This window comes from Colletotrichum fioriniae (genome assembly GCF_027942845.1).
Source record: "Colletotrichum fioriniae strain IMI 355084 chromosome Unknown scaffold_1, whole genome shotgun sequence".
NCBI lineage: Eukaryota > Fungi > Ascomycota > Sordariomycetes > Glomerellales > Glomerellaceae > Colletotrichum > Colletotrichum fioriniae.
This window is the reverse complement of record NW_027076837.1, coordinates 1496634-1703758: the sequence shown is the minus strand read 5'-3', so window position 1 is coordinate 1703758 and position 207125 is coordinate 1496634. Positions and strand designations below refer to the sequence as shown.

The 207125-nt window shown below is 53.3% G+C and overlaps 54 protein-coding genes across 54 annotated transcripts; 27 read left to right on the top strand and 27 right to left on the bottom strand.

Annotated features, from left to right (window-relative positions):
- Positions 1–311: 311 nt before the first annotated feature.
- ZRC1 (Zinc resistance conferring protein) lies at positions 312–2173 on the top strand (the record flags this gene model as incomplete). Its single annotated transcript, XM_053193453.1, has 3 exons — positions 312–437; positions 496–579; positions 638–2173. 3 exons carry the CDS (start codon positions 312–314, stop codon positions 2171–2173), a joined length of 1746 nt encoding a protein of 581 aa, XP_053049170.1.
- Positions 2174–3538: 1365 nt separating this feature from the next.
- On the bottom strand, positions 3539–8269 carry taf2 (Transcription initiation factor TFIID subunit 2; the record flags this gene model as incomplete). Its single annotated transcript, XM_065755944.1, has 1 exon — positions 3539–8269. One exon carries the CDS (start codon positions 8267–8269, stop codon positions 3539–3541), a length of 4731 nt encoding a protein of 1576 aa, XP_065615184.1.
- A 963-nt stretch (positions 8270–9232) lies between these two features.
- N0V96_000451 (uncharacterized protein) lies at positions 9233–11046 on the bottom strand (the record flags this gene model as incomplete). The annotated part of the gene is made up of 2 exons (XM_065755943.1): positions 9233–10179; positions 10353–11046. The coding sequence occupies 2 exons, from the start codon at positions 11044–11046 to the stop codon at positions 9233–9235; spliced, it is 1641 nt and encodes a 546-aa protein (XP_065615183.1).
- A 6237-nt stretch (positions 11047–17283) lies between these two features.
- N0V96_000450 (uncharacterized protein) lies at positions 17284–18947 on the bottom strand (the record flags this gene model as incomplete). The annotated part of the gene is made up of 4 exons (XM_053193456.2): positions 17284–18327; positions 18405–18530; positions 18644–18753; positions 18926–18947. The coding sequence occupies 4 exons, from the start codon at positions 18945–18947 to the stop codon at positions 17284–17286; spliced, it is 1302 nt and encodes a 433-aa protein (XP_053049173.1).
- Positions 18948–21666: 2719 nt separating this feature from the next.
- Positions 21667–22435, bottom strand: N0V96_000449 (uncharacterized protein; the record flags this gene model as incomplete). Its single annotated transcript, XM_053193457.1, has 3 exons — positions 21667–22065; positions 22150–22238; positions 22330–22435. 3 exons carry the CDS (start codon positions 22433–22435, stop codon positions 21667–21669), a joined length of 594 nt encoding a protein of 197 aa, XP_053049174.1.
- Positions 22436–27560: 5125 nt separating this feature from the next.
- Positions 27561–28421, top strand: N0V96_000448 (uncharacterized protein; the record flags this gene model as incomplete). Its single annotated transcript, XM_065755942.1, has 4 exons — positions 27561–27774; positions 27865–28025; positions 28120–28298; positions 28358–28421. The coding sequence occupies 4 exons, from the start codon at positions 27561–27563 to the stop codon at positions 28419–28421; spliced, it is 618 nt and encodes a 205-aa protein (XP_065615182.1).
- A 1801-nt stretch (positions 28422–30222) lies between these two features.
- N0V96_000447 (uncharacterized protein) lies at positions 30223–32523 on the top strand (the record flags this gene model as incomplete). The annotated part of the gene is made up of 1 exon (XM_053193458.1): positions 30223–32523. One exon carries the CDS (start codon positions 30223–30225, stop codon positions 32521–32523), a length of 2301 nt encoding a protein of 766 aa, XP_053049175.1.
- A 3015-nt stretch (positions 32524–35538) lies between these two features.
- N0V96_000446 (uncharacterized protein) lies at positions 35539–37710 on the bottom strand (the record flags this gene model as incomplete). Its single annotated transcript, XM_053193459.1, has 5 exons — positions 35539–35700; positions 35762–36180; positions 36245–36602; positions 36676–37547; positions 37605–37710. 5 exons carry the CDS (start codon positions 37708–37710, stop codon positions 35539–35541), a joined length of 1917 nt encoding a protein of 638 aa, XP_053049176.1.
- Positions 37711–38566: 856 nt separating this feature from the next.
- On the bottom strand, positions 38567–43188 carry CDR1_1 (Multidrug resistance protein; the record flags this gene model as incomplete). The annotated part of the gene is made up of 3 exons (XM_053193460.1): positions 38567–40930; positions 40988–41147; positions 41195–43188. The coding sequence occupies 3 exons, from the start codon at positions 43186–43188 to the stop codon at positions 38567–38569; spliced, it is 4518 nt and encodes a 1505-aa protein (XP_053049177.1).
- Positions 43189–47539: 4351 nt separating this feature from the next.
- Positions 47540–48514, bottom strand: N0V96_000444 (uncharacterized protein; the record flags this gene model as incomplete). The annotated part of the gene is made up of 2 exons (XM_053193461.1): positions 47540–48194; positions 48258–48514. 2 exons carry the CDS (start codon positions 48512–48514, stop codon positions 47540–47542), a joined length of 912 nt encoding a protein of 303 aa, XP_053049178.1.
- Positions 48515–49227: 713 nt separating this feature from the next.
- On the top strand, positions 49228–49875 carry N0V96_000443 (uncharacterized protein; the record flags this gene model as incomplete). Its single annotated transcript, XM_053193462.1, has 2 exons — positions 49228–49685; positions 49860–49875. 2 exons carry the CDS (start codon positions 49228–49230, stop codon positions 49873–49875), a joined length of 474 nt encoding a protein of 157 aa, XP_053049179.1.
- Positions 49876–52449: 2574 nt separating this feature from the next.
- N0V96_000442 (uncharacterized protein) lies at positions 52450–53133 on the bottom strand (the record flags this gene model as incomplete). The annotated part of the gene is made up of 1 exon (XM_053193463.2): positions 52450–53133. The coding sequence occupies one exon, from the start codon at positions 53131–53133 to the stop codon at positions 52450–52452; it is 684 nt and encodes a 227-aa protein (XP_053049180.2).
- Positions 53134–53985: 852 nt separating this feature from the next.
- Positions 53986–54635, top strand: N0V96_000441 (uncharacterized protein; the record flags this gene model as incomplete). The annotated part of the gene is made up of 3 exons (XM_053193464.1): positions 53986–54046; positions 54244–54252; positions 54304–54635. 3 exons carry the CDS (start codon positions 53986–53988, stop codon positions 54633–54635), a joined length of 402 nt encoding a protein of 133 aa, XP_053049181.1.
- A 693-nt stretch (positions 54636–55328) lies between these two features.
- Positions 55329–56177, bottom strand: N0V96_000440 (uncharacterized protein; the record flags this gene model as incomplete). Its single annotated transcript, XM_053193465.1, has 1 exon — positions 55329–56177. One exon carries the CDS (start codon positions 56175–56177, stop codon positions 55329–55331), a length of 849 nt encoding a protein of 282 aa, XP_053049182.1.
- A 1038-nt stretch (positions 56178–57215) lies between these two features.
- N0V96_000439 (uncharacterized protein) lies at positions 57216–58428 on the top strand (the record flags this gene model as incomplete). Its single annotated transcript, XM_053193466.2, has 2 exons — positions 57216–57859; positions 57912–58428. 2 exons carry the CDS (start codon positions 57216–57218, stop codon positions 58426–58428), a joined length of 1161 nt encoding a protein of 386 aa, XP_053049183.2.
- A 488-nt stretch (positions 58429–58916) lies between these two features.
- Positions 58917–60054, top strand: N0V96_000438 (uncharacterized protein; the record flags this gene model as incomplete). The annotated part of the gene is made up of 4 exons (XM_053193467.2): positions 58917–59050; positions 59157–59355; positions 59426–59713; positions 59815–60054. 4 exons carry the CDS (start codon positions 58917–58919, stop codon positions 60052–60054), a joined length of 861 nt encoding a protein of 286 aa, XP_053049184.2.
- A 401-nt stretch (positions 60055–60455) lies between these two features.
- N0V96_000437 (uncharacterized protein) lies at positions 60456–61061 on the bottom strand (the record flags this gene model as incomplete). Its single annotated transcript, XM_053193468.2, has 1 exon — positions 60456–61061. One exon carries the CDS (start codon positions 61059–61061, stop codon positions 60456–60458), a length of 606 nt encoding a protein of 201 aa, XP_053049185.2.
- Positions 61062–62213: 1152 nt separating this feature from the next.
- Positions 62214–64216, bottom strand: N0V96_000436 (uncharacterized protein; the record flags this gene model as incomplete). The annotated part of the gene is made up of 2 exons (XM_053193469.1): positions 62214–63653; positions 63713–64216. 2 exons carry the CDS (start codon positions 64214–64216, stop codon positions 62214–62216), a joined length of 1944 nt encoding a protein of 647 aa, XP_053049186.1.
- A 2276-nt stretch (positions 64217–66492) lies between these two features.
- N0V96_000435 (uncharacterized protein) lies at positions 66493–69858 on the top strand (the record flags this gene model as incomplete). Its single annotated transcript, XM_053193470.1, has 2 exons — positions 66493–67720; positions 67769–69858. The coding sequence occupies 2 exons, from the start codon at positions 66493–66495 to the stop codon at positions 69856–69858; spliced, it is 3318 nt and encodes a 1105-aa protein (XP_053049187.1).
- Positions 69859–70612: 754 nt separating this feature from the next.
- N0V96_000434 (uncharacterized protein) lies at positions 70613–71533 on the top strand (the record flags this gene model as incomplete). The annotated part of the gene is made up of 1 exon (XM_053193471.1): positions 70613–71533. The coding sequence occupies one exon, from the start codon at positions 70613–70615 to the stop codon at positions 71531–71533; it is 921 nt and encodes a 306-aa protein (XP_053049188.1).
- A 69-nt stretch (positions 71534–71602) lies between these two features.
- On the bottom strand, positions 71603–72634 carry N0V96_000433 (uncharacterized protein; the record flags this gene model as incomplete). The annotated part of the gene is made up of 1 exon (XM_053193472.1): positions 71603–72634. One exon carries the CDS (start codon positions 72632–72634, stop codon positions 71603–71605), a length of 1032 nt encoding a protein of 343 aa, XP_053049189.1.
- Positions 72635–76294: 3660 nt separating this feature from the next.
- On the top strand, positions 76295–78348 carry N0V96_000432 (uncharacterized protein; the record flags this gene model as incomplete). The annotated part of the gene is made up of 3 exons (XM_053193473.1): positions 76295–77338; positions 77394–78224; positions 78283–78348. The coding sequence occupies 3 exons, from the start codon at positions 76295–76297 to the stop codon at positions 78346–78348; spliced, it is 1941 nt and encodes a 646-aa protein (XP_053049190.1).
- Positions 78349–81356: 3008 nt separating this feature from the next.
- RBM8AA (RNA-binding protein 8A-A) lies at positions 81357–81924 on the top strand (the record flags this gene model as incomplete). The annotated part of the gene is made up of 2 exons (XM_053193474.2): positions 81357–81527; positions 81664–81924. 2 exons carry the CDS (start codon positions 81357–81359, stop codon positions 81922–81924), a joined length of 432 nt encoding a protein of 143 aa, XP_053049191.2.
- A 956-nt stretch (positions 81925–82880) lies between these two features.
- N0V96_000430 (uncharacterized protein) lies at positions 82881–88417 on the bottom strand (the record flags this gene model as incomplete). The annotated part of the gene is made up of 3 exons (XM_053193475.1): positions 82881–84597; positions 84649–86071; positions 86128–88417. The coding sequence occupies 3 exons, from the start codon at positions 88415–88417 to the stop codon at positions 82881–82883; spliced, it is 5430 nt and encodes a 1809-aa protein (XP_053049192.1).
- Positions 88418–90791: 2374 nt separating this feature from the next.
- KEX2 (pheromone processing endoprotease) lies at positions 90792–93319 on the bottom strand (the record flags this gene model as incomplete). Its single annotated transcript, XM_053193476.1, has 3 exons — positions 90792–91494; positions 91552–92126; positions 92183–93319. 3 exons carry the CDS (start codon positions 93317–93319, stop codon positions 90792–90794), a joined length of 2415 nt encoding a protein of 804 aa, XP_053049193.1.
- A 2845-nt stretch (positions 93320–96164) lies between these two features.
- SNX4 (intercellular trafficking and secretion) lies at positions 96165–97690 on the bottom strand (the record flags this gene model as incomplete). The annotated part of the gene is made up of 2 exons (XM_053193477.2): positions 96165–97346; positions 97430–97690. 2 exons carry the CDS (start codon positions 97688–97690, stop codon positions 96165–96167), a joined length of 1443 nt encoding a protein of 480 aa, XP_053049194.1.
- Positions 97691–98526: 836 nt separating this feature from the next.
- Positions 98527–100269, bottom strand: YLH47 (LETM1 domain-containing protein ylh47; the record flags this gene model as incomplete). The annotated part of the gene is made up of 2 exons (XM_053193478.2): positions 98527–100100; positions 100209–100269. The coding sequence occupies 2 exons, from the start codon at positions 100267–100269 to the stop codon at positions 98527–98529; spliced, it is 1635 nt and encodes a 544-aa protein (XP_053049195.2).
- A 2371-nt stretch (positions 100270–102640) lies between these two features.
- ADK2 (Adenylate kinase 2) lies at positions 102641–103531 on the top strand (the record flags this gene model as incomplete). The annotated part of the gene is made up of 2 exons (XM_053193479.2): positions 102641–102797; positions 102879–103531. The coding sequence occupies 2 exons, from the start codon at positions 102641–102643 to the stop codon at positions 103529–103531; spliced, it is 810 nt and encodes a 269-aa protein (XP_053049196.2).
- A 1301-nt stretch (positions 103532–104832) lies between these two features.
- N0V96_000425 (uncharacterized protein) lies at positions 104833–105876 on the top strand (the record flags this gene model as incomplete). Its single annotated transcript, XM_053193480.2, has 1 exon — positions 104833–105876. One exon carries the CDS (start codon positions 104833–104835, stop codon positions 105874–105876), a length of 1044 nt encoding a protein of 347 aa, XP_053049197.2.
- A 3748-nt stretch (positions 105877–109624) lies between these two features.
- Positions 109625–110916, top strand: N0V96_000424 (uncharacterized protein; the record flags this gene model as incomplete). Its single annotated transcript, XM_065755941.1, has 2 exons — positions 109625–110181; positions 110292–110916. 2 exons carry the CDS (start codon positions 109625–109627, stop codon positions 110914–110916), a joined length of 1182 nt encoding a protein of 393 aa, XP_065615181.1.
- Positions 110917–111800: 884 nt separating this feature from the next.
- N0V96_000423 (uncharacterized protein) lies at positions 111801–113021 on the bottom strand (the record flags this gene model as incomplete). Its single annotated transcript, XM_053193482.1, has 4 exons — positions 111801–112469; positions 112537–112805; positions 112861–112945; positions 113007–113021. 4 exons carry the CDS (start codon positions 113019–113021, stop codon positions 111801–111803), a joined length of 1038 nt encoding a protein of 345 aa, XP_053049199.1.
- A 3673-nt stretch (positions 113022–116694) lies between these two features.
- MNN4_1 (mannosyltransferase) lies at positions 116695–117667 on the top strand (the record flags this gene model as incomplete). The annotated part of the gene is made up of 2 exons (XM_053193483.1): positions 116695–116846; positions 117055–117667. 2 exons carry the CDS (start codon positions 116695–116697, stop codon positions 117665–117667), a joined length of 765 nt encoding a protein of 254 aa, XP_053049200.1.
- Positions 117668–118006: 339 nt separating this feature from the next.
- On the bottom strand, positions 118007–119368 carry N0V96_000421 (uncharacterized protein; the record flags this gene model as incomplete). Its single annotated transcript, XM_065755940.1, has 2 exons — positions 118007–118566; positions 118699–119368. 2 exons carry the CDS (start codon positions 119366–119368, stop codon positions 118007–118009), a joined length of 1230 nt encoding a protein of 409 aa, XP_065615180.1.
- Positions 119369–120095: 727 nt separating this feature from the next.
- Positions 120096–121255, bottom strand: N0V96_000420 (uncharacterized protein; the record flags this gene model as incomplete). Its single annotated transcript, XM_053193485.1, has 2 exons — positions 120096–120640; positions 120694–121255. The coding sequence occupies 2 exons, from the start codon at positions 121253–121255 to the stop codon at positions 120096–120098; spliced, it is 1107 nt and encodes a 368-aa protein (XP_053049202.1).
- Positions 121256–122565: 1310 nt separating this feature from the next.
- Positions 122566–124750, top strand: N0V96_000419 (uncharacterized protein; the record flags this gene model as incomplete). Its single annotated transcript, XM_065755939.1, has 5 exons — positions 122566–122572; positions 122623–122662; positions 122713–124075; positions 124242–124412; positions 124511–124750. The coding sequence occupies 5 exons, from the start codon at positions 122566–122568 to the stop codon at positions 124748–124750; spliced, it is 1821 nt and encodes a 606-aa protein (XP_065615179.1).
- A 1850-nt stretch (positions 124751–126600) lies between these two features.
- N0V96_000418 (uncharacterized protein) lies at positions 126601–126837 on the top strand (the record flags this gene model as incomplete). The annotated part of the gene is made up of 2 exons (XM_065755938.1): positions 126601–126678; positions 126739–126837. 2 exons carry the CDS (start codon positions 126601–126603, stop codon positions 126835–126837), a joined length of 177 nt encoding a protein of 58 aa, XP_065615178.1.
- Positions 126838–128403: 1566 nt separating this feature from the next.
- N0V96_000417 (uncharacterized protein) lies at positions 128404–129478 on the bottom strand (the record flags this gene model as incomplete). Its single annotated transcript, XM_065755937.1, has 2 exons — positions 128404–128841; positions 128966–129478. The coding sequence occupies 2 exons, from the start codon at positions 129476–129478 to the stop codon at positions 128404–128406; spliced, it is 951 nt and encodes a 316-aa protein (XP_065615177.1).
- Positions 129479–130300: 822 nt separating this feature from the next.
- RPS11B (40S ribosomal protein uS17) lies at positions 130301–131344 on the bottom strand (the record flags this gene model as incomplete). The annotated part of the gene is made up of 4 exons (XM_053193488.2): positions 130301–130369; positions 130465–130703; positions 130955–131171; positions 131336–131344. The coding sequence occupies 4 exons, from the start codon at positions 131342–131344 to the stop codon at positions 130301–130303; spliced, it is 534 nt and encodes a 177-aa protein (XP_053049205.2).
- Positions 131345–131737: 393 nt separating this feature from the next.
- On the top strand, positions 131738–136360 carry N0V96_000415 (uncharacterized protein; the record flags this gene model as incomplete). The annotated part of the gene is made up of 3 exons (XM_053193490.2): positions 131738–131950; positions 132007–135634; positions 135696–136360. The coding sequence occupies 3 exons, from the start codon at positions 131738–131740 to the stop codon at positions 136358–136360; spliced, it is 4506 nt and encodes a 1501-aa protein (XP_053049207.2).
- Positions 136361–137389: 1029 nt separating this feature from the next.
- N0V96_000414 (uncharacterized protein) lies at positions 137390–141718 on the top strand (the record flags this gene model as incomplete). The annotated part of the gene is made up of 2 exons (XM_053193491.2): positions 137390–137823; positions 137941–141718. 2 exons carry the CDS (start codon positions 137390–137392, stop codon positions 141716–141718), a joined length of 4212 nt encoding a protein of 1403 aa, XP_053049208.2.
- Positions 141719–142111: 393 nt separating this feature from the next.
- On the bottom strand, positions 142112–143563 carry N0V96_000413 (uncharacterized protein; the record flags this gene model as incomplete). Its single annotated transcript, XM_053193492.2, has 2 exons — positions 142112–142926; positions 142975–143563. The coding sequence occupies 2 exons, from the start codon at positions 143561–143563 to the stop codon at positions 142112–142114; spliced, it is 1404 nt and encodes a 467-aa protein (XP_053049209.1).
- Positions 143564–144308: 745 nt separating this feature from the next.
- N0V96_000412 (uncharacterized protein) lies at positions 144309–145791 on the top strand (the record flags this gene model as incomplete). The annotated part of the gene is made up of 5 exons (XM_053193493.2): positions 144309–144536; positions 144597–144720; positions 144779–144827; positions 145237–145282; positions 145333–145791. 5 exons carry the CDS (start codon positions 144309–144311, stop codon positions 145789–145791), a joined length of 906 nt encoding a protein of 301 aa, XP_053049210.2.
- Positions 145792–147452: 1661 nt separating this feature from the next.
- On the top strand, positions 147453–148920 carry CKA2 (Casein kinase II subunit alpha'; the record flags this gene model as incomplete). Its single annotated transcript, XM_065755936.1, has 6 exons — positions 147453–147525; positions 147664–147705; positions 147832–148010; positions 148075–148269; positions 148301–148744; positions 148804–148920. The coding sequence occupies 6 exons, from the start codon at positions 147453–147455 to the stop codon at positions 148918–148920; spliced, it is 1050 nt and encodes a 349-aa protein (XP_065615176.1).
- A 730-nt stretch (positions 148921–149650) lies between these two features.
- N0V96_000410 (uncharacterized protein) lies at positions 149651–153019 on the bottom strand (the record flags this gene model as incomplete). The annotated part of the gene is made up of 1 exon (XM_065755935.1): positions 149651–153019. One exon carries the CDS (start codon positions 153017–153019, stop codon positions 149651–149653), a length of 3369 nt encoding a protein of 1122 aa, XP_065615175.1.
- Positions 153020–153804: 785 nt separating this feature from the next.
- atg6 (Vacuolar protein sorting-associated protein atg6) lies at positions 153805–155347 on the top strand (the record flags this gene model as incomplete). Its single annotated transcript, XM_065755934.1, has 2 exons — positions 153805–153889; positions 153948–155347. The coding sequence occupies 2 exons, from the start codon at positions 153805–153807 to the stop codon at positions 155345–155347; spliced, it is 1485 nt and encodes a 494-aa protein (XP_065615174.1).
- Positions 155348–156209: 862 nt separating this feature from the next.
- Positions 156210–158786, top strand: N0V96_000408 (uncharacterized protein; the record flags this gene model as incomplete). Its single annotated transcript, XM_053193498.2, has 4 exons — positions 156210–156230; positions 156293–156461; positions 156516–157474; positions 157530–158786. The coding sequence occupies 4 exons, from the start codon at positions 156210–156212 to the stop codon at positions 158784–158786; spliced, it is 2406 nt and encodes an 801-aa protein (XP_053049215.1).
- Positions 158787–161287: 2501 nt separating this feature from the next.
- CAC2 (Chromatin assembly factor 1 subunit) lies at positions 161288–163697 on the bottom strand (the record flags this gene model as incomplete). Its single annotated transcript, XM_065755933.1, has 5 exons — positions 161288–161900; positions 161954–163040; positions 163095–163328; positions 163394–163496; positions 163578–163697. 5 exons carry the CDS (start codon positions 163695–163697, stop codon positions 161288–161290), a joined length of 2157 nt encoding a protein of 718 aa, XP_065615173.1.
- Positions 163698–170922: 7225 nt separating this feature from the next.
- N0V96_000406 (uncharacterized protein) lies at positions 170923–175718 on the top strand (the record flags this gene model as incomplete). The annotated part of the gene is made up of 3 exons (XM_053193501.2): positions 170923–171246; positions 171303–173859; positions 173914–175718. 3 exons carry the CDS (start codon positions 170923–170925, stop codon positions 175716–175718), a joined length of 4686 nt encoding a protein of 1561 aa, XP_053049218.2.
- Positions 175719–179186: 3468 nt separating this feature from the next.
- N0V96_000405 (uncharacterized protein) lies at positions 179187–181409 on the bottom strand (the record flags this gene model as incomplete). Its single annotated transcript, XM_065755932.1, has 4 exons — positions 179187–180035; positions 180082–180228; positions 180291–180725; positions 180864–181409. The coding sequence occupies 4 exons, from the start codon at positions 181407–181409 to the stop codon at positions 179187–179189; spliced, it is 1977 nt and encodes a 658-aa protein (XP_065615172.1).
- Positions 181410–182483: 1074 nt separating this feature from the next.
- On the top strand, positions 182484–184949 carry N0V96_000404 (uncharacterized protein; the record flags this gene model as incomplete). The annotated part of the gene is made up of 1 exon (XM_065755931.1): positions 182484–184949. The coding sequence occupies one exon, from the start codon at positions 182484–182486 to the stop codon at positions 184947–184949; it is 2466 nt and encodes an 821-aa protein (XP_065615171.1).
- Positions 184950–186499: 1550 nt separating this feature from the next.
- N0V96_000403 (uncharacterized protein) lies at positions 186500–187083 on the top strand (the record flags this gene model as incomplete). The annotated part of the gene is made up of 3 exons (XM_065755930.1): positions 186500–186663; positions 186744–186836; positions 186969–187083. 3 exons carry the CDS (start codon positions 186500–186502, stop codon positions 187081–187083), a joined length of 372 nt encoding a protein of 123 aa, XP_065615170.1.
- Positions 187084–187615: 532 nt separating this feature from the next.
- On the bottom strand, positions 187616–188998 carry N0V96_000402 (uncharacterized protein; the record flags this gene model as incomplete). Its single annotated transcript, XM_053193505.2, has 3 exons — positions 187616–188411; positions 188500–188592; positions 188688–188998. The coding sequence occupies 3 exons, from the start codon at positions 188996–188998 to the stop codon at positions 187616–187618; spliced, it is 1200 nt and encodes a 399-aa protein (XP_053049222.1).
- Positions 188999–190466: 1468 nt separating this feature from the next.
- N0V96_000401 (uncharacterized protein) lies at positions 190467–192155 on the bottom strand (the record flags this gene model as incomplete). The annotated part of the gene is made up of 3 exons (XM_065755929.1): positions 190467–191527; positions 191717–191793; positions 191932–192155. The coding sequence occupies 3 exons, from the start codon at positions 192153–192155 to the stop codon at positions 190467–190469; spliced, it is 1362 nt and encodes a 453-aa protein (XP_065615169.1).
- A 1649-nt stretch (positions 192156–193804) lies between these two features.
- Positions 193805–195198, top strand: N0V96_000400 (uncharacterized protein; the record flags this gene model as incomplete). The annotated part of the gene is made up of 3 exons (XM_065755928.1): positions 193805–194075; positions 194193–194546; positions 194789–195198. 3 exons carry the CDS (start codon positions 193805–193807, stop codon positions 195196–195198), a joined length of 1035 nt encoding a protein of 344 aa, XP_065615168.1.
- Positions 195199–207125: the final 11927 nt, after the last annotated feature.

Genomic DNA, 207125 nt, shown 5'->3' with positions numbered 1-207125 from the left:
CTCTCCACTACCGCACCCTCCCCAAAAACTCAATCTTTTTTTACCCTCCCACTTCTGTGCAGCAGCACTCAAATATCATTCCGGCAACGCCCCTCCACCTTGCCTTTTTTTCCTTCTGTTCCCCTCCCCCTTGTCCCCCGATCCGCGCATCTTCAACCAACAACGGGCAACAGCAACAAGAGCGACCACAGCGACAACGACGTCTTTCTACCACAACCTGCCTACTGGGCCAACCCAAAACAGTCCGGGGCTCATAGAGCTCTTTTCTTCCTCTCCCTTCATCGTCCGCGGTCAATCGACGTTTGCCCATCATGGCGTGGTCAAAGTCGACGCGGATCAGCATCATGCTGGCCATCGATGTCGTCTTCTTCCTCGTCGAGTTGATTGTTGGCTTGGTTGTCAAGTCGCTGGCCCTGACTGCCGATGCCTTCCACATGGTGCGTCTGCCCCGATACCACCCTGCCGCCGCGTGCGACGTATCGCTAACTCAAGTAGCTCAACGACATCATTTCTCTCTGTGTCGGACTCTGGGCCGTCGCCGTCGCAAGAAAGGCTACCACCGACAAGTACTCCTACGGTGTAGGTCATTTCCCTTCCACTCGAATGTAGACAACGTTTAGCTGACTTGAGTGTGCAGTGGTTGCGAGCCGAGATTCTCGGCGCCTTCTTCAACGCCGTCTTCCTCATCGCCCTCTGCGTCTCCATCATCCTCGAGGCCATAACCCGATTCTTTGACCCTCCCGAAATCGAAAACCCTGTTCTCATTCTCGTTGTTGGTGCATTTGGCCTTGCCTCCAACCTCGTCGGCTTCTTTGTCCTCGGTGGCCACGGCCACTCCCACGGCGGTGGCCACGATCACGATCACGGCGACGGCGAGCACGACCACGGACACGATCACCCCCACTCTGCAGAACACGCCGCCGAGGAAGGCCGCGCCCACGTCTCGCACGCTACCGACAATGATGGTGGCAACGTTGGTGATGTTCTTCCCGAAGCCATCGTCGCTAGAGCCTCCGCCGGTGCCAACCCTGAGACGCCCCGTCGCATTCGCTTCGATGGGGAGTCCGACCCGTCGGGCCGAGCCCAGAGCCGCACATCGGCCGCTTCCAAGAGCCAGAACCGAAGAAATAGCTCGCGAAACCACTCGCGTCTCACTAGCATTGAGGACATCAGCATCTATCCTTCGAGCTTCCGCCAGGAAATTATTGACGCCAGTCGTTCTCAGCGTGATGGACAGGAATCGACCACGAGCGAAAGCGAGGTTGAGGAGACCGTTATTGAGGATGGCGAGCCTGATGAAGAGTCGCCTCTGCTTAAGTCTAAGGGCAACGACCACTCCTACATGATTGAGAACTCCCGCGGCCGATCCTCCCACAAGCATTCGAGACGCGAGTCCAGCCTTCACATCGACCACAATCACAACAAGGAGCGCAAGAAGGCCTCTGGCGGGCACGGCCACGACCACGGCGATATGGGAATGAACGCCATGGTTCTTCACGTTATTGGTGATGCTCTTGGCAACGTCGGTGTGATTGTCACCGCTCTTATCATCTGGCTGACCGATTGGCCTGGCCGTTTCTACGCCGATCCCGCCGTCTCTCTGTTCATTACTCTCATTATCCTCAAGTCCGCCATCCCTCTCACGAAGGCGACCTCCAAGGTCCTTCTGCAGGCTACCCCCGACAACATCGACCTTCAAGAAATTCGCGAGGACATTGAGAAATTGGAAGGTGTCATCAGCTGCCACCACGTTCATGTCTGGCAACTTTCCGACACCAAGATTGTTGCCTCTCTTCACGTCCATGTCAACTTCCCAATCTCCGCTGAGAACGGCGAGAAGTACATGAAGCTTGCAAAGTCGGCCCGCAGGTGTCTCCACGGCTTCGGCATCCACGCGGCCACTATCCAACCCGAATTCTGCGGTGACGACGAGCACCACAATGTCACCGAGCCCGAGCACATTGCCCAATACGATGGCACTGCCATTGCTGGCTCGCCAAAGCAGACTTGTTTGTTGCAGTGTGTAGACAACTGCGAAGCGGGTGGCTGCTGTACTGAGTCTACAGCCGCTGGAAGTCTGCGCAGCCAGTCTACCCACAGTCATGATGGCCACGGGCACGACCATGACCACGGCAATGGTCACAACCACGACGACCATGGACACTCTCATTGATTCGGTCCGCGACACAGCTCTCTCTAATACCAACTTATTTCAATAGAGCACGGCACATCTTGAATAGGGTCCATGGGGGTTTTCATTTTCTTCATCGCAAGGGTGAGGCTTTTTGCTTTCTTATCCTGCTACTTGGAACAACCAAAAAGACTGGCGTTTATGGGACTTGGGCAAGACAGAGGCCAGGGTGAAAGTTTTATCACGTACGTGAACCCGAGAAGGAAGGGGACAGCGACTTCAGATCCTGGTTTGGCAGAGGCAACTTGGCTACGGCTTACACAGGTGGGCGGTCCACGTTACCTCCCCTTTCCCTCTTTCATTTCCTTTTTCAGTCATTTTTTGAGCGGTTGTGTCTTCCTTTTGTAGAATATCCTATTAGCTCTAATATCATCAAAGACGGCGCGATCCAGTCAGGATGTGGGGCGTGTACAACCAACTGCAGCCATTGCAAACAAGAAATACAGATTTCACAGTAAATCTGTCTACCTAGTTTGCGTTTGTAAAGCACAGGAAAATTAAACTCGTGTGGATTCGCAGTTTTGCCGGGTAGCCTTCGGTCCTTTCGCATGTGACGATACCATGATACTGTCTACTTCCAAGGAAACCTACGCTCGGCTTCCACCTCACTAGCCACTCAGTATCTTCCCTTGCATATCATATCAGGATAGCGACCTCCTGGCTATGTACGTACGAAACCGCCACCAAACCCGTTTTCTGTCATGATCGTAGACATCAAAACATCCTACATTGTCGCATGGGTCGTGTCCAGCACTTAGGGATGAAAATGGGCGAGTGTGGGGGGAGAACGTCATGCCCAGCAGCGGCATTCATACCCTCAAAAAGTGTTCGCAGTCGCACATTCAGACTCGAGCGCGAATACGTCAAGAGGGGCCGATGGGCAAATGGCCAGGCATACTAGACTGAGGGAGGTATCATTACGACTTTGGAAGTTGACTATTTTCTCCTCCTCGTCCCTCTCTCTTCCCTTCCGAATGTGTTTCTTTTTTTTACTAATACACAAAAAGCACGGCACACTGGCTGGGGACGCTCGTCGCGATCCTCCCCTCGTGCTCCTCTTCTTTTTTGGCCCCTCGCTTTGGTTTGCCACGTTTCGCTTCCCCTAAGACCTGGTTGTGATGATAATGTATAATCCCGCCTGGCCTCCGCTGTCTCAAGTCCTGAAGGAACGCCTAAAATGTAATGTGAATTCACGCAACCCCGTTTCGGAAGCATGATAAGATAACTGTGAAGATGGAAGAATGGAAGGAATTTGCGAGTTGAGGGCACGATAGTAGACGTTGTGGCATTTACTGCCGGCGACTCATATCTCCGGCCTCATCTCATGAGTAAGCGACTTGACGCTGTTTATTTGGGCAGTGAACTGGAAGGCTTCTTGATGACAAGCTTTACCTTCTTGGGAGCAGGCTGGCCCTCAACGGGAGGCGGTGATGCTTGCGGCGGAGGCTTCGGCGGTAGGGATGCTGGAACTGGTGGAGGACTGGCCGCGGACGGTGCGCCAGGGAGAGGTTTGCGAGCCGGCTTTGCGTTAATGCTCTCAGATGGGGGAGGAGCTGGTGATCCGGCGGGAGAGGCACGAACACTCAACGGCGTACCGGGTCTGCGAATCTTTGACGGATCTCTGTAGGGCATCTGGCTTTTGACACCGGCCTTCTTCAGGATCCTCCTGAGATTGGGATGCCGGAACTTAAACATCCTGCGTTTCTTAACCACAGTGCCGTCAGGGCGAACAGTCAGTTTCGCTTTCTTGAGAGCTGGCGATGCCTCATCGGCCCCCGGAATCTTGTCGGGCCGAGGCCGCTTCTGCGATTTGCTGCTGCCGGGCTCAGGTGTGGGTTGAGGAGTAGAACGGCCATTTTGCTGCATCGACGATGACGATGACGCCGAGGACACCACAGATTTGGCGACACCTGCCTTGACGATACCGGGCTTCACACTCGGTGGCCTTGACCCGGGAAGCTTTGTAAATGACGGCTTTGGGGTAGACGCCTTGGCATTCGAGTGCGCGACAATGGAGTCTGCCTCCCGAGGAACAGGTGACGGTGCGGCGCTTGGGACGGGAGACTGCGCGGCAGAGACCGGCGATGGGCGAGGAGCCGCGGACGCGGGGCGTGGAAGGGAAACCGTAGGCTTGCTGGGTTTGGCAACACCACTCTTCATATTGACGATTAGTCGTTTGGGTTCGGGCGGCCGAGATGGTGCAACTACAGGAGCAGGCGCGGGTGCGGGTACCGGTGCTGGTAGTGGCGCCGGTGGTTCGGGCTCTTTGATCTTTTGCGGTATGCCCGTCTTGAAGAACGCCTTGAAGTTGATGATGTTCTGCGCGTTTGTTAGCAAAATGAATGACGAAATAGCCACTTTGAGTGAGGAGCTTACTCTGCCAGGTTGACGCTGGACAGGACGATTAACCCTCCATCGTTTAGGATATTTCATAGTAATCGTCCATCGGTCAGCAGCATCCACTATGGTGCCGCAAAGCTCCAGCAGCGTGATCTTCTCGGAACGCCCGATCAGATTAGAATTGATAGCCTTCCAGAAAGCTCGCTCCAGTGCCGCTTCTTGCTCTGAAAACTGTTCTTCCATCTCTGTCCTCAAAGCCTCGAGTGCGACGTTGATATCTTGCTTTCGAGCAAATTCTTTTCGCCTCTTCTGTGTCTCTGCTTCAGTATTGTCCACAATCATGAGCCCGCCATCAGGAACAGCAGGCGCGGCCTTGGCCTTTGACTGCTCCCCAAAGGCAAGGCTAGCCAGGCCTGTACAGAAGATCTTAACAAGCTTATCCCGCACGAACGGAGATCGGTCAGTGCTCATGACGGAAAGAATCAGGCGGAAGACAGGCAGATCCATCAAATAACCCAAATCCACCAGAGCCTCGAAAGCCTTGAGTCGAACCAAGTCGCAGGTGTCATCCTGCAAGTACTGGACAAAGGCCACAGCACTTTTGGGAATCACTCCGGCTTTCATAAGTTTGCGTCTGCATTCGAGCGCGGTGGTCGTCCAGATGTTCTGGTAAGAGTTGGCCCATTCGTCCATCCTACGGAAGCGATCAATCTCGACGATAGCCTCCTTAAGGAAACCTCTCTCTTCGGCTGACATGTCCACATCCATGGCATCGTCTGACTCCCGTCGCTTCTCTGGAATCAAGCTATGGGCGAGAGCCTCTAGAAGCTTGGCAACGTAGAAATGGTCCGAGTACGGGTTATTGGCATTGTTGTTGAACTGAACCTGATTCAGAAGGAACCGTCGTGCGGCTTCGGGACACCTACCGCTGGCATCGCGAATCTTTGCAATGGCCATAGGTAAGGCGCTCTGCACGGTGTACTGCTTCTTGTCGGAAAAGTCGTTTGGCCGAGGCATGGAGGTATCGGCGTAGCAAAACATCTCGGTGAAGGCTTTCAGCAGATGGGTCATACCAGCCATTGAGACCTTATCCGCGGCGTGGTGATATAGCATCTCTGCAGCCATTGTCCTGATGCCGTGGAAGTATCGCCGGTCGACAAGGGTTCTAGTAAGAAACGTCGAAACCAGTGGATGAGGCGGACTCTTCTTGAGATAAAGCATCGAATCCTGCTGCGCCACGACATCCCTATCTTGCTGGAGCTGGGACACATACATGTAGCTCTGGAGATTTGTCTTCATCTCGCAAGCCCATTCAAAGTCAGCGTCCATCCGAATCCACTCGTACGACTCTTGGTCCATGGCCTTTTCGATCTCGGGTTCCCATTCGGAAAAATCCCACTTCCTCATATCTTCGGGGTTGGTCAGAACGTCACCCAGACAATATAAGAGTGCGTCTTCGTTATTGTCAGGGTCGGCAGCAGACTGTGCGCTGAGCTTTTCCGTTGCTCTCCTCTTTCTCTTCAATCGCTTGTACTTGGTGTTGTAAGGAATCTCGAACTTAGCGGCCTTAGCAGCATCCTCGCGAATCTCCACTATGTGCTCGTAAGGTGTTCCATCAGCTTCGTGAATTCTGATGGTCATGGGGCCTGTAAAAAGACCGGCCTTTTCGTCTGTCTTGACACCGTGCGCCTTTTCCTTGATTGCGCGAAGAAACTCTGATTTCTTCAGGAGCTCAGCTTCAGTCATGGCTTTATCCTGAACTTGTCTTATAGTCATCTCGACGCAGAGTCGCTTTTTGTTGAAACGTTGGAAAACGTCGAACCTGGGGCAGCCCGAGCCATAAACCCATTGGTTCCAGAACGCCTCCAGTTTGTTCCTGGCATTCTTTTCGCAAACCCTCTGAAACGACTCCGTGTTGATAATCCATTCGCTCTGTCTATCTCCAATGTTGGCCTTGTAAAGAATTCGGGAAATGATGCGCGTGAGGTTGGTCTGGGCAGGTGCTTTCATCAACCGCTTGTCGAGAATGAAGAGCACCAAGGGCGCCTTGAGTGCCATGAACTCCATCTCGAAATCTCCAATGTGCAGGAGATGGCCAAGTTCGTGCAGTGACGGTCGCTTGATATCAACGGTCACCAGCTTGTCTGACATTGTCTTCATCCGGAATCTGTAGTCGTTGTTGCCGCATAGTTTCTTCAGGAAAAGGTCGGTCATGTAGTAGGCGATGCCGATGACGACCCAAAGATCTCTGCGTGTATTGGGGAAAAGGTTGATCCCGCTCCACTGCGAGGCCAAGCTGTACACCAATTGCCTTGTGACGTCTACCTCTAGGTCGATGATGTCCTCGGGGAACAGTAGGCGGGTGCTAACGAAGGAGAGTGACTGAAGGGCTACCGTATCCTCCACCATGTCATCGAGAAAGCACATCTTGTAGTTGTCAAATGGATATCGAGCAAATGTGAGAGTGAAGAAATCAGCAGCCGCGGCGAGCGCTGCACACGTGTTCTGGACCTCAGCAGCTCTCCCCGGAAGGCAGTAGCCGTGGATCTTGAGCGCACTTGCGCCGAGTTTCTCGTCGTTCTCTTCTGTGCGGAAATCTGAGAACAAGTCGACGTGCTCGAATGGACCGACTGCGAAACCAATCTTCTGCACAGCAACCCGCTTCTCCATCTCGAAAGTCATAATCTTCTTCTGCTCATCTTCAGGATCGACGATCTCGTCTGACAAAATGCCAGAGCACACGACTGTCATCTCCAGGAGCTTGTCTTCCTCGGTAAGGGCGAAGTCTCTGTCAGCCTTGGACTGGTTTGCCCCGCGATCGCGGTTGCCATTGGCATTGCCATTCCTGTGTTGGGTAGCCAGCGGTTGCCAAAGTGCGTCGCCCAGCGTCCTCGGACACTTGACGGCCATCGTCCACGTCGGAAGCGTGCCGGGGTCGTCGATGCAGGGGAAGATACAGGAAGCAGTGCCTGGCTCGATGGAATGTCGAGTATAGGCATGCGGATATCGAAGGTCTCCGGCATCAACGCCAACAAACTGAACGCCATCCCGCACGAGCTTGGTCTTGAAAGGTATCGTGACACGGTACTCCCTTGAGCTCGTCAGTTCGCTCTCGGGGAGCTCCGCAGAATTCGGCGTCACGCTCGAAACGCGAATCTTGAGTGTCGGCCGTTTGGCAATTCCCGCTCCAGGTACCGGTTCCTCCTTGACAGCTCCCTTGGTCTTCTTAAGGTCCCTCAGACTGACTCGCAAGGCACCATCAGCGGGCGTACAGCCTACCAGCTCTCTATTCTCGGCAGGCACGTCGCTCTTTCGGGTGTGCATAAGGGGACGCATCCGGATCTTCCTAAGGTCGTGATGCGAGGCGTTCCAGTCATAGTATTTCGGATAGTCCAGTAACTTATACGGATCCGTGTACGTCGCTGACACCTTTTTCGGTGGCCCCAGGGGGTTCTGGTCCTTGAGGGCGGTGACCGTAATGTTCTTAACGTCGATCTCGGACTGTCGCGCATCGATGGCGAACTCGTCAAGCTGGGCATTTCCAACCATGCCAAACGTGATGTGGGATTTTCCTTCGATTCGCTTCGCCCGAAAGTTGATCTCGAGCTCGACATCTTGTTTTAGGACGAAATACGGATAGGGCGGCTCGTCTCTCATAGGGGGGAGGTCGTCTTCGGAATCGCTGCCGATGACCTCGTCAACGGCGGGGGCGGCCGCAGCGGCCTCGATGGCGCTCATGGTGGGCTCAGTTTGCGCTCGAGAGTATGATGACGTCGCAGTTTGGCATCAAGCAAAAAGCTCGAGTCGCTCGGGCGAGCGGCCAGTCGTTTGTTTGATGAATGTGAGGCCCGGCGGATACGATCCAAAGAAGGTGCGCCGGCGCGAGATTCTCAGGTGCAGGATTGAACGAGGGCCACGATCATCCTGTCGCTGCGGTCGGCGTCGCGAAGTTGGGAAATCGGTTGTGAGAGGTCGCCAGAGGAAATTAAATGGAATAGGCAAAAGGCCGGCGGCAGCTGAGAATATTAATAATGCCGTTCTCCAGCGGTACGGCGGTACGACCAGCTGAGAAGTAGGAGGTTGAGAGAGGTTCTGCTGCGACCAAACACAAAATCTGAGGTCGGCAGCAGCTGGTGCAGTTCAGGCCTTCCAAGGTCAGCGCGTCCCACGGTTCGCCGCGACTGAGATGGAGCTGCCGGAGCCACCTTGGCTCTTGCGCCTGCCTGCCCGTTGGGCGGGTCACGACTCCCACTCACGTCGACCTCGGTTATGTAAGCAGACCAGCTGCCCAAGGTGCCAGTCCACCTGTTGCTTAAGCCACCAAGCTCCATCCCGAATCCGACCAGGTCCTTCAAAACAGAGCCGCAATATAATCGCCATTCCTTTTTCCCTCTTTCTAGAAGGAAACCACGATTTGTTGCACGACTCATAAGCGCCTGCTTCATAAAGTTTACTACCTCAGGCATCTTACCAAGGCATTTCACAACCACAAGGGCACAAGGGGAAGGCGACATCAGTTTTTTCCAGCATCAACAATAGGGGACAATTCGAACGCTTATTTTCGAGCCATGCTAACCCAACAGTCTACATATGATAATGTTACAACTAGACATCGCGCTACCCCGATGCAAGACAAGAAGCAGAAACGGCACACCAGGTATCGCACAAACACAGCCCAGCCCTACAGCCGAGTACCTCTCGTCAGGTTCGGCCACGGCGATCCCGGCGTCTTTTCCTCGCATGTACCCTCAGTGTCTCCTCATCACGCAACTCTTCAGGGAGATCGAAGTCGATCTCGGGTATCTCTGGTAACGGGTGTCCCCATGCCACCACCTTGCGGCCCGCACGCCTGTGCCGGTGCAAAGCGCTCTCACGCTCGTATCTCTTCTTGAAGAAGGATTTGAATTCCCTTGGTGGTTCAGGCTTTGGAGGAGGCCGTGGCTGTGGTGTCGCACGTGGACGTTTCTTGCTGTTCTTCGATCCTCTTGACCTTTCTGTGGCCTCTTCGCGAAGCTGTTTGGTCACAGAATCATCATCGTCGTCAGATCCTGGGGGATCACCGTCGCTGATATCGCCAGTCTCGTCATCCCCTTCGACATCGTCCTCGCTACTCTCAGCGTCAGCAGACGAGTCCTCGTCTTCGCTTGATGACTCTTCTGCTTCTGCTTTCTCGGCAAGAGCGCGGTCTTTCTCAGCCTTGCGGCGCTTCTCTTCTAAGCTCCACTGACGGAACTTATCGAGGATGGCTTGGCAGCCCTTGACAAAGTGCTGCCGTGCTGGCTCGAATTGCTTCTTTCGCGTCTCTGTTATACCACTAACACCCATGACTCGCAGCCAATCGTGACCCTGGAGACCGTCCAGGAGGCGTGCAATCTGGTCTTTCTCATGCTGAGCCCGTCCCCGCTCGGTATTGCGAATGGACTTTTCCAGCCTTTCCGCTCTTTTGTGAGACGATATAAAGGATGCATCGGGAAGAGGATCTTCTACAGGTTCTCGCTTGTGCGAAATGCCCAAGAAATCAAAATCTATCCGCTGGGCATCGACAAGCTCGTCAAATAGAGCATCGCCGTATCCGCGCACAGGAACATTGTGTCCAGCAGTCGAGTTTGCTGAGCCATCAAGTCCTGCACCGGGATCTGGCGTCGCGCCTAGATTTCGGTGCCACGGGACTAGATGGTGGCGTGTGGGGTTCGAGTCAAAAATGACTATCGGGGTATCGAAGGTGAAAAGCTCTGAAGGGGTAGTTGTCAGTAAGTGTACAGGGATGTGTTTGCTCAACCTTTGAGAGCAGAAGACAACTTCAAGGGAACTGGGGGCGTACGCTGTTCTTTAGGTTCATTGCCGATGACCTCGTCATACTCGGGGAAATACGCAGACAGCTCGCTCTTGAAGCGAGTGGCCTCTTGAGAGCGCAGTTTGCGGCCCCCCTCCTTTGTGTGGGTATCGACCTCGCGGGGCTGTAGGCGATCCAACTCGTGTTTAATCCCATTAATGACCTTTTCCTGATGCTTGGTCAACTGGGCAGCATTTTTGTTCGCAGCAGCAACGGCTGGATTCGGAGGATGCACCGTCGCGACGTGTTGCGGCGCGGGTTTCGGCGTGGGTTTTGCTAGGGGTGCGACCGCCTGAGGCTTCGTGGCCGTCGTCGTGGTCGTGGTCGTGGTCGGATGCGGAGTCGGGGTGACGTTTGTCGTGGGTGTCGCGTTGGCGACAGCAGGCTTGCTCGATAACAAAGCAGGACGAATGAGGATTTCGATGCTCGTCCGTGGTCGCTTGGGTTTCTGGTGTTCGAAATCGACAATATGATCGGTCTGGTCGAGCTGTCGCTTGGTGCGGCCGGACAGAGTGTGCTGGTAGCTGGAGATGTTTTGGGGGGTGGCAGCGGCGCGCGTCACTGTGTTCGTGTTGGCGGCGGCGAAGGCCTGGACAGGATGGTGAAGGGGATGGGGGTGAAGCTGCTGCTGGACGAGGCCTTCAGTGTTGGTCCTCCGGGTGGAGCGCGTAACGGAGGCCATTGGCGACGATTGAATAGCCATTCATCGTTTTCTGGTCGATTCTTCGCGAGAGCGATTGATGGTGACGATTGATGAATTTTTTTTTCCCGCTTGGTCTCCCTCGGTCGCAGAGTCACGGTCGGGTGTCGTCGTCGTCGATTGCGATGCGGGAAGGGCAGGCAGGCAGCGGGTGGTCTTCTGGCCCAGATTTGGGGGGTGTGGCACGGGTGGTTTGCTCCAAAGGTGCTTTCCGCTATCTGGTCGCCCCCTTCTGCACTGTCTTTTACTGGGCGCATCTCACGCTGACAAGTGCCTGCCCAGTGTTTGCGTCCACCACGGGAATGCCTGCCTCTGCTGAATGCGGTGGGCAGCCGCTGAGGCCACTGTGCGTGGGCTCCCTATCGGCGGCTCCGAAGGAGGGGGAAACAGGAGTCTTTAGTGGAGGTACATCTAAATTCAGCTAAACCTCGAGCGAAATATATGTACCGTTCCTCCTCCTCCTCCCTCACGCATTTTGAGGTGACAGAAATCCTGACATCAGCTAGCTCCTCGACTCTTTTCCCACTTTCCTGCCAGAAGGCACCCCTGATTATAACTAGACGTTAATGCATTGGATTGAACGAAACCCAATAACTAGAAAGACAGGTGCCACTAGTCTATCTACCAGTACATCGGCAGCAGCATATTGTTCAATGAACAGATTCCTCCTTGTGATTTAAGCAAACTCGTCGCAATTACATCATGGTGCAGAGTCGCATTTTTCGCCGTTCGTAAACAAAATGTACATTAAAACGACTTTTGACATTCGAGACAACTCATAGCAGGCCAAATTGCTATTCCACCAATTGGACGGCAAATCTAGGACGTGAAAGGGGTCTATGACCAACATGGATTTTCTTCGATTGGTGGAATAGCTTCAATTGAGGCTCTTTCGTTGTTTATTCACGATAAACCGCAGACACACAACGGACTGAATATATTCCAACCAGTAGACTTCTGAGGAAAGACTATCGTCTAAATAAACCAGTGATCAAACAAAGCTTCATCTCGAGAAGCTCGCGTAACACGCCAATATTCGTGCAACATCTCAAACACATTCTCATATGATTCGTCAACAGATGAGAATGTTCGGCGTCGCCATCACCATTCTCTGAAGCCTTCCGCAGGGTTTGGCGCCTTGTGACGTTCAAAAATAGTATCTCAACGCCACACGAAACTCCTTGTTTCCGTGAACAATCAAACGTAGGAAAATGTAACGACTCTTTCAATAATGTAGCATAAACCCAAGAAGCACCTTGGGTTTCCCTGTGTTGTGTTCGCATCACGTCTAGTATCTGTTGATTCATGCTCCTTCTCGTTATAATTAAAAGTGAAAAAACTGAATAGAAAACCTAATTGGCTTCGACAACATTGTCATGTACTGCCCATTCCAACAGGACCATCACTCCACTTACAACAACCAAACTTCTCGTCTTGGGCCATCTTGCGGCAGCAACAGCACTTCGAAAAACAACGTTCCTCTGCTAGTCAAAAGGGGCAAAGCCGCAAACTACTCAGCATCGTCTTGAATCGATACTCTACACACTTTCCATTATATGAATACATGGGAAACGCCACCGGAATTCCGTTCAGCAATTTAAGCTCCTACGCGTAGTGCTCATTCGTTGGTCCTGTTGTCGCATGTACCGTTGATTCGGCCTTGTAAATCATCATGTTCCCAATATTATGCTTTTGCGCCACGGATGTATGCAAGAGTTAGACAACCATGTGTGCTTTGGCTGACTACTGTGATAAGGAGCATGACCTGGATGGTCAAATCGATCAGCAAGTGTCCCAGAAGCAACCTTATTTGTCATTCAATGCAAGAGGGTAATCATTTACTGATACCTGAGCAAATTCCGCTTGTACTGTTCTATGTCATGAACAACTTTTTCTGGGCCTTAGACAGCAACAAAACCTGTTTATCGGCTCCGTCTTGTCAATTTCAGCATCTCAATGTACAACCACCCAGACTCACTTTGAGCAATTCAGCTCAAAAATGAAGCTCCGTTCGAGAACCATGTACTCGCTCGACAATGTCAACAATCACCTTCCTCGCTGGAAAGCCTTGCCTGTGGAGATTCGACAAGCGATTCTGGAGCAAGTTGAAATCGGAAATAAAAGACACGATTTCTCGGACTGGGCAAGCGTCACAAGGGAATGGCAAGCCTTCTTCGCACCACGAATCTTCCAGCATCTGAAGCTTCGATACCCTGGTCCCGACATTGATGATTTAAGCTCTTTTGTTCACGGATATCGAACGGATCTCGTCAAGGAGATATCACTGCACGTCAGCCTTGATAAATACGATAATGTGGACAAGTTCGACGAACTGGAAACCCGAAACACGATCAAACCGAACAACAAGATCTTCAGTCAAGCGCTAAAAAGGCTTTTCATCTCTCTTTAACATGATCTACGCTTAAAAGTGGCGTTAGTTTAAGGTTGAGCGCCAGCTCTCCGAGTGGTTTAGGCCACCCTTGGACGCTTCGCGCTGAGGCTTCAACACGATCGGAGACGTGTATGCTCCTCAAAATCGAAACGGCGTCTCCTTGGCAACTTATTGAACGTCAGCTCCAGCTCTCTCAAGCTTGCTCAGGTTCCCATCGTCAGAAAGCTTTTCGTAAACTGACATTGCTACAGAAGTATGTCGAAGGCGTTGCTTGCGAAAGTTCTCGGTAGTTTTTGCCGTCTCAAGACTGTCAGCTACGGGCCATGGCACACGATTACTCAAAACGAACAGTCCCCCCCGCGACAAGGGAATGATCATGCTACTCGACCGTGCAGCCAAAATTACTACGATAAGTTCAGTACATGTTTGGGAAGCGCAGTCTCCGCTCAATGGAAACCCGCGTTTTCTCCGGATTTGTAGTAACGACCTCGTCTCTTCAGCGGTGAATGCAAGCTATCGTCTCCGATTTCTCACTCTGTGTCATGCTGTTGATGCTACAGACTTTTCCCGACATTCATCAAGGGATATACCGGAGAATTCTTCTGAGCTATCAGATAGTCTTCGGACCTGGCCAGCCCTTACATATCTAGCCCTCACGACATGTATTGGAGACCTGGTATCCGGGCCGTCAGCTCTGGATCGCCTGCTTCTTCAACCAAGCAGGGCTGCTCTGCGCATGCCTTTACTAAAGAAAATGGAGATTTGGGGCCCAGGCGCCCGTGAGATATTCGTCCTTAGATACCACGTTCGGAAAGGCCCGCCATTTCTTACCGTGATAGCGACATGGAAGCTCACGTTGAGTAAGGAGGCTTTGAGGTCGTGGGAACAAGTGGCAGCTAGCTGTACAGAACGCGGATAAACCTGCGACGTGAGGCTGGTGGGATCGGGAACTACGACATCGGACTCACCATATGCACTTTGTCGCAAGTTAGCATTGTTTCCTCAACTGAGGGAATGGTAATCATATTTGAAGTTGTAGAGATAGGTGTACAAGCGAACCACTAGCTTGGTAATATGGATCACTGAGAAAGTATAAAGTATGACTGCATGCAGTTTGGACTCATGTTGACATTAGTTGGCAACTAGGGCCCATATTCGGCTTTTCCTTTCTGACGCGCTCTCGCACTTCAAAAAGGACTTTCAGACAAGTAACCAAATTGATCTAGGCTTGCTACCTTGAAGTTGAAGCGGTGGGCGAGGCGAACCGGCTCGCAAACCACAACTCGACCGCTGCGTCTAGGAACGGAGCTGAGCACTGCAATACTGTGCCGGGTATACACAGCACTTCCTTGAATATGTCTGTGAGACCATGGCCTCCCCCAACCCTTCAAATCAGCAGGTTTATCGGCCTACGCTTAATCCTACTTTTGAACGAGTGTATCATATCGCATCTAGTGCGGAATGGAGTAGTATACCTGTCTCCGTTTTCGATACCGTAGATCCCTTTTAGATTTTTGATTAGGTACAGAATTTAGATTTACTACGGGATTGTTAAGAATAATCGTGGAGTGATATGTGATTCGTTACTACCTCAAAGGCCAATAGACTAACGCCATTCCGCACTCTACGGGATACATAGACCCTTTATCAAGGTAAAGGGCAATTCCAAGTCCCAGAACAAGGAAAATCTTTCAGCTGGTCTGATGCTTTTCAACTAGACACGAAGACCGTGAGGAAGGTTTGGAACCCCTTTCCTGAAACGAGCATGAATAGAATCACCAAAGAGTGTTAAACGATTCTCACGCTGTCTTTTAATAAAATATCATGAGTCGCTAAAGATCTCAGCCCTTAGTCATGCAAGGTGTGTCTAAGACGAACAGCAGCTGAAGCAAGTGACACCCCTTATTATTCCAAGGTCATTGATCAACGTTCCATTTCGACAAGCCAATATAACCCATACCCTGTCGGCGAGGTGCTCCTCGATAACGGATTCACTCTTAAGCAGCAGAATCATGAGCCGTAGAGTCGCCGGCATCGTCTTCGGCCTCTCCTTCGACGTCCGCATTTTAAAGGGCATCGGTTGTCTATTTAACGGGGGTTAGCAGAAGCGCAGAAGTCCACCGTTCACGTTCACGTTCACGACTTTGTATTACGAACGTATTCGTAGTCTAACATGGTGCGACGTGAAGAGCATGACAGTTGGTGACATGAATATCTTGAAGTTTACTACTACTCGGCAAGCATGAGATTACACCTAGCTTGACCTTGGCTCGATTGAGGCCGCCGTAGTGCCGCGTCGGAATAGAACATCGCATTTACCAACGGTCTAATGTATCAAGATGGTGCTCACGAACCATTCTTTCAAATAGGCAGCCATAAAGACGTTCACCTCCCTCTAGTAATGTACGCAGTCACGTGAGAACTCTACCACTAATCAGTCCAATGTCCTTACTAATAAAAGGCATTCCAAGTGCTAGAGAAATGTCTTCACCAACGCAAGATGACGATGGCCGCGGATGACTGCACCCACGAGTCATCTGTAGAAAGTGGTTGAGTGGCTGTAGTGAAGGTAGTAGCCATCTCGAACTAGTTCCAACTCACTCAATCTGGCAATCCCATCTAAAGTGACAACAATAAAGAAGAATTGACAAAAGACCTTTAGTTACGGACCTCTTCGTTCGTCATAGGCCGTGGCTGACGTATTCGCATCTTGATACGATACTACTACGAAAACATGGACGCTAGGAGAGCTGTGCTTGATTTACACTGATTAAAAACAGAAGAAAGCAAAATATGTCTCTCGAGCCATTTGTCCACACGTCTCACGTTAGCATGATCCGTGATTCGCTCTGCACGTCCGCACAGTACATCGAATTAAAATGGGACGATTTTATGTGACAATGAACAAGTCCTTCAAGGCTTCATGTAATTATACCCAAAGTAGCGGGTAGGGCTGTGACTAGTAGAGCACTCTCTGTTCTTCCGATCCTAGCTCCCTTGACCAAATTGTCTTTGTTTAACAATGCCATTTTAGTTTCCACTGAAATTATACTAGGGACAATCCGCCAGTGATGTCTAGCCGGCCACGAGAGATGTGGCTGTGAGTTATGTCAGACGTGTGCTTAGCATAAATTGAGAACCATCACTGGCCTTGAATAAAACAGGAAGAGGGACAAGTGATCAAAGGCTCCCAATACCTGCCCCAATCCCCGTTTCATTGGAGAAGACTGCTTGACTGATAACAAATGGAAATGTCACAGCCTAGGAGAAGAACGATAGCGAGCAAGTCTGTCTGCTTCGTACCAGGGCTACCTATCTGTCGCCCACACCCTGCTAGACGCTGTACAACCCGGGGAGCCACATCCCATAATCATCAGGACTTCGGCTCTCCTTGATCACCTGTAAACATAACCTGTCGAAGAGAAAATCAATACGTAATGATGAAGTTGAAGTTGTTATTATGCAACGGACTGCTCGCGTCCCTGTAGTAGAAAAGTTCCTATAACTCAATCGAGCCATGCCAGTTTCCATGGCTTTGCTCACCCAAAAGCGCCAGTAATAAGTGCATGCCATGTTGAAAGTGGATCAGCCTCCAGCAACGCCGACGTCCATGCAGGGAAAAAAAAGCGCGCGTTTCCTTCAAAGCCGCAATCAGGCTTGCTGTAATTCATTTACTCGAAATCCGTCATTTCACTCCATCTCAACGTCGCGACTCCGACCATCGCCACTCGCCCCTCGCCCCTAGCATCTTTGCTCATTGCTGTGGTGTTGAAGGTCTTCGACCAGCCAAACGACCCACAAAGTTGAACTGCTGGAAGAACCCTGGCCTAATCCTTCTTCATGCCGTTCATCAGACCGTTGGTCAGAGGCGGTGCCTTGGCGGCAGCAATAGCTTGCTTGTTTGCGAGCTGCTTCTCCTTGGGAATAGTCAGAGCGTTGATGCCAAGGAAATTGCAAATACTCGTGATGACCAGGTATGCCCAGCGGAAGTAGACGACGGCCGAGAAGACGAAGTAGCCGTACAGATAGTACAGCTCAGTCTGAGCACTGATGCCCAGGAGGCCCAGACGTGGAAGGTTGGCGAGCGCGGCACCACCAACAAGGGGCACAAGCATGACGGTCCAGTAAGGGAAAGGCTGCTTCGTGAGGTGAGCGAGAATCATCTTCGTAGTCAACCGGCCGAATACGAAAGCCATGGTGACGCAGAAGAGAACAAGGTGGTTGTCGCTACGAATGGCCGAGTACGGCGAGTAGACCCAGGCGCCAATAGCGAGAGTGTACACTGTCATGGGCGTCCACTCGAGGAAGACAGGGGCTACGGGCTCACCGCGCGAGCGACGGGCCTGAATGACGTGGAGAACGCAGAAGGGGATGTGAGTTGCGAAGAGCGAGAAGACGATCATGGCAATCCAGATGTCCCGAATCGAGTAGTCTCCCAGCAGGTAATGGAAGCCATAAAGGTGCTGTTCGGCCTTGTCGCCGAGGATGTTGATGATGGGCTCAGTCCAGATGCCAGGGCCGTAGATTCCAGATACAACCATGACACTGCAGGCGATCAGAATACCTTCGGTCGGACCGTTGATCCTGCCTAGGTAGAGAGTGTGGGTGTGGTATGTCTCCCAAGTCGAGAAGAACATGGGCAGGCATGGGACGAGAGCTGTGAAGACTCCAGACTTGGAAGTGCCGAGGCCCATGGCAGCAGTCTCGAGAAGACTGGCCAGAGTGCAATTCAGGGAGTCAATGCCGTGGTCAAAGAGCTCGCCAAGTCCGCTCGAGGTTCCGGTACGTCGCGCTTGCTTGCCGTCGAGGTTGTCCATTGTCTGGTACATGAAGAGACCGAAAGCGAAGCTGTAGTATAGCCATGAAGGGCCCTGTCGACAAATGCATTAGCCGAATTGTCCAGACTTGCGCATGTCTGGCTTTGGCCGGGAACTCGAGCTAGACTTACGGGTCCAACCAAGTCAGGCATGAAAATGACCAGGAGGCCAATGTTTCCGAGGATCATAAAGAAGCCCAGCAGAGTGACCATGTTGGGTGCCAGCCATAGCGGCAGAAGCTCTACGGCAGCATTCCACTACGATGAGGCTTGGTTAGCAAGATGTTGGGGAAATGCTGAAGTCGAAGCCGCTCGGACGGCGCGGGGCAGCGGCAGGTAGGAGGGGGAAGATGGTCGGAGGGGCTACGCACGTAGGGTCGGAGGATGTAGTTGGAGATGGGCGACTTGTCGACGGCCGAGTACTTGTAGGACTTGAGGTGGATGAGGGCATCGTCCGAGATGCATTCGGCGGCAGCCGTTCCTGTAGAATGGACTGTTAGCTGCTGTCCACGTTCGAGGTTCCACCATAGCTCCCGGGCAAGCTCTCTCGCCATCAATTGTATGCGCCCAGTTTGTAGGCGACGCCGAGGCCATCCAGGTGCCCTGGCGCATGACGAGGTCAGTCTTTTTGGGGGAAGAGGGTTCGGGCTTACTGTCTGAAGCTGCGGCGCCCATGGCTGTGAAGAATTGCGTCAGAGACACAAAATCGATCTAGAATCTCAGGGTGCGGCGGGGGAAGGAGATGGAGGGGGAAGGTTGAGGAGAAGTGCCAGAGGCAAGAGAGTGGGATGTAACAACGGCCGTGGGGAAAGGAGGGGACGGAGGAGGTATTAAGCAGAGGGCCAAAGGTAAATGGAGGAGGCACAAGAGGATTGCTCGGCTTCCACCGCAAGTTGACGTGCAGTGCAAGTGCAGCAAGAAGAGACTTTGGACTTGGGATCGAAGGTGTGTAGGTAAGGTAGGTAGGTACCTTATTGAGTTCGCATCATAAGGCAGGCCGTGCCGTTGGCTCCCGTCCAGGTGGCTGTCTGTCTGTCTCTCTCTCTTTTTTTCTAATTCTTTTCTTATTAGGGGTGAAAAAGTGGCCGGGGTCAGGCAGATGAAGTGGATTTGCGGTTGCGACCAGCAGCAAATGGCACGCACCGCAGGCACAAGCTTCTCTTTCGGGAACAAATCAGATGCACCTCAACTTTGTCCAGAGGCCTGGGGCAGCCGGGGCGAGGGGCGGAAGGAGGGAGGCTCAGTTTGCCGTAGGTACGCGGCCGTCGACGTGCGTCAATCCAGCGGCTCCAGCCCACCACCGCAGCAGTAAGAAGCACGTCGGCGGATACGTACCCCAAGTCCCAGTCCCAAATCCACCGGGAAAGGAAGCTCGTGATTTCCCACCTCAGTCTTCTCCTTCCATTCTCATACCTTGAGGTAGACGCATTCAACTTCACCTCTACCATCATCATCCATCACCGCTTTCAATTCCAACTACCTACATCACTTACATCATCAAGCCTGCGACCACATTGACAACAGAAACCACAGCACATCCAACTGCGAGACATCCACGTCCTCTCGCCATACTACGTATTTCCCCTGCAGCAAATCACATGGGTGCAGTGGTTAGGGCGACCGACCACCACCCCATCTGATTCTCGATACGCACAAATCGGAGCCCTGACGGACTGCGACGAGCGCACCACTGCGACCAACTTACGCTCATACGGCCCCGCCCATCTCGGCGTTCAACAAAAATCTCAAAAAAGACCCTATCAAAATACACCAGCTCCCAAACGCCCCAAGCTCCTCACCCGTTTCTTCGCTCCTCAAGGCCCCGAGACAGGAACACCCAATCAACGCCGGCTCACGCAGGGATTCTCCTCGCGTTTACCGCCTTTTTACCGCGTCTTCCTTGCACACCATTGGATCGATATCATTGATTTCACCATCCGGGGGCTCCTCCGACGGCCCTAAATCCGCCTCCAAACGTCGAATCGATGCAGACTTCACTGTTCCGTCACTCGACTTTGGAACCCAAGTACTCGATGCTACCCACTCTGCCTACCTTAGTCTCTACATCATACGCGCATTGACCGCTAATTAGCATGTGAGAGCCAACCTCCCGTTCCGTCTGGACTCTGGATTCTAGAGCTGTCCCAGAAAGAGTTACGGTGCACATCGGCGAGGTAGCACCGGGCCCTGCTCACTAATACACCGAACCTGCCTCCACATAAACTTTCTCCGCCAGGACATGAACTCGCACCGGCCGATGTTGACTCAACTTGGTATCAGATCGTCTGGTTGTCGGCCCCCAAAGGATTTCACTGGACAGTCCGCTTGCTACTTGTGCAAAAGGCTGGTCGACACTCCTGCACGATGACATGCGAGGAACCCTGCCTTGTCTTCCCCTCGACCAGCCCCATGTACTCCGTAGCTTCAGCCTTAGATCGAGGCCGTCGAGATCGGGGCCGGCCTGGCTCGCGCTCACCTTACCGAATGCTGGCCCCCGTGACCCCCGTTCCGGTATGTATGGCGGCATCAGACTTGCATGTGGCACAGGCCGGCTGGACAGCGTCTTACTGGTTACCTATTTGACTTGTCTGGCTTGTTGATAATCCCGCTTACTGGTGTTCGGAACATCTGTGTTCGAGTTTGTCTAGTTCTGATTGGTGCCCGCGATGCAGTTGCACCAGCACATTCCGATGTTGCCTTTACCACGGCTCTTGCACATCGCAGTTCTCCATCCCGAGCCTATTGCTAGCGATGGTAGCTTATGCAGACTAATCTGATGTTACTTGTAATCTAGCACAATCCATATCACGGGAACGATCCTCAGATGGGATGAACGGGACGGATGGTCTCGTGCTCAACCATCAGATAAGACCTGATGGATTCATCGGCGGTTCGCCGGTGCACCGGAGGCGCCCGCCAAAACTAGCGAGTTGGGATGATGGAATGACAGTCAAAATATCAAGACGGGCGAGGGGATCTGCTTTGTTGTTCATGAAGCTTAACTGCTTCTTCGCTTCTGATTCCATTCTTTTTTTTCTCTCAATCTTTCTTTTGCTACTGCTCTGCTCCCCGCGAAAGATGACGCATAAACGCTAAAGACAGACTTGCCCGACCCAGATCATCCCCGCTCCATTGCTTGTGTGTGTTCTGTCCGAAAGTATTAAAAAGACATTATTTGTTTGGTTGATCCAGAGGCTCATGATTCAAAACACCTCGCCCATAAACGCCGAGCATGTGATAAAAAAACTTTGTGCAAGAGGGTATTCAAAAGAGCGGACGTGACAGAACACACGGCAACAAACGACGTTTCTCCCACCACTATTCTCCCTACTTCCCATCTCTTTTCTCTTCATTTTCTTTCATCCCCTGTGATTGCTTGGATATCGTGCTCATTTTAAAGCAGGAGAGCAGCACCGCCGATCAAGCTACCAACGAGGACAGCCAGGCCAGCGCTGCGACCCATTTCCAGGGCCGCGGCGCCGCTGCCGGACGACGAGCCTGAAGAGGAGCCGGAGTCGCCCAGGCCGGTGTAGATGGCGCCGCTCGTCTCGGACGCCGTCGCAGAGGCGGTGGCCGTGCCGGCGGTGGAGGTCGAGTTCTGGCGGGTGGGGTTCTGGGCGCCGCAGGGGTTGTCCTGGCGGCAGTTTGACGCGCACTGGTTGGCGCCGAGGCCGCAGGCCTTGACGCACTGGTTGCCGTACTCCTGGCAGACGTGGTAGGGCAGGGTGAGGGAGTATTCGGTCATGTTGGGCTGGTTCTTGTCGCCGCAGATGCAGCCGTAGGTGAGGGTTTCCTGTGTGGGGGAGAAGGGTCTGGTCAGCTTTCCCTGCCTGGTACTCCATATTTGGCTGAGATGTTGTTAGCATTGGCTACTTACAGGGTCGCAGTCGTTCACCAGGGTCGTCCGGGGCTCGACCTGTTGGCAGATGATGGGGCATGTGTTCTTCTCGTCGGCGCACCAGGCCTCTGTAGATGTCCTGTTAGCATACCGGCCAAATCACCAACCACCGGGTAAGTATTTCCGGAGGACCATGGTGAGCAAAATACTCGTACGTACTTCTCGTGGCCAGAGGAACGGATGAGGGCTCGACGTAGTAATCGGCCTGGGCCGTGGCGACAAAGGCCGCGGCAACGGCGAAGACGGTGCTCTTGAACGAAGGCATTGTGATTTGTGAGGGGATGTGTATATGCTGAACCGGTATCGAAAAAGATCCCTTTTGGTTATATGTACGGGCAAGTTGTGTTGTTGTCGTTGACGGGGGAAAGTTTCCCAAAAAGATTCGACAAGATTCAAATATTAATATCGACTGCAGTGCGTTTCCTGGTCAGCAATCCGTCTTGTGTATGTTTATAGACACATCTTTTTTTGTCCATATGCAGTCCTTTTTGCTGCATTCCTAAAGTCTCCCCAAGCCAGCCCATGGCCTGGAGGGGGCGACTTGTCCAACGCCTATTTGGGCCAACAACACATGGCTTTTTGGCCCAATTTAGAGTAATTGGGGCGGGCGGGCAAAGGGGGAGAGCTGTGAACGAGGCGTTGAGGAATGGGCGGTTTTGACTTACGCACTAATAATAAAATGGAGCCCTCTCGTTGCTGACGCAAGTGGACTGGGTTGACCGAAAAGGTACTAGTAGCGATAGTGAGGCTGGAAAGTCGGTTTGTTTTGTGCCGTGTGTATAACGTAGGCAATTGGCGATGCTGAAGCGACTGAGATGTGAAGAGTTCGGGGGGAGGATGAGAGGTTCGGATGAAATATATGTGCAGACACGTTATTCAACTGTGTAACGACAGACCGAGACAAGACGATACAGACACACGCGGAGGGATTCAGGAGGGAGGTGAAAGGTGGAAAAGGGAGAGGAGAGAGGAGAAGAGAAGCGGAATGAAAGTCGTCAGAGAAGTTGACGGTTCATATTCAAAAAAAAAAGCCCCGGAGCACAGAGCCGTGGGAAGGAAGGCGAGAAGGAGCAGACGAGCCGGACGCACGACTTTTGCCAAGCGGGCACTAAGGTTGACTAGCACATATTCGAGGTGGTAGCATGGTCGTTCGGACCAGGGCCTTGTCGGGAAGCTTCTATTCGCAAATCCACATTGAGGTATCCGTGGTATCCCGTACGGCACAAGATAAAGGAGGCCCGGGGTCCCAGGTACAACACCATGGGGCTCTCTTGCGATAATCCACAGGCAGGCATTTGCATGGGAGTCTATAGAGAGGAGCCGATTGACTGTCGAGGGGGACCGAGGAGAAAAACGGGCAGCATTGGGTTTAGCACGTTCTCCACGCCAGCCACCCGGCGCATTTCCTGCTGGTGGTTGTGCGGTCGTGATGGTGTGGTGCTCCGTACGTGTATGTACAGTACGGATAGATACCGTTTCTCGAGAAAAAGGTCCCAGGGTCGAGAAAAGGAGCTAAGAATTGGCCAGGGTTCGTTTGGGGTCTGTTCATCGGCATCCCATCCACCCCCTGGTGCCCAATCACAGGATGAACTCTTCCCCTGCACTTGGGGATCGGATGGAGAATCATTGGCTTTTTGTTTTTTCTCACTTCTCAATGTCTCTTTCCCCCTGCGATGCATCCGTACACTATGGTACGAGTCGTTAGACGTCGAGGGCAGCGCATCTCTCCACAGTCCACCATCTTCAGAACGAAGAGTCACCACTTTTGTCTGACTGAAAATCATGGATTGCTGATGGGCGGATATTGATAACGTGAGGGGAACCCAGACTGAGCCGTGGCCCGTAACCTGTCTGGCATGTCTGTCTCTTGCCGCCCTTGCCATTGACCCGCTTGAATGGTAGGGAGGGAGGCATGGTTGTATGTAGCTGTGGTTGTGGCTCTGGAGCTCTAGGGTGCCTCTTCTTCAGAATTAGGCAAGTCAGGAGCCCTCTATCTGTACTCCGTACGTCAACTGTCGATACTTCTCGTTCACGGCAAGACTAGCAGGCCGTGGTAAGGTCGGGTTGGTGTGTGAATGTTTCTTCGAGGGTGACTCTGATGGAGGCTTTCTCCTGTAGTCTGTCTTGGTCTTGTGTTTCTATTCGGTGGATATTGAGGCTTAGCAGAGGAAGGGTTCAGTGGGAGCATGCCGCTCTCTGCAGGGATCCATGGATTCATTCCATGGCCCGGGGCAATTGGCTTTTTGCGTCGCCGCCACTGCAACACTGCAGTCTGCACTTTGTCTGCAGCACCGATGGCACTAAAATGATTGTTAGCGTCTCTTTACCTGTGCCGCTAACGAGATCGGGTGTCCATTGTTGCCCGGAGATGAATCTCCTCTCCACAAACTGCAACTTTACACCGCGCGAGCCCACTGAAAACCCATCCAGACTTCAAACTCCAGGGCTCTTTTTCCATCGTTGCCTCAAGGAACGAGCGGTCTGATGATTCCATCCGATGTTCTGTATCCTTAGTATCCTCTACGCCTTCTGTATCCTTAGTGTATCCGCAGATAACGGTACTGGAAATTGAGCAGGCATGGCAGGGAACAGTCAAGGTGTCAAGAGACGAGCCTTTGCAGCCTTGCCGAGGTTGCGGTGACGGCTTCTCTCGACTTTTGGCTCGTTAATTTGCAGCCCCGGACCCGTTTGAGATTGGAAGGCCCGGCCTGTCCCTGGCCTGTCCGTCCATCGCTATTCGCCATATCTTTGCTGATCCCACGGCAATCCTCCTCTGAGGCTTGCCTGGTTCGATTCCAGCCCCGACCTCTGCTGGTCTTGTGCAAGCTGCCCGTGCTTAGGTAGGCATTTCATCCAGTCAGCGGCGTCAGGTAGACATTCCTGTGCTCGTTCGTATCCCCACGATATGCTAGACACACTGACGACGACGACGAGGACGACAACTCCGTGTCTATTCTGCCTGTCAGCTATTCCTTCGAAGCTGTGGCGCCTATTCGCAGATACGGACACACAGAGTAATCGAGAATCGAGACCGTTTCGCTCCGTATTTGAAAACAAACCAGTCGAATTCCCACTTGAGTGCGACTTTGCAGGTCGGATGACCAGACCCATTGTTGATTACGAGGTTGCAAAACACTGGAACTGTCTCGATGCTCTCCATAAAATGCGGCGTGAAAGTTATGGAGCCAAGACCACCTTATTGTGCAGTAAACTTCGCCGCCAAACAGGGCCAGCCCCTCTTATCCTCCCCTTGGCTCCTTGTTAGCACAACTTTACGAGACCACCATCTGCAGAGTTGTGCCTTTCGGCCTGCCGGGAAGCGTGTGGGTGAGTCCGTGGGGTTCTCCCAACCGCCGGCATTTTCTCTTTCGTGAGGGCCTCGACACCACTCGCTGAGTTCTATGATGTGTACTCTGTACGGAGTATCCATATGAAGCACAGCTATCGCTGTTCCCGGCGTCCCACTGGCTGATCGCCACTCGTATTCTGCAGTCTTGTCCCCAACCAAGGCCGTTGTGCAGGACAGCCAATGCAGCTAGTATGTATGGTTGTGCCGTCTAGAGCAGCTTGGTGGACGTCGACTGTTTGAAAGTTCATCCTTATCCACCACACAGTGAGATCGGAAGGGCTGGCACTGAGTCGCTGATTCCAGATATTCAAATTGAATATTGAGGTGGTTGGCTCCGGCCGGATCTTGTCTGTTGCCTCCGAGACCCCTTCCTCCGGGGCGACGATCCCAAGCGCCCCAACGTCTCCGCATAGATGCATTTCTCTATTATTTTTACTCCGTAGACAAGTCGTAGCAGAGTGCTGACACCACCCGGTTGACGGCCAAAATGCCCTTCAAAGTGCCATTGGGCTGCCCGTGGTCGATGTCAAGAATGGACAACCAGCCGCCACAACTGAACCTGTCAATTTGGCAGGGCGTTGGCGATTGCGAGCCTTTGCGGATGTCTCGTCTGCGCTGGGTTCAGCTTTCGAAAACAGAGGTCTTAGGTCTGACCGTGTTGTCGTTGCAATGCACTTTGCAAGTACCGAGAAGTCTGCCAGCGGCCAACAGGGACGCACTGGGGTAGACGACGTAGAATCGAAATGGAAGCCGAAGACTAACCCCCCTGCTCAACGAGATGCGCTAGTTGAGAAGGTGTCGTGGGTGTCAACCCTCCAACTCCCCGCGGCTTGGTTTCTGCATCTTCGTATCCGCACCGATGTGTTGGGATTTGGGAGTGTGTTTGTAACCGTAGTGTACGTGTCCATAGCGTTGGAGCGGCCTGCTATTGTCGCAGCAGACGGGATCGTGGCCAATGTCTTCTATGACCGATGCTGTGTGCATGGAGATCTCCTCCTAAGCGCGGCAACCGGTCTTCCTCCTGGCGTGGTAGCTCATTAGACGTCAGCATCACCTTGTCAACACCCTGCGCCGAGTATTGTCAAAGTCCGAGAGCCAGTCGCAGTTGTGTGCGGGACAGACGCAAGGAAACAAAAGGCGTGGTATCCCGCACCGAAAACCTGTAGGATGGATGAGCTTTGTGCAAGGTGTACCACTTTCCCGCGTATAGGATGACAGCTCTACCATCATCTCGTATCCGAGATTGGCGAAGAATAGTTGCGGATACTCGTGCGAATAATGTGGTCAATTCTGAATGGCAGTGGCACTTTGTTCATTCAATTTGTATTATTCCCGATTTACCAGGGATCTTTCTTACAGGAGGAAGCTACTATTATTGTTTGTTAGCTAAGCAGAAGCACTGTCTCAGAAGGGTCCTTCCTTTCTTGCACGAACCAACAGACGTGAGAGGAAGGACGAGCCGCGGGAAGGCACGAATACAGGTAAGGTAAGGTTAGTGGTAGGAGCTTTTCTTATCGTCATGCTTTATCCGCATGGATCTCACCCGGGGAGCTGCAGGTAATTATTTTGTAAACAATTACCTCCTCAGTCTTGCTTAAAGAGTCCTCTCAACTGTCCCGAGATCGTATGAATTTCTTCCAGCGACAAAGCTGCGCTAAGTGGCGCACTGCCTATTTGTTCTTTCGTGCATTTGCAGAAGGTCCCGTTGTATCTCACGGGCCGACTAATCGCCGCCCCAAAGTAACATCACCAGCAACGTACTATACAATCAACATTCCAGCTTCTGTCCGCCTTAGCCAAAGTGGCCGCCATTCCACTCTTGGTCGATTTGCACAGCCACGCGGCACCACCCTAACAGAACGGCGTCCAGCAAGCGCCCCGAGACAGGTCTTTCGTCAAGCTACCTAAGACTGACTCTTGATATCGTCATACGGCGGCCAATACGTCACAACCGCCTTGCACTTTCGCTGCCCTTGAGCACATCGCATCTTGAATACAACATCACGGTTGTCCATGAGGTACCATCCTCACACATGGATTCATGGACTCGGCGATAGAATCCCAGTTCCGACCGAACGGCAGTCTCAACGGCGCCGCGAACGGCCGTATTAAACCTTCACACAAGGTCGCCACGGACGGAGCCATTCGAGGGCTACTGTCGCGCCAGAACAATAATGACACGCGGGGCGGATTGTTTGGAGACGAGGAGGATGAAGAGGAAGAGACGGAGTCGCCAACTGAGTCGTCAGTGACAAGTCCGTCATCAGTAACGTCGCCTCCATATTGGCTTGGCCACCACCAGCGCTCAGTTTCCAACATGTCGGTCGAATCAGTATTGCCTGCAGGCGCGATCACAATGCACGATAACGAAGCGAGCGACATCAACGGTCGAAACCGAGCCTGCTGGGCAAAGAGCGTCGAGATTACCGACTATGTCGTAGTGAACGGCAGCGCAACCAACATTGGGGCGTTTGTTGTTTGGAACATAAGAGTCGAGACATTGCAAGTCAGTAATATCCCTGGCTGGAAGAAGAAAGGCTCAAAGAGCACAGGAGCACAATCCGAGGTTACTAGCGCAGTTGCTGACAAGAAGTATGAAGGGGAGCTATATGAACATACGAAAGCGATACTCCGAGTTCGACGACCTTCGTGAAAAGTTGGTCAAGACGTTCCCCAATTTCGAAGCAGCAGTACCACCTCTACCACCCAAGAGTGTGATATCCAAATTCCGGCCCCGTTTCCTCGATAAGAGGAGGGCGGGGCTACAGTATTTTCTCAAGTGCGTCTGCGAAAGCCTATGCAGTAGATGCCTTTCGGATGATTGCTAACGATCTATAGTTGTATAATGTTGAATCCCGAGTTTTCTGGGTCGCCAGTGCTCAAGGAGTTTCTCTTCTCGTAATGATAGTGTCTGAATACCAAAATCGACTTACTTCACCTTCTTGTACATCTTTTTGGGATATATCGCCAGAGCTGGACACGGCTAGGTATGTTGGGCGCTTTTCCCACACGGGCGTCGAGCGGGCAGAAGAATGATGGCCATCTGCACGTACATAGCGGTTTCAAACCGGTCGGACCATGCAAAAAATATCAATAATGATAATGTTTTGGACGATGAACCATATACCCGGGACGGCGTTGTCGAAAGATCTACTCATAGTGAGAGATGATGATGAATTCATCAGAACGGTGGCCGCCAAGCCCGTTGCCGGAAAAGTCTCGGCGGCCGCGGCCGCGTGGGGTACAGTGGAGATGCCAGAAAAGGGCAGGACGTAAAGATGCGCCGCCGGACATGGTCCGTGGCGATGTGCTGTTCCCGCCGGCGTGAGTCGGGCCACGCTGGTTGGGCTTTGAAGGGGGGGTCCCCCACAGATTGACGCGTAATATTCAGCAGGATGTACTGGGCTGGGGAGCGTCACTGCTGACTGGCAGTGGAAAACGTGAGAATGGTCAAGGGTCTTTTGGGGTCCAAAGATCTTTCCTTGCAAATTGAACAAGATCGAGACACAAGAAAGCCTAACTCAGCCCCATTTCTCTTCGTAAAGACAGCGGTAGAGGAAAGTTAAGCCCAGCGTCTGGTCGCCTATAATCCAGGGGACTTTGGATAGATTTGCTATTTGCGGATGGTCGTTACGATATCCGTCCGTTCCAGGTCCCTCAAGGTGTTAGTAGGTGTTACGCTGTTGGTGCTCACCACCTATTCGGGAGGTTCTGCGGACTGCGAAGGGCACCGGTGATACGCGCATAGACAGACGGCCGCGTGCCGACGGCCCCCATCCGCGATTCCGAGCAGAACAGTCCATCGTGCGTCACAGCCCGCGGTGTGGTATACACGCCAGCGGTAGTCGGCTGAGCAAACTTGATCACTGAGTTTTCTGCTTTTATGCTGTCCAGAAACAGTTGGCAACTTGGCACTGCCGTCGCCCCTAAGCCTTACTCTTCCACCCCACCGGCAAGGGTGTCCCCCGTGGTACCTCATGATGCAAGGCGGGCAAGTGTTTGTTTTTGTGTGTACGGAGTAGTGTTTTTTCTTCTCTTCCCAGTAGACTCTATTCATTATCTTGTCATAAGGCGTCGCCGAGATTTAATCCCATGCCACCGGCGAGGATCTGAGAGCGCCCCACGAATGCAATATATTCTTAATCAGTCACTCCTCCTGGGCGCATTCTTTACACTGCTTTTCGCTCTCCCTCCTTCTCCTTCTCTTCCAATTTTAGACCACACAATTTCCCGTCCTGCTTTACCTTACTCAGGAGTCTTAACATCCATGTCTTGACAGCCGTACGGATAGTAATCATTATATGCTTACTTCAACCCCGTCTCCGTTCCATCTTATGGCTCCTGCGCTTTATTACACGCTCAAGCTGCCGACTCCATTCCACCATCAACCTTGCGGGTGACTACCTCAAACAGCTATTAAGGAAAGTGACGTCGTTGTTGCTGTCTCCGAAGACAAGCCAACCTTGGAACCAACACAAGCTCCAAACCCAACCAGCAGCAAGAAAGTCATAGTTCGAAACGAAACAGACCACCGAACGCAACTCACCTAATCCACACACACACACACACACACACACACATACACATACATAAAGCGACACATAAAAATAGGCCTGATGCCTGCGCCAACCGGCTCTCGGATCAGATCCCTATCCCTACTCTTTCGTCACGATCGGGCGGACCCCGCCATCCCACCAACCGCCATGACGAAACCCGCCCATGAGCTCGACTCTATACCGGTTCCAGCCCAGCAACCTGCTTCTGGTGGCGGTGCCGTGTCTCCGAGCGACGCTTCTGCCTCGTCTGCGCCTACGTCTGCGTCTGCACCACCACCCCAAAAGACCCCTCCTCTTCACCAACGTGCTCCTACTAACGGTGCCGCCGCCGCCGTTATTACCCCGCCGGCCAGTCCCCCCGTGCCAAGACCTGTCGACGAACAAGACGAATCCCACTCCATCTTTTCCCCTGCTGCTACTACGACTACTACGACTACCACAACCACAACCGCCGCCACCACTCACACGGCTGATTCTGCAACGGCCCCTCCTAGTGACGACACATGCTCATTGGCGCAGTCGCAGACGAGCACGAACTACAGTTCTCGCCAGGAGTACATGGACAGTTTGGTCCCGCCATCCCAAGACCAATTTGAAAAGATTGCAGAGGTACAGCGCACACGCGAGGAGGAGCTAAAGAGGAATAAGTCGAAGCGCCAGACCCAACACCTCCACGACCACTTTCACAACATTCGGCGCTCGCAGGACGGACAAGGTGACGCTTCCGGGAACATTTTCGACGAAGCGCAAATAATGTCGCAAGATCCACCACCAGCTTCAACCAAAGAGAGTGAACAGGACGACAGCGAGGCGATCAACAGGGCCGCGGCGCTGATCCAACGCAACTACCGGGGTTATCGCGTGCGGAGAGAGATGCAGGGCATGGGACTAAACGCATCGACGAGATGGGTCTCGGCCATTGATGAGCTGCAGTTCCGCGAGCTGAACCGGCCGCGCGCAAAGAGCTCCGTCGGCGCTGCTGCTTTGTCTCCCACCGGCGACAGACACAGCGTGCTTTCGAGAGATGATGAGGGCGGCATGAGTCGTCCGTCGACAGCCCGTGAGAATTGGAGGAAGGCGGCGACGATTGCGCGGCGTGCGGGCCACGACGACGTCGAGTCCGACTCAGACTCCTCTGCGTCCTCGTCTGAATCAGATACGCCCGAGAAGAGGGCCGAGAAAAAGAAGAAGCGCGAGGAGGCCGTGGCGCGGCGAAAGAAGGATTCCAAGATGATGGGGTTGCAGTATTTCCTGGAGATGGTTGACCTCAAGCATCGCTACGGGAGTAACTTGCGCGTGTACCACGAGGAATGGAAAAAGTCCGACACCACGGAGAACTTTTTCTACTGGCTCGATTACGGCGGCGGTAAGAATGTCGAAATGGAGGCGTGTCCCCGCGATCGTCTCGAGAGAGAACAGGTGCGATACCTGTCCCGTGAGGAGAGGCAATTCTACCTCGTGCAAGTCGACGACGAGGGACGGCTGTGCTGGGCCAAGAATGGCGCGCGCATCGACACGACCGAGGCATTCAAGGACAGCATCCACGGCATCGTGCCCGCAGACGACCCGACGCCGGCGTGGTCGCAGAACAACACCCCGCAAACATCCCCCGGAGCCGAAGCCGCCGACGATAGCCGCTCCGAATCCTCGGTAGAGTCAGCATTGGAAGCAGATCGCGCGGCAAAGTACGCCACGCCCGAGGTCGACGGCGCAACGGGCATGAAGAAGGTATCGCACATCTCAGCAGCGACAATCTTCAACAAGATGCTGCGCAAGTCGGTCAAGAAGAACACCTGGATCTTTGTCGCGGACACGAGCTTCCGGCTGTACGTGGGCATCAAGTCGTCGGGCGCGTTTCAGCACTCGAGCTTCCTGCAGGGCAGCCGCATCTCCTCGGCGGGTCTCATCAAGATCAAGGACGGGCGGCTGTCGAGCCTGTCGCCGCTCAGCGGGCACTACCGCCCTCCGGCGTCCAACTTCCGCGCCTTCGTCAAGAACCTCAAGGAGGCGAGCGTCGACACGTCACACGTGTCGATATCGAAATCCTATGCCGTGCTCGTCGGGCTCGAGGTCTACGTCAAGTCGCGGCAAAAGGGCAAGAAGGCGATAGAGAAGATGACGCACAAGAAGGAGAAGATTATGGAGCCTGAAGAGTTCCGGAAGCGCGAGGAAGAGGCCAAGGATAAGAGCGAGAGCGCTGCCAAGGAGCGGAAAGTGCTCGAGAAGGAGGCCGAGGAGAGGGAGGAGAACAAGGCTGCGGTCAAGTTGCTGCGGAAGCTGAATTTGGCGCCGCAGGTGCCGGCGGGCCAGAGGAGTGGTGAGGGTGAGGAGGAGGAGAGGGAGGAGCCTGTGATGGAGACTTTGGCGGAGGAGAGGACTAGGGAGGACACGGCTGCAAATTCTTCTGCTGCAGCTGCTCGTCCCACTGCTTCATCTGCAAGGGCCTAGGTCGCCTCGACTTGTCTCTGGATTCGGCGTGGTGGGTAAGAGACAATGGGCTTTAGATCCATGGAGATGACGGGCTGATTGGATTCTGGATTGGGTTGTGTCGTGGTTTTTTGCTTCAAGAGTTCTTTATACCCCCCTTGCACGGCCTTGCTTTGGAAACCAGTATTCTGAGCGTTTAGAACGAGAGGTAGATGACAATGTCTAATGAGTAGCCTATGATTGACGAAGGACTGTTTCTCTCAACCATTTGCCTAAGTGCCAAGCATCCTTGCACGTTCAAGATCATGTTCCCCTAACCGCTGAGCCGTACGTCTATATAAATAATACCTCAGGTACGTGACGAAAGTTCTTCGGCCGCAATGTGTTACAAGCAACATTGCCGTTCCAGGCTTCAAAGGTACTGGTGCTGCATTCTGTTTTGCGGATCTCAGAGATCCTGTTGCCCCGGTCGTGGAGGCATAAACCCCTTTGCGTTTCCCTATAGTCTCTTAGACAGTCTCAAAAGTGATTATTACTACGTCGGGTTATCAATAGTTCGCCTCGTGAACGTATTTATTAACGGATATATTAAGTCTAAACGAGAGTGCGGAACTACAAGACTTCTTCCTTAGCTTCTTACCTCGTAGGTATATTTACTAATGAATACACATAGTATAAGCAAAGGTACGGAGAGTATAATAATTCTTTATTAATTTCCTATTTTATAATTTTATTTGTTAATGAATATTCCTAGTATGAATATGGATATAGAAACCTTTTATACCTCTTTATTTATTTATTATCTTATAAACCTATCTACTTTATTAACTAGTATACTTGCTATCGAAGAGGGCTTGAGATCTGCCTTGTTTCTTAATTTATGCTTTGTTCCGTGACCGTCTCTATTATCAAGTCTGTTTTTCTTTCAACACGGATACGGGGCAAACGCTAAGAACTTTGCCTCTTAAAGGGGGAGCTTCAAAGAGATGTGCGACAAGAAGGTTTGCAACCCACTTGAGGTGCCCGGTAGCAAAGCATATTACCGCAGATCATGATGGGGTCGTCTCCTGGTCTCCACGGTCCAAACGCGGTGCTAACCAGACAAGTTTCGTCCTCCTCTTGCATCCTTTCATAGTCTTGGTAGCTTTGAGCGAGGTTTTTTGTTTTTTCGTGATTGTACGCATCATGACCAGCAGGTAACTAACATGCCGTTCATGTTCTTGCTCCTTTAATTGTCGGTTAATGTAGGCAATTTTGCTTGTTCTTTTCCAGGTCATCTTTCAAGCACATTATGAGGCTGACTGTATGGCTCTACAGAGCTCAAGTTGGTTCTACCAGAAGACTCTGTGACTTACATAGCTCCTGAACAGTCAGACCGGGCATCTGCTCTCGTTGAGAGATGGCATGTTCCAACAGGTGGCGTAGGCCGCCGTTGACCTACCTTATGCTACCGTATTCAGCATTCGGATGGTCTTTTGAGCTTAGTCGAAAGCTGAGATGATGTAATCGTATGCAAAGATGTGTATGTCCCTTGATGTCCGATACCATTATCGAGGCAACGAGGCTGAAGACTATTGATCGGTCGATCCACTACATTGCATTTGAGCGAACGCCCTGCCAGATTTCAATAGTCGTTTGAGCGTTCATGCATATGCCAACGATACGACAGAACCTAAAAAAGAATTTCAGTCGATCCCGGTTTTTCCTTGGAGTATTAATATTTCCCGGTTACTCTTGCTCTGAGCATGCCCTAATTTCCACTTGGGCCCGATTTACGGCCTCAGCATGACATCCTACACCTTTCTGGCCTCTCTTTGAACCAGCCAAGATGGCCGACGAGCCTCCCACTCGTCCTCGAAACCGCTTGTGGGAACGAGCCGTTGCCTTCGAAAGCCGTTGCGTCATGAAGCTGATGGGACCCAAACAACAACCCACAAAGGCCTACCTTCTCGGAATTTCGATTGACTTGCTCGAAGAGATCATCAGCCACCTCGATCTTCTGAGTCAGTTCATGTTCTCGCGGACTTGTCGCGCAGGTTGGATCCTCACGGAAAAAGACTGGAAAGATGCCTCGCTAGCCTTACCCGAGTCTGAGCAAATATCGTTCTGGGCCGCGGTGGCATACAGACTGCCGAATCATTGGGTCTGCGCGCGCTGTTGCGCACTCCACGAAACGGACCGTTCAGACACGCCTCGCAGCCAACAAACACCGCCTTGCCAGCAGGGAGAGACACTCGATACCCTCGGCCGATCCTACAAGCTCCGACACACCCACGTCGAACTAGCGCTCAAGTTTAGGCGAATGGGCATCAACGCAGCCTATCTATCGGAGCTCCTAGAACCTTGCGAATACAGGGCGTACCGAGGAGCTGCATCTTGGAAGTCGGGCTCACCAAATGTAACTGTTCACATACCGAGAATCGTCGAAGGCAGATTTTGTCTACAAGTCATCAAGGAGTTCCATGGGTATGCGGCTCTCCACGAGATTCGCTCTTTTAGGATCTGCCGACACCAGCTGTTCCCGTGGTGGTATTGGGGCATCAGGGACTGGGGCGCGTTTGAGAAGAATATGGAGGCGGCGTGGCATCATCCGGGAAACGTGTACGATGGGTATTGCCAATGCTGTCCGGTCGACTACTCGATTCTGCGCGACGAGGACGCGCTGCGCGTGACACTTTGGTATGATTTTGGCACGGGAAAATCCCCGAGGGACTTGGAGTGGATGGTACACCTCGGCGACGAAATGGATATTTACAGCAACGGCCTTTACGTCAACGTCAAGCATCATGAGCCTGGAAGCATCCGGAAGTTGTTCCAAAGAAGCTTGTTGGTTCAAATGGTGCGAGGTCTGCTACGCGTTATGGTTCGCAGTCCACGGAAGTTATGCAGGACGGCACGCGAGGTTATGACACACAAGCTAGTATAAGCTCGATGAGTTTCGTTCCTCGCAGGATCAGAGCTCCTTCTTGTGCCATACTCAACGAAGCATTGTATTCACTAATTTTCCGATACTTTAGTCAATACATGGATTGCTGATTACTGAATTGTGCCGTGACCTTCGACGAAGCTTTCCTCCTTCGACGCCGAAATTGCATTCGCAGACGCAGCCGTACCATTCTCGGACTTCTTATAGTACGGTCTGGGAAGGTTATCGTAATACGGTACGACAATGATGTTGGGATCACTACTTCCTCCGACCTAGACGCCGTGTAAGCCTCATATCCACCAGACCCGGAGACAAGGCAGGACAAAAACTCACCATGGCCTTTGTAGTATTCTGATACGGCACATCAGACACCTTCAAATTCAGCAACGAAGGCTGCCTCGCGCTCGTCAAGGTTCTCACCGCAACCTTGACAGACTCCAGCGTCTTGGGTCCGTTGCTAGCGCCGTTCTCCTTGACGACGTCCACCACCGACCCCTCGCAACCGAACCCTTGTGCGACGACCTCGTACTTGACTTTCGGGTTCATCGCCACGCATGGTCGCTGCGGCGTCTTCTCCCCATAGATCATGTTCTGTCCGGCCTGCGACATGCCCCAGACGCTGTTGTTTACCACGACTGTGAGGATGTTGAGGCCGAACTTGGCGTAGGTGTCGAGCTCGCCAATGTGGAAGCCTGCGCTGCCGTCTCCGTGGAGGTTGACGACAAGCTTATCTGGAGCGGCGACGGCGGCACCTGGTTTAAAGTCAGCGACGGTACTCTTACAATAACAGGCAATGCCTCATAACGGGTCACAAACCAAGCGAGTATCCAAAGCCATTGCCCAGGAAGCCTAGATATCCAGTCGTCACCATCGACAGTCCCGCTCTCGCCTCGTTCAGAGACTGCAGAGCCCATCCGCCGCACTCGCCGCCGTCCATGCAAAGAATGCTCTCTTCGGGCAGAGATTGGAAGAATGCCTTCACGCCATGGTAGGGATGGATCCGATTGTTTTCTTCAATGATCACCGGGTCGTCCTCGTTTCCAGCCGAGTGAACGCTAGGCTTCTTCAACGCCATGGCCTTCTCAACCCACTCACTTGTGGCCTTCACGGACGACCTGGATGCCGCAGCTGTCAGAGCCTGAGCTGCGAGCCCAACATCTGATACGATACCGACCTGTGTTAATTCTCGTCAGCATAACCGGTCCTCCCCCCCTGAAGCCATATATCGAGCGGGGGAAATCTCTCACATCGATTTTTCTCGAGCGCCCAATCTCGCTCCCGTCCAAATCGACCTGGACAACCTTGGCTTCACTCTCGTTCGGCACAATCGCACCGCTCCTACCACCGATCAAGAAGCCAGTCCTGGCACCCAGTAAAAGAACAAAATCCGGCGCCGGCCCCTGAGTGCGCAAGATCGGAAGCCGAGTCGCCACGCCGCCAAAAAGAGGATGCGAGCGCTTGATGGTCGTAGAGAACTTGGGCGAGTGGAAAATCGGAGTATTCGTCGCTTCAGCGAGCTTCTCTACCTCATCCGCGGCCCTCGCTGCGCCCGTCGAGACTAGAATCACGGGGCGCTCCGCCTCTCCCCAAAGTCTCATCGCCTGCTCAACCGCGCCGGCATCAGGGGCGGGAAGTGATACCGGCGGCGCAGTGATGGAACCCCAAGCCACGCTGTCGACCTCTACCGGCGTGAAGAGCACATCGATGGGGAAATCCACGAGTACCGGTCCCGGCGCCCCCGCCGTCGTCGCTCTCCAAGCCAAGCTTACGATGCGCGGGATCTCGCTGCCGTTAGTAACCCTATGCGCAAACTTCGTTACGGGCTTCGCCAGCACGACTTGGTCGTGAAAGCCCTGGAGGGTATTCGTCTCCGCGTCGCGCAGCGGCGGCGAGCTCGTGATGCAGAATACTGGGGAGCGGTCCGCGAAGGCGGTGCTGAGACCGGGAAGGCCGTTGCAGAAGCCAGAATTCGCTGTGATGAAGCATACGCCGGGGGCGTCGTTGCCCTTGACCTTGGCCCAGCCTTCGGCGGCTTGGACGGCGACAGTCTCGTGCCGCACGTCTATGAGCTTGATGTCGGCTTCGACGGCGGCGATGAGAAAGCTGTCCAGGTGACCGCCTGAGGATTGGTGTTAGTCTAAGGAAACGATACAATTTGTTGTACAGAGGAACCCACCATGAATGCCAAACGCAGTTGTCGCGCCCAGATGGGCTAGGGACTGAGCAAGGAGATCTCCACCGAGGAGTTCTCGATTTTTGGGCTGTCTCACTTGGAAAGCCATTGCTTACATGGATGATCAAAATACTTTAGAAGCCAGTGATCACAAATGGTGAGAATGAGCCGTCTTCTGATGGAAATATGACGATGTTGAGTTGAAGATTGTGCTCGATCGCAACACTTTGCTCCAATTGACCCCCAACCGAGCACTTATAAGCAATCGACCCCTAAATGCCGAGTCTTGAGGCAACGATGATGCGGGGGGCCGCGGGAGGAGCGGGAGGGGGCTCATTGCTTGGCCCCGAGGTAAGTTGTACGTACACGTATCAAACAATGGCAGTGGCAAATGGGAGGAGTTGTGGAAATAATTACCCGTCGTCTCAAGGTAAGCCTTGTATTTCGTGAATGTTTTGCAACATTGACTCTGATGGGTTGAGTCAATAATTGGGGTAGCGACTGACATCGGATGCTTGGAGGTCGGGTGAAGCGATCCTTGCAACGAGACACACTTACACGCACCGGGGTTATTAAAGACTCCCTTCTCTCAGTCATTCGCGCCGAAAGCGTGCAGCAACCAAGCTGGTAGATACTCTGCATTTGCATTGATGAGGTTGTCTCTTTTATTATCTTCAGGCATTATGAGTTGACATACATCTTTAGTCACAAGGAGGCAAAGGTAAGGACAGCTGTAGTTTCATTTGACTAATTTGACTGGGACTATGAAAGTCTTGCGAGAGCTCTAGTATGTAACCTCAACCTAAACACTAGAAAATTCTATGATGCCCATTGCCCCTAAGAAAACATGATGTTAATGGGAAATGTATCTAATTAATGAGAAAAAAAGATCGGCTATGCGGTAGAGTCATTTACTGTAAAGTGGCGGAATGTATTGGCTTCTCCTGAAGCGCTTCTGTTGTGGCTTAGGCCTTCTTCTTGCCCTTAGGCATGCGAACCAGCCAGTATAGACCCAGAGCAGCGATAATGTTGACGACAATGTACACCATGCCGATACCAAAGTCACGCCATCTGTTGTCAAAGTTGGAGCTGATACCCTTGAGGAAGACGTTTGTGTCGGCGATGGTGCAGAATTGGCAGTCTGTCGTGGCAGATGGGTCCTTGATGTACCCTCCCATGGCGCTGACGTATCCCTCCATGTAATTCTCGCAAGTCTGGTTGTCTGGCGGGTTGAAATGGATGTACTCGTTCGTTGAGCACGTCACTTTGGAGTTTGCCAGACCTGTGGAGAGAATTGACGATAACAGGTATGTAAACGGTGACACCCTGTACATGAAGATCCAGAAGCCGGGCATAGCGCTAGGGCTAGCCAGGACACCGCAAAATAGTAGGCACATCATGAAAAGGACGTTTGCAAGGTTACCACCCATCTCAGCAGTGTCCGTGATGGCGATGCAGGCATGGGCGAAGGTGCAGGTGAAGATCATGAACTGCCAGAACAGGAGCCACATGAGACCGGCACGCTCACTCTTCTGGCTCGGATCACCGTTCTCGTAAAGACCGACGGGATAGTAAACGCAGATGAACATGAAGACGGACATGAGAGAGTTCCACGGGATCTCGGTGACAATTTGCGACATCATGAACACCTTCCAGCTGTAAGTCTTGGAAGGTCTTTCACGGACTTCGTAAAGAGAGCGTTGAGTAACGAAGTGCGGCATCTGTTGTTGCACGAGCTGACCGAAGATGGAGAGAATGTTGAAAATCGCAAACATTTGGTTCTGCAAGCCCTGAATACTCAGAGGGGCGTTGAGGAAGACCAGACCAATGAAGAGGGCGACGGAGCAGCAGAGAATGAACTTGGCGTAGAGGTAAGAGGGCGTACGCCAGTACTGCTGGTAGACACGGCGGGTGACAATCAGGAACTGATCCCACAGCGGAGCGGCGAATTCGCGGTGTGCCAACTTCTCTTCCTCGGCGGACAAGTGCTCTTGGGGCGGGCTTTGAGTCTTGAGGCGTTGAAGCTCCTCTTGAACGGCCTCATACTCGGGGCTAGCCTTCCATGCCTCATGCCAATCGACATCGGTATGTGATCCGGGGGCTGCGCCAATAGCGGAAAGCATCCATTCGGCCGGGTTCTCGCCAGGAGGACAGGCAGGGGCACCGTTTCTCTCGAAGTAGGATGTAAGGGTGTGGGAGTTCTCGCCGATATCGCCAAAGTACACGGTTCTGCCGCCCTTTGCCAGGAATAACAAACGGTCGAAGCGCTGGAACAACATCGCAGACGGTTGATGAATAGTGCAAAGAATAGACTGGCCGGCTTTTGAGAGCTTCTCAAGCAGATCCAGGATAGCCCATGACGTTTGCGAATCCAAACCAGAGGTAGGTTCATCGACGAAAAGAAGCAAGGGGGGCTTGGCAGCCAGCTCAACACCGATGGTAAGTCGCTTGCGCTGTTCGACGTTCAGTCCCTCGCCAAGGACGCCCACGACGGCGTCGGCGTAGTCCTGCATATCCAAAAGCTTGATGACTTCGTCGACGTATGCCAGTTTTTCAGCGCGAGGGGTGGTGGCCGGCTGGCGCAACAGAGCACTGAACTCCAATGCCTCACGAACAGTGCTGGTCTCGAGATGCAAGTCCTGTTGTTGAACGTAGCCAGTACGGCGTTGGAACGACTGGTCACGGATCTTTCCATCAACGAGCATCTCTCCGGTAATCACTCCCATGGAGACACGGTCTGCCAGGCAATCAAGCAAGGTAGTTTTACCAGCTCCAGAGACACCCATCAAAGCCGTAAGAGTTCCTGGTTTGACCCAGCCGTCCACATGGTCCAAAATCCTGCGAGTTTCGGTCTTGATCTTGACATCGTAGCATACGTTGCCCCAGTGGAAGACACTGGTGGAGCCTTGGATCGCACCCTCGTTGGCGGACGCACCCTGTCCACCCTTCTCGACGATTGTAGCGGGTCCAGAGAGAGAAGATTCAGGGTCGTCCTTGCCCTTAACAGGAGCAGCGACACCCCGTCGGAAGACAAGAACCTCTCCCTTGGATTTCTTCGCAGCGATGTATTCGGTGGCAATGAAGTACAAGGCGTGGAGGGCAATAATGAAAGCGATGAGAATTCCGATGTTGCGCCACTTGTGAGAGTTGAAGTACTTGTACTGGGAGTTGATGTATCTGTCACCGTTGACGAACGGCTCCCCAGGAATGGCACCAACAGTGGAGCAGGCTCTGTTGGCGAGAGTGATGTTCTCGTAACCGGCAACTGCAGGGCTAGGGACGAAGGCGGCACACTCAAAGTTCCGGTTGTGGAACTCGTTGATCATGAGCTTCAGAGGTTAAATGTCAGTCCGATGTCCACTCAAATAGCTTGGATCTCAACTTACCGATTCGAATCCGTACGCGACAGGGTCCAGGTAGTTGATCCATCGGCACCAGCCAAGCATGTAGTCAACGGGAATGACGAATCCAGTGAAGATGACCAAAGCGAGAATCAAGATCGACGCGGGAACCATGGCTTGCGACAATGTGCGAGACAAGGAGGCACTGATTGGCGTTAGAGTCATTCTTGGTATGGGGCAAAATTGACTTACATAGATCTGAAAAGACCAGACATGGACAGCACCATGAGGAATGTGGTTAACAGGAAAAAGAAGAAGTTGCCGGGTTCTCTGTTCAAGTTCGTCATGAAGTAGATGATCAAGTCGTAGCAGATAGTATTCGTGATTTTGTAGGGCATGTCCACCAAGACTGAGGAGAAAGCCTCCGCCGAAGAGTGGTAGAATGCATAACGACGTTGCTTCTCAACAATAGGCCGTTGGGCGTACTGGGTGAGAATTTCGAGAGCACTGGAGAATGCATTGGCGAGAATGGCGACGAAGAGAACCGCGGATCGACTATAGAAGGAGGACGTGTTTTCCGGGAGGTTGTAGAACAGAGAGGACATGATGAGAGCCGTGCATGAATTGGCAATGAGGGAGAACAGTGTCAGACTGGGGTCACCCTTAAGGAGCTTGAAGCCACGCCAGAGGCAGAGTTTCACTTGCTGTCCATACGAGAGGATGAAGGGAGACTTGAGGCGCTGGTTCTTGGCTTGAACCGCCTGCTTCTGGTTTCTGAAGACTTCGGCATCCGGGCCATCCAGAGGGTGATCCGCCTTGTACTGCTCAATCTGCTGCTTCAGAGCCGCACACTCGCGACTCTCCTTCCAGCACGCAGCAAACTCATCGGGCGTCCGCGGTACGCGAGACTCCCAACCGGGACGAATGACACGCTCAGTAGGCGCCGTCATCGATGTGAGGAAATCAGGAGTAGTCTGACGGGCTGGACACTCGAAGCCAAGGTTGATAAAGTACTGGCGGGCCTCGGTGGTGCGGCCGAAGAAGATCTGACGTCCCTCGTAGAGAACAGCAACCTTATCGAACAGATCGTAGGCACTCTGAGGCGCCTGGTAGATCGAGACGGCACATGTCTGACCGAACAACTCGGACTGCAAGCGCAGGGTCTTACAGAACTCGACAGCGTTGGCGGAGTCGAGACCTCTGGTTGAGTTATCCCAGCACTGCAAAGGAGCATTGGACAACGTCGCTTCGGCGATCGTCACACGCTTGCGCTCACCGCCAGAGACACCACGGACATAGTTATCGCCCACGCGGGTATTAACGGTGTGGCTAATACCGTACATGGCCATGACGACGTCGCGGAGGTGGTCGCAGTACTGGTTGGCGGTGACACCAGGAGGCAGGGTTCGTGGGCAGCGTGCACGGGACGCGAAGGTGAGGGTATCACCCACGGAAAGTTGAGGGTAGTGAACATCAACTTCAGCAGTGTAGATGGCGTCACCGGCGTGGTGCTTGTGGAGTTCCTTTGCCGAAAGACCCTGGTAGTTGAAGTAGGCACGCTCGTCGGTGTAAATGCCGTTCATCTCTCCGGCAATGGTCTTGAGGAAGGTAGAGCAGCCAGATCCTGGGGGTCCAAGAACGACGAGCATCTCACCTGCCTCTACGATACCGTTGAATTCGCGGAGAATATCGATGCGACGTTGGCCTCCAGTCTTGGAGGTGAGGTTCCGAACGAGACCAGGAATCTCAAGCCAAACGTTTCCGACATCCTTCTGGTAATCCGTCTCTTGGCCGAATCCGAAGACGTTCAAGTCCTGGTAAACAAAACCAGCAGTTCTGTATCCAGATCCGTGCTCATTGGTGACATTGGCAAGTGTCTTTGCCCACTTGCGAGCGCTGAAGTTCTTTCCGTTAGGGTTGAGGGGAGAATTGGGGTCCTCGCTACCGAACAATGCCATGCTATCGCCATCGATGTTGACCGCGGAGTGTCGCGTGTACTCCCGCGCTAGTTCTTGCACTATTGACTGGCGGCGTTCTAATTCCGTGTCGTTACCGTCGTCTTCTGACGTCGATGCAGCGGATCCATCGCCGGCCTTTTCGTATAATGAGTTGTCCTTGGGCTTCGAGGTTGGGAGTGCTTCCGCGTTTTGAGTGAAGATCGCATCGTGGTCGACTACTGTCTTCTGGCTACCGGCCGGAGAACGGGTTGGAAGACGAGACTTCTCGTCCGAGTTGAAGGCGGACATTTCGTCGGCTGGTGAATTAAGGTATACGGGTGTCCTGAGACGGCTGGCTGATGGAGCGGTTGCAAGTATATCTTGCTATCCTATCAATGGGAGAGACTATGTCAGTCAACGAGATCTTTTCTACACATCACTTGTGCGGGAGCCTACCGGTCAGCATCAACCAGTTGTTCGCTCGGCTTGTCGTAATAGCCGCTGAGTGAACAGTCTCAGTCAGATGAAGAGAGGGAAAAAATTATCGTAAGTTGTGAGTATGCAAAAGGGAGAAAAGCCCGTGTAATAGCTTTCGGCTGAAGACTCAAAACGTCTCTAGAAAATAAGCCTAGGTCTAGATTTATCAACATGTCAACGGAGTGTCTAGCTCCCCGTGTGCCCCCGGCCCATAATACGCAAGGGGTCCATCTCAGCATCCGAAGGCTCAAAAGTCGATCCAGAGCCCCGGGTCATCCGTGCACCAGATATGCTACAATCTCACAAGTTGACGTAGAGACACGTTGGTTGAGCACTTGAGCTTGATTAGGGTATCCAAATTCTTGCATCTTGTCATAGCCTGCAGCCGGCGTGTAAGTGAATAGTGTGGGTCGATGGCGGCGGCTCCCTTGGCGGCGATCATCACGAAAAAGTCCGCAACGTTTGTTAGGAAGTCGGAGGTGTGGGGCGGTCTCCATTATACGGGCTCTCGGAAAGTTGAAGCGACCCGAGCGGGCGCCGTCGACCCCGTATACTTTTCCGAGAAGTCCAAATTCCCAACGTCTAAAGACAGCTTATGTCCAGACCAAAAAGACCATCCGTTCTTTAAATCTTTATTTTTTTAGAACGTGCTGCACTTTATTTCCCCAGCTTCTTAGTCCTTCAAGACCCCCTTTTTTTTGACTACGTCAATCACCGAAGTGTGCAACACTAAATCACAACGACTTGGCTCGACCACCATGAGACACAAGCACTGGCACAACACTCGAAACGGACATCAAAAACACTCCCACCTCTTGGAACGATGTGGGCTCCGAGAAATCTTATAGATTCCTCTCCCATTTACCCTGTTCATCGTTACATCCACTTAAACCGATTCTTCAGTCTACCCTCATGGACTATCGAACGACAAAGTTGACCAGAACACACCAATCCGAAACAGGATGCACGTCATGTCTGGTGACTTCCATGAAGCCGCGGTTGCCACGGCATTGGGATTTTGGTTTGTGACGAAAAGAACCAACTCTGCCGCCAAGGCGGACATTTTGCTTGTTCGCAAGTGCTAGCTCCAGCTCTTCGGGGTCCGCTTGCAAGACCGCAGCCAGCACCCTACTCCATTTGTAAGCCGTGTTGCCGCTACGGACTGTGCATATGTGGAGTCTTCGGTGTTCTTGTTTAGGACACCCATCAGCAATGGCTGTTCACTCCAGGGGTCGTCCCGCACGATCAAAGCTATCAATCTTGCGGTATCATGTATGGCTCATACTCAATCACATTAGGTTTGCCCCCTCCTTACGTCTCCATGGAAGTCTCTGCAACCAGGGTACGGGCTCAGGGGGCATTCGTCATAGCCACAAGCTAGCGGAGGAAGAAGCCCCTAATCCCGAGCCATCGAAATAGCTTCATCTGCGGGCTGACGATGGCGGCAGGCGGCGCAAATCACAGCCCAACGGATCAAACCCACCACTAGGAGGCCGTCTCCAGACTCCCACCCACCGGCGGCAGAGCGGGAGTGGATGTCAGCAGGGCCGGAACCCCTTCGATTGGTTCTTCCTCATATCCGCAATTTCTAGAACCTGCCATCTTCGTGTATGAGACGCTAGCATCACAGTGGTTGCGCCCTGGAGTGTTATCAGAGAAACCGAGATTCAGGAGACTGCAGGACTCCGTTACACACCGCAGCCCTGTCGGCCGCTTCCTCGCACCCGAGCCAGCGATGGAGTACGGATAGGCGGTTCACGGGTGAGGCGGCGGCATTGTACCGCGTAAGCGGGAGTTACATCGCCAATCTCCTCGACCGAACGGTGTCCGACGCGGCATGTAACGCCAAGCCGTACAAACAAGCTCACGCCAGATTCGCCAAAGATACGAGAACGCGTGCGAATCAGCCTCAAGGGAGGCTACACCCATCACCCTAGACAAGCAACAACTTTGGAAGCATACTTGATAAGCTCGGATACGACATCGCAGTTGCCAGTGGAGCGACCAGCTTCTTCGACTCCTCTCAGACCAATCAACATCCCTTGTTCTCCAGGCTGGCCTGACGCCCACAGACGCATAGTGCAACAATTCCCCTTACGGATACTCGCTATTTATCACGGATACAAGCCACCAAAGAATGCATCTATGAGAGCAGACGGTTTGTCCGGAGGAGGGTGCGTGAATCTAAGAAAACAATCAATGTGAGTTATGCAGACCTCGAAAGCAAGATAGGCCCCTGAGAAGAGGCTTGCTTGAGGAAGGTGGAGTTGATACGATAGACCATCGATTTTCCTTGCAGTAGAAACAATCCGAGAGCTTATCGATTGGGTTCTTCAGAGAAGCGGATATCTCTCCACAAACACCAATGCCGAAGTCTACCGCCTAGTTGGTCAACTTGACGTGGTTTTCAACCTCAGGCCAGGACTTCCAAGCGGAAGGGGGAGACAACAATTGCTTGACGATTGCTGAGTGAGCACGAAGACGAGTTCTGAAACGGGCCCAGAAAGTTGTTGAGAGACGAGAAGAGTAAGTTACTACAATTATGAAAGACTAAAGTGCAATTCCGGCGTAACTTTAAAACCTCCAAGTTGCGCCACCATCGGTGGTTCCCAGATGTTACTACATCACTACCACCTCCTTTTTTCCAGCGCAACTTGTACTTCCGTTTCTTCCTCTCCCCTTTTCGCCACTGATCAATCGCTCTTCTATACATGAAGCCGTTGAGACAAGCATCTCCCACATAGCGGTAACCCCCGTCACTCTGTTCCGGACGGATGATGATAGGGGTAGAGCAACCAAACGGCACAATAATGGCATCACCGACAGCCATATAGCCTGAACCCATCCCGAGGTGGCCTTCGCTTGTGACGTAGAAGCAACGTCCTCTTATACGATCTCCAAAGTGTTCTTGGATAATGTCGGATTGGAAGTCCAATTCGACCTCGAGGCAGCGCAGGGGCCACCTATCGACCGTATAGTCGATTATCGCGGCCTACCCAACCTGCGGTTGGAACCTCCTTTTTACACCTACGCAGCAGAATTATATAGTCAATTGACCTACTCCGTCAACCCACGGTTCGAACCAATCAACCAATATCCCTGTGATAGGGATACCAACAGATAAACTGTCGTCGATCCGGTGGTTCGATCGTTGTTGTAACGTTGACGTGTTTCTTAAGTTCTCGGTCAAGAGTGAGCTCAGGCAGACATTCCCGCAGCAATAATGTAAAGATGTGGTTGCAAGCCGTTACCCACTCCTCAGGAGTTTTCACCTCTGGTGGTATGAAGAGCCCAGCCCTCGTGAAGCCACGTGGTTTTCGTATATAGAATCTAAGCTAAAGAAAAAAGGATTTCAAGTAGGGCTTTTATAGAGAAGAGAAATTTAAACAGACTTTTACAAAATTAATATAATAAATTATAATTATGTCAGTTTTACCGAGTTAATAAGAACACCATGTTTAGTAGGTTGAGAAATTTGTTAATCCGAGGTGATTTGGGCTGACCTTCGATTGATGAACTTGTATCTCTAAAAGTAGCACAATATCGTTGGGTGATCTAGGAAGCATACCGGATGCAATGCTTTTAGTCATGCGGGGATTGGATTTATGTAAGACTCTCCTACTAAGAGCTGTGAAAAGAGTAGATAGATTACAATGCTGTGCTCCTTTCACAGAGCTGGTCGGTCTTCTACAGGCGGTCTGTGCTCGACAGAAGGGGACAATATCAGTCAGTGGTGGTAGGAGATATTGCGATAGGGCAGTAAACGCGAAGAGGTTGGATGGACTAAGTAGGAGTCTTAGGAGAATGATTTGAAGGCAGAGTATAAGTTTATTCATGACTAGTGAGAACTGGTGCTTGCTCAGGAGGAACTCGCAATATGACTCCCTGTAACAGCGTAACCCGCCAACAGTGGGGACGATCACGAACGTAGTACGCGCCAAGTGAAAGTGTGATTTAAATCACTGCAGAGCCTACCACCAGCACTTGGAAGCGGCACGACGGCCATGTCTGCAGATTCAACTGACCAAAGCGACCCGTGCTGGTGTCATCCCACCTCTCACTCCTGTCACCAAGGCTGTTTGTGAACCAAATTACAACTGCAGTCTTTTGCGCCATGAACACTGGCTGATCTTCTAGGCTATTGCTTGACTCTCTACTCCTATCTCAGCTCAGTTGGCTCAGATTAAGAGACCGGCTTCGCGGTAGATGAGGGTTCTGGTAGCCCAAAGTCCGGATCGATATCAGCCTCCGTTGGGTCGGTCTCACATTCGCCACTCTCTACCGGCACGTTGGTGTATAGAGCGTCGCTGTACGCGGCATCAAGCGTGCCCTGGAAATTCGCATCGTTGAAGGGGACCTGCGTGTGCTCGTATTGAATTCCGTTTAGCTGTTGCTGTGCAAGCTGAGGGAGACGATGCCAGTCGATAAGTGGGTTATTCAAAGCGCCCGCTGCGCCCTCTCGAGAGGGCACAAGAGGTACTCCGCTGTCATATGCTACGATAGGGTTGGTTGCTGAACCACCATCGTTCAATTTGACAAAGATGGTATCGCTGTCTTTGTGTGTGACATCGAAGCTGTTCTGGGGGTTCTTAGAGTATGCAACACCAAGAGACTTGAAGTTGTAGATCAGATCGGAGCATCCGTCGACGCGAAGCCATACGACGGCAGTGATCCAGTGGTGTTTATGCTGCTGCTCTTTACCCATAACCTTGGGCAAGTACCAGCTGTAGATCACACCCCATCTCCCGTGAGACTTTCCAACTCTGGCGTAAACTTGACCGCTCTGTCCAAAGTCACGACAGTCACCGCCCGCCTTGCCGGTTGGTCTTAAGCCAGCACTGAAATATAAAAACGTTAGCTTTGATACCGGAATCGAGTTCTTGTCTGAAAGGTTTACGTACCCAGCATTACCATTGGCGTCGACTGCAGGGTACGGGATGCATCCGGAGTACGAATGAAGCAGCGGTCTGAAGGTAGTCTCGATCTCTCCGGTAAGATCATAGCCAGGGATTTCCTCCAAAGCGACTATTTTGTTGTGACCCAACCATTTATCTTCGACTGCCACATCACCACCGCGCCTCCAGTGACTTGGCGGTGGTTGAGAGGGCGTTGCGTTGGCAAAGCCGAGTAAGGATAGAATAAGGATAGAAGTCAACATTGTCATGGCGGAACCGGGCTGCGATGAGTTCTTTGGATAAACGGCATTATTCTAGTAAAAGCAGTCTCGAAGTGGAAATACTATGACATTTATTTAAGCCAGAGGGAGTGCATGACCTGAGGCTGGAAGTTCTATAGACGAACAAGCTGCGGAGAAATCGGACATGAGCGATACGAAAGTCTTTATTGAGCAATAAAACTAAACTATGATCTGATGGGTAAGTTTAATTCCTGGCCGTGTATTTGCGGGTAGCAGTCTACCTGCCCGAGGGTTTGTGCAACAGTCTTTTGACCTGGAAATGCCAAGCGTAAGAACAGCCGAATAAATCAGCTTTAGCAGGTTGAGTACACTGCGGCAATATCCGCACCTATATGTCAGAGACCCACACAGGACTGGCAAGCAACTAACCCTATCTAATTGAGTTTGTTAGAGGTGCGAGAACAAATCCGCAATCATGTATCCTTTCGTTCAGTCTTTCTCGTGTCGCGCGAGGCACACAAGGGTCTACAAAGAGGTCAGTGACATTCTAAGCTATTGACACGGAGCCGGATGAAAATGATAAAAGGTGCACTGCAGCCTCCTGGCCTATCGACTCCATCAGATAATTCTACTCGTGTCCCGTGTTTTGTGTACCAGGCTATCGGTCGCTTTCTTACTATTTGTCTCGATTGGATATCCTTCTTTAAGTATACTGGCAACCAATCTAGACCAAGATGAAGTTCCTTCACATCCTTTCCTACTGCGTTATCGCGTCAGGCCTCGCCGTACCGAATACTGCGCCCGAAGCGGAGGTCTCCGTTCGCAATCCAGCTCAGGCGGTCTCTGTACGCACCGACACCTTCAGCTCAGCCGGCATCTTCTCTCGAGACCAAAGCAAAGCTTGGAGGGAAGCAGAGAAGGTCGTAGGGAGGCCACTTGAGCACGGCAAAGTGTATTATTTCATGTCCTGCAACCCGGCGTATCGCAATCATTATGCTACGCGGGATGCCTACTTGAAGTATGTTATAGATCAAACCGACTGCGTTCACGTTGGTTTGGTCGTTGGAAAGACGTCCAAGTGGTTCAAGAAGTTTGAGGCCGAGTACCTGCACGTGAGAGTCGATGTGGACAACAACCCGGACGAATGGTACCAATCGCGACACGACTGGGATGGTCCTATCATTGATCAACGGTTAGTGACTATTCAATTTATCCTCTAGGCGGTATTCGTGCTTTGTGCTGACTGGAACTTTGATAGCATTACCTTTGGCGGAATGACAGACTCGACCAGTATTAGCAAACTGTGGAAAGCTGGTGGGTATCTTTCGATCTGTTCTTTCGCTAAGGTTTACTAACTGAAATACAGGCAAGCAGTGGGTTAAAGATGCCGGTAACCGCATGGATGCAGACTGGAATTGCCTGCAATATTACAGACATCTGGTCTCTCTTATTTGAGAATAGATTTCTCATTGAATTCACATGCAAGTCGAGAAAGTGGAAAACGGCTGTTCTATAGCATTCAATGATGCAATGACACTCCTTCAGAGATCCAGTCCTATTGGTCCTAGTTCTCCCAATTTTCCATCGCCTGCTCAAAACGCGCCAACCACTCTTCCCTGGCTCGCACAAAATACTCTTTTCTTTCCTTTTCTTAGTCGAATATCCATTATCTCAATAAACATACCCTCCACATCCGGGTATCGATTTCGACGCCACTTATTCCCAGCAAATTGCCATTCAACACAATTTTGGCCTTCTTGCTCAGAGATGCCTTAAACTTCGAGCTGAGTCTCGTGGCGCCTATAACCTTTGTGCCGGGATTGTGTGACCAGTCAGTGATCCAAGAAAAGAAGGCTAGCGTTGTTTGCATGCAGTGAGTAATAGATAGAGTCGCATATGACATCCAAACGTCCTGTGGTCGTTGCAATGAAGTTGACCATATTCGTATAAATTGAATTTACAATCATGTCATAGTCGACTCCGATGTCGTTTCGTAGCGTTTCAGAGAGCAGTCCCAAAGTTCGAAAAACTCTATCCTTTGATTCAGTCGTCCCTTTGTTCCTGCATGCTCTCATCACTTCCAACAAAGAGTACTCGCCAAAGATGAACCCGGTAAGGGATCGACTCTTTGGAAGACTCGAAGGGCCATGGTTTGCTAGGATCGCGGAGTAGGTGAAGTGATTCCGTGAAACTCCTGTATAGGTCTTTCCTTGTTCAGTACCAGACAGATAGCGGTTCAATCCCTTCTTATTGCTCCGGAAACACTGGCAGCATCCGTATAAGTTTCCCATGGAAGAACACTGGAGCTGCAGTAAACCATAATCTTGCCAGCATTGAATACCTCTTGAACAACCCACAGTTGATTCCAAATCTCCCTCTCAAAGACAGAAATTACAGCACGAACCCCAGCCTTCCTATTGCCCGATGAAATAAGTGGCGTGAAGTCTCTGGCATCTGATTTCCGAGCAACCTCTCTAAAATAGAAAAACCTTGTTGCAATGTCACTCTAATTTGCTTCAGGTCCCAGCCAGATGGTGACAGACTAGGCCGACTGTAGATTCTGTTCATGAGCTGAATTTTCTGTGTCTATTCTAAAGTCTGTGTCTATTCTACAGAGTTTTGTTGGTCAATGCTGAGTGCGTCGAAGTGCCATCATAGCGCCATGGAGGCTGGAAGAAACACGAATTTCTATGCCATCGAGTTCTAAGCGTTTGGTGTCTCCCGGATCCCCCAAGGTGTAAGATATAGCACTGATGCTTGGTAAGCTTGTGATGAATCCGTGCAATATTTCGAGCTTGATTGTGGAGATCCTTGTCGAGAGAACTCTGATCAAGCGGAACTCGTCTCTGCCGAGCTATCTATAACTATAGACTTTGTCACCGAAGCCTCGACGTGCGCTAGTAGAGCGCGGCTCCGTAACCAACAGTTCATTCGTTGCAAGGCCGAATGCAACGTGGTTCCAGTGCATAGGCCTCTTGTTCTAGAGAGAGCGTGCTTCTTGAAACGGGCTATCGTAGCCAGACTCTACAGCTGTGGAAGAATGACTTGTATGATAGGTAACTACGTTTGGGGTGTTGTCCTTTTCTTCTGCCGTAGTTCGTTGTTGGAATGGTAGCGTCGGGCGAGGAACCGAAAGATACCGCAAGTCATCTTCATGAGAGCCTTTGATGTTCCTGTCTGCCGTGTTCGCAGGCTATTGCGGTTGCTATTCTACGATGATAACGAGTTGCGAAAGACATCAAGCTTTGGAAACAGGGAAAGCAACACAACGTCGCAAAGTAGGGGGTCCAAGTTGTGAGTGAGGCTGAGGATATGCAAAGGCCAAATGAAAGGAGGGGGTGAGAAGCAGAATCTATGGATTTATTCGGGTTTGATATGCGGGCCACTAAGATCTGACTGTTCACACAATCTGCCCACAAAGTGTCGGTACGCGCAGCATTTATCAGCTTCCACAGTAAGTATAACATTGTTTCCGCTGATATTCACGAAGCAAAGCAGACGCCAAGTTTTATAAATCTGGTGGTGAAATCACACACAAGGCTGGATATGACAAGAAGTCTCGGCGCCTTAGTCCTTATTGATTAATGACATGAAGTCATCAATTTGTCACACACTAAGAATCCAGGACTAAACAACCGATCAACCACAGTTGATGACAGAAACATCTTACTTCAGATTAAAATGGCCAATAGAGAATGAATTGGAAAGCTATCCATATATCCATAAATTCCCCAATATCTTTCGGTAACATGAAATTGAGAGAATACTAATTTAGGCAGATATTGATCTACATTCATCCTCAGGAGCCAGGGTGCAAACTATTGAGCCGTCCCCTGTTTACTTTGCTTGGTGACTGAGCCGTTGCAGAGTAAAAAGGGTTTCCTTTGACAACTGACAATGTATCAATGATGGAAGGCTTCGACTCTAAGTTCTTAGAAGTTCTTGTAGACTTTCATCTACAAATCCTTGTAGTCATCATCGTAAGAACCAAGGAACAAGTTGGTGGCGGCCTTGCCAGCAAGCTGCTGAGTAGCCTTCTCGATGTCAAAGAGCTGAACGTCCTCAAGCTTGAGGCTGAGACGAGAGTCGATTCCGTAGACGACATTGGCAAGGAAGTTGTAGATAACACCGGAAGCGGTCCTATAAGTGAAGGAAACCTCAGCAGAGACGCGGTTGATGGTCGATTCGAAGAAGTTCTTCTTGAACTCGTAGCTGCGCATGGAAGCGGTAGAGCCAGGGGTACCGCCAACCAAGGGGTTGAGGTGGAACGTAGTGACTCGGTTGGTGCTGTCGACGACGGCCTCGAGGATGAACTTGATGGCGCCGTTGAAGATGACGTTGCCGCCCTTGAGGGTGATAGTGAAGAGGTTCTTGCGCTTAGAGGGAGGAAGCTGGCGGACGGCCAGCTCGGTGTTGGGAAGGGCTTCCTCGTCTGAGTCGCTGCGCTCGAGGATCTCAATGGCAGTCTCGTCGGAGGCGGCGCGGCTGAGAAGCTCGTCAGAAGACGAGGGGCCGGAGAGGTCACGCGTTTCAACAACAAAGTCACGCTCAGCCAAGTCGACGGTTTGGAGTTCGGTGGGAAGAGCCGTGGCCATGGACGCCAAGGCCACGGCGGTGAAGATGGATGCAGAGAAGCGCATGTTGAAAGAATGTAGATGATCAGATTGAAATGATTGTGTGTTCAAGGAATGAGAGAGACTGTGATGATGAGATAGGAAAAGATGACTCTTGGCAGGCAGAAGAGGCTCTCTTTTAAGGCCAGAAGCCACTCGGCGACGACTTCAAGAGAACTCGCTCATCTCACAATCATGAAGGTTTTCCTACGTGAAGCCGTGAGAAGTCTCAAACAGGCCGAGGCATTCTCACTCCGTCTACTCCGAATGGAATGAATCTTGAAAGCATCGCGTTGTAAGTTCGCATTCATAAATCTAGGTTTGTTATTCATAGAGTTGGCCTTCCCTAAAACGTACGAAGCATTTAGGCAATTTAGTGTGCCTCTGACTGTATAACTCGTATGCACAGGTCAACTTTCAGTCTTTCCCTTAGAAAAAACCCTACGTGGTGAGACGAACGATTACCAACTACGCTAGACAAAGCTTAAATCAGCATCCCCCAAGGTTCGGTTGGGCCGAGATAAGCAACACAAACAGCATAGCTCCTTTTTAGGCTTCAAAAAAGTTGACAATAGCCAGCAACTGCTCTCAAAAGCCATACAAAATTATCCCGCCGGTGTTCCATTCCCCTTTTTGCCAGCCTAGGAAGGCGGCCGAAATTACACGATACCGCATTGAAGTCAAAAGTTTCCATCAACCACACTCACTTAGCCTATTCGTGTTCATTTAATATGTTTTTATCGTCGGTCGACTCTTTCACTTGAACTCTTGCTAGGAAACTATTCGGCGAAGTTTCCTTCGTCGTTCTCGTTTGTCAACATGTTCCAGAGCCGATGCTATGCCAAAAGAGGATTGAACGAGGCAATTTAGAAGGCCGAGATGAGGCGAAAGAAACTTACAGAAGGACCTCTAAACCACGAACTTGCCTGCAAGCTCAATTGTGCGTATTGAGCCTCGGTCCGACTCCGTCGAGAGCTTACAGATCTTTGATATAAATCTCACGATTGCGCCCCAATAAGTGCATGTACATCCAGATCTTCATTACAAAACTCTCGAACTATCACAAGACATCTTTAGCCAAACTCCTGCCACTCTTTTCAATTTTTTGCTTTTGCAGACTAGACAATACCATTCAAGATTACAACAGTACGTATGCCTTTGCTACACCTCCAAGCCGCGATTCTAACATCTTTGCAGTGCAGTTCAGCTCTCTCACTTTCGCTGTCCTCCTCTGCGCAGCTTCAGGCGCTCTTGCCCAGAACCAGCCAAGAGACAAGTACAAGTGCTATGTGCCTTTCGATACTTGCAGCAAGCCCATCCCAGCGGAGCTGAAGGCATCAATGGCCAAGGAATTCGGAACCCGCAGCCAATGCAGAACAACAGAAGTTGTGTACTACGGCGCCCCCGACGCCGCGATTGAGGGCGTGTACTGCGAGCCTGGACCCGTTCGTGGCATGGGCGGATTGTTCCGCTACAGCGTCGGTCGCGTTTCTACCGAGTGCCACGCGAAGTGCGAGATCTGGGGCTAGACACACATGAGCAACTATGATCTTCAAGAACGGAGATCACTGTGTGGCGGAGAGATAGCTAGCTAGGTTAGGATAGATGGCCCGAGTTCAATACTGTTTGCCTCGCTTTCCTTTCCAGGCTGTACAGAAGACGTTAGGCACTTTGCGTAAACAACTCATACCTTGAATGTTCGTTGGCCACCGTTGATTGATCTCAACTATCAAGTGGTCCGATTCGTCCCTCAAAGCGATGTATAGCAATGTTAATTGCTTTGCGTGAGTCATGAGATGCATAACGTATCGTGTTGACGATTTAAACGTGGATAAGCTTTGATTCAAGCATTTGCCAAGCAACTCCTCAATATTACCCGCTAGCTTTCCAACGTAATCACAGATCACACGCATAAAAGGCGTTCAAGTTTTTCCAGGCTTCCATTGTCTCTTTGCAAAAGGGCCCGTGTTTCACATTCAAAGAGGACGGAGGTTTGAGCTTCATAAATTCCAAGTAAAAGCAATCGATATCAGCAGATATTATCAGATGTTCCGACCGAGAAGTCGTAAGACACAATGTATTGAACCAATCGTTGTATGAATTAAACGTAGTTATATCGAATTCGCATGCTGCAATGCCATCTGTTTGTTTCCCTCATCATGGCCGTTATAACAGAAACCAACTCATGAACCTTTGAAGAGCCCGCCGAGTGCACTGGACGCTCAGAAATCGGTAGAAGCGGAAATCGACTCCCACTCATCAAGAAGAGCCATAGTGCTCTGACACTTGTCTCGAACAACCGCAAGACAGTCAGTGCCCAAGACCAGCCTCTGAGGGATCTCACGGCCCTCAGCAACCCCAGACTTGGTCAGAACATCCACGACCACACGCGCACCCTTGATCGGGTCACCAGGCTGGTTGTTATCCACAGTCTCCAACACTTTCCTAACTTGGCCCGCTGCGCTATCGGTATACGCATCAACAGACTGCTCAACTTTGATGCGTGCACCGGGGTTCAGGAAACCGGTGCGGAAGTAGCCCGGCTCAAGGATGCAGACGTCGATACCGAACGGCTTCAGTTCGTCGTGGAAGCCTTCGGTGAGCAGGCTGACGGCAGCTTTGGTGGAACAGTACATGGCAAAGGCTGGACCGCTCTTCCAGCTGCCGAGACTGCCAATATTGACGACGGCGCCGAAGCCTTGGGCGCGAAGGTGGGGAGCCACTGCGCGAGAGACTTTGAGAGTACCAAGGACGTTGGTGTTATACTGGTCAAAGACTTCCTTGGCGCTGGCCTCCTCGATGGTGCCTTCGAGGATATAGCCGGCTGAGTTGATAACGTGCGTCACTTTGCCGTGGAGGGCGAAGGCCTTGTTGACAGTCCCTGTGACGGTAGCCTCGTCGGCGGTGACGTCCAAGGGGAGGAGATCGGCGCCTGCGGAGGCAAGATCAGAGAGTTTGGCTGGGTTGCGCGCGGTTGCGATGACGCGGTGGCCACGCGAGAGAGCTTCTTTGGCAATGGCGAGGCCGAATCCTGAGGAGGCGCCAGTGATGAACCAGACTGGGGAATCCATCGTGAAGGTGAAGTATCTCGGTGTGAGTAGTAGTGAAGGGGATTGGTTTGAGTAGCAAAAGTTGTGGAGATTTATTGCAGGTAAGACAGTATGAAGCTCTTGTTCTAATGTGTTGATAATAATGGAACTCCATGCATCAACAGAAGCGGAAACATCCTGTCTCTTATAGCCTGGTGACCTGTATGCTGTAAGTCTACTTCAACTGCTTTACAACAAGAGAGAGCAAGAATCCTCCTGCATGTCAGATCCATAGAACTCGTCCATCATTCAAGCCACTCGGCGATAGATGCCTGGTAGTGGCCTATCAATGGCTTGTACGACACGGAGATTAGAATCAATAGGTCCATGCCAAGTGATGTCAAAGGTTCCTTGCCGCAAGGTCTTTTGTTCGTCAAACTCGAGGGGTTGGACTGTGGACAGTGATGAAGAGATGCTTCCGTGATGGCCTCTGGTGTAAGTGAAGGTGGCGTTAACGCCGAAGGATTTATGGAGAAGATGCCGACCATCGGGGATAGGAGATGTGGTCCATCCGTTGGAGATTAGAGTGCATGGACTGGGACTAAGGTGAACCAAGGTAAGTTCCTCGATAATTGGACCTCCTCGTCAGCCAGTCTTTTGCGAGCTGACGTTGATCAAATACACTACCTCAAAAGAATGTTTGCGACGACGGCTTGGCCTTACATGCCGGTGCCGTGTGTCGAGTGCGATGTTGACATCCCAACCCCAGAATTCCTCTAGCGTTTCCCAGGCGGCGTGCGGAGCGGTGGATCTGGCTCCGTGAGTGGAGCCTCCCTCGGCATATTTCCACCTCGACCACCCAATGCCCCGACCACTCGGCGGGGACCTCGTGGGACCTGAGTCGCATTGCATCTCAGGGTCTTTGACAGAACACATTTCTCCCCGCCCAACATGGCGGCGGTCGCAACCTGAACACATTGCGCAAAGAGAAGCCGTCGGGCGCGTACCTATCGAACAACCCAGATCACAGTCCCAGAGCAGCATGAGCCTGCTGCGCCCGACCTGGCCGCCGTCACCATCATGGGTCTTCTGAACTCCCTCCCGAAGCTACCCCTCGTCGGGTCGATCCTCATAGTCCTCTGCTCGCTCTTCACCCCCACGACCGCCTACACCGAACTCGGCGACGAGGCCCTCCGCGCGATCCCCTCAGGCGGCGATGGTTTCAACATTGACACAGGCTCGCTGCTGGCTCCCATCCTGATTCCCCGCGTCCCCGGCACTCCGGGCTCACTCAAGGTGCAGCAGCACTTTGTCGACTTCTTTCGCGCCAACCTGCCCGAGTGGATCATTGAGTGGCACAACTCGACATCCAAGACGCCCGCGACCGGAGATAAGGAGATACCCTTCACGAACCTCATCTTCCGCCGCGACCCGCCGTGGGCTAAGGGCGGAGATGTCGAGTATCTGACGCTCGTAGCGCACTATGACAGTCTGTACCACCCGGAAGGGTTCATTGGGGCGATTGACAGTGCGGCGCCCTGCGCGATGCTGCTCCACGTGGCGAGAAACATTGAGGAGGCTCTGGTGAAGAAGTGGAAGGCGATGGAGGCCTCAGGTGATGCTGGGAGCGGGCTTGAAGAGGAGAAGGGCGTCCAGATCATTCTGCTTGATGGAGAGGAGGCATGGGTGTCGTGGACGGACACGGACTCGCTCTATGGAGCCAGGTATGTTTGGTGAATCTCTGCGTGACTAGTTTGTCTGTCTAACATTCTCTAGGGCGCTCGCCAAGAGCTGGGAAGACTCTGTTCACCCTGATGGTCTATACAAGACTCCTCTTTCGTCCATTAGCCTCTTCCTTCTTATCGATCTCCTGGGTGCCCCTAATCCCCGGATACCATCTTACTTCCCTTCCACGCACTGGGCGTATAAGAAGATGGCAAAGATCGAACATCGCATGCGCGAACTGGATGTCCTCGAAACCAAGCCAAAACATCCTTTCCTGACAGACAGGAACAAAGAGAAGGTCGGCTTCGGCGGTGGGTACGTCCTGGATGACCATGTGCCGTTCTTGCAACGAGGTGTCGAGATCCTACACATCATCCCGACGCCGTTCCCCGACGTATGGCATAAAATTGAAGACGATGGTGCCCACCTAGACCTACCAACAGTACGGGATTGGGCGCGTATCCTCACGGTTTTCGCGGCAGAGTGGATGGAGTTGGATGAGCACCTACCCAAGCAGATAGAGGGTGAGGCTGCTAGCGATTCGAGCGACGTCAAAGATGAGCTATGATTTATACTGTTTGAAGCGATGCATTTAGACCACATAGATAGCTCTCCGCTTTCGCAATCTCATAGTAACAAGTTCGTCCATGTCCTAGAACAGGATTCATGGCACTATCTGAACCATCGTATCTCCAACATGAGGATTGCTTTACAGATATCGCTTCGAGACTCATCAACACAAGCATCTCGATCATTCTGCCTGTCTGGACCTAAAGACCTCTAGGCTGATCCATTGGCAACCACTTTTTGTCTCGTCTTTTGGTAAGGTATTCAAAGTACTTAATCAGATGCTAGAGAATGAGATGTCATTACCTGTACTGTACCAAGCACGGTGCTAACAGAAATGGTACTGTCTACAGGGTCCCGCTATAGTTGGACCGTGCACGGTCGGTAGTTCGTAAGGGACACGAAAGCTGTCCATAAGTGAACGGCCTGTGAAGTGAAGCTCTCAAGCCCAAGCTAAAGCTGCCAAAGACAAGCACCCTCAGCAGCACAATGCGATTCCTCAACTCCCTGACGCCAGCCCTCGCGCTGTTTGCGGCCGGTGCCGCGCAGGCTGCCTCATCATGGGGATTTGACAGTGCCACTGTCTCGATTACTGGCAAGGGCAAGGATGCCACCAAGGAGAAGTGAGTTGCTGCCAATTACGCTTTCTGGAAGCTCTGCGATGGGCAGGAGGAAGGAAGCCGCGATGCAAGAGAACTTCCAATTGCTGACGAATTGACCACTCAACAGGTTGAGCGCGACATCTCCTCTTAAGACTGCCCTCTCCCTGGGAGCCAAGGATACTCTCAAGGTCATCTTGACGGCCAAGGAGGGCGACAAGGCCAAGCGCCCGCACCAGGCCTTCTTGATCCTCAAGGAAACCGAGTCTGGCCTCGAGGCCCCCTTCCCCCTTGAGCTCAAGGACACCGGCCGCGGTGTTGTCGACATCGTATGTTTTTCAATCTACTCCAACTTTCAATGGCAAGTAAACGAAAGCTAATTCCCGTGAAATACAACAGGCCCAGAAGGACCTCCCCGTCCAGCTCCTCCTCGCCAACGAGCCCCTCAAGGCCAGCATCGTCATCGGCTCCTTCGGTGCCGCCAAGGCCCTCGAAACCACCCTCTTCGACGTCTCCGTGACCCGCGACGCCAGCGCCGCTGCCCCGACTTACGACGCTCCCCTCCGCTACGGCAAGCAACCCGAGATCAGCCACATCTTCCGCGAGGACCCCCGCAGCCCTCCCAAGATTATCTCGCTGGCCTTTGTCATCGCCGTTCTGGCCACGATTCCCGTCCTCCTTATTGGCGTACGTATTTATTCCTCCATGTTTCCGTCTTCAATTGCAAGGAACAAAGTGTCCTGTAACATGGAAATGTAACCTTCCCTGACTGACTTCCCATTCTGTAGTGGCTCTCTCTCGGCGCCAACGTCAACCACATCCAAAAGGCCCTCGGTGCCGCGCCTCTCTCCCATGTTGCCTTCTTCGGATCCATCGTCGCCATGGAGGGTGTCTTCTTCATGTACTACAGCGCCTGGACCCTCTTCCAGACCCTGCCCGCCGTCGCCATCGTCGCGACCTCCATCTTCCTGAGCGGCACCAAGGCCCTCGGCGAGGTCCAGAGCCGTCGTCTCTCCGGTCAGCGGTAAATGCTGTTCTCGTAGGAGGACTGCATTTTCTCAGAACAACACAGCAGGACCATCCGCAGAAGTGTGGATCAAGGGGGGCCAAGGCAATGAGGAAAACGGTCACGGGGTTGCTTACCAAGTCATGCCACGGGCGGTTCAGGTCTTGGCACCAAATATAAGGGGCCTAAGAAGGGGTGTGGAGGAGACGAGAAACCCCAATTGTACATCAGCATACATCACGACAGCATCCGAGCATCTGTGAATTAGACACAAGACCAAGAGTCAAATGGAAAGGGTGATTTCGAACCAGGAAAATGAATATTCCAGACCATCTATCCTTGAGGTACCTGACGCCATGCTCGCTCTACTCATCAAACAAAAGAAACCAACAAACAGTCATTACTAATATCCAACGACCACGTTCAAGCCTTCTCCTGACGCTCCTTCTCATCACCATTCCCCAGAACCTCCACGCTCCGACTCGCCTCAAAGCCAACATTCATAGACGAAGGCCCGGCAGCAGAATACGCAGGCGGCGGCACATCGTCGCCCGTAGAAGCCCGCCTCCTCTCCCCAACGCCCTCCTCCTGCCCAGATGACGGGCCAGCACGGGACATGTTGTTGCTGCCGTTGTTGTTGAAATATCCCTGCTGCTGCTGTTGCTGCTGCTGCTGATAAGGCCCAGCAACGCCCATGAACCCAGCAGTATCATACCCGTACCGTCCCCTCCTGCCCCCACGCTGCTGCGCCCTCATGGCATAAATGACAGCTTTCCGCTCGTCGCGCGCGGCTCTACGTTCGCGTTTGGCCTCGCGGCCTTTGCCGAAGGGAAGGGCGACTTTGCAAATGCCGCAGGGCTGGCCGTCGGCTCCCGTGTGGTTGTGGCCTTCGTGGGTGCCAGCGACGGTACTAGGGGCAGCACTGCCGGGGATTGTGACGGGGGACTGGTTATTGTGGTTGTGACCGTAGGGGTTCCGGCCGGCGGCGGCGTGGACTACGGTTGAGACGAGGCCGGTGATGAGACCCATTGTGTGCTGATAGTGTGCTGCCTTTGCTTCTGAGGTTGGAGATTGGAGGCTGGAAAGCTTGGTGACGGATCTTGATGCTGGGATGTGGCTGGTAGAATGGACGTGTACTTTATGACAGATGTGCCAATATGCTTCAGATGATGGATATTTGCTGGTCTATCTGGGGGAGGATCTTCAAAGTATGCTGCCTGATGATGTTTGATGCTCGATGATGATTGATGCTTCTGATGCTCTTCCAAATATAAAACTCCAACTCATCAGGAATCTTCCTCCTCTTTATATCGAATGTCCTCCAGAGTACAATATCAACAAAGAGGGGGGCACCACCCATCATTCCCATCTCGATTCCCACAAGCCCATATCGGCGCCCTCCAAGCTGTCTTCCTCCATTGGGAAGTCGATTCGAAAGCATTTCCCCAGAGCCCAGAGGCGCACAGCGTTCTGGCGTAGCAGGCAGGACAGCGACCCAGCAGCGAATCTCCTGCCAAGCCACGGCAGCCATGTGGGGCCAACCCGGCACCGTGCTGCCGGATCCGCCCAAGTCAACCACTCGAAGCGGCCCTCGCGAGCCCCGGGGCCCAGTGGCCCCCTCTTTCGATCAAAGGTGCGAGGTGTTGGTTAGCCTCCTGCACTCCTTCGAGACTTCGACTTCCCAGGCCCCTACATGGATGGCTGAGCAGCCACGCAATAGAGGCTGCTGTGGGAAGGGGGGGGAAGGATGTCAGCATGTCAGCATCGTTCGCACTCGGCTAAGTGACCAATGATGGCTGACTTTGTACGATCTTAGCGTGGTTCAGGTACGGCGCAGCAGTCGTAGTCTTGATAGCGTCCCGCGGGTAAGACATCCTTGAAAGTAAGGTAGTGGGGGCAGAGTGAATTGTGCCTCTGTGAGCACGGTGTCTCCGGTTGAGCCAACAAATATTCTCGACCACGATGGTTACTGAAATGCGAATGCGGAGAGGTAAGAAGAAAAAGCAGGAATGTCCGTAAATGAAGGCCGGCTAACCGGCCGGCGGCTATGCCATGCATGCGTATATACGGGGAAGAACGGCCTTCGTCTATAGTCGTTGGCCAAAAAAGGGCAAATAGCTAAGGTAGATAGCCAAAAATGACTTCATATCATGCATATCTCCATCGTCGTCTTGTCTGCCGCTATGGGTCGTACGTTCCATTGGACGCTGCCACGAGCTCCCACCATGCCCGCATCAAAGCCATTCCGCCGTTCTGCGTCTCCGGGGTCCTACCCCGACCGCGGTCGTTCGGGTCACCGATCGCTGCCATTGACTTCACGCGCCGTTCGGATCCGACCTCGTCCGCTTTATGAGATCCCTGTCTATCGGAACCGCCAAGAACCTGCTGTCCAGAGTGTTCATCGTCACCGACCAAGACGTAGCCCTTTTTCTCATTCTTGCGCGCCTCGCCGTTTGGTGCCCATACCTCGTCCGGGTTACCATGGGCCCAAACGCCGTCATGCGGGAGCCCATAATTGCGGTAATCGGTCACGTTGGGTGCGTCGTGAGGAATTCCGTCCGTCTGCATTGTCGGCGCAGTTTTCAGAAAAATGCCTGCTCCCCACCACGTACCGAAACGGCCTTCTCTGTCCTTAGTTAACAAGGCCGCTTTGGCATTGTGCTCAACCCATTTCAGATAGGCCTGGCAGGCCGATGCGTGGGTCATCTTGACCTGATCGTACGCTTTTGCGTTTACAGTCATGCCGCGCTCAACGATGGCGGCGTCGAGTGGCTGGCAAAACGTTACAAAGTGATGGAAGAAAATGCCCTTGAAGGTTTGCCCGTCCTGGGAGCAAGTCGCGCTAGCATCGCAGGTTTCTTCCATGACACCTCCTCGGCCTAGGCCTCGCCAGGGGGGCAAGTAACCTGGAGGGAGCTTTGACAAGTCATCAACTGGCTTGTTGAGCCTCAAATCCCAGCCCGAGGCTTTGATGACGTTTTGGATCAGCCTGTGCCCATCTTCCAGGTAAGAAGCACTGCCTGTGGCGGCAAATAGGCCTCTTTGGCCAGTCAAGAGCACTCCCTGGTTATAGGTGAAGACAGCTTCACTGCGCTGATCACACTTGGTGTTGCCCGGTTTGGACCTATCAACATGATAGCCGTCAACATAGAGACCGGCATGATTGGTCATGTTGACGCCAGTGAGCCATCTGTAGCCTTCAATGGCAGCGGCGAGGTACTTGGGCTCCCGTGTGGCCTCCACACCACTGGCGCGGTTAACCCACGGCGTGGTGTTGTTATCACCGGGAAACCAGAGGTACATTGAGATCGAAGCCGCAATCCAGAGTTCGTTCGTGATGGCGTTCTTGTAGGGCTCCAATCGTGGGTTCCAGTTCATACCGCCGTCGCAGAGGCGTGTGTCCCAACCCTTGGACCCAAGGTCCCAGAAGATTCTGGCTCGGTGAGCAAAAGATGGTATCCAATATTGCCCGTGCCAGGGCCCATTTGCCAAGGCATCTCCCAGGCCTGGGGTTGCGCTCTCGTTGAGGCCTCCCCGGGGATAGAAGAGCTCTGAATGTATGTCAATAAACTTGATGGCGTCTATCCAACCAAGAACAACCCAAAGAATGTCGTCGAAAGCCTATGTATTGGTCAGCATGCGCTACTCGGGGGTGATGCTGATGAAGGATAGAGACGCACCTGATGGCGGATCGCAACGTCGTCCTGGCCAAAGTATGAGGCCACGAGTTGAGTGAAGAAAGTATCAATGAGGTTTCTTTTGGCACCCTTATCACCGCTTCCTCCGATGTCGAGCACAGCCAATGCTTGCGAAAGCGAAGTCAACGAGCCCGACAGCATCGTTTCCATGACGGCCGCAGTCCAATCGATGGCTTCGGGCCATGTTCCCTGATCCGATACGAAGAAGTCATGTTGCATCACAGTAAGAGCTTCGAAGGTGGCCTCGAGTGGCTCGTCTTTGGCCTTCGCCGTATAAGCCGTAGCTTCTCTTTTAACCTGGGGGGTTTCCAAGAAGGACGTAGGTTGTCTCGGTTTGCAATCGGTCGGAGGCTGGGTTTCGGCATGGAAAATGGGGCAATACGTCTCGGGCGCATTCGGAGGAGTCGCAACGAGGGCTGATGCGCACGAAGAAAGCGCAAGCACCGAGAGGCAAGTCTCGGGCAGTTGGAGGATCGATCGACGCATGATGGAAGAATCGGTATCGAAATCAAAAGATAAGACAACCCAGTTAATGATGGCGAGCAATCAGCTCCAGAAAAGGCCGCTCATGTATGGCAGCGCTCTGCCATGTTCAGAAGGACTTCGCAGTCGCCGAAGCGGGAATTCGACAATGATAATATGCACGAGGAATTGACCAAGTTGAAGAGAGAGGGCACGCGACGAGGTGAAATGCGGAGGAACGATGCGATGCAAGCAGCAATGCGGGAAGCCAGTGGAAAAGCTGGGGAAGGGCAAGACAAACGGCGGCCGGGCAAAATGCGGGAAGGAAGCGAGCGATGGCGCAGGGCTCTTTGGCGATGGACGGCCCAGAGTCGAGGACCAGGCCAAGCCCGTTTTCGCAGGAGAACCTTGAAAAAAAGATCCACCTGCACGAGGCAGATGGACCCCTCAAAGTCCCCTCAAGACTCTAGTGGTCACAGAATGGCGCACCGAGAGGTCACAGAACTGACAGAAGTGGGTGGTGCAAGCGGTGCGTGGTGGTCACCTCCCACCATCCACCATCTTCCATCCCTCGGAAAGGTGGCGGCGCCGGCCACTAGAACAAGTTCATGCGGGGCATTTCTGGCGGCGCCAAGACCCTGCGCTTTGTCCTGTCAGTCTGTCACTGAACTCACTGCCCTGGGCGGGAGGGAATCGGTGCATTTCCTTTGCCGATCGAGTACGGCTAACCGATGAAGAAGACCTGGGTTGCAGAAAACAAGCTGATGTAACCTCCTTGCCTGCCTCTACTACCATCATCGCCATGTGTCGAACGAGCATTCTGCGCAAGAGGCCATTCGAAGGATGTTTAATTTGGCCTTCTCTAGGTACAGTACTATCAACGGCAAGCCAATACGTACCTTACCTTGTGCATGAACGGTTCCACGATTTCCAGCCTCTTCGGCGGTGTAAGGAAACCAACGCCCACGATGGCACGGAACCGCCCAAAATCGGCGTGATCACCTGCCGATATCTGGCGACCAAGTTGGTGGGCCTGGTGACTCGCGTCTTGTGCTCACGGACAGGACCAAGAGCAGTCATATCTCAAGCAGATATAGACGGTTGTAAAGGCTCTTCGACCTCGAAGCAGCGTCTCCCTGACTAAAGGAATTACCTAGGTAAGATACGGATGAGATGTCTCGGGTCATGGGACTTGACTATGAGGTAGGAATGGAAGACGAGGGCCGTTGAAAAGTGCCGCGAGTGCTTGAACGAGTCGGGGAATGCATCGCTAGGGTGAAACGGACCGAGTCGGTTTGTTGGAGATGCGTTGAGATGTGCTCGACCGTGCTAGAATTTGTCTCAACCATCTTGCGCCTACCTGCTGAATAACTTTTGATGTGGGCGGTAGAAGTCGAAGAAAGGTGTTCCCGTTGCTGATGTTGGCGTGTTATTCAGCAACTCGACTAACGGAAACTCTAGGTGCCTACCACGTGTCTTGCCTCACCGAGTCTGCAATAGGTCTCAAGTGAAGGCAACGACGACTGGCTCGGTGTGGAAGCGGAAGTGTCTCTTCACCTTGGCGAAGAAGACAGATGGCTGACGTAATGACGGAAGAAATAACCGAGTACCCTGCCTTATTAAGTCAATTTATCTTACCTTACCTCAAAGTCTCGGTCGTATTCAGCACAACTTCAAGCTACCTATATGCAAATGAAATTAAACGTATGCCAGAATGCGTTCAAACGAAGAATAAAATAAGATAAAAAAAAATAAGAAGTCTCGGTCATTTTGAGTTGACGGTTTCCCAACCCCGTCTTGTGCGAACAAGAGAGCGCGTTTCTTTGTCCTGCGCAGGCCAACCAGCACGCGTTTCCAGCTGCAGAGGGCTAGAGGCTGGCGGCTTGTTAGTGATGATTCGTCTGGCAAGGGCACTGAGCTGGGCAGGGCTGCCCCACTAACATGCACTGACGCCCACGGCCAATCGCCAATTGTTTACGCCTGCAGCTCCGAAAGTAAACAAACCGATCCCTGCACTTCCACACTAGGACGCTTCTTCCTTCTCCATCATTTGTGTAGGTTGTGAACTTCATCATACATCACAGCTTCTTCCGTCTTTCGTCTAGCCATTGTGCGCGCTTCTATGCCTTGAGCACCTTTCTCTTGCTCGGTATTGCTTCAGTTCAGTCTTACCATCTAATTGTCTCCGCGACATTGGCTATTCGACGCGTCGCCTCTAGCCATTGCGGCGCCATCGTGAATCTACTTTTTCTACTCGACTCCCGTCCCGGAAACCGCGCCCGACGCGTCCCAGGGCAGTCATGGAGGCCGACTCAGCACACAACCGCTACCGCTCTCGCATTCTGCGGGAAATGAACGCAAACCGCGATAACCCATTCAACTCCCCGCCTTCTTCGACGGGCTCCCACGGCACCGTCAGTCCGACCATGTCCTCCGTTTTCTCAGAACCCGACGGAGAATCCACCCGCAGACTCAACGAAGACATTGCTCGGATTATTGGTCCTACTGGTGGGAAGATCCAAGTCGACTTGGACGCCGCCCACCGCAAGTGGCCCGAATTCTATGCCAAGCCCAAGGCCAACGTCGAAGCAAGAAATAACCACCCCGCCCCCAAGCCCACGGGCTCATTGCGTCACAAGGACACCGTCTCCCATAAGGCTATTGTCCAGAAGTATCTTTCCAATATGGACGACGACTCAACGGACATGACTTGGCAGGGTTCTAAGCGGACGCGCGCCGAAATGCAGCCCCGCGTCGAGGACAACGAGTCCGACATGTCAGCCAACATGTCCAAGTCACCTTTCCGATTCGATATCAATGCCGACAGCTTCAAGTTCAACCCTCAACAGCAGATGAACCGTAGTCCCTTGTCAAGAGGGCACGTTCGATCAGCATCTGGCAACCACAAATCAGCACGACGATCTTCCTACGCCGCCAACACCGACCGACGGAAGTCAGACTTCCTGGCTCCCCCCACACAAGCCACCCCGAAGCAGGCTGCATCCGACAAGGTCCCTACGAATAAGTCTACACCTGTAACATTTAACACGATCCGAAGCACGTTCCCTTCGCCGGCCACTACCGATAGCCCGGCACAGAATGGCGCCACGTCACGCTCCTTCTTCATGCCTGATATCTCTCACCTCAACGACTTCATCTCCGGCAACTTGCGCTTCAATGGGGCAGTGAAGAATGGTGTCCCAGTCTTCGTGAAGAACGGGCAAGTGCGGGACCGCATTGATACCTTGCCGCCCAACGACCATGCCGAGGTTGACGGCCTTGCGATTCCCGAGGATGAAGAAAAGATATTCGTGTCCATGGATATGATCCGGAACGAGATTTGCAACCTTCAGGAGCACGATGATTTGGTTCAGCAGCATGCAGTGGAGCTCGAGAATCAGGTGGACCATCTTCAGACCGAGTTGAAGCGCATCAAGGGCCGCAAGTCTATCGATAGTGCCCTCGGTTCCCGGACAGGCTCAGAGCCCGAGACGGCTGGCGAGGAGCGTTATCAGACCCAGAAGCTGAGTGAGTATCATGAGACTGTTTGTTGAGATTTTATCTAACCAGGAACAGAATTGGAATCGCAGGTAACATCTCTACAAGCACGCTTGGACCAGGCAAGCACCCGGCTCGGCATTAACGAGGTCGAAAATAACACCTTGTCTTTGGAGCGAGACCGGGCTTTGAAGAAGCTTTCAGACGCATGTATGCAAATCGGTGATCTCATGGATCAACTCGAGATCAAGGGAAGAGAACTCCACGAGACCCAAGATAAGCTCAATGCTACTCTGGAGTTTACCAACCAACAAGAGGTGTTCCGTCAGGAGAAGCAAAGCCACGAGGTGCGGTCCGCCGACAACAAGGCTCTCCAAGAAGACAATCAGACCCTTCGCAAGGAACAGGAAACTCTGCAGCAAGAAATGGAGTCTCTGCGGACGGACAACAATTCTCTGAGGCGCGAGCAAGAGTCTCTCATCAGCGAGAACAGGTCCATGAGGGCCAATGCGCGATCGCTCATGGCTGAGAACGAGGAGCTCCGTCAGACCACGACCAATGCCAAGGAGGATCTTGAGGCAGCCCGCGATGAAGTGGAGGCCTTGCAGGTTGAGCTTCACACCATGGAGCAAGAGAAGTCCACTCTCAAGGAAGACAACGATAGCCTCGTTCGACACAACGAGAAATACTTCAACGAGAACAAGATCCTTCGCCGCGAAAACTCGGGTTTCGAGCGCAGCATCCACGACCTTCACGACGAGAACATGCAATTGAAGGAGGAAATTGAGTTCCTGAAGCAGCAGCTCGACCACTGTCGCCCTCTCGGAAAGACGGATGACTTTTCCGTGCGTCTGGATAAGGAAGTTGACGACGGGGAAACTGAGGAGAACATGACTTCGGCGTTCTTCATGCCGGACATTACGATTGACAGCACACAGAACTCGAGGGTTCTCGATTTCACTCCAGAACCGAAGAAGATCCGGAGGCAAGCGACGCCAGGCAGGAAGGCTGCCGAGATTCAGGACACCACAGAGCAGACAGATCGCAGTGTCAATGAGCTCGACAACACTGTGCAGAGCCAACAGAGTTCTGTCGCAGCTGAGGGCCGTTCCAAGAGACGCGACTCTACTCACCGCGCGCAGGACTCGACCAGTCAGCAGAAGGTGTCCTTCTCTCTGCCTGAGCGGTTGGCAGCGGGTTCCAAGTCCAAGAGCACGAAGGAAAAGAGCAGCAAGGCCTCCAACACTGCCAACAAGGGTAGCAAGAGGAGCATCTCTGCCCAATCCACTCCCAAGAGCTCTTTCAAGGGGGCTTCTCTCCCCGATCTCGACCCATTCCAGGCCGATGACGAGGGCAACATGCAATCTCCCGAGCACACCCAGACCCAGACTCACTCCATGGTGATCGACATGAAGACGAGGAGCAAGAAGGAGTCTCGTACTGTCCACCAAGAAACAACGAACACCACCCGAAACTTGACTAGCCAGAGCCAGAAAGTATCAAAATCCACGGCAAAGCCTTCCAAGGACAAGTCCATTACCGTCGATCTGATTACTCAGGGCGGGCTGGACCACACCTCGACTACTGACGTTAAGGGCAACTGTCCTGCGTTGACCTCCGACGCTCGGCGTGTCCTAGATAGCTTGGCCGGACACAGCTGTAAGAACTGCATTGTGTGCACTCGGATCAAGGCTCATCGTGGAACGATTACTTCCGCCGACATTGCAGAGGGAAAGAAGCGAGTGAAGATCTCCAGGCCCGTTGCTCCCTCGGATCAGTATAAGACGCTAGGCAGTGCGGCGGATGACCTCACAATGCGTCCTTCTCAACCTCCTGGACATGCTTTGGCGAAGGTCATCAAGGGTCTCGAGGATGAACTCGAGCACATGAAGATGGAGCATGCCAAGATGCAGGCTCGATACGATAATCACAACCCTGCTCTTGCGGAGACGAAGCGGAAGCAGCTCAAGACAAACATTGACGCCAATATGAACGCGCAGGAGGTCAAGAACGGCCAGATTTACGCACTCTACGATGTGCTCGAGGGACAGAAACAGGTTGGACAGGATATGTCGGATGAGGAGCTCGACTTGACTGTCTTCAGTATTACCGGATTGAGTGTCAGGGACATCACTGACCAACTCACTTGGGAGGGCATTCAGGGTTAGGATCATGGCATGGCTTGATGCTTGCACTATGAGAGAGGCATTGCCCTTGTATGGCGTTTTAGGTTTTATTTTGCAGATATCAGGTTGTTGGACGGGAGTATGACTCTGGTTCGAGTCACTCAGGAGAAGGAAATTGTCACAAGTTTTGTTTTTTTGGCTCTGCTTCATCATTCTGGTCCGCACTGTACATTTACCAGACCTTCGAGGACAGCAGGTTTGTTGGCGGAGAACAATCGGAAGGAATACCCCACGCCATTACCATCCTCTGAGTCTACTGTGCATTTGACATTGTGCCGCCCAGCCCTCTTCCTCAGAGTTCTTGTTGCGTCTCTTAAGATGGACTGACGGGCCTAGCTTAATCAGCGATTTCGACGCCAAGAGCGAGCTCGCTGTGAACTGCCTGATCGGGAAGTGATCTGCAGACTAAGACGGACTGTCCACAACATCGTCGGCTTCGATGTCTACATTGATGCTTTGGCTTTGGCTTGACAATCATTCTGCTTAGAAACGTGGACAATTATGTCGGTTCCAAGACAAAGCCCTCGTTGATGGTGCCGGAGACTGATAAATGGAGGTGCCTTGTGTGGAAACTCAACTACATGATGGCGAGGTAGAGCGAGTATAAGAGGAACGGCTTCCGCATCTTCAGAAGCCAAAAGAGTTTGAGCATCAATAGAATCATAGCAGTTATACAATTGCCTTGCTCTCGAACTCAAACTTCCACGCCCATCTTCAACCATACACACCATCCAAAATGCGCGTCGCCATCGCCGGTTCGGGTGCTGTCACCCGCTACTTCGCTGAGGAGCTCCCCGCAATGGGCATCGACCTCGTCATCCTCACTCGCTCCCTCAAACCCGAGCTCGAAAACATCCAGGGCGTCCGTCAGTTCGTGACGGATTACTCGGTTCCTTCGATCCTCGAGGGCATCGAGGGCTCCGTCGCCCTGGTGTCCAACATCCTAGACTACTCCCCGGCCTTTATCGACGTTCACGCGCGCCTCATCGAGGCGGCGAAGGCCAGCAAGACATGCAAGCGCTTCATCCCCGCCGAGTACGGCGGAAACCTGGAGGATTTCCCCGACCAGCCGGGCTTCTACGCCCGTCGGCAGGGGGTCGTCCGAAAGATGCTGGAAGAGCGGCAGACGGGGCTGGAGTGGACGCTGCTTTCGACCGGATGGTTCGTCGACTATGTTGTGCCGGGCCGTAACCGCTACCTCAACGATGGCGGGGACGCCATTCCTGTCAACCTTGCGGGTGGAAGTATGCTGATTCCTGGGACCGGCAAGGAGCCCTTGGATATGACTGCCGTTCGGGACGTGGTTCGCGCGGTGGGCAAGCTCCTCTTTGCGCAGAGCTGGGAGCGGTATACGTACATCTCGGGAGGGAAGGCGACCTGGAATGAGATTGTGCTGTTGATTCAGGAGAAGTATCCGCAGATCAGTGTCAAGTATCGCAGCCTGGCTGAGTATATTGAGGATATCGTCGCCCACCCGGACCCGAACGGCGAGGAGAGGATTATTGCAGAGTATGGCATCTTCTCGGCTAGTCGTGCTGGGGATCTACCTGTCGATAAAGTTGCTGCTCATCGCGAGAAGTACTTTTCTGGCATCAAGTTCAGAACCCCGAGGGAGTTGCTGGCCGAGGTTGAGAAGGATCCTGGGGTTATCGTTTAGGGGTAAACAGACTAGGTATTCCTTAGAAATAGGAATGAAATACGCAAGTGGTCTTCAAAGAGTTTTGTCTCAATAGAGAATCACATCGAAGTCTGGCATCTGTGAAAGTACACGCGTCCAAGGCTCCGGTGAGACACCAGGGGCAGCCAGATCGCGGCGTTTCCACACCTCTTCAACCGCGAGAAGCAGCGTATCCCAGGTAGCGATCCCAAGTGACTCTCGTCTGGAAAATAGCAACTTTACCCTATCTCGTAGTTCCGGCGTTCTGGCCTCGAAGGCCACCGTAGCGTAGATCCACGCCTTGGGGCTGCTGTTCTTCTGCAGGGATTCGAGGTGCTCCATGTGGTCGAGGCACCTAGTAACCAGATCTTGGACGTCCTCTTCGGGACCTCGCCTCCCAGAGTTGCCCTTGAAGTAGAGTAGGCACGCGTGGTAGAATAGCGAGCGGTGGTGGTGCACCATGGCCGACTCGGCGTTGCTAGCGTCGTAATCTATAGAAGGCTGGGGCGTAGACAAGGCGAATTCGATCTCCAGCTGGTCGAGGTCCTCTTCTGCAAGGATTGGGGACTGCACGAGTTTTGCGTTGAAGGAGCAGACCAGCTCGAGAGATCGGAACGGCATAATTTGGCTTTTGGACAGCTCGACATCTGGCAGATATGTCTTCATCGGGACGGGGGCGTCCAGTCGTCCGAGGTACTGGGCAAGTACCGTAGCAAAGGTGGAGGAGCAGGATTCGTATGTCAAGGCGGCAGTAGTAGACTGTCTCCAGGTCTCCATGCTCGTGTCGTCGAGGAGGTCACGGGTCACCTTGATGACCTCGCGCCAGGCGCCGGCGGTGCCAGTAATGAAGTGAGTGAGGATCCATAGGCAGAGAGTGGCTAGGCTCGCCATACGCTCGTCGTGGTCTCTGCAATTCATGTTTTGCATGAGGTGATGGAAGCTCAGCTTTTTATGACGGAGCATCAGATCTGCGTAGCCGGCAGGGGCGTCGATGCCTCTGAGGTTCGCCTGGTGGGCCGCGGAGATGGCGCAGACGGCGTGGAACAGAGCGACAGCCGACGTTGATCTCGTCTTGGCGAGGCGGCTTCCCTCGAGAGCCATGGGCGATACAGTGGTTAGAAATGGGTTTACTGGGCTGCGGATGGGTATCAATTTGTGTGCGAGGTTCGTCGCCCAGTGGTTGATGAGTTCTCTCTCTCGAGCAGGAGCTAGGGGTGCTTCTAGTGGCCATGCTGGGCTACCTATTGAGGGCACATCCCAGTGACTGGAGGCGTCACAAGAATTCCATCCAACATTCAATCTATTGTTCCAAAGTATTACCAGTCCTTGATCGTATGATTGGACGTTCAGATCCGGTAGCTCCTGCCTTGCAGGACTTCTGCCAGCTTGCCCAACATCTTCAACTCTGAGGTGTTGCTCGCACGCCTGGAACCCTAGAAGCGGACCGGTCCGTTGAGTATCAACAGCTGTAGATGTCTTTTGATTCGGCAACTGTGAAAGGTTCTGCGATGAGGAGCTGGCCTTGATCCGCGATCGACGCCGGCCACCGCTGGTTGGTGTCCCTTGTCCCGTGGGTGAGAGCCAAGTCAGTCGCGTACTATACCCCTGACATGTGAATTTGCCAGCAACGCAGCGCTGACAGGCTGGTCGCTGTTCGTCACATTTGACGTGACGTTCGCGACATGTCCAACAACCTGTGAAAGTCTTCTGTCGCTTGCTTCTGGCGATCTTTTGCCGTGGTCGGTTTGGGGATTCATCAGTCGTTGGACGCGGGGTCAGCTCGGGTAGCATCTCGCCAGTGATAGCAGGTCGTCGCAACTCCAATTCGTTATTCGCGCTGTGAACGTTGCTCGTTTCCATGGATACATAGAATATCGTAGATGACATGGGATTGTGAAATTTGGTATTGCGCTGAACATCTTGAAGGGTGCATACTAATCAGTTTCCCTGAGTCTCTTGATTAGTCAGTCGACCTCGGCTGGTGTGTAAGACGAAGAAGCGCTTATACTGCCAACAACCATACCAAGAGAATAACGGTACTAAAGGTTCTGTGATCAGACACTTCTTGTCAAATAACGCCCTAAGACTGAGATACGGCTGTTTTATACAGTTACACGTTGCGGCCTTAGTCTCATGTTTCTATCTGAACAGCAATGGTGTACTCATCGACTTTCCAGCCCAGACAAACTCCCAATCCCCACTGTAGCACGCCCTCATGAACGAGTCACAGAAGCTTGCGATGCAAAAGCTGCGAGCATCGGGCTGGCCGATCTCCCCTCTCGCAGCCTATGATGAGGTCCCAAACTCTTCAACCTGCATCCAGTAGGAAGTACCTTTCAGTTCATGCTTGGCGTTGCTGCTGGACTGCCATGACGGGAAATCGCTGTCCCCCGAAGACCTTGACAATCTGGAGGCAATCGCCACCGTTCCCCGAGGTTTCTGCAACGTACCTTTCCATCCGAGCAGGTTGTGGCCATTCACGTGTGATATGGAAGGTCAGAACCTCCGACTTTGAGAAAGCTGAGGCGTTAGCACCATGTCGGCAGTCGCTTGAATGACAATAAATAATTCACCGTAGATAGCATGGGCGCCATGTTCAGTCCAACAAAGTGTGATTTCCGAGCAAGTTCTAGATGAATCATCTAGCAGCCGGCCGGCTATCTGCTGCCATGAATGCAGTGAGTGCTCTTTCCTGTAAGACATCAACTACCTAGTATCCCAACGGCCGCCTGTCATGGTGGTTCCGACTGTTCGCTGGGTCACGTGAGAATAAGATTCAGGGACGTGCTCCGTACTCCGTTCTGTGCTGGCCAATGGAAAAATATCAGACTGATCTTAATTTTCATTGGCTGTTAAATGACAGGATCCACCGAGTGATTGAGGCCAACGCCGCCCCACTCTGCTGCTCTCTAGACACCTATATAATCCCACCCAATCTCTCACCTTTACCTGACTTTCTCTTTTTCTTCTTCATACTTACCTTCATGGGCAGTCTGGGGATCAAGAAATCCGGACTGCAGAGAGGGATGCCTGCATTGCACATCGCGGAGTAGACCTCTCTCGATTGTCCTTCGGGGCCATCGCTGTGGCAATTTTTGATTTTCAACCACACTTTTCATTGTACCCATCGCCTTGCGCGATGGTATGAAGAAGAGTTCGACTCGAGATTGTCGAATGTCTCGCCTCGCCTATGCTCGCTCACAAGCTGGACTCTATACGTAGCAGCAACCAAGCAATTTCATGCTCCCATGGCTTACCTGAGGGTTTGACGATGGAACTTCACTGCGACCCCTACTACCTTGACTAGCGATCCATGCATGAGTGCTGAATGCATAGATTTGCAAGTGAGCGGCAGTAGCAGGCTGACTCTCCATAAGGTCTTCGCGGAGCGCACACATCCTGTGAGCGATCTCATGCCGCGCAAGTCCAAGAAGGAGCTTTCCACCGAGACCTTCCTTGTAGTACCTATGCAGGCATACTGTCATGTAGCTCGCTGGAAAGGGAAGGCCGTATCTGTGCCCGTGCCTGCTTACCTTTCAAGAGACGGAGGCGAACGGGGTGCCCCCTTCCCGTAGCCTTCCATTAACATGTGGAAGTTGCCCTGGCTATACCTACCTGTCTCGTATCCGTTACCATGCTGAGTCGAGAGCAAATCGTTGGAACGTGAAGGCCAGCGAAAACGTTCCGCAGGAACACAGTTTCGTTTCCTTTTCCCCTTCAGATACCACGCTTCGTCAACTCGGAACGCAATTGACACAGTCCCTGACCAAGCCCTCTACCTGCAGTTTTCGAAAATGAGAGATGGGAAATCCCTGTGAGTTAACCCATGCTTCACTTTGCCTCGCAAGGCAATGCATATCAACAGACAGCTTAGGGTGCGCTGACACCTGGAGCCGAAGTAGAGACCGTAATGCCAACGAAGAACTCATCATTGCTCATGTTGATGTCTCAGGTCACCCTTCCACCAAGGCTCGACTGCAGAAATCATGCCATGCACATCAGCCTCCAGCCGAGTCATCAATTGGCCTGTGTGAAGCCCCGTAAGATGACGACACCCTCACATTCAGCAGGCACCCTACTCTCTTACATCCTTACTCTGACTCCTGCTTGGTATCCCGCAAGTTTCGATAAAGATGCAGCAGACATCACCTCTTTCCAAGCAAGAAAGGCTTCTACAGCTGTAAGTTTGCGGTCAAGTGCGAACCAGATCCAGTCGTGTAGACAAACATGTCAGCAGGCGCTTCAGCTGGCTGACCTCAGCCGGCCACTTGCGCGAGGCGGCCGGGAAGGGAGATCGTCCCCGGCAGTGCTCATTGGACGGCGGACGTAACTGGGGAGTCAGCATCGAGTTGTACACACTTATCACTTCAAATCCTACCTTCTGAATCAAGACATTGGATGACAGGTTTGGGGCTTCGCCGTTCTTGGGGGCGGTTTCGAGGATACACTTCAACGGCAAGCTGAATGGCAGCGCGTCTGTATGCTTCCTTATTCGCGGCAGATGCTGACGATTGAGACAAATTCCATTTGTCGTCTGCCTGGTGGCGGGATGACATGCTGCTACACGAGGCTCGAGATGCCGGCCTTCTGCAGAAACTGCCTTGAACAGCCTCTATGTCTTGGTTGGCATGTGACTGCTGCTCGAGGCTCGCAGGGGGGCGTCAATTTAAGATAATACAGCTGTATAAGAATGGCATGATACCTATCTGGTGAAGATCCTGTCATGTTTGGAAGTCAATGATCCTTCAATAAACAGCGAACATGAAGCCTACAGCTAAGAGCCAGGTTCGCCAATCGGCGGAAGGCCTTTTCAAGTTCTTGTTCATTCAGTTTTGGAAGCTTGTCAACGTCTTTATCGCATGGCACAAACTACCGGCCATCATTGGCGCCTTCAACCTCCTAGCGTTGCGATTCGAGCTCCGCCAGAAGAATCTTTACGACACATACCCTTCTCCTGAAGACCAAGGTACACCGGCACAATGTCCCATGTCCGACACCAAGTTCATGGCTGTCAGAAACTCAGATGGTCTGTATAACGACCTTCGGGCGCCCAAGATGGGCTGCGCCGGGATGCGTTTCGGCCGCAACATCCCCAGAGAGCATGCTAAGATGCCCACTCACGAGGAGCTGTTCACGCCGAACCCGAGGCTTATCTCTGAGAAGATCCTTGCGAGACCGGAGGGGGGCTTCAAGCCCGCCACGATCGTCAACCTCCTCGCCGCTGCTTGGATCCAGTTCCAAGTCCACGACTGGGCGCAGCATACCTCGAGCGAGGAAACTTGGGACGTTCCCATGCCCAAGGGGGATACCTGGCCGGACAAGAAGATGAAGATCTTCAGGACCAAGGTTGACAGTACTCTCTCGAAGCTGGACGATGAATCGCCGGGCTACAAAAACGAAAATACGCACTGGTGGGACGGCTCGCAGATCTATGGTTCGACTGAGGCCGAGACCGTAGAGCTCCGATCCAACTGCCATGATGGACAGCTTGCGGTTGACCGTGTAAATGGCGAACAGTTCCTTCCCCGCGAGAACGGCATCCCCAAAACTGGCTTCCATCATAATTGGTGGGTTGGTCTTGAGATGCTACACACCCTCTTTGCTTTGGAGCATAATGCTATCGCTGGACATCTCAAGCTGTCGAACCCATCGTGGACGAGTGATGAGATTTTTGACACGGCAAGGTTGATTAACTGTGCACTCATGGCCAAGATTCACACCATCGAGTGGACGCCTGCTATCTTGAAGCATCCGACATTGAAGATTGGTATGGAGGCGAACTGGTGGGGTTTGGTTGGAGACAAGGTAAGCCTCTTGTATAATAAGTTCGTGCGTTGCAGCCGTTGATGAGATTGGGCAGTTGTGGCACGTCTTCGGCCGTATCTTTGACAACAAGTCCGAGGTCATCTCAGGTATCCCGGGCTCAGGAACCGATCAAGACGGCGCCCCATACTCCCTGACCGAGGAATTCGTTTCTGTATATCGTCTGCATCCGCTGGTCCCTGACGACATTGCCTTCTTCAAAGTTAAGAGCGGACAACACGCCGACACCCTTCCGATGAAGGAAGTCGCTTTCGAAAGAGCCCGCACACCACTAGACGACAAGACCTCGAACAGCAACGGCCTCGGCTTGAACTTTGCTGATGTCTTCTACTCCTTTGGCGTCAACTACCCCGGCGCCATTCGCGCGAAGAATATGCCAAATTTCCTCCGTGATCTGCACCTACCCGCAGACAAAGAGTTCCCTCAGGGCCGTCATCTCGACATGGGCACCGTGGACATCCTTCGAGATCGTGAGCGCGGTGTGCCAAGGTACAACGCCTTCCGCCGTCTTTTCCACATGCCGGCCGTCCGCAACTTCAAAGAACTGACCGGCCCTGGTCCCGAGGCTGCAAAGTTGGCGGCGGATCTAGAGGAGGTCTATAACGGTGACATCGAGGCCGTTGATCTCCTGGCTGGCACGCTCAGCGAGCCTCTGCCTGAGGGCTTCGGTTTCAGTGACACAGCCTTCCGCGTCTTCATCCTCATGGCGAGCCGCCGCATCAAGTCTGACCGGTTCCTCGCCGGCGATGGGTGGTGTCCCGAGGTGTATACGCGGGAGGGTATGGACTGGGTGCAGAAGAACACGATGAAGGACGTGCTGTGCAGACATTTCCCTGAGCTCGCTGCGCCGTTGCGCAACGTTGATAACGTAAGTCCTGTTGATCCTGTCTTTTGCTTGTTTACACAGCTGCTAATAAATTTCGCAGGCGTTTGCCCCGTGGGAGAAGGTCGGCCGGACTGCCGACTATAAGGGGAAGGAGACTAATGCTTGAGCTATGTTCACCTACTTATCCCAAGACTGTAGCTTTTATTTGTTTGGCGGTTACACTTTTGGCTGTAATCAGTACTTGTAGTTTACTTTGAGTAAGGTAAAATGTGGAAGGAGATGGAAATCTCGGTTTGTACCCGGAGATACTAGGGTCAAAAACGAAGTCATGGAGGCGTAGTGATCTTGATTGAGACAAAACGATTACACGGCTTGTTCAAGATATTAAAATTGTCCATTTTCAACATAGCAAATACGAACGTCAGAAATAAGCCTTAACCGGATTGGAGAATGAAGGTGAGGTGCGCATCAACACGCACAGGAGTATCAAGTGTGTCATGTGCTGGCATAAAATACTACTCACAGAGACCTCGATATAGGAATACTTATTGCAGCGGAGGCAGTGATGATGGCTTGCCTGAGCCAAGTCAGACGGGGAGGAATGTCACTGATACTGAAAGCCCGGCAAAATGAGGTCAATCCATGAACAGCTGAGAGGCGTTTGCTGGCCGGTTCGTATAAAGCTCCCGCCTTTCACTGCCTCAACCTTTGGTTCAGGTTCAGCCCTACCGGACGGTGAAAAGTGGTCAGCCAGGCCCATTGAGGCTTTTGTGGCATACCAGTTCTCTGTTCGACTCAACCCCAGAGCCATCCTGTCTCACGACTAAGCCTCGCACATTTTCATAGCCAGCTGTATCTCATACCAGGTCCGTACGAGCAAACCCCACCAAAAAGGATCAAAAGTGCCGCATGGCAAACAAGGGGGGAGGAGTCGCGAACCTGCTGCCTACGCAACTCTGCTCAGGGGTACGCAATGCCGCCGCGTCTTTAAAGTGCTTGGGAGATTAACCACATGTGCCAACCAGAGGTCCAATTTTGCTGGCGATTCGAATCCGGGAACACCAAAACCTACGTTAGGGACAACGCCGAATGGCCACGCAAAGTGACAGTTTTCTGCCAACTCGAGTCCCGCTGGGATAATGGCTGTTTCAAGTGTCACTGTTTCGCCAAGATAGCTGATAGACACCCAAACAAACCTCTCACTTGCAACCGCCGGGGGATCACGGCTCGGAGAGTCTTCGCTCGGAGAGAAGATTCTGAACGAGAGAAGCTATCCATCAATGAATAACGGAAAACAAGGTAACACGGGCCAATTACCTATCCGTATCGACGCCGATCAGCATTGGCCCATGAATCCAGTTTTTTTTTTTCTGTCTGACCAACTTGGCGCTCTGGTTTGCTGCTGCCATTTCAAAGCAACCAAGTAGCCTCGCCGTGTCACTTCCATGTAACCCTGTTGATGATTCTTGTAGCAGTCGAGTCGGGTATCCGCTTTCTTCGCCCGCGACGACCCTCCACCCCTTGAGCCAACTTCGCCAAGACGAAACTTGGGGCCCCCCTCTTTTAATCTGGCGGGTGCGCAGTTGTCCTGCAACGCGAGCATGTGGTGGTTGTCACTGGCGTGTGTGGTGCTTTTGTGTACGGGGGTATTGTGTACGAAGGGGGAGTGGTAAGCGTCCGCGTATTCTGGGTCGACGAGGTTTAAAATTGTATGGATGGGAAGATCCTTGGCGGGGTTGCTGCACAGCCCTCTCCTACTCTCACTGGTTTTCCTGGGCACCACCCACGGCACCCAAGGAGATGAGACCTGGAAGAAATGGGTGCAATAAGATCGATGTGCTTGTTTGAGATATAATTGAGGGAGGAGACACACCATCCTGTCCCTCTGTCGTTTCGAATCGGAGTAATCTTCTTCACTGCAATTTTCGTGTCTTTTTTTTCTTCTTCTCTCTGCCGATTTGGATTCCCAGTCACTCCTTCATCCTAGGGAGAATCGAGCTTTCTCAACGTCAGGCAAACAAGCTGCCAATAAGTCAAACCGTCCAACTCACCCAGACAAAATCACTCAAGATGACGACCGATCAACCGCAAAGACAGACCATGGATCCCAACATGGGGCAACCCAAGGAGGAGGACACCCAGAAAGAGGGTTGGTCTTGCGTAAGTTTTAAGTTTTGGAATATCCATCGTATCTGAGCGTTATCGATTACATCCTGCTGACGAGCGCCCTCAATACCTCACAGGCCCAGTGCTGTTCGAGCTGCATGGACTGCCTCATGATGTGCATGCGCTTCTAAGAAAGTGCCACATTTTCAGAATCTTCCTCGATTCCCCCTTTCCTTCTCTCAAGACCAAACGGTCAAACTTTCTAGTCACTCTTCAATCCGAATGGCGCGCCCACTTTGATGCCTTTTGATCAAGCGCTTGCCCATGAAAAGCCATGATGCGCTTATAGGGGTGGCAGGTGGATGATGGGAACTTGGGTTGGGCGTTACAGGAGTTTTGGTTCCCAGAAACCAGAGGTGTCATTTCAGCGAGACGTTTCTTCTACCTCGCCCCCTTTTCACTCTTCAATTCTTCGATATCCTCAAGTAAACACCATGCTGTTTACTCTTGCAATACAAATCACCAACACATTCTGCTAAATGTCCAAGTATCTCCTCCTTGTGTAAAAAAAAAAAAAGTCATTGATCAATCAACATCGTCAACCCACTGTCCCATCGCAGTGCTCAGGGGACGATGAGATTCGCGGCCACGCGAGGATCGTCAGGGAGCCCGTGCACAAGCTCCCGCAATTCGCTACGTACCTCCACTCAGAGATCTCCATTCCAACGTCCCCTCCACTTTTTTTGCACCTTGTCCGTCCCGCGCATTCTTGGGGAGCAGTCAGGTTTACAGTCTGTCATTGTCCATTCTCACGATCTCTCAGCCTTGCCAAAAGCTCACCAGCTCCCCGCCTCACCCAACCTCCACCAAAACACCCCATCGTAAGCTCACAGCGATCCCATTCAGACATTGAAACCAGTAGGGCTAACTCTACCAGCTTCCCTCTCCTAATCCCACAGCCCCCATCCTTCAAAATGGCCGACGTGGAAATGAAATCGACAACCCCCTCCCCTCCGCCGCCGAGGAGGAGCCGCCGGCAGTGCCGCTCCGGTGCGCAACGAATCCGAGATGCAGACCCATGGTCGCGCGACCGCCGTCCGCTCCATCGAGGGCTGGATCATCATGGTCACAAACGTCCACGAGGAGGCCGACGAGGAGTCCATCCAGGATATGTTTGGCGAGTACGGCGAGATCAAGAACCTGCACCTCAACCTCGACCGGAGAAGCGGTTACGTCAAGGTGCGCGCCCCCCTCTCTCTCTCTCTCTACTTTTTTAGCATTCAACTTTTCTTCTAGACTACAATCCTACAACCCACAAAGAGATGAAGCCCTTTTGGGAGGAAAGCGTTGAAAAAGCTGACATTGAAGACAATAGGGCTACGCCCTCATCGAGTACGCAACCCTCGCCGAAGCCCGCGCCGCAATCGACGGCGCACACGAGGCGAAACTCCTCGAACAGACCGTCTACGTCGACTTCGCCTTTGTCCGGCCCCCGCCCGGCGGCAAGGGCGGCAACAACAACAACCAGAACATCCGCGGCGGCGCGAGAGCTCAGAACCGCGGTCGCGGACGCAGTCGCAGCCGTAGCGTCGAGAGAGAAGTCGTTGCTGCCAAGGACGGCGACGACATTGAATGATTTTTTCGAACGCTAGATGAAGCAATCAAAAAGGGGGACGGCGGCGCAAAGCACGAGGGGTGAGGAGGTCTCGAATTCACGATGCCAGCAGACAAGTGGGAGGGGGGAGAGAGAGTCTGGAACGAGATCTCGCGCCACGTATCGAAAGTTCCTTAGCAAAAAAGATGATGGGAGTGGAATTGAAGCAAAAAAGAAAAGAAGGCCTTGATGGGGGTATAGGCCTTTGCCGATGTGTCGCGACCAAGCTTAAGACAGACAGATAGCTGGTCGCGGGAAAAGCACATCGGCATGCGCGATTCAGTCTGAAAAGGTAGGTTTCTTCCCCCCCCCTCTTCTATTTCCCCCTTGTCGTCGCCCAATACTGACTGGTTTGTAAAGGCTGCAACTAAAATTCAAAGTTTGACATGACCACATTCTGCTGCAATTTTGAAATTCAAGTGAAGGACCTGGCAACTTGACGACATCAACCAAATCCAAAGTCGCCTTAAGCCTCTAGCGAGGGCAATGGCTCACGCTTCAGTCGAGCTGTGCAGCAGGAAATAGAGCGGGCTATCGGGTCATCGCCAGTGTCTCAATGAATGAGCCAACTTCGAATCAGAGGGCTTGGTAACGTCCGAGGAGCTAGCCAAGTCCCATCTTTCTCTGAACACATTTCAAGTCTCATGATCACTTCATCTCAACGGAAGCATAGGAGTCATAATCGTCATTACTAACGTAAAAGGCCACCCGGCCTAGAGGTATCGAAGAAAGAGCTGATTCCTCCCAGCATGAGGGGGGAGGGGCGGCTGGCAATCCAAAAACTTTTTGATCCTCGTTTGCAATCCTACTCCGTCGCAATGCCCATATGTCATGCTGCGAACCAATAATGTGCCTTAAGAAAAAGGAAAAAAAGAAAAAAAGACACCCCGCCCTCATTCATTCTCATTAACTCTCATTCGGTCGTCGCGCGTTTCCCTTCACCGACCCTGCCTCACACTCTGCATCTCATGTCTGGCCGGCGAGTCGAATCTCGCCGACGACCCGTGTGTGTGCGCCGAATCATAACCTCCGGGCGACTCGTACCTCGCGCTCTTGGGCGGCGCATCGTAGACAGGCTCCCGTCCGGCGGAAGGTGCTACTGAAGACTGCCTGGCGGATCCTTGCTTGAGTGAGCCCTGCTTAATGGACCCTTGTTTGACAGATCCCTCGAATTGCTCCTCTGACGCCGGCCCCTGAGGCTGCACGACGCCAGCATCCTTCTTCTTCATGCTGAACATTCGCTTGAACCCAGACGGGGCAGGTGGTTGAACTGTAGCTGCCTCCTTGGCGTCGTCCCAGATGAGACGCGGCACCAGCAGTCGGTAAGGCACCGTAATTCCAGTAGGATCTTTCTGGTTCACCTCCACATTGAGGCAAATATCCAAGCCGCCCTCAAGGTCGACTTCATATGTGTCCGCCTTCTTCTTCTGCTTGACTGATAGCCCGGTCGGGGTACGATGGAACGCCTTTGGTCGGGGAAGGATCTCTTGCGACCGAGGAACCTGGCGCTCGTCGCCCATAGTGTAGGCGCGAGGTGGCGGATGAGCAGTGAACTGGGACTCATCGCCGGGCGAGAACTCGTCTTCCGACTCAGGTCCGCCCCTGATAGGTGCGCCCCTCATCCGTGCTGCGGGACGTGCCGTAAAGTAGGAGTCGTCACCTGACTGGTACTCGTCGTGCCCTCCTCCTCCTCCTCCTCCTCGAAGACCCATGCCCCTAGACCTGGGAGCACGTCGGCGGTCGTACTCATCATCATATCCATAATATCCATCATCGACACTACCGTCCACGCTATCTTCCTCTCCCCACTGCCCATTGATGCCACCATCATCGGGCTGAGACTTTTTGCTGTTTCGGCGGCCCAGACTGAAGACACGCGTCAACGACAGTGACCGCTTGGGCTTGTCAACAGTGGGTGGCCGACCTCCATCAGTCGAGTTGCGGCGTGAGAGGCTTCGGAACAGACCACCAGCCTTGCCCTTGTTGTTGGAAATCGGAGGACGTGACCGAGACTCATCGCGCTGAACATCGGGTCGGTACGCGGGGCCACGATTCGAAGAGAAACGTCTCAAGAGGCCTCCACGGCTCGCCGGTGGGCTCGGGCTTCTATCATAAGCCGACAAAGGCGGCGTGGGAGGCGGTGTCGTGCCCGGAGTCCATTCTCGGATAGAGCACCAGTTGCGATGCGGCAGCAGGTGCTTGTTGTTCCTCGCTTTACCATCGACACCATGGTGGAAGAGCGGGATCATGTCCTCATCAGTCGACTCGTCAAAATGATGAATCTTGTTACGCTTGTTCAGGATATCCGCCATCAAATCGGGAGGCGGCGTGTTGACGATGGCCGACGAGACAACATTGGGCATGTATCGGAAATCCTTGTGCTTGGGCAGGCCAAGCTTGGGGTTGGCGTAGAACTGGCCCACGGCAGCGAGATGAACATCACCACTCAAGAAAGTAACTCTCACGGACTTATCAGCCGCCAGATCTTGCATGTCTTGAATCACGACTGTGCGCTCCTTCTTGTGGTTCTTGGCGGTCCAGTGGTCATTGAGGTCGTCGAGAACTTCGACGCCTCCATCAATGTGGTTGAGAGTGTTGCCAAGCATGCCCAATTTGCCAAGTGCCTTCACAGGATCCATGGCTCTCGAAGTTAGACTGTAAATGTTAGCTTGTCTTCATGTTATCACTGAGTCAAAGGAGACTCACATGTTTTCCAGCCAGACCAATCTGGGGTAGGCAATTGGGACACCAAGCAAAACAAGCAAGTGCTTGGTTCGGCCTGTCCGCAGCTCTTCGTAGCAGCGGTCCATGATCTTCTGCCACGAGGGCTCGCTGACCACATCAAGCTCGGTCCTTTCTGTTCTGCCATCAACAGCGAGTAGAGAAATGTTGGATCCTAACTCCACGAACAAGCTACGGCTCAACTCGCTGATGTACGGGCCAGGCTTGCTGCCGAGCACCCAACTGGGCTCAGTAGCGTCCGTCTCACTTGGAACGCTCTGGTGCTGGAACAGCATGTAGTACTTGTAGGCAACGTTACCGAGGCCAGAGAATACTGGAGAGTTCATGTCGTGGTGCGCGTAGGAGCCGAAGCCATCAGAGATGTCGTGATCATCCCACATGTTGACCATGGGAATCTGCGAGTTGGCCAGGCCAAAGAGACCTTGCGAGAACCACATGCAGTACCGTTCCAGGTAAGCCCGTTCAAGCTCGTCCTGCATTGTCAGGGTGAACGGCGAGTTGTGCTTGTGCAAAGGATTCTTGATCGCCAGCCATTCGCGGAACTGCTTGCTCTGGTCCATCAGGCAATCATTGTAGATTTGATCGCCGCCGCCAATCATGACGTGGAAAGGCTGAGACTGGTGCGTGTTGAGGACGTCGCGCCACATGGGGTCCGGCCCGCTGAAGTCATCGGGGTTGACACTAGCACTGAAGCCGTTGCAGCTGTGGAACATGATGTTCATGGACTGTCCCAGCGCAGGAACCCAGAAACCCATTGCAGGTCCCCTGTTGATTCTGTAAGCAATCCGTTGCTGCTTCTCGCGAAGCTCGATCTCGATGTTGAAGCGCCAGAACGTGCATCCGCGCTCTGCGTGGAGTCGGAAACCGCGAACGTCCTTGTACTTGGAAACCTTCTCTCCGTCAATCTCCACGCGCTTTCTACGGCTGGCGAAAGACCCAGGCAAGTCCGGAGAGCCATTAGGCGGTGTGTAGTCTGGCGGACTTCTCGTCTTCTCAAAGAGGCCATTGTCTGTCTCGTCTCTAGACAAGTCCTTGGCCTCGTCAAGATGCTCCACAGGGCGGACATAGAGCGTCTCTCCCCGTCTACCCAGCTTTGGGATGCCCGCAATCGGGTCAACGTATTCTGGTGGCAAGCCTTGCTCCCCGGAGATCTCCTGAGGCGGGGGCGGTAGGAGCTCGATTGGCTGCACGAAAAGTCTCAATGTTGGCGCGATTTCGTACGAGGAATCGCTGTCTTGCGTGACGATCATAACTGAGCCTCTCCATATTGTCTTCTCATTGACGGCGATATTCCTGTTACGGGCAGGAACCTTTTCGTGCTTGAGTCCGCAGTATCTCAACAACGGACCACACTTGAGGAACAACGGCGGCTTGAACCGTGTAGGTGCTATAGCGTCTGTTAGTTCCGGCACATAAATCACCTCAGTCCATGGGAAAGCTTACCATGTGTGTCGTCGTACTCGCCGTCAAAGGCTTCAGCTTTGCGCGGCCGCGAGGTGCTCTCTCTGCGCTTACCGCCTTCTCTACCGCCCTCCCACCAAGGAGTGTCCTTATCAATGGAGGCAAGCCGCTCCTCGCTGAGGTCCAGCATGTTGCCACAGAGGCTACCGACGGTCGCCTTCTTCCACTCATCGAGGTATACAGGCGGTTTGTAGATGCCCTCACCAGGACGGAAAGTCTTCTTTGCGGGATACAGGTCCCGAGAATCGTCGCTAAATCCATCATCCTCGGAGTAGTACTCCCTGTCGGTTGGCCTGCCACGCGCTGCGGCATGTCCGTGAGGTGCATAAGGATATCCATCGCCACGCCCACCAGAAGCTACAGGCGCGCGCCGAGGGTCTTCGTATCGAGGGTCTTCACCATCAGAGTCGGAATCGTAGTGTTGTGCTGCCGGCGCAGTCGCGCGTCGTTGAACTCCTCCAAAGTCAATGCCAATTAGCTTTGCAGCCTTACTGGGCATCCTGGCCTGTCTGGCTTCTTCAATTGTTGCGTCCGGGGGCAATGCCTGTTCGCGCGCCGCGTGCGACACAGATCTCTGCACGGGAGGACCGCCCTTTTCTGCCGCAGATTGGTCCAAGGCGGCATTGCGAAACTCAATGTTCTCGTACTTCTTCTCTGCATCCTTCCGGATGCTGAACCAAGGGTCGCCTTTGGGCTGCTTCTTGAGCTTATTGCTCCCGCTCCTAGTCAGAGAGAAACTGGGTCTCCTAGAACCAGCTACTGGCGGCGTAGGCTCTGGGCTATCCTCTGGGTTTTGAGGATCGGCGGCTTGCGGCAACTTCATGTTGTCCTTCGCGGCCCGCTCGCGGAAGCTTAGATTGCGCTTGGGAATACCCGAGTTTGCAACGACAGGTTCGCTAGGCGGTTCGCGAAGGCTCACACTCCGCTGTGGAACACCAGAAGAGGGCGGAGGATGTCTCACTTCCATGGCCTCCATCGCGGGGCCTCTCGACGGGTAAGGGCCAGATGCATGCCTCCTATGGCTTTCGGGCATGTGCTGCGGCTGTTGTCGCCGATCGTCGAGCGACTGGCGCGGCGCAAGTCTTGCTTCGTCTTCGGGGTAGTATTGCGCTGGGGGTCCACGGGAAGCAGCGACGTTGGCGTGCTGCTGCGCATGCGGATTATCGTCATATCTTTCGTCGCGGAAGCGCACCTGCTGCACGGGCACTTGATGTACCTGTACTTGCTGAATTGGTGGTTCGGCTTGTTGGAGCTGCTGAAGTGGCCTAGGTGGCTCAGGTAGTGGTCTCTGAGGCTCTTGCTTGGGCTGTTGTCGCGGCGCGCGTTGTGTAGCTTCAGGTGGTTGAAGCAGATCAGGGTTCTGGGCAGCCTTTGCCGCAGCCTTCTCCCTGGCGCGGCGCTCTGCGGCCTCGACACGAGCTCGCTTCTCCTCTTTTGTGATGGTGTCAAGCTTCGACTCAAGCCTCTGCAGTGGAGAGCGGTCGTTGGCGAACTTTCTGCTAGAGTCTCCCATAGATGCTTTCCTCCTCTGCGCATCTCTGCCTGATCCTCCCGCCGATCGCCTTCTCGACGAGCTCTGAGGATCGCGGGGTGGCCGCGTCTCGGTTGCGACATCGAGTGTGCGCTGAGAGCGGTCCAGTGGAGGAAGATCCTGCTGTTGCCTTTCGGGGGCAGGATCCTTGTAGTACTCTTCAGGGTTCATCTCGTCTTCCGGGCCGACCAGCGGACTAGGCTGTCGCGGTGTTCGAGCTGGACTCGGAGCAGGGTGGGTGTATGGTAGGCCACCATTGCCGTATGGATGTCTGAAGCTCACGGGCGGTGCCTTGGGCACATCGGGGGCAGCTGGAGGCGTGGGAGCGGAGAGAGAATCTAGATCAGGGTCCTCGTCCCTATCGTTGCCGTTACGCTCTCTGCGTCGTCGCTGGCGCCTCTCGGCCTGCTCGTCAGGATACTGAGACTCGCCGTAGGGAAAAGTCGGCGGGCGCGGGGCAAGGCCTTGGTCCGCGAAGCTGGAGGCGGTGGGCGACGCGAAAGGGCTGAGGGTAGACTCGGTGTAGGCCTCGGTATTTGTTGTCTGTAGGGAAGTGCGATTCGATTTTGGGGGATGAGGAGGAAGCGGTTTGTCTACTGCCGCTGCTGTTGTTGCTGCTGCGGTTGAGGAAACTGGCTCAGGTGACATACGCTCCGGGAGACTAAAGTCTTCAGACTGACGACGCTGGCGTCTGGCGGCTTTGGGGCCAGACAGGTCCCCCCAATACGGCGCAGGAGGCATGGCGACGAGGCTGGCTACCTTGGGAAGGTCTGCCGTCGTCGCTGGGATTTGCGAAGCGCTAATCGAGCTGCAAGACGGGAACAGACGTGGGCGCAAAGACCGGTGAGTCGTGCGTACCGCCGTCCGTGGGAAGCAAACCTGCAGAAATACCTACAAACTACTCGGTAAACTAAAGCAGAGTCTAAGTAGCGGTAGAGTGAATATGGCCGGGCGTCAGAGACATATGCGGCTTGCCATAGCAGCCAATGCGATGCAGACACGCGGGCGCAAAAGAGGTCGGCCGTATGCAAGAGCAAGGAAGTCGAGAGCGGTAGGTAGGTCACCGAGATGAGATGCCGAGAGGTGAGATATGGGATGATAGGCCACTGGGTAAGGGAATTGGTGCCAGCGAAAGAAGATACAGACGAGAGAGGGAGAGAAAGATATGAGACGAGAGGTTAAGAAAAGAGCCTTCCGAGGATTCCCACTGGACAGAGAGAGCTTGAGGTTTTCCTGGCGACTCAAGCACACACACACACCGGCAGGCCGCAGAAGCTAAAGAAAACCAAGAGCTGGGAAAATGGCGAGGTTGACTGGTTTGTGCTACGGCGTCATTCGCCCACCAAGTTGGGTTTAGCAAGATGGATGCTCGACCGGGGTTGGAGGCGGCTTGGGCGGAGAGAAAGCGCAAGAAACCCTGTCTCGTCGACCAGGGGTCTTGAGTCTGTTCCAGTTCCAGCTGTTCCAGTCTCGTCTTTTGGTGCTCTGTCACTCTGCTCCTGCCCGCTAAGGTAGAGATACCTTAGACCCAGGCGTGTCATCGATTGGGCTGGCAAGGCAAGAAAGACGCATCGAATACCGCTGCCGCTGGGCACGAACAGCCGCGACAGGGGATGGGCTTAGTTGTCAATGGGGTACGGGCTACGGAGTAATACAACTGGGTCAACGGGTCCTGCTGTCAGGTCGGGAGTCAAAGAAGGAGGAGAAGGAGGAGCTTCCCAGTGGGAAAGTAGAAGATGGAAGAAGAAAAGAGGCGGTCGGAATGGAGCCACTGAATGGCCTCGCTTGCCATTGACCAGTGACCACGACTCCGATGGCTGCAGCTTACATGCAGCCAGGCCCAGAGAGCCCCCTCGTCTCCATCGTGCCATCTACGAAGTACGCCGACGGGGGGGGCACGGCCGCACGGGGTGAGGTGGGAAGGAAGCTCCAGCTTGCTTGCTACCACATGCCGCTTTCCTTCTTGTTCCTGCTAACCGCCAATGAGGCGGGCGGCAGGGAGGTGGCCACGGTGAATCTTTTGTTGCCATACGCAGTGGTGTATCTGTGCAAGTACAAAACACTGTGGAAAGACAGGCAAGCAAACGATGTGAGATGTGAGATCGGGGAAAGGCGCGGGTGCAGGGTTTTACAGGCAGGGAGGGTATCTTTAGAACAACGTGAAGACAATCGCATTCGTAGGTGGGGAAAAAAAGAAGGTGGCTGAAAGTCTCGTAATTGTTCACTCCTCGAATCGTCGAATCGAGTAAAAAAGCGAGGTCAACCTAGGCAAGGAAGCCCCGGGCAAAAAATAAAATAAAATAAAAAACAAGGTACGGACGGGACAGATACGGCACCCGGTAATCAAGTTCCCTGCAACTTGAACAAAAGTCAATTCGTCGATCCGAACACATTCGAATTGGCGGTCGAATATTGAGGTGGTTGGCGCAAACAGAGATACATACGTTACCTGGACCTCACCGTTAGACTGACGGTGACCTCGACAGCTTCGATTACCAGCCAAGGCCCGCAGGGGAAAGAAAGAAAGAAAAGCAACTGATTCGGCACCTTGATTGACTAATTCGTTGTTTCAAGCCTAGACCGTTCCGTTGTCTGAGTCTCTGACATGGGCTACTCAACCTGAGAGACCGAGGTTTATATGTAAGAGGGAAAGAACCTAAACCCAAACGAAGCCTTGGGACTCAAATGCACTCGAAAGTCCAAGTAATGCAGACCAAGACCAAACAGAAGACCCTTGAGAGCTTAATTTTCAAGCCGTCCAGGAGCCATGCAGTAGCTGGATTGTTCGGTGCGGGAGTGCCCGCCCCTCTTCAAGTCAATACTTTAGACCAGGACTCCCTCTCTTCCGTAGAGCTTGGACTATAGTCTTCTTCTCCAACAGCTCCAACGAGTATTCTTAGCCAAACAAAGAGCACATGGGAAATCGTAACAGGGCTATTTATTCAATGTTTCCAATTGATTGATTGGTTGCGCCTCACAACACCAACAGCGCCGTCTAACGTTCGTGGAAAAAATACACTAACCACAATGCCCAAATGCTATAAAAGTGACAAGAAAGAGAGAACCTCAAGGTATTTCTATGCAATAGACGCCCATGCCTGCCCTGTCATACGCCTTATTTTTCAGTGAGTCTGTCAGTCTCTCTGTTGCCGCTACCCTCTCTCGAGCGGTCCCGGTTGTCGTGGTATGCCCCAGTCTCATCATCGTCATCCTCGTCATCACCGGCAAACGCGTCGTAGAGCTCGCGGCCCCGCGTACGCTTTTCGCCATTGAGACCCTCTGTCTCGTCCTCGTTGAGCAGCTCAAACTCGTAGTTGTCACGAGGCGCGCTGTTGCGGCGCTTGCGAATGTAGAACCAGATACCCAGAGCAGAGCAGAAGACAGCAATGAGACCAATAGCGCCATAGACCCAGACACCGGCCTTTCCGAACGACGGGAGCCAAGATACCCAGTTGGACGGGCTGGTCGTTGCCGCAGGCGTCTCCTGCGTGTCTGTCGGCTTGCCAGTCTCCGTAGGTGTCGCGTCGGCTCCAGACTGGATCTTGGTGGGCCGCTCGGGGTGGTCCGAGGGCTTGACAACAGTTGCGGTATTCTCGGCGGCGTGCGTCATTGTCGTAATAGCAGCCGGCAGAGTGGTGGTGGCAACAAGCGCGTGATCGTTGTCGTCCTCCTCAGTCGGCATAGGAAGGAGAGTTGCCTTGCTAGCGTCAATCGACTCGCCCCAGAGCTTCAAATGCCAGTCGACAAAAGTGCCCTTGTGTTCGTTCTCGTTGGAATCCTTGACCACAACGGTCCACTTGCCAATACCGGATTCACCCCTAATTCGTTGTCAGCGTTTCGATTCGAGTGTCACGGCGTTCTTTCGATCAACTTACCAGTGGGCAACACTCATGAAAGTCCAGTCGACGTAGCCAGACTTGGCTGAGTCCATCTTGCGGGTGACAGAGAGGTGGCTGGTGACTCCTTCGGGGCTGATCAAGTCGGCACTCAAGTCACCTCTGCGCGTGTGGTTCACGTTCATAGTGATAGTCACATGCTCCAGTCTCTCGAGGTTGGCCTGCTTCAGAGCATCCGCAGTGACGTCAAAGCTGACCGCGATGCCGTCCTTGCCTTGAGGAATGTCCTTGTTGACGTGGATCCAAGGAGAGTAGTACCAAGCCTGGGGCTTGACGTTCTTCCAGGCCTTGGCTGCCTCAACCATCTTGAACGCATCAATCTTGCCGTATCCGTACGTGTGGCTGAACTTCTTTCCAATCTTGGTCGGCATCCACTCGCCGTTGGCCTCGTCAATGGGCACAGCAGTGTCCATGGCGAGCCATTGCATATCTCTCCAAGTGAGGTCAGGGCGAGCTTCGAGAACCAGTGCGTAGACACCAGCACCCAAAGGAGCAGCGGCGGAAGTACCACCGTGACCGTTATAGCAGGCATTTTGGCCGACATCAGTGGTGTGCTACGCAAACAAGTTAGTTCTGGTCCTGGCAAGATAGAAGAGTCTGGAAAACATACGATAGCATCTCCGCTGCCACTGCTGTAGGTAACAACAAGCTGAGCCGAGCACTTCTCGGAGTAGTAAGGGTGTTGACCCTTTCTGTCAATCGCGCCAACAGTGATGCTGTAAATGGAGTTTGTGTAGCCGTCAAAGTTGCAGTTGTCATCGTTCGCGGCACCATTGCCACTGGCAAAGACGTAGATGGATCCCTTTCCGCCACGGCCCTGCTGGATGCCCTTAAGCATAGCACGCTTAATAAGAATACCAGGCGCGTCCATGGATCGACCGTCGTCTGGAGGGCCCCAGGAGCAGGAGTAGATGTCGTTGTGCTGGTAGTCGTAGGTCATCGCGACAGCCTCGTCGGCATCCGAAATCAGCTTGCTCAGAATACGGATACCCGCGATCTTGGAATCGTAGGCCACTCCGACACCGCAGACGTTGTTCTTGGCCGCAGACACTTCACCAGCGCACCGGGTGCCGTGCTTGTCGTCGCTGAGCGTGGGCTTGGGCTCTTCGCGGTGGTCGTTGAAGTCGTAGGAACCGGCGGCGTAGTAGTTAGGCTTCAGGTCGTCGCTGTACATGTCGAGACCGTCGTCTACGATGGCGACAGTTGCGTTCTTGCCCGTAATACCAGACTTCCACACACCGGCGACGTTGATGTCGTGGCCTGGCTGGACGGTGTTGAGCAAATGCCACTGCTCATTGAAGATGGGGTCGGCGATGCCGAGGGTCTTCATGACTTCGTTCATCTGCTCGACCATCTTAGGGTCGGCCGCGTCCTGGCGAGCGTAATTGGCTGGCCCATGCGACCGCGGGGGGACTCTCTTCTCCCAAGGCTTCCGAAGCTGCTGTTTCTGCGAAAGACGGACGCCATCGAGGACGTCGGAGCCGCCAAGCGTGCGTTTCCGCAGCTTGCGCTCCTGCAAGGCTGGCTTGACGATATCGTGCTCAACCTTCCTGGCGGAGAAGATGTGATGGCCATCGAGACTGCCGAGTGTACCCTCGTGCCTCAGACCCAAGCGGTCGGCAACCTGGCCGGGAGATGTAGACGAATCCAGCTCGAGAACATAGTAATCGTTCGTTTCGTAGTTTCGAGGGGTGGAAGTACCGCTTGCGAGGGCAGCAAGGCCGAGGAGAACCGCGGAAAGCTTCATGATGCGCTGCCGAAGACCCCTCGAGGGGATGTTGATAATGCGCAAAGGAGGGACTGGAGAGGAAGGGGAGTCGACAATTAGCTTCCGTGCCCGTATCAAAATCGAGTCGAACCAGGAAAGGGAAAGGAAGGGGAAAAAAGATGAAATCTAGAAGAGGTTGCTGGACACAACACGTACCTCTCTCGTCAATCAGGGGAACGAAGGGAACAAACGAGACTTGGCTCGTCTAGGTTGGGGGGAAGAGCGGAAGACGAGACGTGGTCGAGTCGCAAGTGGCAAGGGCGGCCCTTGAAGATGGCCAAAGCTTCTCGATTTCCCTTGCAGCGCGACTGACTGCTTTCCGCTTTTTTCTTACGAATGCCTCGAATACACGGGACGCCTCTTATGTACTTTATTGGTATGCCGGTCTGGTACAGCGCAAATCACCTGGCAAAACCCGTTTGTATTGCTTGGCGACGCAAATTCGATGGAGATAGTCGGTGGTCGTTGGTTAAGTATTACTTGAAAGGCAGCAAAGGCCAGAGTTCATGCGTAATAAACAGCGGGGAGGCTCCGTCTCACCCTCCGTCGTCGTGGACTTTAATATCGATATGACCGACGCCAATGGCCCAAGCGAGAACGAGAAACACCAATAGGTATACGTGGGTAGAGCTGCTGAGCACCCAAGAACGACGATACCGGAGATACAGGTGACGAAGTGAGGATGGAAATGCGACGAGTGAATGAGTGATGAGGAACTCGAAACTCCGAAGCAAATGGGGAGGCAATGGAGAATGCTGACGGAAGCAGTGAGTGACCTGGAACACAAGGCAGACGTATCCGTACTCTATGGCCAGCGGCACTCAATGCTCTCTGTCACTGCTGTTTCGTGGCCTTCTCGAAAACGGCAGGAACATAAGGATGCGGACAGGGCGTCCAATGCTACCTGCTACAGTCAGACAAACTCCCCCGAAAGACCCCTTCCCTCCAGCCACGGCCGCATTAGATCCTCGTGCTCTCCAGCAGGTTGCAGCCCCAGATACACGTAAACCTGTGGACGCTAGTCAAATGTAGCTGTACCCATCGACTTAGGGGTCCTGCGGCCTGCGCATTTTTGGTGATAAGGATCCGATACCTAGGTACTTGCACTAAGGTAAGGTAGGTAAGTTTGCAGTACGGTACCTAAGGTACGTTAGACAGAAGAGGAAGGCAGCGATTCAGGTGGATGAGCAGCGGGCAGTCACTTCCATTGTCTCCAGTCAGGCCCCCAATAAGATGTTGTAGCTCACTGCCGCACCACCGCCCACACTGCCGTTTCAACACTGGCGCAGCCCGTCACGGCCCCACCTCATTGGCCCGTTGTTGCGACGAGATCCCGTGTGATGTCTTCGTCAAGGTGTCCAGATCCTCTCCATTTTTGCCTCTCACCTTTCACCTCTTACGTATGTACTGCGGCTGCTGCTGCTGCTGCTGCTGCTGGTTGCGCCTCCCGTCGTTGAAGACTCGTGCTTGGGAAAGTACGTACTCGGATTCGTAAACACGCAAAATTGAGAGTGCCAACCAATCTCCATATTGAACAGTCGCAATACTCATTCGGTTATAAGGAACAGAGAAAGCCAAGTTCCTCCCATTCCCGTCCCACCGTAGCACCAGCTCCACGACCGCTTCGGATCTTTCCACCTGAATTTAATCTATCGAAACTTTGGCAACGGTGTTCTCCCGCAAAATACGACGCAACAGAAATTCTGCTTTACGCGTTCTCGAGACAAGGGGTGAACACTGGAGAGTCAGGTCTGACTGTACCAATGTACCTATGGTATTGCACCTTGCAAGTTGCACCTATTCATGAGAGGGCCCAAACGTCGAATCAGAGACCACCCCTCAGAGTCTGGGCTCACGGCCGAGCTTCAGCATTCTCACGGTTTGCCTTGGCGCTTGACACAACCAACCGTTTCGGAATCTGCTCCCGTTTGTTCTGTTCTGTTCTGTTCTGTCACTCCAGCATCGACTCTCGTGCACGCGCCGTGGCAACACTCTTTCGATGTTACGAAAAAGACCAGACTCTTGTATTATACCCTCCCCTTCGTTACAGCGTACAATACTATAATGAATGAATGTGATGGATGTATATTAAGTGATATTGACTTCACTAGCGTTTGCGTGTCTAGTCATGTAAGAGAGACAGACGCCTGGAACGCACATCCGCAAACAATGTTGTTCCTCTAGTCTTATGTCCAAGTCGCTGGGTTCTGTGGCACTGCTGCTCCCAACGCAAGCCACAACTCTGACAGACGCCCTCCCGAGACTCATGTCCCGCATACCAGTATAGCAAAGAGGCAGATATTGGTGCCCCCCTTGATGGCAAATTTGTCTTGAGCCACATCGGATAACCCTGTTCCTGCATGAATGGATGGCATCTTTTGAAAGCGGTCACGAATCGGCCAAAGAATAACAATCCAGAGTGTACTTCTTATACTTCGGAACGACAGGTATTTTTCCTACGTAGAGTCGGCCGCATTGGCTTTGCGATTATCAGCACTCATTTATCAGAGGTCATCATCGTGAGAAGAAGAAAATGTATTGATTCATTAATCACAATCCACACGCCCCATCGTCATGATTATCTCCAGTTCTACCTGACTGGTGTGTCCGATACTCCGATGGCATAACCCGCTCTCCCGTCTGCTGAATCTGTCCGAGGTAATGCTCCGGAGCCATTGGAAGCTAATCCTATACAAACATGTAAACCCAATTAGGCGGGTTCGGCCCAATCTTCGTCCACGGCCCAATCTTCATCCAGTTCTCGAATCTTTTTACGCATGATGGCTCTCAACTCGCTGCCCACGTTTTCCCGGTACTTCTAGCACTACTCCGCCAGCCGGCGACCGGGAGGCTCAACACCGGTGCTGCGGGTGCCCGAAACGCCTTCATCCTCCATCGCCTTGACGTAGCTCTCCCAAATTTCCGTGACTTCGTCGTAGAATTCAATATGGGAGTCGGCTAGGCCTCCGAGCTGCTTCTTGAACTCGACTCGCTTGATTCGCTCAAAGTCGGCGACCTCCTTGACAACTTCGTCGTCGAACATTTCGCTCGTCTTCTTGGCTCGCTCCGCCTCAGTAGTAAGCTTGTCAATGTTCATCTCCAGTTTTCTTTGGCGATCGCGACGGGCCTGCTCGTGATCGACTCCACGCACGTCTTCGAGTTTGCGCATCAGTCGGCCGCTAGCACCGGATAGGCCTCCAGAGCCATGACCGGACTGGAGCTGGTCCCTGTCGACAGTGTTCTTGTTAAGATACTCCGTGAGCTGCTCGTAGTCCACCTGCTTCTGCTCTCGCGCCTTCAAAAGGCTCTTCAGTGCCGTGCTGTACGCTTGCATGTCCCGGAGACTGCCGAGATAGTCTCCGTCAGTAACATCCTTCAACTTTCGCAGGCCCATAGCAGTGTCCTCGATCGAATTGGCGAAATGTCGGACTTCGTTCTCGACACCAGGTTCCAGAGTGATGAGCTTCTGGAATTGCTCTGCCAGATCCTTGAAGTCCAGTTCGAGATCGTTCTCCCGGCGCGCCACGCGCGCTACAACCTTCTCGATATGGGCCAAATCCTCGTCAAGCTTGTCGCTCCTTTCCCGGACCTCCAGGAACCGCTTGTCGTGCTTGTGGGCCTTTGAAAAGGCATTGAGGAAGCTGTCGGTAAGGTTGTCAAACACGCCGCTGCTTCCGGCATCGCTGCTCTGGGATCCTCTAAGGCTGCGACTGCGCATTGTGGCGTTCCAGTCGGGGCTCTCGAGGAAAATGTGGAGGATATCAGCTCGACGGAGGACGGGGTGAAGGGAGAGGCGGTTCAAGAAGCGCTGCAGCGAATGCGCTCGACGGTTGGTGAAGTCCGGCCCGAAGCGGTTGCCACTAACATATTCCATACGCTGTTTATCGGGAAGGGGAGGGACTGCGGCGGTGGGGTAGTCTCTGCTCAGTGCCTTATACAAGAAGACAAAGTCTGTAAACCGTCGCCGGGCTGTGGTATGCGATCTCTGGAAGGAGGGGAATGTGGTCTGTAGGATCCGTGTCAGCGCGCGAAGAAGCCGCAATCGCAGCTTTGTAGCCAAACCCTACAAAGCAGCATGGATTCACTTACGTTGGTGGTGATAAGGTAGGAAACAAAGGTATCCTTGGAGCCTTCATTCTCCTTGAGCGGCTCAGAAACTGTGCAGTCCAGAACTTCCCGGTCGTCGTCGTTGCCAGGTGCGTCGCTTTCGTAGGTATGGTGTCCGTTTCTATCGGCATCCTCGTCGTACTCAGTGGCCGTCACTGAACTCGAACTCTCGGCAGCAGTGTGCTCGTCCGTATTCCAAGAGACATTAGAGAAATCATCTTGGTGTTGATCCATGACCGCCATGGCGTCCTGCTAGGCGGACGTGGGGTTATGTGGTTGTCGGGATCCGGAGCAGTCGCTTTTAGTGTTGGAGAAGCTGGGAAGGAGGATCGTGGGATGAGCCAGAAGACGCAGCGACAGGAACTGGAACCGCGAAGTGTGTAAACAATCAGATCTAGGAGGCTTGATCTTGGATCGTCGCAACGGATGGAGTTGGCGGAAAGAACGTCTCGCTTGCCGGACAATGGGCTGGAAGTGTCGGCGGCAGTGGTGGGGAATGGGCAAGAGCTGCCTGTCGCTGAACCATGAGAGGTGACGCTGCGAGCTTAGTGTAGCTGACCTGATGCGGTTGGGCAGCGCGATAGCGGGGAGATGGCAGGTACCCACACCTGTCCCTGAAAGCGGTAAGCGATGAGGTAACTCGCTAGCAGCCGTGCAACACTGCCAGACCTCCCGTTCCGGAGTGCTATGACGACGCCAGCCAAAGCAGACGCAACCTAGAAACAGACGACAGAAGACCAGGGGGTTGCCTCGGATCGTCGAGCGTCACAATGGAAGCTCAGGCCAGCCGTATTCTTCTTTCGGATGAGCGAAACGAACTACAGAGCTAAATGGCTTTTGGACAGATTTGTCTGAGAATTTTTAGTCGTTATGGGGGAAAGTTTGCTAGCAACGCATACAACGGCCACCATTATACAGTAGTGGAATCTATTTGCTTCCTGAGATGAATCTTTCTAGTGCCCTGTGATGTTCCCTGGGGGTGTTGTGAACCCTCTTCTTTTAGTACACGCTACCCAGCCTTATGCCATACAAACGTCTAACAAAGAAAAAGATAATGCTTGTCTACAGCTGCGGGCGATTTATTTGTCGCTCTTTTCCGCCTTCTCAACCGGTGCCTTTCCATCTCTGGCAATCAACATCTCCTGCTCGGCCTCCTTTGCTTCCTTTGCCTGGGTAGACGTAGCAGCCTGAGCATCCGCAGACTGGCTTTCTTCCTTCTCGTCAATGTTGTCAATATCGCGAGGGGTGGCAAAACCAGAGCTCGCGTTCTCCTCATTCTGACTGTTCTCCTCGTCGATGAGCTCTTGCTGCTCCTTGAGGACCTCCAGACGCTGCTTGTTAGTGGCGGCGCCCTCGGCACTTGACACCTCGAGGGAGATCTCGTGGAACAGCTCGTCGGGGATCGACGAGAGGACACCGACGAGAGCCTCGATCTGGCTGTGTGCAGCTACCTGGCCGTACATGTAGGCGTTGCTCAGAACCAACAGGGTGGAGGGGACGCCGTCCTTGAGTCTCAGATCAAGCCACTGCTGAAGGTACTCGCGCATTCTCGCGGGAGAGACGCTCGCTGTACGGATACCGCGGCTGGCGCAAGCCATCTGCAGTTCACCGACGCTGAGGCTGTCAACACCCTCATAGCTAATCTGTCTATCGTCACGCTTGATCTGGCGCATGCGGTGGCGGACCTGGTACCGCAACATATTGTCGGTACCGAAGGTGTTGAGGTTCATGTATCTGCACATGGAAACCAGCTGGGGCCTGGAGAGGTTGTCCAGGGTCAAGTCATCCTTGAAGATCTTGCAGACCTTGATGATGTCCTCGCGGGTGGGCGACTCGCCAGAGGATCTAAGTTTCCGGAAGAAAGTGGTAAATGCCTCACTCTGAGTCGTTGCCGGAGTCAACGGCAGACCAGTCTCTTTAAGACTGGACCGCAAGAATTGACTGACTTCTTTGCGCGTCGTTCTGAGGATCGTCGCCTTGGCGTCTTTTGACTTTTGTCCCTCGTACGTGCTTGGCAGCATGTTGGGGAACAGGCGGAGAGCCACTGGAAGCAGAAGCTCGGCGAAAGGAACAATGACGAAGACAGAGAACGGTACAAGACGTCCGAGATCCTGGACAGTACGTTGCAACTGGCGGTTTTCTCTCCGACTGAGTTCGTAGCCAGCGGCCATCTTCAAGGCAAGTCGAGTGCTGATCTTGACTTCTGTAGCGAGCAATTTCGTTCCATCCCAGTAATGGTGAGCCTCCTTCTTGACCTTTTGCCAAACTGTCAATTTCTCCTTGGCGGTCTTTTCGGCATCTGCAGAGGTTCCCTTCGCGGCCGCTAGTTCCGACAATGATGCGTCGGACTCAGCCTTGTCTGCTGCCGCAGCGTCCTTGGATGACTTGCTTTCGCTTTCAGCCGCATCTTTGGATTCGGCAGCAGCCTTTGAGTCGCTCTTGGCCGCCGGGGTGCTTTCCTTGGGTAGGGGCTTCTTAGCCGCTTCAACATTGAAGCCCGGCGGCGGGCCGGAGGACTGGCCGTGGCTGTGGTGGTCGGTACCCAGATGACGGACAGGTACAAGGAGGGCGAGGGCGTTTACTCGTCGAGGAAGATGCCTTACGTTTCGGCCGAGCACAGCTGACGAAACACCGAGGCTAGACAGCGCACGCGCTGGAAGATGTCAGAGAAGAACTGCAGGCGTGTCCAGTCCAGCGCAGAAAAGGACGATCCATGGAGATGGGTGAGCGGGCAGGAAGCATACGCAGGGGATGGACTTACCGTTGCCCAGGAGAGGGTTGGCAATCGCCGCCCGACGAGCGACACTGGCGGAGGCGCTCATTCTGCAGCGGTTGACTGGCAAACAAGAGAGTTTGATGAAGTTGTTGTGGATAAAGAGCGGACTACCGAAGAGCAGCGATCATGGGCGACTATCTGGAGGTGGGCAGTATACTACAACTAAAGACAATGATGGAGAAGTGGAAGATGTACAATGATGCGAAACGAACTCAAGAATTCTGGAATGGAGGGCAATCGATCGCATCAAATGGAATGCTACCACGACTTGTCCCTGGCTTCCGAAACCACCCATGGCCGGGGGGGCCCAGAGACCACCAGAAACTGCACGTGCGAGATCACGGGGTTTTGCCTCCTTTGCTTCTCTCGGGGTTCGCTTGCAGACAATGAAAGGCGGGCTGGCCGCTGGCACTGCGTGGGAATGGAGATGCTGAGCAAGCACCACTCCACTGCACGTAGGTACCTTAGCACCTTTGGTAGGCATGTAGGTACCACCACCACCTACCTAAGACGGGATCCAGGTTCACTTTGTCTGCAGGTACGTACCTGGGCGCGCTGGGCCGAGCCCGTGCCACTTGTCAATTATGGGCTGGCACAGCTGGTTTGTGTGCTGCTCGTCTGGCTTGCGACCACTGTTTGTGTTGTTTTCCACCCGCTCATTCGTTCGTCTGCCACCATCGCCACATAGGTAAGCCAAAGACGACGGCCGTCTCCTGTAGATCGGTGGGTCATCCTGGCCTTAGCTACCAGAAGCTTGACTTTCTGGGCTTTCAGGCTGTGCAAATCGCTCCCTTAGCCCGTGTCGGTGTTAGTAGACAGCAACCGGCAACTAGTTACCGGGCAGTGCGTTGATGAGGAACTGCCTGGGCTGAACCTTGGCAATTCCCCTATTGTTGGAACTTGAACTTCTTACGACTTACGTGGGCTTCTCAGATGATGCCGTTTGGCAACGCGGAGGAGACAGATCGGCGGTATCGGGCAGTGCCGTCCCCAGTGGCCAACTTTTAGCAACCTGACACGAGTTATTCCAGCTGTTGTTATATGTGCAGCGGCCAGTTTCGACGTCTGAAGCGTCCATAGAATAACTTCTAGAATCGGAGCAAGAGGGCCATTGCGGTAGACGTAGAAACCTGGGGTTATTGTCCCATCATATCGCCTCATTAAGTCTCATCCGTCGCTATAAATGGTGGCTTTCTCTTATCATGAGAGTTGGGGGCACGGAACACTGAGCAAACAGTTGAGCAGGTCGGTGATGAGTGACTGGCAATCCAAGTGCGGCATCGGAATGTTACCTATGTGCTGGCTGTGGCAGTACTATTGCTAATAGCAAACCGTAACACGCCCTCAACAATATCTGTTAAACTCCGTGAATTTTCTCCCGACTCCGCTCGACATTTTTTTGGTGGGAAATCACAAGCTCGTCATTCGAGGTGCCCCTGTGCCCCTCAGTGCTGACTTTCCAGCGCCAGCTGGCACCAGGCAACGACCTCCTCAAGGTAAGGTAGGTACGTACACGCTATCTTATCTCAACATCATCATCAGCGCCAGCGCCAGCGACTGTGGAAGAGAGTGACGAGACTCGGAGACACTGTGCCCTGGCTGCCTTAGCGTACCCCGGACTTTAGAGCTTGAGACCGGCCGACCAGACGAGTCGAGGCAAACTTGGAAGCACCAGCCCAAGGCTCAGGGTCCAGCACCAACTTGCCAACTTGACGGGGGGTGAACTTGCGAATCCCGACCCACCCCGAGAAGCCAGCAATTCAGTCGAGCCAGTGATGGCGCACCGGTGGAGGAAGATTGGCACCAGCAAGCACGCTGCTAATCTCTACAGATAGAACCAGTAGAGGGTCTTTGGAGGAGAGAGAGAGAAAGAGAGAGATCCGGCCGTCGGCCACATACTGCCAAAGTCGACACACGTTCCTCCCTCGGGTCCCCTCAACACCCATCCGTCAAATCGACCGATTTCCAAGCATCCCCCGTCCGAGGTGCGCGCCAGCACCCCCGTCGCTGCACTCGCCTGCATCCCACCACCGCGGTTCTGCGTCCGCTCGCTGTTCTCCACCCTCCTTCTCGGCATTCCTTCACCACCACCACCTCGACCTTTGCGCTTCCTCTCTCTTTTCTTCTTCCTTCCTCTTCCTCCCCTTCCCTAGATTGTCCCTATTTACCAACGTCCGTCGTCCTGCAAAGATCATGGCTTTCTCCTGAATCCACTCCGAACACGATCCCGTCTGGGTCTCGCGATTCCGACTCGTTCCTTTTCCCCCGCACAATTTGGGGCCAGCGCCATCTCATTCTCGCCAATTTCGAAGCTACCGATACATAGTAGTACCTGCGGATATATCTCGAACCAACCCCTTCGTCACTCCCAATTCAACCACATAGCTGCGCCAACCGTTCATTGATTCGTGTATACTATGAGACTCCGCAAAGCTGCCCGCGTTATTCTCGTCGGAGCCCCCGGTGTTGGAAAAGGAACGCAGTCCGAACGACTACTCCAACGGTTTCCCCAGATCCAGTCCATTAGCACCGGAGACCTGCTTCGCAACAATGTCAAGCTCCGGACCCCCCTCGGTAAGTGTCACATGCTACCGCTGCCAACCAGCGCTTGCTCTACACATCCTGTTGCACCTGCTGACCTCTCCCTTCTTGCAGGTATCAAGGTCGAGAACACCATGAAGTCCGGCGGACTCGTCGCTGATGATCTGATTATGCGCCTCATCTCCAACGAGATGTACAAGAACGGCTGGCTTCTCAACAGCCGCAGAAGGCCGCAGGTCATGACCTTGTCATCTTCCGCCGCCACGGTCGACTCGTTCTACGAAGAGCAGCTAGATGACTTTGTCACGGCTACCGGAGCTCTCGACAGCCATGGACCCCCCGAGGCATCCGAAGACCCCGACGCCTCTTTCATCCTGGATGGTTTCCCACGGACTGCCACCCAAGCCGCGGTTTGCGACAAGTTGATTCCGATCAACCTGGTGGTGTCGCTCAAGACCCCGTTCAACGTCATCATGGAGCGCATCTCCGGCCGCTGGGTACATGAGCCTTCGGGACGCGTGTACAACACGTCCTTCAATGCTCCCATGATTCCCGGCAAAGACGACGTCACCGGAGAGCCCCTCACACAGCGCCCGGATGACACCGAGGCGGTGTACAGGGAGCGTTTCCGCAAGTTCCAGGAGACCAGCGAGCCTCTTCTCGAACACTACGACAAGAAGGGCGTTCTCTGGGAGGTCGAGGGCATGAGCAGCGACGAAATCAGTCCCCTGCTCTTCGACGAATTCGAGAAGCGCTTCGTTCATTGATTTGAATTCATCTTTTGTTATATCTACAGGAGTTATACGTGGTCAAGATACCTCGGGCTGGCCAGAAAGACCCATGGCTAAAAACGGGCAGGTCGGACGGACGGGAACAATTCCCCAGGGCGGATGCAGCGCAAACATTGTGCAGCTTGAAATGTCGATAGTTATTATGAGTATTTTTAACAGTGTACAAATATTTCATCTCTTACACGCATCTCTAGACTGCGCCCTGCACTGTCACTTGCCTCCTATGTACACACAATTGGATGACTAGGCGCGTAATGCCAACCCGCTAAACAGTTGTGCGCAAGGTAAGTCTAGACGAGTTGTTTGAGACTCCCCTCAAATTCAAGCAACTAAAACAGCAGCCGGTTGCGGCTCCTGGCTTCTGCTTCCTCTCAGTCTTGCAACCATCTGAAAGTCGGATTTCCGAGTAAGGTCGAATCGAAAGTGGTCCAAAGAGGGTACCTCTCGCATGAATGATGGGCAGACTAGACCTCGGGTAGTATTCTAGAGGACGCTGTAACGTATGCCGCGGGGTAAGATAGCCATCGGGCGGCAAGGGTGCCTTGCCGTCATCCAAACAAGCACTTCCTCTGCTTAGGCCACTGCGACGCCGCGGTCAACGTGGCAGGCCGGCAAGCTCTTGGTTATGCGGTTCACCCTTTGGCCCGGGACCCCCCTCATCTATTTGGTTCTACTCGTACGCATATTCTTCACAAGGTACTATGAGGCAGTTGAGACGCCTCCCCGCCATCCGGCGCCGAGTGGTTCCATAATTCTTCGGCGGGGAGAAGGCACTTGCCATCCCGTGATTCCCGTGACGTATCGTGGTACCCAATGTCCGGCCCGGACTTAATGCAGGGCCCACAATCTCGGAGGAAAGCTGCGAGTTTCCGGGGGCATACCGACCACCTTGCATGGTCAAGCCTTTGTTCTGTCAGACAATACGGTAGGTCTGACTGGCCTTTCTAGTGGTGCCAAGGCTGTCTCGATGCCTCGTAGGTTCTTGAATGTGTGACTGCTGCTGCTTACTGGGTGACCGGACTTAAGGCGGATGCTCTTACGGTCTGTTGCTTGTTATAGCCTCCTCGAAAGCGTCTCCTGGCACGGAAGATATGAGTATATATATATAACAACAAATGGCTTGATGATGATGGACTCTGGTCTGGTGAACCCTTTCTGGCCGTGAGCCCAGTCTGTTGGTGTATTGGGTTGTACTGATCTCCCTTAGAAAGCAACGCGGTCCTATCCTCACCTACACTTACAAGGTCCGTTTCATTATTTAGCCTCGAACACCGACAATGCCTCAACAGCTTGCTCCCCCCGGTCGCTACACCAGTCTACACAAATACGAAAACCTCGCCGGACCAGACGATGCTCGCCCAACGGCCCTCCGAATCATACAAGACCAAGACCTCGTCGGCAAACTCCCGTCCAAAGTCGCCCTCGTCACCGGCGTCTCCTCGGGCCTGGGCATCGAGACGCTCAAAGCCCTCGCGGCGACCGGCGCGACGGTTTACGGCACGGCACGAGACCTCTCCAAGGTCCAGGCTGCTCTAGATAAAATGAGGGACGGGGACGGCGAGTCCTCCCTCGCTTCGGCGACACCAGAGGTACATCTCCTCGAAATGGACCTCGCCAGCCTCGACAGCGTACGGGCCGCGGCGGCGGTGTTCAAGAGGCGCAGTGACCGGCTGGATATCTTGATCAACAATGCCGGAGTGATGTACAGGCCCGAAGGGAGCCGAACAAAGGACGGCTTCGAGATGCAGTTTGGTGTGAACCACCTCGCGCACTTTCTTCTCTTTACTGAGCTACGAGACCTCATGGCCTCGTCATCAACACCCGGATCCGCGGCGCGGGTCGTCAACGTCACGTCCTCGGGTCACAGACTTCAGGGCATGAACTGGCCCGACGTCAACTTTGTCCGTCCCGGCGCGTACGAGGGGTACAGAGCCTACGGGCAGTCTAAGACGGCCAACATTCTCATGGCCAACGGCGTGGATCGGCGGTACGGGGCAAGAGGCGAAGGAGGAAGAGGAGGAGGAAGGATCCATGCGTACAGCGTACACCCGGGCACGGCGATGACGGGGTTGCAGGTCGGGGTGAGGGAACAGATGGAGGCGTTAAGGGGGAATGAGGCGGCGTGGAGGACGGTGAAGAGTCCTGCGCAAGGGGCTGCTACGGTGGTGTTGGCTGCGCTGGGGAAGGAGTTTGAAGGGTTTGGGCCGTTTTATCTAGAGGATTGCGAGGTGAAGGGGAGACGGGGAGAATTTGGGGTGGGCGGGCGAGGGTATGCCTCGTGGGCTTGGGATAGGGTGAAGAGGAGAGGTTGTGGGCTTTGAGTTTGGAGATGGTCGGTTTGCCGCGGGAGGAAGGCGGCGATTGGTAAGAATGTTATCTAGATGGTGATGGCTTCTAAGTGAAAGGTTCTGGAATCACATTGACCAATTTGGTGAGCAGTCTCTTGTTGGGTAAGGGACGCAAAGTCTATTCATCTTCAGGATGTTACGGACGTCTCATGGTCTCTTTTTTTTCTTTTTTAGCTATAAACCTTCCCATCCCCGATTATATCTTGGATAGAAATTAAAGTTGCGGTCGTGATTGGAAATATGTTCTCGGTCTTCTTGAGGTGAGGTGAACGAGATACAAGAACCAAGCCTTGCCTACAAGTAACATCCGTGATGGAGAAAAGAAGGGATGTAGGAACAGCTCATCACCAGAAGTCATTGCAATCCTCAACCTTTTTCGAGTTGGTCTGTCAACATCTGAAGGCATCTGACCATATGTTTCTAACAGAGACCGGTTGATTCGATTATTTTGAAAGTTCAAGACACAAGTGTGTGATAAAGTGAACTGCCGCCAACAAGTCACCCCCTGACTCTATTCCTAGCCCTGCTCCTATGTATCCATATCACGACTTATTATTTTTATTTTTTCTTATTATTATCTGCGTAAGGGAGTTTGCTTCCCATAACATATGCCTTGAGATTCTAAGTAAGGGGATATTATTGGTAGTGCTTTCAAGGAAAGGTACGCTTATTCGTTGAGCGGTTACCTATTTTGCCATTCAATTGCGTCCTTAGTGGCACCCTTTGAGTTTCGAAAGTTGAACGGAGCCTTAGGTAGAAACCAAATGCTGTAGAAAGCGCGCCTCCAGGAACACAAACGCTACGATAGAAAACCAGCAAGATCTAGATATAAGGCAACCATGAATTGAGCACCAAGCGGAATACTCTCTTGCTCTTAAGTATGGATGCAGTGATAAATAATCCCCTTGGCCCCGCGCAGCAAATCCATCCGCAAAGAGCGTCTGCTGGTCTATCCACCAACATCAAGTAACAAGGCGAATTGAATAAAGGCATGAATCACAATAAATGTCGTCAACTTAACCTCATCGAAAGCTCAATCCAGTTTTCGTTGGATGGTCGTAGACGCACCGTCCCATCTTGGCAGCTTTCCGCCCGCACGTGACCGTCGTATCTTCGGAAATCATTTCGCGAGAAGATGGCGAGAGGTCACCAGCCACAATCATCCCAGAATCCACAACAGCATCTTCTTACCCCCGGGAGTCGCAACCGGGGTAGAGGGGAAACTAAACGAAAGAAAAAAGGAAAAGAAAAAAGGCTCTTGCGACCTCGTGGCGGGACAATCCGCTTTCTCCTCCTCCGCCCCGTCTGCCCCGTGGAGAAAAAAAAGCAGGTCGACCGTCGGGAGGTCGGTCGACTCGGCCCTATCCACGACGTCAAGAGGACCAAGTCCACAATGACCCCGAGATGACAGACCACTTTCCAGTTTGCATCCCGAGGGGTCGGCTGCTCCGGGCTTTGGCCGATGTTAAGTCTTGTTGACCTTTTCTTTTTGGCGTTTTCTTCCGCTTTTCCCTACCTCTTGTTTTTTCGACAATTTTTCGTCGGGTCCTTCTTGGCGCTTTGTGTTTGGGCATTGACTATTCGTCTTTGGCTTTCCCGTCGAACAAGCTGTGTGTCTGTCTCATTTCGCATCTCATGCCCTAATGGAATCGATCAGCGTCTGCCGGATACCACGTCGTCAGCCCTAGATAGCAATCATAGCATGAAGACGAAGGGGGTTCTTTGCGGGCGCAGAAACATCGAGCAGAACTTCTCTCTCGACCACTGAGACGGACTCGACTGGCGATTGGTTTGTCGTTCCCTTCAGCTTTCATTTGATTCAGATTCAAAGGTGCCCAAACAAAACCCAGAGAAGCAAGTGCAGCCCCCCAACCCCTCAACAAGCGTCTTGCGTCGCTGCGAGGGCGTGTGAGCCGTCAGCGGACCGAAAAGAGGTGCGTGGAGACTTTTTGGAGACAAGTCCTCCACATTTCCCCCGAGTGGGAGCCCGGACGAACTCCCCTTTTCACACAAGGCGGGAGGATGATCGATTTCACCCAACGGGGGTCATCGCTATCGCAACCCCCTGCAGGAGGAGAGACTTGCAGGCTCGTAGCGAAGCCAGACTCGCAGTGTGGCAGCGTAATCGTCGTTCCATCGGTTCCAAATGCCGAAAGAAGGATTCCCAAAGGAAGGACTCGAAGGAGGGCTGGGCGTCAGCCTTTGGCTCTTTGCCAAGCAATGGTCTGCAAGTCTAGGCATCATTGTTGTTGCTGTTGCTGCTGCTGCTGCTGCTGCTCTTTCTTCTTCCACTCTCCTCTCTGCTCTCTGCTCTCACTCTCTGCTTTGCATATCGCTTCTGCTCCTCTTTGCAGACCTCTTTGCAGAGCAGCGACAAGTTTCCAATTTCTGTGTGTGTGTCTTGACTGTCTTTCCAATAGTCCGAGGAGCAGCCGTGAAGCAGCGAAGCTTGCTGCGGGAATACGACGTAGGTCGAGTTTTCCCCAAGGGTTATTAATTCTGGATCTTTTTGCCGTCATGGTCCATGGGAAGCCTTTCAGTCCGACCTTTTCCCCGTTCCATGGTCACCCATGTCGTTGGGTCCACTACTGTATCGGCTACAGCCACATCTTAAAAACAGCTTTTTGCTGCAGCACTGCGGAAACACGCTGTCTGTCAGTCAGTGTCAGTGTGTTGGGCTCCGGTTCCCCCAGGCTCGGCTTGAGAGTAGCGTTCTGGACGTAGCATTCCATTCGTACTGTACCATGCTCCAAACACTAATAAGTCTGAGTATCTGAGAAAGTGGGAGAGTTGTACTCCATAGGAAGAGGCGTGAGACTCGAGGACAAGCGCCCGCTGCCCACCGCCCTGTCCGGGGAACGCCCGAGGCCTTCATCCCGGCTTTTTAACCAACTCCTTCCATATTATCCCCTCCACGTCCCCATCGCAAGAGCTGAGCTGCCAGTGCCCGCTCTTTGGGACTTTCCTCAGTCCAAAAAAGCACATTCAAAAAAGCAGGAAAGAACCTTCTTCATTGGAGCGTTTATATCCAAGAGCAAGCTTTGGGAACTTGGCAAGGACGACCTTTCTTCAAGACTCCACGACCCTGGGAAAAGAGACTGGGCGAGGACGACCAACAACAGCACACCATCTCCAGACTCCACGTTACATCCCCTTTTTCTTACGGATTCATTGCCCCCAGGGAACCCGGCTGCCACTTTTACGCCTGCGAAGACTACCGGTCCTCAATTCCTTGGCCCCCCACGTATCTTTGCCTGACGGGCGGTTTTCCAATTCTGGGTTTTCCCATTTTCCCGCTGCCTCATCTACCTCATTCCGGGCTTATCCTTTTTCAATTTCGTTTCTGCCTACCTACGGATACAGGCGACGGATACACCAAGGTGAGGGACCGCCGATCGAGAAACGACCGTCTCTCTGCCCTACCGTAGCTCCTATACCCTACCTTTTTTCCCGTCCCCAACTTCGCCTAGGAAGACGACAGAAGGGCTTCGAGGACCTGCAGAGACAGGACGTACCTCGAATCCTACACGCGGGCCCCTGCATGCGCCAGCAGCTGTGAGGTGCTTCTTTTGGTCGGACGGGAAGAAACACCACGGACACACGAAATACATCTAGAAGAAACCAGGAACGGGCGGTATCAAAGGACGAATTTTGTGTTATTCCCCCAATCTTTCAAAACGAATCCCCGCCGCCCGCCGCGCGGCGGGCCTGCAATGTCAAGATGGAGGAGGAGAAGCACAAGTTCATCATCCCGATCCACGAACGGCGTCAACCCGGGACCGTGACCGTCGACCCGAATTCCGTACCGTCTCAGCCGCAACACCAACCATCAACACCGCTACCAAGCCATGAGGCTCAATCGCCCATAGATTCCTCCCCCAGAATACAGCAGATCGAGTCCTTCACATCCTACCCGCCGGGCGCCCACCTCCGAGGGGACGACATACCCGACGCCTCGCCGCCCTACCCAGAGTCGAGAATCAGCTCCGAGGCGCCCGTTGTCACTCCGGCGCCGGTGCCCGTACGGGGACAAAGCCACCACCACCACCGCGTCCCTGCGCCGGCTCTGGCGCCAACCGACCCCGAACGGCAACAGAGCGGCACCTTGGCGGCATGGAGGCAGAGGTTTGAGGGTATCGGCGGGAGGGGATCACAGCAGCACCCGAGAAAGACAATCTTGGGCCTGACCGTGCTACGCTTCTGGGCCGCAGTCGCACTGGGAGTCATTATCGTCGGCGTCGCCATCGCCGTGGGTCTGGCGTTGGGTTTGGCTAACCGGTACGTCTGACGAACGAGCTTACTATCTACCTACCTTACCTTTCCACCCATTCCTCCTGTCAACTCTTTGTCTCTCCTCCTCCCCCGTCTTCGTCATGACAGCCTCGAAGGCTGACGGAAAGCGTCCTCCTTTTTGCGAAATCCAGCCCCTCCGACGACGAAAACGAACCAAAAGCCGTAATCCAACAGCTCGGCGTCCCTTCGCCCGCCCCGATCAACCCGTACTGCCCGCTAGCTACTGCAGGCGTGAACACGACGGTAACCCCCTACGACGCCTCCGGCTCACCCATCCGCTTCAACAACGACGAGGTCATGTCCTTTGACGTCCTCTGCAACACATACTACCCGATGCGCCAGGGGATCAACCCGTACCTCCGCGACATCCTCGTCATGACCGTCCCGGACATGCTCACCTGCATGACGCTCTGCGCTCAGTATAATCAGGGCTACAGCGACGCCGTCGGCGACGACGTGTTCCTTGACGGCGGCGGCATCTGCGTTGGCGTCGCACTCGTCAAGGGTACGGCGCAGTTCTGTCACTTACAGAACGCCACAGGGATCAACCAGACCACCGCGTCTGGCGGATTCGATGTCGATAGCGCCGTACTTTCGGGCGAGTGGGCCAGCCTGACGAGCGTGGAGCAGATTCGGACGTTTGGCGGGAATATTGACGATGTCATTGGCGCCAACGCGACTACGACTACGACTGCGGCCGCGACGGCCACGACCGGTTGATCCAATAGCGAAACCGATTCCGGGCCGATTATTGGAGCGATTTTCATGTCAATACTTCAATCCCGTGTAATGAAACGAGGGGATTATGTGTTTTTGGTCGAAGCGATTTGGAGTATTTATCGACCCTCCTCAGCACCTGGAACCGTTAATCCGGAGTTAACGCCATGTTCTCTTGGTCTGACTCTTGGTCCTGGTGTGATCTTAGTCTTTGAGGGAGGTGTTGTTTGATAAGATACAGCGATGACATTGGCGAAGCGTTGTGTTGGATACATTCGAGCGAATTTGGAACGAATTTGGAGGCGCATATGACGAGGGAGCTCCCGAGTCTGCGATATTTTGGTCTACGAGATGGGAGGCGTCCGGAAGGCACGGCGAGCCCCTGATTCCAGATCAGTGGCAGTTCGAGGAGAAGGCCTCTCTGTCCACAAATGAGACATAGCTGGATAAGCTCATTAGTAGTGTCCAACAAGTTGGACGAATGTGTCTGGAGTGCCGCAAATATACGCGAGAGGCATCAGGCGCAGACTATAGATGAAGCTGCCAGCACAAGAAATGATCAATGGGAACTGCATACATCATGAAAAGTCACTGTGTATTGATTCTCTCGTAAAACGTACAACAATTTTATACCCTCAAAAGAGAACCATGTCCAAAAACTCCGCTTTGAAGACCGTCTCTTTGTGGCCCTCGTACGCTGTTTACTACAAATATTTCTGCTAGCACGACGTTTCCCGCTTCAGTGGCCTCGTGTCCACTCAGCGTTAGACAGCCTTCTTCGAGACATCAGTGTGTGAAGCCGAGCCCTCACGGGACGCAGCTAGTCGAGGGATGTAGATATTCAGGCCGCCGGGTTCGAGCAACGGGACAGGTATGTGACCCGAGGGCTAGTTGCGCCACTCAGAACCGTTGTCGATTCCAGCAGGTGTGCCATTGCTTCCGGACGCCTTGTTCGTATCATCGTCATCATCGTCATCCAGCACACGGGCGAGCTCGTCGGGATCCTGCATCTTGGCATCGGGGTCAATGACCCCTTCCTCAAGCTCCTCATCCCGGCGCTGGTTGTCCCGGTCGGTATCCAGAACACCCTCGTCTGCGCTGACTGAGATGCCACGGGCACCCCACTTGGGCCGTCCACCACCGCGGCGGCCCTGGCCATCATCGTCGCCAAGAGCAGGGGCGCTCTCCTCGTCGTCAGAGTGGGCATCGATACGCTTTCCGAAGATTCTGTTGAGCAACCAGCCTCTACGTAGGTCGTCGGCATCAACAATGCCACCGTTGCGGAGCTTGACGCGCTGGCGAGTGTAGTATACCCAGGCGAAGTCGACATACAGCGCCGTCTGGATAATGCCGAAGATGACAGAGACCGTGTTCGGCGCCTTGTCGTTGATATCGAGCTCACGCGTGATCCATCCGATCAGGTATAGTCCACGGTACGAGCCAAGGGTGACAAGGTAGAAGGAGTCGATGACGGTCGGAACGGTGGTCTGGCGAAGCAGGAGCAGCTGGGGCAGGACGCAGATGGATTCGAGGATCTGGCTAAAGTCCCAGAGCCACTATTGGTATAACGTTAGCAGCTGTACTGCCAGCGGTGACGAGACTTTCTTGCGAGGTTAGACTTACGACGCGGAAGCTCCAGTAGCTCTCAAAGATGAGCATGGCAAAGGGAGACAAAACAAGCGAGAGACCGAAGACGCCGGCGCCGACCTTCCACGAGAGCTCGCGTTCTCTGGTGCGGGGGAAGATCCACTGCATGGCACCAATGATGTAGAAGGATGACGAAATGTAGAATATCTTAAAGATGAAGTTCCATGCTGATTGTTCGGAGAAGATGTCGAGGTAGCGCGTGCAGAAGACCAAGGCGTACAGGCCTTGGGTGATGAGGGAGACACCTGCGCAGAAACCATCAGTCAACAGGCATTCATATTGGAATCTCGGGTAGCATACCTTCAGCACTCCTGTTGCGATGTATCGCGATCATCAGGATGCATTTTGAGAGGAGATGGGAGATGTCTCCCATGAAACGGAATACCTGGCCAGCTAGTTAGCGGACTGCCTCGGGAATCGCGTATCTAATTCGACGCAGCACGTACGTTCCACGCAGTCATGGTGTCGGATGGGAAGTCGATCTTCCAGCGTATTCCGATGTGTGGAGATGTTGTGATGTGGTTGGCGGGAGGGACTCGGGGAATGCGATTGCGACACGCAAACAAGAACGGACGGGAAAAGGGAACGGCAGCTCCGTTTCACATCACACGAAGGCCGGCAAGCTGCCCACGGTAGGAGAGAGAGAATAGAATCGGATGAAGCTCCGATGGAGAGGCCGGATCCGTTTGAAACGAAGCTCGGCGATGGAATGGTGCGAAGGTATAACAAGCCGAGGAATGAAGCTATCTCCAAAGTTGAAAGTGCGGGAAGGTTACGAAGCTCGAGGTGCCCTCCTGTCAGTTTCCAGATTCAGCTCTTACGGCCGCGCGGGCAGTCACGCAGTTGCGCCCCCCAGCTGCACCTGCACCAGCTGGCCTTATCAGCTCGAGCCTGAGCCTTATCCGTGCTGGGGAAAGGTGACGACAGCCCCAGGCCCCCAGCCACGTTGTCCTGTCAGGAAGTGTTGCTATTGGCTTGTGTTTGACAGGGTCGCTTATGTAACCCCCACCTGAGGGATAGCGCCATTGAAGAAAGGGTGGATATTGCCCCGGCATCACCTGCGCTGCTGCGCGTATTGCAAAGGCCATGCCCAATTGAGAAATGCATCTTCAGGCGGGGGGCATGAGCAAGGTAGACGATGCTGCTTATTGACCGATTTTGACTGCCTATGATTCAAGAGCTGTTTGTTTGACGAGTTAAATGGCCTTCCTCAAAACGTTTCGATCGTCTTCGAAGGTCAGTCTCTGAACAGCTTCATCAAGACTAAAGAAACTCGCACTAAACTGAGCCTCCCCACCGCCCACCTCTGATCCCTCTCCCTCCTTGAGAGTCGCAACATACCACCAGATGAGTTTCACTCCAGACCCTCCGTCAACGTCTCGCATCGTCACCATAAACGGCTCCGTGATTCCTCGACGCGCGGCTGCTTGATCTGGGACATTCGCATCGTCATCCGGTGCCGTCGCCCGCGTGGCCATATCAACAGGCAGAAGTCGGCACCGGAAGCCCGTCTCCTCGAGCACCTCCCGTAAGGCTGCCTCGTGCCTCGACTCGCCGTAATTGCGTCTGCCCTTGGCCAAAAGCCATTCGTCTGTGGATAGGTAATGGAGCAGGCAGACCCTTGCCGGGTCTTTGGACAAGTCGAAGGGGATTGCGCCACAGCTTTCAACAAAAGCTTCAGAGGCGTATTGCCTGGTGACATAGTTGGAGGCTGCCATCTTTTTGCCTTGCCCTACCCGCTGGCTTGGGTCGGTCTATATGGTAGCGCGAGCGGAGTCCTCTTCCCGCAGAGTCGATCTCACGGGCATCTAGCAGGATGGTGTTGTATTGCAGAGTCGTCAGTGCACAGGCTCGGCGCTGTTGTTTTTGGCGGGGACCCTTGTCTCGCTTGCTTCCGCGCCAGTCTACGGATATTCGTGCAAAGTCTGGCCGGCCGTGCTTTCTTAGGCCGACCGGGTTGCGCAGCTGTTCACGGCGCTAGTCATCAACGGACCGGCCGCGTAGGCCAAGAATTCAAACGGGTTTGCTCAATTGTCAAATCAGAAGCTACGATGATGAAGCTGGGTAAGGTGCTAAAAGATGAGAAGTCGACGATCATATTTGCTCCACACTATGTGCTGCATAAGTCAGTACCGCAACTTTGGTATGGCCCAAGGTGACTTTGAGCATGAACTTTGATATTACCATCTTTTGAACTCGGCGCAACCGATGGGTTTTTCCCCTCGATATCGACCCAAGCTATATCGTATCTCGGGAACTAGGGAGCCAGCCATCCTCTACTGACAAGCTTAATTCCTGGAATATAGTCTTTTCTACCATCATTTATATCCGTGAGGATAGCTCCGCTTGTATTTTTTTTTACTTCACAGACAAGTCAAGATGTTGAGCCCAGACAGCATTGCATTAGAGTAGTATGAACTCATTCTCGACCCTTCACCGAAACTGTATAGTTCGAATCGGCCACAACACTACTGATATCCCACATGTTACTTGTTATGATGAAATGAAACGCAATGACCAATGACCAGGCCACGCATCTCACCGCGTTGAATGACACTCTACAATGACAATCAAGTCGAGCGGCTTCCGGCGACGATGAGACAACAAACGCGGCCACCCGAGCGCAAAAAACACAAAGCCCCATCACGTCCCATGTACATTTCCAGCAGTCCCCTAAATGAGCCAAACGGGGACAAAGATTGAAGCCAAAAAGCAATCGGAGCAGCATCCCCCTTGGGCCCGCTTGAGCCTCATTAAAATTCCACAGCATTGCGCCGCGCGCAGAAAAAAAAACGTAGAAAGACGTCGTAAGCACATTGTTAACGCTGCGTGGGGTCGCTCCCTCCTTCGGGATGTGGGCGGCAGTAGGCATCGCCATAGCACCATAGGTATTCCCATTCCAAAAAAGCAACCCAACGTATGCAAGGGCCACCCAATGCCGGTCCGTCCGCGATATCTTTAGTGCGGGAAGAGGTGCGGGACACACGGCAGCGCCAAACGGCACCGTGGGAGAAATGGGGGGCACAATATGACGCGGCCCAGCCGAAAAAAAAAGCACCAACAGAGACACTGCTACGGACCTACACCGTCACGTCAAAGGGAACATCCCACACCCATGCCTGAGTGAGCATTTCAACCCTGTCTAAGGCGGCGCAAGCTCACCCCGGGCCATCAATGGCGGGTATGTCGGCCCACCAAACGCCCATCGCTGATGCTTCCGTCTGCTCGTCTGCCCTGCTATGTATTGCCCGTATGACAGCCAGGGCTTGCTGTGTTGGTCCGGCCGTTTGTGCGGTTGTCGCAGTGCCGGCGCGTACGTAGGTACATGTGGGGTGAACTGGGATTGGAAGGGAACATGGGTTTTTGAGAGAGTCTCTGCCGCAATACCGCCCGCGCCGTTGGGGGCTTGCAACTTGCGTTCAAATCCGGAGAGGCTAAGCTTGTTGATCACATCAGGTTTTGGGGGGTCTTACGCGTGCTTTTCTTTACTAAGATGTTGCTTCGGCCCTTGGAACTGAACACACCCCCGGTCTGGCGCCTTCGCCCCTCTCTCTCACCCCGTCCCGTCGATGGATGGGTAACCGGGAGCACGCATCGGGTTCTTCGGCGGATTGGGTCGTACGTACACTACATAGTGTACACTACGGGATTATGGGGGGAAGATGGGAAGGAATGCATATGCGTATCTCCATAGGTAGAGATAGATAAAACCAGTGCAGTCCCCCCCCTCTCTCCTCTTAGGCTGTTCCTCCGATGGAAGAAGTGATTGGTGTACCTATCTGTCAAGCTTGCTTTATCAAAGGTTTCCTTGGCTTGCACCTGGACGTCTCTCGACTTTCGACAACCTCGCCGTAATATCGGAATCTCTCATACTGCAGGAGCTTTGGGGGAAGAAGGAACCAAGCGCTCTTACTCCCTGTCCAGGCTTGCTTGCCTATCGCCGCACCGCAACGCACCGTCGATGACGTTTTGACAAGACGAACAAGAAGTGAGAAGGAATTGAACGAACGCAACTTCCGGAGCTCTCACAGACTCATATTTCTCCCAAATACCACACAAAGCCAAAGTCGCACAAAGTTTGAGTTTCAAAAAGTCGATATCAGCCACAGTAAAACAGCGGAAAATCCAGCCAAAATGCAAATCGGACGCCTCCTTTCAACGATCGTCGTTGGTCTCACCATCGCGCAAGCCACACCGATCCAAGACAAGACTTCAGCCTCAACCCTGGATGTGGAAGAGCGCAAGGAATCGCGAGGCAAGGCACCCAAATACTTTCAAGAATCAGAGTAAGTCATCAGATGCTTCTCATACGGATTTTATGCCTCTTTTTCGATATCTTGGCGACGATGAGATGTGGGATGAGATGAGATGAAAGAAGCGACCAAGCGTCTTCCCGAAACTCTAATAAACCATCCCACGAAGATCACCAACACCTACACCAACACCTTCATCAGCGACATAGTCTCAAACGGTAAACTAACACCCATCCCCCAGCTTCTCAATCCACTACGACGCCCGCTTCGCCACAAAACCACTCAACGCAACAGCCCAGCGCGAGGCAGTCCAGGTCCTGATCCAGACCTACCTCGCCACCCTCCGCGACCTCGGCGTCCAGACCTGGCTCATGCACGGCTCCCTCCTCGGCTGGTGGTGGAACAAACAGACGCTCCCCTGGGACTCGGACGCCGACGTGCAAGTCACCGAGAACGGCATCAACTTCCTCGCCGCCTACTACAACATGACCACCTGGTACTACAAGTACCCGTCCGTCCCGCAGGGCCGCTACTTCCAGCTCGAGGTGAACCCCAACTACGTCCGCCGGGGGCAGGACAGCTTTGACGAGGACAACGTCATTGACGCACGCTGGATCGATATGGATAATGGGCTGTTTATCGATATTACTGCCGTTCGCTATGTTGAGGATCACCCGGAGGGCGATGGCGTGTTGGCGACCAAGAATGGCCACGAGTTCCGCGATACGTTCCTGTATCCCTTGCTCGATACCACTTTTGAGGGTGTCAAGGCCAAGATCCCGTACAAGTACAAAGAGATGCTTATCTCCGAGTATGGGGAGAAGGCTTTGACAAATCAGGAGTTCATGAAGTAGGTCATCAAACAGCCACACCCATTGCACCCGCTGAATACTAACGTTGCTCTGTAGCCATAAGTTTGTTGACAGCAAGATGGAATGGGTTCCCACCGATGAACTCTGAGGTATGAAGCAGTAGGTGATTGTACAAGTTTCACGGATATGTGTAAGGGCTCAGGCGTTTGTGTCAAACTTTCGGACAAGGTGTCCCCCATTAAAACTGATCGGCCTTCATTTGTGGCGTTAGGGAATACCCAAAGCTCTGATTTCAATAAGAAAAATGCCAATTTTCGCTTCAACCCAAACCTGTTTCTGCATGCTCGCTGTCCATAATAAAATGCTCCTCATGTCTCAGACCTAGTCCTCGTCAAGATCCTCGACCACCACCTCCGCGATATCACCGCCACCTTCCACAATGCCGATCTTCCTGATATCGGTCATGGTCACAGTCACATTGTCGTGCCTCCCCGGGTTTACCGAAATGTTGCTCCGAGCACAATCATCCATGGTTCGCTTCAAATGACCTTGTAGAGCGCTGAGGTGGACAACCAGGGGGCATTTGGAACCGCCGCTACAATTATGCGGGATGCAACTCGTCAAACTGTTGACGCGCTGAGAAATTGTCGAAAGAGTGGCATTGTCCGGTGCCAAAATATCGGTGGGCCACAGCTTCTGGAGCGCGAGGATTCTGAAGTACTCGCCGACTCGAGAATTTTTTGTACAGACATTATCGTACAGTGTTTTGTTGTCACAGATGCGGCAGGCCTTGGCGTTGGACTGGTGTCGCCGTCCGCAGCTGAGATAGAGCCATCGGGCGGTGATATATCCTTCGCTATGGGTGTCCAGGATGCCCTTGAAAGACCAAATATGCGAGCAAGCTCGTACTAGTCGGTCGTTGACCTCAAACTGGAGTCCATCTAGAGTTGGATCGTGTTAGCTTCATGCATTCGACACATACTAGCTTCTATCGAGTTGCCATGGCGCAGAAAATCGCGGAAACGGGGGAGAGATAACGGGGACCAACAAAAGTGTAACTCCGTCACCCTTACCGAGAGATTTGCAGTTTTGTAGAGTCATGAGCGGTGGGTTTCTGGCCCAGATTTGTCGGAAATGTATCGGAAGATTGCGAATAGCAAACTGCCTCAGCTTGACGAGTTCGTCTTTGGCCTCAAAGTTATCCGCTGACTTTAAAAGCATTCCAAGCTTCACAACGGATGGCTGTTCGCCATGGAGAATGATCTGGAGGGCTTTCGGGCACCAGATGCCGATCCACGGCGCGAGCGCGTCGTTGCACTTCAAGAGAAGGTTGGTTTCCGAGACTCGAAGAAGCTCTTCGACGTCGAGTTTCATGTATTGGTCTTTGTTGGCGAGGTGCAAGACCGAAAGTATGCAGCGGAGGGCTTGCCTATCGATTCTCCATGACCCAGGGAAGAGACGAATTAAGATGACCTTGCAATCGTCATGGGTGCTGAGCCCTCCGTCGATCCACTTCGCAAATTCTGTCGAAGAAGCCCGACAGATCTGGGAGGATACACGGAAGCCAGCAAGCATTGTGTTTTGAGAGTCGAGGAGAATGACGTATAAGTCTCCATTTGGGAAAATGGCTTCGGACTGCTCAGTGAAGTGCTTCAGTTGCTGGAAGTCCGGGTACTGAGGAACGCCCCCCAAAGGCTGTACTCCATGGACCTGATGCTGCCCATAGTCTGTCTGGGTTTCCATCCCGGTTGGTTGTGTGTTGTCGACCATCTTCTCAGATCCTTGATTTTCGCCGTCAGTAGCGACACGTATAAGCGATAACGCAGCAGAAAAGGCCGTGATAGTTTTGCTGAACTATCAAAGTAGCTCGGGCCAGCAAATGGAGATGGGATCGGCGAGATGAGGCAGAGAGAATGGAGAGGTTTAGAAGGAAGTTGACTCGAAAAGTTCGGGTATTATATGAGAAGCTTCCACAGCAGTAGGTGCTCTGTCTCTTGCTTTCCTTTGGGCTGTCCATCCAGAAGGCAACTGCCAGCACCATAGCATTTTAATGGGGGTATGACCTGCCTGGCCATACCAAGGGGAAGAGTCACCACCTGAGTCCCGAATGAGAATGGGTAAGGCATTTTTTTTCGTTGACTCACAAAGTTTGATCGAAAATTTGAGTATGATAGGAAGTATCAAGAGGGTTCGTTGATGCTTCCTTTACTAGTTTGCGTGCTTATCCAAACGCAAAAGTGTCGAACGGTTCTATACAAGTCAACCAATACGGAAGGCCAGGAAAATGATATTGATCCTCAAAGTCTTGCTGAGTAGAATTATATAAACGGTGCTTCTTAAACTAATCTGAAAAATATGATCTGAAGCCAAAGTGCTTTCGTTGCCCAATTATCGCCGTTTTCTGGAAGCCAATATCACCAACTAACCAACTTACCGCTTGAGATTCGCCAAAATCATCTGCCCGCCCACTTTACTTGCCTTCGCACTTCAAATCCTTACTGGGCTCGTCCACGCCGTCAGCCTTGACAACATCATCATCCATGGTAGAAAGCTTCAGCTTCCAGCCCCGGATGCCGTCAACCACCTCGACCGCGGCGTCGTTCAGCTCGCCCAACCGCTTCTTCAAAGGGCACCTCTGGTCAAAGTCGCACCGGTGGGTGCTCGTTTCCCTGATCTTGTTGAAACGGCGGGCGATGTCGGCAATGGTACCCTCGCGCCATGCCTTTTCGTTCGGGTACAGCTGGTACTTTGTGAAGAAGCGTGTGCACTCAGCTACTCGAGTCTCGGGAGAACAGACGACCGGAAAGTCACCCACTTCGGACTGCTGGCCACTGGTAGGCGGGCAGTTGGGGCAACGCATGTTGTGGTTTCTCTTGTAGATGCGGAGACACTTGCTGCAGCGGGAAGTGTCCATCAGGCCAATCTCGGATTCGTTCCGTCCAAGGTCGATGATAGTTTCCTGCAAGAGAGCGTACAGACGTCGCTTGACCGATTTCATCTTGCGAGCAATGTTGCCTGGGACCTATTAGTCAAAGTGTTTTTCAGCCTATTCATCTTAGCAAACTCACGAATGACATTGTCCGGCAAGGCAGACACAACTTCGTCTTCAGACCAAGCATTGAAGTCAAAATTCATTGGAAGATACAGGATAGCAGATCTTGTCATCTTCTGGAACTTTGCCGACTCACCAAGGTAGGCGGTCGCTGCCAAGAGGTAGCCAACGTCCCCATGCTCCACCTGCCCAAAGTTGATGAGCCAGTGATTCACCCACAGTCTGAGAGACGCAGAGCAGTCGTATTTGTCCAGGTGCACGGCCAAGACTGCAATCATCTTGGCACTGAGGCTGTACCACTCGTCTCGGTGCTTGTAGTGTAGAATGGAAAGGATGATCTCCATGGCGTCGGGGTTGTCATGGTGCAAGAGAATATCGGGCTTCGAATCGGGTTGGGTCTTGGCGCCTTCCTCAAACTTGGAAGCAAGAAGAGAGTTGAAGGATTTGGATGCGACTTTCAGAATATGGGAGGAGACAAGGAATTTCTTCTGTGTGTTGTCGTGAGCAACAACGAGAGCAACATCCCAGGAGGGGTGCAGCTCAACGATGGACTCGTCTGCCATCTCAACGTCAGCCATTTTGGAATAGTTCTGCTGAACGATGGTGTTTCTTAAGAGATTCAAGTCGTTAAGAAACGATTTAGACGATACCAGGTTGGAGACGGTGGCACTGCGCTTGATATTTTCGGAATCTAGGTTGAAGATGTAATGTCGGAAATTGAGTGATTTTATGTCTTCACAATGACAGAAAAGATAATTGAGTGAATTCTTGAAAAGATTGAGGAAGAGTGAATGAGATGTATGGGAAGGTAGGCCCCCCCTTTCAAGACAGTAACGATCAACCGGAGGGAGCTAAGAAGCGAGGTTGCTGTTGCCCGAGTCTGAATGACGGAGGCTGCTCTTGCATTGGTAGGTCGAAGGTCAAGTTACGAAGTTGAAACTTGGGAGAGTTGAAAAAAGGCAAAATATCCTGCTTTCTCATCAAATACCTTGAGTTCCCTGTGGCTAAATTTGGCGACCGAGAAGGAGCTGTATGTCGCAATATTGATGTCGAGGGCAGGTATGATGATGATGGTATCTGCCAGAAGGCAAGACTGGCAAATGAGGACTTTTCAGACTTACATGTAACAGTGGGAATACGAGTACAAGTAAGGAGATTATTCAGGAAAGTCTGCCGACTTATGTCATGATCGAATCTTGCTGAAGTAGTGTAGAAGTTTTTGAGTCCAGAGCCTTTCCTTGGCCTGGCTGGTAGGAGCTACGGCAAAGGCAAACATCGGACTTGAGAAGTAGACTGGCCTCGAGTAGTCCAGCTGCTATTAATTCAAACTTGATATGTAATGCAACCCTTTGAGTGGGAAGAAGGGAGGGTATGTGGGCGTGCAGTTGACAATGCAATTGAGGGAGCAAGTACAACGCATTCATCATCCCTCAATTTACCAGCTGACCAAGAAATGAATCTCTGCTTCTGACTGAATGAAGGGCTCGGAACTAGTAGATACTACTAGCAGGCGAATGTCTACTTGATTGCCTTTCAATATCAATGTACCTTTTCATCCTCAAGCAGTAACAGAGCACTGGTTAATGGAGAGCATCATGTGTGAATTTCCAAGTCTGGATGTTGCTTGTGCACGGGCCATTTATCGACCTGCAGGGGTGTCTTGTGTAAAGGGTGGTCGCGCGACACGCCTGGCCAGTACTTTAGTAGACGCGCCGCCCCTCAGTCTGCTGTGTACGGAGTAGAGATCGGCCTGAGCTCGTTCAAGTATGCGCTCCAAAGCACAGTAGTCACACATTGACGTCTCCTTCTTCCTCAATGATACATCTTTTTGCAAACGAATAATTCGGGGGTCTCATTTGCCCTTGCGAACTCGTCCTAGTCCGCAGTCATGACCAGTGAGTCCCATCGCAGAGCCCCACCAACGAGAGATGCTGACCTTCAACAGCACGAGGGGAGCGCATGCAACAGCGCATGCGAGGAGCTGGGTAAGCGATTCCGGCCCCTTCAACGCTTTCTGTCTAACCGCCATGTGAAGGCATGGCCAGATTGAGGATGTTTCATTTCAATTGGACTTTGGCGACGACCTCACAACCGAAATCGAAACCCAAACTAGCCCCGAGAGACCGCCGCCCCGACCGACACCGACCCCGAACACATCTGCCAAGCGGCGCAGATTAGACAGCGAAACAGCGCGACCTGGTATCGCAGAGGCGAACAATGTGAGCCAGACGCAGAAATCACCGGGAAAGCCCGATGTCTACGAACTCCAAGAAGAAACCTCTACCGAATCCGCCCAAGCCGCGGTTCCGCAGCCCGCAGCGAGTCCCGATGCTGTTGCCGAAGCTGACGACCCGGAGTCGGTCGAGCCTTTGCCGCCACCGAGACCTGCACCATCAGCGTCGTTCGTCTCACCAGTATCGAGGAGGATGACAGCAGATAACACCGAGGTGGAGGAGAGTCCTGCAGATGCGCCGGGCAGTGGGAGACGGCGGAGGATTACAACAAGCAGTGCTGTCGCGTCGAGCGCTAGGTTACAAGAAGCCCTTTCCCCGGGAGAAAACGCGACAGAGACAGTTCCAATATCGTCTCCTTTGGAGCGCAAAGTGCGACGGAACACGACCAGCACTCGCAGGTCCACACTCAGCTCTCGGGGGAGTCGCAATTCGGCTGCTTCTGCCAACGAAGACCTGGATGAGCTCTCTCCGGATCGGACAACAAACTCTGTCTCTAGGACAAGGTCTCCCGAGCTTTCATATCGGGGTGAAGCAGAGCCAGAGGAAGCGGAACAAGAAGCATCAGAAGTACCTGTCGACGTATCAGAACGAGCAACAGCAAACAATTCCCAAACCGAATCGATACTGGGACCGGAGCTGGACGCGATCGTTGACGAAGTGCTACAGCAGGAACAGGATCACAATGAAAGCTTGGCAGAGGAAGTGGGCGCGAAGGAAGCAGCTCAACAACTGGGTCGGAAGCGACCGCGCACGAGTCCACGAAGATCATCCCCGGAACCAGACTCTACGATAGCTGAGGAGGAACAAGAAGAGCCCGTGCCAAAGAAGCGACGGAAACAAGCTCACAAGAGCCCAGCGAAGCAGAAGCAAGGCAGACCCAAGGCCGCCTCCAAAAGCAAGGCGGCCTCCACGGCAAAGGACGCCTCACCCAAAGCTGCACCGAAGCGCAGGAAGAAGTCTGGATCAGATGGAGTGGATGAGGCTGTATCCATCCCCGTGCAGCGCTTCACGAAACATGTGCAAGTGGCTGAAGGCGGCGACGAAGCGGACGTGCTCGCTATGGATATCCCTTTCGCCGGGCGCGGCGGTGTGAACACGGTCGACGTGTTGACCCATATGTGCGACGAGATTATCGAGACTAGCATAGAAACCCTGAAGGAGGGAGTGCGTAATGCCCAAGACGCATCCACCAAGAGAGAGCATCGCGTGCAGCAACGGGCTCTGGAGGCGTATCAGGACGAACTGAGGACGCGGCTCCTCCAACATGTGGGTAGATCCGCATCCCGAGGCTGGGTGGTTGCCACCGTGCTGACTCAAAAAAAAAATTCAGACCATTCTCCTTGACACGCTCCACAGCTTGCGCAAGCGAGTACGCAGTGTCCAGAAAGAGAGGATCACTCTTCGGGACGAAATCATGCGCATCCGAGCCGAGCGAGACCAGGTGGCGCTCCGGAAAGATGCCGTCAGGATTAAGCACGAGAGGGTGACGGAAGAAGCACTGGTAATGTCACACACCCTGCCCCGAAAGGCAACACCACACACCTTAACTCAGCCTTATGAGCTCTTTCTAACCGCCCGTTGTGTTGTGTGTGCCCACAGAACCAATTGAGCCTATCTTCGCAGATGCATGACATTGATCTTGCCGTGGAGCGCGGTCGCGCGGCCCCCGAGTTGAGCCCGGCCGAGAAGAAGACGGCAGAGTTGGCGAACCTCGAGATTTTGATATCTAGAATTACAGACCAGGCGTGTACGCGCAGCGATACAGGGGGCACGCTGAAGCAGGTCAAGGATTTCAACGCGTTCCTTGAACGAGCTGCCGTAGCTCTAGAGGGTCGATAGACGAGACGCAGCAGAGAGACCGGAAGAGAGGCAACAAATCGCCAAAGCGATCGCGATGTGGTGTATTTGCCCACGTCATATCTGATCTTCACGACGGGTTTGGCGTTCATGTACGATGCTTGGGGCAAGCAAAGCTTGGGCTTTGGGGGAAGAGGCAAGGAGGGAGGGTTCGACGGGTGGCCTTTGCCGGGGATACCCAGGAGATTCGGCTTTCGGCCCCCCTTCTTCCCAATTGATGACTATGATAATTCAGGCCAAGAAAAGCCAAAAGAAGACAAGCAGCTGCTTCAGCTTCCAGCCCTTCACGGGGGGTTTTACCAATAGGCGGGCGTTGACTACCACGCCGTTTTGGTGCAAACTCTATTCCCCAATAACACGACGGCCCAAAGAGGGAAAAAGCTGTCTTACTTGAGAGCTGTGTAGAGCGCCATTTACTTTTGAATTGAAGACGAAACTCAGCGCCAAAGCAAATCCAAATTACCCCAAAGAAAACCGAAGAGAGTCTGGACCCTTTCCCTGTCCTGTTTTTCAAATCCAAGAGGAACTTTTTCTTTGGAAGTGACACTATTTTGGTCTTGTTGGTCTCCATTCCCCATTTTGACGTCACTAAGCCTTATTCGAGTATGACTATGGCGCCCTCCCCCAGCCTCGTCCCAAACTATCAGAACCTCTCTTTTTCTGTACTCTTGTAAATTAGCCTGCAATGCAAGAGACAGTTGAGCCTAAGCCATCATTGACATCCGTCATTCTACCCCATATAGTTCCATGGAATACCACCGTGGACTGGTTGGGGATCCCTGGAGATCGGGGTGGCCGTGTTATGGTTTTTTTTGTCACTTTTGGTGCATACTGGTAGGCGTCCCCGGGTCCGTGTGTCTGTTGTTCCCACTCTCCGCAATGTGGCGGTCGGCCACCCGGTAACTTCCACCCTGCAAAGGACTGAACCGTGAGGTAACTGTGCAAGTGTGTGTTAAGGTTGAGCTTCCCGTGCTGCCCAGTGTGCCCGTGTCATGACATCCCATCACGGAAGTACGGCACTTTTTTCACCCTGTCTTGCCTGTCCCCAATTCGTTTCCTGCAAAGTTCCTACAATCTAATTCCCGGCCTGCCCTACGTGCATTACACGCCCCCCTCCCCGTTCACTTTCACCTGTGCTTCTCTCCCCTTCTCCTCTTCGCTGTTACTCTGCCCCCCTCCAAGCCCCTGGACCCTGTGCTTCGCCCGACAACGAAGCCAGCCACAAAAAGAGGGACTCAAAAAACTGGGCTTCGGCCACGGCGTGTGGGCGAGTGATTGGATGTTTTGATCATGGTTTGCCGCTTTTGCATCCGATGAGAGAGCTGCGCTTATTTGGGGGGCCCAGTGGAGGGAGTGCGAAAACCGGGAAGACCACACATTAGGAGGGGAGGGGTGTGTGTGTGTGTGTGTGTGTGTGTGTGTGTGTGTGACACTGAGCCGAGTGAGTTGGTCTGGTTTGGACAGGATAGGATACCTAGGATAGGATAGGTCAGGTCAGGATAGGTCACCCCGACGAGGTTTAGGGATCCTCGGCCACCGACCGCTTCAGCTGGGCGGCTCATTGGGGGAACGAGGGGGAGGAGGGCCTCCAGTCTTCCTGGTTGCTGAGGTGTGCTGCTTTTACTAGCTACGTAAGTAAGGTAAGGTAGGTATGGTGGTGAGCGAGTACATAAGGCGGGAGGGGGAAGCTTCTTCTTCTCCTCCTTTCTTCCGACCCAGTTGTTAATTCAAACCACCATCAACATCATCACATAGACGTCTGTATAGACCGTACATACTACCTACAAATCACCACCTCTCTTTCCATCACCAAACCAAGATAAACCGTCGATATGCCCGCTCCCGAGGCTCCCCAGCAGCAGGCCCCCATGGAGGTCCCCGTTGAGAACGGCATCGTCACTCAGCAGCCCGTAAGCATTGCCCCCTATATCAATCGCACTCTCGACTTCAATGTGCTGACAATGAGATAGTCCGCCGAGCCCCAGCCCGAGATGGGTCTCCGTGGTGGTGAGGAGGCTGGCTGCGAGCTCTGCTGCGGCCTCTGCGGCTGCGAGGAGTCTTGCTGCTAAGCAACCCATACCACGATTGACGGGAAGATGACAGTGGAGGAAATGAAACATTTGGGAAGAACCTGAGGGTACCCTTTTTCCGGCGTTTAGAGGCGATTTACCACCATCACCTACCGATACTTAGGAGGAGAAGGGGAATGATTTGGATTTCTTGGATTGAATTACATATATCACCGATATACAATCGAATATATTATAACTTCACATCAAATTCGCAGTCTGATCATTGAGACTATCGAAGCCAAGCAATGTCGTTGAAGAGCAGAGGCTCAAAAAAGTCTTGGGTGATGCGAGGCGGCGGTCCCTGGGCTGCCAAGCTTTCAAGTGCGCGGGTAGATCTCTTGGGAGTCTTGGCACGCCTTAGCGAGGTGCTTGGAAGGGCTGAGTGGCAGCAGTGTGCGAAAGGGGGGATTCGGGTACGTCAGCGAAGGGCGCTGCAGAAGGCGACCTACCCGTTACCCGCAGGCCGAGACAATTTTTTAATTTTTTTTGCGCTAGCTGTTGCAGTTCTGCTGGTCACTGCGCCATGCTTGTCAACACTTCATCCTTCCCCCGGCCATTGGATTTTCCTGCATCACCGCCATTTCTTGAACTCATTGGATCTATGTGCCTGAGTCATCCGAGGTAGAAGGGATCACGCCCTTTCAGGGCCTCCCAGCGTCGTCATTCGTGCCAATGACCGTGCAGCGAGGCACGTACTCAGGAGAAATGACGATGGACCTCCCGAGTCCCCGTCTTCTCTTCCCGTCGGTTCCGCGAAGCATGCCCCCCTTCCTCGATGGTCGATGCACACCCTTGACGTGTTCACGAGCCCAATTCCTGTCATGGTTTCAGACTTTGCAGGTTGCTGAGTGATTTTGTGCGAATTTCCCTATCACTACCTACTCTTTTCCGCCATTTGCTAGTCTGACTTCAGGTGAAACGCGAACTCTACCTTATTCCTCCATCCCCTATACCCTGCCAACTTACCTCCCTTCCCCAACTGCCGCGGACTGCGGACCGGAAGCTGAACCCCTGGCCCTTTATCCTCCATTCTTTGAACACGAGATGGGATGAGAGTTTCATGGCTGACGCTGACCCTTGTTGAGGGAATTTACTGGGGGGAGGAGGCCTCGGTAGGTTTTGAAGTCATTTGTCGTTGCTAAAGGAAGTGCCGTGCCGTTTTCGCGTCGGTGTGAGGTTGGTCAAGTCAACGTCACAATCTCAACTCTCACCTTGACTTCTCCTGATCGGGCTCTGTAGATCTTCCACTTCGAGATTGAATATATCTCAAGAGACGATCTGAAGCAAGTTCAATGAGCGAAAGTATTGAAGAGAGAATTGAGCCAGTGTCAGGCGTGGTTTTTGATTCTGGAAATGCATACGGAGAAGTACAGGGTAGTCTACAATCGCTTTTACAAAGGGCCGACATCGTGCTATGTAACACCCACGGCAGCCCCAGCCACGTGGGCTTCTCATGGTCCAATGTTCCAACTTGCATCATCTTCTAGGGCTTCTCTCACAGATTACCTCTGTTGTAGAAAGTCCGAGACAGCCATCACCTGAGAAACTCAAGGGGTCTTCTGTTTACTTCCCACCGCCAAACGTCCCCGAGATACGATCCACAATCGTAGCCTTGCCTTCGGCCTTGCGCCTCTCCTTCTCCTTCTCCTGCTCGTCCCACAGCTTCTGCACGTTCTTGGCCACCTCGACGTTGGCCTGGAAGTCCGCCCGTAGTGCCGCCTCCTCGGCCGCCCTCTCCGACTCGGGCAGCTGCTCCAGCTTCTCCTTCCACGAGGTCTCCAGGTCCGGCCTCGGCGTGTGCGCCGTGGCTGCGGCAGTTGCGGCGGTGGGTATCGAAAAGTCGAACTTTGGCACCGGGAGCCCTTCCTTCTTGGCGGCCTCCACGGCGTCTTCCTGCTCAATCATGCGCCCGTAGAGCTGGTCTGCGTGCATCTGGATGTCTTCTTCCACTTGGGCCGAGCGGCCATTGATGGATTGGTAGCCTAGGGCCTTGAGGAATCTCTGTTGGGGGGAAGTGGGTGTTAGTATCATATGATCAAGAGCTCCCCTGAGGTGAATTGAAGATGGTATCAGGGGGAGGGGATCGCACTGTCTGCATGGTATAACACCTCTCAAACTTTTGCACCTGACGCCTGCACATCTGCATCCTGTCCTCCCAGTCGCCGCTCTTCATGCAGTTCACCCACTCCTCCTGCTGAATGGCACAGTTCTCGAGCGCCGCCCGGCCAATGTTGTGCTTCCTCTGCTTGAACCCGTCCAGCACGTCCATGAGCTTCTCGTGGTCCGTCTTCGTCTCGGCCTCGATCTCGGCGTAGGGCCGGTACGTCTTCCACAGGTGCGCGTACCGTCCGTCCTGGAAGAGGCTCTCTTTCGGCACCTTTGGCTGTTCTGCGGCGGCGGCGGCGGCATCTTGTGACTGTGATTGTGACTGGGCGTGTGCTTGTGCGTTTGCTTCTGCCGCCAGTGCCGCTTGCGCGGCGATCCGTATGGCCTTTTTCTCGGCTTCTTGGACCTGCTGCTGCTGCTGGATCTTGACGGGGGATTCGCGCTCGAGGTATTCGCGGAGCTTGGGGTCGAGGGACTTGAGAGGGTCGTCGGACGAGGCGCTGGGGCCGAACCAGCCGTCGAACCAACCCATTGCGACGGAGAGACTCGAGAATAGACGAGGAGAGTCTTTGGGGAAACAAGAGCTTTCACCGAGAGGAGTTTGGTCAGGATTGAGAAGCTTGGGGACTTTTCGGCTTGTCGCAAACTGGGAGCTCTGGAAGAATTTCGAGGTGGGTGGCCCTGGACCAATCAGATGGCTGAGAAGACAAGGAACAGCTGTGCATACTTGAAGCTACGCACTGTATCTGGCACTGTTACATCAAGGTGTTGTTATGCTGTTCAATATATATGATGACTTTCATGTCTGTATTTGCGTCTCCCTAGCTATTTGCCATTACTTTGTGTATCAAGTGTGTTGATGCTAGTTTCGATATGGACTTAATTTGCAGTCATTGTCGAGCTGAGGCTTCCGTCTGCATATCTACACGATCTTGCCATCAAGGCACCTATTTTCCATAGCAGCTCTCGTCCACGTCTTGGTCCGAAAGACCGTCGTCGTTATGCTGCATGTTGTGACAGAGTCGGATGGGGCACAGAAACGGCATGTCACTGGATCACCGGAGAGTCTACAGTGGCACAGTCAACCCATCCTAATCATTTTTTTCGTTCATTTGACCCGAGGCGTATCGCAGTTTTCCGTTCCCGCAAAAATCACAAGCCCATCGTGTGCCCAAGACAGCCAGAGAAGAATCTCTAGATCACAACCACGTGGCTTGGCTGATCGAATTCATTTTGGTCTCTGATTCTGCATCTATAACACAATCATGTGGATGCAGTTTCCCTGATGACCTCCCATCCGGTATGTAATGAAGAACCCACACCGCAGTCACGCCGTAAATGCCAATGAGCCGATTTAGAACTTGCTGAAGGACTTGACAGCCTTGCCGGTGCGGGGAAGGACGCGCAGGACGTTGAAGCGGACCTGAAGAAGGTGGTGTTAGCAAAAAGAGACATATGGTGGAAAAAAACGAGCCCCAGGTGCGGGCATCGATCGTCAACATCGCGTCGCAAACGTACAGTCTTGCTGAGGGGTCTGCACTGGCCAACGGTGACCTGGTCACCCTCCTCGACACGGAAAGCGGGGGAAACGTGGGCGGCGAGGTTCTTGTGGCGCTTCTCGTAACGGGCGTACTTGGGGATGTAGTGAAGGTATTCTCTGCGGATGATGAGGGTGCGGTGCATCTTGGTGGAAACGACGGTGCCGGTAAGGATACGACCGCGGATAGAGACCTGGCCGGTGAAGGGGCACTTCTTGTCTGGAGGGGTCCAACGTTAGCATTTCAGTCCTTTGGTTCGTTTGCATGTGTTGTATCCCAGCGCGCGTTGCAACAGTCCTTCATCGTGTGTCGTGCGTTTCCTCCTCTTGTCCTCCGCAGTTCCAATCCTCGTCTGCCATCGTTTGCAGTCCTCCATTCGTGTCGCAAAGTTTCGTCGAAATAAAATATCGTGGCCGTCGCGCGCGCATGGGATTTTCCAACACTTCAATCGATCTCGCTCGCAAACGTACCGATGTAGGAGCCCTCAATGGCAGTGGCGGGGGTACGGAAACCCAGACCGACGTCCTTGTACCATCTGCGGCCGCTCTTGCCGGGGCGAGCAGACTTCGCCTTGGTCTTCTGGTTAAGGAAGATACCCTTCTGCTTCTGGAAAGCCCTCTCGGACTGGACGGTCAACTCGGTAGCCATCTTGACGTCGTGGTGCGGTCGACTGGGCGGGGGTGGGTGCTGTTGAGGGTTAGGAAGTCGTTGATGCTGAGCCGCAACTTTTCACCAGAGTCTGCAAAATCGGGGGTGAGAGAACGTGAGGGTCGGGCCTGCCCTGAAATTGTCATTAGGGCTGTGGACATGAAAAAATTAGCGAGGCGCCAGCCCCACCAGTGTTCAGCCACGCTCAGCATTGCAGCCACAGTTGGAGATCTCAGCCACTCTTTTGCCATTTCAGCCACAGCTGACAAAGACTCACAGATTCTGCACCCTGGCACGCCTGGTCGCAAAGGTGGTCCATGCGGTGACAGCGGTCTTTGGCGCTACCACAGCAACAAAATCGCGTCTATTGACATCACTCTCTGCAAACCAATCAGAACCCTGGTGGGCAGTAAACAAGACCCATGACAGCCCACCACCCTGCTTTCGAGGGGAACATACCTAGATGCTTTGGGCACATTCACGCCACTACCGATTTCAGTCGCGTAGCTCTCCCCAAGTTTAAGAGGTGACATGTGCACGCTTCTTTCTTTGACCTGAAGCCTGATAGCAGCACATCGCCGCCACCACCAGCACCGACTTTCAATATGGCTTCATTTGGCGATGCGACACTCCCCTCTACGCGCCGGACACGCAAGTCCATCGGCGCGACCTCGTCCTCGAGAAAGAATGGCGACAAGGAGAATGCGACAATCGACGTCGGAAGCACCCTTGCGGAGAGCAGGAAGAAGTCCCGCAGCAAGAGTATTGGCCCTGGAGGTCTGGACGCCCTGAAAAGTGCAAATGGGAACCGCAGAGCTGTAAGCAGTGTCATCCTGACCATTGTCGTCTCACGCGACTAACATGCGTATCTTAGTCTTTAGCTGTGCCTTCACGGCCTCCGCCACGATCTATCTTGAAGCCCACAATGCCCTTACTACCCGAGATTCCACCACATCGAAAGCGCGCATCCGACCTCATCGATCTTGGTCCGCCGCGGTCAAGCACCCCAACAATCACAGGCAATACCGACCCTACAGGCTCAGGCTCCAAGATCGCCTTGCGCACCGAGGAAGAGCAGCAACAAGCAGCTAAGGAGCGCGAGCGCAGAGACGCAAGACGTAAATCTCTCGCAAATCGCAGAGTATCTTTTGCCGCGGAGGCAACCCTTCACACTTTCCATGAAATCGATTTCATGCAAGACCCGAATACATCAACAAACAAGTCGCGCCGTAGATCCTCTACCTCTGCCCCCCAGATTGAAGAACCGACGGAGCGACCATCAACCCCGCCGGAGCAGGATGATGATGTCGTACCCCAGTCGCCCGACAACCAGAGAGAACTGCATCAGAAGAAGCGCAGGAGGAGTTCTACCGCACCACTCATGGAGTTTTCCGATGAGGAGCAAGACACTATGGCCACAGGGTTCAGCTCCGACTCCGAGCCAGCGGATGCCGTCGAGGAAGTTGCAGATGAAGAGGAGGAGGAGGCGTCTGATTCGAATAGCGACTCTGACGATGATGGCACAATGATGACCGTCGACGACCATGAAGTTACCAGCGCCTCAGTCATGTCCAGCCGGACAACAGCATCGGATGATGATAATGACAGTCTTGATGAGGCACTCCGCACAGCTGCTCGGCAGGCTGGCACACAAAGGCTTGGTTTCGATGATAGTGATGATGAAGAAATCATTCCCTCTTTTGGTTGGATCAAGAAGAGCAAGCCAGAAGATGAGGCATCGCAAGATCAAGAGAACACTGCCCCTCCCCCGCCTGTCCAAAAAAGCCCACCTCAGGATAGGGACGAAGATGAGTTGGACATGGACATGGACATGGACATGGAAATGGATATGACTGCTGCTGTCGGAGGCATCCTCGGCAAATCAGCCGGCGACATCGAACCAGACGAAGAGATGTCCATGGATGTTACCCGAGTACTCGGCGGCATTCTCTCTCGAAACACCAAAACACCTGCTGAGAATGACGTGGAGGACCAGACCATGGAGTTCACCACAGCCGTCGGTGCCATTCGCGATTCCAACGCTGATGACGATCTTTTCGACGACACTGGGGTGGAAAACGAGGATATGTCTATGGAATTCACGAGTGCCATCGGCGGCCTTCTGCCATCACATCCCAAGAATGATGCCACTCAGAAGCGCCGTAGGACAATGACGTCTCGCGGGAACCAAGAGGAGGCAACCATGGACATGGATATGACTGTCGGTGTTGGTCGCATACTGCCAGTGGCGGACGCGACTATCCACGGAGGAGACGCAACGATGGGCATGGACATGACTATCCCGGTCGGCCGCATCCTGTCTTCACAGGACGACACATTGAACGAGCTGACGACGCCAATGGACATGACGCTCCCCGTTGGCCGTATTCTGCCCTCTTCCCAAGTGTCCGATCAAGACGAAGCAACTATGGGCATGGACATGACAATGGCAATCGGAGGCATCATTCAACCATCTCAACCTCCAGAATCTCGCCTCGCCGCTAAGAAACTTATGGAGGCGGAAGTGGATAAGCCAGATACCCCTACCAAATCCATGTCCGCAAAGCCTGCGTCACCTGCCAAGAAGTTGGCTGCCTCGGCCAAGAGACACTCAGTTGCAGGATCAGAAAATGCCAGCAGTCCTGGGTTTAACCCTTTCCAAGGCAAAGGCCTTCGTCAGAGCATGCCGGGTACAGGCTCCATATCAGAATCACCGGCTAGAACCAGAGCTAGAACCAGAACACCCAGCCCGCCAAAGTCTGTCGCTCCGCCACACGCTGCTGCTGGAACACCGCTCGACAGTTCCCCAGTCAAGACGCCCCAATCGGTGAAGAAGCCTGGTCGCTCAAAGTCAAAATCTCCAACTAGAAAGCCTGCAACTCCTTCTCCTGAGAAGACTGCTACTCGGTTGAATATCTTCCAGCAAGATCCAGCCACCGGCGCGAGGACGCCAACCTTTGTTTTGACACCGCAAACCCGAAGGCACTCTGGCATCGGCGCGGACAAGCCGGGCCTCGGGTCACCGCGTGTTGCTGCGCTGCTTGACCGAAGGGGATCCCTCGGCGAGACGGTCCAGGAGTTCATTCCCGGTAAAGTCCGTGGTGTAGCCTTTGCTAAACCACAAATCATTGAGGATGAAATCGATAGGGCCCGCCAAGAAGAGGAAGACAAAGAGAACGGCAGGAAAATTCTTGAGCGTGAAGCAGATGGTGGCGAAAACGAAAAGGACGCGACCTTGAACCTGAGGGAGATGATTGAAAGCTTGAGCCCTCAAAAGAAGCGCCTGCAAAGCCGAAAAAGTCTCCACGTTGGAAGCGCACGAGGACTACTTGGCAAGCGGCCCGCCGAGCTCGATGATGAGGAGGACAGCGAAGACCGCGACGGCGTCAAGAGACTCAAAGGCCATCAAGGCAGCCCGGTGAAGAATGTCAAGCTGCAGCAGCCTCCCAGTAAGGCAGAGACTACCGGTCGCAGATTGACTCGATCTGCCAGAAAGAGTATGGAGGAAAATGCTGCATCAAAAGCAACGCCCACTCATTCTGAATCGCCTCAGAAGCCTGCAAGCTCTGCTAAGTCACCAAAGGGGCACGCTCGATTCAGGGATGTCGAAGAAGACACTGTGCCACACCCAATGAACCTTGAGGGCTCCCCTGCTCGAGACGAAGCCGAAATCATTGACGACGATGCGGAGGAGCGAATTCACCTTCAGGATTTCCTCAACATGACCTCAATCCGCTTCATGGAGCTAACAACCACCAAACGGCGTCACACGCAAGCTCCGGACATGTTCAAGGACTTTGGTGGCAAGGAGGACTTGTCACTGGAGAACTGCGTCGTCGCCGGTGCATGCACAGTACCTATGCTTGAGCTTTACCAGCATTCGTGCCGCGAACTCAAGAAGTACATCTCCGAGGGCCGTCGAATCGTTCGCGAGATCGAGTCTGAGACCTTTGAGGAGAACCCGCCCTTGTTCCGAGAATACATGTCAGCATCGCCTGATTTCAAGAACATCCTTGACAATCAGTTCAAGAACGGCAAAACTCATGCTCGTCTCGAGAGCAAGGCGATGTGGTACGAGTGGCGAATGAAGCTCCAGGAGGGCCTGAGGGAGGGTCTTGTCAGGATCGCCGAGGGCATGGCCGTCGACGACAAGGTACTTCAGCAACAGCAAAAGTTGCTCTCTTCTGTCCTGCCTGCAATTATGTCGCGTTTCGAGGTTCTTGAACAAGAGCACAAGAACCTGCGGGCTGTTGCAGAGGAGCTTGCCGATTGCGACCCGGAAGAGCTGGAAACTGCCAGATTTGATTTGGCCGCGCTTGACAACGATGTCCAAGAGAAGACTCGGCGGGTTGAGGAGCTCCGACAGCAGCTACAAGAGGCGGAACAAGACGTCGAGCAACTTGCGCAAGAGAAGCAACAATGCCACGAGGACATTAAGGAGGCTGAGAAAATCCGCGAGGAATGCCGAGGTTGGTCTATCAGTGAGATCAGCGCGCTTAAGGGTAAGTTTTTTTTTGTTGTATCCGAAGAAATCTGACCCCACCAAGACTGACATGCCGGCAGCCCGAGTGGATTCTCTTGAAAAGCAACACGGTTGGGCTGTGACTGGGGTTTCCGGAAGCACCGTCTCAATGACATATCGCCGCGAGATTGAGCTGGTGTTCGACATGGCGTCTTTCCAGCGTGGCCAGAAGAATTCGCGCATTGACCTGTGGTACATTGCTGCAAATCGCGAGAATAACCCCCTGCCTTCAACGCCGGAAAAGGAATTTTTCCTGCAATGCATCCGGGACCACATCCGTGGCTTGCCGCAGAGCCGCACTAAAATTGCGGACCTCCTCCACATGGTTCATTCCGCGTGGGACAAGTCTAATTCCACTTCCAACCAAATTCGCCGACTCAACGTCACCTTCCCCACGGTTGTCTCCCGGACTTCAGATTCATCCATCGCAGTCAGGTCTTCGCTTCTTCTGCCGTCGATCGAGACCAAGGTGGTGATTGCCCTGGAGATCCATGGGGTGAGCAAGCCTGACGGGATCGACTTCACTCTGCAGCCCGAGGCAACTGTTGTTTATGGAGAACACTTCAACACTGGCAAGATGGCCGAGTTTTTGACCACCCACTTGGGTGAGAAGGCACTGTCTCAAGAGGAGGGCGTGCCCTCATGGATCGATGTTGTTGTTGACCTGCATGAGAGGCTCTTGGCGAGAGGGAGGAAGCAAGGTTGAGGAGCGTTGGTAACCGTTTCTTGTTATGATTGACGATGGTGGGACATTGTTTTTTGGGAGGCAGTATTTCCGGTTTAGTGGCGCGTATGGCGGATACCCAGAGCCTGATGCAAAACATTGCTTTTGCTTCCGTAATTAGCTGCATTTTCAATCCGCAATCGACTGTTCGACGTAAATCTTGCGTCCCATGCGCCTCGATCATACGCTCGTTGCTCCAAGTGATACTTCGTCTTACTATCGCTGTCGGACGAAATATCAATCACAGGATGAGATTTATCGCTCTTCCAGATGGATGAAGATGTGCAACTTCTAGGCTTCGAAATTTGAGCAGTCAATGAGGATATGTTATCTTAGTCACCATGGGATAAGTTTTGACAGAAGCATGAGACAAACGTAAGGCAAGTATCAAGACCCCGGTAGAGCAATCCCTCCGACAGAAGCTTGATGGAATGAGGATTGGGTCTCGGTGAATGACTTCTCACCGAGGTGCATCACCAAGGGGCATTACCAACACCACATATCTACATAGCCGCATCGTCCCACTGATGGGTGATCTTTGTTTGCAAGTGACAAGTGAAAATACCCATGGAAGCTATCCCGACCAAACGCAGCCCTCCCTGCCCACACCCGGCCATCGCCATCCCGCCCGACCCACCATCCTGAATACGCATCCCCTTCTGGTATATTCACGTCACATTTTCATGAACTTCACCTGAGCAGACAAGACGAAGGTGAATTATCCGAAAGCCCTGCCTCTCTTCGCGACACGTGCCGAACGACCCAACACCCAACCGCCGACCACTGACCGCCAGCCGGCCCACCACCCACCCGTCGCGCATATCACTTTTTATCGCGGCGAAGTTTTGAAAAAAACTTCCTTCTCTTTTCTCTCTTTGTCGCGCTTCGATTACGAAAATCATCACCCATTATTTCATCCCGGCTGCTGATGCTTGCACGCGCCGCGGACTTCATTTTCTGATCGATTCACGACTTCCTCACTTACTCACTGCTACTCGACAAGACCTCACGATGGATTTCGCGGGGTTGATCGAGGCTGGAGAATTTTCCGCTTCCATCTGGAAGTGGATCTTCTTCATCCTAATCACCGCGTACGACTTCGTGTACGACTTCGTCGAACCCTTTACGGAATCCGCGTGGGTGTGCGAGATCGTAGGGGCTTCCGGTTCCATCTGGGACTGGATCTCTTACCTCCACACCGCCGGTGACCAAGCTTTCCGCGCCTTCTTCAACATGGAGTTGGCACCTTTCACGCCGCTTAATTGCGCACTCGTTCTCGCTGTCCGTCTGATCTGTATCGCCGCGACTAAACGCCTCGAGGCGTATAGTCTGAGATGGAAGGATGGCGGCAAAGATGATCCCTTGTTTCTCCACGTCGACGTGGATGATGTCTCGGGTGTCTACAAGATTGAGCGAAAGCCCAGGATTCCTGGTACCTGGCCAGAGTTGTCCTTTCCGACGTCGACCAAATAGTATTGGTCGCGCGAGAGTGATCCCTCTGTTATGTGAGTAATACCCTCCTTCATTGATCTCGTTTCACGATATGCTGACAACAGAAGCAGACCCCCCTCGCCACCGAATCAGGCGGTGTGCGACCCCGAGCCTGCTCCTAAGACCGACATCGAAGTCTTGAAGGCCAAGCACGAGGAAGAGAAATGCGAGATGTGGACGATGTATAATGCGTCAGCCTATCAGAACAGGAGTGAGATCTTCCGTCTGAAGGCACGTCTCGCCAGAGAGCGCCCCCGTCCCAAATTCGTCATCGACAAGACCAAGAACCTGCCCGACGTGATCCATAAGAGACTTGGTGGCGTTGAAGGATTCTTCCACAACCCCCAGAAGGTCAGCAAGCAAGACTTCAGCCTCCGTGAATCTATCGACGTGCGTCGCGCGATTGTTTCCAGCAACCAGGTCTTGGCAGCCGGCAACCACGCTTTGGCGGCCAGCAACGAGTCTCTCGCCTCAAGCATGCAGGTGTTGGCTTCGAGAATTGAAGCGGACGGCAAGGTTCAGCAGGACCTGGTCTCGCAGCAATTCATGGCAAACTTTCACCTGCTCCAGACTTACCGCGGAAAGAGCACGATGCGACCAGTTCCTGAGTTCTTCGATATCAACAAGAGTGCCAGTCAAGCAAGCGTCTCAAGCCAGACGTCAAACGCCCATGTTGATGTTGCGGAAGTCGCCCAGACGTCAAGCAAGATGATCCAAGTCACAAAGTCAACACAGACTTCGGATCGCACCCCTCTCTCGTTCTCGCCCATTGTTGTCTCGCCTATGTCGACGGCCCCGGTCATGCTCTCGCCGGCTAACTTCAAGGCGGTTCAAGACACTGAGCGAACGCAGAACTCGAGTCCTGGGCCTCTGTCTCTATCACCGCCAGTCACCTCCTCCTCGCCAACCACACCGGTACCGACCTTGCCTGTCAAGCCAAAGGAGACTGACAGCGCCAAGGCCGAGCTTGTCTTGACTACTACGAAGGTCACTGCTCCGCCTGCGAGCCCGATGCCGCCAAGTCCTCTTGCTGCTTTGGAGAAGATTGTTGCCCTTCCCGCCTCTCCGGTACTCTTGCCTAGTACCCCTGACGAGAAGGTCTCATCAGCTCACCCCTCTCCGAATCAGACCTTGCAACCCGAGATGACAGAGAAGATGCCCTCGTCTGGCACATCTGCTACAGAACTCAAAGCAGCTCATGCCGCCGCTACTCAGCCTCAGCCTAAGATCGCAGACAAATTGCCCTCGCTTATCGGAGAGCTCTCCTCAGACAACATGTTCGTGGTTCAAGCCAAGCAACTCAAGAATGGAGATCAGACACCCTCGCTTGGTAATTCTCCTAGAGTTGGCAATATCTTCGCGGCTCATGCTCAGTTTAAGGCTGTCATCGTCGAGCCCACAGTCGTTCGGCCGCCTTCAGAAGTTCCTGCTTTCTCCGTACCAATTGCCGATATGGAGCCTTCGCCAGAAATCTTGACTCCTCCGATTTCCCAGTCCCCTCTTCCCGCTGTCCCTGTCAATTCCCCAGCCGAGATCAATGAACGACCCGAGATCAAGGAACTCCATGAGATAGTCCTTCAGACACAGCAGGTCCCGGTGGCTTCTCAAGCCCCGAAAGCAGCTGCCGAGGCCGTGATCGCAACTCCCATCGTTATACCTGGTCCGCCTATTGACAAACACTCGGCCCAGCCTGACAGCGAGATGGACTGGGAGACAGACGCTAAGCGAAATACGCAAACCGCTGAACCAGAGTCTGACGAGGAGAACGACAAAATGGATGAGGATTCTCCTTTGAAGCTTTGCTCGGGATCCGACTTTGAAGACGGCTCTGTTTCGGGCTCTGATCTTGCACCTCCCACGCCCTCACCTGCTCCTCGTCCGACTGGGCCTCGGCCGCAACAGGTCCCGGACGAAACTATGTTTGATGCACCCCAGATCCGTCCTAACCGCGAGCTTGAAATGGAAGAAGCCGCCGTGCCTACGGTAGACCGTCCCAACGTCCAGTTTCAACCTGCTCCTGAGGCTGTGATGATAGACGTCCCCGGTCCCGCCGGCTCTGAGTCCAAGTTGAGAGAAGTTCCAGAGAACAAGGCAAGGCAGTGGTCATCGCCTCCGGTATCCCCTTCTGTTACCTGGCCTAGCCCTCCTCACGAGTTTGTTGAGGTCGAAAAGGCTTCCGTTGTCGTCAATCCTGAGCCGGAGTTGAAAGAGTCGCTGGTGGACGTCGAGGAAGAGAGATCTTCACCTCCGGTATCTCTTCCAGCCCAGAACACTTCTACTACAGAGGTCGTGAAGGTCGATAATGTCCCCGCCGCCGCAGTTCCCGAGCCACAGGTGCCAAAGAAGCCCATAAGAATCAAGTTCGTCAAGAGGGCCGCGAATCCGTTGATGACCCCGGTTCGGCCCAAGACAAAGCCGGCAGCAGATCAGCATGCTTCTTCCACCAGATCCGATGCAGACAGCCCTGACGCCTTGGTTGTTCAAGCCCCTGACAACTGGAAGTCTACCACAAAGGCAGACACTGTGTCGAAGCTCGTGCTGCTACCAGTGAGTTCGTTCAAGTCAGCCACCCAGCCGAGAACAGACCTCCCACTGGATAGCGCCGGATCTCGCAAGCAGAGCCCGCTGTCCAAGACAATCACCGAGCCTGAGCCAGACGTGCCCGAAGAGCCTGAGGAAGAATCACCATCTCCCACCGTCACTCGTGCGCCTGAGCCCCCTGCGCAATCTCAAAACGAGACAGTGGCACCTGCGACAATCACCGAACCAGAGTCAGACGTACCCGGAGAGCCCAAGGACAAATCAACGTCTCCCGCCGTCCCTCAGACACCGGAACCGCCTGTGCCTGGAAGTGGCTTCCTCGCAACGCCCTCGACGATTCCTGGACTCTCATGGCCTGCGCCGCCCCCGCCAATGCCCCCGGTCACGAAGCAGGCCCTCGTCCTTCGAGACTTGTCTCAGGAGCCCGAGGAGATGGAATCTGAGTCCGATAACGATTCAGACAGCGAAGTAGAATTCCTAGGAATCGATGAGTACATCCCACCGCGCAAGATCTTGCCAATCCGTCGCCGTCGTTTGGAACTGGCTCTGGGGCCGGCTCCGACTCCTCAGACCTCAACTTCCGAGGCTCCTCCCTCCCGATCGCCAACACCAGAGTCCGAGGCCTCATCGGAACTCCCTTCGGACTCGGACGACGACCAGGCAATGTCTGAGGACGAAGACTTCCCTGCCCCTCGGAAAATCCTCCCGTTGCGTCGACGTAGATTGGGAGACGAGGAAACGCAACGCGCACAGGCCCAAGAGCATGAGTTCCGCAAGAAGAAGCTCCAGGATGAACAGAACGAATTGGACGAGAAGGCGGCGAAATTCCGGCCTCCGCCGCCGATTCCCATGGTGCCAGCCCCTTTCGTCGTTCATGTTACGCCTTTGAAGTTCAACCCCTTGCCTGCGCCTAGTCCTACGCCCGGGCTCAGTCCTGCGTTACTTGCCGTCGCTCCGTCTCTTGCAGGACTCGTGGTGGTGATTGGATCCCCCGAGGTGGAGGACGAGTTGAAGAAAACTCTGGAACCGCTGTGGGACCTTATCGATTCTGACCAGTTGAAGATGTATTGTGCCAAAAGCCTCACGCAGCTGGCTATCAGAAGGTGGGGCGAGCTCATGGAACACAAGCGATACAACAGGGGACAGAGCATTTTCCGCAACATGTTCGATGATCTCATTGACAGATGGGCCGCATTGGTTGTGAAGGAAACTTTCGTCGCTCACCTGATCGTACCCGATGATTCCGAATCACAAGCTGAGATTATGAACCCATGGCTGGAGAAGATCAGGGAAGCCCGGAAGAAATGAACACTCTCGACACGATACCAAGAGATGAGACAGATGTTCAGGACCGCGAGATCGAGGAAAAAGAACGAAAAGACCAAAAAAAAGTCCCAAAATCACAAAAACCGGGAAAAAAAACCCCCACACACGCGTACAGCCTTACCGATGGGATCAGAGAACCTTGAAAGAACCAAGGCTTCCTGAGACGATACCAAAAGAGCAGATAATGGAAGAGGAATTCGAGATGAGTGAAATAGAAAACACCAAAAAAAAAGTCTCAAAATCACAAAACCCAAAAAAAAAAACACCCATCCACCTGTACCACGACCACATAGCACCAGAGAGACTGGGAGACGGAGAGCGACTGGCGCGATGTTTGATTACCGACGTACGAAGAGTTTGCTATTTTTGTTTGGATTACCTGTTTTTCACCTTTGTCCAGCCATTTGTACCACCACCGACAGCGCGATTCGCCTGGCCTTCCCCTTCGTCGATTGCCCAAGCATCATCCTCAAGAACCTCCCACTCCGGAACGGCAACCTCACTGACAAGCTTCTTCTTGAGCCTATCAGCAAGCTTCAGGGGGGTAGGAAGCTTGAAACCGCGAATGAATTCGGATCCCTCTGCGCTGCCAAGGAAAGCATGAGCTGTGCCGTGGGAATATCGTCCCATCCATGAGGGAGCTTTGCCGAGCTCTTCCTGATCAAGCGCATCGTGCTTCGCTCCGGGTGACGAAGTCGCAGGTGGATAGAGGCGACCAGTCTGAGTACTGTGGAGTTGTTGGCCAATGAGCAAGTTGTACAAGTTGCGACCCATATGACACACATCCTCGAACGAGTTACGATCTCCTACAAAGACGCCCTGAGTACTGCAGGCCCAAGCAATATCGTACGCCAGCAATGTCACGCCCTCTATGAACAAGGAATGAGCAGCGGGGTCTTCCTTGGCCAGTACGGGCAAAGCCTTGTCGACGAAGAGTGGCCGCGGGCGAGGCATGTAGTGCGGCTGGCTCTCGCGCTCCTCTGCAGAGAAGCTGGTGACAGGCGAAGTTCCAGGAAACGGTACTTCACCATGCTGATACGACGAAGAAAGATTGAAGATGGTCGGGCGCGGATAGTCTCGATGCGGTAGTGTTATCTCTGCAGGGAGCCTGACCGAGAGGTAGTGAGAAGTCAAAGCCAGAATATGGGCGATGTTGGCGAGAGAGGTTGACAAGAGTTCAGGCGTTATAGCTGTCAAGGTTTGAGTGTCATTCGCTAACTTTGGGTTGCGATACTAACCATTCATAGATGAGAGATCGACGATGTCAACACCCCCGATCTTGTACTCGTACCGAGCGGATGATCCCTTCTTGATGCGACGAAGTCCATACAGCTTGGCAGCCTCCATGCACAAGAAGGATCGAGTCGAAGACATCTGGTCCGCACTACGGGTCCATTTGTACTTGGCAACCGAGATGGAACGTTCAGTCTCTTCCAGCTGTCTAGTTCTCCGAGCAGCTATACCACTCGATGCAGATGCAAGGTCGGATTTGCGGCGAATGAGGGCGGCTTTGCGATCAGCAATCTCCTTTCTGGCGGCGGCAATTTCACCCTTGAGTTTCTCAGCTTGGGCGATGATCTGTTCAGTGCGATCTTCGGCCGTTCTTTGAGAGGCACTCAGCGACTCGAGAACAACGCTTCGACCAGGGCCATTATCTGCCTTGTCCTGGGCAAGCAGATCGTTGATCTCCTTTTGAAGAGTCTCATTCTCCATCAGCGCCTGGAGATTCTTGATGCGACCCTCATAGCAGTGGTTGCGAGCATCGACGGCACAGAGAAAGGGAAGACGCTGAGCATGGTGAGGCCTACAGCAGATGTCGCAATTCATTTTGGCGATTTTCTGGTCGAGTCCAGGCAAGCGGCGACTCGAGATGTGATACGACGAGGCGCATGCACAGATCGTTGTTCCCGCGGAATGACGTTTGGTATTTGAGTTTCTGGTAAGTGGATCTTGGAGAGAGAAACCCCCAAAAGCCTTGGAAGGAATCACCGACTTGATATATACGCCGACTCTCGGAAAGCAAGGTGCGTCAATCGGGGCGTTCAGACGACCTGTGAGTGGCAGGTCGCTTGAGTCGTCGGTCGAGTCACGGGAACGAGGTCGGGTGAGAGACAATGAATGGGCCAGAATGGGAAACACTCGACTGCCGTTGGTGTTGGCGCAAGCGGACTCCGACAGGCAGCAGGGGTGACCCCATGGGCCATGGCACCCTCCCCATGTCCCTTCCTGCGCCACACTTTCTTCCCTTGGCGCTTGCTTCCCTCTTAGCGCCACACTTTCAGCCTTTGGCAGCCAAATCGCTAACGTTCCTTTGGTAGGCAGGAAACACCAACGGTACCGCTACAGGAGCCACTTGCCGTACCTCCCTGAAGCGGCAGTAACACCAAGACTTCCTGCCTCTCTCTACACCCGAAAATCAACAGCACTTTCAAGGCGAACCAAAAAAATAAAAAGAAGGATCCCATTCACAACCAAAAAAAAAAAAAAGAACAACAACCATCACCATCCAGTTCCTCAGCCTGTCTTCTCTTGATTCCTCTCCTTGCACAATTTTTCAGGCTCAGCAGCAAACATGGCCGACGCGGGAAACAACCAGCAGCAAAAGACTACCAAGACACCCGAGCCTCGTTTGGACCAGCAATTTGCCAACGGTCAGGACAACGGCAACAACACCCCCAGCACTCCGGGTGTCTTTCCGGCTTTCGACTGGGAGGATTTCGAAGCCCGATACGAGAAGGCTCTCGCCGATGCAGACGATAAAGAGCGCGAGCTTTTGCTCGAATTCGACGGTCTCGTCAAGGTATGGTTTGATGCCCGCTTTTTTTTTCAACTTACAGTCATGGTGACCATCTCTCTACAGTACTTCAACGTCTGGGCATCCACTTCCAGTGCCCATGACAATGAGCGTGCAGTCAAGCGCCTTCACACCAGACAGAGATTTGTCAATCTGGAGGAACAGAACATGGCTCAAAAGCAGGAGCACAGTAAGTTCTTCTTCATCATTGTCTCGCTACCAAGTGTATCCGACTAACTCATTTACAGTGACTGAGGTTCTCCGGGCCTTCCAAAGCGCGCTCGCCCTCTTGAGCAAGTCTTAAGTGCCCTCAAGGCTGGTGACAGAAAGGGCAATCACAATGTTTGATTATATGTGCAGAATACCTTACTGCATGAAACATATGTTCGACTTTCCAAGCAGGAGCGCGCTGGTTCGCGTCCCCTTCCCACTTTCCCTGAGTGATGGTGGTGAAGCGGGCCCCACACGTGATCCAAGCTCCAGGCGCCAACGCGCTGATCCCGCGGTTCTCCCCGTCAAATATTCAACTTTCCTATTTCCTTCTTACAATTTCCTGCTCTCAAATCTTCCTCCACCCAACTTCCTTCCTTCAACATACATCTACCTCAGATTTTCCTTCATTCAATCACTTTTCCCACAAAACACTCACCAAAAGAATATCCAAGAAGCATCACATCAACCCACCAACCTCAATCTTCCACTCCAGGCTGGCCCGAATGATGCCATCGTTTGCTGCACCAAGCGTCAGCAATGTGAGTACCTCATCGATACCTTCCAATTTTTATACTGACTCTCATCACAGAACGACTTGGTAGCATTCTTCGAGGCTCATTTCTCTGGTGCGGCAGTCCGCAATTTCCAAGCTGATTTTTTAAATCCAAATTATCAGCCGGACGCTGCAACCACCAATGCCTCAGTCGAAGAAGATGGCGACGTCTTTGAGGAAGAAGATGATCTCGGCTACTATCACGACGGTGTCAAACGCACACTCACTGACGACCAAATCGCCATGTTTCGCCATTCCGAGCTCGAAACCATCAAGAGAGAGCAAGAGCGACGTTCAACGGCAGTACGCCAGGCAGGTGAGACTGGCGAGGATGGCACCCTTGTGGCTGCCGAGTCATCTCGCCCGCCGGGCAAAGCTGCTAAGAACAAGAAGAAGAAACGGGGGAAAGGCAAGGGACAAGAGCCCAAGCCCGACCTCCGTAAACGCACATGGGATGTCGTCGAGTCGGGGCTTGACACCCTCGACTACGATTGACATTCCACCGCCATCAACGCCCGGGCTGGCTGCCTCTGGTCGGGGATCTGTATGCTCTCGGTGTTCACTCCTAGACCTTCTGGTACCGGAAGGAACCATGCGGTCATTGACCCATGGACCTTTTGGTTACCGGAAAGAACTAGGGGTGTGCCACTCCTAGACCTTCTGGCGGCTGGAAAGAATTAGGGGTCGCCACTTTAGTATACAGACACGACCATGCACTCCCAGCTCTTGCCACCAAGCTGGGGAATTTCCCTACGCTCACGCAACGTGCTGCAGTGCCTTGTGCACTCAGCACCGTTCTAACTGTCGCAGAAATTGGGGGCCTCACATACGCTCTCATATCTGCTTGACGACCTGAACGCCGACGTCGAGGCAAATGCTTCCGTCGGTTCGCGGGGCTTGATGTGCGGGAATCCACCAAATCCACTGTCATTGAAGGTATGCTCATGTCTCATTTCTCTCTACTCAAATACACCGTATGCTATGATGAAAACCTTGTATCGTCATCCTTAGTCGGATCCATGGCCAGAGCTGACTACAGCCGGCCAATTCCGGCGCCTGACTCGCACTGAGCTTGGACATGTCGAGCAATAATCTTCTCTCTGAAAGCATTCCATCGCACTTCCTGGTCTTCGCAATTACTCAAGTCGAGGGACATCTACTGACATTGGTCTCCAGGTCGATTCGAACCAGGCATGGAATGTCTTTTGGCAGTATGGAAGAGGCTGAAGATTCTGGATGGTGATATGGGAAGAGGCACAAGATGCCATACAGGACGATGAGAAGAGGCATAAAATGCCCACATTGGATGTTAGAAGTGGTCTTTCCAGTCGTTTGGGAACAGAAAGCTGCACATGGAGGACGTGAAGGATGAAGCGTTGTCCTAGTGGGACGGAGGGAATGGACATCTTGGGATTGTGGAGGATTGAGCGATATGATACCCTTGTTTGCTACTGTCGGTCTGGAACGTTTTGATGATTACGTTTGGTCAAGGGAAAAGGAAATATAGAATGTCTGGAATCACCGACCACGCTTGTCTTTCGAACAGGATTAATACCCTGAATTCGGCAAATTGACAATGAACTCAATGATACATCATAGTACCAACCGTTTGTTTGATGTTCGAGTGAGATGTTCCTCAACCATCTTTGAATCCGAATGAAGAAGAAGGTGGTCTACTCCAAGGTACTGGCTTCCCTCATAGACAGCGATTGTATAACACTCTACTATGCGACGTCTCCTTGAGCGCTTGACCGACTTTTTATGAGCGATCGCGCCGAAGGAACTGAAGCCCAGGTTCGTGATTCAGGTCGAGACCAAGATTCATTCACTCCCGTCAGATTGGACGGCAGGGGCGTGCACGGATCACTTGGTCTTATCGGGCGGCCCGGACGATAAGCGGGAAGGCGCCCTTTCGGTCGACGGCCAATCACGGCTCCAGACCGCTAAGCCTGATTTTAGACATCCCACCTTGATTTACTCCCTGCCCCGTTCTCCCACCACCACCACCATCCGCTCCACGTCCAGCCAGGCTACCTCAGCCACGCCGAGACCCCTCCTCCTCGTCCTGCCTCCGCCGCAAAATCCAACCTCACGCAACATCACCACCCCGTCCCTGTTCAATCTTGCGTACGATCGTAGGCAAAAAGTCGCCCAACATGGCGCGGGTCTACGCAGATGTCAACCAGAATATGCCCCGCAGCTACTGGGACTACGATTCAGTCAATATTAGTAGGTTTTCGACCTCGCGCTTCCTACCCTGCCTCACTCGCCCAGAGATCGACTAGGCGTATGCGACCTGCATTTGCCATTCTTACCATGCGCTGCCCACTCTTGCGGATTCATATTTACTAACCTTTCAATCAACAGGCTGGGGGGTGCTCGAGAACTACGAGGTCGTCAGGAAAATTGGTACGTTTTGTGCTTCCGCCGAGGGTGGCCCCCGCGCCGCGCGTGCATGCGCCATACCGCCGCATACTCTGCGCACGAGTCGAACCGACGAAAGCATATTTGGCTGATACAGGTCTTCAATAACAGGTCGCGGAAAATACTCCGAGGTCTTTGAGGGCATCAATGTCGTTAACTACCAGAAGTGCGTCATCAAGGTCTTGAAGCCTGTTAAGAAGAAGAAGATCAAGCGTGAGATCAAGATCTTGCAAAACCTGGCGGGAGGACCCAATGTCGTGGCTCTTCTGGACGTGGTCAGAGACTCACAAGTAAGCGAATCTTGTCGTAAGAGCAGTCGCCAAGTCAGCGGACTAATGATGCATTCTCGAATAGAGCAAGACGCCATCCCTCATCTTCGAGCATGTCAATAACACCGACTTCCGAAGCCTCTACCCCAAGTTCAACGATCTTGATGTCCGCTACTACATCAATGAGCTACTGAAGGCCCTCGACTTCTGTCACAGCAAGGGCATCATGCACCGCGACGTCAAACCTCACAACGTTATGATCGATCATGAGAACAGAAAGGCACGTACTACGTTTGGTGGAATCCATTAAGCTCTTGAACCTAACACTGGGCCAGTTGCGACTTATTGACTGGGGTTTGGCCGAGTTCTACCACCAGGGAACCGAGTACAACGTGCGCGTGGCTTCCAGATACTTCAAGGGTCCCGAGTTGTTGGTCGACTTCCAGGAGTACGACTACAGCTTGGACATGTGGAGTCTTGGTGCCATGTTTGCCTCCATGATCTTCCGGAAGGAGCCGTTCTTCCATGGCAACTCTAACTCAGACCAACTTGTCAAGATTGCGAAGGTACTCGGTACGGACGACCTCTTCGACTACCTCGACAAGTACGAGATCGAGCTCGATGCGCAGTATGACGACATCCTCGGTCGTTTCCAGAAGAAGCCGTGGCACTCTTTCGTCACCGCGGAAAACCAGCGCTTTGTCAGCAATGAAGCGATCGATTTCCTGGATAAGCTTCTTCGATACGACCACCAGGTACGTTGACACCATGCGAGGCGCGACTAGGCAAGAATGGTAAACTGACATGCAAGCAGGAACGCCTTACTGCCAAGGAGGCCCAGGCACACCCTTACTTCAACCCTGTTCGGGACCCCGAGGTTTTCAAGCAGCATTTGGCCAACCAGACCGCCTCAGGTGTGAGCAGTAACTGAGCCTAAGTCGTCGGCCAGCTTGGTTTCGCAACTACTCACCCCCCCACGCGACAATTTGGATCTTCCCTCTGCACATAGACTGTACGCAAGAGGCATCACACTGCAGGCGGCGCAGGCGGTCACTTCGGGACTGGACCCTGTAACCGCAAGCCGGCCTGGGTTCTAGACTAAAGTCCCTTCCTCCAGGTGTGAACATGGCTCGGATCAACGGGACAAGAAAGCATGAAGCGGACCTTCCACCTCCCTCAGTCTCAATACATGGAATGATTATTCGAAATGACTTTTCAAGATGGGTATCTGTTCACGGGCGACGACACGAAAGGTGGTCTACACATATATTTTAGGCGTACAAACGTCGACCAAAGCGAGGAGCAGCGAGGACGAACGGAGAAATGTGGTGGACGACAGGAAATTTGGCTTGCGTAAGGATCTGGGTTTCACCACACCGGGGGATAAGGCGTTTGCGAGGTCCATGCCCCTTCCGTTCCAACTGCCCCTCGACATCCATGACTTTGCATAACGTGGTTTTCATGATTTTCTTTACAGAAGCTCTCTGGTATTCATCTGATGTAGCGACTAATGAGGAAGCTACTTCGCTTCCATGACCTCACCTCAAGGCCACAAGTGCCCCCTTATCTGCTGTTCCTATCTGCGCGTGCCAAGAGAGTTTCTCCTGTCCTCCCGAGGCAAGACCACAGTCTTCTATCGAGTATGCTATGATTCCTTAAACTTATAGGCAAGTGAAGCAGAAGTCTCTGTCGCACCGGAACCCATTCTCACCACAGCGCCTCATATTCCCGCCGGGCGTTTGCACGAGTGAGCCCGACGGGCTGCCAAAGTGAACGCGCGTGGGCGTGGCAAACGCCCACGCCGCCTTGCGCTTCTTGCCCCTGGTAGTTTCTGTGCCTGTGGTGGTCGTGCCTGCTGCGGCCATGTTCCCGCTCCCGGGAACGAGCGGGCTTCTCTGCTTCATGGGCGTCGTGATCTTGGTATGCGGCCCGGCGAGGAGGACTGGGGTATAGGATGTGCGTCTGCGTTCAGCCGATGAGCTGCCGCCGCCGCCGAAACTAACGCCGCCGAAGCCCGAAGCCGCTGTGTGGGATTTGAAGAGGTCTAAGGTGAGTTCGTCTTCGTCGTCGGAGAGGAGGGAGATGAAGGATTTTCTGGAGGTCGAGTCTCGCGTGGTTCGGGGTTGGTGGTGTCTCGATGATGAGGATGGTGTGCTGGGGACGGCTTTTTGGTCGGCCGTTTGGTTCTGTGTGTGATGTGGAGGGGAACTCGGGGCGTGTGGGGGTGTTGAAGATTCCGATTTTTCGAGTGTTGATGCTGCAGACTTGCGGCTTCTCGGTTTCGTCTTGCGCTCTGAGCTGGCGGATGCGCGGGGCTTGGCAGCCTTGCTAGATTTGATTGGCGATTTGCTAACGGAGTACTTCTTTAGAGGACTGCTGGATTGGAGACGCATGTGTTTGAAGGGCGATGTGGCGGTTTTGTCAACGACTCCCAAGGACTTGGTCGGCGACGATTGACGGGGTCTTCGAATAGGCGGCCCGAGGAGGCTTCCCCTCGGTTGCGGTGGGAGGATGGGAAGTTCGATTTCCATTGCTTCGGCTTCAGGTTCGGCTTCGGGCGCGCTTGATTCGTCGATCTCGTCGAGGCCGAGGGGGATGGTGAAGGGTTCGATGACTTCTTCATCATCGTCTTGCTGTGTTTGTTCCATTTGTTGGAGTTTCTCGGGCTCACTTTCAGAGCCTTGCTGAGTCCCATCTTGGGTCTCCTCCTGGACTTGCTCATTGGTTCCCTCTTGGATCTCCTCCCGGATCTCTTCCTGGATCTCTTCCTGAAGGTGTTTCTGTAGATCGTCATGGATCTGCTCCTGCGTCTCCTCAGCCTCCTCCAAGATTGTTTCCCCAATCACATCTTGGTTGGCGTGTGTAGGGAGATTCTGCTCTGAGCTCTTGAGCGTCTGCGGCTCCTGCGCCGCCGAGCCCTCATTTTGCGACTGAACCTCCATATCAGCCATATATGTTGTTTCTATGGCGGAATACCCCTCTGTTTGACTGATTTCAGGGAGTGTTTCCGCTGATAAGGTCGTGAAGTTCATATCGGTTCCGATGAGCCCCTCGCCAGCTTCTCCATGTGCCTCGCAAACTTCTGCGAACGCATCGACCTGCTGCTCAGAGATTTCGATATTAATGCCACTAGGTTCTATCGAAGCCATCTTGCTGGTCGTGGAGGGATCGTCATTGGCCTCCACATGAGATGGCCGGTAGTCCTCTGATGTGGATAACCTTTCCGAAGGCTCGGACGTGGGCTCTATTCCAGGATCTGCCACCTCGACTGCACCTGAACTAGTCCCTATCTCATTCTCGTTACGAAGCTTTCTGATGCGAGTTGTGGGAATACCCCCCTCGTCATCAGAGAAGTCGTATGAAGGGTCGATCTTATGCCTGACGAATGTTTCTTTCGGCGGCTCAGTGGGGTTTGCAGTTGGTGCTTTGACTGGCACAGCCGTCTCAACCGGGCCAGCCACAGGATCGCCCACTGTTACAAGAGCTGTCGAAGTGCTTTCAGAGACTGTCAGATTAGCAAGCTGGGGCGTCAGTGCCTCATGTTGGTGTTCCGAACTAAAGATATTCATATCCTCGGGATCTTCGACTAATGTGATCTCCTCTGGGGAGGGAATCTTGGAGATCAACTCGATAACGAATCGCTGCTTTGGCTTGTCCCGCAACTCCTGTTCCGTCACAAAACTAGACGAGCTCTGGTCAACCTCAACTTTGGCTTCAGCTTCAGTTGTTAATTCGAACGGCTGGTCTTGAGCTTGTGTTTCGGTTGGTCGACTCGGCTTGGTAGCTTCTGTCTCTTGAGAAGCTTCTGCTGGTTTGATAACTTTGGCTGGGATGAGTTGTCTCCTCGGTCTTGGGCCTTCTTTCACAGAAGTTTTGTTCTGATTGAGCCAGCCAATCTCCCTAGAGAGGGTTTTTGATACAGCGGGTTTCGGATTTGATGGTCTGGCTTCGGTAGGTGGTTCAAGTTCGTTTCGAATGTTTTTGACAGTGGTGCTTACTGCCTCCTCCAAGGTAGTATCCGTATTGTCCACTGTCTTTTTCGCAGCCCTAGGATCCTTACCTGCAACGGCAACCCCAAGAATATCATCTTCGTTATCGTCGTCTTGGTCGGTGAATGCCTGTAGTAACTTTGTTGACATTGGTTTCGCCATCCTTGGGACCTCGTTCCTCACGCGGATGAGCTGCTTCATATCGATCTGAGCAGGTTCAGGTAATGCTTTCTCCTCATCGGTATCGCGCCGTGAAGACCACACAGACTTGAATCCTCGACTGGTGGGGAAGCGGTATCTGGCACCATAAAGTTTCGTCATCAAGTCGTCGCCAAGTTTGGGCTTGCTGATCTCGGGAACCCTCCAAGTCGGATCGACAGGTTCTGGTTCATGTCCCCAGACATTTGAGGACGGATTCGAGGTGCTAGGCCCTGGCTGGCGCGGTTGAGCAAGGCTGGACAGCCGTTGATCGGATCCTGGTATTGATACCCCTGGAGAGACATCTGGCCGGTTTGGATGCCGCTGTAGCTCACCCTTTTGCTTGATTATGAGGGCTCCTGAGTGAGATGCTTCATTTTTCTTGCCGTGTAAGATTCGTTCTTCATCGCTTTCGTTGTCTGACACATCTGGGCTCCCATCCTCGCCCCCATCATCTTCGCCTGAGCCGCCATCCTCCTCATCGTCATCGGATGCAAATGCTTCCTCCAAGAGTACGCCCTCATCCTCGTCTTCATAATCATCATCCCCTGGGATTCCGGTGTCTCTCTCATATCTCATGCCAGCCAAGTGGCCATTATTCGTAATGATCTTGCCGGTCCTTAGGTCGATTTCATCACCGATACCTGTGAAGTCCTTTTCGTACTTTTGGAAGATGTGCTCAAAAGTCGATTTCAATTTGAAGGCGGCAAAGGCACGGGACTGCTCGAAGCGAAAGCCGGGATCCCGCATCTGAGACACTTCTTCGGGCTCATAGTTGAGTTCATCATCTTCGTCTTCTTTTGCCTTTTGATCGAGCCTTGGCTTCTTTGTGGGCGGTTCCATATTGCCGGTAAGAAGCCTTAGACCCCTGAAATCATGCCGCTTGGAGAAGGCGGTGGCTTGAACACCAATGATTATGGATAACGAACAGTGATGGCGAGGTCTGAATGAGCGTTGTCAGGGCACTGGATGAACTTGACATGGAAAGACGCGCTTCGACGCGATGCACGGACGCATCAAATTGATCGCGTAAAGTGGAAAGCACGGACCACGTGGGGTGCTGCCGTTGGCAGAGGCACCCGACGGCGTAGACCACTGCACTGAGTGTACGACGAATGATCCGTACTACCACGAGGCAAGCTTCCCCAGCTATTCAGCTCGAACAAGTCATAGGAAACTTTGCCCTCATGTATAATCATAGCTTCTGGAACATGGATTCATGAATAAATGCTTTTCGTATTGGCTAAACCATGACATTTGGGCGCAAACATCAAGTCCAGAAGTTCAGGTTCACGGCTGCCTAAGCGGACTACCTAAACTGTGCCACAGCCTCAGTTGTCCTTGCAGTGTCCAGAATGTCACCGGCTCATCACGGCACTTGATCGAAACAAGTAGGAGCATAACGGAGAGTTCAGTTTGAATCGTTCTCGGCTAAAAGAGAGCAGAAACTTGAATGGAAGCAAAGTCTCATCGAATTGTCAGCAAAGGTGGTCACACCCTGGGGGTGAACTTAGCGCCTGCAGGACATCCGCAGGTACCTCCACTGCGCTTTGGGTGACATCACAAGACCTCCCTCTTCAACCTTCAACCCTTCATTTCAGAGCTTGCAACATGCGCGACACAGCAAAATGATTTGCCAAAAGTGTCGCACGCCGCTCAAACTAGACAGTTCCCTTGAGGAATTGAATCCCGCGGCGTACGATCTTCTCGTCGGTCAGCACAAGTCTCCCCCCGTCCGAAACGGTGCGCGCAAGGTAGCTAACCGAATCAGCCTCTTCCTCACAACAGTCACCCAAGAAGACGTCTTCATCACGGCCATATCACCCACAAGATGGCCAAAGAAAGGTGCTCTATGACAAGGTCTCGCAAAATGCAGCCTCTGCGACGTTCAAGCGCCATGGCAGCGGGCCATCGAATTTGGCGCAACGAGATTCAACCATGTCCTTCATCTACCTCACCGAATCACAAGTCGCCCAGCCAGTGCTCTCCCGACCCGACCCACTGCCATCGAATACGAAATCAAACAGGGGGAATAAGGGCGGACAGAAGTCTATTGAGGAACAGCGTGGCGGTAGCAAGGCGCACGAGATAGAGCGCATCAATAAGCTTTTCGAGATTCTCTCCGCGCGATCCGACATCGACCATCCCATCTGCGTTGAGTGTACCGATATGCTCGTAGAAGGTCTTCAGAAAAAGCTTGAGGCCGCAGCGAGGGAGCGCGATGCCTACGTCGGCTTCTTGAAACAAGTGCAGAGCGACCAGCCGAACGAGGAGGATATTAAAGCACAAGAGGAAGCTCTGAAGAAGGCAAAGCAGGCCGAGACAGACGCCATGGCTGAGTTGCTACGCTTGGAGCAAGAAAAGTCATCTGTGGACGCGGAAATCATTGCTTTAGAGGAGGAGTCACAACAGCTTGACCATGAGGAAGAGCAGTTCTGGCGCGAGCGTAACGCCTTCGCCACCAAGCTTGCCGACTTCCAAAACGAGCGCGACAGCACAAATTCCAGGTTCGACAACGATGCTCAGCTTTTGGAGAAGCTGCAACGCTCAAACGTGTACAACGACACGTTCTGCATCAGCCACGATGGCACGTTTGCTACTATCAACGGGCTACGTCTTGGCCGACTGTCGAACAAGCCGGTTGATTGGCCTGAGATCAATGCAGCATGGGGCCACGCCCTTCTTCTGCTAGTTACAGTTGCCGACAAGCTAGGCTATAAATTCGATGGGTTTGAGCCGCAGCCCATGGGAAGCACTTCAAAAATCATTCGGTTCGAGCTCCCGTCGCCAACGGCCAGTCGCTTAGGATCACATCGGAATGCGCCACCGCCAGCTCCGAAGAAGCATGTCTTGGAGCTTTTCTCTAATGGAGATCTACCCCTGGGATTGACCTTCATGCACCGCAAATTCGATAATGCGATGGTTGCATTCCTTGAGCTCGTGCGGCAGCTTGGCGCTTTCGTGCATCGACAGACGGCAGCCGACGGCCACCCACTTAGCCTTCCCTATAAGATTGAGGGCGACAAGATCATGGATGTGAGCATCAAGCTCGGCATTGCTCAAGACGATGGGTGGACGAAGGCGTGTAAGCTCACACTGACGTGCTGCAAATTTCTGCTTGCACACGCTAGTAATGTGAACACGAGCGCGAGGGCTGCGAATAATCAATAATCACTGCACAAATTCGATGCATATTAAATGGGACTTGGACCATGGAGTTGCGGGGCTTTCTTAACAGGTATAGATCAAGCGTATCATTTGGAGTTCACGGTGTATTACTATGAACCATAGGTCACAAGAAGCAGTGCATTCTCTTATTATTGCTTCGTATTGGAGAACTGCATCCAGACACTTGGTGATGGTCTCATCATTAGTATAGGGAGACCCTTTCACCGTCGTCGAAATCTCCAACGTGTAGGCTCGAGTGTGGCCTAGCCTAGCACGTAGCACTGGTAATTCATAAACTATCTTACAATGGTGCCACGATGAGACTTGACGTGCAACTTTGGGAAGACGAGTTGATGTCCGGGACGGAATTGCGAATATCCCCACGTCGCAATCTGACTGCATGCAGCTGGCGAAGTCAAGTCAGCCTTGGTTGACGCTTGTTGGCGGCAGTCCGCGGCCATTCAGGCAGCAAGGCGCCCTTACGAAACATAAGCTGCTCGGCTGCCTCATTTGTCTTACACCACGGAACGCACCCATGCAAGCCTAATGCACTGTTCTTTTCAAGAAATCCAATTAGTCATTTCGCGCCCATGTTACTTGCCTAGATGCGGGGTGAATGCTCGTCTTATCTGCTGCACCATGACCTGGCAGAGAAGACAGTGTTCCATTGGCTGCTCAGCCTGCCTGCTGCCGCCTGCCGATGAATCCGAGAGCCGCGAAGAGCCATGAGCGTTAAAAAGGATCGTTTCGTCCACACGGGCTTTGCTCCTGTTTTCTCTGGCGTCATCCAGCCTATCTTTCTTTTCTCTTATCCTACCTTTTGCCGTGTAAGATCAAGACTCTCGCCTGACGTAGATTGCCTATCATGGGTGGCCAAGCAGACAACGTAAGATTGCCGATGGACCTCGCTTTCTGGAGATTTTGTGAAGACTTGCTAACAAACTTTAGACCATTGACGATGATGCCGGCTCGACCGTAAGTTTCGAGGAAGTTGACTACAGGCGCCCCGACAAGCAAAGCCAGGCTCTGGTAGCCAGAGGAAGCTTGGAAAGGGAGACGCCGTCTGACATTCTATACGTTCTGCAATACTTGGGCATCGGTGGTAAAGTCATCGACAGTAAGTCAACAACACTGATCCCCCTTTATCACTACGCTCTGTTAACATGACCAGGTCGCGAGAGCAGTAATCCATTCAAGGAGATCCCCGACTACGGGAAGAAGGACGGCGAGACCACTCAGCGGACTGTCAATTCCGTGCTCGAGATCGTGACAAAGGTCAACACCAGTGCCAAGATCAGACGTGTGCGTCGTCGTCGGTCTCCGCACATCACCTATCCCGACGATGATTACACATCGGCGTCTTCGGACAGCGAGAATGATGAGCGCGCGAAGGCCGGGAAGATTGAACGCACACAGATGATCATCCACTCGCCGCATCTCATCAATGCATTGAGGGCGGTTGTAGCATACTACCCCAACGTCAATCTTCTAGGAGACACGGTGACTGTTGATGCTCCTTACCGCGTTATTGTGCACCACCTCGACGCTCTTAGACAGTACAGATTCCACCAGCCTGCCAGCCACTCCACCGAGTACGCTCGTCTGACGGCGAACCACATTGATGTTCTTTTGGCTTTCATCGATCAGGCTGTCGGGGAGTCTATCCGGAATGAACAAGAACGACATCGTCGCAACGTCCCAGTTGCGACCTTCCAGAACTATTGGATGGCTCTGAAGCCAGGTGAGGTCATCTACGTCAACCACGACGACCTCTGGGAGCCTCACGTCATCAGCAGCACTTACCAGGATGTCACTTTGAGTGGACGCAACCGCCACTTGCAGGTAGTTGCCTGGGTTCTCGAGATGGGACACAATCGGATGAATCGAAAGATGTCCCAGTTCACTATTCCTTCGTGGACCGGCGAGCAGATCATACCTTCTCTCAAGATCATTCCAGCTCGCTTCTTCCAGGATGACCCGCAAGCAATGCTCCAGAAGCAGTTGAGACTTGGAAAGCTGTACTGGGAGCTTCTTCAACGCCCAACCTATATGGAGTACGACGGAATGCTTGTGCAGGCTCAACCTGGATCTCACTCGGGCCCAATCTTCAGCCGTGGCCCATCGGGCTATGTGAGTCTTCCTGCCTGATTCCTTTGATGAATGTCAGCAACTAATCTTCCAAAAGATGACTGGCCGAGTGATTTGCGATGCTGAGGGCTTCGGTCGTTTCAACTTCCGCGCACCAGAGAACCGGAACGGTCCTCCGGGCCCGCCACGTCAAGTAGTGCCCCCAGGCATGATGCCTGTACAACATCATGGACCACCGCCTGCACAAGACCATCTTCCACATTTCCTCCCGCGCTGCGGCTGCCAGGAATGCACGAAGGAGACCGATCGCACCGACTTGTCACCGTTCGCGGGCTTTGACGACGTAAAACCCCTGACATCGCCAGCCCCTACCTCCGACATCTTCTACATTGCCTGCACCAACATCATTCCGGCCTTCCTTCTCGGCGATCGCCGTTGGGGCCACTTGAACCTAGACCACGTGAAGCCCGTAATCACAGACCGTGAGGCATTCAAGTATCTCGTCCTAGACGACGAGATCAAGATGACAGTCAAGGCCCTCATTGGCAAGTTTGCGGCAGCCGAACCCGGAAAAGTCTCACCGTGGGCCAACGACTTCATCAAGAACAAGGGCGAAGGCCGCATCTTTCTCCTCCACGGCGCCCCGGGCGTCGGCAAAACCTGCACCGCCGAGTGCGTCGCAGAACTGACCAACCGGCCGCTCATCTCCCTCACCTCGGGCGACCTCAGCGTCAATTCACACAGCGTGGAGCACAACCTCTCCTACTTCCTCGAGTTGGGCCAGCGCTTCGGCGCCCTGGTTCTCCTCGACGAGGCGGACGTCTACCTCGAGCGCCGCCGCGCAAAGGACATTGCCCGCAATGGGCTCGTCTCGGTGTTCCTCCGTGCGCTCGAGTACTACCGTGGCGTGCTTTTCCTGACTACCAACCGCGTCCAGGCGTTCGACGCGGCTTTTACCTCGCGCATTCACGTCGCGCTGCACTACAAGAACCTGACGGACGTTGACCGCGAACGCATTTGGGCCAACAACTTTGAGCGCCTAGACAGGGACTCGCACGGCCGCGTGAGGGTTGCTATTGCTACGCGGGAGTACGCCTACGACTCGCGCGATGTGCGCGCTTTGCGGTGGAACGGTCGTGAGATCCGCAACGCGCTGCAGACTGCGCTTGCGCTTGCCGAGAGCGATGCTGCGGAGGAGGGCACTGACCGCATCTGCGTTACGGACAAGCACCTGCGGGCTGTAGTTAAGATGAGCCGCGGCTTCAGGGACTACCTTCGTAGCGGGAGCGTCTATGACGGGGAGAGCGAGGTCGGCGAGAGTGAGGGGGAGGAAGGGGATATCTATTCTGACTGAGCTTCCGTGTTTGGGTACTTCTTGACGAGACTGAGCTTTGAATTATTTGTTTTGGGTGGCTTTTTGCCTTGCAAGCTGGTCATTCACGAGGAGTATGATAAGATTGACAACATGAACGCTGGATGCTGGATAGGTAGAATAATTTGATGAGTGTACCGAGAAATTAACAAAGACGTCCCGATGCCATTTAGCTTTAAAGCCTCTCATCCCTCTCACTCAACTTCCGAATGAACACCCGCAAGCACTCATCTTCTTAAACCACGAACTTGATGCACTCAAGCATCTCAATTCAACACAGGCCTCCACCCCTTCCTCCTCACAAACCCCTCAACACCCCCATTCCTCAAAACCTCATCCCCCGTCCGTCCCGTCACAACGCTCCTCTCAACGTCGGGACCTCGAACGTAAAACGGAAACCTCAGCCTCCCGCTCTCGTCAACCTCATCTTTCTTTCTACTGCCACCTTCTTCGTGCCCTCGACCGTTAACACCACCACTACCACCATCACCATCCCTCAGAACCCAAAACCCTCTTTCCCCCAACCCTCCTCCTCTCAAACCCACACGCCTCCCGATCGAGCGAAAGGTACCACCGCCGCTGGTACACGCTCCCGACGCTATTCTCCGCGCCCCGATACGCGTTCGTCCTCCTCACAAACTCGTCCTCCACCTCCCGAATCTCCCTCTCCACCGCGGACAACTTCTCTTCCTCCCCTCGCCGTCACCACCACTATCACCACTGTCACGGCCACCACCAAGCGGATCAGGAACAACGTCTCCGTCCCCCTCGTCACCAGACTCCCCGTCAGAACTAGTCTCGACAACCTCCTTCTTCATCTGCTTCCCACCACCACCACCACCACCACCACCACCACCACCACCATGCCTCCTCTTCCTCACAGGCCTCCCCAGCGTCCTCGCACTCTTCCTCCGCCCCTCCGCGTCCTCCCCCTTGGTCAACCTCAGATTCAACACGTACCTCTCAGGAAGCCGACTCCCATGCAACCTCACCCGAATCTTCCTCTCCCCAAACGCCCTCGCCAATTTTTCCTGCTCCGTCATCCCCCTGTCCCCATCCCCATCATAGTCCTCCCCATCTTCACCATCATCCCTCCCCGAATCAGGATCAACCTCCGGCTCTCCCTCCCTCCCCTTTTCCCCTCCCCAAAACCTCAAACCACCCACAATCCCAAATCACCAAACTCCCCGTGCCCCGACTCCCAACCTCAACCACATGATTCCAAAGACAATGCACCCTCGTCTCCGTCGCATTCCGATTCAATCTTTTGGAGTTGGCATCCCCGGGTAACCCGTACATCACCGCCCAGCTCACGCTGCTCGTCGCGTTCACCTGCAGCCGGAGGTCGTAGTGCACGCCCGCGATCGGGTGATCGTGCTGGTGCACCACAAAGTGCGCGCCCCGCTTCGACCCGACGTGCGAGAGGAAGAGCGATCGCAGGCCGCCGCCGCCGCCGCCGCCGCCGACGTTGGCGGAGAGGTGCGGCGTATGGGCAGGGTAAGGGTTGAGGGTATGTTGCGCCAGGTGGGTGAAGAAGTGCGCCGCCGGGTCTGGTTGCGTCACGGCGCCGGATTCTAACGCTGCTGAGAGGTTTGTAGTAGTCTCGGGCTTGATCTTGGGCTCAGTTTCGGGATTATGATCGGGCTCGCGGGGTGGTGAGTCCGGTATCACAACCGCATCTTGACCCGCCCCGTCGTCGGCTGTAGTATTCCATCTCTCCAACTCCTCCTCTTCTCCACTCTCCTCTCCTTCTCCGACATCATCAGTCTTTGACCCCGGCACATCAAGCGACCATTCTAAATTCCGCTTCTTGATAAATGGGTTCTCAATGAAACTCAGATTCGGCGGCCGTTTTGATGCCATAGCCCTGCCTGCCCGGCGAGGATGACGCGGGCTATTGAGTAGCTCGGCACTCACCACAGCCGGGAAAAAAAAATACGGAATGAAAATCTTTTTAAGTGCGTAAATTGGTGATTAAAGGCTCTTGGGAAAATTTGATCAAAATTGACAGCAGAACAACAACTTAAAGAGGCTTATAAGATGGCTTACATGGTACCGGTAAAGGCGACAAGTACCACCAAAAGTTGGCATGTCGTTGCACGGACCCCACTTGCTTCCGTCAGCACCCATCATGACGGGCCCAGCCTGGCCCGGCCTCAGATCTACCACCATCTAGTAATCCTGTAACAAAATCACAACACGAAAACCATATGAATGGGGCACCTCATTCAAATGACTATAGAGATATCGCTACATAGCCCTTGTTATACCCTTACAACGCCTTGCCATGCAAACAAATTCGTTGGCGAGTGCGATCTTCGCCCGAGTTTCCGTTACCTCTAGCCCAACCTTTCAAGGCTTCCACCGCCCATCAGAGCTCGCACTATTTGCCTCATTCCCGTGTGTTTCAACTAAGCAACGCTTTTCCCCATGTTTCATTGTACAAGACAAGATTCGAACACTCATACATAGGCCGGTATCCTCTACGGCTTCTGCTCCACCAGGGTAGGCGCAATCCGTCTCTTCTTGCGTTCGCTGCCCTCTTCCTTCTCTCCCTCACTTGCCTCGCGTTTGGACCCGCTTGCTGCTGTACCGGCAGTTGATGCAGCCGGGGTCGGGTTTGTGGCAGCATTGGTCCTCGGCGTCTCTGGCGGCGTGGTAATGGGGACACCTGTGACCTTGGTGGAGTTGGCGACAGCAATGCCAGGCACGCTGCCCACAATCAATGAGGGATTCGTCACCACATTTGATGACTGAGTCGCCACAGACGAAGTAGAATTTGATCGAGCGGGCGACTGAGGTCGCTGGCTGACAAACCCAGCAGGTGGTGGCGATGGGGCGGTAAAAGAGCTCGCCGAATTTCGGTGATGGTGACCCGAGCCATTCGGAAATGGTGACGGAGGGGCGAATGCTGAGCTTGGAGCAGGGACCGGAGTACTTTGATTAGACGACGTCGCTCCTGTGCTTCCAGCGGTTGGATTCTTGGCAGTAGGTAGATCTCCTTGATAGATCTGGCCCAGCTCACCAGGTGAGAAAGACAAGGTCGAACAGAATCCATCAGATGATGAGACCAAAAGAGTGAGGCCGTCGCTTGACCTTTGCATATTGTTAGCTTTGTCTCAATTCTGGGTGCAGCAAAGAATACTTACCAGGCCAGATCAGTAAATGTCGCACAGTGAAGATTGCTAACTATGCAGATTGGTGTCTGCTGCTGAGAATCGTAAAGAAGAACAGCGTCTTGAGTTGCAACAGCGTACATCATCCTGTAAGGCAGGGCAAAGGCCGCCTTGGGGCCAGGGGAAGAGGCGCTAGATTCGGCCTTGCTCGGTGTAGAACCGGACTCGGGGACCGAGGTTGGCGGCGGAGGCGGGTCCATGACCGAAGTAGATGTCACTGGCTTCGAGACTGGTTCAGGTAGTGCCGGGATGGGATCTTCAGAGGATGACGTATCGATGGTGATATGCTTGGTGACGAGAGGCGATGTCCGCAACGAGTAAAAGACGGGTGAGCACTTCACCACAACAGATGGCTTTTTGTGACCAGGCAAGTGCGCAATCGGCGCCTTGTTGATGCCACCTCTCGTGTAAATGTAGACGGTGTTGGTGACCTCAAATGTGGGCTTCGTATTTCCCTCTGAGCTGTGTTGAGTTTGGTACTGGCCAGCTGGAGTAAGCAGGAGACTGCCATCTGGGGTGAAGGTCAAGCGACGGAAAAAGGATGAGAGTGTCTCGTTGGCATAGAGTGTCGAGTTCTTCATACCAAGGCCACCGGAAGGGTGAGGCTTTGGCGAAGGCTCCATGGGCATTACAGCTGGGAGCGGCATTGACGGAGCCGGAGAAGGCGACCGTCTAGACGAGAATGACGACCTCCTGCTATGGCTAATCACACTGGGCGGGTTCATCGGCAATGCGATTGAGGTGGGAGTTCCGGGGGCGGAGGGGACTGGGGATCCAATGGCCTGTTCGACAGTAAGATGGGTCCTCATGCCAAAGTCGGGAGGTGCAGGGCTGCTGGAGGATATGCGGCGTGGCGGCAAGTCACTCTTGTTATGGCTTGCAATCTTTGAGGGCTTGTCGTCATGGTTGCCGCTCAGTGTATGTTGTCCATCCTTTGTTTTCAACGAATAGATATGGACGGATCGGTCGGAGGACTGGGTTGCGATGTACTCGTTCAAAGGATCCCATGCGACACCTTGAACGTAATGGCTATGCTCGGCAATCTGGCGCACAAGAGTACCTGTCCTTGTTAGATACAAGCGTGGAGTACGCCATCACCAGCGGAGAAACGTACCAGAGCTGGCATTGTAGATTCGAGCAATGTTGTCCATGCTTCCGATGATGAAGTAGGAGCTATCTGGAGACCAGGCAAGGTCGTAAATCTCGGATCCGCTAGATCGACACATGTGCTTGGTTCTCCACGTCTCCTTATCCTCGAGGCCCTCGTTGCCAAAAGCAGGGCCGCTGTGTTCGGACATGACCCATATGATGACATTGCCGTCGTCGCCGGCGGAAGCAAGGATCTCACCTGCGCAAGGAGGAAAGCAAAAATTAGCGAAATGCAGCATGAGGCGTCTGGAATTGGCCTTTTACCTTTGGGAGCCCATCGAACGACATTCACAGCCTGTGTGTGCTTGCTCAAGGTTGACAAGTAGTCGACCTTTCGATCTTCTCCATCGCTGTCTACCTTCCAGAGCTGATGTTCGTGTCAGCATCGCAGCGCAGGGTCACGCGTGGGACCAGGTGACATGCTCGCCAGTTCAGGCGTCTGACGTACTCTCACGTTATTGTCTCCTCCAGCCGTAGCTAGTCGACCCTTGCCGTTGGGCTCAAAATGGGCCGAGTAGACTGGGGCATTCTGGTCATGCCAATTGATGATAAGCGGCGTGCTCTTCATCGTGACTGAGTGTGTATACGGCCGTCTCGAGACATGTGCGGGATCGTGGGCGGTCGTGGACGGGTTTGGTTTGGTGATGATGGCGCTCGTACGATGGGAAGTTTGGCGGATGGAATACGGGCCGTGCTGGATGTTGTCGAGGAGAGCTTATCGGGGAAGTAAAAATCCGATGGTCGATTCGAGTCGGGAAGCTTCGTGCGGCGCTCGCGGTGGGATGAGGTTGGATGAGGGGCGGGTAGGGTAGGCTGAGGAGGTCGAGCTTCTCCTTAGCTCGGTAACAGCAGGTCGAGAGATTGGTCGATGGGCAACAGCTCCTTTGCAGCAGCGTTGATTCGCAGCTGCTTAGCGGGAAACCTCAATGGACGGATTGAATTTGGGGGGGGAGGGGTTGGATTGGCAGGACGTTTAGTATCGCGTGGAACGACACACACGAGGTCCTGTTTTTGGAACTGTATGAATAATGAGGGAGGATAAAGAAGAAAAAAGCGAAAATGGGAAATCAATTAACCTTGGCAGGGAATTGTCACGAGGGCGCAAGAATGGATGAAATGTCGTTCCCGAGCAGGGTAGAGTGGAGTTTGGTGTGGTTTGGTTCGGCGTGCAGGAGCTCAGACGGCTCCAACGCACGCACTGTTGCAGGGACAGGAAGGAGCTGGACTTCCCAGGGCACCCATTGATTGTTACCGTACCTTAGGTTCCATGGTACCAGTCGCGGGTTTGCCCGCCTGACTACCAGGCTGGTGTTTTCCACCGCAAACCCTCCCAAAGTTTGACGGTACCTTGGGTGGTGTGGTAGGCTCTCCAGCCGCTACAGCAACCAGACGTGCAGAGCCTGTCGCAACTGCAGCGCCCAGCATCGCCATCATTATAGCTTACCCTTCGTCGGAGTGCTCTGCATCTCGAGAAAATCGGGGAGAGCAGCCGCGAGCAGGGAAACGGCAGGGAAGTTGCTCGCCATAAGGCGCCCGGGTCGTGTGTTTGACCAATCAGACAGCTCCGTCGGAGAAAGCCTTTGAGAGAGCAACCCACTGTTTGGCTCATCCAGCCTCATCTGATTGGCTACAGCCGTTTGCTACCATGCTTTCGACTGGGTCCTGTCCTTGGAGTTTGAACAGACCGTGAATCTTTTTTTTTTTTTTTCTCTGCTTTGGAATTTGAGTGCAAAGGATGCTTTACGAGCAGACATGAGTCCCAAATTAGGCACAATTAAATCAGCCTGCCACCTCAGCCTTTCAATTTCCATTACCACCGGGGAACAGCCGTATCTCATCACTTGAATCGTCACTCAGGGCGCAACCTCAGCTTATCGCATACGTTTCTACTCATTCTGATTGGCTGGAGTCGTATGCACTGCAAGGCGTTGGGATGGGAGGATCGACGCACTCGTGGGCGGGTTTGAGGCAACCAGCGCAACACCTCGAAACGAAGGGACTTTTCGCCGAGATTCCAAAGAGGGTTCTCTGATTCAAGTTTATTTGGGGGTCCATTGGCACTTTCCCCTGATGATTGTGCCAGTTCCCTCTGGTCTCAACTCTGCTGCCGCTACCAATCTCACTCTTTCAACTGCCTCACCATCAATACCCAAGGTAGGTACCTTAGTTGCCGATGTGTTGAGTTTCCAATCCTCGAACGAGCCATGGCTAGAGCAAGTCGGTATGCCTTGCTCGACGATTGCCATTATTCCAAAGAGAGATTGAATCTCATCGAACAATAGAAAGACATTACATTTCCAATATTGGTAACTTGATAACCGGCTCTACCTGCTCGGTCTCCCGTCGATTTCTGCGCCAGTGCACACAGGGCTGAGGCGCCCCCGCCAATGAATGCACGTCTGATGCAAATTGAGGCGCTCAATGGGAATTTCCACTTTGCTCTCCATCTTCGAACCCATGTGCCATGGAACTCTCGAGCACATCGCTTGGGGCCCCTTCCTTTCTGCTTCGTTAGCCTTGCGAAGAAGGGCCTCACTTCTAAAAGCAAACGTTTTATCATTTCTCCAATCACCACTATTGGTATGCTGATGGCCTGCACTTGGCATCGCTTTTGACCATAGATGCATTTGACCGACGCCTCCAACTCGTTGTGAACTCCTTCCTCGCTTTACCCCCAAATTCAAGAAAGACTACTGGTACTCTGTAGTCTGCAAGGTGCAGCCCCGACGGCCCGGTCCACAACATAGGCTACCATACCCGATTTTCAGCCCTGTTTCATTGGCGTCGGTTGCAACGTTAAGAAAAACGCTTCACAGTGTCGCAGCCAGAAGGGAAGTTTGGCAGATTAGCAACGGCTTGCAAATTTCGGTCGGTTTCAACTGTTGGGCACCTCATAAGAAGGTAGCACCCAATGTCCAGTCATCCATCTGAGGCAGAATCTCAGCACAGTCATACCTGCTATCGTCGGGAGAGCGTTCATCCGTTTGAGTCAAATCATGACGGACAACTGGTTCTCTCTTTGCCTCCCAATGTGACCACTTTAGTACCACTTCTTTACTCCGTACACCACCAAACGCGGGCAGTTACCATTAACTAACAGCAAGAACCATCAAATCTGCATCAACACCAACCCGCCGCCTGATATCGCCAAGAAAATCTGCAACCGCGTCGGCGGTGAGCAATAGGTAACGCAAGCACCGCAGGCTTCAAAGTCGCCGGGCTCATCCAATCGCAGACTTTTACTTGATGAACAGGAGCCTCCAAATAGAAGCGTGGCTGTTACACCGCGCCGGCATTCGCCCGCATGCATACAGTTGATGTTGGATATTTTCTCTTTGGGATAAGCCACACGTCGCCTTATTTTCCTTTGGCCGACAAGACTCCCTCACCCGACGATGGGTGAGTCGTGACACACACGCACCACCACCAAGAAAATTAATAAAAAAAAATTGGCCCGGTCTTATGTCACACCATAACATTTCCGTTTCGAAACGTCAAATCGACCCGGTGTTTGATGTTGCGCATCTCACGTCTCTCTCACAGTTGTACGGCCCGCTCACACCAAGCCCACATGCCGAACGGTGTCGTAGGCGCATCGTCATGAGTCGGATCGGATTTACACCCAATGTTCATATCTGATTGAGAAATAGAAGATGCAATGAGCATGGCGAGTTAGATCCGCGGCGACGGTCGATGTGTCGTCGGCTGCTTGATCCAACACAGGCAAAAGCCCCGGTGCGGGAAGGGGGGAATGGCATGGCAGCCTTGGCAAGGCAGCAAAGTCCCCGAGTAGCCGCGTCTTCTTCCAACGACACTCCATCACCTCGGGCAAAGGTAAGGTGAGGGAAAGAACCGCCAGAAGTTCTGGGCCTGGGACCAATTGAGTTGGCAAGGTCCTGATTGACACCTGCTGATTAAAAAAAAAAAAAGTGCTCACGGGATCGAAAAAAGATGAGAGATTGGCATGTGGCGTTGTATTTTGAGGCACAGTACTTTGTTTCTCATCTGTTTTTTTGTCGCAACCCTTGATGCAGTCAGCACCTTGCGGTGCCATATGGAAAGCTTGCGGCGAGAGAATACATAAGGACAAGGAAGTAATGTGATAAGAATGCATGTAAGGTATGATGTAGGTAGGAGGGCGGTAAGGGAAGCCGAGCGCAGGTAAGCGAGATGGTGTGTCAGCGGCTGCCTGGACTTTGAGACCTCCTTATTGACTCTGAAGGCAGGTTCGAGGGTTAGGTGAGTACGTTCGTCAGCAGAGGAAGGAAGAACGAAACCCACGAACAACAACCCATACCTTACCTTCCGATTATGCGCCATTGTTTCAATCTTCCTGCCAACCTATACAGGCAACGAACATCGATAGTCTCTATCCGTCTATAGACACATGGGAGGACTCCCTTAGTTCCTGCAGCCGTCGGGTAGCCGTTCAGACCGACACCTATGAATCTCCCCTGCACGCAGCTAAAGACCAAACCCAATCTCTCAGGACTCGGAAGTGACGACAAATCTCTGAACGTGGAGTTGCGAGTTGCAAGTTGCAAACACGCTAGTGGGACGGGCCCGTGATAGAACAGAAGCAGAGGGCAGGAGCAGTCAGCATTTAGCGGACGGCAGGAATGGAAGCGGGAAGCGGGAAAAACGGTTCCCATCACACGACTGCCCGATGATATGATGGGACTCGACCGAGACTGTGAGGTGGAGAATCCCAATTGGCAATTGGCAACTGGCAAAAACCTTTTGGGCCCGGCCTGGCTGGCGGGCTGGCTGGCTGGCGGTGGACCCACATCCCATGATTTGCTAGTCTGACCGCCCTTCCCAAAAATCCCGCCCCCCAGTTCAAAACCTCCCATCATCCATGACCGAAATCCTGCGGCGCAGTCCCGCCCATGCAAATTAGAGCCTCCCAGACTCCCACCACCTGGCACCCGCGCGACCCCTCTCTCCAAACTCTCCTTCCTAATCCAGCACTATGACTGGACTCTGTGAGTCTTTTGAGATTACGGATACCAACTCTCGGATTCAGCTTTGAGTCTCGACGAGAGAAACCGGCTGGCCGGCAGGCAAGGTAGCTGGCGGGGTTGCAGGCACAGCCTCTTTGATTCGGAAATCGAGATCAATGATGGATGACGAATCAGACGAGTTTGGCCTCGTTCCCGACCGGTTGGGGCAGGGCATAAACACCACGTTGTACGAATAACAACAGTATGCCCCATATATGCTATGCGCCCAGGCAATTGGGAGGAGAAACAGATAATGGCCAACGAATTCGACGCTCTCCCTCTCTCTCGATTGATGTCAGAATACGGGGTTCTTGCCAGGATAGCAACCCGGCGAGGCGGAAGCGGATGGGGGTCTTCTACCTTACGCAGAAAGTTGGCTCGCCGAGGAAGAGAGCAGCTGCAACTTTTTTTTTGGCAGGCATGCGCATCAGGCCATGTTAGTGCAGGATGACTGCATTGGAGCTAATGCACTAACAAGGAACGTCAACCGCGAGGCTCACCCCTTTCTGTTTAGATTGGTACGAGTATCCCGCCCTTCTTCTCTTCTGTTTCTTTACTTGTATTGTTGCGGCTTGCTATGTGAAATAAGTACCTTTGGTCAATCAGTCAGTCTCTCATTCACCTGCCAGCCACCCCACAGGCGCAAGCACACAAGTAAACAGCATGAGGTGCTAGGCCACCCACCCCGGGCCGCCGTATCAGCACCTAGGGTCCACGAGAGGAACTTCTGCCAAGTTGAAACTCCACACCCGCGCCGCCACCCCTCTATCTGGCATCGCTTGGATGTTTTTTTTTTTTTCTCAATTGAACTGATCTACCAGACTATGTACCACATTGGCACCATCTGGCTTGTTCCTTGTCTCCCTTCTTCCCGCCGATGAGTCAAACGGCGAAACGGCGTCGTCGGCCAACCACCGCGCCCGGAGCCGACAGGGTGGGGGAAGGCCCTCGAGTCTTGACATGGTGACATGGTTCATGGATTGGAGAGCAGTTACGGTGGCAGGCCGCGGGTGCCATACATCGATTTTCGTATACCTACTCGAAAGGGCGTGCTTGACAGTTGGGAAAGGAGTCAAAGTGTCCCGTCGCCTACATTTGCCAGCGAGCAATACACTGAGTTGTCGCTCTCTCTGATGCCTTGAGATATGTCATCGTTGTCATCGTCGTCGTTGACGTTGGTTGCCTAGGGCCCGGCTAGGCGACAGCGCCATGCCCGCGTCTGACGCATGTCGGATAATCTGCAAAGACGCGGCAGAGTGATGCAGGTCGAGGTACTGCGCAGTAGGGTTGAGGCAGGTCAAGGATGGGGACATGACGATGCGGATGGCGAGATCAGAGTTGGGTTCCCGAGTGCATCGCAAAGTGGGGGGTTCAGGAAAGGGTGCTGGTGAACCATCAAGACCGTGAAGCACCATTTGTGTGGTGAATTGGGGATGTGAAGATGGGGTTGGCAAGATCCATTGGAATCCCGGTGCACGGTGCACCCACAAGCTTGATCCCAGTCAGTCAAAAAGGCGGCATTGCAGGGGATGGGGAGATGCGCGCGCACGCCGCCGCCAACTGGCCGGGGTGTGTCATGCTGTGTGTGGTGTCCACCTGAATTGAGTCTTGTCTTTCCGGATTCCTAGATCGAAAAAAATGCTAACTGCGAAATGCAAAATGCGGCGCGCTATCTTGGTCCAGTGGCCAATGGCATCAGCCGTTTGCAACCGGGCAGGCAGCATCGGGGGGCGCGCGATTTGTCTAGGGGTGAAGCCGCAAGCTTCATGAGAAAATGCCTACCAGGTAATTATCCGTAAGGTGAGGTAAGGTACCTTAAGGTAAGATAGGTAGAATGAATTGGATGGGTAAGCAAGACGCGGAACCAGAAGCGGCTCCTCTTTCCTCTCCTCGACCTTGCCAATTGAACGAATACCTTGCCTGGTACCGGGGCAGCAGGCACCTTACTCAACAATTGTAGATTTCTCTCCTCCATCCTTTTTCTTCTTAAATCCTGAGGCTTCCGCTTTTCTGGCATCCGTTCAATCTTGGCTTCCCCCGTTCCGCCGTTCTTACCCCTTCCCTTTGCCCCCCATTTCCTCCGCCGTTCTCCGTCCCCGTGTCTCCAATTCCAAGCCGCCGCACCGCACCGCACCGAAAACCCGTGCATGGTCGAAGAGGCGCGCAGAAGCCAGCGACACCGTCAGCGACGTCAGCGAAACGAAGCTCTGAGACCGCATCACCCCCACCGGTTCCGTATCGGCGCCCACTAAGCCGAACCACGCAATCTTCGTTTCCTCAAGTGTTTCCATTTTGCAATCGCAATCCTTTTCCCGACGAAAGAAAAGCCCATTCTTCCCCCGGCTTTTCCCACCCAGACAAGTCGCTGAAACCTGTGACCAGCGCAAACAATTTGCGTTTCTTCGATCTCGTCCCGCCATCCGAATTGGAGAAGCCGAAAGCAGAATTGCTCCGACGTCAGCACTTTTTTTTTTTTAGCGGTGTCGAGTACCTTACTCGAGGTACCCGATCTGAGCTTCAAAGGAACTGGAGAGTCCTTGCCGATTTGGAACTGCGGTCTCCAGAAGGCAGCAGCTTACCAACCAACTCGGGCCTCATTGTGGATCTCCCTACCGGCTCTTCGCGCCGTTTTTTTCTTAAAGCCGCCACACCAACGAAGGCGCGCATCGTAGGCTCCCGCTTGCAACCCGGTTCATTTTCCCAAACATCAACTGCGGTCAATTCTCAACCTCGGAGTTCGACCTGTGAAGATAGGTCATTCAGACTTCTCGCCCACACTTTGGTGCCATCATGCAAGATGAATCACTCTTGTTCATAGAGGTCGGAGCTGCTTTGGGCGTAATTGCTCTTACTTCGGTTCCGGCCCTCACAGGACTCGTCCAACAACTTCGATCCCGCAAACCCAAGGACCACTTCTACGAGGACAAGGACGGAAAGGCCACGGCCGAGTCATCTGCCGCCTTTTCCAACCGCTGGTCCAAGACCTTCATCTTCTTATTCGCCTTCCTGGGTCTGGCTGTCTCGTTGGCAAACTCCATCCTGGCGACGCTCTCACTTCACACCGGTAAATACGACAATTTGTTCATTGCAGAATGGATTTCCACTGGTATTTCGGTAGGCAAACTCCCTCCTCGCAAAGCCTCCTTTGGTTGAATGCTGACATGAATCAGATCCTTTTGGCCTTCCAAGCTGTGGCTATTGCTGCTTCAAATGACTCTGTCCAGGCCTACAGCCTCGGCTTGTGGCTCTGGCTTTCCGGTTTGATCTTCGCTGGCGTCCAGATCTTGCAGGACACCAAGGTGTTTGATGAGCTTCTGTCCAACAACCCCGTTTCCTTCGGCCTCAAACTTGCGAGCCTGGTCCTCACTGTGGGTCTCATTGTGACGAGCGTCACTCTGCCCAGGAGACCGGATGTCTACTTTGAGAACAGGATGGTCGACCGCCTTAGGACGGTCCCTGCCTACAGCCGCTTCACCTGGGGCTGGTGCAGCGGAATCATCGACCTGGCCACCAAGAAGAAGGATCTTGATGCGTCTGACCTGCCTAAGCCGGACCACTGGACCCGTTCCGAAGACTCGGCTGCGTCATGGAAGTCGTACAACTTCAAGCCCGATTCGAGCCTGTGGTGGTCCATCATTTGGGCCTACCGCGTGCCTCTATTCGTCCAATGGTCCATTGCTATTTCCAAGGCTTTCTTGAGTCTTGCCCCGTCATGGATCACGCTACAAATTCTTGAGACCCTTCAACGTAGAAAGCCTGGTGAAGATCTCCCTGCCGATATCTGGATCTTGGTCTTTTGGCTTGGTCTGGCTATTCTAGCTGATGCTTGGGTTGAGGCGACCATGTTCTGGCTGTCTTGGGCCGAGCTCTGCATTCCCCTCAGAGGCGCTCTCTCTGCCCTCATCTTTGAGAAGTCGATGCGTAGGAAGAATGTCAAGGCGGCCTCCAAGCAGGAAGCCGAAGAGAAGGAGGACAATGCCAAGCCAAAAGATGACAAGAAGAAGAAGAAGGCTGATGAAGAAGAGGCCGAAGACGACAACGTGCTCAAGTCGAAGCAAGCCATCATCAATCTGATTGGCGTCGACGCCAAGCGCATTTCCGATTTCGCCGCCTTCCAGTTTCTCTTCCCGTCCAGCGCTGCCAAGCTTCTCGTCGCCATCTGGTTCCTCGTTTATTTGCTTGGCTGGGGGCCCCTCGGTGCCGGGTTGCTCGCGTGGGCCATCCTTCTTCCCATCAACTTCTCGTACGCCAAGGTGTACTCCAAGGCTCAGGATAAGCTCATGAAGATTCGTGATCAAAAGCTGGCCGTCGTCAACGAGGCCCTCGTAGGCATGCGACAAATCAAGTTTTCCGCACTCGAGCCTCAGTGGGAGAAGCGCATCCTGGCCATGCGAGAGAAGGAGCTCGGTGCCCTGTGGCAGGTTTTCAAGGGTGACACCGTGCTCTTTGGCATGTGGATCACCAGCCCCATTGCTCTGGCCGCTGTTTCCCTGGCTGTGTATGCATGGCTCAACGGTACCTTGATCCCATCTGTTGCCTTTGTCAGTATCGGTGTCTTCAAGAACCTCGAGGTTACTCTCGCCGTCCTTCCCGAGCTCATCACCGATGTCATCGATGCCAACATCTCTGTCAAGAGAATGCAGGACTACCTGAACGGACCTGAGAAGACCAAGACTGTGACTGAGGGATCGGATGTTGCCTTTGAGAACGCCACTATCGCGTGGCCCGTCGATGACGAGACTAAGGACGAGGACAGGTTCATCCTTCGCAACGTTGATGTCACTTTCCCCGCTGGCGAGCTGTCCGTCATCTCTGGCAAGACTGGTACCGGTAAGAGTCTGATGCTGGCTGCCGTCCTCGGCGAATCAGATCTCCTTTCCGGCACAATCTACGCGCCGAAGCCGCCCTCAATTAGCGAGAGAAATGACGACAAGGCGAACGGTGGCAACTGGATTATCCCGAGCAGCATTTCCTTCGTCGGCCAGATTCCGTGGATCGAGAATGCCACACTCAAGAGCAACATTCTTTTTGGGCTCCCCTTCGATGAGGAGAGGTACAATCAAACGATCGAGGCATGTGCCTTGAAGAAGGATTTGGAGATGCTTGCAGACGGTGACAGGACCGAGTTGGGAGCCAACGGTATCAACCTCAGTGGTGGTCAGAAGTGGCGTCTCACCCTCGCCAGGGCCATCTACTCTCGTGCCGGCATTCTTGTTCTCGATGACATTTTCTCCGCTGTTGATGCCCACGTCGGTCGCCACATCTACGAAAAGTGTCTCACCGGCGACCTCTGCCAGGGCCGAACCCGAATCCTCGTCACTCACCACGTCGCTCTCTGCGAGCCCCGGACCAAGTTCATCGTTGAGCTGGGCGACGGCACTGTCCAGCACTCTGGTTTCCTGTCCGAGCTGACTGAGGATGGAACGCTGCAGATGATCAAGAGCCACGAACAGACTTCCCAGGAGATTGCGGATGAGGAGGCCACTGCCGTCAACTCGGAAGAGGCTTCTGATGTCGAGATCCCCGAGGTTGCTGAGCTCAACGGAGATGGCGGTGTCCTGAAGAAGGTGCCATCAAAGGCTGCCCGTGCGTTTGTCGAGGATGAGGCTCGTGAAAAGGGCTCCATCAAGAAGCATGTCTACGCTGCGTACTTGAGCCAGAGTGGTGGCTTGCCCTGGTGGGGCTTCGGCTTCCTTCTTTTCGTCATCTACCAATTCGTCGTCATTGGTGAGTCCCCTTTGCATTGATTGTTCACATAACATGGCGCTAACAACTGAACAGGACGGTCATGGTGGCTCCGAATCTGGACCGGCACATCGGAGCAGTCCATCAAGACCTTCAGCCAGCAACCGCAACACCATTACGCCTACGCCTTCACCCTTCAGCACAGTGAGCTTCACGTGCCATCAAACGAAACCGTCAGCATCAACATGGACAAGGACACCATGTTCTACCTGGGTATCTACGTCGGTATTTCTGCCTTCTCCGCCATCCTGGGTACAGGCCGTTTCTTCTACTTCTTCGTGATGAGCTACAAGGCCAGTCGCCGCATGTTTGAGGGCATCACCAGAACCGTGCTCCGCACACCGCTCCGATGGCTCGATACTGTTCCTACCGGCCGCGTGCTCAACCGTTTCACCGCTGATTTCAACGTCATCGACAACAGGCTCGGCATGGATCTCTCTGGCGTCTTTGGCGCCTTCCTCAGCGTCATTGGAATCTGCGTCACCGCCTTCTACGTCTCGCCGCTCATCATCCCGCTAGCCTTTGTCTTGCTCCTCATTGCCGTCTGGATCGCCATGCGCTACCTCGCGGGTGCCCGACCGGCCAAGAGACTGGAGAGCACGACAAAGTCCCCCATTTTTGACCTCTTTGGTTCCACACTCGTCGGTATGATGACCATCCGCGGCTCCGACAAGGCCCAAACGTACATTGATTCCATGTACTCCCGTCTCGATGACTACGGCATGGCCTCCTGGCACCTGTGGCTCTTCAACCGCTGGATGGGCTGGCGTATGTCGCTCATTGGTGCCATGTTCTCCACCGCCGTCGGCTTCGTTGTCCTTGGCAGCCCCTCGATGGGGGCAGCCCTCGCTGGTTTCACGCTTTCCTTTGCGCTCGAGTTTTCTCAGGCCATCGTCTGGTCCATCCGCCACTACGCCAACATTGAGCTCGACATGAACGCCGCAGAGCGCGTCGTCGAGTACTCGGATCTCAAGACCGAGGACCAGGGCGGCGTCGAACCCCCCGCGACATGGCCCACTGAGGGCAAGCTCGAGGTCAAGGACCTCGTCGTGAGCTACGCCGAGGACCTCTCCCCCGTCCTCAAGGGCCTCACCTTCAGCGTCAAGAAGAACGAGCGCATCGGCGTCGTCGGTCGCACCGGAGCCGGAAAATCCTCCCTCACCCTCGCCCTATTTCGCTTCCTCGAGGCCCGCTCCGGCAGCATCTCCGTCGACGGCGTCGACATTTCCAAAATCAAGCTCCACGAGCTTCGCTCCCGCCTCGCCATCATCCCCCAGGACCCGGTCCTCTTCTCCGGCTCCGTCCGCTCCAACCTCGACCCCTTTGACAACCAGACCGACGCCGACCTCAAGGACTCGCTCCAGCGCGTGCACCTCGTCGACTCGAACCCCTCGACGCCCGGCGAACCTTCCTCCAGCGCGGCGCCCTCTGTGAATGACCAGCAAAAGAACGTCAACGTCTTCCGCAACCTGAACTCCCCCATCTCCGAGGGCGGCGGCAACCTCTCCCAGGGCCAGCGCCAGCTCCTCTGCCTCGCGCGTGCCATCGTCTCCCGTCCCAAGGTCATGGTTCTCGACGAGGCGACCTCGGCCGTCGACATGACGACCGACGCGCTAATCCAGCGGTCCATTCGCGAGGAGTTCAACGACTCGACGCTAATCGTTATTGCCCACCGCCTTAGCACGATTGCCGACTTCGACCGCATCTTGGTCCTTAGCGACGGCGCTGTCGCCGAGTACGGGAGCCCGCAGGAGCTGTGGGGTAAGGAGGGCGGTGTGTTTAGGGGTATGTGTGAGGAGAGCGGTGAGAAGGAGAAGTTGAAGAATATCATCTTTTCTTAAATTGTGTGACGCGCGTCTGTTGGAAGGCAAGATTTGAGGGTTGAGAACATTCTACAGATACTCGAGAATGAGTCGTAGAGATGCGTGATTTCTTGTTCGGTTTTGATTTGCTGTACCACTTGTTTGGCGTCTCTTATATTTTGAGATTTATGTTTTTCTTTGGTAAGGTTTTATACTACCTACCTACCTGTCCGATGAGTGAAAGAAAGAGGGAAAAGGGAGAAGAAAAAGAATGTCTGAAAAAGACGATATAAAAAGTAACGGGACTGGATCTAGAAACAAGTTCCCCCTATTTGGATGAAATATAAACCCGGATGAGAACACTCATTTTTAAGTCTCGAGTACTACGTGAAGGCATTTCTTGAAAATGAAAACCTAAAAGAAAAAGGACGAAAAAAGAAAAAGATGTGGGGAAAAAAAAAAGAAAGAAAGAAAGGCGTGTGAGCTTGACGAGAGATGGTGGCATCGGATTTGCAAACCTTGTCTCGATTGAGATATGCAATAAGACAAGTCGGAGTACATACCCCATTCCAACGTTCATTCTAGTCACCAGCAGCACAGCAGGTGCGCATCTCGATCGGTGGTGTCAGGTTAGAGCTGTGTGGGAGGTGGTCAAGCAGTCGAATAAAACAAGTACTCTGATGAAAGTCAGAGTTAGGGTTGACTGAGAGGCGTGCTTGTTTGACTCTGTAGAGTCGTGCGAATTCATTAGGTAAGTATTTGTCCCTATCCTTCATTTTTTGCCTTTTTCTTAGTCCTATTTTTTTGCTTTTCTGATGGGGTAGCTTCTACCAGTCCAAGGCCTGACCGTTCGCTCATGATTGTGTAATTACCGAGGTCTACACTTACACTTGCTCGCAGCAGTTTCCTTTTTTTTTTTTTTTGTCTTTTTCTCCCTCAAGCATGAGATTCATTTTCTTTTCCTACTTATGTTCCTCAGAGAATTGGCATCCAACCTCTGCTATCTATTCCGATGCCTGAATTGTGTACCGACGACAGGACCAAGACAGGCGCTGCACCAAACACAACTCATCTAATAAGAAACCTTGAATCAATTGCTTCCAGAATATCGCCCTCAATCGACTAGAATACGAACCCAAAGTTGAGTTTTGATCGCGTTGAGTGCAGCGCCGACCGAAACTGAACACAACTAGCTAACCTATCCCCCCCTGTTTACCGCGCCCCGTTCCAATGACCAAGGTTCGCAGGTTTTGCAGGATCTCTATGCGTGATGCAACCGTTCAGGTTCATGTCAAGTTTCTTCGGTTCAATTAGACTTGTCGTCGGGCCAGTGTTCTCTTGGCGAGAGGACGTTGGTGTAGACTATCCCGGGGGTCCGTGACCGTGCAGACGGGAAGAAAGAAATGTCAAGTGGGGACGATGAGCTTATTCCAACTTCTTTGCAGCCCGTTTTGGCAATTTTGGTGGGCTTTGTATTCGGTACATTGCGCCTGGGCCCAGTATTTTCGCCTTGTACCTTAAAGTACCGCGCTAAAAGTCGAGAAGTACCTGGGTACATGTGTCTGTGCGGACTGGCTCCAGCAAGGTGTATTACCTAAGCAGCAGACGACGTGAGAAAACGGGAAGGTTGAACGATGTTGAATGAGGAAAATGAGCTCTCGAGTTTGTTGGGGAAATTCTTTTCTTTTTGCAGATATGTGACTTATTGTTGTTTATGTTTGACATGTACATTTTATAGCGCAAAGTCATGGGAAAGAAGATACTAGGACCTCTCTACGTGTAGTTCACCGTTGGACGTTGAAGCTCTCTCGCAGGAGCGTGGTCGAGTGTTGCTGTCTGCTTTTTCCTTCTCTCCCTTTTCCTCTCTCTCTTTGAATTGACCACCTTGCATTTACAAGACAGCAATCATTGAAAAACTTAAGAAAAGGGCCAAGTGAGGAAGAGACAATGGGGTGAGCCGTCGAACAGGAACGATCATTTGACAATAGGAGGGGGGGTGAGTAAGGGAATGGGGCATAGGCAGCAAGAAGGACAAAGACCACGTCGAGGGCATCCATTGCAAGGTCTTCAAGACTCAATGGAAAACTCTTATTTGAATAAATTTGCCCTTCCCTCTTTGACTGTTTCACAGACTAAGCCTGAATTGGGGGCAGATTTCCCTCTTTCTTTTTCTTTCTTGTTCTTTCATAAATCATAAGACGTATTTTTTTCGGATAGTTGTCGATACCAGGGGGGATGAACTCTGTAATTGTTGGGATCTCAGGATCTCTGCAGTCGGCAGAGAAAGATGGCTCTGGAAGGTGCCATAAGCCGCAAAAAAAGATCCTTTCAAATTTGAAGGAAATCGTAGGCTTTGCCCAATTGCTCCTCCTCCACCCATACCCATCCATATCAGTACCACCATCAATTGATCAACTTTCGTACCAATTGTACGGCTGCCCTACTAACGTATCGACGAACATCAACAGAGCTTGGGCCAATAGTCTTCCCAATGTGTATACAAATCCATGGAATCTGGGCCATCTGGAAAGATCCCCCATTTTTCACCTTGTTATGTAGAATAACGAACCAAAGAGATACTAGTGTTCTTCTTCTTCATCACCACAGTGGGGCCAGATGAGCCACACCCATCCCAACCCTGTACATTCCCAACAGTTTTTCTTTATCAAAACTCGTTGTTGAAACATCATCAACCTCTACCCAGTCCAGCTCTTCGTTCAAATTTATAGACTAAGAAATCAAGTGTGAATTGCTCCACGCCACCTCATGAGCTCAGCCAGAACTTGGAGAGTCTCTGGTGGAGAACTTGAGGAGGGTATGTCTAGCACCCCTCGTAATTTTAGTCCGGCAAAATTTCTTGGTTGGGGGATGTTCGTCCTAACACAACACCATTTTACACAAAACGTGGCACCTGAGTACGGTTCCCTTACTTCTCAACTTGAAAGGGGCTTGGTTTAATCTTTCTTTGATTAAACGTAGATGAAGGGAACTGGCAGCCCGCCATGTTGGCGAATGCAACGGGTGACGGTGCGTAAAGAATGGACAAGTTGAGGTGGAGGAATCCCAACATGGGGGCTTTTGAAATTTCGGACGGAACATGTGGGAGGATTTCCCAACGGGAAGCCACGTCAGATGGATTACATAGCATTGTAGCCACCTGATGTCTAGAAACCAAAGCTGCGAAATGAAGGTCATGTAAGCAGGGCAACTATAACACTCTGGACACGATACCTGGGATTAAGGACCTGGGACCTTGAGTCTCTTGGAAGTTTGGAACGACAGCACATCTTGAGGCAGCAAGCAAAGGCAGTAGTATTCAAGATGGAGTCATCTCAAGCGAGCATTGACATTCTGTATCATCTTAATTTGCGCCCCTTTTCCGTCTTCTCACTGATGATTTACAAGACTCAACAAGATGAGATGTCTCCGCTCGAGATATTAAGTCTTTTGCTCGGAGCAGACTGTCTGATCCCCTCCCCCCCGGCTACTATCCACTGAGAACCAGCATCATATAATCCTCAACGTCGAGTGCCCCTTCTCCTGCATCATCATCGCAAAATCCTGCTGCTCCAGCATCCGCCCATACTCCCCCGCCAGCCTCCACCGTGAGCCCAGCCTCTCGAGGCATCGCTTGATGACATTCATCTCATCCTCGCACTCGAGCGTACCTTCCTCCCTCAGCAGCCAGGCGAGGGTATTCGCCGCGCCGTAGAGCGCGTCCAGGATCAGCGGGCTCACGCTGCCCATGTCGCTAGTGACACCGCTTTGCCCCTCATTGTGGTGGTGGTAACCACTGTTATTACTTATACCCATGTCATCATCACCATCACCACCATCCCGTTCCGTCCGCGAGACGAGAAGCAGCAGATTTTCCGACAACACAGCAACGTCCTTGCTAATCTTCAACAAGACGTCGACGGAACGCGCCTGCTGCGCCGTCTCCTCGGGGCTCTTGAGGCGGCCATCGGGACAGGCGGGGCAGCAGTAAAAGTCGTGGAGGAGGACAGCTGCTGAGAGCAGCACACACCGCGACGGTAGCAAAGGCAGAGACAGCATTTGTGGCCTCTGGACTGCCGCTGCTCCTGTCGTGGCGTGCTGCTGCTGCTGCAAGTGCTCTAGAGTCGAGAACAGCGTCTCCGACAAGGCGTTCGCCTCGGCGATGGCGTCGGCGGGCGAGGCGTGCGGGTTCTGTTTGCGGTCCGAGGTGACTTTGCGGACGTGGGTTATGATTTTGCCGGCGATGAGGGCGGAGCGGCAGAGAGAGGAGAAGGGGGAGGGTGGGGAGGGGGTGGGAGGTGATGTTGTGGTGGGTTGCGCGGCCGACGCGGCCCTCGTCCTGTGAATTTCTGTATTAGTCTACTACGCTCCCTTGTCAGGAACAAAGAAAATAGGGGGGGTATACCCATGCTGAGTCGTCTACGGGGTATGTCTCGTTGTCTTGTGGCTCGGGGGAGAGGTAGCGCTTCTTGTTGCCAAGGCAGATGATGCGATCGAGGCTGATGATGGCCCACCACGTCCGCGATCGCTCCTCCAACTCTGTCCACGTTGTCTGCTCTCAAAAGTCAACCGATTGTGTAAACGTTGCTTCAAAGAGAGAAGGCTGATACATACAGGCGACGCCAGAATAATAGTCCCCTCGTGAAACCCAGGCAGACCGAGGAAATCGGCATACCGCACGCAGGCGGCGACGGTGATCCACGCGGCCGGGTAGAGGGCGTGGGCGTACTCAAAGTAGGCGATGAGCGTCACGGACTGCAGGACCATGACCGAAGTGGCGCCGCTGTGTTCTAGCAGGGACATGAAGCGCTTGGCGGCGCGGTAGATTGCCATGTGCTGGGAACCCCCCGCGAGGACGTCTGTCGGGCAGGTGGCCACAAGCTTCATGGCGAGGAAGAGCATGGCCAGGTCCGGGCCGCCTTGACTGAGGGCGGCGCCCATGTTCATGCGCTTCTTGGAGACGATGGGGAGCCAGGTGTGGATTGTGGTGAAGTAGGCGTTTACGGCGTATTGGATTGCGTGGCCGTCGCCTAGATGTTGGAGGACTTCCTGTGAGAGATGTGTCAGGCTCGACTCGGGAGACATCGAATGAGTATGAAGCTTGCAATGAAGAGGATCTCATGAAAAGGCTCTCGTGAATGCGCTCCAGGGCAATGAGATCAGTGCATTGCTTAGCTTGACACGTACATTTGGGATGTCGATAACGGGTCTCGGGAGAGATTGGTTTAACCACTCCGTAGAAGAAAGATCAAGGAAGGCGTCTGGCGGGTACTGGGCCGAAGCCTGCTGTTCCCAGAGAGGCTCAAGGGGCGTAAAGACAGACGCAGCAGGCGGTGTCTCCTCTATGCCTCCCCCAGCGGCGGACCCCGACGCGGAATTTGAGTTGGATGCGGGACCTGGACCAGGGCCGGGTGTACCACCGCCACCGCCGACCCCGCCTGTCCCCCCCGATGATGAGGACGCGGGCGTGCATCCGTCGCCGCCACTCCCGCCGGCGGTATTAAGCCGGCCTTCGAGCTCAATGAGCTTCAGCTGCAGGGCGGCAAAGTCGTCAGCGGTCGGGGCGGCCGGCGCGGGGTCGGCATAGTCGCACCGGCGTTCCATGCGGGTGCATAGGCCGCACGCCGGGCGCGCCTTATCGCATTTGCGCTTTTGTCGCTTGCAGCTGCCGCAGGCCAGCGGAGCCTTTGCGTCTGTTGCGTAGCGGTCCCTGGGCGTGAGGAGGAGCGACATGTTGCTGTCATAAGTTGGTATTCATGGCGATTTGACGGGTCGGTTTGTGAGGACGGAGCGGTGTCGGGGGCGGGTTCAGAGCGGATTCAGGCGGTTATAGCGACTGAGTGCCCTAAAGCTAACTTTGTTCAGGGGGGACTCTGCTGACGAACGCCTCTAAATTGGGTCATGCAACCTGAGGTTTCCCGAGGCGAATTAATTGCTTCAGATTGTTCTTTTCCTCAAAAGGAAATATTCTGCTGTTCATTTCTTGCTGCAATGGTTTGAAAAGCCATCAGTCCACCTTCAAAACTACCAAATTCTGGAAGGCATGTAGTTATTTTGAGCACCGGGAGTTCGGAAGCCCGACGCCGATGGACGTTGCCTTGGCCGGACTTGACGTTGAAATAGCCGAGATTACGGGGCCGATTTTCTCCGTCGCCTCATCGCCAGACTCCACCCGCCGTCACCGTGGCAGCCAGTAATGTAAACAGCCCCGTGAGGGGAAAATTGATTTAAACACGACGTTTCCGATCCAGTGGAGACAAAATCCATGGTCACAAGCGGGGCTGATCACCATCGACAATGCCTAGTGTAGTGTACCAGGTGTACCAGAACAGCTGAGCTGTCAAATAGCGCAAGTCAGGAATTGACTGAGCCCGTCCCAGATTAGGTAATCCGTCCTGAAGCAAACAGCCATGAGTCCGTGACAGCATGGATCATGTCGAACGATGGTGGGGTTGGGGATTCCCTGTCCTTGTCGATGGGAATCTCAAACCGACACCCGCTCGCCGCAGCACCCCAGGAAAGGTCCGGGATGGACCCCTGTGCTAAGCCTCAATGCCCCCCCCTTTAGCTGAGCTGGACAACGAGGCGGGCAAGCGGGCCATCACCATGGCGCAAGTAAACATGGCCCCAGTGAGTCAATTAAGGTAAACCTCTGGGAACTTTGCATTCCTCTTTCGCCTTTCAAACTTTCCTTTGTTCCAGCTTCCGTCGTCGCTTGTCTGTCGCTCAAGTCGCGGTCGCAGTCGCAATCACAATCGCTGTGTCTCTCGTTCTCCTGCCTCCCCCGCTCCTCTCCCCCCGCAAAACATGGCCGATTCCCCAAGCCGCTTCGGCAGCCTCCGAGTCCGCCGAACCCGCGGCGGGCCCTCGCGAAACTCCTCCGCACGCTCCTCGGCTGCATGGGAGGACTACTCCTACCTCCATCCCTCGGGCAGCTACCAACAGCAGCAGCTACCGCAGCATGCGCAACAACAACTCCCCCACGCCCTGCGATCGGCGTCGTCGCGATTCTCCCTCAACGAGCAGTTCGCCGCCACGCGACAAGAGTACGAGTTTGGCGACGACGACGCCTCCTCCATCCTTGAGCGCATGACGCTCGCCTCCGACGTCGGCGACGAGAGCACAATTGCCGTGAGCACGGGCGGCAGCGGCGGTGATGCGACACAAGACATTGACGGCGCCGAGGCCGGCGACTACTACGACCTGCTGTGCCTGGTCAAAGACCCGACGCTGACGCCGGACCAGATCCGGAGGGCGTACCACCGGCTGTTGCTGTATCTGCACAGGGACGGCCTGCCCGAGAACCTGCACGGCGTCGCGCAGCCATACTTCAATCAGGTGCAGAGGGGGTTCGAGACCCTGATTGACCCGTACCGACGGGCGCTGTACGACGCGAGTCGGTTGCGAGACGTGACGAATTCCCCCGACTTGCCTCTCGACGAGGACTACCGATATGCCTATGATATGTCGCTCAAAGAGCAGCTGCGGCAGCGGGCGGCTGAGGTGGTGCAGACGTCGTCGGATCTGGGCATCCGGTTCGACGCGTCCAAGGCGCTGCGGCGGGGGTCTGCTGTCACGCCACTCGACTTTACTCTGAGTCACTCCGTGACCGTAGGTCTGCCGATGCTGGGGCGATGGATTGAGAGGACGGCGGCACCGAAGGCGCAGCGCGTCTCGTCGGTGTCGAAACGAGTGCCTTCGATTGCGCTCAATGAGAGCGACGAAGCTGGTGTTGACCAGCCCCGGGAATCCATGATTTACCTACCGCCCCCACAAGTGACGTTGACCGGATCTGTTTATGGCATCGTGGAGGAGATATACCGGGTCCCGTTGCCAATTTTAGCGGATCGATACCAACCGTTACTACCTCTGACTATACCCCGGAAACGCATCATCCAGCTGGCAGAGCAGCGCCCGTGTCCCCTCATCAGCCTCAAATTCCGACAGGACATCATCCACCGGACGGCCGAAGACCGCATCGCAAAGACATCGATTGAAGTAGAAACCGAAGCACTCCCAGAGGCATCGCTAACAGCCAAAATCTCACACCCAATCCACCTACCAAACGCCCCTGATCCGATCCTCCTCGAGGGAAGCATAAAGTCAGGGCGACCATGGACGCAATCCGCCCCGCGCGTTGGCCTAGGGATCCACCGCTGGATGGGCGCCGGCACCGCGTACGCAATCGCAGACAGCGGCGACTGGAGCGTCTGGCCCGGCGAGACCATCAAGCTCTTCACAGATTTCTCGCAAGTGAGCAAGAACCAGCTCCTCGCCGAGTTCCCAGTGAAAACGTCCGCGAGCTTCGAAGTGGGCTACACCACATCGCCCGAGCGCGTCCCGTCCACGGCTCACGAGGATTCCCCGCGCGGGGAGTGCGGCATCCGGGGGCTAGACCACGAAGCGACGATCACTAACGACGGCTCGTGGACCGTCTCCACCTCTTTGACGGCAGACGCTATCGGCGGCTACCTCCGCTACGGCAAAGACATGCCAGCGCTCTCGGCATCTAGCTCCACCGTCCCAACCAGACTCGAACTCGAACTCTGCACAAACACCCTCCTCGACCGCCACCTTGCCGTCCGCAACCTCTGGCCCGTAGGCCGCTTCTCCAAACTCGGGCTCGAGCTCGGCGTCAGCCTGCACAGCCTCCACCTCTCCCTCTACTGGTCCCGCCTCAGCCAGCGTCTCAGCATCCCGCTCCTCCTTTCCCCGCGCGCCGACTACACCCCGTCCGTCTTCTTCTACGCGGCCGCCGTGCCTTTACTGGCGTTCGCCGCGCGTCACTTTTTGTCTTTTTCCTCGAAACCAAAACGCGCTCGCGGGGCCCACTTTGGTGAGGAGGCCTATGTCGCGCGTAAACGGGCCGCGGCGGATGATATCGCCGTTGTGCTCTCCGGGGCCGTGGAGGCGCGGCAGCGCGTGGAGCGGCAGCGGGGCGGGCTCGTCATTCTCAGCGCGAAATTCGGCGTCAGGGGCGAAGGTCAGGCCGGCGACGGGGAGGACGAGGGCGATGGCGATGGCGACCCAGACTGCTGGGCTGCGGAAGAAGTCGCAGACGTCACCGTCGCAGTAGCAGCGCTGGTGGAGGACGGGAGGCTGCGGATCCCGGCCGGGGTGAGAAAGGCCTCGCTGTTGGGGTTCTGGGATCCGGCTCCCTTGCGGCGGAAAGCGCTCCACGTGAGGTATCTGTGGCGCGGGAGGGAGAGCACGGTCGAGGTCGCGGGGCGGGATGAGCTGGTTCTCCCACCCACAAAGAGGGATTTGTCGTGATGAATAACATTTGTGCGGACAGTTTTGATGGATAGATGTAGGTACCATATGTATGATGGCATGTGCGAGGTGATCGATGCAGCATTAGTGGAGTCGGGGAAAATAGGGGAAATCTCAATGGGCGCGGTTTTTGCATGGGATGGTGTTTTTTTTGGAAGATTTGTATCACACCTTTGACCATCTTCCACTCGGAGATGAACAATTAGTATTTGATTGAGGGGGAAAAGGGAGCTTCCTTTGGGATAGAGCCTCTAGGATGAACAAAGCCGAGATGCACCGTAAGCGGAGTAAACTACTGCCTCGGATCTCATCATTAGCATTGAAAACACATCTCAATATGAGAGGAGCGAATCCCATTCCTTCAACTTTGTCTCATGGTGAATTGAGAAAGAAAATGAGGCGATTGTCGCAGTCTTTCTGTGTTCGTTGTCTGGATAGCTCCGGATTTTCCGCAAAGGACGGAATACTTTTCGGATTACGGACACTTAAACATCCGTTCGCGAAAGCGCACTAATTACTCTGTAGCTCATTTACGGGACCCCACACTGGGCAGCCTCACACACTTTCGGACGAACGTCTCGGAACGCGATCAAGCCTCGATCAATGCAGAAGCTCCCGTCATAGCTGCAGCTGCACCTAGGGTACGCACGCATAGGTTGCAATAGAGGAGATTGTAACATGATGCTATGCATGGCAGATGGGTAGCAGGAAGTAAAACCCCTAGACCTTGCTCGCTTAGGCTTTCACGAATTGGGACCCAGTGGTCAGAATCGTCAACTGAGCGAGTCAAGTTACCAATCAACCTAAGTTCCCGCATGTCACCATTCATCGGTCGCGCCGCCAATTAAGGTTTCTCTAGCTTCTTATGTAATTCCCGGCCCGGTGGTAGTTGGCGCCGGATATAGTCCTATGCTGTTTCGTCTATAGCAACGCCAGAAAGCTTGCAATTCCAAGAAAGTGGGAATCTATCTCGCACTCGAAAGTTTAAATTGTCCTCTCCGAGCTTTCGTATCGCGTCGCATCTGAACGACGATTTTTGAACCGTCTTTTGGTCTGGCTATTGTGCTCAATTGCTGGTAGACTGAAGAACTACAACGAATAGCAGTTCATATCAATTGCCAATTGACATTGATTCATATGCGCCTTGTCCCAAAATCGGCTCTTATTATCTCCTTATTGTCGCCTTAGCTCACTTTCATCGGCAACCAGATCTTCCCTTGAATTCCGGAGTCAGCGGCCCAGACAACGTCCCACCAAGGTCCGCAATGACTCGCTCTTGACATTGAGGGCACTCACTTAATTTGCAACACTTTCAGAAGCGCACGACTAATCCATCCCGAATCTGCAGAGCAATAAGCCTCGCAATTGAATGCAGCAAAGATCGCCATCAACACTGTAGTCTCGATTCTCAATCGTATATATACCACCATACTTGACAACTCATCCCACCGGCTCTTCACTACACTCTTTACCCCATCTTTCTCTTTCACAACCCAACTAACTACGTTCCATTCTTTTTATCCACTCTTTTCGAACCTAAAAAATTCACAATGCTCCAATCATCATTCGCCGTCGCCTTCCTGGCCCTCGCCGCTATCCCCGGCACCCTTGCCGGCTGGAACGGTCACGCCACGACCCCGGCCACAAAGTGCTACAGGAACGAGATCTCGGGCTGCAAATCCGGACGTTGCCTCAACGGGTATGAAAACGACAAGTCCCCAAACCATAGCTCTTCTACCTACGTCAATGTTATCTGTCGCTCAGTCTCGCTAACCTTTTGCTACCTCTCAATAGCAACTGCGTCCGAAGCTGCGCCGCCGGGGAAGAGCAGGGCTGCCCTACTCTCTGCAAGAAGCTCACCATGCCGGAGGGCTGGTGTGCGGCAAAGTAAGTTTGCTACAGTGTGCGAAGTGCACGCGGGGCTTCTTCTGCGTGACTGCGTCCGACCTTTTTTTTTTTTTTATAAGAATCGAAGAAAAGTTCGACAAGGCTAATGTGCTTTTTTTCTCTGCTCTTCAGCAACTCTGGTGCTTGCTGGTGCACCCGCGATAACACCAAGAGCTTCATCGACGCCGATCGCCCTATTGATGATAAGAGAGATGAAATCAAGACCTACCGCGAGACCAAGGCTTGATGGTACGATGCGATGGTTGATTCGTGGTGACTGGGGTGAGAAGTCTCCAACTGGGATGGAGGGTGCCGAATTGCGCACCTTTGGCTAGGGTTGGGGTGTGGGTTTTCGGAGGCAAGCGTCCATGCTCGTTTTTGAGAAACTCGACAAAAGAAAAAATGAAGACGGGAAAAGCAACGGCGCTGGTGGGGACTACCTTGGTGACCCATATCTTCCAATCACAGTCCCGTGTAGGATTAGTAATATATTATTCAGCCAGGGACATCCAAAACACTGCACTCCATCAAAGATTTTGCGTTAGAAAAAAACCTACAACGCTCCAAAGGAGCCAGGGTACGTACGTATCTTCTCCGGCGCAGCTACAACGTCCAATTGTCGCAATTTTGATTGGCCAACTATAATTCTGATATTCCTACGGATATACCAAAGCACATTAAGGTACAAAGTATAAACAGACGGTCAAAGTTCGGAATACACTACATAGGAAAAAACATGTAGACAAGAATAGTTGCAGACACCCAGCAAACACGCACAATCAAACCTCCTGCAACGTAGTCGCCCCAATAGCCGCACCGCTCTTGGGAATCAGAAAGCTACTACCCACAACTTTCCCATCCGCGCCCCTAGGCCCCTTCAAAACCGAAGCGTCAACACTGACAAAAGACGCATTCGTCCACGTCGTCCCATCATTCCACGAATTCCCCGCCGCCGTGATAGTACCCACAAGACTCACCTGCGCGGCTCCTCCGGCTCCATTCACAGCCGCGACATTCCCCCGCATAACCGAAGACGAACTCCGCATCAAGAACCCGGTGTCCCCATTATTCCACGCCGAATTCCTCTCGAACGTCAAACTCCCCGGGTTCCCATTATCAATAAACCCCTTTTTCCAATTCCCAAACGCAATACAATTCCTGACAACATGATCCGCCACAGGGTTCCCCGTAATCCCCAACTTGAACCCATTTCCATCCCCTTCAAACGGGCTAAACCCCCACCGGTTATACCCGTTGCCCCACGCGTACACCTCCTCCAGTAACACCGAAGATCCAAACATGAAGAGGTCGAGCCCGTCGTCGACGTTATCCCACAACCTGGCGTTGCGCAGGACGTTGCCCTCGCCCGATCCGGACTTGCACGCGAAGCCGTCTGCGCTCTCGCCGTTTTTACGCGGGTCGCGGTTGCGGTAGGAGTCGAGGTTCGTGACTGTGTTGTTGGACGAGGCGCCCTCGAGCTGGAAGCCCGTTTCGTAGTTGTCGTGGGTGGAGAGGTTTGTGTAGGTGTTGTGGGAGGCGTCGCGGGCATAGATCCCGTAGGGCCCGTTGATGAGCCTTGGTTCAGGTTAGCTGTGATGGTGTGTGTGTGTGTGTGTGTGGTTTGTGAGGATGTAGCATGTAGCTGGGGGGGTTTTCAACTTACTCTAAATCGTAGAATGCCCAGTAATTCGCATTCTGGATGTGAAAGATGCCGCGCTCGGAATTAGGCAAGGCTTCATCCAGCGCCTTTGGAGTTCTAGTGAAGGGTTGGAATAACCCCCCCCCTGTCAGCCCCCACATTCTCTTTCTCCACAGACACAACGTAACACTTGGAAACAAGGTCCTCCTCACCCCGGCATATTCTCCCCATCAATAACAACCTTCTCCCCCGGATACGCCCTCACACGAATAGGCAGCGTCCGCGTCCCGCTCTTTGCAAATTGAATATTCGCCGTCGGCGCGTACGTGCCCCCGCGGAGGAAAATCGTGTCGCCCGCGACGGCGGCGCCGACGGCCGATTGGATGGAGCCGTACGGCGCCTCGAGGGTCCCCGTGCCTTTGCTCGCCCCTGTGGGAGAGACGAAGATGTCGCGGGCGGCTACGTGGTGTGCGCTGCTGATGAGGAGGAGTAGCGTGAGGAGCGCGCGCGGTGGCGGATCCATTCTGGAAAAGGGAGGGGAGTATGACTTTTGGTGGGGTTGGTTCGATAACACGAGGTTTTTGGGAATGAAGAAAACGGGTAGCTTGTTTTTTTATTTTTTTACGTTCATGGTTCTTCTAGTACATCCAAGGACCTTTTTATGAACTCAAATTTTGCCACGAAAAGCAGTCATTGATTGTAAACCAACTTGGCCCTGGAAAGCCGCTTCGGCCTTTGTTTCTCAATTACAACGACTTTCATAAAGTTGCGTGACGTGCAAGTACCAATATCCGTACCTCATCCCCAAAATGTAACCATGTCGTTCCAAGAAATCAGAAAAAGAAACATAGAAATTCCCCCCAATCACGGGCCCTTGTCTCCACCGAATCGGGAAAGAGTGCCATTTCTCCCGTGTCCGTCCCCACCACCTGCCCGGAAGAAAACGATCCCGCAAATAAAATAAACTCGGACCAAATCTCATCTTTTTTTGTTTTTCGAATTGGATTCTTCTCGATTTTGATTTACTGTGTACATCAATGGGAACGGACATGTCTTGCTTCCGTTCATCCTTGAGTAGCCCTTCTATCCCATTTCTCCCTCCCTGGGCCCGCTCCACCACACCTCCTTTCTCTCATGAATAAGACGTAGCAAAACCTTCAAGTAGAAGCCCACGTATCCCAATTCTCCGCGCTAAAATCAGGCCAATACAACGCCTGCAAGTCATCATAAAACGACGCCTCCAAAAATTGCAGATCCAGCACCGGCTGCGCGAGGAGCTCCTCCAACGAAGGCTCCGTCAGCGCCATCCCCGCCGTCGTGGGTCCCGCCCCCGGCCGGACTGGAAGTCCACCTGGACCGAATTGCGACGACATTAGCGGGCCAGATTCGGGTTCGGGCCCGGGTCCGTGCGATGGCGATAGCACCCCGCCATATGAAGATGAAGAGGAAACTTGGGGCTGCGTCTGCGCCTGCTCAGCATCCACCCTCCCCATCCGCTTCGCATAAAACCTATCAAGCTCAGCCCTCATCTCGTCCACGTGGTGACAGTACTCCATTGCAGCAAAGTTCCCCGCGTCGCGCAGCTGCGAGAGGAACCTGACCGATTCCTCAAAGGCCTCCTTATCGTCGTTGGGCGCTCCCGTCCCCGCCCCAGGCCCGTTACCATCTTGAAGGAGACTCGAGGCGGCGAGAATCGTTAGTGCGGAAAAAAGGTACTGTGTGTAGAAATAGTCAAACGTCGCAAAGGATCCGTCGATCCACGATTCAGTTAGCAAGCGAATCGAGTGGCGCGCGCAGCGGATGCAGGCCTCCGATAGCGTGATGGCGCTCGCGGGGACCTGCTGAGTCTCTGGGGTCGTGGTTGTAGATGGCCACGAAGCGACTTTTGTTCGTAGGATGTGGAGTAGAATTGGGCGGGTTGCTAAAATTGCGCACTTGAAGAAGAACATGTTAATAACGACTTGTCTTTTCAAGTGTGCGTGTGTGCGGAATCATAATACCTGATTAAAAGACAAATGCAGCGAAATAGGCTTCGGCCCGGTCCCAGCATTATCAAGCTGCAAATGGGCAGGCAAATCCTCCACCCAGGCCCTGAGGTCCTTGAGCGCCTGCTGCACCCTCGTCGACAGCGTCGTCGCCTCGCCTTGGCTGCGCTGGCCGTAGATGGAGCGCACCGTCTTGGTGATGAGGGCCGCCAGCCGCAGGCTCGCCACGTGATACGCGGTATCCTCAAAGTCGGCCGCGTGCGTCCGCACCACTGCCGTCCCATCATCCGCCGCCTCGGAGGGCAGGTCGACGCCGACGTCGCTGTCCTGGATGGCGGTAGGGTGGCCGAGCTTGGAGGCCCAGATGCGGTCAAAGATGTACGTCGTCCAAAACAGGCGCTTGCGGTGCTCACGCAGGTCCGGGTCGCGCAGCTGAGACTCGGGGATGTTGAGGTGCAGACCCATGACGATGGCCATGCGCATCGCGGTGCCGGACATTACAAAGGCGCTGTAGCGGCGGTTCAGGGCCAACGAGTAGAACGAAAGAAGCAGCATGATCTCGATCGAGTCCGTGCCGGGCCGCTCGTCGAGCACACCCAACACGCGCGAGGCTTTTGCAAAATACGGCATGCCGGGGAAGTCCTTTTCCGAGGGGATGGACCTTGTCGAGTAGAGCTCGCCGATGGCGAAGAGGGCCCACAGCTTGGAGCGGAGCATGAGGTCGCCCCAGGAGGGGTTGTGGATGCTCTGCTCGAGGTCGCGCATGACGGCGCTGCGGCGGACGACGTGGTACCGGCGGGCGACGTACTTGAGAGCCACCTCGACGAGGAAGCGGGAGCGCGAGGGCGTGGGCCAGGCGACGTCGGAAGACTTGACGAGGGCCATGAGCTCGGCGTCGGGGGCGTAGTTGACGCGGAGCATGTGGCGGGGTTGCGGCGCGTAGGGGTCCGAGATGACCTGGCGGAAGCGGGTGGAGAAGGCGGCGTCGGCGACCTCGCCGATGAGGATCGGGGTGCGGAAGACGTTGGCGTTGATGAACCACGGTCGGACTTCGAGTGTTGCCGTTGCTGGCGCTGTGGCCCCGGCTGCTGCTACTGCATCCTCTGCCGCCGCTGCCACTGTCAAGGGCTCTTCATTATCGCCTAGATTGGCGGACGTTGGCGTTGATAGTGCCTCTCTGTTGCCAGTGTAACTGGTGTTCTGAGATGGTGTTGCTGTCGTAGTCGTGGTTGATATCACATCATCTAACGGCGCACATGTGGAGGTTGAAGCGCTCTGAGAGGCAACCTGGCTCTTGAGACGACGGATCTCGTCCAGAAGACCGTCAATATAACTGTGTTTTCACAAACCATTCGGCATGAGCTCATCATATCCCGTGGTTCATAGTAGAGAAAGGAAGAAAAAAAGAAAAGGAAAGCAAGAAACTGTGTGTATTGTGTAGTTGCATGGCTCTCGGTCAAATGTAAAGTACCTTTGTCTGACCTTGACCTGTCTATTGCGGCGCGGGTAAGTGCACTCGGCACCTTTCCCGGCATGCCGACAATTCTGGCAGGGCTGGTCGCCGGAGCACTTCACCTTTCGCGAATGGCATCGGCGGCACGCGGTTGACTTGATGGGCGGAAGAGGCCCGTCGTCAAATGGGCTTCTCCGGGCCTCCGTCGTGCTGTTGGGTGGGTGGCTGTTGCGAGCCGCCATGGCGGGAAGGGCATTTCTCGCGGATATGGGTACCTGACAGAGGAGAGAAGAGGTGGTGAAAGAGAAAAAAGTAAAGGCCAGAGACAAAGAAAGACAAGAAAGAAAGTGATCAGGTCAAGTCCGATGTGTCTCTTCGAAAGTGTTGCCCCATGGTTGATTTCCCGCCAACATACGCATACGCGTGCCTATTACCTTCCCTTACTGTCAGGAACATTGCAAGTATGTGTCAGAGGGCTCTCTCTCTTTCACACCGATGACGGCGAAATGTCAGGATGCCGAGGTGACCCGGCTTGTCAGTTTTGTTGCTTTGTCAGATTTCACAATGCACCGGCAGCTGGCAGCGGCCCGAGCTTTCCTCTCTCTCCGGTCTCGTCGGCAAATCGATATTTTGCCGAAAGATGACTCATCCCTGAGATTAGGTAATCGCCAACACTCTTTTTCGTCTTCCACTGTTGCTTCGTCAAGGACGAGGTGAAAGTCTCACATGAATACCGTGAGAGTCTCTGGGCGTTTAGCTAATTCTATATCAGCATAATCAATGGCGAGATTGACGGTAATTTAGACGCAGAGACCACGCCATGACCTTAGACGAAACCCTCAATTTTTGCTCATACAACGACGAGAATCGTATCATGCACATGGAGATCAATTGCCCAGACCCCATGAGTCGCGTCTCGAATCCCTCCTTCTAACTCTTTCATACGTCCATCTTGTGGTCCCCGTCGATGTGGATCATGTTTATTGATGGTCGCAGACTGCTTTTCGAGGTGAAAAGCTCACAATACTTGATGCATTCAGACTACGGACCAAGTCTCGGAAATGGGGGCAACGTCGACCTTGAACGCAAGAGATCCAATAATCCCAATCATGATTGCGACTAAATAACCTCTCTTCTTCATGTCGGTTTGCGCTACATTTAGTTTCAAAAAAATAGTGGGAGACGTAACTATTCCCAAAGAAAAGAGAAAAGAGAAAAGAAGAAGAAGAAGAAGAAGACCCCGAATCGCGATGAAGCCAAACTTACGCACGCCCGGGAGGTGTCCCACTTATTCCGACTTTTTGACCAATCGACATTAAGTACCACCGGGCTCCAGTTTTCCGGCCGCTCCGCTCCGGCGTCAATTGTTCTGTCGCCGATTTCTCTGCCCAAATTGTGAGTATTATTATTTTCTTTATAGCACAGGAGCAGATGCTCATTGTCGTATTGGGAAAGGGGAGGAGAGGCGTCAAGTCCTCGGTCTCGAAGGAAACTAAGCCATGACGTTGCCTCACGTCGTGTAGTCATTCAGCCACACCACGCAACCTACGTATTTCAGTTTTCTGCTGGGGACATTCCTGAACTCTTTCAAATTGACTTAATTTTTCAATTCACCGTACTTCGTAACCCTAAAAATCAAGTCAGAGAGTCAAGTTTTTTTCTTACCAATCACCCTCGGGAATTGGATTCCGCGTAGACCTCCGTCGCTCGTTAGTCAGCCCACGCACCACACACGGCTACATCACCACGAGCAACATCATTCTCCAAGCCAGCATACTGGGTTGGAAGTAAGATCTATATAATAGACACCCTATCTCACCTTCAGTCTATGTTCTGATGACCAGAAACATCATTTCAAAGTTGACAAAACGAACAAAACCACCACAAGAAAATGGCACACGCACTCATCCTCGGCGCCTCGGGCATCTCAGGCTGGTCCCTCCTCAACCAGGCCCGAACCTACCCCACGCCCACGACTTTCGCCCGCATCACCGGCACCACGAACCGCCCTCTGACCCTCGAGCAGGCGCGGCTGCCTGCGGACGACTCGCGACTGACTCTCGTTTCCGGGATCGACTTCACGAGGGCTGTAGATGAGGTCGCGGCGGCACTGAGAGACAAGGTTCCTGACGTGGAGACTGTTTCTCACGTTTTTTACACGGGTAACGTATTCAAGCAGCAGAAAAAACTTACATTCTCTAAAGAAAAAGTGAAAATGTAATGTTTGGAAAAAATGTGGATTTTCTTTTTTGCTAACAGCGTCGGGCGGGTTGATATAGCGTACATTGATGCGGACGATTCCAAGGGACAAGCGGCAGCCAACACGGAGTTACTCTCCGTCGCGATCAGGGCCATCGAAAAGGTGTCGCCGCGCCTCGCGTTCGTCGTCCTGCAGACGGGCGGAAAGGGGTACGGCCTCATGTACCCGGACAAAGTCGCGCTGCGCACCCCGCTCCGCGAAGACAGCCCGCGGATCCCGCGGCCGTGGGCCGACGAGGTGTTTGACTACGCGCAGCACGACCTGCTGCGCGACCTGTCGCGGGGGAAAAACTGGACGTTTTCCGAGATTCGGCCGGACGTGATTGTGGGGTTCGCGCCGACGTCGAACGCGATGAACATGGCGCGGGGCATTGGTATTTATTTGTCTGTTTGGCGGTATGTTTTTGGTGCTGGGGCCGGGAGCCGGGGTCCTGGAGGCCGAGTGGAGGTACCGTTCCCGGGGTCCTTGCGGAGTTACCGCGCCACGCACACGGATACAAACCAGGACGTGCTCTCCAAGATGGAGATTTTTGCGGCGGTGGTGAATCCCGAGGGATGCGGCGGGGGAAGAGCGTTTAACGTCGCGGACGGCGGGGCGGTGACTTCGTGGTCGCAGGTGTGGCCTCGGTTGTGCGAGCGCTTTGGTCTCGTCGGGTGGCACCTCCTCCTCCTCCTCCTCCTCCTCCTCCGTTCTCCTCTGACGCCGAGGCCGACGGCTCGGGTAACACCGCGTCCGGATCTACTACCCCGCCGCCGCCGCCGCCGCCGCCGTCGATGAAGGACTTTATCGCGAAACATGACGACGCGTGGGTCGCGTTGGCGCAGGAGCACGGGCTGGATGAGGGCGCTGCTAGGGAGTACAACTGGGATTTCCTGCATGTGATGCTGGTGGAGTGCGACTTTGATCGCGAGTACGATCTCACGCGGGCGCGCGAGGTCTGGTTCGAGGAGGGGGTTGATACGGTGGAGGGGTATTTTGCTGCGTGGGAGCGGATGAGCAGTGCGAAGCAGTTGCCGTCGTTTTGATATCGGGTGTAGGCAATGTTGTGAGGTGGACATGGCATGGAGTCATGGAGTGCGTCGCCCGTGTTGGTGTCGAGATGACGACGGATTGTGTGGTGGCGACAGGGGTTGGACTGCGGCGACAGCACCACGTCAGGTAGAAAACATGTCACGTTTATGGAAGCGAGATTGTGTAATGGGAATCAAACATCAGAAAATGGTCAGTACAATGTATTGTCTTTGCGAGTTGTGTTTGCAGTCATTGGGTGGTGTGACGAGGTGGACGAGGTGTGCGTCGTCGTGTTGAGTCGGGTCGAGTCGATGGAGTGTCTGGAGGGGAGGTGATGGGGAGATGCCGGATTGGAATGCGACATGGCCACCAGGTCCACCACAACAGGAATTAGTTGAACTATGTCGCGTTTTGAATGCGAGAAGATGCAAAAAGCAATTACCCAATTACACCAAATCATTCAATGGTGCGATGCTGTACTTTTCGGGCTGTGATTGCGGTCTCGCTGAGTGGTGCAGTGGTGATGGCGGGTTGGGGGTCGGGGTCGACTGTTGACCACCGCGATGGTCGACGTGTTGGCCGACTTGACCGACTCGGCAAGACGACGCGGAGTGACCCAACCCGACCTGACTCGGTTCCGCAGTTCATCGGCCCCCCCTGCCTGGCGACTTTTATGGCCGAGGCACTTGTGCGAGGTGCTGTGTGGTGCCCTGTAGTGCTTCGCAACTGCTGGGCCCGGTTGTAAGACAGCCGAGTCGGGACGTGACCTTCTCCTCTCCGTTCGGGACGAAGCACCCGACAGACCCGAGGCAATCTTACTCGGGCGGGGGGCGGCAGGATGGACGAAAAACCCTGTGAGCCGGAAAATTAAAGTTGTGCAATGCGCTCAAGGTAGCACTGCGAAATAAGACACGTCATGCATGTCGAGAGATGGCTGGGCAATGTCGAGTGTGTGAATCGGTCGCAGTCGACGATGTCCGTGGCTATCGGGTCGGGACTTGGGTGACGGTGTTGGTGTCCGCAGTTGAAGGGCCCAGGGGAGGGCGGGAACTCATTTTAAGGTGGCGCCCGTGCTCTGTGTCCCTTGCAAAGTACAGTGTACTTTTGCAAGTCGACGGTACTTTGCGCCACTAAACCAACCCACTGGGAACGCAAAACTACGGGTCCGGTGGAAGCGCCAATGCAGCGACGTACGGATACCCAACTTTATTTCAACGTTGTAAGGGGTCACCCAGACAATCTTTAATCTAGAGTCATCCAGAGAGATAGAGACCATGTTGAGAAGGTCCTTGGAGCTGAAGGAGTTCTCTGAGCAGTGGTATCGAGGCGAGTTGGCTCTGGTAGAGATCTACCAGACTCTGCACGACGCTCATTGTGACTTCCCCCGTCTCAAGCAACGTTTGTAGCTCCCAAATCATGTGGTTGAGACCCTCGATCCGGGGCGGCTTCGTGAGCGGAGGGGACTGGCTTCGATACGAGGGCGCGAGGGCGGGCTGTGGCGGTCGTAAGGAAGTGGTCGAAGCTATCGAGATTGAAAAATGAAGAGGTTAGCCTCCTGCAAAGAAGAAGAAGAATAAGAAACCGTGCAAAGGTTTGCACGTCATCCTGTCACTTGCTAGAAACCAAAGAACTTACCTGCTGGGGAAGGAGTGTATAGTCGTTGTCTCTGAGCGAGAGGCTGGCCAGGATCCGAGGCGGAATCCGGCCTTTGACGCTTAGTTTTGCCCTTCTTGAAAAGCTTTCCAACTAATCCGGCCATCTTCTCTAGTTTAGTGTCTTGTGTCAAAAAGATGTGTAGAGTAAAAGTAGTGCTCTTGTCAACGAGCGAGTGACGCAAAAGATTTGAACAAAGTGGAAGAGAAGAAGGAGGATAATGGCCGAGGCCCAGAAATCCTCCAGAAGGGGTTATGTAAGTGGAATACCTTTTCTGCCGACTACCTACTCAGAATCCAATATCATGGTTCCCTTGATCGTAGAGGGCCAAAAGATTGGTAAGGGTAACTGCCCTATCACCTTGCCTCCCTGCCAACCAGCGGCGATGTCGTGATGATGACAGATTGTGCGAGAATTTGCCAATTGGATCCGATGCGGGAAAGCTGTACTGAGCAATCTCAGTCCCCATCCTTGCAAGTTGCAAGAGAAGAGAACCGAAAGTAGCAAGACAATCCGCACCGAAGACGGGGGGAGGCGTTCGGCTTTCCGGAAGGTCTGACCTTCCGAAAATTCATTATCGTGCCGTTGCTGCATACTTCGGAAATTAGAGAAAAATACGGAGGGGGAAAGAGTCAGAGAGAGAGAGAGAGAGAGAGAGAGAGAGAGAGAGAGAGAGAGAGAGAGAGAGTCACGGGTACTCTGAGAGAAAGTACCGCCATTACGTACAATGTCCGTGGAGGTTTGAAAAGACAGAGAAGTAAGGACCGGGCCCGGGACTGAAAGAGGTAGCTTTTGTTGCCCAATGTAACAGTGCAATGTCCGTAGGTCCCAAGAATCGTCGTCGTTGTCGGGGTTGCGGCGATTGAGTGAACAAAAAATTCTCTCTCTGAAATGAGGTGCATACTCCGTAGATGGCTCAATAATCACGGTTGGTATGGGGCAACGCGCTGAAACTTTGAGGAGACTCTGGCTTCAGGGCTCGGGGCACCTCAGCCTGGCCCCCTTGTGGGTAATGATAAGGGATCCATGGAGTTTGGGATTACCTTATGGTCCGCGGGTAAGGTATGGAGGGAGTGGTGAATCATGACGGTGCAGCGGAAATCACCGTGTCTAAGGTACGGATAGCGTCCAAAGTTCAGACCCAAAGACCAAAAAGACCTACCTGGTGAAAGCGCGACACTGTGGCTGTGACTGGGGAGACTTGTCACCTGACGACCTGCCTCTGCAAGACTCCATGCATTCAACGGCCTGTCCCTGTTCGAAGAAAGGCAAGGGCCCTGGACGCAGAGGGTACGGAGTAAGGTATGGTCTACCTGAGGTAAGGTATCTTATGCATAAGAGGGGTCCAGGGGAGGCTAAACTCAAATACCTCGGTTGCTAGATTGTTGGTTTGCCAATCGTGTGGTGCTTGGGCAGAATTGGGGAGCTCCGTCTTGTGTAAGGTAGATCAGTTACGTTGTCAGACCTTTCATCCATTGTCAGACCCTTTCACCGGGATTGTTTCCCAGGTCCAGAGGCCGGGACCGGGCTAATCATTGTCTGGATCATGGCCTGCCGCCTGTGTCGCGGTCCGTGGATCAATATCATGCATGTCCGCAAGTGGTATCCGTACACTATTGAAAAATATACTCATGTCAGAAGAAGCAGGAAGTGGGGAGCGCACAACGGGCGCGCCACGCGTGACGCCGGACTGAACTCTCCTCCTCCAGAGTCAGAAGTGTTACTGGCTCAATACGAGGAACTCCATATCCGCACCTTGCAATCGCGCCATAGAGCATCAGCTGATCTGTCGAAACCTTGTGTTGCTTATCATGGGGCCCTGACGACGACGACGACGACGACGATTCGAGGGTGTTGACCAATGGTCAATTGGACTTTATCTCGATGTATCATCTACGATCTGCGTGGTGGGAAATGAAAAGGACAAGATCCAACTCCGAACCTTCTTCTGCCGAGCTACCCCGTTCCAAGGTGACCTTTGGCGGCCCCTGCGGTGGCCTAGGGGTACCTACCTACCTAACCAAGATACTCCGTAAACTTCGGTCTCTCTCTCTCTCTCTCTTTCCTTATCACTCGCCGTCGATTCCGACTTTTAATTGTGCATTATATTCTACATGTCACCCACCTTCATCGCTCTCAACTCCATTGCTCCATTCCATCACCCTCTTTTCAAAATCTACCTTGACCGAACATCGAAGAACCGTTTTACATCTTGGCTTTGCTTTTGCTTTTTCTTCTTCTCTGTTCTTTTTCTTTTTCTGCGGGGTGGTTCTCTTCCCGCCCGTGACCTTATACTTCAAAGATGCCAACCATTGCGTTGGCTCTGAAGTGTAGGCCATGGGTGCCAGCTCGAGTTGTTTGAACGGCGAGATTGAAGGAGCCCTCGTCATCTGGCAGATTAATCTAAAATGTAGCAAAAACAGGGCGAAATACCTTGTCAACCTTACCAAAAACAAGTACCCGAATGGACCACCTCATGTCATTGCCATTCAAGATCCTCCAAAGGATCTTCCATGGATTTCCACCGGGAACTACAAACCCGTGTATCGAACAGCTCGAACGCTACGCGAGGAAGACCATCCATACATACCGTGTAAGCCAAACAAGAAGGCCAAAAACGAGCCTCGACAGTTCGTGGATCTTGATCCAGTGGCCTTCTTGGTGTTGGACACAATTCCTGTCGGACACTGGCATCCAGTTTTTCACGAGGACCTAGACACCAACCCCCAGGACTTCCAGGACCGCCTTGACCGCCTCGACCCCCCGACGCCGCGACACAAAGACGCCTTTGCTGCGACGTTGGCTCTTTCAACCTTGGCTGGTCCCATAAACATTCACAACGTTTACAATCGCCAGACCAAGATCAATATTGACAGGCTTTTGGCCACGTGCACCTTGGGCCAGGACAACCTCCTCCTTGGCGATTTCAACCTACACCACCCCCGCTGGTCCCGTACCCCCTTAGTCGGACCTATAACTTCTGATGCCCGGAGTCTGTTCCACGGGGCTGAACAGGCCGGAATGGAGTGTATCACTGAACCTGGAGCCATGACGTACAGCCGAGGCAAAGACACGGGGAAAAACACCTCGACCATCGACCTGACATTTCACAGCGAAAGTTTACTGCATCGTTTTACGGATTGGAGCATTTTGGAAGGGCGAAACTTCAAGTCAGATCATCGAATCATTCAGACCATTCTACTCATGGAGACCGATCGAACCTCCAGCGATCGCTACCTCTGGGACAAAGCTGACGTTGCCGGTTTTCGTGCTCATGTGAAGCATGAGCTGGCCAACTCGGGCTTGCTGGACACGGCACTTATGAGTAAATCCGACATTGATGCTTATTTTTCCAAGTTCAACGACATCATTCGACTCGCCATCCCTTTACATGTTCCCCTCGCCAAGCCTCCCGTCATCCGCCGCTCAGCCAAGCCGCCACCTTTGAGAGACAAGCAACATTCCAATTTTGAGTAACAGGCTTCGACTCGGTTGGGTACAGATCTAGATGCGGAGCATGACTTTGACTCTTTTTGCCGGCGCCTCGAACATCAAACCAGGACGGAAAAGACGAAACAGTGGCGGACCATGCTTTCTGGCGACAGCCACGACTCCCCCACTATCCACAAGCGTGCCAAAATAGGCGCCCTCTTGAGCAAACCTCGCGTCTCCGGTCAGATACCCTTCCTCACCAGCCCAGACAAGACCAAGTGCACAAGCCTCGAGGAGAATGCGCAGTGCCTCCGGAAATCAGTGTGGCCCAATACCAGCCAAGGGCCCACAGCGCCCCCTCTTCAACTTCCCGACCTCGACCCTCTTCAACCCCAGCTCTTTGCCGACCAAGTTGTGTCCGATGACGATATCAAGGCTATTTTGTCAGGCCTCACCCGTGGTAAGGCTGCCGGGCCAGATGGAGTTTCGCCAGACGCCCTCAAGATGCTCCACGATCCTTTTGACGAGGTTCCTGCCGAGGCTGTCTACGGCGTAGGCGATGAAGATCTCCGAGGCAGCGTGGACAGCATCATTCATCCTTACATCAAACGTGGAGCGCAAGCCTGCCTGTTACACTCACACCATCCGGACGCTTTCAAACCCTCGATTACGGTCATCTTGCCCAAAGTCAACAAGGACGACTATACAAGCCCGAAAGCCTACCGCCCAGTTGCTCTGCTGTCCGTCGTCGGCAAGTTGATTGAGAGGATTGTTGCAAACCGTCTCAAGAAACTGGCCTTGGAGCACAGCGACTTGATACCCTCGACGCAGTTCGGTCTACCCGGCAAGTCCACGACCAAGGCACTGGAGCATCTCGTCAACTTGGTGCAGCAGTGCTGGTCCCCTACCGGCCGTGCCAAGTTGAAGGCCACGTTGATGACGATCGACATTACGGGCGCGTACGATCACGTCAGACGATTCGAACTGCTGAAGATTCTTCGCCAGAAGGGCATTCCCGATTGGATTGTACGGTTTGTCTGGTCGTTCCTCAGCGACCGCAAGACTGTCCTCAAACTCCCCGGACATACCTCTGAAGAATTTTGGGTCGATATTGGCATTCCCCAGGGCAGCCCCTTGTCTCCCATTCTCTTCCTCTTCTTTTCCAGCCCCATTCTAGAGGCTCTTCAAGCCTCTTGTCCGTCCGCAAGTTTTGCGCTGGCCATCTCTTACGTTGACGACACCAACATTCTCGTCACGTCTCCTTCGGAAGCTCAAAACTGCCAAGCATTGAAGTTCCTCTATGACAACTTGGTGCGGTGGGCATCACCCAACGGCATCTTCTTCGGTCCTCACAAGACTTTCATCATGCATTTCAGGAAACCCAGTAGTCGTGGACCGCCAAGTACCGAGCTTCCCGATATTCCAGGCCTCCCCAAGAACTGCCTGCAGACAGAACTTCTTTTGCTCGGCGTCGTTGTGGATTCGAAACTCACGTGGGCAGCACACATTGAACAAGTAAGTCACATCATCTACTTTTCACTTGCCTTCGTTTTTTTCCCTTCCCCCTCATGGCTGACCTTTCTATCGACAGACTATTACCAAAGTCAGGAGGACGATGATTCATCTTCGCAGAATATCCGGGTCGACTTGGGGGCCATCATTGCACGAGATGAAGAAGCTTTACGTCAGCTCGGTTCTTCCCATCTTCTCATACGCTTGCCCCGTTTGGTTTGTCGACGGTCGAGGCCAGAAGATCCGAGGTCAATTGACAAAGACATTGGTCCAATCTCTTGACGCGGAACAGGCGCGGTTTCTACGATTTGTGGCGGGTGGATTCGAGGCCTCTGCCTCGGAAGTTGTCCACAAGGAGCTGCACATGATCCAGCTTTCGGTCTATCTTGAACAGCTTGCGCTCAGGCACCGGATCAACAACCTCTATTCACCAGAGTATAGGGGCCTCAAGGCAATGTGGGACAATGTCTTTACAGACATTGCAACGGAGCAGCAGTTGGGCGCTCATCCCTACAAAGCCCTCTACGGCCAGGCGGAATCCATGTGGCTTGAGATGCGCGAAAGGGTTCTGGATAAGCAGCTTTGCCGAACGAACTGGAACCCCGAGCAAGCCGTGCAGTCGGAAGCCGAGGGCTGGGCCGATCCCAAGCGTCGCAAGGCCATCATCAAGGCCTACCTGAAGGACATCTCTATGAAGAGGAGCATTCTAGCGTGGGATCGATACAGAAACGACCGAAGCGGCAAGGTCCGCAACATCAACCGCAACACTCCGGCTCTCAAGGAAAATTGGGGCCCAGAGAGTCTCAAGTACTACCAAGGGCTCACACGTGCTCAGAGTAGCATGTTGTTCCAATGTCGCAGTGGAGTGATAGGGTTGAACGGCTATCTCTTTTCGCTTGAGGCGAAAGTAAGTTTTTTCTTCTTCCTCTTCCTCTTCCTCTTCCTCTTCCTCTTCCTCTTCCTCTTCCTCTTCCTCTTCCTCTTCCTCTTCCTCTTCCTCTTCCTCTTCCTCTTCCTCTTCCTCTTCCTCTTCCTCTTCTCTTCTCTTCTCTTACTTTTTCTTCTTTCTTTTCTTTTTAACCAAGGCCCTCCTCTTTGACGCTGCGAATCTAACTTCTCGTCTTTACTTCAGTTGGTCGAGACACACCGATGCCGCTGTGGTCATCCGAAGCAGACGGCCGAACATCTCTTTGCCCATTGCAAGCAGCTCAGCTTCGAACGGAGTCGCTTGCGCAAGCATGTCGGCGTGATCAACTTCGACTTGCTGGTCACAACCGAGGCCAATATGGCCACCGCGTGGGCAATTCGCCATTTCAATATCGCTCAGTTCAAGTGGGCGGGAAAGCACATGCCGCTTCCCCGTTGATCGCAACCCACAACCTACTACTAACCGCGCTCACCATTGCCGAACCTCCACACCATCTTTTCGGGGGCTACTTTCCTTTTTATCTTTTCTTCTCGTCTTGTTGTGCCCTCCGTTTTTTTTCACACGTCAACCACACGTCGACGCATCTTATCGGGCTGCACCTTCTTTGGTCTCGGGGCTAGTGTACCCGAAGACTACTACCACTTCGTCGCATCATTGTCTCCGTCGTCCTCGCCCTGGACTCTTCGCCATATTTTTCTCCTTTGTCTTCTGTTCCAGGCCGGTGCCACGGCATTCCTGTTCAACTTGCCAGCCTACCTCGCCTATGTACAGTAGCACACCTTAGCCCAGACTTTCAATTCAACCCCCTTTTGCCCTCACCCCCCGACGGAGCAATCCGCCGGGGCCGTACCGTGTATTACGTATTGGGGTGAGATCTTTGGTGACCTTGCAGTCCTTGCATTCCATGATCACCTTACTGACCTGCTATGGATCTAGGAAAACTGGGTATATTGCGCTCCATACTTCACTACTAACCAAAAGTAAGTGAACTTCCCCAGCGTTGCTTTGTGCTTCATGTATCGAGCCGTTTAACTGACTGGCGGACCGAGTCGCAGCAGCAGTCAACCGACTCGGCCATTTTCTCCCTTTCCTCAAGTATGCGACCTGCCCGTTCCTTGCGTTGCTCTGATATGCTAACAGTCGTGTTGAGGCAGCTCCCGACCTTCCGCCGCGTGAGTATGCCCGCCCTGTCCTTTCCCTTCCATACGAGGCATCAGTAACAGGTCTGACAGAGCCCTCCAAGTTCCAGCCGTCTAGAGGGCTAGCTTCACCCACTCCAACGCACACAAGACCTCCTGGTGCCAGCCCACGTGGGCGGCCAGATCCCGCATCATGCGCTCTTTCTCCTTGTCGGTCCGTGGACCTCTTAAGTAGTGCCTCCGGTCCCTAATTATCGCCGCTTCCTGGTCGCTGGCCCCGCAGAGGATGATCTCCAGCCCGGCGTCGATTTGCCGTAAGTTGCTTATTATTCGACTAGACTACAGAAACTAACGGTACTTCCCAGGGATCTTGTCATTGGTGCCGGCCCGGCCGTCCACGGCGTTCGTGCCGTCGCCCAGCCGGATCCCGCACCGCTGGAAGGCACTTCGCCACTATCTCGCTCAGGTGTGGCCAGATCACCCGCCGCTCTAAGCTCGCGCGAGCGGATGAGCAGACTCCAGGTAATGCCAAGAGTATCCATCCCAGGATCAAGGGTGGGAAGTAGCTCACAGTTCCTAGGATCAGGAGGGGAGGACAACAAAAGCACCCGGTCTAGCAATCCTAGGATCCAGGACAGGGAGCAATTCGCAGTTCCTAGGATTTAGGGACCACAAATAGGGTGTTACGCCTGCTGCAGTTGGTCCCTGTGGGCGCGTAGCTAAATAGTGCAGAACAGGGGATTATGATAGCAGAGGTATTATTACTGAAGCTTCTGCTTTATGCCACAGTCGGTTGCCCTGACCTGCACGTAACATAGGACTCGAACTTTCCTATAACCAGCCTAGTAGGTCGCTTAGGTGCAGCTTATTCAACTGCCGCTTAGAACCGAGCAACTAAGACAGTGGTGTTACTCTTCTGAGGTTAGTGTGAATTTGGTAGACCAGTCTTGAGCTGTTCACCTAATACAACGGAAAATATGTTGATTGTCACTAGATTATATATGCTTACTAATCAGCAGGATTGAAACACTTGAGTATTGATGATTTCTAGAAATGTCTCCTTTTCAGGTCCAAAATAAATTGCTGCCAAGCTACTTCTCGCTGCATTCCTTAAATTTCTTATTTGGCAGTATCTAAGAATAAGCCACGTGTTGAGGGCCTAAAAGTTTAACACACACACGTTTTCGGCTATTCTAAAGCAGGAGCATAGATAACTATGAAATACTTAATAAACATTCATCAAAGCGTGCAAAGTTGCTAAACGACTCCAAGTCCTCCTTCACTTCCAACACGCCTACCCGTGAAAATGATGCTCCATGCGGCTCAACTATTAAGAAGTATATCCTTCCAGAGCCCTTCAAGCTGTGTACCTGCGGTGCGTTCCCAATCAAGAGAAATCTTAACTTATTTGAAGTACAAAAATCCATAAGTCTCGTTAGAAATTTGGGCCACTTATGCAGATGAATGACCGCTTTTGAACCAGGTGGTAGCCATCTTGGGAGAGCCGGTTTCCTCCCGCGACGACTGGGAGGAGCTGGTCGAGGTTCGTCCAAATGTGGTGGCCGCACAGGTGGATATATCCTACTGACTATCCGACAATTCGGTGGCGCTTTCGTGAAATATATAACCACAGAATCTAGAACCAGCTTGCGCGCATTAATTGTGATGACACACACTGGTAGGCGGGCTATCTCTAGAGGACTCGTGGATAGCATTTCCAAGTCTAACTGGGTATCGTCGTCCAGTTTGAGACCTTTGATGGTTCCTTGAGGCTGGAGATGGCGCTGTAGTGTATCTGACTCGGCGATGAACTCGATTTGCCCCTTCCATCCAGCCCATGACCATGAGGGAAACTCGGATCGTCTTGAAGTAGGTATTGGTCGACATCTCTGTACATGTACCCAAAGAAGGCCACGTATAAGAGACTCGGAAGTCGATTCCAAGGTCTTGAGGGCCACGAAGGGCACTCCTTTCAGCTGAAAGACCGGAATCTTATAGCTTTCCAGATGCGCAATGATACCCATCAAGGCTCTCAGTCCTCTTCGTGAGACATATTTCGAATTGTGAAGTCTTTCACAATGTTGTAAAATCTGATGAGAGCAGAAGTAGGTGTTCTTACATAAGAGTCATTTTGCGACATACCGCGCAGGAAAAGACCCGAGTTGAAGAAGGAGTAAAGTTTCCCCTGCTTGCAGTGGAAGGCGTCAAAGTTCCATGCCATAGACTCCCTAACCTGCATGGAATTGCATTCAAAATAAACCTCGGAATCGGTGAAGAAGAGAAGACGTCGAGAAAGTAAAGCTTCCTGGTGCGTCCAAGCTCTTGTACACCATGTTGAGGATCTGATGAGGCGTGGTGGGTCTTCCGGCATGCGAATAATTCGAAGTCCATTTAAGTCCAAACTTTGCATTGATTGACGCAATGTAGAAGATACGCCGGGAAGTCCATGATCACTACACGAACCAGCTGCAGCGACAATGGTCAATTCAGCTCCCCCGTAGATTTTGTCCATGATCTCGATCTGAGACTGTTTGTCGTCTGGATCATCTTGATTGATGCAGATCTGATCGACCCATAGATATCGATACCCGAGTTTCCGCACCACGAGCTGGGCGTCTAGGATGGTTTTGGGAAGACATAGACGCGGAACTTCTATGGGTTCAGCTGGTCTGGCCTTATACGTGCTCCAAATAGATCTTTGGTTTCCGTACTGTCCCCAGACATAGCTGAGAGCAAGATAGGGGGCTTCTGGCGGAGACTTCACCACTAAAGGTGGAGTAACACCACAGTCTAACAGCCTTGAAGGGCCACTATGGTTGTCCATTCTGCCACACAGAAGCTTGTGTCGTGATTTACAGAACTCTAGGCTCTCAGTGAAAGTGGCGTACTGAATCTCCTGAGATAAGATTTGAGGTTGGAAAAGCTGATGATGCGATTTGGTTATTCTTGAGCAAACGAAAAAACTCGCTCTTGATTCAAAGGCCGGATAAGTGTTGGAGTCCGATGGTACAATGGCAAGATGCGGTATGTCTTGGTCAAGCAATCTCTTCGGGAGTCGCTTAAGTTCTTGGTTCGAGTTCCCTTTGTATGCGGAGTAGGCGCGAAGTTGTAAGTGGGTCGGCGATGACGACGTGTCTTGATTCTGCATCTCTCTGAAGAGTCGGCACAGAACACACGTGACCGATGCAATGCTACCGGAATTGTCGCCAAGATGGGCAATTACGCAGCCTCGTTGTGGCCTTGCTCGGAGTTCGGTAGCCGTTAAACGAAAAACACT